The 288,358-nt window shown below is 44.4% G+C and overlaps 1 protein-coding gene and 1 long non-coding RNA gene across 4 annotated transcripts; one reads left to right on the forward strand and one right to left on the reverse strand.

Annotated features, from left to right (window-relative positions):
• Window positions 1-6,301: 6,301 nt before the first annotated feature.
• On the reverse strand, window positions 6,302-102,669 carry PGBD5 (piggyBac transposable element derived 5). 2 transcript variants are annotated; one of them, XM_065919858.1, is made up of 8 exons: window positions 102,230-102,669; window positions 47,936-48,363; window positions 42,761-42,895; window positions 22,572-22,752; window positions 19,451-19,648; window positions 9,460-9,565; window positions 7,966-8,185; window positions 6,302-7,800 (listed from the first exon to the last, which is right to left on the reverse strand). In XM_065919858.1, exons 1-7 carry the CDS (start codon window positions 102,561-102,563, stop codon window positions 7,990-7,992), a joined length of 1,578 nt encoding a protein of 525 aa, XP_065775930.1. In that variant the 5' UTR covers window positions 102,564-102,669; the 3' UTR covers window positions 6,302-7,800; window positions 7,966-7,989. The 2 variants fall into 2 exon arrangements, with proteins under 2 accessions (XP_065775930.1, XP_065775929.1); XM_065919857.1 differs by having other exon boundaries at window positions 6,302-8,185.
• Window positions 102,670-103,160: 491 nt separating this feature from the next.
• LOC136158083 (uncharacterized) lies at window positions 103,161-149,612 on the forward strand. Of its 2 annotated transcripts, none has more exons than XR_010661317.1 (3): window positions 103,161-103,365; window positions 121,064-121,252; window positions 144,261-144,379. It is a non-coding gene; the product is annotated as an uncharacterized lncRNA (long non-coding RNA). The 2 variants fall into 2 exon arrangements; XR_010661316.1 differs by lacking the exons at window positions 103,161-103,365; window positions 144,261-144,379 and adding exons at window positions 147,716-147,828; window positions 148,930-149,612 and having other exon boundaries at window positions 121,176-121,252.
• Window positions 149,613-288,358: the final 138,746 nt, after the last annotated feature.

The following is a 288,358-nucleotide window of genomic DNA, read 5'->3' on the forward strand; positions in this document are numbered from 1 at the left end:
AACCCTGGAAAGTGACATCCAACACCTCATAATATAAAGATTTTCCATGTTAATGAAAACAATTCCCACTCCTCGGCCTCCTAGGTCACCACCCAAGCCAAAGTTTGCTCTGCTGATGCCTCACACGTGCCTGCTCCACTTGTGGGCGCTTTCTCTCCCATCTCTCACTTTGCTCCCAGGGACCTGCCTCCTGGCAGTAAATGCTCATCGCAGTTGTATGCCTGATTCCAGAACCTTCTGAGGAAGGGGAGGACAGGGCAGTGCTGATGGCAGCAGTAGACCCTGCAGGCTGCAGAGTTCAACCTCTGATAGGGGGGCTCCTGTGCCCCCCACAGGCAAAAGATGAGAGGAGAGAGAAAGGAGGACCCCAGGAGTCTCTGGCTCCCCCAGGAACAGCAGCGGTTGAGAAGGCTCAGGTGGCAGAATGTGCTTGGGGCCCCCCGGGTCCCCTTACCTGCCATGCCTCTTCACCAGGAGAATCCCTGGGGTGGTTCCCCAGGCTCTGCCTAACCTCTGCTATTATTTACTTCTGGCAACAGATCCCACATGCAGTCCCTGATTTCCTTTGTTCTACCATCCGCTCCCTCCTGCGGCAGCCCTCCCCCGAAAAGAAAGCACCGGAGAGAAGCAAATGCAATGTATCTTATTATATTTCAAAGCTGCTGAGTGTAATCACTTTGTTGAAGAAATAAAAAACACATGATTAGATATCTGAATTAAATAATAATTTTGGGGGTCATACTTAATATTTTAGAACTCAGAATTAACTCATTTCATTTGTAAAAAAGGTGTTGCAAGCGTAAAATCAAAATCTTGATGTTTAAAATAATCAAAAGGGTCTGCTTTACTGTCACAAAAGGGATGGAGAAGAAGTTGTGTGATGTCAACCAAGGGCTATGCCTGCAGTTTCCAGGAAGATTAAAAACTTTCTCCTAAAGATTCTTAACTGAAAAAACAAGATAATGTTAATGGTGGCAACAACAACAAAATGTCAAACAGCAATCTTTCCAGATTCTTTGACACAAATGTCCCTGTCACAGACTCGTGGAAGTGGGCACCATCACAAGGAAGAGCAAGGGGCTGGGGGGAGGGTAAGTCCTCCTCTGGACGCAGCGTCTTCGTTCTGGTTACAGCACCTGCCAGGGGCCAGGCCCTGGGGCCGGGGCCTTGATCCCCAGCCATTTTCTGCTCTTCCTTAGTCAAGATCAGAGCTGCAGCAAGAGTGTCCTGCCCAATGCCGCCCCCTGCCCACCAGGACGGTTAGCAGTAGGCAGTGCCCCCTGCGTATGAAGGTGTCCTGTGCCCACTCTGGGCAGCTCTCTCTGGGGCTGGACACCCCTCCCTTGAGGCGAGGCGCCTGCGGGTGACGTGTGCCGTGCCCAGCAGGGGGAGGAGGACCAGAGACCCCTGCCCCGCCCCTGCCTCGGGCCAGCGAGGGGCCACACTCACTACCCCGTCTCCCCAGCTGCCCCTTTAGTCATCCGCTTTCCATGTGGACCCACCGTCCTTGTCTCCTAGGCCCCTGACTGGTCGATGCCTCCTGCTGTAGGGAGGGGCCAGGACTGGACAAGTGGCTTCTGTGGTACTGGAGCTGGCAGAGCATCCGTCCCCTTTGGACACTGTACTTCTATTGATAAGCAGCGATAAGTATCAATAAGGATCACATCATACTGGGCCATTACATTGAAATGGATGAAAATTACCCCAAAATACCTCAGTCAAAAATCCCACAACTCCAGTTCTAAAATTTACACCTAAAAATGTATACGACTGCTTTGAGTCCATCTTTTTAAACCTACTAAAATCACAGAAGCCTCATCCGCTCCTTCTGTGTACTACGTACAGGAAGTTCTCAACTGTGAAGCTAGATGTATTTTTTTTTAACAGCTAAGTCTAGGGGAAGAGCTAATTAAAAAGCTAAAGTATCATCTGTCCAATTAATTATTTTTTCCACCACTCACTGTTGCCTGAGCTGCAGCCGTTTCTTAGTGGAGGGAGGTGGGGAAAGAGGTGGGCACACTTCCCAAGGGAAAACAGAACCAGCTACAAGCTTCTAGGGGAGTGAAAGGAGGTATCACAATGGAATATGAGTATGGATGAGACGCGAAACCGCCCCTGCGCCTCTCGAGGAGCTGAGACCACTTCCTGCTCTGTTGCTCCACATGCTGCCATGCTCTCCAAAGACAGTTAATGGAAACCAGCTGGTCCTGGTCAGAGGCAGTCCCGTCCCAGCCCCCTGAAGCTCAGATCCTGTCTCTGGGGGCGTGCAGGCAGGCTAAGTGCCCCACGATTTGGAGGGGGTGGACTGTGTCCCGGCAGCACCCCCACCACCTGGGGCTTGCCCCTCATGGAGACCCCCTTTGGGTGGAGCCCACACGTGTGCACCCAGCGTCCTCGAGGCACAGATCACGCCATTTGCTAGCCGGGTGCCTGGCTCTTGGCACCGTCCCTGCCGGAAGAGTGAGCCGCCCACAGTGGGGGCGGTGGTGGGAGTGACTGAGGTCCACCCCCTGGAGTCCCCACGGGCGTGAAGCATCACTTTCCCCACTCAAGGAGAAGGGGCAGTGACGGTCTTGGCTCACAGGCAGTCCTGAGGAGTTACATGGAGGCGCCGGCAGAGCCGAGAGCCAGGCCTGGCTGTAGTACTCATTACTGTGGGTCACGGTTTGGCTTTGATATAGCCGTGTCCAAGGAGTGTGTAAAAGAATGAACAGCAGATTAAAGAGAGAGCTCGAGCATGGAGGTGCTCCACCTCGCAGTCCTCCAGCTGGAGGCGCGGTGTCTCATGAACAGCAGATTAAAGAGAGAGCTCGAGCGGGGAGGTGCTCCACCTCGCAGTCCTCCAGCTGGAGGCGTGGTGTCTCATGAACAGCAGATTAAAAAGAGAGCTCGAGCATGGAGGTGCTCCACCTCGCAGTCCTCCAGCTGGAGATGCGGTGTCTCATGAGCAGCAGATTAAAAAGAGAGCTCGAGCATGGAGGTGCTCCACCTCGCAGTCCTCCAGCTGGAGATGCGGTGTCTCAGGTGTGCTCCAGTCACCCTTCACCCTCTGCCGCAGGACGCTCCACCTGACAACACCCAAGCCCTCACACCTGCACACAAGCCCAGCACCCAGCCCATCTCCTTCCGCTCACAGCCCCCAGAGTTCAGGGGCCTCTCCTCCACCTCAGCCTTCATCTCCAAATATGGACACAAAAGGGCAGGCTTCCAAATAAGGTAGGAAAAAGCCCTACATCTGCAGCACAGTAGCTGATGAAGCAGAAGAGACAGCCAAGTGTCTCCTCTCCTTTCAGGAGACCCATCATGGCTGTGCGCAGGTGCAGGAATGCTCTTCACTCCCACCGGCAGCGTCTCCAGCAGTGGCCACAGCCGGGAGGGCCAGGACAGTGGAGAAAAGGCACATGCTCTGGGCAGGGGGGAAGACCCAGGCCCAACACACGGGACCCATCTTCACTTCCTGCTCACATCCTCGAGCAACGCTCCAAGTGCCCCCTGCTACTGATACCCTCCTGTACTTCTTAATGGGAGAGGAGGACATACTCAGAAAGGAGCTTTAAAAATCCTTTTAAAAATGAGCCACACAGAGACGCCACATGGAATAAAGGCTTAGGTAATGGAGTCTCAGCTCTCTTCCTAATAAAGACAGGTGTTTAGGGCGACAGTCAAGGGTACAGAACCACAGGGCCATTCCGCAGAGCTCTCTTCCAGAGTGGGCTGGGGAGCCCCTTGCGCAGGGCTGAGGCCCAAGGGGCCTCTGTTCCCTTTCCTGTGTTCCCTTTCCCTTTGGAGCCCTTGGCTTTCTACACCCAAGACTGCTGATGAGCCTTTGCCCATCGTGGGGACAGGACGAGACACAGACACAAGCAGGCGAGTGGGCAGCCAGCACCTGGGGAGAGGGATCAGGACGCTCTGCAGACCTGCCCTCCACCCCAGCCCCTGGCCCACAGGACGGCCAGCAGGCACCTGGGCAGAGGCTCCAGGACGGCCTGGAGGCACCCCCTGTCCTTCACCTCCCCTTGTGCTGCCTGGTGAGAGGTTGGCTGGCTCAGCACAGGACTGGCTGCAGCTGAGAGCCCTTTTCTGGCCGACCACTGCCCATACCTCAGCTCACCACCAGGTCAACCTGGGCTGCGTCTTCAGCCAAAAACTCCCACCTGGATCCAGGGCAAGAAAGGAGTGCACCTGAGAGAATGATGCAGGGAGGGTGTGCACCTTGAGCATCTGCAACATTTCAGATCAGAAGAGATGTTTGCTCTCACCTGTCTATAAAGCCTCAGACAGGAGAAAATGCCCTATAAAGGCATTACATAAACTGGGGCTAAAGCCACCAGCCCTGCTGGTGAATCCAGGGAGCAGTCTGTGCAGCGGTTTAGACCCTGGTCTCAGCATCAGGTCCACCCGCTTACCTGGCCAAGCAGTGAAATGTCTCCCTTGCCAACGCCTACCTGCAAGCTGGGGACGCAGGTATCCAGGCCCACCCCGTGGGGCGCCTGGGTGAAGAACTGGGGCACAGGTCAGTGAACCCTTCCTCCTCTCTCCCCTCAGCCTGTCACTGAGCTGTTCTCCTCCACCTCAGGGCCTGCTGTGGGGGGTGCATTTTCCCTTCACCACAGCTGGAGGGGCGTCTCTCCCTGGTGGTGGCGAGCCTGCCCTCACACCCTCGTCAGGGGCCCTCTCAATGCCGATGCTGAGGGAGGGTTCCTCAGGGTGACGGCGGTGCCAGGCACGCACCCAGGTCCTCCCCGTCCATCTGCAATCTTTTCTTGGCCACAGCTGCAGAGTGAATCCGTTTTTGGCGGCCAGGTCTTGTCTAATGCAGTCAATAAACTGGATATCTTTGCCCAGAATGGTCCAGACGCCAAGTTTCTATGTCACTCACCTGAGTTTTGAAATACTCATGTAATGTCCCAGTGACCAAAGTAAAATACTGTTCAAAATTGAGGCTTTGCGGGGGGACACAGAATGTGGGGAGAAAACACAAATACAGACCCTGCTAAAGAAGGTACCAAATCCAAACAGAAAATCATCCGAATTAGATTCTCCTAAGAATGAGCCTGGTGGTGTTGGTGGTTCAGTTACTTGGTAGTGTCTGACGCTTGTGACCGCATGGACTACAGCCAGTCAGGCTCCTCTGTCCCTGGGATTCTACAGGCAAGAATACTGGAGTGGGATGCCATTGCCTCCTCCAGGGGATCTTCCAGATTCAGGGATTGAACCTGAGTCTCCTGCACTGCAAGTGGATTTTTTACCTCTAAGCCACCAGGGAAGCCCCAGAATTACCTTACCTACTTCCAAAGACAGCTGAGGTCACGTGACACATCAGAGACTGTATGGAGCCCAACGGGTTACCTTGCATTCAGCTGTGAGATGTTCTTTGGAGAAGCTTAGAGGTCCTGCTCTTGCTTTGTTTCCAACAGGGTTGGGAGCTCACTGTCCGCCCTTCCTTTCTAGACCCTGCAGCAAAGACCTCCCACAGGACTGGTTTGCCACAGAATGCAGGGGGCCACCTACCTCCCAGCCTCTGCCAGGGCCCTGCTGGCAGCCTCTGCCCTGAGAACCTCTAGCTGGGCCCCTTCCTGGTCAAGAACAATGGCCAGCTTCCCAGTGAGCATGTCCAGCGTGGGCCTGCCAGCCTTCAAACCCAGGGAGGTATGGAGTCTGGTGACTCCTGACCAGTCACCCCACACCCCATCATGGGTGCAGTCCAGGTCCCTGCAGGCTTTCCCACCCAGTGCTGCCTGGCATTTTGTCCTCCTAGAAAGAGAAGAGAAATCCCTCTGAACCTGAGAGCTGGTGCTATCACCACAGGGTCCACCAGAAACCCAGCTAAACTGCTGGTCTCTCGATCATTTATCAGAAACCAGGTGGCCACCATCTTAAAACCAGAGCACTAATATGGTGTGATTACTCTATAATTACTTGGTAATGTGAAGTCACCCACTATTGGTCATGGCAGCACCTCTGGTGTTGAATCAGAATGACACATGGCCTAGCAGAGGACAGACAGTGGTGGAGGCAGGCATGACGTGTCTAAGGCGAAGCACCTATCAATACAACTAAGCAGTCACAGGATACGGCATCACGTGCATTTCTACCCATCAACAGTCAAATGGATTTTTCTTCTAAACTGCTCGTTGGTTCATGATACTCGAGTGCCAGGATCATACATACTGGGTTATACAAGAAATCAAGACTCACAAGAGTGGCCTGGAATTTTGTCCTTGACCTTTTAAACAAACTCACATATGAACAAAGAGTCAACATCTAAATAGACTTTTATTTTTTCTTTTACTTACTTGGACAGAAAAGAAAATTCATCAGCTTCCATTAGAGTCTCCCTAAGTGTTGGAAACGCATTAAACTCAGAAATAGTGGACCTTGTAGAAAAGCATCACAAATTAAAAATAGATTTCTCCATGTGGTAAAAGTGCTTTCAATCCAATTAAAGGACACGGCAAAGGTGTTTGGAAACACAATTTAAAATTTGGCCTACAATCCGTGGCATGGAATTAAAACCACAGGGCGAGGTGACCGCCGTGAACTGGGTACAGATACGATGCGATCTGGAGCATGCTGCCAGCAACACTCGCAATGAACTGCGTGACAAGGAAGAACATCCCGAAGCCTGAGTAGAGTAGGTTTGCATTTGTAAAAATAAGGGGGCGACATAAATTGGGTTGAAGGGAGATCACGTAACTTCAGAAATTACTTGTTTCTTATCTGTGGGGACAGCCAGACCAGTCGACCACCCTAGCGGCGGTCTCCCAGGGAGACGTGTGAACCTTGGTTCAGAGAAGGCCCAGGTGTTCTGAGAAGTAAGTAGAGCCCTTGCTGCCAGCTGCTCATCATGTGGACCTTTCAGGCTGGTGGTGAGCAGACCCCAGGCCCTGGGAGTCACACCCAGCCACACTGTACAGGTGGGTCTGCCAATGCCCGCCACACCATCACGAGGCGTGCAGTGAGGCCGGCCAGAACTGCCCAGTGACCACACGAGGGAGAGAGCGGGTGGTCACCCAGAGACAATCTGTGGTCTCAGCCGTGCTGCATATTTTCCAAAACAAGTAATTCTGCCAGTGACGGCATCTGTGCAAAGCTCAAGGCCCACAGGCCCCCATGGTCTGATGGACGCAAAGTACCCTTTCTGGCCCAGGTTCAGGCCCAGGCCCGTGATCATGCAAGGAGCCACGGCAGGGTGGGGTGAGAGGGTGAGGACAGAAGAGGGACATTTCCTTTTACAGAAGATCTTGAGCAACAGTAAGAAAATAACCTGAAGATATATCTAAAAATAAAAAACAGCGTCACACTTCACTGCCATTCTGTCCCATCTTTCTCCCCACACACCAGCCCCTCTGGGACAGGCAGAAGCGCCTCGTGCACACATCAGAGTGGCCCTACTCCCCATGCCAACACTGCCTTGCAGCGATGCTAGGCTAGTGTTTCTTCTGCTACGAGCCCCGTTCTGAGCTGCCCACTTGAGGCAGACACTGGAAAACGCTCTGGGCTCCTACATACCCCGAAACAATCCCAGCTGGCTCCCTTCCCATCGCCTTCAGACACTGCGTGACCTGAACCACATCATGGACGTCTTTCGTCTTCACCAGCTCATTCCATCCCTGGCGCCCACGATGGAAGCAGCCCTCCCAGGTCCCCTGTGCTGAACAGGCTCCCCATGGCCTCCAGGGGGATTGTGAGGGTGCCCTGCTCTGCGCTGGTGGCACAGAAGGTCTGGCTCAGGACCACACCTGCAAGGTGCTCACTCCAAGGTGGTGGCCACTCTCCGGAGGGAAGCCGTGCTCTTCGCTGTGTGGAAACCGGATGCACCACCCTCTGACCAGGTCCGTCCTGGCCCCTCCAGAGGCCCTGAGCACCCTGCCTGGACCGCGGCCACACACAGGGCGTCTCCGGGTCTCTGGCTGGCAGGTCAGACATCAGGCTCCCCCGTCCCTCCCTGGACCTGGTCCTTACCTAGCCCAGGCCACGCCCAGGACATCAGAGGCCTGGGGAGGTATCCTCCAGGCCCAGCAGCTCTTGCACGAGTCTCTCACCGAACTGGGCCCGGCTGTACCTCTTCACGTGATAGGCGTCCGACATCTTGTACAGGATGTAGGCATTGTTGACAGCAATGCTGACAGCAAACCAGAACACCTGTTGCCAGGTCTTGTTCGGTTTATGAGAAATGAAATACCTAAGAGGACAGAAGGGTAAGAAGGGCTGACTCAGATGGGGCCCAGGTGCCCCGAGCAAGAGAGATTCCCAAGGCCTCATCGGGCTCAGCAGGTGCTGTCGGGAGTGTGGGGGTGGGAATCAGGCTGGGGAGGGGGGAGGCAGCTCTCACTGAGGCTCAGGCACATGAAGCCTTTACTGAAGATGAAAACAGTCCCTAGGAAAGGATCAGGTGGGAGGAGGCGGGTCACCGCAGGGGCCACTGAAACCAGGAGCCAGGCCTGTGTGGTGCGGCTGGAGCTCGGAGGACTCAGGGCTGCAGGCCTCCCAGCACAAGCGCAGCGCGTCCCGAGCCCCTCCCGCCACGACCACCCGCAGCTCCTCGCTCTTCTCTTCACCACCCCACCTCCCCCAGACGAGGACAGCTGTGACCCCCGAGGAGCCCCGCCTCAGGACCCACCCCTGTGCCACTGTCCTCTGCATGGGTGTCTCTGCACCCCAAATGCCGGGTGTTGGAGGGTCGGCAACCCCAGAACCACTGAAGCGCCCAGCCAGGGCAGCCTGCGGTGTCTGCTCCATCACACAGCTTGCCTGTGAGCACTGCCCGGGCCAGTGAGCTGCCAGGCAGGCCAGGGCTCCAGGAGGACAGTGCGGTGACTCTGAGGGAGTGGGGCGCCCTCTACAGCCGGGCTTTTCTGGGAGGCCCGGGTCCTGCACTGCCCCCCCACCAAGCAGCCTGGGGAGACGTCAGTGACCCTCAGGAGGGCTGAGAAGACGCCCACCGGCCTCTGGGTCAGTCTCACCCTGTTTTAGATTGTGAGGTTCAGGCCCAGTAGCTAACAGGCCAAGGTTCACCAGCTCCCGACGTGGTTACGGGAGCTGCCTGGAGACAGCACTGGGGCGTGTACACGCACATGCGTGTGGTCCTCACCATGTGTGCACTCATGATGATACCATGCCTGAGCCCACACTCACACATGAAACAGCTATGTAACCTCGGCTCCGCCCAGTGACATGAGGGCCCACGCCCCGCGGTCTGCGGAGGGGACGCCAGGCAGGGCCTCAGGGACAACAGCGGGCGGGCTCGGGTCCGAGGGCGGACGTGGAAAAAGGGGAACAGACAGGACTGCAGTGCGGGCGGCCAGGTGGTGGGAGGTGGGGGTGGCCGCGTGGCTGGGCCCGGGGGACGCCAGGCTGAGGGCTCAGGATTTTCTCTCTCAGGGTCTTCACCTGTCAACTCTGAAAAGGGCAGCTGATCGCCCGGTAGCCCCCTGCTCTCGGCGCCAGCTCACTTACTTGCTGTACTTGTCGTCGTACTTGCAGATGTAGCTGAGATGGGCCGCGAAGGCCTCCACGGCCAGGGGGCAGGGGATCTCCCCACTCCTCCTCTTGATGATCACTCCTGCAGAGACAGGCAGGACGTCCCCTCTGAGCCTCCCCTGCAGACCCCAATTCAGATCAGGTGCTTCTCCATCCTGCCTGCTTGTCACAACAGACAGCAGGGGAGGAGATGGGAAAAACCACTATCAACAACATCACTGAAGCTTCAGGGGAGCCGAGGAAAACAAGGTCAGGTGAGAGAAGAACATGGGGCCACAGAACAGACCAGGGCAGGGCCCGCGGCAGATAACAGCGCAAAGGCGGGTGGGAGTGGAGTAAGGCTGTAGCTGATGGGGCCCGGAGAGTAGAGCGGAGGTCAGGACTCACCGGCTCCTCCTCCCTTCCCCAGGTGCCCCCTCCTCCCTCCCCCAGGCGCCCCCTCCTTCCACCAGGTCTGAGAGCGGTGCGAGGAGGTGGCCACCGCTATCAGGGGGCCAGGGGGCCAGTCCACCTGCTCTGCTCAAGGCAGGGTTCAGAAGAACCAGGAGCCGCCTGACCCCAGGCTCCTGCACGGCTCCCCTGTGGACAGAACCCTTTACCTTTCACTGATCCTCAAACGCACTCTCTCACATGCCTTCAAAAACCGTATCCTCCTTAATACAAATGGAACTGAGTCCCAGGGCCATGACCAAAGTCATGGCAAGAGTGAAACATCCCACCAACCAGGAGCGAGGAGCAGAGAGAGGTCACTCAGGCCTCTCCAGCCTGCTGCCCGACAACCTGTCTTCCGAGGCCTGCCCTGACTCGGGGGTTGTCCACTGCACCCCCAGAGGCAATGCGCGGGCTGGAAGGACGGTTAAGCGTGGTGGGGGTCACACAGCATCTCCTCTGAGCAGCCTCCCCTGCAGCAGCATGTGATGGAGAAGAGCACCACTGTTTTCAGGGATTAGTTCACAGGACTGTGCAATTCTAGCACTGCTTAAATATGTGTGAGTAGTGAAAGGCGCTCAGTCGTGTCCGACTCTTTGCGACCCCATGGACTATACAGTCCATGGAGTTCTCCAGGCCAGAATACTGGAGTGGATGGCCTTCCCTTCTCCAGTAGTTGAAGTAAAAATGGCTCGTCACCCCCTCCCCACTGAGGGACGGGCGGGAGACAAGAGTCACACAGGTCCATTTGCTGAGACTCAGCCCTAAACCAGGATAGTTTTTTTGTCTCCCATTCCTGCTCCCCAAATACTGACTTTCTGCACTGAAGAAGTGCCTGAGGATCTTATGAGAGGCTGAGAAGCCAGGTCTGGAGGTGTGGGGATGCTGGGTCAGCACCCAGGCAACACGCTTTCTAAAGCCTCAAGAGCTCAAAGGACCACAGTGCCCATCCAGGGCCTCCTCCTGGTCAGAGGCTCCTGGGCCCCGGATCCAGAGAGAGCCTTTCTACACAGAGATTTTGCTGTCGGGTGCCGCAGCACACTCGGTCCTCCAAGGCTGGGCTCTCCGCCTCCATGGAGGGTGGTCTCTCTACAGCACCCTTCCTGTGGGGACCTGCCCTGGTCCCCACCTGCTCCAAACACCGGTGGTTGGAGTTGGTCTGCTCACCACCCAACTCCAAACACAAATGAGCAAACACCCCCACCTCACACCCGGCCTGGGTGCACGGCCTGGGGAGGCTTCCCATCGCCGGCTCTATTTTAATTTGCCTGACTTTCAACTACAGCCTCCTCTCGGACTAAAGAGGCCCCTTAGGGCTTCCCAGATCCATGTGGGTATGAGCAGGTCAGACCGTCTGGTAAAACCCCCTCCCTTCTCTCCTCCCAGAGGCAGGTGACGCCTCACTCTGAGGCAGTAGGGCCCCGGCGGGCCGGGTCCACTCTCCAGGGATGAGGGCGTGGTGCTGGCCAGGGCCCTGCGGTCCCCACCGGCTGCCCTCGCCCAGGTGTGGGAGGCCTGCTCCCCTCCTCTCAGGGGAAGAAGGCTCCTCCCTATCCCTTCATACTGTTGAACTTAAATGAGGATTACAGCAGGAAATAGGAGACTGGCTTCAAAACCTTCTGCCAGTCTCTTTGAGCATTTCTCCAGGGTTATTACCAGCCCAGCCTCCTCCCTGGTGATACCTTAGATTTCACATACCGCTCGAGATGAAAAGGGTGAGCCTGCCGTCCTATTAATAGCCTTTTCTGAGGACTGGAAAGCTTCAGACATTGGGAATACTGACAAGAGGCTACGTGATGTTTATTGTCTCAGCTGACGTCATAACCAGGGATGATGTGTTCTCCCAGCGTGCACCCTCGTATGTCTGTGGCTGGGTGTGACCCTCTGCACACCTATATTCTAAGAATCAAACTCTGTGACACTGCAGGTTCACGTGGGCCTATGAGAGAACTACCTGTCTTCCTATTGCAGGGGTCTGTCTCTCCGCCTCCTCCAGGTTTTTTTTGGCTGGGCTGACGTCCTTTCTGCCCTTCTGTAAGTCTGAACGAATGAGTCAGGACCTGACACACAGACCCGATGTCTGATATGCAGACATTCCACACCCACATCAGCTTCATGGACTCTGAACTCTAAGAGCAAAGAGGGAGATAGAAGACTCAAAAAGGATTTGGTTCTTCATGGGGATGACCCTGGGTAAACAACAGCATGTAACTTAAAGAGCCTGCATACCCTCACACTGAAGACTGAGTGCTAAAGGATTGATGCTTTTGAACTGTGGTGTTGGAGAAGACCCTAGAGAGTCCTTTGGACTGCAAGGAGATCCAACCAGTCCATTCTAAAGGAGATCAGTCCTGAATATTCGCTGGAAGGACTGATGCTGAAGCTCCAATACTTTGGCCACCTGATACGAAGAGCCAAATCATTAGAAAAGACCCTGATACTGGGAAAGACTGAAGGCAGAAGGAGAAGAGGACAACAGGGGACAAAAGGGTTGGATGGCATGACTGACTCAATGGTCTTGAGTTTGAGCAAGCTCAGAGAGATGGTGAAGGACAGGGAAGTCTGGCATGCTGCAGTCCATGGGGTTGCAATGAATTGGACACAACTGAGTAACTGAATGACAGGGCTCACACTTTCTGGAAGAGGGCTCATTCTCCCTTAGAATCTGGAGTAAAGAATAATAAATCAATCCCTAAAATGTTCAGTATGAGAAGGCAAAAAGATGTGACACTGAGAGATGAACTCCCCAGGTTGGTAGGTGGCCAATATGCTACTGGAGTAGAGCAGAAAAATAGTTCCGGAAGGAAAGAAGAGGTTGAGCCAAAGTGGAAACAATGCCCAGTTGGGGATGTGTCTGATGATGACAGTAAAGTCCGATGCTGTAAAGAACAATATGGCATAGGAACCTGGAATGTTAGGTCCATGAAAAAAGGTAAATTGGAAGTGGTCAAACAGGAGATGGCAAGAGTGAACATCCACATTTTAAGAATCAGAGAACTAAAATGGACCCAAATGGGTGAATATAATTCAGAGGACCATTATATCTACTACTGTGGGCAGGAATCCCTTAGAAGAAATGGAGTAGCCATCAGAGTCAACAAGAGTCTGAAATGCAGTACTTGGACGCAGTCTCAAAAACAACAAATTGACCTCTATTCGTTTCCAAGGCAAACCATTCACTATCACAGTAATCCAAGTCTATGTTCCAACCACTAATGCTGAAGAAGCTGGACAGTTTTATGAAGACCTACAAGAACTTCTAGAACTAACACCAAAAAAAGATGTCCTTTTCATCATAGGGGACTGGAATGCAAAAGTTGGAAGTCAAGAGACACCTGGAGTAACAGGCAAGTTTGCCCTTGGAGTACAGAATGAAGCAGGGCAGAGGCTAACAGAGTTTTGCCAAGAGAACACACTGGTCATAGAAAACACCCTCTTCCAACAACACAAGAGAAGACTCTACACATGGACATCACCAGATGGTCAACACTGAAATCAGGCTGATTATATTCTTTGCAGCCAAAGATGGAGAAGCTCCATACAGTCAGCAAAAACAAGACCGGGAGCTGACTGTGGCTCAGATCATGAACTCCTTATTGCCAAATTCAGACTTAAACTGAAGAAAGTAGGGAAAACCACTAGACCATTCAGGTATGACTTAAATCAAATCCCTTACAATTACACAGTGGAAATGATAAATATATTCAAGGGATTAGATCTGATAGACAGAGTGCCTGAAGAACTACGGACGGAAGTTCGTAGCACTGTACAGAAGAGGTGAGCAAAAGCATCCCCAAGAAAAAGAAATGCAAAAAGGCAAAATGGTTGTCTGAGGAGGTCTTACACACAGCTGAGAAAAGAAGAGAAGCAAAAGATACGGGAGAAAAGGAAAGATATTCCCATTTGAATGCAGAGTTCCCAAGGACAGATAAGAAAGCCTTCCTCGGTGATCAATGCAAAATAGAGGTAAACAATAGAATGGGAAAGACTAGAGATCTCTTCAAGAAAATCAGAGATACCAAGGGGACATTTCATGCAAAGATGGGCTCAATAAAGGACAGAAATGGTATGAACCTAATAGAAACAGAAGATATTAAGAAGAGGTGGCAAAAATACACAGAACTGTACAAAAATGATCTTCACGACCCAGATAATTACGATGGTATGATCACTCACCTAGAGCCAGACATCCTGGAATGTGAAGTCAAGTGGGCCTTAGGAAGCATCACTACAAACAAAGCTAGCAGGGGTGACGGAATTCCAGTGGAGCTATTTCAAATCGTAAAAGATGATGCTGTGAAAGTGCTGCCCTCAATATGTCAGCAAATATGGAAAACTCAGCTGTGATCACAGGACTGGAAAATGTCAGTTTTCATTCCAATACCAAAGAAAGGTAAAGCCAAAGAATGCTCAAACTACTGCACAATTGCACTCATTTCACATGGCAGCAAAGTACTGCTCAAAGTTCTCCAAGCTAGGCTTCAATAGTACATGAACCAAGAACTTCCAGATGTTTAAGCTGGATTTAGAAAAAGTAGAGGTACCAGAAATCAAACTGCCAACCTCCACTGAATCATATAAAAATTTCAAAAAAAATCTACTTCTGCTTCACTGACTACACTAAAGGCTTTGATTGTGTGGATCACAACAAACTGTGGAAAATTCTTCAAGAGATGGGAATACCAGACCATCTTACCTGACTCCTGTGAAACCTGTGTGCAGGTCAAGAAGCAAAAGTTAGAATGGGAAATGTACAACAGACTGGTTCCAAATCAAGAAAGGAGTGCATCAAGGTTGTATATTGCCATCCTGCTTATTTAACTTATATAGAGTACAACATGCAAAATGCCGGATTGAATGAAGCACAAGCTGGAATCAAGATTGCCAGGAGAAATGTCAATAACCTCAGATTCCCTGGTGGGTCAGGTGGTAAAGTGTCTGCCTGCAATATGGGAGACTCGGGTTCAATTGCTGGGTCAGAAAGATCCTCTGGAGAAGGAAATGGCCACCCACTCCAGTACTTTAACTTGGAAAATTCCATGGATGGACAGCCTGGTAGGCTACAGAAATGGACACGACTTACTGGCTTCACTCTCTTCTTTCACCTCAGATATGCAGATGACACCACCCTTATGGCAGAAAGTGAAAAGGAACAAAAGAGCCTCTTGATGAAGGTGAAAGAGGAGAGTGAAAAAGCTGACTTAAAACTCAACATTCAAAAATAAGAAAATCATGGCATCCGGTCCCATCACTTCATCACAAATAGATGGGGAAACAGTGACAGAGTTTATCTTTCAGGGCTCCAAAATCACTGCAGGTGATGACTGCAGCCATGAAATTAAAAGACGCTTGCTCCTTGGAAGAAAAGCTATGACCAACCTAGACAGCGTTGCCGACAAAGGTCAAAGCTATGGTTTTTCCAGTAGTCACGCATGGATGTGAGAGCTGGACTACCAACAAGGCTGAGCGCTGAAGAATTGGTGCTTTTGAACTATGGTGTTGGAGAAGACTCTTGAGAGGCCCTTGAACTGCATGGAGAGTCAATCAGTCCGTCCTAAAGGAAATCAACCCTGAATATTTATTGGAAGGACTGATGCTAAAGCTGAAACTCAAATACTTTGGCCACCTGATACAAAGAGCTGACTCATTAGAAAAGAGTATGATGCTGGGAAAGATTGAAGGTAGGAGGAGAAGGCAACCACAGAGGATGAGATGGTTGGATGGCAACGCTGACTCATTGGACTTGAGTTTGAGCAAACTCAGGGAGATGGTGAAGGACAGAGAAGCCTGGCATGCTGCAGTCCCTGGGGTCACAAAGATTCAAACTCGACTGAGTGACTAAACAACAACAAAATGTTCATAAGCAGTTACATGTTTTCTGAAATGGGAAATTCTGCTCACCTTCTAGAAGAGCATATATGTTCATAACAGAGGACAGTATAAAGCTGGCAAGCAGTCTTTAGAACATACGAAGACTGTCATCTGGGTGATATTTAAAATAAGTAGGGGAAAAATAATTATTTGATCAATGGTTCGGGAACAGAGTTGGGGCTACTTGGTCAACCAATCTTTGCCACTTATCAAAAAATAGTAGCACCCTGACTGATGCCACATACCAAAGTAAATTCCAAGTGCAAAGAGCACAAAATCATATTATAAAACAACCAGGTACCATCTCCTCATCGAAACTGAGGTCCAGAAAAAAAGGAAAAAAAAAAAAAACAAACAACCAGGTGAACTATTTACTTACCTGGCCTTGGGACAGAGCAGGGGTTTTTGTAAGCATGAGAACAAATAACATGATTAACAGCAGTGCATGCCTGCTAAGTCTGATATTCTGTGTGACCTTATGGACTGTAGCCCGCCAGGCTCCTCTGTCCATGGGATTTTCCTGGCAAAAATTGGAGTGGCTTGCCACACCCTCCTCCATGGGTCTTCCCAACTCAGGGATCGAACCCCAGTCTCTTATGTCAAAAGAACTTGGTAAGCAAGTTCTTTACCACTAGTGCCACCTTGGAAGCCCCTCAACAGCTGCGCCTATGTGGAAATGAAAACCCTTTGTATGTTAAAAATACTGACCATAAATAAAAGCAAAAGGGAAACAAATGCACAAAAATAACTGCTATAGGCATAAAATCTTTCATAAAGTGTCAAGTTCCTAAAACAAGTACTTCAAATGAAAACTTTAAAAGAACATGACAAAATCATTGAAAAAACAGCTAATAAACATATGAAGAGATGTTCAACCTCACCAACAGTCACGACAATTTATAGTTAAAGTTTTATAGCATTTTCAGCCATCTTATTGACAAATTTAGAAAAGAAAACAAATACAGTGTTGGTATAGCAGGAGAAATCTCAGTCTCTTGTAACCCACTGCAGTGGTAATAAGTACAGCCTCTTGGCAGCACAGCATCAGAGTCTTAAAACCATTCAGACCCTTCGGTGCAACCATTTAACTTTTAGATTTATCCTGAGGAAGAGATCAAAGATGTACCTGAAGATTTATCTATGAAAATCTTCACTATGTCACTCTTCATATTGTGAAAAAAATGATCATTAACACAGAGCAAGATAAAGAATTATGACACAATCTAAGGATGAAATATTAGGTAGTTTTAAAAAATCATGTTTTTGAAGCTCAGCAGAAGGACAATCACACCAGAACTATCTCCATTAAGCAGCAAGGCCCTTGGATGGAACCAGGAAAAGGACTCCAAGTAGGGAGCATGCCGACACCAGAGCCCCTCGGCCTCTCCCAGATGGGCTCACAGTGTCCGCAGGCCCTGACGGGGCAGGGAGGGCTCAGGGGCTTGGAGGTGGGCCAGGTTGTGGACACACCCCTCGAGACTTTCAGGTGTTTCTAGGATTTGACATTTCATGATTAATAACAGAGTGCACACTTTAGAAAAGGAAAGTATGAATGGATAAGGAAGCTGTGGTACATATACACCATGGAATATTACTCAGCCATTAAAAACAATTCATTTGAATCAGTTCTAATGAGATGGATGAAACTGGAGCCCATTATACAGAGTGAAGTAAGCCAGAAAGATAAACACCAATACAGTATACTAACGCATATATATGGAATTTAAAAAGGTGGTAACACTAACCCTATATGAAAAACAGAAAAAGACACAGATGTACAGAACAGACTTTTAGACTCTGTGAAAGAGGCAAGGGTGGGATGTTCAGAGAGAACAGCATTGAAACAAGTATACTATCAAGGGTGAAACAGATCACCAGCCCAGGTTGGATGCATGAGACAAGTGCTCACGGCTGGTGCACTGGGAAGACCCAGAGGGAATGGGATGGAGAGGGCGGCGGGAGGGGGGATCGGGATGGGGAACACATGTAAATCCATGGCTGATTCATGTCAATGTATGGCAAAAACCACTACAATATTGTAAAGTAATCAGCCTCCAACTAATCAAAATAAATGAAAAAAAAAAAAAAGGAAAGTATCACTGAATTGAACATGAATACTAGTTTCAGCTTATTTAAAAACCAACCCTACCAATTTTACTGTCTTTGCCCCTTAACAGCCTCCTGCCTCCTTCCCTTGGTGTCTGATTAAAGGGCCTTGGTCCTTGAGACCGGGGTTTTCGACCCTATTGCAGGCTTTTCCCTAATGTTCCCAGATGCAGTCTTTTCTCAGCCACCGCATCGCACCAGTTCAGACATGGGCAATCTACTGCTTTGGGACATCTTCTCAAAGGCCATCACTTAAAATAATTTGGTGGGAAGCAACTCCAACACCCCAGACCCACACCTTCCAAGGTACTTCCAGGAGATACCTTCCAAGAGATCCTCTGGTCCTGCCCCGAGGCCCAAGCCGAAAGAGCAGAAGTCCAGGGCAATCCGGCCTTCAGCTGACAAGGGCAATTCCAAACCTCTCTCTATGTGCCCTTGATACAGCACCTGATGGGGGCGGCTTTCGCCACCCCCACCCCCACATCGCTGAGTGGGGTAACAACACCCATGTGCCTTGATTGTAACCTGCACTGAAATGTCACACGAGGTGTGTGTGGAGGCAAGGGATGGGGATAAATGAACGAGAGACGCTAAATACCACACACACAACATATACACACATACCACACACATGCATATACGCACAGCAATACACACACTACACACACACCCCTGAGTTCCTTGGCAGTGTCCCTTTAATAGTAGACTGCTGTGCTGAGTCACCTCAGTTGTGTCCGAATCTGTGCAACCCCATGGACTGTAGCCCACCAGGCTCCTCTGTCCATGGGATTCTCCAGGCAAGAATACTGGAGTGGGTTGCCATGCCCTTCTCCAAGGGATCTTCCTGACCCACCGATCCAACTGGCGTCTCTTAACGCCTCAGGTTCAGGCGTCTCTTAGCCTGCATTGGCAGGCGGGTTCTTCACCACTAGCCGCACCCGGGAAGCCCAATAGTGAAGACAAAGATGTCTTCACGCAAAGGAACCCAAGTGACTTTTCGAGTACACTGGAAGTGAAAGGTACTCATGTGTCTGACGCTTTGCAACCCCGCGGCCTGCTCCTCTGTGCATGGAACTCTCCAGGCCAGAATACTGCAGTGCGTAGTTGCTCCCTTCTCCAGGGGGTTTTCCGAACCGAGGTCTCCTGCAATGCAGGTGGATACTCTGAGCTACCAAGGAAGCTGTAAATACTTTTGTAACGGGTCCCTTTGTTATTGCAATTTCCTTTTCTGCTATTTAATAATGTTTGAGCTGTGGGTTCCCTTAAATACAAACATTGAAAAGATAAGAATGGTTGACTTTTTTCCTCCTCCCATGAGACTAGATTTTTCACAGAATCCTAAATGATGAAGCAATTACGTAAATGCTGTTCAACAGAGCCAATTATCACACTATGTATGACCTAGGGACCTATGGGGGAACTGCTCAGGTCACCTGCAAAGGCCAGCCTCACGGCTTCTCCTGATGTAACAAGTCCCGGGGCGCTGACAGCCTGTGGGTGCAGGAGGGCCAGGGGTCAGGTCCAGCCCCCAGAGCCCCACCCGGGCCCCCAGCGTGCCCACCTTGCTGCACCGGCGAGTAGGCGTTGGTCAGGAAGCGGAAGTGGCCCTTGTTGTACCAGCAGATCAGGGACATGCTCCCCTTCATCCGGATGCTGTGCTGGCCCCGGGCAGGTGGTGTGGCTGGGCTGCTTAGCATGGACGGTGGCAGACCGGTGCAGTCACTCTTCCTGGAGCTGAGCAGGCCACAGCAATAGATCCCTGAGGGGACAGAGACCGCACAGCCTCAGGGTGACTCCCCCGCTTCCCCAGGGGAGATGGGAAGTTTGGGAGCTTTCATCCCAGATGTGCTGCCTCCCCCACACTTCTGTACGTATCTAAGGTCACACGGAAGACCTAACGCAGGCAGAGCATCGGCAGTAAGGCAGCAGTGCTCACGGCCAGAGGGCTTGCAACCTGCCAGTACAGGGCTGAACCTGTGGACCCATCCTCCCATCTGCTTCCAGAACTTCTGAGCTCACGTGACACACAGGAACTTCAGGCTCTTGGTTGTGCAGGCAGAGACGGGCATCATTAAGCCCAAACCAACTATGTACCCTACCCCTCTCACCAACACTCGCCATCTGCAGGGCACTTTGGGAAGCTCCGCCTATGTGCAGCCAAGTGAAGGGCAGAGGGGAAGTCATCCATGACACGTGCTTTGTGGGGGTGGTGAGTGGTGGAGTTTTCTGGTGGAAGAGCTTGAGCAGGGCCTCTGAAGCCTAGAATGCTGCCTGCAGCAGGAGCCCTGCAAGCAGAGACTAACTGAAATATGGAGGCTTCTCCAAATTCTTCCAGGACTCGAGGTCTTTCCCATTCCTCACTGCTCATGGGTCCCCCTGGGTAGCCACGGGGAAGCCCACTTCTCCCCATGCCCAGAAGAGACGTGAAGGGGCATTCTGACTGGACACTGGGGAACGGTGTCCCCGATGTCATGGGCATGAATTCCTGGTCACCTTCCATGGTGGCAGGACTCTGATGATCTCCTGTCCTTCCACTGCCTCAGTCAGACCCTTGGGGGGCACACCCAGTCTTGCTGTCCAACAGAAGAGGGTTCCCCTTGGCTCCCACCATTATGGATCCAAATACCCAGACTCCAAGATTTACAAACAAGAATCTGTCTTCAAAACAAGAAGAGAATTTAGATGAATGAGGATAACATTTAAAATTGCCCACCGGGCTTGATGAACACAACCACCCAAAGAGTAGCTGCATTTTTCTAACAGTAGAAGAGAATCTAGCACTGCACAAGTTTATTTATGAAAATAGCGATTCTCATGTGAATATTATTATAAAGCAGTCTCCATGGGCCCAGCAGGCACAGCCAGGCTCTCGGCTATAACTTCAACCCCGGCTGCTCGTCAGAATTTCCTGGGGTCACCAGACCAGAGAACGCAGAGTCCCTGAGGGTGGGGGCAGCCATCCATGGGCAACATGGAGACTACCTCCCTGCACGTCAGGCATTGCAGGGGAAGCCCAGGAGGTCATAAGGGAGGGGTCACAGCCTCAGATGCTTCTAACAGGTAACAAAATCTCTGCTCTTGGAAAAACTCAAATTCCATGCCTAATTATTTTTTTCCTCTAAAAGATTCTCCTCCATCCTCTAGTTCCCTGAGCGGGGAGGGCCCTCTTCTTCCCTGCGGCCCAGCTCTCAGGGAAGCCTTTGGTGTCCTCACTCTGTACCGACCAGGCCCACCAGGCCCACGCTATGAGAGCGTCCTAACAATACCATGTGACCCTCGGTCCAGGTGACGAGGTGGTATGAGGCAGCATTGGGCCTGCAAGGCCCACGAAAACTGTTAGGCAGTTCTGGGGACCCTGGGGATTTCACGCCATGCCCGTGACACTCACACTGGGAGCCGAGCAGGCCAGTGGACATACAGCCCTGGTGCTCAGCATGCTCACATGGGGACCCATGGCGCTGGATTCATGAGCACTAGGGCCAATTTTCTCCAACTTGACTTCCACGGCCCTGCTTCACATGGTCTCTCAACAATTAAACCCTGAGCCCTGCTGGAACCAGAGTAGTGAGGTACAGCACAGGCTGGCAGAAGCAAAGGGCCCAGGGGCTGCTTCATCTCAGTTGCTGAGGCCACGGGTCGGTAGCTGTGGGCTCCCCATTGCTTGAGAGGGTTTGGTTTTAAGGCCAGACATCAGATCTGTTGCTAAGCAACAGGTCTACAATTTCAGTGTCTGGAGGAGCTGAGTGGGGGCGTTCTAGGTTTCTGCTGAGTGGACGGAATATAAATCCCAAATGCAGGACCAAGTGAAGACAGATGCAGCCTGCTATGGGGCTCCCTGACTCAGCTGGGGTCTGCTTCTATAGCCCCAATTCTTCCAGAGCCATGGAAGGCTTGCTCAATCATTTCAACAAATGAACCAGGCATCTTAGCACTGAGGGGAGCTAACACCTATCTGAGGCCCACTGTGCAGCTGCCTGTATTAATCCACACAATTCTCTAAGTGGAAGGGGTGACATTACAGTTCGCAGAATGGGGAGTTCAGACTCCCTAAGAGCCTTGGAGAAGCTGTGCCTTGATGCTGTGGATTTAATATTTGTGCCCCACTCCCAATTCCTACATCGAAAACCTAATGCCTGAGGTGAAGAGATGGTATCTGGAAGTGGGCCTTCAGGAGGTGGTTAGGTCAGGAGGGTGAACTCCTCATGGATGGGGTTGATGCCCTTATAAAGGAGGCCCCACAGAGTTCCCTCGCCCCTCTCCCCACGTGAGGACACAGGGAGAAGTCTGCAGCCTCATCTGGCCATGCTGGCACCCTGTCCTGGATGTCCAGCCTCTGCAATCGTGAGCAATAAATCCCTATAGTCCATGAGACACCCACTCTGTAGCACTTTGCTATAGCAGCCCATAAAACACTAGCAAAACTCCTTGGATGGCCTGGCCTCATCACAAAGGACACCAGAAAACCTGTACTGACCTGTCCCCGAGACCACAAGCTTGAGACAGGTCTCCGGCCCCATCTCCGGGGCCCAGCAGGGCGGGCAGCCCCCAGGCCCTCAGGCTCAGGCCTCCTCGTCAGGCGTTCTGGGGGCCGTGCTGCCAGCAACACACCCGTACCCCCAGCCCCACCTCTGCACTTCTCCAGGGGGAGGGGCCTCATTCAAGCTGGTCCCCACTTGACAAACCTTGCTTTTCAAACTCTTCAAACAGGGTCAGGCTGGTGATGCTGGGCCCAGTGAAGATGATGTAGTTCTTCCCGGCCGCGTTCCGGCACAGGCTCCTGGCCACCATGCTGTGGAGCTGGGGCTTGTTCTTCAGTGCATCCAGCCCATCGGGGCCACCGCCTTCCTTCAAGTGCACATAAATCTGCATCAGAAACACACAGGGGTCAGTGAGTTCACAGCAGGGCCAGGCTGGGGTCCAATCATTCAGGAAGCACAGGCTTTTGCCACCAGGCCAGGCATGTGGGTCAGTCACCATCTTTCAGGCCACCGGTTCCACAGCCCCCACCGGCCCCGTCATCTCTGTGCTCCAGAGACCGGTCACTTCAGCCCAAGACTGCAGCTCGGACCTGCCAGAGTAGAGAAGGGAAAAGGTCAAATAGTTACAAGTAATGCCATCTGGCAGCTGAGATCAAAGGCAAACACATCCGCCTGTTCTGAAGCACAGACGTCATGTTCACGGTAAACAGAGATAAAGGCTACTTCCCCCAGAAGAACGGATCTGTGCACTTTCTGTTTGCACACAGCTTTCTCACTTACAAAGCATGTCCACAATTACAGTAACCACCAGGGGGGCAGAAGGGGCAGCATTCACTTCATACCACAGAGGGAGAGATGGGATTTAAAACCCACGTGACATCCCAGGACCAGCAAAGAGGATGTGCTGGAATTCAGTTCAGTTCAGTTCAGTTTAGTTACTCAGTCGTGTCCGACTCTTTCCGACCCCATGAATCGCAGCACACCAGGCCTCCCTGTCCATCACCAACTCCCGGAGTTTACCCAAACCCATGTCCGTTGTGTCCGTGATGCTATCCAATCATCTCATCCTCTGTCGTCCCCTTCTCCTCCTGCTCTCAATCTTTCCCAGCATCAGGGTCTTTTCAAATGAATTAGCTCTTCACATCAGGTGGCGAGAGTACTGAAGTTTCAGCTTCAACATCAGTCCTTTCAATGAACACCCAGGACTGATCTCCTTTAGGATGGACTGGTTGGATCTCCTTGCGGTCCAAGGGACTCTCAAGAGTCTTCTCCAACACCACAGTTCAAAAGCATCAATTCTTCAGCGCTCAGCTTTCTTTATAGTCCAACTCTCACACCCATACATGATCACTGGAAAACGATAGCCTTGACTAGACGGACCTTTATCAGCAAAGTAATGTATCTGCTTTTTAATATGTTGTCTAGGTTGATCACAACTTTCCTTCCAAGGAGTAAGCGTCTTTTAATTTCATGGCTGCAGTCACCATCTGCAGTGATTTTGGAGCCCCCAAAAATAAAGTCTGACACTGTTTCCAATGTCTCCCCATCTATCTGCCAGGAAGTGATGGGACTGGATGCCATGATCTTAGTTTTCTGAATGTTGAGGTTTAAGCCAACTTTTTCACTCTCCTCTTTCACTTTCATCAAGAGGCACTTTAGTTCTTCTTCACTTTCTGCCATAAGGGTGCTGTTATCTGCATATCTGAGGTGATTGATATTTCTCCCAGCAATCTTGATTCCAGCTTGTGCTTCCTCCAGCCCAGCGTTTCTCATGATGTACTCTGCATAGAAGTTAAATAAGCAGGGTGACAATATACAGCCTTGACATACTCCTTTTCCTATTTGGAATCAGTCCATTGTTCCATATCTTGTTCTAAATGTTGCTTCTTCACCTGCATACAGATTTCTCTGGTGGCAGGTCAGGTGGTCTGGTATTCCCATCTGTTTAAAAATTTTGCACATTTTGTTGTGAACCACACAGTCAAAGGCTTTGGCATAGTCAATAAAGCAGAAATAGATGTTTTTTTTGGAACTCTCTTGCTTTTTCAGTGATCCAACGGATGTTGGCAATTTGATCTCTGGTTCCTCTGCCTTTTCTAAAACCAACTTGAACATCTGGAAGTTCACGGTTCATGTATTGCTGAAGCCTGACTTGGAGAATTTTGAGTATTACTTTACTAGTGTATGAGATGAGTGCAATTGTGCAGTGGTTTGAGCATTCTTTGGGACTGCCTTTCTTTGGGATTGGAATGCAAACTGACCTTTTCCAATCCTGTGGCCACAGCTGAGTTTTCCAAATTTGCTGACATATTGAGTGCAGCACTTTCACAGCATCATCTTTTAGGATATGAAATAGCTCAGCTGGAATTTCATGACGTCCACTAGCTTTGTTCGTAGTAATGCTTCCTAAGGCCCACATGATTTCACATTCCAGGATGTCCGGCTCTAGGTGAGTGTGAGTGATCACACCTTTGTGATTATCTGGGTGGTGAAGATCTTTTTTGTACAGTTCTTCTGTGCATTCTTGCCACCTCTTAATATCTTCTGCTCCTGTTAGGTCCATACCATTTCTGTTCTTTATTGAGCCCATCTTTGCATGAAATGTTCCCTTGGTATCTCTAATTTTCTTGAAGAGATCTCTAGTCTTTCCCAATCTATTGTTCTCCTCTATTTCTTTTTTTTTTTTTTAATATTATTTTATTAGTTGGAGGCCAATCACTTCACAACATTTCAGTGGGTTTTGTCATACATTGACATGAATCAGCCATATAGTTACACGTATTCCCCATCCCGATCCCCCCTCCCACCTCCCTCTCCACCCGACTCCTCAGGGTCCTCCCAGTGCACCAGGCCCGGGCACTTGACTCATGCATCCCACCTGGGCTGGTGGTCTGTTTCACCATAGACAATATACATGCTGTTCTTTCAAAACATCCCACCCTCACGTTCTCCCCCAGAGTTCAAAAGTCTGTTCTGTACTTCTGTGTCTCTTTTTCTGTTTTGCATATAGGGTTATCGCTACCATCTATCTAAATTCCGTATATATGTGTTAGTATACTGTAATGTTCTTTATCTTTCTGGCTTACTTCACTCTGTATATTTCTTGCATTGATCACTGAGGAAGGCTTTCTTATCTCTCCTTGCTATTCTTTGGAACTCTGCATTCAGATGGGTATATCTTTCCTTTTCTCCCTTGATTTTTGCTTCTCTTCTTTTCACAGCTATTTTAAGTCCTCCTCAGACAATCATTTTACTTTTTTGCATTTCTTTTCCATGGGGATGGTCTTGCTGCCTGTCTCCTGCACAATGTCACAAACCTCCGTCCATAGTTCATCAGGCACTCTGTCTATCAGATCTAGTCCCTTAAGTCTATTTCTCACTTCCGCTGTATAGTCCTAAGGGATTTGATTTAGGTCATACCTGAATGGTCTAGTGGTTTTCCCCACTTTCTTCAATATAAGTCTGAACTTAGCAATAAAGAGTTCATGATCTGAGCCACAGTCAGCTCCCAGTCTTGTTTTTGCCGACTGTATAGAGCTGTTCCATCTTTGGCTGCAAATTACTACACAATAATTACTGCTGGAATTACTACACAATAATTTTGAACCATGTGCCATGATCATCTTCTGAAGACACCATCTAAGACATAGATGCAGGAAGTGGGAAGGGAGTTAAGAAGTGAGTGGTCCTCCCTACAGTTGACTGAACCGTGAAGAATCACCACATGGGTATTAACTACTGTCCACCTTTCTGTGTGCTCACCATGCCTGTCACACAGCCCAGGGAACACAGCCAGCAGCTGACGGGCAGGGAGCCCCACGCTGACTGCCCTCTGAGGCACAGAACTGAACACAGGCCTGGTCATGCAGACTGAGAGCAGCTGAGAGGGGACACAGGGAGGACTGGCAGGTCCCCGGGGCTGCCCTCGGCCAAGTGACCACAGACGACCTGCTGCAAAACCCAGCACCTGATGTTCCTGAGGCTGAGGAAGAGCAGGGGTGTGGGTCTGACTTTAAAAGCAGCGCATCCTTGAGGAATCATCAGGGAGGACTTGGCTTCCCCTCAGTCTGGGGGGCTCATGTGGCAGGACTTAACACTTCATTTTGGGGTCTTTATGCCTTTCCCACCTAAATTCCCAGAAGGAACCTCTCTGACAGTAAGACACTGAGGTGAACAAGCTAGTCATCTCTGCCAAGCATCACGTGTGGCTGTGGCTAAGCAAGGACATTTCTTCACAACCTGTCTTCTCTCCTTCAGCAAAGCCCAATCCCGCAGCCACCGCCATAGGTTTCTGCACCAGTTCTGACTCACAGGATATCCTGACACAATCACGCTGGGCACTCTGTCCCCAAACCCACCTCAGTTCAGTCGCTCAGTCGTGTCCGACTCTTTGCAACCCCATGGACCGCAGCATGCCAGGCCTCCCTGTCCATCACCAACTCCCGGAACCTATCCAAACTCATGTCCATTGAGTCAGTGATGCCACCCAACCATCTCATCCTATGTCATCCCCTTCTCCTCCCACCTTCAATCTTTCCCAGCATCAGGGTCTTTTCAAAGGAGTCAGCTCTTTGCATCAGGTGGCCAAAGTATTGGAGTTTCAGCTTCAGCATCAGTCCTTCCAATGAATATTCAGGACTGCTTTCCTTTAGGTTGGACTGCCTGGATCTCCTTGCTGTCTAAGAGACTCTCAAGAGTCTTCTCCAACACCACAGTTCAAAAGCATCAATTCTTCAGCACTCAGCTTCCTTTACAGTCCAAATCTCATATCCATACATGACTACTGGAAAAACCATAGCTTTGACTTTGTTGGCAAAGTAATGTCTCTGCTTTTTAATATGCTGTCTAGGTTGGTCATAACTTTTCTTCCAAAGAGCAACCATCTTTTAATTTCATGGGTGCAGTTACCATCTGCAGTGATTCTGGAGACCAGAAAAATAAAATCTGACACTACTTCCATTGTTTTCCCATCTATTTGCCATGAAGTGATGGGACTGGATGTCATGATCTTAGTTTTCTGAATGTTGAGCTTTAAGCCAACCTTTTCACTCTGCTCTTTCACTTTCATCAAGAGGCTAATTAGTTCTTCACTTTCCGCCATAAGGGTGGTGTCATCTGCATATCTGAGGTTTTTGATATTTCTCCTGGCAATCTTGATTCCAGCTTGTGATTCATCCAGCTCAGCATTTCTCATGATGTACTCTGCATATAGGTCAAAAAAACAGGATGACAATATACAGCCTTGACGTACTCATTTCCTGATTTGGAACCAGTCTGTTGTTCCATGTCCAGTTCTAACTGTTGCTTCCTGACCTGCATACAGATTTCTCAGGAGGCAGGTCAGGTCGTCTGGTATTTCCATCTCTCTCTCTTTTTTTTTTTTTTTTAAATATATTAGCTATGTTTCTACCTCTGTTTTATTTTTTTCCATTTATTTTTATTAGTTGGAGGCTAATTACTTTACAATATTGTAGTGGTTTCTGCCATACATTGACACGAATCAGCCATAGATTTACATGTGTTCCCCATCCTGAACCCCCTTCCCACCTCCCTCCCCATCCCATCCCTCTGAGTCATCCTAGTGCATCAGCCCCGAGCACTTGTCTCGTGCATCCAATCTGGACTGGCGATCTGTTTCACACTTGATAATACACATGTTTCGATGCTGTTCTCTCTGATCATCCCACCCTCGCCTTCTCCCATAGAGTCCATCTCTTTAAGAATTTTCCACAGTTTGTTGTGATCCACACAGTCAAAGGCTTTGGCATAGTCAATAAAGCAGAAATAGATCTTTTTCTGGCACTCTCTTGCTTTTTCGATGATCCAGCGGATGTTGGCCATTTGATTTCTGGTTCCTCTGCCTTTTCTAAATCCAGCTTGAACATCTGGAAGTTCACGGTTCACGTACTGTTGAAGCCTGGCTTGGAGAATTTTGAGCATCACTTTGCTAGTGTGTGAGATGAATGCAACTGTGCGTGAGTTTGAACATTCTACATCAGGACAGCAGTCTTGTCCCACATGTCCCCTGAAAGGAAACCTTCCATCCACACACACCCAGGATTCTCAGCAGGGTACGGAAGGTGCACTGCTGGAATCCCTCAGGCCCAACCCTGATGACAACCCACCTGGTTTCCAAAGTTCCCTGGAAAGATGGGGCAGTCCCTGGCACACTCTGCCTGAGGCAGCTACATTTAATAGGATTAAATGCAAAATCCTGTAACCAAGCTAAAAAAATTAACTTCATCTAGTATGGGATGTAAGAAATATGACTCAGCAAGAATGTTAAAACAAGCAAAACACTAAACACTTGGAGATGGATGACTGTAGGCCTCAGATACTGTGACGGGCCTAAGCGAACACATGCTGACTCCCATTAGAAACCAAGGTGGTGACCATCTCAATCTTCCCTGGTCACATCACGGTCGGTTCTCTGGGATACCACACTTTCCAAGGTGTAACGAGAATGGTGGTGGTTGGTGTGTTAGTTTTCTAGGGCTGCCATAACAAAGAGCCACAGGGAGGAGCACAGAGGACTCCAAGAGCTCCTCTTTAGCTGCAGAGCTGTGTTGCGGAATGATGATTATGATCTTTCTAGGGCAGAACCAAGATGAATATAAACAAACAGGTGGAAAACAGATCTGCTTGAATCAGAGCCCTTACTGACACTCAGAGCTATTCAAACACTGAATGGGTGGCCTCAGACATGCTCCAGGACAAGTCAGCGGCTGCCTGGGAGGTCTGAGCTTCTCGTGCAGGAGGTGTCAGTGTCAAAGGATGGTTCAGAACCACACAGATGCCAAGTTCAGAGGCCCCAGTAAAGTGGACATAAGACATCACTCCTCCTGATGAACCCAGAACCCTTGATTCACGAGAGGATGCCTGGAGTGGGCAGGGCTAAATGTGGCCATCAGGGCAACCAACACCAGCAGAATAAACTTACCCTGCTTAAGTCCTAACAGCAAAGGGAACATTGCTTCTCTCCTGAAACTAATGATAACCTGGAAAGAATCACATCTTTCTCACCAGCAGCTTTCCCAGCTGAGGCACTGGGTGAGCCAGAGCCTTACAAACTTGTCTCCAGAAATAAAGTCAGTGTTTTGGAAGGCAAGTTATCCAGGTTCTCAGATGTGAGATACCTGCCAACGACACCCTCTGATTTCCAGACCAGACTCAGCTGCACAGACTAGTGTCCTCCCTCCCACCCCAACATTCTCTCCGCCCTCTTTGGAAGCGTGGACGTTCTCGGGGTTGGGGGTGGGAAAGGGTTGGCATGCAGAGGCTGTTGGCACACAGGGGCCCCGGTCCCTGTGGGGACAATGCTGGGAAGGGAACTGAGCATCTGGCCAGGGAACCGCGGATCCCGCCAGCCCAAGGGGCTGGCCACTTCTGCTCATCGCAAGCACCAAGGCATGTCAGTAAGGAACTGAAGGTAAGGAGGATGTTCTCACTCGGACTCGCCCGTCAGGGCAGAAGAGGGCCCTTGCCAGTACTCAGAGCTGCGTGATGTCCACTGAGGTCAGGTCACAAAGTACCGCCCTGCCTCCCGAGCCACAGGCACAGCAAGACGGCACCGTCAGGGCAAACGCACCGTCCTGCAAGCAAGGCGGGACAGGGCTGTGTTGTGACTTTCATGGGCCTTTTTACTCCCATGGGCCTCACCCTCTGTGAAAAAGGATTTAAAATTATATTTTACAGCTGCAGTGGCATAAATATATTAATATTATATATTAAAGCACTTTCTTCAGCTTACAAGGTTTTATTTTTTTCCCCTTCTGATTTTGAGAGAAACAAAAACACTGTCAGCCCCTAAAACGTTATGGCCCTCAGCACTGGTCCTGCAGTGCTGCGGAGCCATCGGCCTGGGCAGTGGGGGGGAGGCAAGGAACAGATGCGGGACGCCTGAGTCCAGCTGTGACGGCGCTGAGTCTGAGGTGCGGAGGGCCCTCCGAACAGAAGCCACAGGAAGAGGAAGGTGTAAACCGGAGAAGGCCAGGGAGGCTTAGCATGTGGGGGTGAGCAGAGCTGAGCCAGGCTCCTGAGGTCACCAGCACTGGGGGGCCTCCCATGGAGGAGGCGCTCACGGAGACCTGCAGGGGAAGGAGGGCAAGGAAACCGCCCGGGATGGGAGGGGTCGAGAAAGTCCAACAGCCTGGCTGGAAAGCAGGGGCAGCAGTGGGGCGGGCACAGCCGGTGGACACTGCTGACTCCTCCGAGGTCACGGTGCTCAAGGCAGAACTAGATCGGTTTCTAACTACACATTACTTATATATATATAAATATTATATATAGATTATATATAAATATATATGCAGATTGTATAAATTTTTATTTACCTATATAATATATAATTATTTATAAAAATCCAGCCTGACAGATGATTTCCACTTTCACACACACACAGCTGTCCTCTCCTCACACAACTTATTTGATGCTTCTGAACAGACATACACACTCAAATTTAGATACACTTGCTGCTTTTTCACTGTGTAATGTGTCATCACAAGCCTAGTGGTTCACACAGCACCCGCTTAAACCTGGCTCTGCAGGGCATAGGTGAGATTCTGTTCAGGATACCACAGCCAGCACTTCGGGCTATGTCTGCACGGCTCCCTGCTGGCATGAACTGGCGGAGGGGTCTCTCAGTCCCTAGAGGTCACTGCCCTCCCCTCCTGGGCCCCTTCCAGCCACAAAGCTGGCAGTGGACACTCTGCCTTGAGTTGAATCCCTCCTGTGCTTCCAACCTCTTTGCCAGGAAGAGGTTGCTCCTTTAAAGGCTTGCTTCATTAGGTCAGGTCCACCTGGGATCATTTCCTTTTTAAAATCAATGGATTTAGGGCCACAGTTATATCCACAGAATCATATTCCCTCCACAGCAACACCCAGGTCAGCGTCTGAGTGAAGCACCAGGTGAGGCACTCCACTTGGGGGCAGGATCTGTGGGCACCTTCAAGTTCCGCCTCCACCCAACAGATGCGTGCGTATGACCCAAAGGGACCAAACACCATGGCTTATGAAGGGCACGCCCCCCACCTCATTATTATTAATAGAAGCAGCAGAGTGGTGGCGACATCAACTTTATTCTCTGGAAATAGATTGATTTCAACGTATAAGGATGCACATAAACCAGCAGAGACTCAGCCTACCCAAACACCCCACACTGTGAGGGCTTGGAGTGTTCAGTACTCCTGGGAACTCTGCTATGGTACAATCTTTCTGTGTGTGTGTGTAGATACGCTGACTATATTCTCAAATGGCTCTTTTTATATGTGGGAATTATAGATATTTTGAGATTTTTATGTTTTTGATGTTAAACACACAATCCAATCTAATCAAAAAAGCCAAACTAAATATAATCATAGAAGAAGCACCCCCCCCCCCCATCAGACTACCCAAGCAGAGGCCTATGTAGAACTAAAGTCTGTTTCTGAGAAAGCCCCCACCTCAGTCAGTGCTTATTAACATGCTGTGCATTAAGATCACGCCTGGAGGTGACGACAGCCCCCACCTCCCCTGGAAATAACACACTTCTCCAGAAGCCATGACGCATGGTGGTATCACAGGCCCATCTCAGATGACCTGGCTTTGTTTGTCCACACGGGCAAATTCGAACACTGCCAATTTCCCAGACTCCAGCCAGCCTCTTTCCGAGGAGTACTAAGCTGCTCCATCAGGAGGAGTGGGGACGTGCAGGGTCAGACATCTTCCTGTTCCTACTAGGAAATGAGGAAGAAGAATGAGCCTGAAAACCGGCATCAATGTGAGCCCACGGAGGTTCCTCAACTGCGGCACTCACTATAGAGGACAATGAGTTTAAAGTGAGTACAAAACAGGACTGATATTTAAATAAGTAACAAAAATAGTGATGTCAAAAGTCTCAGCCGAGGGGCAGGGTTTTCAATGAACTGACAACTGGGTAGTCAAAAAGCCACAAAAGGACTCAACCTGCCTAACAAGCGCCACGGGGTCAGCTTGGTCCAGCTCCCGCTGGCCTGAGTTTGCTCTGGCTGAGTTTGCCCTTAGTTGGTCTAAGGTGTGAGCCTGTATCGCTGAGTGGGATGAATGAAAAAGTCATAACCTTCCATGGGTTCTTATACCCACCACGTGCCATTGCTCTGACTGGGGAAGACAGGCAACGGACTGTGTGCAAACGTGAGGGCCTCCCTTAGAGTCTCATCAGACCCCGAGGAAGGCGGCAGTGGGCGCCACAACCCCCCCCCACACTGCGCTGGGGGCTCCCATAAGACAGTGCCCGGGACACAGCACGCATCCAGATGTCTAACTGCTGCCTCTTCGGCTTTTCATAGAGCTCTCGCTCCCCATCCACATATGCGGAGAGCATCATTACACTAGAACAGTTCCTCCTGCAGCGAGAGGCACAGGGCAGCTTCCATCATCGTGCAAAATGGAATTTGCAGCAGAGACTTTCACTATCTGAGCTACAACTTGTTTGGCAAGTGTCTTTAGAACAGAAAAATGTATTTTTCAGTTGCTAAGCTTTTCACTTTTCCTAAAAAATTAAGTTTTTCTCGCTCCTATGATTGTTAACTTTTTCATATACACATTTAGAAAGAGAGGGAAGAAAATTAATACATGGTATTACATTTTGTCCCAGGATATTATCACTGATACTGTGTATTTTTTATAACACATATTAACACATGTGTTATTCATAATAATGTCATTTTTATAATAATGTTACTTTTATAATAATGTGTTATTTTTAACACATTATTAACACATATGTGTGTTTTTTATAACACATGTCATAACAGAAAGAATCTCAAGAAACATGGATCACAGTGCTAACACCCTGGGAGATGCCTGCAACACATATCTGGCTATCTTAGCCCTACTTCTGAAACGCCCCAAGACCTCGTGAGACAGGACCTAGTTCATCACCACTTTTCCCGAAAGAACACTGGTTAGAGCTGTGATCACTGATGGTCTCAAGGGTCATGAAGATGCACCGGCTGAAAATTCCACTAAGCTGTCACTGGGCTTTGCTGGTCTTGACCACTGGTCCTACTTCTCCTGCAAAACAGAAGAGCACTGGGCTGCTCCACTGCTGGTGGGGGGCATATCTGGGGATGGGGAGGTCAAGCGTTAGGGACTGTAACCCTTTGCTTAGACTTTTTATTCATTAGTGATGCAGAGCAGGTAGAGGGTGTAATCCCAGAAATGAGGAAATAGTACAAGAACGCAGCATTAGCACAGCTGGAAACCACACAGAACGGGCACATGGAGATGGGCAGGGCTGTCACCTGTGGAGGGATGGCCACACATGAAACCATCAAGTTTAAAGGGCGCTCACTCACCACAAGAGGAATGGAGTCTGTCCAGGAGACTGGTGCGGGCACAGCCCTGGATTCAAGAGGCAAAGGGCAAAGGCTCTGCCGTTTACTGGCTTGTGTGATTTGGGGAGAGTTAACTACTCTGAGCCTTGGTTTCCTCATTTATAAAGATAATAATACTCTGTGTACCTTGCAAGGCTATTCTCGGTATGTGCAAGTTGCATACACAGAAATGATCTTTTTTATGGCAAAGCTTCATTATCTGTGCTGTAACCTCTAGACACACATGGCTATTTTAATTTAAATTCACTAAGAGTTAAGGAAGATGAAGAATCCAATTCCTCAGTCGCAGTAGTCAAGCACTCAGTCTACATGAAAACAGGGGCTGCCAGGGTGGAGCAACAGACACAGGGCGTTTCATCATCATGCAAAGTTCTACTAGACATGCTGACTCCCACCCTCTTTGGCTCATCAGCCTGGTTTTCAAGCAAAATCTCTGACATCATTTTACTGACAGCTTTCACTACCAGTGTTTTCTCACGTTACCTTTCACCATGGTCACGGCCAAGAAGGCCTCACGTGCTGAGACTGTTCTCTGCCCCGTCTTCTCTGGCTGCACCTGCAGCACTACTCACCCTTACAAGAACTTTGCTTCTGTTTTATCCCAAAGCTCAGCTAATAGGTGATTCTGACTTTCAAAATGATGGATTGGGGAGAAACTCTAATTCGAAAAGATCCACAAAACCCAGTGTTCACAGCAGCACTATTTACAGCAGCCAAGACAAGGAAGCAACCTGACTCCCCACCGATAGATGAGTGGACGACGTGGCACATGACGGAATATTGCCCAGCCATAAAAAAGAATGAAACAAGGCCATCTGCAGCAACACGGATGGATCCAGAGACCACCATACTAAGTGAAGTCAGTCAGAAAAAGACAGGTATCACTTCCACGTGGAATCTAAGAATTTGATGCAAATGAACTTATTTACAAAACAGAAACAGACTGACAGACATAAACTTATGGTCACCAAAGGTGGGGAGAAGGATAAATTAGGAATTTGGGATTAACAAATAAACACTACTATATATAAAATAGATAAACAACAAGGACCTACTGCACAGCACGTGGACCTATACTCAATATCTTATAATAAACCATAACTGAAAAGAATATGAAAAAGAATATATGCATATATTTAAATGAATCACTTTGCTGTTTACCTGAAACTAACACAACTTTGCAAATCAACTCCATATCAGTAAAAGAAGAACAGATTGAAGGAGGCTCTTTGTACCCTTCTGAATACAGTTCCTTGGGGAGAGGGCCAGGGTGTGATCTGATCCAGTTAGTGTCTGATTCACTTACATGGCACTTAATAAATTCTTTCTTGTCTCTGCTTCCCTATATGGTGAGGAGGGCTGGGCAAACTAACCCATTCCACACTGAGGAAATATCAGTGCTAAGCCACACGCTCATGGACACTGAGTTCTGTGACAGATGTACTGTGCCCCAGCCAGTTCCATCCTGGGACGTAACCACATCTCACCTGCACCAGATTGAAACTGGCATCCCAGCCACTGCACAGTTAAACAGATGGGTAAATGTCCCGCCCAGTTTCTGACTCCACAAGCAAACTTCACCTTAGTTAATTTCATTCTGAGCCTCATTTTCCAAGTTAGTTTTAGGTCAGGAGTAACTCACTAGTATATAAAAATATTAGAAGTTATATAAGAAAAAAAAAAAACCTTCAGTACAAATTCCTCAAATTCTTTCAACATGAAAAGTCAAGTCTTAAAACAAGGGCAATCAGTCATAACTGGTGTTAGAACATCAGTCACCAACAATGAAGCTGGGTAAGAAATGGAAAGCTTGTGGGTAAACTTGGGGTCCCAATCTCTGGGGCACAGACCAGTACCTCCTGTCAGATCAGTGGTGGCATTAGATCAGAAATAAAGTGCATAATAAACGTAATACACTTGAATCAACATGAAACCACCCCCCCCCTCCCTGGTTCCAGGAAAAATTATCTTCCATGAAATCAGTCCCTAGTACCAAAAAGGTTGGGGACCCCTGGGCTAAAAGAGAAGAGTTCTCTCCCTGGGGACAGATCATGGCTCAGTGGTCTGGAGGGTGAGCTCTAGGGTTGGGAAGGTGGGGTTTAAATTCCAGGTCTGCCCCTTGAGACTGAGACTTCGGACCATGAAGCAAATCTCTCCGGGCCCTGGTTTCTCACCATGAAATAGGGGCAGGTAGTTATGAAAATCAGGGATGCATGTAGTGTGCCCGAGTGTGGGGCCTGGCTGGAGGAGAACACTCCATGTATGCAAACTGCAGAAGCAGCTCATAAACCATGGCTTAGACCGAAGGGAGGAGGGGCCTCCAGAGCTGCCGGTCCAGCCACACAAGGTGTGGGGCCCCTCACGGATACTCCAGGGGCCTCTGGACACACCTGGTGCTGAGTACGGGGTGGGCGGCAGGTCCACTGGCCTGAGGTCTCCGTTTTGATTTCTGGCTTCTGACGTCTACTCCTCCGGGGCAGGTGCAAGCAATAAGCGAGAGACCATGTCTGTCCTTCAGAATGGTTCTACCCGACTCGGCACCCCACACCTGACCCTCCAGAGACTGGCCGTTCTCTGCAAGCGCAGCACTGGCCCCTAATAAAGCTCCACGTGGGGCCCCAAGCTCAGCCACACCCACCTCTGCCCGGGGCCCTCCCTCTCACCGCCTCCGTCAAAAGGGACCCGGGGTCTCAACTGTCAAGGCAGGAGGCCTAGTTCAACACATTCAAATGGAGAACTCGGCCTTTTTGATCATATCAGTTTTTGTCTTTTTTAATTAGGAGACTCTCTTCTTTTCCCCCCCGAGTCTCAGGGCTGAACAAATCCCCATAGGTCAGCACAGCATTAACTACATGGGGGGCTGGTTCTTCCCACTGTGTTCTCAACCTTTTTGACACTACAGACAAACAACAGTCTCTAGGGAGACGGTCTCCTTTCGTGCCCACAGAAGGGTCACAAGGCTTCCAAGATGAGTGACCTGTGTCCCAGACCGAGGACCCCAGCCACCTGCTGACATGGCTCCCCTGAACTGGATATGCACCCTTCTGTATAAACCTCTCCTTTCACCCTCACTCAGCTCACTGGGACTGCAGACGAAGGCACATGCGGGGGCCTGCTGGGCCAGGCAGCTCCCAGCAGGCCTGTGACACAAAGACACTCTCTGCAGTGCCCCACACACCTCGGATCTGAAAATGGCAGCAGTTTTGCAAAAATAAGGCATCAGCTGTGGTCTCAGAGCACAGAACACTTGTTCCTAGAGAGCAAGACCATCTCGGGATTGTCAGAGCCTCGTGTCACAAACGATATCCCACATGCTTGTTCCACTGCTGTCAAAACATGGAGTCACACAGCCTAAAGCTCCTCCGTGGAATCTGACAAGTACCCCAGGGTGTGGGCGCCCCCGAGGATGAAGGGCCTCCACCAGCCTTGAGCTTGTTCACTGTGGACAGAAACACACTGTGGGTCAGCTCGTTTTCCTGAAATGGACACTTTGAAGGCATGGAAATCCTCTTCGTGGGTGTCAGAGACGTTGGCCGTGTTTCAGATGCTGCATTCACACACCCGGGTCCCCAGCGGGGTTGCAGGGTGCCTCCTCCTCCCCCTCTGAGGGGCTCCTGGGAACAGTGCCCACAGCATAGGGAGCCAGCCAGCACCTGAGCTCACATTCCTGCCCCCGCCTATCAGCCTTTGCGATTTGGGATGAAAGACTCAGTCTCTTAGGTGTTCTCAGGTGTAAACAAAGACAGAAAGATACTGGTCAAGGCTGCATGCTGCTCGGAGGCCATGCTCAGGGCTGGCCTGCAGTGAGTAAGCCTGGCTCCTGCCTGTCCCTTCAGAGTCTGCCCTCCCATTAAGGCACCACATGCCCTGTCTCTGCACCCGAGGAGCCTTTCTTAGCCCCACTGCTGCCCTCCAACAGCCTCACACCCCTCCAGGACTGCATCATTCACACTGTACTTAGGAATGTTTTTGTAACTGATATTTTAAGTATAGCTGAATTAGAGTGCTGTGTTCACTTCTACTGTAGAGCAAAGTCACTCAGTCACACACACACACACACACACACACGTCCTTTTCCATTACAGTTTATCGCAGGATACTGAATATAGTTTTCTGTGCTATACAGCAGGACCTTGCTGTTTATCCATCCTTTAACAGCTTGCACCAGATCATCGCAAACTCCCAGTCTTGCGCTTCCCTACCCTTCTCCCCCTGGCAACCACAAGTCTGCCTCTGTGCTGCGAGTCCATTTCTGTTTCATAGATAAGCTTATTTGGATCACATTTTAGATTCCACATGGAAACAATATCATATATTTGCTTTTTCTGTCTGGCTTACTTCACGCAGTATGGTCATCTCTAGGTCCATCCATGTCGCTGCAAATGGCATGATTTCATTCTTTTTTCTAGCTGTGTAGTATTCCATTGCCTTTATTCCTCAAGAATATTCTTCATCTTCTGCCTCTCCTGTGAGAGAGGCCATGAGGGTTCCATTCACCTCCAGGTCTTCAGTGTCCAGCACAACACTAATTCCATAAAGTGTGGTTAGAAAACAATCTGCACATAGGTTTCCCTGTCTATATTGTAAGCTTTTTGATAACAGGGATGTCTTTGACTTCAGAAGAGAAAAAAACAAAAAGCTGGCAAACCCCTTAGGCTCTAGAGAGGCAAAGTTCAAGAAGCCGTCATGGTCCCTGCCCTCCGTGAGTTCAGAATCCAAAAGAGCTGAGACACACAGAAGCTGTGTGAGTCAGTGGCTAGCAGAAATCCCTCTGCAGTGGAAATGATAGGATGGAGACAAAGATACATGGAGAGAGTCCTATCCATCTATCAAGAGATATAGGTATTTATTTCAAGAAACTGATTGTTTGATCACAGAAGTTTGTTAGGTCCAAAATCTCAGGACAGCCTGGCAGGCTGGAGACCCAGGTTAAAGTTGCAGTTCACATCCAAGGCTGTCTTGCTGGCAAAATTTCCTCTCCTTTCTATTTAAGCCTTCAACTGATTTGATGAGGCCCACCCACATGATGAAGGGCAATCTGCTTTACTCAAAGTCTACTGATCCAAATGTTAATCTCATCTATAAATACCTCCACTGGGACATCCAGAATAGTGTTTGACCAACTATCTGGGTACTCTGACCCAGCCAAATTGGCACAAAATTACCCATCACACCCTCTAAGCCCTGCCCATGCCAGAAGGTAAAACCAGAAAGGCCAGGTTGGTAAACAGGAGGAGAGGAACAGGCACTCATGGGCATCCTGAGACACCAGTGCTGTCTGATGCAGAGTTCCTGGGAATGCTACAGGTGACCAAAAGCACTTCTCGGGCATGGAATGCGGGTGATAGCGCTGGGACTGGGGCCAGGTACATGCACTGTCCCGGCCACTCAGCCGTTGCTAGGAGTCCCACAGGCACAGCAGACAGAGCAGCCTGACGGGGGAGTGTGGGCAGTGCTGAACATTCAACCAGACCACGGTGCCAGGTGACCCCTCCCCTGAGTTGCAGCAGCGTCCACGGTGCATCTGGAAGGTGCTTTGCTTGCAGGGAGTTCACTCTGTCTGTGCGACAGAGAATCGTTGCCTTCCTAAGAGAGGTGCTCCCAGCTGTTCTGGATGATGACGAAGTTCTGGAAATGGATGGTGGTGACGGCTGCACAACACAGTGAGTGTCCTTAATGCCATTTAATGGTCAATTTTATGTTATGTTTATTTTATCACAGTAAAAAAAAAAGATATGCTCCTTCAGAATAGGCCCACATACACCATACAAATTTCACCCTCCCCACTCATGTGACAACTTGCCAGATTATCAGAAACCCAAGGGCCCACGCCTTCAGGCAGCAGTCTCCTTCACAGGGTGAGTGGGTGGCCTTCTGTGGCTGGTCCTCAGCGCTGAGCACTGCGGGCTGGCATTGTCACATGCTGATCTATTTTCCAGTGTTTGGGGCACGGTGAGACACCAAGAGAGACATCTTGGAGCCAAGGACTTTACAGTGAGCAGGCCTTCAGCGCAGGTCTACAAATGTCAGGTGGGGGAGCAGGCCCACCATGAGCCAGATCCCATGTGCAAGGCTTCTGGAAGGAGGGCTGGAGGGGAGATCTGAGGATGGATGAGGCAGCACCACCTCATCTAGTGGGGCAGCATCTCCATGAGGGTCTCAGTCTGTCTCTGAAGTGACCTCACCTTCTCTGATGCCTTCTTTCTCCTGGGAACTTTTTACTCCCTGCCTCTTTCACTCCCAGAAGTGAAAGATATTAACTTGTTAATTTTCAGGATAATATAGTTCATTTCATCTCTTCTTCCACACACCTCCCTACAGTCTCTTCATGAGTTATATCACATAGGACTTTTAACCACTTTCATACGATTCCCCTTCAAATGAACTCAAGGGCAGTAGACATATAAGGTACTGAAAACACTGGGGTTCTTCTTGGCACCCTCCCTTTCAGCAGCACCGTCTGGCTAGCTGTTCGCTTCCCTCCTTATGCAGGTGCCCTGTGGGGACGTACTCACTCATCTAAGGGTCGGAGCTCCCGGTCAGCTGTCCCGCTGACTTTTACTGGGACCACTTGAGAAATCACTGACCAATTTGGAATACTTTTCTCACTTAACCCTTGGTCTGGAATCTTTCAAGTGGAGCTAATCACCTGGACTTACCTCAAAAGCATGCAGTCTAGCCAGCACACCTTTCAGTCTTGGCTGAATGATACCATAAAGCCAAAGCCAGGCCTTGGTCTCCCCAGAAACACACCGGTAAACCCCTGTCCCTTCCAGGTATCAGCTGAGTCCATGACAGGTAAAAATAAGAAAGTTATCTGGTCAGCTTTGCAGACCCTAACTGGCAGGCCCCAGGGTAGTTCTGTTACTGTGTAACAAACAACCACATTGATCAGGGGCATGTGATACACTGCTGTACATGGTTTCCCTACTCTGTGATCCAGCCTGGACATCTGCTCATGGTCAGGGTGGAGAGGCCAGAGGAGAACCACACACACCCTCTTTCCAGCCCCTTCACGTACCCCATCAGCTAGCCTCGGATCTGCTACCAGTGAGAGGACAGCAGGGGGCAGTGGGACATTTGGGCCGCCGGCTGGCCACAGTCTCTTTAGGTTTTGCCGTTTGGATTCTCCAGTGGATAAAATCATTGAGAATAATTTATTTAACACATTAAAATGAAGAAAACATGTTTGCATACATTACCCCATACATAAAGCTAAAAAAGATTAGAAACACAGAACTCTGCAGGGGAAGGGGCCTCACCGATTAAGTTACCCCATCCCTTCACTCTACAGATAAGGACACCGGTATCCAGGGCAACTGGGAGTCAGCTCAGTTCACGGAGAAAGCCGCAGAGCTGGGCCTCAGGACCTAGGAGCGGCCCCTGGACAGAGCAGCACTGAGCCACCTCATCTGGGAAACGCAGGGGGTGTAAGAACAGAGGAGATGCAAGTATGAAGGCTCAGGGGATGGGAAGCACCCCCTGCCCTTCGCACCATGGCTGGATCTTCCCAGGCTACTGCCTAACCAGAATTAGGGCCTGGGGAACCAAGACAAGGGTCAGGATGCTAAAAAGACCACTGTCCCCAGGCCACGTGGGTCCTCTGCAGGCAGAGGTGTCCCTCCCTGCTTTGCTGCCACCACAGGCAGCTTCATCTGGACCAGGGAAGTGGGGAGGCCAAGAAAGTCCTCACTTCACCTGCCATGAGACAGGCGGAAGCAAGGGTACCTGCGCAAATGGAGCTTCCTGTTGCCTCGGCCATAGTGGAGGCAAGACCAAGAATAGGAGCGGCCAGCTTCAATTCTGGCTTCTAAATTCAAACCCTCAAGCTGCACAAAGCCTCCTAGAACCAGAGAGGTTTAGAAATAAAAGGAAACTTCAAGGCAGCAATCCAAACCTTTACTTGATAGACGGGGATTTTATAGATTTCATAGAAACTAGAAGGAAAATGCACACACAGACAGAAGGAGACCTGTGGCCTTGCAGGGAATGGTCCTGACTCCTCGCGACTCATTAAATTTACAGTAAAAAGGAAATGGCGCCAGAGGCACACAGAACCCACAGGTGAACATTCCATCAAAAGCCACACGAGCAGACTCCTAAGAAGGCAGAGCCATTCAAAGAATGGCTGAAGGTCATACATACAGTGAAACGGACTCCCTGATCCCCAGAGCAGTGTCACCACAAAGGATACTATAGAGTTGGCAGGTGCTGTACGGGAACATAGGGCCCAGGCGGTACGTCCAGAGTGGTTTCTACTCTGGGGTGGGTCCCTGTGACAACAGTCTGCAGCCTGGAGGTGAGGCCAGCTGGAGACCCCAGGCCAGCCTCAGCAGAGGCCCTGAAGCCCGAGGGGAAGGCGGGCTGTTGAGGGGCGCATGCACGGGGGCACATCCAGAGGAGACGCTCAGCTTAACCTTCCTATGACTCCTTCGCTGTGGGGGCAGGAGGCATGCCAACCCTCACGCCTTGGGCCTGGCGCTGCAGCCTGGCAGGGCAGTGAGGCGGGGTCTGCTTGCCAGCCCCACTTCCTCCTGTGTGCTCTGCACCCTGCCTGCTCCAGGAGCTCAACGTCTGATGCTGTTCCTGCAGCAGAGCTTGGCCACCTCTTCCAAAACAGAAGAGCAGGGCAGGGAACAGGCAGCATGGCTGGCTCAGAGAACTGAGCTCCTGACACCACTGGCAGCCTAGAGGAGGTGTCCTCGGGACTGGAAGGGAGTCTCTCTGGGACATTACACGGGGTGCTCTCAAGAGTCACGGCAGCCACCTCTGTGTCCACTGTGCTGGTGAAGCCGCTGGCTTGCAGTGCAGGTACTGAGCCCCGATCTGTTTTCACAGCGGTTATTTGATCAGAGGGGCTGGGGCGGGCAGAAGGAACATGCAGGAGGCAGTGGCAGTCACCCCCGTTCCCCTGCAAGGAGGAGAGCAGCCCACCCAGCCTCAGCTGCAGCATCCAGTGACGCGCAGAGAACAGGGCAAGGAAGCAAGTTCACTGGTTACCAAGTCCTCCCTGCCCTCCGGGGCCAGCCCAGAGCTCACCTGGATGATGAAGCCGGTGGAAGAGCACTGCCGGACCCAGAGGCTAAATTTCCGCTTTTTCCTCTTCCGCAGCTCCCTCTCTGTGCATGTGGCGATGAACACGGGATCCTCGTCAATCAGGGGTTCATGTAGCACCTGCCAGGAAAGGCAAAGCAGAGACGCAGGACGGCAGCATGAGCTCAGGGGGTCACTAGGTCTGGGCTCAAATCTAGTCCTTGCCTTTGATCAGCCATGCGACCTTGGCTAAGGCACTTTATTTCTCTGATCCTGAGTGTCCCTGGGTCTCCTCAGTTGCCTACACCAGTGTTTGGGGGAGGATTAAGTAAGCACTTAGCAAGTATTTAGTAAATGGAAACTGCCATGCTACTTAGTTATTGGCATGATAAGTTACTCAGTCCAAACTCTCACTTGGGAGAGGGACCTCCCAGCTAAACATGCCCGCGGAGGGCAGCTACTTCCTTTCAAGGAAGACCTTTCCACAGATGCACGCTCCAACCGCTCTCTGACTCAAAGCTGATCTACATCTAACCTAAACCTACTGAACTGACTTCTCCCCTGTGAGAAATGGAGACAAACACATGATTTCTTTAGGTTTTCTGAACAGCTCTCATGCAAGCCCCTGACCTTCTTTTTCCCAGGTCAAACATTCTCTTTTTAAAACCATTCCCAAGATGACCCAGTTCCCTCGTTGCCATGGCCCAGCCTCTGGCTCTCCCCCAGGTCATCCTGTCTTTTCTGACATGGGACTCCCCAGGCAATTTTTAAACTCACTTCACCTCTTCCCACTTTTTGATGGCACAATAATAGGACTTTTTTTTCAATTATAAGACAGTGAAGCAAAAAGAAACGGGACAATGAAAACAGGTTCCAGAGGTGTTTCAAGTTCTGTTTTTGCAAGCTAAAGCTTTGGGGGGGACTTTTGGGTAAATTTTAGGAAACTGCTACACTTCCCTTCCAATCCAATTTCAAGCGTACTTACAAGCTGGTACGTATGTGTGTGGGTCACTGAAATGTATTGACAGAATGCTAGAAACACTATGATTCCAAGAACTCTTCACAACTCTCTGGATCAGGGGCTGGCAAACTGCAGCCCAGCCTACCCCCCGCTGTAAATTAAGTTGTACTGAAACCCACCGTGCCCTTCACTGATACACTGTCAGCAGCTGCTTTCAGGCTACAAGGTGCCAACACAGACCACATGGCCCTCCAAGTCTACAACACCTGGCCACTGTGTGCCAATGCCACTCTCCATCAGGGCTTCTCAACTTGAATGAACACATCAGTCACCTGGAAATCTTACTGTAATGTGGCTTCTGTTCCAGTAAGTTTGGGGCAGAGCCTGACTTTCTGCCTTTCCAACAAGCTCCCAGGTGATGTCAGAACATGGCCCGATAAGGGCGGGACAGAGATTAACACGGACCAACCGTGACATGGGCAGTAGCCTTCCATTCTCCTGTTAATGTTCACTCGAATCCCACTTGAGAAATGACTGCCCCGCAGTGCTGGGTCTCAGGCGTGCACACCAGCCCCTGCGGTTTTCTGTTGTTGGAAGCAGGAGCCGTTGAACAAGGCCTGCCTTGCCTTGAACTCATGAAGGGGAGGCTGGAGAAGCTGACCCATGCCCAGCTCCACACGGCTCATCACATATTCAAAGCCCATTTGGAATACACTCTAGAAGGATGGCCGCGTCCCACACATGGGCTGGGGGAGCGGTGGATGGAGCAGAGTGGGGAAGATGCGGCCCTCTCCCGGCTCTTCAGAAAGCCAACGTCCTCTATTCCACCTGCACTTACCACAGCACAGAATCTGTTCAAATTTATATGTCATTAGACGTTTCACCAAAGCAAGAGGGTCAGCAGTAGCTTCTGGCCTCCATGGCTTCTCCTCTTTCCCACCCTCCTTGCGGGAACGTGGAGCAGCCACAGTGCAGGGCAGGGTGCTCTACAGAGTTCCAAACACTGCCTCCTCCTCACCAGGCCGCAGGGGCCAGCACCACCTCACCCCGCGTGCTGTCTGAGGCCCTCCTCGGGTGGCGCGCTCAGGTGAGGGGCAGGAGTTGGGCAGGGGAGACAAGGCAGTCATGTCCTTTCACAAGCCCTCCCCAGATCCTCCTCCAACTAACCTTCCCCCAGGCGTGAGAAGATGCGTTCAGTCTCCCCATTCAGTATGTGTATGAATACTCATGTCTGGGCACACACCACAGCTTGGGTTACAGGTCGATCCTGGGGACCCTCTGAAGACTTTGTAAACTCACCCAAAGGGTCACATTTGCTGGAATAAAAAGGAGACTGCAGGGCAGAGGGTGTGTGTGAGGGTGCTGTGTGCTGAGGTGGGGTGTGTGTACAGTGGGGATGCAGAGCCACTCCTGGGAGTCGGGAACACAGCAGCCACATGTCTGGTGGGGATGGAACAGGGGCTATTTCCACTGGTCTCACAGGCAGAGTGAAGTCCCGTCAACAGAGCCCCGAGGGCTCAGGGGAGCTGGGCAGCTACTCGCAAACACACCTTCTCCTTGAATGGAATGTCTCAGAGCCAACTGGAAAGCCAGGAAAGCTCAAAAGTTTCCTTTGTTTCATTTAACAAAGACGTACGTGATACTGACGGTTGTGTGTGTAAGGATGAGGTGGCCTTCACGGCAGAGAGGCTGAGCATGTGCCCAGAGCCACCACTCGACAGCCCATGTGGGCAGGACCCCAAGTGCTCCACACACTGCACGCACACTTTCTGGTCTCATCCCCTTTATCTGATCCTGCTCCAGCCTCCTGACAGAGCTGGCTCAATGGGGCCGAGTTGGGAGGAAGAGGAAATTCCAGGTTGTCATCAGCACATTGGAAAGCTGACCCCAGGGGTTCTGACTTCCCCTCTGCCTCAAGTTCTGTCTGTTGGGTGGTCTATACTAGGTACTGTTTGCCCCCCAGACTCCCTTTTCACCTTCCCACCCTGCACTGGGGCCTGGAGGCCAACCTCTCATAAACCACATCCCGGGGCCCTACCCTCAGTGTCCGCCTTCTGTGGCTACAAGGGAGGGATGAACAAGAGACTGTGCCTGCCTGTGCCATCAGGCCCCTGAGGCTGAAGCCATTGCTCCCCCCTCCTCAGCACTTCGGCTTCCCGCTGTTGCCAGCCCAGGGGGTCACCACCTGGATGATCCGCCTAAACCCTGAATGTCCACAGTCCCTGCTTCCGGTTCTCTGTAGCTGCCCTTCTAGAACACAGCATTTGTTTCCTGCTGGGATCCTGACCACCACACAGAGCACGGGATGGAAAATGGTAGCAACAAGAACAAATACATTTGCAAGTACAAAGGCAAAAAAACTAAATAAAATAAAATAAAAAAAAGCAAAGGAAGAGGAAAAAAAAAAAAAGAACCTAACATGACTAGAGAGCCACTCCCCAATCTGAAGCTCATGTCAGTCCCTCTTTTTTCAGTTTCATCAACTGGATCCAAAGAAAAGATGCGGGCAGCAAGAATAAAGTGACCACCTCTCCGGGGTCACTCCTCACAGCCGTCTGCGGGCACAGGAGGGCAAGACCCAGGGGGACAGTGCTGCCCCATCCCAGCGCCCCTGTCTGGGGAGGGAGGGGGTGAGTCCACACAGCTCAGAACCTGCTAGTGGGCGCTGCAGTGTGACCACTGGCCAAGCAGACCCCAGGGACACACACACAGGGGGCTGCGGGGATCGCCTGGGATGTAGGTCTCAGTGTCTAATGCTGCTGCTCCAGAGGGATCAGATAGCACAGGGTCGGTACCTGGCAGGCACACGACAAACATGGGTATAATCACGGGTACAGCTCTTCTAGTGGCTGGAAGGGCCATCGGCAGCCTCATCTTCAGGCTGTTAAATACTAATCACCTAGGGACCTGGTTGGTTAACTCTCAAAAGACACTTACACTTAGCGAGCACCCAGACCTCTCCAGCAGCTCTTCTAATGTTTGACTTCAGTATGGTCAGAATATTGTTTTTTCCCCTTGCGTCCCAGCCAATGTGTCTGGTTTGGTTCGTTTTCAACCAAGCAAATATTCAGTGAAACAAACAAACAAACAAACCATGCTCAGCCCTGTACTTGGTCCTGTAGGGCCTTTTATATAAGGCAGAGGTTGTGTCCCCTAAGACCCCATGTCTTGGTAAGAAGGAAAGTGAGGGCCAAGATCAAACAGCATTTGTTGCACTGTAAATAGCTGCAGGATTTGGGAAACTGGGAATCACAGGGGGCCCTGGAGCTGGGAAGCCTGCAAAGGCAGAGAGGGCATTATCTTCCCCACAGAAACCCCATGCTTTAAAGTCGTGCAGTGAAGATAGGATAGGAAATTTGGCGGACATCTCTAAGAGAAACGCAAAAAGAGCCTGAGGCTCATTACAAAGGCCCTTAATGAAAAGCATAAGGAAAAGTGGGTGGGTAGGTAGATTTTTAAACGTACAAATGAAAGAGAAGTAAGATTTTTCTCTCCACATGGGACAAGTCAGAGGGAATTTGGCTCACTTAGGCCAGGAACCTCCTGATGATGTGGTTAGAGCAATCTCTGGGAAGAGTCACCTTCTCAAGTTTACCAGACCAGCACAGCAACTTTGAGGATGACTTCTGGAACTTTGTCACCACAACCAAATGCGACTTTCATAGTCGACCGGAGGCCAGGGCTGAGAGCAAACAGCCCCGTTTAGGTAGCGAGGAAGGTGAGGGGCTGTGACAGTCAGGGTCATGGCTGACAGCTGGCTGCATCAACTCCCTCAACGGCACCCACTCTTCATGCGCGCCGGGCACCCAGCACGTGAGCCACTCCCCTGGCCTGAGAACGCTGGACCCCAGCCTCCTTCCCTGCACCCCTAGAAGGCCGCTCACTTTCCTTCCCACCAGCAGGTGAGCACGGTACTCAGAGAATACAAGGAAATGAGCATTACCCTGAGCAAACCACAGCTGAGAAAGAAAGGATAATTAACGGAGAAGGAGGAGGAGAGAAGAGGAGGGAAACCCTCTCGGAGCAGAGAGCTCAATGTGGTTTGGGGCCGTTCCCCCACCACCTTCCTCTGATCAGATGGGGACGGGATGGGCTGTGGCTGCGCAGGGATGGCCCGGAAGTGACCTCGGGGTACAGGCGGGACGGAAGGAGCCATGGCCACCGCTGCCTCCCTGCCCGCTGCCGCCCCGGGAGGCCCGGCCCGGGGCCCACGGCCTCACCTGGGTTTGGGAAGGCCTGAAGGCAGAATCGAAGCCACTCTGCAGGGAGTCCAGGAAGGGCTGGACCTTGTAGAGGCCGTGCGTGGTCTGGCTGGAGCGGAAGGCCACGACGTGGAAGTACTTGAGGATCTTCTCGAAGCGGGCCTGGCTCATGACCAGCGCGAGGCTGCGGTTGCTGTAGAAGCCGCCGCTCCAGATGCTGAGGACCGACTCGCAGTGGGAGGTGCTGGTGGAGATGACGTAGCCCAGGAACGCCTTCATCTCCGGCAGCGTCACGTCCGCCCAGGCCCCGTCGCTGCCAAAGCGCTCCTGGAACTTCTTGGCGTACAGGTTGGTCTGCACCACCATGTTCTTGAGGACGTTGTCAGGGACGAAGAGCTGGAAGAAGTCCATGGCGCTGGCGCTGGGGGGCATCTTCTGGGTGGGACCTGGACAGGCAGGCCAAGCGCTACTGCTGCGGCCAACCGCGTCCCCAAACCGGGCCTCCGCCCGAGCGCCCGCGCCCCCACGCCCTCCCGGAAGGACCCAGACACCCATCCGGAAGCCGTCCTGCCCACTCTCCGGACAGGACACCCCGCTGCTGCTCTCTGGGCCCCGTGTCCCCACCGAATCCTGCACACGCCTCCCCATCCCGCCCCCACAGGCCTGGCAAACCCAGAAACAGGATCAGAAGAGAAAGACGCGCAGGGGAGGGCGGTGGAGGCCCAAAGACACCTGGAACAAAGAGCTCGGCGTGTCTTTCTGGCTCTCATTTCCTTGTTAATTGAGGTGACTTTGGAATGCTTTTTACCACTTGGGGCCTGAAAGATTCCATTCAGGTGAGAGCAATTTATCAGGCACTCTCTACCTGGTGACTCTAAATTTATTAGTAAATAAATCTGAAGGGGTTTATTTAGATAATTTCACCAATGCAATAAAAAGTTTTTACAAATGCAGGGACAGTCTTTAGAAACACACACACATACATTCGTCCTTAAGAAACATCACTTTCAACTCCAGGGAAACCAGACTAACGGTCTGTAGAGACTTAAAGGAGACAAGCTTTGCTTCCGTTGCATCTGTATGAGCTGTGCTCTGCTTAGTCACTCACTTGTGTCTGAGTCTTTGCGACCACATGGACTGTAGCCCGCCGGGCTCCCCTGTCCATGGGGATTTTCCAGGGGATCTTCCCAACCCAGAGATCGAACCTAGGTCTCCCACACTGTAGGCAGATTCTTTACCATCTGAGGCACCAGGGAAGCCCTAATGATTTCTAATAAAAGCTGTGCAGATTCTTCAGAACTTTAACCCCAGCCCCACTCAAACCTTTCTCTACTATTGATTTAGACGGTCTCTGAAAAACAACTTTTCTACAGCAAAATTAAGGCTGACAATGTACAGGAGACATCCAAGGTCTTACTAATAAATTCAGACGGGCAGACTTGGGAGGTGAAATCCTAAATTTCCTTCCCACTGGCTGCACAGTCTTGGGGCAGATTTCATCTCTCCTGCTCGTAAAATGGGCAGCAAGAGCAGCCTCACTGTGCTGTCTGTGGGGCAGGGAGCGCACCCAACACAGCGCCTGCCCCTGCAGAGGTATCTATGACTGGGTAACCTCTGCTAAGACAGTACCCAGGGAAGCCAGGGACGGCGGCCTGAGGGCTAGAGAGTGCTCTAGTTGCCCTCGTTTTACAGAGGAAACCAAGGCCCAAAGAGCAAAGTGGCCACCATATCTTCTTTCACCAGTCGTTTCTTAGAAGGGCTCCAGACAGTCCTGGTGCAATGGGCACCGGCCCAGGCCGACTGGACAATGAGGCTGGGAAGACGGGCTCTGCTCCACAGCCACCCTGCTGGAATTAATTTTATTTCAGCGAACCTTGCAGCCGCTGGTGGGTGAAGTCATAAATTATTCAGGGGTAGCTCTCAAAAAGGAGGAAAACCATCATTTTAATTGCTGCATCATGCTGAGTAAGTAGAATGAAATTGTCTCTTCCAAAAGTTATGTTTAAAGTCATTTTGCCTCCCAGGCCATTTCAAAATGAATTCACACAGCAGACCCAGGCCTGACCAACTGCTTAATGAAGAAACTAGGAAGTAGCAGATACCCTCTTAACTATTTAATTTGATTTACAAGCAGCCTCTATGGCTTTCTTCAGTAGTTGTGATTCTTCACATGTGAGGTGCTGTTATGGGCAGTCACGGGGAGGGAGGGAGGGCAGGGAAAGTGGGTCCCTGCCATCAACTAACGGAGCCCTGAAGGTGTGCAGGTCCCCAGCCAAGGTGAGACTCCCTCACTTTTGATTCACTGACCAAGAGTTTTTCCAGGGATTAACTGTGCAGTCCTCCCATCCTGGGAGGCATCAGCCCACTCTGCAGGTGAGGAAACAGGAGCTCAGGAGTGTGAGGACAAGCCCAAGGCCGCCCACCACTGAGTCCTTACAGCGGTGACCTTTGACCCACAGAGCCCAGGGCCAGCCCAGTCGCCTGCTGCTGCCTGTGGTTACAAACCCCACCCTCCTCTCATCCAGCGGGGACGTGGCTGTCTGCACACAGCAAGCTCACAACTCGAGCCAGGTGCTGAGCCCTCCCACCGCAGGACCTCCCTCCACCTCTGCAGTGGTCCAAAAAGGGTTCCAGAGCACAGCCAGGAGCAACTCTGGAGGGAACGGAGACTCTTCCTTGCAAAAAGGCAAAAGTAGCATGAGATGGGGGAGGGTTGGGGGGAGAGCAGCGCCTGCCCAGGTCGATTCTGGTGTCCAGCTAATACACTCACACAGTCCTGTCCCCCCACCACTGCCACCCCTCCATGGTCTCACTAAGCCTTTCCATCAAGGTCCATCACCACCACAAACCTGGTTTCCTCACCCTCCAGGGGAGCAAACCCAGGATCCCACAGACCAGGGGCACTGACAGTCACTCGGCAAAGCTCGACCCCCAGCGAGGAAAACCACCTCAGCAGCAACTAGAAAAGCAGATGCCCCATTTGTAAAGGAGACTGTCACTTGAGGGTGGCAGGGAATATATCACACTAGGGTGTCGTGGTCCCCTCAGCAGTAGAAAGGAGTAAGAGCGATTCAGTCCCCAGAAGTTCTCGATGTGGTGAGGGGAGCAGGCAGCGGAGAGTGACCAGGTGATGTCTGGCTGCGGGAGGCTTGCCTACAAGACGACCCTGAATCCAGATCCCGGGGACAGGTCTGGGAGGCTCCCTGAAGGGGCCATGTGGGATAGGCTGCATGGGTGGAGAGGCGTCAGCCTAGGGGGCTGGGGGTGGGGATGTCAGTCTTTCAGGCAGAGAGACCGTCTCGTGCAGAGGCCCTGGGCCCAGAACCAGCGGCTCACACTCGGAGGACTGTGCAGGAGGGCGAGCAGCCGGAGGTGTCGAGGGGCACAGGGTCTGGGCTGGCCCCAGGGCTGGGCCGGTGAAGCGCCGTGAGCACGTGGACCACACTTGAGGGGGTCCCTTGCTGCATATGGAGTGGGTGCGGTCTGGGGCTACTCCTGAAGTCGCCGGCTCAGCAGGGACCCGGCAGAGCAGGTGGGTGGCCAGGGCACGCCCCTCTGTCGGCTCCTCACCCAGTGCCCTCCAGGTGGGCTGGGCACCGCCAAGGACGACCAGTGAGTGAGGCTGTGGGGGGCCTGAGCCCGCGGTTGGGGGCCTCCTTCCCCCAGCAGCCACAGTCACCTCTCACTTTCATTTGTACAGGATAGGCAACGAAGGTTCATCCCTTAAACTGTGCCTGGACTGAAACCCCAGGTTTCCACTGTCCTTCCCCTTGGCTCCTCCCTGCCAGTCCCCCAGTGATCTCAGTCAGAAACCTGAACCACCACGAACCCCTGGTCTCCTGCACCCCTTATCTCCCCCACAGCACGTCCTGCCCCACCTCCACACCATGCAGCCAAGCAGCCCCTGCTGCTCCCCTATGCACGTGGCTGCTGCCTCTGGCCTGGACAAGGAAAACAGCCTCCCCCAAGGGCATGCCCCTCCCCAAATAATTGAAGGCAACAGGGAAATTATTTTAAAAACACAAACTGAACCACAATACTCTGCTGCTTAATGAAAATACCCTCATGCTTTCTCACTGCACTAAAAGCTAGTCCAGATTCCTTACAAAGCCTTTAGGGTCTGGGGCCCTGCGTGCCCTTCCCCCAGACTCATCCTGGACCACTCTCCATGCCGAGCAGGCACAGAGCTCACAAGCAGAGCTGGTGCCAGGCCTGAGTCCTGGCATCTGCTTCCACGGCAAGGCCTGCCTCCCCTTGGCCTCCACATTCGTTATGTGTTCCCCCTATTGGCTTTCCTGCCCTCCCAATGGGGCTTCTCAGTCTCAGCCCTCACAGGTCTCCCTCCTCGTGAGTTATCAGCCCACGGGTGTTTTGTTAGAAACTCAACCTTGCTTTGTCTGCTCTGCTGTCCCACCCTCAGAGGTCAAGGCTGTCGTGTCACCTTGCATCCTCGGAGCCTGCTACATGGTATGTTCAACACATCCCTGCTGAGGGTGGATGGAAAGCAAGTGGAGGAGGAAGGAGCCAGGCTCCCGGAGGAGCAGAGGCATCAGTGCTGAGCCCCCTGGGCAGGATCTGGTGTCAGGACAGCGGCTCCTGTGCTGATGTGCCCAGTGGTCAGGTCAGGTCAGCCAGGAGCTCGTGTGTGTAGGAGAAGACCTGGACAGGTGGGCAGGGTGGGACGGGGCTGGCACTCCACTGGCCTCCTCGGCGGGGTGGCCAGGTGAGCCCTGGGTGGGAGAGGCTTGTTCATGGACATGATGTGGGAGGGGTGCATGACAGACACCCACCAGGTGCCCAGCTTGGGTGAGTTGGCTTGGGGTCTTGTTGGGTTTGATTTCCTCACTTTCTCCCTGAAGTGGCAGAAACCGCTGAAGAACTCCTCCTGGCCCTTCTGCACCTTCTGATGTCTTTTTTCCCCCCCTCTGTCACAGCTGCTGGCTGTGTGACCTTAGGCATGCCAAACAACCTCTCTGTGTCTTAAACTGGAGTAAGAACCACCCCACTGAGACTCGGGTCCCAGTGCCAAGGAAGCCGTTCCTGCTGCTCCCTCCCTCCACCCACCGCACCAAGCAGACCCAAGGCCAGTGGGCACCCCGCATGTGGCACTGACCCCCACCTCCGCGCCATCTGGAAGAAAAGGCTGGCTTTGTGTGCTTTTGAAAGCACAACCTTTTAGAGACTGATGCTTTCATTTTGAGATGAAATTTGCATTTCGCACATACTGGCATTTTTTGGTACAACTAGTCAGCAGTGTGGCAACATATATGAGAAACACAATATTTTGAAGTAATGATTTAAAAATAATAAAATAACTTCTCCCCAGGCCAAATCAAACAGACATAAAAATACAACCGGAATGTCCTGCATTGTCACAAAAGTATTACTCTTGTCTGAGACATGGAAAAAAAAAAAAACTTAAGGCATGGGACTTTCCTGGTTGTCCAGTGGCTAAGACTCTATGCTCCCAATGCAGGGGGCCTGGGTTCCATCCCTGGCCAGGGAACTAAGATCCCATATGCCACAACCAGGGCCTGATAGTGCTGAACAGAGTTTTGCCAAGAAAACGCACTGGTCATAGCAAACACCCTCTTCCAACAACACAAGACTCTACACATGGACATCACCAGATGGTCAATAATGAAATCAGACTGATTATATTCTTAGCAGTTGAAGATGAAGAAGCTCTATACAGTCAGCAAAAACAAGACCAGGAGTGGACTGTGGCTCAGATCATGAACTCCTTATTGCCAAATTCAGACTTCAATTGAAGAAAGTAGGGAAAACCACTAGGCCATTCAGGTATGACCTAAATCAGATCACTTACAATTATACAGTTGAAGTGACAAATAGATTCAAGGGCTCAGATCTGATGGACAGAGTACCGGAAGGACTATAGGTGAAGGTTTGTAACATTGTACAGGAGGCCGTGATCACCTATGTGATTCTTTTTCGTGTTCCAAGAAAAGAGAAATGCAAGAAGGTAAAATGGTTGTCTGAGGAGGTCTTACAGATAGCTGAGAAAAGAGAAACAAAAGGCAAAGGAGAAAAGGAAAGATATTCCCATCTGAATGCAGTTCCAAAGAATAGCAAGGAGAGATAAGAAAGCCTTTCTCAGTGATCAATGCAAAGAAATACAGGAAAACAACAGAATGGGAAAGACTACAGATCTCTTCAAGAAAATTAGAGATACCAAGGTAACATTTCATGCAAAGATGAGCACAATAAAGGACAGAAATGGTATGGACCTAACAGAAGCAGAAGATATTAAGAAGAGGTGGCAAGAAAACACAGAGAAGAACTATACAAAAAAGGTCTTCACGACCCAGATAACTACGATGGTGTGATCACTCACCTAGAATCAGACATCCTGGAGTGCAAAGTCAAGTGGACCTTAGGAACCATCACTACAAACAAAGCTAGTGGGAGGTGATGGAATTCCAGCTGAGCTATTTCAAATTCTAAAAGATGATGCTGTGAAAGAGCTGCACTCAATATTCCAGCAAAGTTGGAAAACTCTGCAGTGGCCACAGGATTGGAAAAGGTCACTCTTCATTCCAATCCCAAAGAAAGGTAATGCCAAAGAATGTTCAAACTACTGCACAATTGCACTCATCTCACATGCTAGTAAAGTAATGATCAAAATTCTTCAAGCCAGGCTTTAACAGTATGTGAACCGAGAATTTCCAAATGTTCAAGCTGGATTTAGAAAAGGCAGAGGAACCAGAGATCAAATTGCCAACATCCATTGGATCATCAAAAAAACAAGAGAGTTTCAGAAAAATATCTATTTCCACTTCATTGACTATGCCAAAGCCTTTGACTGTGTGGATCTCAACAAAATGTGGAAAATTCTTAAAGAGAACGGAATACTAGATCACCTGACCTGCCTCTGGAGAAATCTGTATGCAGGTCAAGAAGCAACATTTAGAACTGGACATGGAACAACAGACTGGTTCCAAACAGGAAAAGGAGTACGTCAAGGCTGTATATTGTCACCCTGCTTATTTAACTTCTATGCAGAGTACATCATGAGAAATGCTGGGCTAGAAGAAGCACAAGCTGGAATCAAGATTGCTGGGAGAAATATCAATAACCTCAGATGTGCAGATGACACCACCCTTATGGCAGAAAGTGAAGAGGAACTAAAAAGCCTCTTGATGAAAGTGAAAGAGGAGAGTGAAAAAGTTGGCTTAAAGCTCAAATTCAGAAAACTAAGGTCATGGCATCTGGTCCCATCACGTCATGGCAAATAGATGGGGGAAACAATGGAAACAGTGACAGACTTTATTTTCTTGGGCTCCAAAATCACTGCACATGGTGACTGCAGTCATGAAATTAAAAGACGCTTGCTCTTTGGAAGGAAAGCTATGACAAACCTAGACAGCATATTAAAAAGCAGAGTCATTACTTTGCTGACAAAGGTGTGTATAGTCAAAGCTATGGTTTTTTCAGTAGTCATGTATGGATGTGAGAGTTGGACCATAAAGAAAGCTGAGCGCTGAAGAACTGATGCTTTTGAACTGTGGTATTGAAGAAGACTCTTGAGAGTCCCTTGGACTGCAAGGAAATCAAACCAGTCCATCCTAAAGGAAATCAGTCCTGAATATTCATTGGAAGAACTGATGCTGAAGCTGAAGCTCCAATACTTTGGCCCCTTGATGCGAAGGGCTGACTCATTGGAAAAGACCCTGATCCTGGGAAAGATTGAAGGCAGGAGGATAAGGGGATGACAGAGGATGAGATGGTTGGATGGCATTACCAACTTTATGGACATGAGTTTGAGCAAGCTCCGGGAACTGGTGATGGGACAGGGAAGAGTGGCCTGCTGCAGTCCATGGGGTCGTAAAGAGTTGGACACAACTGAGTGACTGAAGTGAACTGAATAAGTAAAAAGAATAAAATAAAACCACCCAGAGGCCTAACAGTCCATAAATGCGTGACAGAAAACAGGCAGACCTGGTGTTCTCACTGCCAGCTACAATTGGTCTTCATCTTCAGCGGAAGTAATCATCCTGTCTCTGGCATTCTTCTTTCCTTCTCCTGGTGGCTGGCATGCAGGGCAAGCCAGCTATTTGACAAACACCTGAGATCCAAGTTGCACCTGCAGAATGCAGTCAGACGGCCACTTGAGGGTGCTACAGCCTCCTGCCCTGCGGAACTTTTGTTCACTGCTAAGAGACACAATTCACAAACACAATTCACAGCTGGATTCAGGGGTCTCCGTGCAGGGGAAGGGGTCTTGGCTGGGAGTCCTGGTCGTGCTCCCGACATCCCCGGACGTGTGGCTGGGGGCGGGAGGATAACCTGCTCCATGCTAGTGGGCAACTGTGGGTACCAAGCCTCTCCCTTCTGTTTAGGTCTGATCTGCAGAGCTTACCAACACATGAAATGAGCTCAGATCACTGCTGGTGACCCCTAAATGGTGCCTTCCAAAAGAGGACTGTCAATGGTAACCATCCTCCACAGCCATCAGAAAACCTCAGAAACCTGGCCGGAAAACCCCAAGTAAGCATCAGTCACGTAGTGTATCAGCTGCAGGGCTTCCTTCGGGGACACACAAGAGTAGACGCTGTGCACGCCTGTGTGAGCGCATGTGTAAGCGTGTGTGTGCCGTCTTCCTCGGGCTAATGTGGCACAGTGGCTGGCCAAGAAGTTGATAACAAAGAAAACAGCTTTGGAATCAGGCATCTGAGTCAATGATGCTCATAGGAATAACAGTGTGCAATCCCTATAGAAAGAGGCTAACTTGTGGACTAATAGAGACACTGAATCCATAACCTTGACCAGAAGTCATAAGACAAAGCACTGGTACACAGAGAAGGGATGACATGCTACCTTCAGAAACATTCAGTGTACGAGGCACATACGCACATGTAAGAAATCGCCTGTCCCACAGAAAACAAGATTTACGTGTGAGAGCCAACACCAGTGTCTTGACTTCAGAGCAGCCAACCTGCTCTGAAGCATCTCCTGGCTGTGCACTGCGGGGCAGAAGTGCCGTGATCACCGCCACGAGCACTGAGCTGAGGCAGCCACTGGAGGGAAGGACGGCAGCCCCCTCCCCTGGGTGCCCTCCTGTGGCTCCCCCAGGTCCAAGGACCCCTGTGTCCTCTCGGTCTGGAGCAGTGGTTTCCTACAGTCAAGCTCATGCGCACAGGCCGTTCTTCAGACTCAGTGAAGAGAGATCAGGTCAGACGTGTTTGTACAGGCAGAACAAGGAACTCTGACTCCTCTGACCAGATCTGGTTCTCGACATAAGTAGTAAGATAACAACAACTCGGGCAAGGCTGTAAACTGCGTGCCTGGCACCATGTTGCCGCTCAGCAGACTCAGATGTCAGTCAGATGCATCACAGATCTCACTGTAACTGCATTCCCTTACTGGCAGTAACCCTAAGGCCCAGAGATGACAAGGCTATTCTGTGACAGTTCCTGTGTCTGTGAGTCCTGCCGTAGAAACACTCCTGAGAAAGCATGGCCCTGGCTCCCTTCCGCAGCCTCAACCAGGCCCACTCTGCCCCTCCATACCAGGCTCACTTAACCCCCCAGGCCTGCACCAGGCTCATCCCACTGAGAGCTTCTTCCACAAACCCACAGCTTTCCCTTCTCCTTCGAGCTGAGGAGGGAGGTGTGTGTTAAGGATGGGCTTGCGAACAGCTGGGGCTGGGTTGGGAGCTGTCCTGCTCTGGATTCTGTGTCTACCTGAACCTCCGGGAAACTGCTGTTTCTCTGGCTTGCAGTTTTTCATTGGTAACTTGCCTCATCTCCCTTCCAAGACTAATGCAACAATAAGACAGTGGTGTAAGTAATTTTGAGGAATATAAATAATCGTATTAGTGAGTCTCTTATCATGATTCTGAAATAGGTGCCGTCTAGCAAAGTTGAGGCCCTGGACTGCTCCCAGCTCTATGACTTGCCAGGCGAGTGACCTTGGACCCATTCCTTAACCTCTTTGTCTTGGTCTGTTTGGGCTTCTAGAACAGAATACCACCGGCTGGGTGGCCCAGACAACAAAATTTTACTTCTCACAGTTCTGGAATCCAGAAGAGTGGGTCAGATCATGTGCAGGCAGATTCAGTGTCTGGCGAGGGGTACCTCCTGGTTCACAGGGGGCGTGTCTCCCTGCTGTGACCCCTGGGCCTAAGCACATCCCAAAGTCCCACTTCCTCACAGCTTCACATGGCAGGGATTAGGTTTCAGTACATGAATTTGGGGCACAAGCTTTCAGTCTACAGCACTCTCTGAGCTGCAGTCTCTGTCGGCAAAGGGAATGAAATTCAGAGCTGGGGTGAAGATGAAGTGGGGCAATGTATGTCAAGAGCCTCAGGTGCATCTTACACACCTGACACCCAGAATTGGTGCCTCATCACCTGCGGACAGCATCCCGCAACCCTGCATCCTGGCTTCTGTCCCTCTCCCCGGAGTTCACTTACCAGACGCTGCCACAAAACAGCAGCCTCGGTGGCCACCTTCCGTGTTTCATTTCGACACTGTGTCTATTTCTCATAGGAGGCTATATTTTTAAGGCTTGTCTTGGATACAGAAAGGACAGGAGTGTTTTTCCCCACTTGGGCAGAACCTGGCGGGGAGGAGCCATCCAGGGCCCATCGCCTCCAGTCCCAGTTCGTGTAGGACGGCTGGCGAGGATGGGCCCCCAGAGGCTGTGTCAACCTTTTCCATCACTCCCCAGCTCTCCCTGCCTCCACCACACCCACTGCAGTTCTTCACCTCTGGTCACACCAGGTGTGGGCCCGATCTCCACCCACCCTGGGGCACCGTTTCCTCCTCAGGCTCCTTCCCCAGACCCACCTCCTCCTGTTCATGAGGCCTCAGCTGAGCCCACTGAGGTCCCCAACTTGCCACAGCCCTGGCCAGTTCCAGCCAGCACGGCACCCCCACCCCCGGAGCATTCCAGTCCCTGCTCCACGGAAGGAGACATGAGGGGACCGTGCCCTCAGGTGCGGGGAAGGAGCAGTGAAAAGAGTGTCACCATCCCGGGCCTCAAGTGCGCCCTTGACAAGACAGAAAACCCTGGCGTGCTGCTGGAGGGTCTCCTTGGCATCAGGCACAACTGATGTGCAGCGGGCACAGTGACCCTGCAACAGCCAGTGAAGGCGGTGCTGGAACACGCGTTTCACAGCTGCAGGGGCTGGGGCTGAGGGGAAGAACCCGCTCACGGTCACCCAGTCTGAGGAAGAAGCGGCGCCCCGCCCCTCCACCCCCCACATGGAACTCAGACTCCCCAGACGGCGGGTCCCTCGAGGGTGTGGTTGCTCACGACCCTCCAGGTACGCGATAAAGTTCTGACTATCAGGATGGCTTTGAGGCCCGGCTGAGGCAGGAGGAAGGAGAGAACACTGAAAGCTGACCACTGACAGAAAACGTGAGCCTGGCAGGTCTTCTTTCGGCTGAAGGAAATTCTTAGGACTGAGTGTGCTGCTCAGGTGAAACGGCCCTTCCATGAAAGCCGTGCAAGTGGTGGAGCGTAGCCAGAGGTCTGGCTGCTGGTGTACACAGAGGAAATCATGGATGCTGTCAGGACATTGTCGGGCAAGTTAGGATGATTTTGCCACTTACAGGGGCTCTCGGGGGACAAGTTAACAGGAGTGTATGTAGAGTGTGCAGGCAGGGCTCTCTGTCTGTTCCCTGTTGCACCTTCACCATCTAGAACACTGCTCACAGGAAGTGCTCAGCAGACACCATGAATGAGGGAGTGAAAATGGAAATGCATCTTTAGGATTTGAGGGCACTAAAGAGAGGTCAAAAGCATCTAGGGTTAAGGTTAGGGTACCCAGCAAGATCAAACCAGTCCATCCTAAAGGAAATCAACCCTGAATATTCATTGGAAGGACTGATGCTGAAGCTGAAACTTCAATACTTTGGCCACCTGATGTGAAGAGTCAACTCACTGGAAAAGACCCTGATGCTGGGAAAGATTGAAGGCAGGAGGAAAAGGGGACGACAGAGGATGAGATGGTTGGATGGCATCACCAACTCAATGGACATGAGTTTGAAGAAACTCTCTGGGAGGTGGTGAAAGACAGGAAGCCTGGCGTGCTGCAGTCCATGGGGTCGCAAAGAGTCAGACATGACTGATCAACTAAACAACAACCTAACAAGGGAGAAAGAAGACAAAGGGGCAGGTCCTGGAGCCAGGGACCTGTTTCAGGCACGTGTGTGTGTGCACATGCACACACGTGTGCATATATGTCTGAAGAGGTGGGTGACCCACACTGCCCAGATCGCACATTTCCCAGGATCCTAGATGTGGGCCTTTGTGCTTACCTTCAGATGAGACTAAACACTGTTAACAGGATACACAGATTTTGTCAAGGTCACATGGCAGCCTGCCCCCGATGGTGGGTCGGAAGGTCAGATCTGGACTTCTGCTCCAAGGCACAGCCCGACCTGAGCAGCAGTATCAAGGGTGTGTGAGGACACGACAGTCATCACATCAGTGACGGAAATGACACTGGGCCTGTGTGCAGGGCGGGCGGGGACTGCTGGTCTGCACTCTGCGGACTGCTCCCTCCCCAGCGGGCAGCGGGCTCCGCCTGGCCCTTGCATGTAATGATGGGGAGGTGGGTGGTGCTGGACGCCCTCCCCATGTCAGGACATGGGTGATAGACCCCCACCCTGCTTCCCCCGCACCAACTCTCCTGGCTTACAATCACTGGTGCAGTCCATTACCTCCTTTTAGAGACTTGCTGGTCACCTAAGGCCACACAGCCCAGGTCTGCGACCTCCATACAGTCCTCTTCCCTTCCCACCAGCAGCTGCTCGGGATTTACTCTTGAGTGTCCGGTGCTCTGGGCACAGGGCGGGGTGCTGCAGTGTGGGGAGCAGCAAGGGCACAGGGGTACAGTTTCTACTACCCTGGGGCCCCACGGCACACCAGACAGACAGACAGACAGCAGGGGCGGGACTCAGCACTGCCAGCTCAGGACACAGGAAGGCACAAGGAGTCGCCTCGTCCTGAATGCTGACGAGGCCCGTCCATCTCCCTGCACACCCGCCCACACTGATGGGAGGAAGAGAGAAGGAACGGGGAGCTGGGATGGGCAATGGGACACCAGGGTGGTGGGAAGAAAGAGAAAGCCTGGGCAGGGAGTGAGGAGCCCAGCCAGGGCTCCTGCTTCTTGGTGTGGAGGCTGGACGGGCATGGGCCAGGGCCTACAGTGCAGACACAGGAGGGCAGACGAGTGCACCGGGGCACCTCGGGCAGAGGCTGACCCCCACTCGCTGGTCACCCCCTCCCGCTGTTTACCCCATCTCCAGGACAGAGAGCACCCCCATCTCACCTTCCCACGGGGGAACAAGGACCACAGAAGGTCACCGTCACCGTGAGTGACCAGGGATGACTCTGGCCCCAAGCTTCCCGGCAGCCTCTCAGGCCACACTCAAGAGCTCGGCTACACAAAGCTGCCCAGGGGAACATTTATCAGTAAACAGAAATGAATCATGTTTATCCCACTTAATAAAGACACATGAGCCTGATGTTTCCGTGTGTGAGAAGGAGGTGGCCTCCACACGCAGCAAAGCTGAGAGCATATGCACGTGCCCCGAGCCCCCCCATGACAGCCATGTTGGCAGGACCCCAGTTGCAGTGCAGGGGTGACCTCCGCGAAGGCTGACCGCTGGGTCCCCAGGACCTCCCTTCCCTTCAAGTCCAGAGGGGGCCGGGCACCTGCAGACCCTGACCTGGGCCTGAGCACACCCACTTCACAGGAGTTCCACCACCCCCTGAGCAAACCCACTTTCCTGCACCACTGCCCCGCTGACCCCACAGCATGAGCTCAGACAGATGTCTGCTTTTTTAAGCTGCAGTTTGCTTTCTAACACAAATGCTATTGTCAGTCATCTTGTGGCAATGTTATTTTTTCCTCAGTTTTAAATCATATAGTTGCAGGATCAATTCTAAAGAAAATGCAATCATTGGTAGGATGAAGTACCCAGATGAGACCCACTCTAGAAACACAACTGCCTGGCATCATGGGCCCCTCTGCCCAGCGGCTGTCACCTACTCAGCCTCTGGCCACTGGAAAGACATCTATCTTGGGCCTGAATTCTAAGTGATTCAGGGATAGTTAAGAACACACTTGCTCCCGAGGAACCAAAGGCACAAAGGTGCCACCACCTAGCCTATGCGTCACAGAACTTGAGAAAAGAAACCCAGCGCGATTTGTTAATTCCACAGTGTACCTAAGTTTGAGGTGTCCAGTGTAGGGAGGGGACACTAACCTTGATTTGGAGCCAGTGATGTGCCTGGAGTGGCACCAGGGACTCATGCATGTCACCACCACATTTCTAAGGAAGTTTTATGGGCAAGGAAGGAGAAGTATAGACCCAGGATCAAATGTTCAGTCATAGCCCAAGGATGAGCCCAAGTGGCTGCCTGACCCCAGGCTGCTGCCGGGCCCCACGCGCCAATCAAGGCTGGGCCCCAGCTCCTGGGGGTGCGGTGGGAGGCAGTAAAAGGTCCCAGCGGGGCAGCCACCCCAGCATCTCCTAACAAGGGAGCAGGGCTTCCAGGCAGAAGGGCTCAGGGTGCAGAGCAGCTGTGCATCTGATGAGGAGCCCAGAAGAGCTCTCAGCTCAGCACACCTCTGTCATGTCACACCCTCCCCCACCAGCCCCGGTGAGACGATGCCCTGACCACATTCACATGGCAGTTTTGGAGCCACTGAGTTCTTTAGATTTCTTTCCTGGTAAAGGGTGCTGCCAACCCATGAGCAATGCTTGCTGTGGGTCCAGGTGGCCAAATGCAGGGCCACCGTTATAAGTGATTTCCATTTTAAATACTTTTCTGAATATGATTTCTATAACTGGTGGGTTTAATTAAATAATGGCCTTTAAAATTAGAAAAAGGACAGCAAATGATATTTTAAAGAATGGGCACTTGAGGTCCTGATGTCCTTCCAACCTTTCTTTCAAAGCAAAGGGTTGGTTTCATTTGCAGAACTAGAGTGTGATTAGGGGGTTTCCTAGAATCCTTTCTACAATGATATTCTGTGCATCGCAGCCTATCTGCCTGAAGCGCCAACATCTACTTCTTTGAGAGGAGGTCACATGAGTAGGAGTGAGGTTGAGGCCCAGGCCCCCTTTCTAGAGCCTGCAGCTCCCAGGCCATGGCTAGCTGCCTTACAACACCCCCACAGGGCAGCAAGGGCAGAGGGCACTGGGGTAAGGGCCCTCCAGGTTTCCAAAGGCTTCCCTTTTTCTTTGGGATTTCACCTCCCCTGATCTAAGTTTCTAAGAAAGAATAAGAGAGCAGATAAGCCAAAACACCCAACTTACGGAAAGTGAATGCAGTCCAGACCTCGGGGGTTAGGGGGTAAATTTTTAATGAGGCTGGAAAAAATATAAGAAACCCCCCAACTGCTAACAGGTAGTCGAATATTTGCTTATGTTTTCCTTTGGTTATAAATATTCCTCTTTGTAACCAAGGGTGCTGTTTGTCAAGACTTGGGGAAGAAAAGGCAGCCTGAGCAGATGTTGGCAAAATGTAAGCAAGAGCCCCAGCAGTAGGGGGTTATACTAATGAAGGAAGAGATGTGGAAGCTCTGCCACCCCATACTTTCATCTTCCAATCAGCTGTGAGCTGCTCCCAAACTCGGGAGTGACATTTAAGCGAGGCTGACATCTCTACCCTGGATGCTATAGATGCACCAAGGAGAAAACTCTCCATCCTCCCAACCACTTACATGTGAGAAAGATCGATGGTCAGGCTGGACTTTGAGTTTCCATCTGAACTTTCCCTTCCTGTTTGTCTGTTTTGTAAAAAATGTAGACAAAGAAGCCCACAATGAAACGGCGAAATGTCCAGGAGGATGTGGGGAGACCTAAGAGCATCTCTCTTCCCTTTCCCAAACATGCACCAGTGGCAGAAGCTATTGTGGGCAATTCTACACGAGATGTTTCTCATTCTCCCGTGACCACCAGGTTTGACAGGGCCCTTCTGGCACCAGCAGCGTGGGTGTGCATCTGCCCCTTGTTAGCTGTGTGGCCATGAAGGAGATGCCTCCTCTGTGTGCCTCAGGATACCTACCTCATTGAGGATTAAAGGAGTCACGACTTACCAGGATGCACTCAGGAACCAAGGGTCATTCCTACTCTTGCTGCTGTTGTTATTTTCATTGTCAAGCCACGGCCTCTTCATGTGATGTGGCATTAATGAGAGCAGAGTGAGGGCAGAGCACCATGAAATGTCCAAGCTGGAATGTGCAGATGCCTTCCTTTCTGAGGAGGTACAGCTCCCAGGAACACTTTACAGAGGAACAGCTTTATGTAGTTTCATGAGCACAATTCGCTAGAGAGAGCTTCCCACGCCACCAGGGAGGCTGGCAGCTCCCTGCCCCCACCAAGCCGTGGAGTCATCGTGAACGTCTATGAGAGGCCGCACCTTCCCGCACTCGGCTCCATCCACCCACTGGAATTTTTATATTTTAAGGTTCTGGGTGACTCAGAAAAGATAACCATTACCCAAACCAGCAGCTCCGTTTACAAGTGGGCAAACTGAGGGCATGGGCCCTGGTCCCCACTCTGGCAGCCCCTGGGTTCTGCAGAGCTGCCCCAGGCTGTGACTGTCATCATTCAATGGTCTGTTCACGTTCCTGTTACTCAGGATTCTTATTTTAACCCCAAGGAGCACTTTCAGCCACACTGCAGGGCAGGGCCTGCGGGCTGGGGTGGGCACCGGGGTGGGGGGGCTCTGACACCAGAGGGCAGAGCAGAAGGAGCGGGCTGCACATGGAGATGAGCGGCCTTCGGCTGGCTTCACTGCCTAAGAGCAGCAGGATGCTGGGCAAATATTCGTCTGCAGAATAAAGGGGTTGGACTAAGACCATCAAGGTTCTTTCTGTCCCTTTAAAATACAGCTGTTGTGCACAGTCAAGAAGCAAGCCCTGTGAGATCTACAGCATGTTGATCATTGGCTCCTCGGGGTGTGGGGGTGAGGAGTATGCAGGCGTAGGGGAGTGACAGCTAACAGATAAGGTGTTTCTTCTTGAGAGGATGAAAATATTCTAAAATTGATTGTGATGATGGTTGTACCTATGAATATCCAAAAAACCACTGAATTGTACACTTGAAATGGTTGAATCCTATGGTAAGTAAATTACATCTCAATAAAGCTGTTATCCCCCAGGAAAAAAAAGCAGCAGGCCCTGACTTCACTGTTACTGCTCCCACTTTAACAAGGGAACATCCCCTCTCCCTCACAGGACTGTCAGGCAGTATCTGAACAGTTCTGAGCACAGTGCCTGGTGCAACCCACATGCTCAACGAACAGCAGCCAGTAAGGAAGGCCCTTCTCCCAGGGGAATCTTGGAAGTGAGCAGGAGCTGCCCTGCCTGCAGTGTGAGGGCAGTCCCCCCAGCCAGGCAGCCCTTTCCCCACCGAGGGGGCACACAGCCGCCCGTGCTGGGAGGAGAGTCTAAGTGCACAGATGCAAGGTGCTGGCTTGGATCCCCGTGAAGCAAATTTCTTGAGATAAACAGGGTGAAGTTTGCCTCCAACAGCAGAGAGGGACAGAAGTTCTGCAGAGGACTCAGTCTTGATTCTAAAGCTATGTGCCGCTGGGGCTTGTGGAATCAGAGAGGCAAGCGGTGACTGCAGAAGTAGAGACAGGAAGAAGCAATGGCAATCTGTGTGAAATGCTACCACCGGTGATGCCAGGCACGTGATGAGAAGCAGCTGTGATGCTGACGATGCCAACGACACAAGGAGGATGACCTGGTTCCGAGAGATGTAAAGGCCTCACGGGAGCAGCTCTGCCTGGGAGTGGATCTCTACCGCAGACCCTGGCCAAGCATTGAGCTGACCAGTTCTGCTCCTGGCCCTGCAAAGTGCCCGATAATGCAGTGTAGGGACAGAACACAGGGGCTGCAGTCAGGCAGACCTGACCATCAAACAGAGCCTTGGGCAGGGTACATAACCCTGCACAGCCTCAGCCTCCCCATCTGTAAAATGGGGATGATTAGAGTGCCTGCCTCCAAGAGTCGCTGCGAGGATAAAATTAAACACTGCTGAAAGCACAGCACAGCAGCTGGTGCACACTAAATTTGGAAACAGCAGCAGCTACCGCTGTCGATGCTGCCTGCCAATGCTGCCCGAGGGCACGCGCCTCCTGACACAGAGGTGGTGACGAGACTCTAGGCTCTTTCCTAAAGACCAGTGAGGCCAGATGAGGATGCATCAGCACTCCACCAGAGTCTGAGGAGGAGGGAAGCTACATCCAGACACTAAAAATAAAAAGTGTAGACGCCTCGTCAGGGCCTCATTCTGGCTGTTCATCCCTAGTCCAAGGCCAGGAACGCATCAAGAGAGCACATCACAGGATTACACACACTTTCACTTTGGGGATCAAGAGCAACAGAAGCTATTTTGGGGACACATTGTTCGGGCACATCAATTTCTGATTATGATTTGAAAGCACCACATGGGAAATGGTGTCTGACTGCTTTCCACCTCCCACTGCCTCTCTGTAGCGACAGCGTCTAACACAGCACTAAGGAATCGTATCACCTCCTGTGCTGGGATTGTAACAAAAGGGTCATCAGGTGGTTCTTTCACTGACCACTGACGAGATTTACTGTCAGGGTGATGCTGAGTGCAGAGAGAGTAAAACGCTGCCACCCCTGTCCCGCATGGTCATACCTATCATCCCCTTTCTCTCGGCATTCAAGACCCTCCCAGCCACCGGGAGCCATGTGGCTAGTTCATGTCTGCTCACCTACGTCTCTGAAACATGCTTCGCGGGAGTCCAGGAAGAAATGGCTCAGAGCCCCACCTGGAGTCAGGAAAGCTGGGGCACGTCCTGATGGTGCGTGGTTCTCGGTAGAAGGGTGCTGCTCTCTTAACCTCTCTTTGAACACCCCCTGCTCCTCACCTGCTCTATACAAACCCTGGGGCACAAACGTCCCCATAAAGCTTCACCTGAGCCATGGCCTGCCCTGAGCACAAGGCTTTCCTGCAGCTGCCGAATCTCAGCACGGCCACTGTCCTGAACAGGTCCAAGGCCACGGTGTCCACGGCATGACACCCCTCTCCTTGGTCATCCCAAGCTAGGGCCTATTTCATCCTCCTTTATGGCTGAGAGTCAACCCAAGGAGACTCCCAAGTTCCTCTGTGACAGCCCCCAAAGATGGGAAGGCCCTGCCTGCCAGGCTGCCCAAGGACCAGCTGGGGGCAGGAACTCAGTGGGCAGCCCAGGCCCCACAGCCTGCAACATTCAGTCCAGCTCCCCGACCCTGCTCGGGGCTGACGCCTCCACGGTGCCCCCGGCCCAGCCTGCTTGAGCCCGGCTCCTGCCCACAGCCTCCACCTGTGCACAGCACCCCACCCCAGGGTCATTCCGGCCGCCCGAGCCCTCCATCCAGCCCTGCCTCCCCCCAGGCAGGCCCTTCCCTTTCCCCAGCTCCTCACCGTGAACACCTGCTCCCCTGGCCCCTGGGCAGCCCCCAGGCTGAGGCCACGGCCACCCTCAGTCTCCCAGCTCCTCCTCTCCGCAGCCCGACACGACAGGTCACCAACCCCCCATGAAACCTTTCCTAGTGTCTTCACCTCCAAACACATCACTGCTTCCTCTGAGTCCTCGGGCTCTTTGTATCCGCGTCACACACAGCTCTGCGCTGTGGCCTCCCGCCGGGGATGAGCCAGCGTCAGCCTCAGCCCGGCCTGACGAGCCCCGTGAGCCCCAGGCCCGTCACCAGCAACGCTCCTCAGGCCTGTGTGTCTCGGTGCAGAGTCACCTCTGCGGGTCAAGAAGGTGCTACAAGGCCACTGTTCACGGCCCCCGGGGAACTCTGAATCTAAACCATACCAGTTCCTTACTAAGTAACTGAATCAGGGTCAAGAGAGGAAGGCACTCTCAGTAAGATGAGTTTATTATTGGCTCAGAAATAATGAATCCTGGAAATGAGGTTATAAGGAAGGTCATTTCAAAATATGACTGTCTCTTTTTTGTCCATGTCCATTTAAAAATTTTTTAATATTATATAAAGGACACTCTACATACACACAATTATATATACTGCCTGTCTGCTAGGCTACAAGTTTTATTTAAAAATTAAAAGTTCTTCCAGTTCCATGTTCTAAAAAAAATCCAGCATCAAAAAATAGAAGAAAATAGTAAATGCATGTTTCCAAAGTTTGGGGAGGTTCTTCTGGGTCCCGAAAGTAGCAGGGACACATAGTCTCGGCCTAGAGTTGGTCAGTCATAACTTTGAACTTCTTCTAAAGCAATGATTTTTATGCGGGTTTAAGGACAAAAGGCTCTAGAGTTATGCTGAACATTCTCCCAACTCAGGATTCCTCTCTGAAGATTCCTTCCTGCATTTGCAACATAATGCAATAATGAGACAAAACACTATATCGGAAATGGGAACTACATTTGTAACATATTTCAGAGAGATAATATCTAAATATATAAAGAGTTCTTACCAAACCAGGAAGAAAAATGACAATCACCTCAAAGGAAGACCCACAAAGAACTGAACAATTTACATAATCAAAATAAAATAATCGTTTACTTATTACAAAAATAAGTAAATGAATTCATGTTTAACTACACAAGTAATCAGATAAATTGACCACTAGTGATGAGGTACCATTTATTTTTCCCAAAAAATAAAATTTTTAAAATTTCTATTTTTTATTTTAATTTTTACCATTTATTTTATATTTTTTATCAAACTAGCAAAGATTTTTTTAAAAAGGATAACTGTCCAATTCTGCATGGGAAAATGGGCATGCATACTTCTGACGGGAGTGAAATTTGGCAACTTTCATCAAAGATTTTTAAGGCGGGCCTTCTCCTCCACTGATGTGTCCCAGGTATCAGAGAGAGAGACAAAGACATTTCGTATACAGGTGCTGATTATAAAAGTGGAAATCTGTACAAACCCTATATGTTCAGATAATAAGAGACTAGATATGTAAATTATAGCACCTTTATGAAATGGAATATTAGGCAGCCATTTAACATTATATGTTATATATATATATATCAGTATATCTTTAACTCTAAAGTGCATTTTTTAAAAATCACTGAGGATTTTGTGAAAATGCTGCTTGGGGTGAGAATCTGCATTTCCAACAAGCTCCCAGGCTGCTCCAGGGGCCACAGTTTTAGGAGGGAGGATATAGACACATAATTACTGAGAAAACGCTTGTTTACCATCCATTTTAAATGGTGGGAAATCAAGCTATTAAAAAAAAGAGAGAGAGTATAAGCTCATCTTTAAGTTAAAAATGCACACACACATCCAGGTATTTGGAAAGATACTTACCAAAATGTGGGAAGGCTGGGTATTTGTCCTTTCACTTATTTGTAGTTTTTAATTTTCCCTACAACAACCGAGCCGCACATGTGCATTCTCAAAGGGGTGGGTCAGATATCGGCTCTGACGTGGCACACAGTGCCCATCGGAGATGCCCTGGACAATCTCCAACCTTTCTCATCCTGCCATCACTTCAATGGAAGTCAAGCTTCCTTTTCCAAAATCCATTTTGCATCAGGAAGGAAGGTAGACGTATTTTAAGGATTCATTTCATTTTTCTGCCATGTAAAAGCTGAGGGTCTGGCTTTTTAAAATACTGCTTAATATTCTCCCTTAAAAAACAAGGTGATTACTTGACAATCCCCTGCTGTGGGAAGGAAACCTTGCAATTACCCAGCATCTGTCTCTCAAATCAAAGTCAAGGCTCCATAGTCAGAAGACACTATGATTCAGCAAACAGGAGGGAGGGAGCTGTGGGAGCACCTACATCTGAATCCAGAAATACCACGTGCTGAAGACTAAAACTTCAAACCTGAGGCTGGGCGTAACAGGTAAGAAAGAATGAAAGAAAGCAGGTCTCTTTCACTTGGCACACTGGGCTGATGGGCAAAATAAGAGGCACAATTTTAACTGCCGACTTTGCAAAGAGCAAAGCTGAGTTTAGTGACTAAAATCGTGTTTACTCAACAACAGTCCTTTAACCAGAATAGGGAAGAGTGAGTAAGCCTGGATGACTAAAGAGTCAGCCAGGCTCTGGACTAGCACTGCTATTTCTGCCAACAGCTCTTCAGAGCAACGACTAAGCACTAAAACGAGGAAGGAAGATAGGGAAGCACTTCTGAGTACAGAGACGCGTGTTAGGACATGAAACACTATTTCCTATAACCACAAGAAGGCCCATTTTTTGCAGTGGGGGAACAGGTGAACCAGCTCCAGAGCACAGTGGGAGAGTCCAGAGGACCTGAGATCCTGAGCGAAGGTCCTAGGTAACCTTGTATGAGTCGCTTATAGCCTCTCCCTTCCCATTTCTTTATCTGTAAAACGCGGACAATAAAACTGCCTCCCATTTTTGTGAAGCTGAATTGAGGGCACATATGGCAATTTTCTAGCAGAGTGCCCAGCACACGGTGGGTGCTCAGCAGATGGAAAGCGCTAGCAGGAGGGTTTACACTTGGCCCAGGACTCCAGCCCTACATGCCAGAGGGCGGATATGAACCCAGTCCTTCTCTCCTCAGAAACCCTACACACAGTCTCACTGCACTAAGCCTAGTTTCCAAAATATACATCCCTCAAACCCCTCTCCCTCCCAGTCTCCCACACCTCTTGTGAAACCTACATCTCACCAAATCATTCAGTCAAAATATCAAAAGTACTAACACATGTTCCCTCTTTGATTGCTTTGTTTTCTTGTTTCATTAATATGATATTCAATAATAATCTCAAACTGAATATAAATGGTTGCATGATTCAACATTTCTCCAACTGTCACTTGCATTTCCCAGATCCTCTTTCCAAAAAGTATTACCCCCCCAAATCAGGAATGTTCCTGTCCACACAGCAAACTGGTTTCTTCTAAGTCAAGAAGATTTCCAGCAGCTTGACTGGACATGAAAGTATTTTTGCCTGAATGGACAAGGACGCCACCATTTTCCCAGGTCCCATCACCATGGCTGCATGTTCCTAAAACTACAGGGACTGAGCCTCAGCTGCCATCATAACCTTGCTGTCCTCACACCTGGGTTTTTGCTCCCACCACTGCTCACCCAGGCAGCCCATGTGGCCTTTGATCTCCAAGACACAACCACGCCTGGTGCCTCCCACAGAAACATGTTTCATCTGGGAAGCAAAAAACGGAGGAAAAAGCCAGGTAAAGCCAGCTAATGGCCAGGAGCATGTATGCTGCCAGGCTCTGAGCAGTGAGCTTGCAAACATCCACAGAGTTCAGCCCTTTCAAAGGCAGACCGGGCCTGGACACTGGCTCTGTGTTGCCCTCAAACTCATGCATGTGGGTCTCTCAAGAGATGGTGAGGGGCACAGGACAACTAGCCCCAAAGCTCCCCCCTGATTCCAGTCAGAGAAGTTTAAACACAGGGCCGGCATCCTTGCAGCGAAGCGGCGTCAGCACCTAGCATTTAAAGAGTACTTACCAGCCTGCATGTGCTTTCAAAACAGACTCATCTCCTGACGACGAACCATCCAGTTTCCCCAGAATTGTCCTAGTTTTAGTGCTAAAAAGTCCTGGAAACCCCTCAGTCTCATGCAAACTTGGATGGCTTGTCATCCTGTGATCCTCAAGACAGCAAATGAATGAACCAACTTCGTGAGGTTGGGATGCTAGATCCCAGCAGCCACAGCTCCACCGGCCATCAGCAGCACAGCCTGTTCACCACAGAATAAGTGCTCACAGCGGGCAACCTGTGGGCCTGGAACTCACAGCTCTTCTCTTTATTACAATGAAAAATCTCTCACTCGAGGAAAATCTTGAAATTCCATCAGTCAGACTTCTGCTTTGGGTCAAGACCTTTGTGTCTTGATAAAAAGTAAAATGCTTAATACTTCAAAATGCTCAGGAAGGGAAAGAAGTCATTAGCATTAACATTAGACATAAAGACCCTACCAGATCTTTCTTAAATGTCTTTTAACAGGCAGAAAGGAGGAGGGGAAAGTAATGCTTATAAGAAGCTGAGGTCACATGGGACCTGGCCCCTGAATGCATCCCAGGCACCTCAGGGTGTTACAGTTTCCCTCGCCCGCAGCCTGAAGTGGAGCAGACGAGAGATGCTCTCCATTTACTTTATATCCGCTCTCTGATCTTGAAGCAGTGCCAGGAGACATTCCGGACAGCAGTGCTTACTTCCCCAAGTTCCTCTGCTCCTCAGATGGGTCTCCTTCATTGAGTACAGAAATGTGTGCAGAACAGCCACTAAGCTTGAACATGCTACACACCTCAGGCACATGCCACACTGCGGGTCTGGGGACCCGCCTTTCAGCCAGCTCCTGGGCGGTGCCCAGCCTGGGAGGCGCCAGGCCATGGGTTAGGGAGCAGACAGGACACAGGGCTCTTCTGCCCCATGAATCACCTCTACCTGAAGCCTAAAATGATGGCAAAAGACCAAACATTTCCCCAGAGGACTGATTCAGGTTTGGGAGTTTAGGTGACTTAAATTGCAGTGACCAAGTTCAGGGAACACACGTGCGCTGCATTCTCTGAGGGTGACAGACGTTCCCCAAGGAGTCTCTGAGACGTGAGCTGACAGACCACAGGCAGCAACGAAAAGACAGACAATACGTCCCCACATGTCACCAGACCAACCCCCCAGCAGGCGCCTCAGGAATGAGACTCACAGTGCAGAACAGGTCCTCGAAAAGAGAACGCCAAAGTCACTGATAACAGCACCGAGATCTGCTGACTCTTCTTCAGAAACAGTCCTGGGGCTACCTATGTGCAGGGTGGCAGCCTTCCCCACCCAGGGAAGGGCAGGGAGGAGCTGCAGCTTCCCCCCGAGCGTCAGTGAGTCAGGTTCCCAAGCGGGAACAAGCGGAGTCCCGGCTGGAGATTGGAGCAGATGGAGCAGGGGCACCTCGGGCCAGGCGTCCTGTTCACCCCACCACCGAGGGAGACCCGGAGGACACGGGCCCAAGGAGCGGGCCCACTGCAGGGAGCGCGGCCGCGGGGGCCTGGTCCTCCAGCTGGGATCCTCCCCACACATCGGTACTGAAAGCTCCACAGCTCCAGGGCTTCAGGCAGGCTTTCTGCTGCAATGCGAATCCCTTGGAGATTCTACAAGTGACGAAAATTCTCCTCATCAATATACACATGCACACTTATACCTAAAATGTTCCATAAAATGTGCAGGGTTCAAGGACTCCCCACACCCCATCTGTGGATCTGCAAGCTCAGGTGTCCCACATCTCTGCAGGCAGACAAGTGGGCCGCTTCCTTCCTTGGGCACTGCAGACACAGCACCTTCAGAAGGGCTGTGGAAATGCTCAAGCCCTGAAAAAGGTTTTACTGACTCTGTAACATAGAAGGAGGACTGAAAAACCCAACTAATAAATGGTTATGTTCAGTTGAAAATATCCCAGCCTGGCAGTCATTGTGAACTCCAGGGCTGTGCTTGATTTTTTGCAGCAACCCCTCCCCTGGAAGCCACTATCCTTGTTTATAAAAGAGGTTGGTGATACCTTCCTGCCCAGGTAAGCTCACTTTGGGACACAGTAGTATTCTCCACATCACATCACCTGGGAAAGACAAAGTGAGGTCTTGTGTCAATTGGTTAACACCAACTTGACTTATATTACTTAGAATTCCCAGGTGATGTGGGGAATTCCCTGGCTGTCTCTGCCTATGGTCTCTGACAGGGGAGGGCCATCTAACCTGAGGCTGGGTGTCCCACCCAGAGAGGCTCAGCATCAGAACTGTGGGCATGTTCCTAGGCTGTCCACCCTCCCTGCACTCAGGAAGCTGGGCTTGCTCACAGCTCAGTCACCAGGGGCCTGCTCGTCGGGGCCTGGTAGTAGGGCTCAGGACCCATCTCTCCACCCCATTTCATGCTGACAGGTCGGGGACTGGGCTCATCCATCAGGAAAGCCCGGGGCACACCATCGCTGAGGATGGAGTCTGCCCGAATGTGTACCTGGGGGCGAGGGTGCAGCTGCTGCCGACCTGCCGAAGTCACTGACAGGAGACATCTGAACGAAGCAGAAAGCGGTTCATTACCACCGCTCAAAGTGAGGGTCCAAGACAGCATCCAGACTCACACACTTAGTCATCAAAACGTTTAAGAAGGATTCAGAAACTGCACATGGTACTACACTTTAGTAATTTTCCAATTTTGCCCCTTCCTTTCTTCCCCAGGAAAAATATGTTTGCTTTCTCCTTCCCTATGTGACAGACATCTTACAGATAGAGAACTTCTCAGATGGCAGCATTATAAAATGATACATACTATGGGGTAACTGACATATGATGCTGGTATCAGTAAAAAGTATAACATGCTACACAAATGTAACACCAACTCCTCCCCATCATCAACACCTGACGGACTAAATCACAACATGCTTTTCGCCTTGTACCAGGACCAAACTGTGTGATGCTGAGGACAAAGAACAGTATTTGGTCATCCATAAAACACAGCTCCTGCAGTATCTGTGGGGGAAATTAAGAGACTGTGCTATTTCCAAGAGAAACAAACCTCATCCTCACCATTTCTAATAGACAATAAATAGAACAGGCTTTACAATTATTAAGCAGCCCCAAATGCCTGGCAGTGATCTCATTAAACTATTAGACAAAACGAAGTCACGAGTGACAGGCCTTTTTCTTCCAGGCTCCGCAGCAGCCTCGGGGAAGAAGTTGCAGGGATCTAGACAGAGGTGTCCTGCTGGGCATTTGCTCATTTAATGATGTGGTTAGAAAGAAGCAGAAGATGAAATGAACTTTTTACAGGAAAATGCAGGATTGATGCTCCCTGGGACTGTGAAGCTTCATTCCCAGATCTCAAGCCCAAATGAAAATCTGACCTGCTTTGAATTTTCTCTTTTAAAGTGCCTGGGTGAGCTCCCACGGTGCTGAGTACATAGGAGCAGCTGGCCCTCCCCAGGCCTCAGTGCAGAAGTGAGGGCAGGAGGCAAGCGCCGGCCGCTGGGAGCAGGTGGGCGATCTGGTCCAGATTCTAGGACAGCTGCCCACAGGCTTTTCAATTTCATACATATCAGCAACAAATTGAAAAACAGGAGGGTACTTATAGAGTCCAAAAGCTTATTTTGCCATAAGCTCTCTCTCCCCTCAAAAAGAAAAAGAAAAAAAAACCTCAACCATCTTAACTTTAAAGAAAAAGGACAAAGAATAAACTCTCAATCAAGGACGCATTGGTTTCAAGAAATTATGACCCTATAGATTCTTCCTCTATACACTGTGGAGCAATGGTAACTTTCCCTTTGACCAGCAGTGGTTTGCAAGCTGGCACTTGGGAGTCCCCAGTGTGAGCAACAGACCCTGCTTCAAGCCACCGTGAGTGGCCTTCCAGGCGGTTAGGGCACACCCACACTGCCCTGCAGGGAGTTGCGTGGCCAAACCCAGCTCCTCACCCAAAGCTTAACCTCCCTGAGCCTCTGTGCTCCTACCTGTAAAATGAGGGATCCTCACTTATTTCTAATACAACAAATGCTCAACACCCAACTCTGGGCCCAGCACAGGCAACAGCTCCTCTGCCCTTGGCTGTAATGCAAGTCAGCTGCATTTCACAGGAACCCGGGAACGTGTGGTGGGGCCCTAGCTGGCCCCGGAGAATCAATCAACAGATGACTATTTTGAGCAAAGAGAATCCCATCTGCAGCAATATCAAAGCCATTTCTGCAATGGCATCCTGCCTCCCCTCACACGCCCTGGGTCCTGAAAGCAGGGAGAAGGCAAGTGCCACTTACAATTGGCGGGGTCTCCCACCAAAGGGCTCAAGGCATCACTAGAAATAACCACATCAGTAGAAAAAACTATTCCTGGGGCGTCTGCTGACTGCTGCCAAGGTGTAGAGAGGAGAGGACTCAGGAAGGAACGTAAACCCTGGACTTGGTCGTAGGCACCTGATCAAACCCCACTCCGCAGGCTCTGCCCCGAGACAGGCTGTGGAGCAGGGCGGGTGTCCACAGGGATCAGCCCCAAAGAGCAAGCCCTGCAGGCTCCCACCTCTGCCCACACCCCGACCTCAGGGTGGGAGCGGCCCAGCCAACAAGGCAGGTGGCTCTGACGACACAGTGCCAGCTGAGCCTATTTCAACTTCAAGCTTCAAGTGTTGTTCAATTCCAGGCAGCTCTTTCCCCTCCAAAGTCAGTCAGAAAGCACAGAGAGTTCTGTCACTTGCACTCACAGGAGCCCTGAAGGGCAACGTCACAGAGGAGGCGGCGGCTCGTGCGGTTCTTAGGGGGCACAGGAGGGTCTGGTCACAGGCACAGACTGTCTGCTCCCAGCATCTGCCACAGACTGGGAACAGAGCTCAGAGAAGAGGAGCATCCCTCTAGGGGGCCACCCAGCCCGCTCTGCTTAGAGACCCAGGTGTGCTGCCCCCAGCCGTGGGCTCCCACCCCAGCCGGCACCCAGAGCCCCAGGCTTCTAGCCTCCTTTCTCTCTCACTCATTCAGTCTCCCCAGCTGGGCTGTGGATCCTCCATAATCCCTGACTTCTCTTATTCAGATCCTACATATGGCTCCCAAGAGAACCAGCCCACATCCTTCACCCAGGTTTTCAACAAAACATGCTATGATGCCCTGGAGACCACTCACCCCTTGATCAGGACTATTCCTAAAGCACAGAGGTAAGGTGCCCTTCCTGTCTGTAAACCAGGGCAGGTCAATCGCCCTCACCAGCTCTGCTGTGGTTTTCCTTAAAACCTCCAGAGGCCCAAGCCCAACCCTGCCCTCCCCTGCACTCAGCAGCGTTTCTTAGCGAGGGGGCGGGAGCTCCTCTGCGCCATGCCTTCTGCCCTCCCCGTCTTCCGCCCAGCCCACCGGCCTCTCCCTCTGAGCCTCCCTCCCGTTCACTGCCCCTCCCCAAGCAGCTCTGCTCTCCGCCCCCTCCCCTCCCCTCGCCTCCCTTCTCCCAGCCCCCTGGTCTCCCACCCCAGAGGGCCCTCTATCCTAGTGACGTGCAGGCCTGTGTCTGCCTTGGGGTGCTGCTGTGAGTTCACAGCAGAGGCAGGCTCGGGGCACCCCCAGGAGCACAAACAGACCCCACACTTGCCCCGTTCCTCTTGGACTGGTAACTTCCACATGGACTCCAGGAAGCCCCGAGGATGCTGAGGTCAGCATAGCTGAGGGGCATCATAGGAAGGCTCTGCGTGCGCCTGGCCCTCCACCTTTTCAACTAGGAGAGAGACCACCTGTGGGGTTATGTGAGGGCCAGAGGGTTAGTGTAAGTATTAATAAGGTACTACGCATAAAGCCATCATTCAAGTTTTAAAATCAGAAGGCTGCCGTGAAACGTGACGCACCTGTGGGCCACAGAGGTTTGGAGCCACACCTCGGGGTCCTTCCTAAGAGGACACCTGAGAGGCACAATGCTGCCACAAAGAGGGAGCTCCATTTGGTTTAGGCCAGATCGTCAGCTCTCTGAGGCCCAACTCCAGGAGCCGGGAACAGACACTCTCCTGAGATCTACAGCTACCCGTACACACCAGTGCACTCACCCAAAACCTTCAGCCCATCCCAGCTCTGGAAACTGTAGGGAAGGAGGGGAAGCTCAGCTTTCAAGTTGCTAACCTCACAGGCTAACTTGTCCCATTTCAAGTCAGGACACTGTTTTCCTAACTGGAATCTAAACAAAAACTTGCCAATTGCATTTACATGAAAAAGTTAAAAATATACAACGTGAAGTACTAAAGCAAAACAAAACCAATCGTTTACAATGAAGTTCTGCTCTTACTCCCCTCAAATTAATCCAGGCTTCCAATTCTTACGTTTTTACATTGGAAGTGACATTTTTACAAAAGAAGATGAATCCTCAAATGGCAAACTAAGCAACAGGGGATTAGAGAATATTTACCAGATTCATTTCTGAGAATAATGATTTAAAAATAATTTTAATTACCCAGAGATGTCACTGCCATAAAAATAGCTCTAAGAGAATATTCTTTCAAAACCTCCTCCAGAACACATGGGTACATGCACACACAGAACTCAGTGGAGCCGTGGCTTCTCCGTTATGTGCTACAGAGTAAGTGACAACTAAGACAGGCAGAGGAGCTCTCCTGGCTTCAGGGCTGGGTGGTACTTTGCTTAAGTGACCTGTCTTCTGCGGAGCTGAACCACAAGACGCTGTCAGGAAGGGGCCAGCTGTAGGCTGTGAGCGCGGGGCAGCCGGGGACTGGGCTCCTCTTCAGAAACCAGCGCTTGCCCAGAAGCCCTCCCGAGACCAGGGCTGCTCTGGAGAGGGAGCCCCTGTTTCCCACGGTCACCTTCACGCCGGAAAGGGCACATCTGGTCCCAGGGCCTCCCCAGGCCCCAAGCACAGTTCCAGCTGGCAGAGAGCTGGGTGGACACAGTGAGACACCGCATCTCAGCCCCGGGAGCACGGCCTCCCTGCCTTGCTTTCTCATCTGCCTTTCACGCCTCCTTGCTGATGATCTGGTCAAATGAACACAACAGAGTAACACAGCCTAGGAGCCTTCCACAGCAGGAATTTACTGTCTCTCAGTTGTAGGGGCTAAAAGTCCAAGGTCAAGGTGCCGCAGGGGGGTTTCTCCGGAGGCTTCTCTCCTTGGCCCCCGGCAGCCTCCCTCTGCGTCCTGATCTCTTCCCAGAAGCGCCAGTCACACTGGGTGAGGGCCCAGCTAATGATCTCACTTGAACGAAATCACTTTTTAAAAGACTCTATCTCTGAATACAGTCACATTCAGAGGCACTAGGACTTCAACTAGAACTTTTGGGAGGGAACATAATCAGCCCATAACAGAGGGAAGGGGGCCCTAGCAGAGCAGGAGCTCAGGACAGGACTGGAATCAGACGTCTCCCCGGAGAACAGACCATAAGCCCCCAGAGGGCAGAGCCAGCCTACGACCTTTGCCCCAGCACCCAACTCCACTCCCAGGACTCCCAGTCCTGCACTTCCTGGGGCCGAAGACCTTGTGCCTCAGTCCTGAGCACAGCCTCCTCCAGGAGGATCTACCCCCAGCAGTGGGCCACCAGCGAGTCCCCCGGCACCAATCCGCTGCAACAGAAGACGAAGGGCAGGCTGCACAGGGCTCTGATGAAAGCTTGACATGAGGCCTGATTCTCTGCTAGACGATGGGGAAAGAACACACAGAACCTTCTCCCCACAGAATTCAATGACTCTTCCAGAGTCAAGTCTGTTACTTGGCAACCCTGACAGGTTACAAAGGTGCACTTCACTACTTAGCAAGGACACACCAAGAGAGGGTAGACAGATTTAGCAAATTCAAATACAGGATGCCTAGTTCACTTTGAATTTCAGATAAAACACAGTAATTTTTTCCTACAAGTATGGCCCATGCAATAGCTGGGGCAAACTGCCACTAAAAAATGAACAACTATTTATCTGAAATTCAAGTTGAATTGACCTCCTGTGTTCTGTCTGGCAAGCCTCCTCCGAGAGGACAGTCCTCCCAGCTCTGCTGACACCCACTCAGCATGTTCTCAGGTGCCAACTACTCAGAGAGCAGTGGGTCCTGTGGGAGATGCCTGGGGGGCCAGTCTTCTCAGGACAGGGCCCCGGCAGAGAGAATCCCTCACTCTGGCCCCTCCCATGGGCCCAGCGATGCTGACACATGGCCCATCTAATAGATGAAACGGTTAAGTCCACCTTCTTGACACCTAGAAACTCACCCACAGCAGCCAACGTACACCAGGCCTTGTACTCTGATCCTCAGATGGCTGCTATGAATGCCACCGCCAGTAACAGCAGCATTAACGATGACCCATGGGAGGCAGAGGGGACACAACTGAAGGACGCCAGGAGACCCTGCTTACGGCAGCTGCACCAACGCCAAGGCAAGTTTGGGGGAATGATCTTTCTTCTGTCAACAGTGCTGGTGAGTCCTCCAACACTCAGCCCCCAAGGTCAGATCATTCAATCCAGCACGGCACAAAGTCGGTTCTAACTTCCAGACACATCCAGAATATGAATAGCGCACGGCCTCCACACCTCCACCAACTCTTGTCAGGTTCCCACGTGGCCCGATCCTACACCTGCCCCAAAGTATTTCTGTGAAAGTAATGCTGGGCCAGGCTACTCGGCTAAAAACACCCCAAAGGCTCCTGGTCTCACTCACAGTTAGAGCCGTGTCCCTGTGAAGGCCAGTGAGTCCCCCTGTGATCCGCCTCCACTCCCTCCCTCTGGAACCATCCCCCAACTTGCTCTCAGACCCCGGGCCTCCTCGCCTGCAGGCACACCTCAACCTCGGGCCTTACACTGGCCACTCCCCTCCTCCATGGGAAGGTATCCCTCTCCCTCACCTCTTCCTAAGCTCAACTTCTCAACGGGGCCTTTCTTTTCCACCCTGTGCAACAGACCCCTGCCCCTCTCCAGCACCCCCAAGTCGCCTAATCCTATCCACTCTGTCTTTCCCAATGCCTTCATTCTAGCATGCTATATATTTGTGCTGAGTATTGCTAACTGTCTGTATCCCCCTCAAGAATGTGTATCTCACACAGATAGGAATCTGTCTTCTTCACTGATGAATTCCAAAAAGCCTACAACAGTGACTGAGGCAGAAATGTGCTCAGTCAACACTTGCTTACTTCATCATCCATTGCATGGCCACAGGAGACCAGGAGCAGGAAAATGGCCAAAACTTCCCGGTATCCTGTACATACAAGGCACCATGGAAGGGGCCTTCCAAATGCTGTACACGCCAGGCAGGCTGAGGGCCTCCAGTGCATACGTGGAGGGGTCTCTTGGCTACCAAGTGATCAGGTTGGGGTCCTGCAGACATGGAAGCCAGGCAGTTCCATCACCACCTGCGAGGCGTGTATCGGCCGCAGTCAGCTGGGAAGCACACTGCCCCCTTCAGCACTCACTCTGGCCCTCCCACCTGACACCTAACATTTACCAGCACGGACGGCCCCATTCAGACTGCTGGGTAGGAACATGCCGCATCCACCTTCGGGAAGGCTGTGTGCTGTGAGCAAAGGAAGCAGGCCTAGGCCCCCGGGTCACAGGCCCCCCTTGGCTTGAGCCCTCCCCCACTGTGGCGTGCAGGCATGCCCACGAGACACAGCCCCGCTCACAGCCTGGGGGTATGAGAACACACAGGTCCTGAGCATGCAGTAGAAGCTGGGTGATGGCTTGTCGGCACTGAGGTGGCTCTTCCCACAGGGGACTCCCGGCTGATCACGTGCAGGACCCCAATGCCCCCAACCTGGAGAGAGAAGGAAGAGCAGCAGACCTTCCACAGGCCAAGATCAAGGGCAGGGAGGGGCGGTGGGCGTGGGAGAGGCTCCTCGGAGCCGGGGGCTGCCACAGTCACGCCAGGGAGCCCCCCGGATTCGGCACGGGGTATTTTCCTTCTGAACGTGGAGACGACAGTCAGACCCAGAAGGAAAAGTCTGTAAAGTTTTCCCTCTCCCCTGACTTCCTGAGGGTTAAAGAAGCACTGAAAGCAGGCCAGCATAAGTAACCGGGTTTCCTGCTTCCTCATCTTCTGCGGCAGGGTTTCTGCTGCCCCGTGTCTGACCTAGAGCGCCTGGCTGCACTCACTCCCTCCGGCCAGCGCCTGTCCCCACAGCTGCACGGGCCCCTGGGTGGCACCCACAGAGCTGGGCTGGCGTCATCCCCGCTGCTCACGCAGCAGTGTCCAGGCAGCAAGGGGTGCTAACACCTTGAGGCAGGAGAGGCAACCTGGGAGGAGCATGATACAGAGGCGGCTGGGGAAGAAGGGACCAGGAACAGGGACTGTGAGACAGCAGGACCCCTGCCACCACAGCGCTTGTTAGGAGCGATGGAGGAGTGGCTGTCTGCCTCTGGGTTCAGCCGAAACCTCCGAATCCTCAGGCATTCCCAGTCTTTGCTGAAAAAAGAAATGGTTGTGCCACATTTTCCTAAATATATTCTACAATCACACTTCTCGTGAGCAGTACAGTCAGGTGAACTGATTCTAAGTGAAACTAACATCCACGTGCACACATGAGTAGTGGCCCCAGAGGAAGTGAGTCTGGGGGTCCCACAGAAGCTGCCCACGTGGCCCAGCATTTCTCTTCTTTGTCCTTAAGAAAGGCCCAGGAAGGGTTCAGGGGACAGAGGTTAAGGGTAGGAGGGAGTAACACTGTCAGAGGACTTGCTACGGGTGAGACGCAGATCCTTTACAAACATGTTATCCGTTCCCCGGAGGCTCTAAGGATCTACTATGTCTCCATTTCACAGGTTAGAAAACTGAGGTTCAGATTAATTTAGGTTGCCAAGTGAATTACTGGAGGTGGGAAGTGTGAGAATTCAAAAATTTGACTGGACTCAAAGCAAACTTGGGAATTTTGATTCAAAAATTCTTTACACTTTCAAACTTCAACCAACATTAAACCAGAAACTGCCTAGGCATCTAATAAGCCACATGACAGATGCTGACTCACAGGTTGGCTGAAGATCACTGAACCCAAGAAAGCCAGGATCAGAAAACCGTGGCCACCTTCTCTTGACTCTGAGGAGCTGATCTTTCAATCTCCATGTAGAAAGTATGGAAAATAGGTCAAAATAATTTTAAGCTATCCCACAAGTCCAAAACTAAAAGCCTTTTATGCCAGCAAGAACAACATTTATGATGTTCTTCAGGGAGACTCCTCCCCATAATGGTGTCTTATCTTCATCCAAGCGACTGCCAGACCAAGTCCCTGTGAGAAACTTTGAGGAATGGAAGCTCTGAACATGTATCTCATGGGAAAGCCACCCATCTCTCCACTGTTTCCCCCAAAGCACCCACAGGTTCATAACTGTGAGGACGCAGAGCGGTGCAGGACAGGAAGAGCCGATATTCCAGTGCGTGCTCACTGCAGGCCAGGCCTGCTCTCGAGGAAAGAGACCGAGTGGCCGAGCGAAACCCTGCTTCCAGCACTGCTGCTTATGGGGTAAGTAACTTAAACCCCCAAAGCCAGTTACATCTGTATAGTGCGGAAAACAATACTTATCCAAGCGTGTACGAAAATAATGTAAATGCTACCCAGGGAACTTTCACTCTTTTCCTTGAGATAGTCTTCCGCGTCTCTCTTTGAAAGGAGATGGTGTAACTCCAGCTCTGCCCTACCTGTCCCCACTCTGCCTCTCCTTCATGGAGAACCACAGGCTCCTGGTGGAGGCGGGCCTGCCTCCTCCTTTTTCTTCCTTAAGCTAGAAAGACCATCCCAGAGTCCCAGGTACAGGAGGCCTGAGGACATCTGTGGAGCCAGGAGGAAGCTCAGCCTTGCCTGTGGCTCATCGAGATTCTCAGCCTCCAGAGGCAGAGAGACAGCTGGAAAGCAGGTCCCGCTGCCCACCCCTGAGCCGGAGAGAACACGTGGGAGGTCCTACGGGTCCCAGCTGTGGACATGGTGGGGCTGCCTTCTCTCCAGCACCTGGGCCTGCCAGCTCCTCAGGGACTCCACACACCCAGGCCCACAGCCCACAGAGGAAGGCAGCCCCCTTCCAAAGGTCTCAGCTCAGGGAGTACAGAGGTTCAGAATAAACAGAAGACTCACCCAGGGAGACAGAGCCGCTGGAAGATGAGGACGCCAACTCAAATTTTAATTAAAATGGTAATAACAGCCCTCAATGAGATGCAACAGCAACACACACAGGGGAGAAAAAAGATTTCCAATAAAACAAGATTTCCCAACTAAATAACTCATCAAAGAGAAGAAGGTGGTCACAGATAATTCTTGAATCATTCTCGAGTCACTGATTCAGAAGATCAGGTCCAAGAAATAAAGCAGAGACCGTAAGTAGGAAGAAATGAAGAGCAGAGGGGACAAGCTATAAGACTTCCAAGCTACATCCTAAGACAGAGGGAGAGAGAAAAGGACAGGTGAAGGACAGGCAGTATAGGGCACCCAGCCCTGGACATAAGTCATATGACAAGAACCACATGCTACCAAAGTTTCTGAATCTAAGCATAAAGCAAAAGAAAAAAGACTATTCTCTGGGCAGAACAAACAAACTTGTGCCTAAAAAGGAAACAGAAGATGGAGATGGACACAGACTGGCCGTAAAATCAGAGCAGCCTGAACGGTGAGACAGCGTCTGGGTACCACAGGACTTGAACGCAGTTCCCCAGGCATCAACACAGATGCTCCTCAGCCACTGAGATAAAATAAAAGCGCTTTGAAGGTAGGAATTCAGAATATATACCGCCGGGTGCCACATACCACAGCAGAGAAACACAAGGAAGGAAAAGCTCTAACAACAGCTGGACCAGAACCAAGATTCCATGAAGTGAAAAAGAGAGAAAACTGATGACTAACGAGCTAAATGGTCTTGGCCTTGGCAAGGCTGAAGGCTGATGCCTGCTTCAGTGTCATTTCTGCCACCTCGGAACTAATCAGTGGTCAATGTCACTGAGTTGTGTAGATTCTCATCATGCCTAAGCAGTGTAATCATCTCAGTCGCATGCACAAGCCATGCAATTCAGATTTGTTATTAATGTCTGAGTCACTTTCACTACAATTAAGCATTCTAGATGTAACTCAGATTGAAAATATAAACTTAGGTGCCTTCTATAGTAAAATTCTATAAGTTCAAGTATAAATGTAAATTATTAGTACTAGAGTAAAGTGCTGTAATAATTAAAGATCGGAATGGCTGACAATTTTATAATCAAAATGTAGTAAGATTAAGAGTTTTCAAATACTTAAATCAAGGAACAGAATGACAGTTAACACAAATATTACAAGTATGTAGTCTTGATAACTTAGAAAAAATTTTTATCCTTTAGAACTAATACTCATAAAGTTGAAGAATGATGGAAGGCAGAAAAAGTTTGGATTATATCATAATCTTTGTAGAATTATTTCATGCATTAGCTTTCACAAGACTAAAGCAAACAGCCCTTAAGAATTTAATATAATTTTATAATCATTCAATTTCATTCAGGCTATGAATATTCCAAGAAAAACTCTTATTTGGGAATTTCTCACCTAATGAAGATCTACTAAAATCACAAAGTGAACTCTGCCAGCTTAAAAATTCAGGAACAATCCTTAATTAAAAATTCTACAATCTTTCATGACAACATCCACAATAAATCACTTTCAATCCATTAAAAATTATACAGTACTAAGAAAAGAAAGTGGTACAGAAAAATTTTGTTTCTATCAGCCAAGTTTTAAAATTACCTTACAACAATGCCATTTAAGAGTACAATTTCTTGCAGTTTTAAGTCTGTGGAAACTAATGCTATACTCAAAGTGGCTGTGAAATGATTACCATTGGGTAACTACCATTTTGAGTAGTTATTAAGAGAAGATAAAGAACTGTTGAATCCCGAACTATGAATCCTAGTTGTGAAGTTCCTCCTGGAAAATATGATACTCGAGATTTTTTCCCCTGTATTTATGTATGGCAAGTGTTCCTTTCATGATACAAATCATTTCTTCAGGAAGATGCCAAAATCCATCCTCACATCCATCCTCACATCCCAAAATCTGAAGTGCAGACAGAAATTAAGAAATGATTTTCTTATCATGAAAAAAAAACACACTGATCCACTGCCAAATTCCTAGTTTTTCCTCAAGTGATTGCTGGAAGTAGTAGCAACTACAGTCAGAAATAATAGAAGTAAAAATCACAAGTGAGGCAAAATCTAAAGTTTACTCCTAAAAAACACTCAAGAGAATATCTGTAAGCAGCAAACCAAGAGTTTAGCTCTTGCTTTGTCGATGACATCGCATCATCTCACGGACTGACTAAGTCCTTAAGTCCAGGAGATGGAACAGAAGGTAGCATGTCTTTACCTTCAAGAGCCACTATTACTACAAGGAAGGAAGGTGCACTGTCACGACATAAGTCCCTGCGCTGGAGACACAGCCACTCTGCCACTTCCCCAGCTCAACAGGAAGCAAACATCTTTCATTTCACAAGTGTTCAGGGGCACAGCTTCAGGTACAGGAGAGCCGCCGACAGAATATAAAATTACTATTTCTGTACTACACTGTCAACCTCCCATATCTTGACACCTAAAATTTTTAACAAAATATAAATGCTTTGTTTTAAAAAAACAAAACTTCAGACTGAATCTTTATCCTAGAAGTTCATTCTACAATTGGCTTCAACCCTGCCTCAGGCAAATGTTCAGCCATTTGGACAAAATGGGCAAAAAACATGAACAAACGTTTCTCCAACACACAAATGCATAAACAACAGTAAGCACATGAAAAGATGCTCAACATCACCAATCATCAGGGAAAAGCAAATCAAAACCACAATGAAATACCACCTCCCATTCATTAGCGTGGCTACAATCAAAAGCAAAAAAAAAAAAAAAATGCTGCCGAGTATGTGGAGAAATTGAAACTCACTTACATTGTTAACAGTTACCCACCTTGTAAAACATTTTGTCAGTTCCTCACAAAGCTAAACAGAGAGTTATCATGCGATCCAGCAATTCCACTGCTAGAGACATACCCAAGAAAAATGAAAACTGTGTCCACACTAAAACTTGTACATGAAGGTTTTGGCATTATTCATAATAGCAAACTACCACAATTGATCTCACCCCACATGCTAGCAAGGTAATGCTCAAAATCCTTCAAGTTAGGCTTCAGCAGTACATGAACTGAGAACTTCCAGATGTACAAGCTGGCTTTAGAAATGGCAGAGGAACCAAAGATAAAATTGCCAACATCTGTTGGATCACAGAAAAAGCAAGAGAGTTCAAAAAAAAAATATCTACTTCTGCTTCACTGACTACACTAAAGCCTGTTACTGTGTGGATCAAACAATCTGTGGAACATTCTTCAAGAGATGTATACTAACACATATATACGGAATTTAGAAAGATGGTAATGATGGCCCTATATGCAGGGCAGAAGAAGAGACGCAGAAGTACAGAACAGACTTTTGAACTCTGTGGGAGAAGGGGAGGGTGGGATGCTTCGAAAGAACAGCATGTATATTATCTGTGGTGAAACAGACCACCAGCCCAGGTGGGAGGCATGAGTCAAGTGCTCGGGCCTGTTGGGCTGGGAAGATCCAGAGGAATCGGGTGGAGAGGGAGGTGGGATGGGGGACCGGGATGGGGAATTCGTGTAACTCTATGGCTGATTCATATCAATGTATGACAAAACCCACTGAAAAATAAAAAAATAAATAAAAGTTAAAAAAAAAAAAAAAGAGATGGAATACTGGACCACCTGACTTGCCCCCTGAGAAACCTGTATGCAGGCCAAGAAGCAACAGAACTGGACATGGAACAATGGACTGGTTCAAAATTGGGAAAGGAGTACATCAAGCCTATATATCATCACTCTGCTTATTTAACTTATATGAGAGCACATTATGTGAAATGCTGGGCTAGATGAAGCTCAAGCTGGAATCAAGATTGCCAGGATATGCAGATGACACCACCCTAATGGCAGAAAGCCAAGAGGAACTAAAGAGCCTCTTGATGAACATGAAAGAGAGTGAAAAAGTTGGCTTAGAACTCAACATTCAAAAACAAAGATCATGGCATCTGGTCCCATCACTTCCTGGCAAATAGATGGGGAAACAATGGAAACAGTGACAGACTTTATCTTCTTGGGCTCCAAAATCACTGTGGATGGTGACTGCAGCCATGAAATTAAAAGACGCTTGCTCCTTGGAAGGAAAGCTATGACAAACCTAGACAGCATATTAAAAGCAGACATCACTTTGCCGACAAAGGTCCATAAAGTCAAAGCTTTGGTTTTTCCAGTAGTTATATATGTATGTGAGAGTTGGACCATAAAGAAGGCTTAGCACTGAAGAACTGATGCTTTCAAATTGTGGTGCTTGAGAAGATTCTTGAGAATTCTTTGGACATCAGGGCTTCCCTGGTGGCTCAGACGGTAAAGAATCCGCCTGTAATGCGGGAGAGTTGGGTTCGAGCCCTGGGTTGAGAAGATTTCCTGGAAAAGGGAATGGCTACCCACCTTCAGTAACTTTGCCTTGAGAATTCCATGGACAGAGGAGCATGGCAGACTACAGTCCATGGGGTTGCAAAGAGTCAGACATGACTGAGCGACTTTCACTTTCATTTGGACAGCAAGGAAATCAAATCGGTCAATCCTAAAGGAAAGCAACCCTGAATATTCATTGGAAGGACTGATGCTGAAGCGGAAACTCCAATACTTTGGTCACCTGATGCAAAAAGCCAACTCACTGGAAAAGATCCTGATGCTTGGAAAGATGGAGGGCAAGAGTAGAAGGGGGAAACAGAGGATGAGGTGGTTGGATGACACTAATGACTCAATGGACATGAGTTTGAGCATACCCCAGGAGACAGTGAAGGACAGGGAAGCCTGGTGTGCTGCAGCCCATCGGGTCGCAAAGAGTCAGACACAACTGAGCAACTGAACATAATGGCACAACAACATAATAGCAAAAGAGTGAAAACAGCCCATGGGATCATCAACTGTGAGTAAACATTGGAAACACTACGCTAACTGAAAGAAACCAGTCACAGATCACACATAATGTATGATTTCATTTATATGCAATTTCCAGAATAGGCAAATCCCAGAGACAGAAAGTAAATTCGTAGTTGCCTAAGGCCAGGTTTCCTTTGGGGATGATTCAAATGTTCTAAAACTGACCGTTTATACAAATTGGGAATATATGAAGCTCCACTAAACTGTACACATAAAAACAGGTAAATTGTATGACCTGTGAATTTACCTCAGTAAAGCTCTTATCCCCAAAATGGAAAGAATTTCTATATCTAATGCATAAAAAAACAAACAGCTTGATCAAAACACCAAACATGAGGAAAAGAGAAAGAAAAAAGTGGACTGAATAATATTTAAGGAATGAAAGTGATGCTTGTTTGTCATGACTAAAGTGTGTACAGATTGATTTCTCCAACTGAAGAATCTATCATGTTGTGTCAAAATATATGTCCACCTATATGCTGTTCATGAAACACAGGCAGATGGGGTTGGGAAGAACACACCAGGTGAGGAAGACAGCAGGCAACGTGCCAAGGAGGAGAAACCGGGAAAGACAAAACTAATAGCAAACAGTCTGGACTTAAAATTAAAGCAAGAGGAAGAGGGGTGTTATTAAAGGCACAGTTTGGTGGGGAGATATAAAAGGTGTTAAGTAAACATGCACCAAATAACACAGCAGATAAAGACTTAAAAATGCAAGCCCCTGGTACAAAGATAGCTCTTCACAGGGGAATATCTACTCAACAGGAGAAAAAAAAACACAGATGATAGGGAAACAGACAGACACCCTATTTCCCTCAAATAAAAAACGTACATTTTTTATTACCTCTGTATGCCACATTGTAAAGATTAATTTGATATTTTTCAAGAAAGAAAACCTTTACAAACCTTTCAAATTAAAGATTTTAAGGACAGCTCTTTGACCACAATCTAATAAAATTAGAATTAAATGATCAAGTAACAAAAACTCTTGACTACTACTAAATTAAGAAATATATACTTAGATCAAAGAGAAATTAAAAGGAGAACTTGAAAAAAACCTTGAAAGCAACAGAAAGACAATATTTCATACCAAAACTTACAGGATACACCAGAAAGTACACTCTAAGGAGATTTTAGCGTCAAATGCCTTCAACGCTAGAGATTTTTTTAAATGAGAAGAAACCATAAGGTTTAAATGAGAAGAAACCACCTAAACCAATTATAAAAAGACAGTCCAAAAAAAAAAAAAAAAGAGTCCAATAAATGAAAAGAAAGAAGTTATAACAAAGGTAAAATTTTAAACTAAAAAAATAACAGGGACAACTCAAAAGCTCCATTTATTTTTTTCCCACACCGTGCGGCATTTGGGATCTTAGTTCCCCAAGCAAGGATAGAACTTGGGTCCTCAGCAGTGGAAGCACAAGAGTCCTAACCACTGGACCATCAAGGAATTCCCTTAAAGCTAATTCTTTGAAAAGGCCAATAATATAGAAAGATACCTCATATGCCCAATTAAGGGTAAGACAGAGAAGATGGGTGACAGGGGAGAGAAAAGGTGGAGAAATTGAAGGAGAAGGCGGAAGGAGAGGAGGAGCTAGGGGAGAGAGGATGTGCAGATCCAGAAGACCAGACTGAGAAGAGACACATAAAAGCAAGTACAGATTATAAAAGCAAATCAAAAAGAACCATCTTGCAAAATTGCATGGAATTTTGCATTTAAGACTAGGAAAAATAGATGATTTCCTAGGAAAACATAAATCATCAAAATGATTCAAGATGTGGTAAATTCAGAAGTACGAGGACCAGATAGTTCACAGGTGAGTTGTATCTGACACATATTTCCACCATTGAATGGCAGCAAGCAATTAAACAATAAACCAATTCATTTTACAAAGCTGCAGATAATTTTAATGCACAGACCTGAGAGAGATGAGAGGGGAAACTGAACAAATCTGGATTATGATGGGTTAGTTACAGAAACTCCAAAGTAACACCAGCAAACAACAGAATTCAGCCATCTATCAGAGAGACCAACTTGGATGTATTCCAGGGAAGTAAGGGAATCTCAGTACCAGGAAATCAATGAAATCTACCTCGTCAATAAATTAAACGCAAAAAAAAAAAAAAAAAAAAAAACCAGAACCACACCAATAATTGCATTTTGATAAAAATAAAGGCACTGGATAAAAGTTTAGCAGCTATTCCTTTTAAAATTAAGTAAGCTCAAAAAAGAAGGAAGTTATTGATGAAGTATTCTTAAATGAGAACAGCATCAATAGAAAGGTATATAAAATGGCTCTGTATTTGTTAAGCAATGACCCCTAAAGCTCCTACACATGATGTACATTCACAAATGTGTTTGTGTATGAGCAATAAGGGCTTCCTAGATGGCTCAGTGAGTAAAGAATCCCCCTGCAATGCAGGAGATGTGGGTCCCATCCCTTGGGTTGCACGGCAACCACTCCAGAATTCTTGCCTGGAAAATTCCGAGGACAGGGGAGCCTGGCAGAATACAGTCCATAGGGTCACAAAGAGTCACGACTGAAGCGACTGAGCACCCACACACACACATGAGCAACAAGTTGTCAACACGGACTGCATGGAGGCAGGCAGTGATTCAGAAAAATTTCAAGAAAATTCTTTAAAAAGGGGGTAAAACAGGATTGCAGTTAAAATTAGACAGTTCATGTGTATAATTTTTAAAAGACTGTACAGTACTAAAACTATCAAGAAAAGAAGTGATTCTTTTGTTTCTAACCCCACAAATATCACTGGCTTTTTTTATTCCCAGTAACAAGTTTAGATACGCTCTTGTCAATATCACCTTTAACTGGACTCTTTAAAGGAAATATGTATTGGCTGCAGGTCAGAACTTAGGCACAGCCATGACTCTTCTATGAAGAGTGGCACCTTCTTGCCCAACTCCTGATCCTGTCCCTGGGGGAGATACTGTGGAGCAGGGATCTGAACAAACCGCCCCTGGCTTCCCTTGGTGCCACTCCCTGTCACGTTTACTACAGCTCTGCAGAAGTGCTGACCTCGGCTGCTCCCTCAGCACCAGACACCCTTCATTAGACACCCTTCTTAAAACAGCACCTCCCACTCAGGCCCCAAGTATTTGAGCACCTCCCATCTTCTGCATAGGGCTCCAAGCTTCCTGTATCCACTTCTCAAGCACCAGCTGCTAATACAGTGTCTGGCCCATCGTAGGCCAGGTGAATTAAGTGTATTTAAAAGAAGATACAAAATCTGAACTCAAGAACTTTTCTTTGGGAGGCTGGTCTGCTTTAGGTTCCCAGCCAGTTTTACTTAACCATTTTCCAGCCCTGCTGCCAATAACCTGCTGGAGTGAACAAATGTTAGCACACCTCAGGGGCACATGGCTTTGGTTGGTCCTTTGGCAGCAGGGACACTGGGAACTGCTCTCAGGAGCCTGACAAGACAACAGGGAGAGCACTTCGCTGAGTGCAGAGACCAGACAGGATCTCATAACTGGCTGCCTGGGGCTGCCCTGTGGCAGGTGGCACTTTGAATGCCGAGCTGGGACAGGTCCCCACTCCCTCCCAACAAAACAAAGCACCCCACACACCACCCTCGGGAGTCTGGGCTGTAGCCTGGCAGCCACTCCAACTTTCCTCATGTAATCTGCCATCTCCCTGAACGTACTTACATCTTTTCAAAATCTATTTCTTCTCTGCCAAAGTTCCTGAAGATAAAAGTGTCTGTAAATGTAAGATACACAGTGTGGATTTACACTTGGTGATATTTACCTAAAATTCACCTCTTTCAATCTTAAAAGACGTCTCACTGTAGGTATCTCAGATTTCCGGTTAAGTATACTTTTCCAGGGCTTCCCTGGTGACTCAGACACTAAAGAACCTGCCTGCAATGCAGGAGACCCAGGTTCGATCCCGGGTTGGGAAGAACCCCTGGAGAGGGAAATGGCAACCCACTCCAGTATTCTTGCCTGGAGAATTCCATGGACAGAAGAGCCTGGCGGGCTACAGTACATGGCGTCGCAGAGTCAGAGATGACTGAGCAATTCACACTTTTCCAGAGTCCACAGGAATTCAGAATGCATGTCCCCTCGGATGCCATAATCATGGTCCAGTTCCCCAACTAGCCAAGGAAATCAGACTGGAGATTTTGCTGAAATACACGAGTATCAAGAACAAGCCAAAAGAAGCATTTTTATTTACCTCAAATGCTGGGGGCCAGGGAAGTAGGCATCATTACCGGCAGATGAAGAAGGTGTAGATTGTTTTTAATGTGAATTCTGAAGTGAAGGTCTGTTCACCACAGAACCTCAGAACCATTACTCAGCACACCTCACTAACTCAGCAGGGGTCCCAGGGATGCTGATTTAAGATGTGGATTCTCCACTACCCCAAATGTAGAAGGAGCTCAAATAAGCAAGCCACTCACTAAGCAAGCCATTCATCAAATAAGCAAGCCTTCACTAACCATTCTTGAAATGATTCCACTTATTTATATTTTTTTCTTCCAGAAAATCATCCTTTATCTCGATCCCTTATATTCTCTTTATAAGTCTATTTTCTAAACTTGAGAAAACAGGTCTCCTTCTCTTCCGGTTCTTCTAGTCATTAAATTTTTAATTGCCTTTGCCACAGAAGGCTTTTGGAGTTTCTGAAACATCAATATTGCATCCACCTACTGGCCTCCCAGTCACCATCTTGGAGAGGATGGAGCCCAGTAGATAGGAGAGCAGTAACTGCTTCCCACTGATGTCTGTCAGCCGCCCATGGGAGTCTCCCTCCATTCACCCTGGGTCCCAGCTGAAGGCCCCTGATAGAGGGAAGAGGGGTCCTGAGGCACTCACAGGGTGCTGCACACACAGGGCTTCCAGGGAGGGTGGGGAGACCAGCTGGACAGGTTCTGAGGCCTCTCACTCCAGCTTCAGAGGAAGCCTCCCTGGGTTTGTCCTGAGGTTCCTGCTTGCTAAAAAGTTTTGAAAATCTAAGCAGCACAACATCAATTGTGTCCATTTTGGCCACATAGGAAAAGAGTAGTTTAAAAGAACGAAAATCGGCTACTTGGAATGAAGCACCAGCTTTGTGCTCAGCCATGTGTCTTTACTGACTCTCAGTGGTGGGCTCCACCGGCCCCGGCCCAAGATCGCAGGGTGAGCACTCAGCGGAGACGGGGCCTTTTACCCTGGGCGTGCTCACTCTCCACCAGAAGCTGACCACCAAGCCTCTTTCCAACCCCTACGGCTTCAAAACATCAATGTGCAATTAATAACCGAGTCTAGAATGTCTAGTGCAGACAGATTACCTGCATTATTTCACCTGTTCCAAAGTTACAATGGGAACTTCACTGAGAGAATGCAAAGAACTCAATTTTTTTTTCTCTAGGCTTTTTTCTCATAATTTCTCCTTATGAATCCTTGTACTATCAACAAGAGCCCTACTGATTTGAATTCGCTTTTCCCCATCTATCTCTTTCCTTTAGCATCTGTGCAAATAGGATTCTGCTGGCTGCTGTAACCACCCACTCCCCCAGCCCCTGCCAAATGCATGATGGAGCAAACAAGAAAGAAGCTCATTTCTTCATAAATTTAGTCCATGGCAGATATGACTGATTCATGGGTGACTTTGCTCCAAATGGTGATTCAGACACAAGGTTCTTCCACCTGGTGGCCCCAGTATCTCTGACACATCACAGGTCACCCTCCAGCTTCCCTTTCAACCCGCTCCCCAGCCCAGAGCCCTGGTCTTCAATTTCTAGCTCCCTGCACAAAGTCGGGGAACAGTCGCTCTTTGGTCTATCCTGCAGGGCCAAAGAAATCATCACAGTTTTCTGCGGGTATAGTGATGCTGGTGGTGACGAAGAAGACGATGATGATGATGATAATGAAGATGATGATGATGATGGTGATGGCAGAGGGAGGCCGAGAGTAGCCTCCCTCCTGACCAGGCCTGAGAGCGGGGTCCACACTTTGCCTCATCTACCATTGCCCAGAACCCAGGCAGCCGCCCCTATCACTGCAGGGGGGCTGGGAAATTAAGTGCAGCCAATGCCTGGGATAAAAGTCAACAGGTGAAACAGATTCAGAGAATGACAATGACCTTCAACTCAGAGTCCCCTACAAGAGACTTATTTTTAATTAGTTGATCTGACTGGCATAAATCATGTGCACATGATGCTTGCTTATACCCTAATCAAAAGGACCAGTCCACCCTATGTCACTTAACCTCTCTGTGACTCAGTTTCCATTAGTTAAAGATAGGAAAAATAATAGTACTATTAGTACAAATAATAGTACAAAACAACATTGTTGTTTTGAGGATTACACAGGCTAGAAAGCGCTCAGGACACTATCTGACACATGGGAAGTGATACACAAGCGTTTGTTAAACAATTAGTGGAGGACGGGCAGCTGGCTCCCCCACAAATTCCTGAGTCCTGTCCTGAAGGTTAATTAGGAAGTGGGCAGGGTGTAGAAGCCCAAGGGTTGGAGACTTCCCCAATCTTCCATCTTGGAGGCAAATCCCTGTAAAACACAACCCAGACTTGCTTTGGTGCCTTTCTGGGAAGAAACTCACTCCCTCTGAGTCAACCTATCCACACCTTCCACACTTGGATGTTAAAAAATGCACAGGTCCTTGTAAACACTTATTCACTGATACCAATTTCCACACCATTTAAAAAAATCTACTTCTGCATCCATCTATTCTTTTGTTCATCCAACAAAACTTGAGGAACTACCGTGACCAAAACATTCAACGTCTCAGACCCAGGAGAAAAATTAGCTTAAATGGATACTAAAAGGCACCTTAGGCAAGAAGGTAATTTTAGATTTTTGGAGGCAGTGATACCTGAACCAAGACCAGACCAGCAAGCAAGGGTTGCTATTCAAGTATTGAGGGGAAGAACATTCTAGGTGAGAGTCAGGCAGGCACAAAGGCTCTAAGATGGGCAGATTAAGTGGCTGGAGAGTGTTGCAGGACAAGGGTCCAAAGGCATGCGGGAAAGGAAGGCAGCTAGAAGGCCCTGTGCAGCACTCGGGAATTACCTCTGACTTGAAGTTGAAGCCACTGAAAAAATTTAAGCAGAGAAGAGAGTGGATAAGCCCAGGTTTGTAAAGATCACTCTTCTTCCACAGACAATGGGAAGGGAGATAGAGGCAGGGGGCAGGGCATCAACAATACTGGAATCTGGGAACCCCAGCTGACAGAGGATCCAATGTTCAGACCGATGAGGGATGTCTCAGTTCTAAGCTGGAAGCAATGGCAAAGATATGAGAAGCAAAAGGATTTTTTTTCCTAATTGTTTTAATAAATTAATTAAATATACACTAATACTTACTAGGCATTTAATAAAATACTTCTGTAATAATTCTTCTAGGAATTCACAATCAAGCGGAAGAAAGTTCTTCATACCATGTGCCAATCTAGGCAGCATGTCCCTTCACATGACATGAAATTTTAGGTTTTCTACTGTTCTTGTAGCATGACATCCTCCCCATCACTGGAAGCTAATGCTGTACTTCCCTTACCAAAGAAGCTTTCACCACCTTAACTTTGGTTGTCATATTCCCTCTTCCTTTCTTAAAAAGACCCCAGTGCTTCTCCACGGATTCCGCCCTCTCTGAGCACTTATTTCTTGCCAAACCTGCTAAATTCCACTCCCTACAAGATCCAGCATCTATGCCTGAACTGAGTATTCAGATTCTAGCTACAGCTACTTGCAGTGGTAACAATTACAAACATCAGATTTCAAGACAGTGTCACCCAGGCTGCTCAGCTGAAGGGAGAAGGGGGCTGCCCTCAGGCAGAGACGGCTCACCTCCTACCCACCCCACCCCGCCTTTGCCCGAGCTGTCCCCTTGTTCAAGATGCCTTTTTCCTTCCTTTTTACCTGCTTCATTTTTATTCTCTAGGATGCAGTTCAGGGGTCACCTCTGCCAGAGGCACCTCCTCTTTCCCAGCCCAGCTGGATTAGGTGAGGCACCTCTAGAATCCTATCTAAATCCGTGTTTACCTTGATCACAGACTCTTATCTCATTTTCTTCACTTTGTCTCTCCTACTGGACCCCAGGAGACATGCCTTACTTACCGTTTTATCCCAGCAGGGTTCAGTATGCCTGCTGAATTAATACATGGCACATTTCATACACTGCTGGTGGGCGTGTAAACTGGAAAACCATCGGACAGTGTCTCCTAAGCAGCGGCTCTCCACTGCAGACAACTGTGCTCCCCTCCAGGCATGGACAGTGCCTGGCGATGTGTTTATCTGTCGTGACTAGAGGCAGGTATGCCGTTGCCCCTTGATGGGCAGGAGGCCAGGAGTGGTGCTGGGCACACTTCAACCCACAAGACGGCCTCCGCAACAAAGGGACCCCAGCCCCCAGCGTCCACAGTGCTGAGGCTGACACGCGCTCTGCTCCATGACTCAGCAATGCTACTCCTAGGTACGCACACCCCAGGGAAATCATGTACATGTCCATCAGAGACAAGCACAAGAGCCCTGGTGACAGCTATACTCATAAAAGCCCCAAACTGACAACAGTCCACAAGTCCACTGATAGGATAACGGATAACACACTGCAGTATTTATACACTGGAATGCTACACAGCAAAATAAAGATAGATTGCTACATACATCTCAGATATGACAATGAACTAAGAGCCCAGACCAAAATAACAGGCAAAAGTAATCGATGGTGACAGAAATCAGAATACGGCTACCCCTGGGGAAGAGAGGTACTGCCTGGAAAGGTATGGAGGGATTCTCTTCACCTGGGCCTGGGGGGCTTAGGGTCGCGCTGTGCATGACTCATGCGCTGTGTGCATCACACCTCAGTGGGCTTTATCACAGGGAACGCCCACTCAGGACCACACTGCCTGCAGGAATTACACAATGATTTGCTGCCTTAAAAGCCAGACTTTCTAACAGACTTTCTGGGACACTGCTGACCAGAGCCTAAATAGGTGCATTTCCAGAAGGCTGTTTCACAAATATTAAAAAAAATGGTAAAATGTACAAAATCCTCATTCAATTCGATTTTGATCATTTTATGCTGAGGAATATATTAAAAATGTGCACACAAACTTAAACTTCAAGAATATTTATCACAGCATAAAAAATACCAATAAATATTTGTAAACACAAGGGAGAGGGGGCAATGAGCCCAATACCCACCCAAAGGGAACAGATTCTTTAAAAAAGACATTTTGTAATTTAAATGGAAAATGTTTACAATATATTACTTAGAATTAAAAAGCAGGTCACTCAATAATACATAACTTAAGATATATGAAGGATAAAATCAAAGTAATAACTGTGATTATCTCTGAGTAATAGGAGATTAAGGGATTTTTTAAAATCTTATCATTTTTTTTTCATTTCTTCCTAAAATGAACATATATTACATATAATAAGAAAAAAAAATACACAATCACAGCTCTTTAAAAATAAGGGTGAGTTTTAGACTGTAAGACTTAGTAGACCACACTGCACTCCCAGGGGCTGGTGTGTCCAAAGCTCTGCTCCCTGCAGAGGAGCTCTGACCTCCCTTGACAATGGCTAGGGGCAGGGGTTAAATCAGAAGTGAGATAAAATCCTAGCTGTTCTGTTTCATTCTTCAATGGTGGGACTGGTTACACAAATCCATACCTGCATTAAGCCTCACAGAACTATATATGCTTCCAAAAAAGTAAATAGTACATCCATGCATAAACATGAAAATAAATATAAATATTTTTTACTGGAAAAAAGTCTAGATTAAAAACAAAACAACTCGCTACCTTTCCTGAATTATCAAGTCTGAGTACTTAGATAGTGCTGATCACTTAGCCAAGGTAATCTCATTACCCCCAAGACTCTGGCAGAAAAGACCAACCTTTCTCTGTAAAGTGCAGAAGAAAACTTCTCTCACACAGAGTACCTGTGAAGATTCAGTGCAATAATGCATGACAAAGCAAGTTACAGATGCACACTGTGTTATTATCCTCATCGTGAGCTCAAGTTTCCCCATCACAGGAAAAGACTCCTGGAAAAAGAACAAAACATCTCTCCCACGAAGCTCACTTCTCTGAATTCTGTGACTGGGAACACACTTCAGTATCAGGTAGGACTGCATGTGATTCATCTCACAGCTTACCATGATCTGAGCTCCTCCTGGAGCTACAGAGCTAAAGGTGGGAGCAGCTGCTTACCTGACACCGGAGAGAGGGGTCCAGGATCTTAGCTCACAAATTCCATTACAGTAGAAGGTATTGGTTTAATTCTGGCTTTAAGAAAAAGATACTTCTCTTCCTTGTTAGTCAAAAAGATTCCAAACCAAATAAACCAACAACAAACTCAAGAGATAAGACATTTCGGTGTTAATTTTGAAAGCAACATGTTCCTCCCTAGCTTCTCAAGGTCATACCTCCCCACTGACTGATGACTGATGGTGGCTGACACGGTGCACGGGAAGAAAACTCCCGTGTAGTTCAACCTCACGGAAAGAGCATCAGCTCAGACCCAGCCTGCCACAACAAAGAACCCACAAAGCTGAACAGAACGGTCCTGAGCGTCTGCGGACCTGCCCGTCCCTCTGCCTCGTCAGAGAGAACTCATCACCAGACTGCTCAGAAAGGGCAGGAGCCCCAGAGCAGCTGAGTTTCCCTCTGCTTCCAAAGAGTGAGCTTGCATGCTGTGTTGGCTGCTTCCACAGTAGGCAGATGAGGCTGAGAGCTTGCCAGGGGCTATTTTAGGGGGCTGCCCTGCAAGGATAGAGTTCTGGGCCCTGAGCTCCCAGTAACCACTTTCTGCTCCCAGGCTGACCTTCCATTCACACAGGGGTTAAAAGCCTGTCACCCAGCCAGCACAGCAAACGAAGGGAGTTCTTGTATATAAATCATCCCAGGGGGATCCAGGAAGAGGAGAAAGAAGGGAAGGGGGTGTGAGGGAGAGGACCTCCCCTCCCATAAGTGCCAGCTGCACTTCTAAGGAGTCTGATCCAGAAAGCTAAATACACTGGGTAAAAACAGAAGGAGGAGGCTGAGGAAACCAGAACAGCTTCAAGGGCAGTTAGGAGTCTCAACCTTAACAACACAACGCTCCCACCAGCCCCACTCTGCCACCTCAGTCTCCCTACTGCGTGCTCTCCTCCCATGGGGCCAAAGGCAGCTCTGAGTGCAGATAAAAAGCACAATGGTACCCAGGGTCTCTCTGAAAAGGCTTCCAGGTTACCAAGAGGGTCCCCAGACATCGGTCATAATTTCCTTCTGATAGAAGAAACCACAGTCAGCACAAGTCATATACATTTACAATTAAGACAATCACACGCATATATGCTATTTCCATATAGGTATTGTTTGTTTGTTTTTATAGCCGGAGGCAAGCAGGAAACCTGTTCCATGAGTCTTTGCTTTTCTCATCTGAGTCTAGCAACAACAGCAATTTCTATTAGGGGTTTTCTCAGCGCTGATTACAAATCAAAATGTCACCTTCTTGCTTGTTCCTCTTCCCACCAAATCAGCCCAGTGAGACCCTTCAATAAACTGGGAAACAAAGATGCAGGGAAATGCAGCTTGCATTCCTGGAATTGGGGAACACACTCTGGCTGGAGGGTCTTATCTACTGGACTTGGTAAACTTCACAGGTTGACCCTCTTTGCTCTCAGGGTGACCTGGGTGCAGCTCTCAAGCCTCTTAACACACATCTGTCTCCAAACCACTAAGACACATGGATTTTTTCTGACCAGCAGCATATTTCTGCATCTATTTTCAGCCCCCATAAATCATTTCCATTGTTTTAGGAAACCTGAATTCTTGCATAATAAACCATCAATCTCATCCCTCTACCACCACCCAAATTTCCCTCAGGGAGAAGTGCTGCAAAGAGAAAGAAAATTCTTAGTTAGAGCTGCGCTCCTACACAAAATAGGAAAACAAAACTAGGTATAAATAGCATCAAATAACCACTACTGCTGCTGCTGCTAAGTCGCTTCAGACACGTCCAACTCTGTGCGACCCCAGAGACGGCAGCCCACCAGGCTCCCCCGTCCCCAGGATTCTCCAGGCAAGAACACTGGAGTGGGTTGCCATTTCCTTCTCCAATGCGTGAAAGTGAAAAGTGAAGTTGCTCAGTCGTGTCCGACTTCCAGCAACCCCATGGACTTCAGCCTACCAGGCTCCTTTGTCCATGGGATTTTCCAGGCAAGAGTACTGGAGTGGGATGCCACCGCCTTCTCCGCAAATAACCACTAATGTCTGGTTAAAGTGCTTGACTGTGATTCTCAGATCTAGGTGTGAACTCAGTGGACATCTGAAGGAAACAGAATCTAAACCTGACACCAACTGCTCTTTATGACCATTTAACTGCTGCAGTGGTAAACTGCTCTGCTGCAGAATTTCTCCAATTTATAGGTTACTAAGAAACATAATATTGCTTTAAAAATGTTAACATTCTCAAACCAGCCCTCACAAATCTTATTCATAACCAGGCTTAACCTAACACAACTTCCCTATTTTCCCCAAAACAGAATGCTGTAATCCGCCCAAGCAGACATACATCTCAGGTGTTCTGAGATCAAAAACTGGACTACAGACATTACGGCATAAGGCCTGTCAAACCAGGGTTCTGGGCAGGTACAATTCTTAAGAGCCAATAGGAAATCAGCTGTCTGGGGCTGGAAGACTGTATGACATTTTGGAAAATATAGGGGTGGAAAAGGATTATACAGAGTGATGTGACTGAAAACTCCAAAACTCTTAATCAAACCCCAAATAAGAAGAAGCTTTTACACTGACGCACCCCAAACACTGTACAGCTAACTTGGACTCTGGAAGCCCAGCTATAGCTTAGTAAATTCACACTGCAGCCAGCCTGCTTGAGGTTTGCAGACCACTCCCTGCTGAGAAGCCAGCCAGCCCTACCAGCAGGCTGCAGCGTGATGTCCTGATCCCAGTCTAGGACCAGCCAGGAGTCCCTCGAGCCTGTCCTCCTATGTGCTGTGTTCCCCACTGGTTGAACAACCATCAGGGAAAGCGGCAGGAAAAGTTGCGTAACGCCCAGCATCAAACCCACTGTGGCCACTCCCTGGCCGTCAGCATTACCAGCTGCTCGCAAGTCCATCCATGAAAATAGTGTGCAGAAACAAGGGACTGCCACAGAAGACCAAGAAGGCCGCAGAGCAAGGAACAAAAGCATCAGAGGACAAGTGGGAACGGCGGGCCCCCACCTCCCAGAGAGGACAGAGGCTGCTGAGCTTCTGACCAACTCCCAAAAAGGAGGCAGCCAAGAGGATCTCAGGCAGCGGAGCTGCTAGCCTTTCTCTGACCTTCTCCAGCTGGTCTATGACCATAGCAATAAGCAGGAAACACGTGAAAGCTCCTTCTGTTGAAGCAAGCGCCTTAACGCTGCTAAACTGATCCTTTCACTTTTCCCTGTTTTTCACAAGAGATCCTGAATGGCAGGACACGGAAAGTCTCTCAGATTAGCTGGAGAAAACTAAAGTCCAGTGAAGATGCCACTGGTAACCTTTCAGCCTCGCTCCAACGGCTACTGCCCCACACCTAGCATCTGGGTAAGCTTGCTCTGGAGCCAGCAATACAAAATGACTCCCCTAGTCCCAAGACACGTCAGGGTTCCAGTATTCCTTCAACTAGTAAAGTCTAACTCTAACTCACCCCTAAGGAGAGACCCTACAGGTGTGACTGGCTTCCGTTGCAGGACGCGGGGACACTCCTAGCAAGGGAGGGAAGCACCCCCCACCCACGTCCTCGCCAGCGGCAAAGTGCTGCCGCGGCCTCGCCTCTTCCTGTCCACCCACGAAGAGTCGGCGGAGCCCCGCACGCAGCCTCGCTCGCAGTTTAGAGCCCCGCTCCTGCAGCCTCGTTTGTTTCCTGAAACGCACAGCCGCCACCCGCAAGCCGGCCGGCGGAGCATCCGGAATTCTCGCGCCCGGGCAGCCCGGCCTTCCCCGGGCCGCGCCTTACCGCCAGTGTCTTCGAAGCGCGGGGGCGGGCGGTCCCGCAGTGTGGAGCTCCAGCCCGCGCCAGCCTCGTCCTCTTCCGACTCCTGCGCGGCTGGGGCGCCAGGCGCCGGGGAGCCGGGGCCCCGCGCGGGGCCGGGGCGCTCGGGTTCGTCGTCCGAGGAGGCGGCCGAGGAGGAGCGCGAGGCGGCCGACGTGCTGTAGAAGGGATTCCCGCCGCTGTCAGGGCCCGATTCGCCAAACACGTCGTCCGAGATGTGCAGGCTCTCGTAGCGCGCGCGGGCCGCCTCGAGCAGCGCCGGCGCCCTCCTCCGCGCGGCCCCGCCGCCCTCGGCCATGGCCCCGGCCGCCGCCCGCGCGCCAGCCCCCCACAGCGCCTCCCAGCCGCACGCGCCGGGCCCCGGGCCCGCGCCGCGGCCCGCCGTCCCCCACCACCGCAGCCCGCAGCACAGCGCCCGCCGCCCCGCGCCCGGCCGGCCCGCCGTCTTGGCCGCCGCGGGCCCAGCGCCCGGGGAAACGCCTCGGAGCTTGGGCGCCGCGGACTGCGGGCCGCGGCGGGAGGCAGGGGTTGCGGCCCGGACCCAGCGCCGCCGCTCCGACCGCCGCTGCGTCTCCTAGGCGCCCGCCGCGTACCCGCGAGCCCTCCCAGCGGCACCCCGCGCTACCCTGCCGACCTTCCCGGGCGCGAGCCGCCAGAGGCGGGCCCCGCCTCCTCGCACTTCCAGCCTGCCGGCCAATCGGGAGCCAGGCCCGGGCGGGGCGGGAGGGGCTGGGCGGGCCTTGCGCCAGGGACGCCCACCCGTCCGCCCCGCCGGGGCTGGGCGAGGCGCTGCGATCTGGCACGGCTAGCTGGCAGAGGCGGTGAGCGGGGGAGAACGGCCGCGGCTCCGGCCGGTCCCCTCGCTTGTAGGGACTCGCCTTCCGGGACAGCCACCGCAGGCCTCTCGCTACCCTCTGAGGGGAAGAGAGGAACCAAATAGGTGGGAGAGAGACGCAGTGTGCTCTTCCGCCGCCTAATCCCGCTGACGGTGCGCGGACCATCCGCGCTCTTGTTCCCTTCCGCAGTCCGCGCCCTGAGCCCGGCGCCGAGGAGCTGTCCGTCCCGTTGGTTCTGAATCAGCCGCCACGGAAACGCTCCAGGTAGGCGAAGGGTCACAGTTCCCTGGCTGCTGCCCACGGGTCACGGTGGGCTGCGCCGCTTGCTCCTATAAATACAGGGCTGTCTGGCTTCAGGGAACCTTGTTCCAATTAGGAGCCAGCCTCACCGGTCCATATCTGAGGTCAGATGCTTACTCAGTCTCCCTTTAACACGCCTGTAATTTGAGAGTGGCAGCATCTGGAATTATGTAGATTCATTCTTCATCGTTCTTCACATTTGACATCTTTTAAATCAAAATAATCAATATATTGATTATTCTAACAACACTATTTCAGTATCTCCTTCACTCACACATTTGAAACACAGTCATCTGTTAAAATATAGCACAATCACCTAGACTTAAGTGCTTTAATAAATACAACAGAAAGTTTCCAACTGTCCCTTTTCCTTGGGCAGGAGTGTGTGGTTGTCATCCTGTTGATGGTGGTACATATGATCAGTCTGTCTTGTCTTCTTGCTCCCCTCTCCCTCCCACAAATAGCACAATAAGTCATATTGATGGTAATTGGGCCATAAAGTCACTATTGCTCTGAAATAAAATAAACCCATGGCAATGTGAGGACTTACAAATCCAACTGGGTATTAACTAAATAATTATACAAAATGGAAAGGCATGTTGCTATTTATAAGCATGCATAAAGAATGAAAATGTGGGGACCATTCTGCCACCAACAGGCAGGCAATTCCATTCTTGACCTCTCATCCCAGTCCGCAAGATTCCTCTTCCCAAACCAGAGCCACTGTATAGGGAGAAATTTCATGATAATCACCAAAAGACAATATATAAAAAAGGAAGGGACTCACATCACATTGTTTGCTACATGATTGACTGATTCTTTCCACTTCCTTAGAAGAATTATGCCACAGAAAAGAAATAATTTCCAGCATATCTACATACTGTGCCAACCAGCCAAAAAGTTTGAAGAGGGTATGTACAGGTTCTCATGCTTACCACAAAGGGTCCTGTGAAACATAGATTGAAGGTGCAGGGAGCAAAATAAGGCTCCATACCTCAAGTGCAAGTTCTGAAATTAGAAATTGTCTAGGACTCCTGTAAGATTTCATGTTATCTGTTAAAAATAATAGAATGATATCCAGAGAGTTGGATTCTATAGAGAAGAGTTGCTTCTCTCCTTCAGGGCTTCTCTGGTGGCTCAGACAGTTAAGAATCTGCCTGCATTGTGGGAGACCCGGGTTTGATTCCTGGGTTGGAAAGATCCCCTTGAGGAGGGCATGACAACTCACTCCAGTGTTCTTGCCTGGAGAATCCCTATGGACAGCAGAACCTGGTAGGCTACAGTCCATGGGGTCACAAAAAGTCAGACATGACTGAGCAACTAAGCACACCACAGTTAAAAATAATTGAGTGGGATCCAGAGAGGCATATTCTATAGGAAACAGTTTCTTCCCTTCTTCAGGTAATCAATGAAAAAATCAACAGCTTAGGTAACTTGTGTGTTTTTAAAACAATAGATTGCTTTGCTGCCCAAAGGAAACACAAAACTGAGCAATGACAGTTACAAGCATAGACACAGTCTTCTACTGTCCTTAATCTGCATTTGTGTGGTACTAACCCCAAGGAGCCTTTGTGCTTCCTAGGCTCCAAGTGCTTGTAGCTCACACAGCACATAACAATGGAAGAGGATTATATGGTTACAAGAGACTGGGAAATCAAATTGTTACCCCTAATAAAAATTGGATGACTCTTCCAGTTTAGAATCACTGTTTAGCATGTTACATTGTTTAACCCAGTCAAGTAAAAACCAAGAAGAGTAAAAATATTCCAACCTTTTAAGACAGATGGCTGCTTCTCATTGTGGATGGAAGAGAGGAAACAGAGGAAAACATCTGGAAAATAAAAGGCAAAAAATCTTCCCCATCTACCTGGCAACTTCCTACTTGATGCTACCATGCTGATTCCACATCATTAACTTTTATAATTAATGTATTTGTGAGGATAATTACAAAACCAATATTACACTAAGATCTTTTAATTTTGAGTCATTTGAAAACATCTTCCAAGTAATATAGATTCATAATATAATTAAGTAATTTTAGGTTAATGTTGAGCTTTTGGTTTATAGTCTTCTCAATGAGCTCCAAATTGCAAAAGCAATTTATTTGTGTAATAGATTCCTTAGGATTTGACTTGTTAAACCAGGGGTTTGTACTTTTAGGTACCTGGGGTTAATAGCTGTATTTCTCCTTTCATGGCATAGTACACTTTTGTTGTATGTATCTCTACAAAAGAAAAAATACTACCATTTAAACTATGATACAATGTTTCCTTTTCCCTAATAATTTAAATTTAAACATATTGAAAAAAAATAGTTGACAATTGTTTAGATTATCAAATCTAAACACAAATACAGATTTTTATCATGTATCACTCTAATGAACACATAAAAATATGGTAAAATAATTGATTAGCATTTTCCTAAAACTTCATCTTGCTAAGGACTTCCCCTGTAGCTCAGCTGGTAAAGAGTCTGCCTGCAATGCCAGAGACCTGGGTTCAATCCCTGGGTTGGGAAGATCCCCTGGAGAAGGGAAAGGCTGCCACTCCAGTATTCTGGCCTGAAGAATTTCATGGACAGAGGAGCCTGGTGGGCTAGAATCCATGGGGTCTCAAAGACTCAGACATGACTGAGAGACTAACACACACACACACACACACACACACACACACACCCATTGGGTGGGCCAAAAAGTTTGTACATTCAAATAGAAGGGGAGAAGAGAAACAAATAAACATGTAATATATCACTTGTTGATAAAAGGTAGTAGAGGGACAGTCATTATGTTGATTATGATGATGGTGGTGAAATTGGTGCGTGTGTGTATGGTCAGAGGACATTGCTCTGATAAGAAGACATTGGGGCAGATCCTTAAGAGCAAGCCCAGTGCATTCAGGAAAAGAATACAAATGCAAACCCCCAAGGTGGGTGCACACTAGCTATACTGAATTAACACTAAAGAGGCTGGTGCAGCTGAGGCAGAGTGCAGGAGAGGAAATCGCAGAGGAAGTTGGCTATTAAATCTTGTAAGACTGGATTTTATTTTGAGTGAAGTGGGGAGCCACTGGAGAGCTGAAAGCAAAGAAATAACAAGATCTGACTTGTGTTTTAGATAGATCACTCTAACTGCTGAGTGGGAAATAAACAGGAGCAGAGCAAAGATGAAATCCCAAAGACCAGTAGAAAGGGGTGTTTTGGACCAGAATGGTAGTAATGGAGGTGATGAGAACTGATCAGGATGAGAATATAGTTTAGAGGTAGAACCCACAGCTTTTACAGAAGAGTCAAAAGTGGACAGTGAAAGAGATGAGTCAAGAATGATTCCATAGTTTTTTGCTTGAGCTACTGCAAGAGCACCAGGATTAGAGAGAAAAAAAATAAGAACTTGGTTGTGAACATGTTGGATTTAACATATCTAAGTGGATCTGGAAAGTAGACAGTTTAAGAGAGGAATCTGGAGTTCAAGGATCGGGTCTGGATTGGAGGTAAATGTTGGCATCATCAGCAGGTAGATGGACAAGATCACCCAAGGATTAGAAAGTCTGAGAGCACACTCATATTTAGACATGAGGGAAATGAGAAGAAAGCATCAAAGGAGACTGAGAATTCAGGAAACTGAGACACAGCAAAGTTTTAGAGGCTAAACATGTATTCCAAAGAAGAAATAATGACCAAATGCTGCTGAGGGATCTAGTAAGATGAAGGCTGAGACTTAACCACTGGGTTTGACAATGGGGCTGGGGGGGACGGATTGTGAAACTGTGATTGGAGTGGATTTCAGAAAAATGGGAAGAGAAATTTGTGTATTGGGTAAAGACCAATTTTCAGGAGGAATTTTACTGCAGAGAAAAGGGAAGTGACAGAGGTGGCTTTTGGGGACTGGAGAAGAGATTTCTTAAAATCAAGTGATGTCTGAATAGTGGTGGGCATGATTCAGCAGAAAGAATACAAGAGAGATCCTGGCGAGAGAGGGAGCGATGACAAACAAGGCCCTAGTTGGCTCGAATGGTGACGGGCTGGAATGCAGAAGCAGAAGGGTTAATCTTAGTTCAGAATGGAGTAAAGGCCCCATGCAGGTAGATTTGGTGGGAGTCTGTGGCTGTTCTTTAGTAATTCGATTTTCTCAGTGCAGTCATCAGAAGGATGATTACTGTGTCTGAGGAAGCAGTTGATCCTCAATCCTGACTGTACATGAGAGTCACCTGGAGATTTTTAAAAACACGTTCATATCCAGGTCCCCTGTGCTACACAGTTAGAATCTCTGGAGGTGGGGCATGGGTACTAGTGCATTTTATAGACTTCCAGGTGATTCAAAGGTGTGGCCAGAGGTAAGGATCCCTGGGTGAGAGTTTTGAGGAAAGAGGTGAGAAACAGTTCTCTAGAAGAGTGGGGACTCAGTCAACTAGAGAAATACACTTGGATTTGTGGTAGAGAATTTAACATGAAACCTGCCAGCATGGTTATATTTTTCTCCAATTGTGTTCAGCTGCCAAGGAGAGACATGGGGTCAAACAATTATTGGGTTTTACCCAGGTGGGATTTTGCAAGGTGTGTACAGTGAAGGGTGACAGCACAAGGGAATGATTTTAATGATAGACCTGGAATCTATCAAGTGAGAATTTGGAGAAAGATTAAAGGACATTAAAAAGGGGTTAGTTAAATGGCTTTTTAATTATACGAATTTTTTTCTCTTCTAAGTGGTTTAGATAATTAATATTTCCACAAAATAATTCAAGGCAGTTAAACCCCTGCAAAGCATCACAAACAACTCTGATTAGTATTTCAACCTCCCTTTTATTTGAAATAAATTTTTTCATCAAATGAACACATGAGACATTTAGAATAAGGAAAGAAAAAAAAACACACACTGGAAGTTAATGAAAGGTTGTTGCTGAACCACGAAAGACTCAGGGATTCTTGACCTCCAGAGGAGAAGATTTCAATCCGGGGCCAGAGACGAGGCTTGATCTCTCAGAACTTTTGTGTAATCGAGTTTTATTACAGTATAAAAGGGATAGAGAAAGCTTCTGACATAGACATCAGAAGAGAGCAGAAAGAGTGCCCCCTGCTAGTGTTAGCCTTGGAGTTATAGACCTTTTAATTAGTTATTACAGTGAATCAAAAGAATGTCTGGAGGTTGTAAAGATCTTACTAGACACACTCCCATAATTTACATTTTAAGATAACAAGATTAACCAGAAGGTTTTCAGGAAGGAGAAACTGTCCTCAAACAGGATACATTGTTGCTGTATAATCTCTAGTACAAGAGTTTAAACTGAGTTTTGTAATTGACTAAGACTATTCCAAAGAATGCTCAAACTACCATGCAATTGCACTCATCTCACACGCTAGTAAAGTAATGCTCAAAATTCTCCAAGCCAGGCTTCACCGATATGTGAACTGTGAACTTCCAGATGTTCAAGCTGGTTTTAGAAAAGGCAGAGGAACCAGAGATCAAATTGCCAACATCCGCTGGATGATCGAAAAAGCAAGAGAGTTCCAGAAAAACATCTACTTCTGCTTTACTGACTATGCCAATGCCTTTGATTGTGTGGATCACAATAAACTGTGGAAAATTCTGAACGAGATGGGAATACCAGACCACCTGACCTGCCTCTTGAGAAACCCGTATGCAGATCAGGAAGCAACAGTTAGAACTGGACATGGAACAACAGACTGGTTCCAAACAGGGAAAGGAGTACGTCAAGGCTGCATATTGTCACCCTGCTTCTTTAACATATATGCAGAGTACATCATGAGAAACGCTGGGCTGGAGGAAGCACAAGCTGGAATCAAGATCGCCGGGAGAAATATCAGTAACCTCAGATATGCAGATGGCACCACCATTATGGCAGAAAGTGAAGAGGAACTAAAAAGCCTCTTGATGAAAGTGAAAGAAGAAGAGTGAAAAAGTTGGCTTAAAGCTCAACATTCAGAAAACTAAGATCATGGCATCTGGTTCCTTTACTTCATGGGAAATATATCGGGAAACAGTGGAAAGAGTGTCAGACTTTTTTGGGGGCTCCAAAATCACTGCAGATGGTGATTACAGCCATGAAATTAAAAGACACTTACTCCTTGGAAGGAAAGTGATGACCAACCTAGATAGCATATTAAAAAGCAGAGACATTACATTGCCAACAAAGGTCCGTCTAGTCAAGGCTATGGTTTTTCCTGTAGTCATGTATGGATGTGAGAGTTGGACTGTGAAGAAAACTGAGCACCGAAAAACTGATGCATTTGAACTGTGGTGTTGGAGAAAACTCTTGAGAGTCCCTTGGATTACAAGGAGATCCAACCAGTCCATCCTAAAGGAGATAAGTCCTGGGTGTTCATTGGAAGGACTGATGCTGAAGCTGAAACTCCAATACTTTGGCCACCTCATGCGAAGAGTTGACTCGGAAAAGACCCTGATTCTGGGAGGGAATGGGGGCAGGAGGAGAAGGGGATGACAGAGGATGAGATGGCTAGATGGCATCACTGACTCAATGGACATGAGTTTGAGTAAGCTCCGGGAGTTGGTGATGGACAGGGAGGCTTGGTGTGCTACGATTCATGGGGTCGCAAAGAGTCAGACATGACTGAGCGACTGAACTGAACTGAAGGAATGTAGAGAAAAAAACATTTGTCCTTTTCTCCTCCTTGAGAATTCCAGACCCCTATCTCCACTTCAAGAGCCCCAGACCCCTTTTTCCTCCTTGTGGACCCTGGACTTTTTGTCAATCTGCCTAGGAATTGACTCTCTCATTAACTTTTCATGTTCTTAGAAAATAGTGTCGCTTATGCAGTCAGGGTTGAGTCTGAAGCCCATTCCACAGTTTTGTGCTATTGTCTAGTGTCCTTTCCCTTCTTCCTTGGTGACATTTTCCCTCTTTTAGCACATCCAACACCCCCCCCACACACACACACACAAACACACACACCTGTTCTACCAAAGAAAGAGATCTGATATGACGACCATGCCTAAAATTCATTTGCTTTTAGAGGAAAAACTGTAGTGAGAGTTTGGTGTTTAACACAAGATAATAGATCACTTAGTAGTAGAAACTCAGATATGCTGAGAAACAGGGAAAGATGGTCCTTGCAAGAGAGCAGACCTTCTCAGTGTTGCTAAATTCACAAACCTATAGCTGGCACTGATGCAGTTCAAAGTGTAAATTGGAATTTTGGAGTCAGATTCTGTCTGGATTATTGAAGTGATACTTTGTTGTAGACTTGGATTACTGTGATATTGAATGATTTGCCTTGGAAATGAACAGAGATTATTCTGTCGTTTTTGAGATTGCATCCAAGTACTGCGTTTTGGACCCTTTTGTTGACTATGAGGGCTACTCCATTTCCTCTAAAGGATTCTTGCCCACCATAGTAGATATAATGGTCATCTGAGTTAAATTCACCCATTCCAGTCCATTTTAGTTTGCTGATTCCTAAAATGTCAACATTCTCTCTTACTATCTCCTATTTGACGACTTCCAATTTGCCTTGATTCATGGACCTAACATTCCAGGTTCCTATGCAATATTGCTCTTTACAGCATCAGGCCTTGCTTCCATCACCAGTCACATCCACAACTGGGTGTTGTTTTGCTTTGGCTCCGTCTCTTCATTCTTTCTGGAGTTATTTTTCCACTGATCTCCAGTAGCATATTGGGCACCTACTGACCTGGGGAGTGACTCTTTCACTCTTTCAGTGACTCTTTCACTCTTTACTGACTCTTTCAGTGTCCTATCATTTCGCCTTCTCATACTGTTCATGGGGTTCTCGAGGCAAGAATACTGAAGTGCTTTGCCATTCCCTTCTCCAGTGGGCCACATTCCGTCAGACCTCTCCACCATGACCCGACCATCTTGGGTGGCCCCACACAGCATGGCTCATAAGTTTCATTGAGTTAGCCAAGGCTGTGGTCCATGTGATTAGATTGGTTACTTTTCTATGATGGTGGTTTCATGCTGTCTGCCCTCTGATGCCCTCTCCCAGTGCCTACCTTCTTATTGAGGTTTCTCCAACCTTGAACGTGGTGTATCTCCTCTTTGCCGCTGGCTACTCCAGCACCAGGCAGCCACCACTCTGCCACTCCAGTGCCTGGAATCAAGATTGCTGGGAGAAATATCAATAACCTCAGCTATGCAGATGACACCACCCTTAAGGCAGAAAGTGAAGAAGAACTAAAGAGCCTCTTGATGAAAATGAAAGAGGAGAGTGAAAAAGTTGACTTAAAGCTCAGCATTCAGAAAACTAAGATCATGGCATCTGGTCCCATCACTTCATGGCAAATAGATGGGGAAACAGTGGAAGACTTTATTTTGGGAGGGCTCCAAAATCACTGAAGATGGTGATTGCAGCCATGAAATTAAAAGATGCACTTGCTCCTTGGAAGAAAATCTATGACCAACTTAGACAGCATATTAAAAAGCAGAGACATTACTTTGCCAACAACGGTCTGTCTAGTCAAGGCTATGGTTTTTCCAGTGGTCATGTATGGATGTGAGAGTTGGACTATAAAGAAAACCGAGCACTGAAGAATTGATACTTTTGAACTGTGGTGTTGGAGAAGACTCTTGAGAGTCCCTTGGACTGCAAGGAGATCCAACCAGTCCATCCTAAGGGAGATCAGTCCTAAGTGTTCATCGGAAGGACTGATGCTGAAGCTGAAACTCCAATACTTTGGCCACCTGACACCAAGAGCTGACTCATTGGAAAAGACCCTGATGCTGGGAAAGATTGAAGGCGGGAGGAGAAGGGGACGACAGAGGATGAGATTGCTGAATGGCATCACTGACTCCATGGAGATGAGTTTGAGTCAACTCCAGAAGTTGGTGATGGACAGGGGGGCCTGGCATGCTGCAGTCCTTGGGGTCGCAAAGAGTCGGACATGACTGAGCGACTGAACTGAACTGATGTTGTCGTAGACTTGGTGCTAAAGCTCCTCTGTCCCTCAGTCTTCTTACAGTGAGAAGGATCAGAGCACGGTTCTTATGAGGCTGTCTGTAAAAGGCCAGGCACCTGGAAAACCACTCAGCGAATCTGAACCTAAGTAGGATGTCAGCTGCATTCTAATTGTAGGAGAAAGAGAAGAGAATTACAAGAGGAAACACTCTTGTCAGGGGTCCCTTTGAATTTTCGGCAACTTCCCATTACTTCTCATCTGCATTTGCAGTAATCTTTTGCAAGCATTAATGTTGAAATTATTAATGCCCTTGGTTACAGTGAATGATTCAATTATCAAAAATACTTTAACATTTCTTCTAATTGCTAAAGCAGAAGAACTAACAGAACTTAGATTTTCAACAAGTTTTACACAAAAAGGATTTTTCACTTCATTCTAATTAGGTCAACACAGATATCACTTTCCCATAGCACCTGAAGCTGCTGATATTTTTCGGAGATAACTTTTGGTTCTTTTAGAAGGCTAAAGAAAATGGAGGTCTATAAAAATGATGATCAACTCTGATGTGTGCCTTCTGTAAGCTAGAAACTGTGCTAAGGGGTTTGCCTGAGAGTCTAATTTAATCCTCAGGACAAACCCTGTGAGGTCACTATTTTCATTTTTTATTAAAAAAATAATAGTTTACCCTTTAATGAACATTTAATGTACATTTATATGTACATTCCAGTTTACTAGCACAAAATAAGGCATTCTTTAGATGTTCAGCAATATTTAAAGTAGCACATTATTTCTATTTTTCTTACAAAATATCAGTACAAAGTGTTTCTTTGAGTCACAAAATAATTTTTGTTATATCAGAAAAGACATATTGAATATATGCAATGGAATATTATTCAACCATAAAAAGAAGGAAATCTTACCATTTGCAACAACATGAATGGATCCTGAAAGCACAGTCCTAACTGAAATAAGTCATACTGAGAAAGACAAATACTGTATGATCTCACTTATATGTGGAATCCTAAAAAACAAGAAACAAAGAAAAAAAGCAGAAAAATAAGAAGAGTAGCACCTGAATTTATAGATATGAGAACAGAGGCAGGGAGCTGGGAGTGGGTGAAACAGGTGAAGATGGAAGGTGGTCAAAAGACACAAACTTCCATTTATAAAGTAAATAAGTTCTGGGGATGTGATGTACAGCATGGTGACAATAGTAAATAGTACTGTATTGTATATTTGAAAGTTTCCAAGAGAATAGATCTTACAATTTCTTGTAAAAATATTGTAACTATGGAAGACACAGCTGATAATAAGAGAGATGATTTTCCACAGCCATACAAGTAGTCTGTCTATGATGGAATCAGAATTAAAACTCAGACCATCCAGTTCCAGGCCAAACTAAGTTTTTTGACTGTCCCCTTCTTGAACCCCACTTCCATTTGGGGATAAGCAGCAGTATCTAAACCACAGTGGCTGTGCATGATGGGGTGACTGCTGGCTTCAATTATTTATATCCAGGGCTGCCTCATATGTTCTACTCAGCTCCTTTCTCTGCCCAGGAAAGTATCCATCCTCCAAACCATCAGTATCATTGTTCAGAAATGAATTAAGCTTTAGGGTCACACACAGTGTACTGTGTCATCCATATTTCTTTCAGAAAACTTGAATAGTGTTTACTGTCAACAAGAGAAGTGATGAAAGGTGGGGAATGTTAAGAAGGACTACTAGAGGGGCTACCCCAGTGGTCCAGTGACTAAGACTCCATGATCCCAATGCAGGGGGGCCTGGTTCGATCCCTCATTGGTAAACTAGATCCCACATGCCTCAACTAAGACCCCACACAGACAAGTAAATAAATAAGGTTTTAATAGAAGCACTCCCAGAAGTATTTCTGGACCAGTAAATGATCACTAGCCCTCATGCTATTCTTGCAGTCATTTTGCTGCTTCTTGAAATATATTAATTTGCCCTAAGATCACTTGGCCCCTCATAATATACTCTCAAGATGGATCAACGTGTTAGCCCATATGCTGTGTTTCTGCGGCTTGAATGTACTTCTCAGGCTTTCCTGAACATACTGTTGTAAGAGTGACACGTGGGCAAACATGTGACAAATGACAGTATCAGCTGGGAGGGCAACTAGGACACTGGCAGGAAGGAGAAGCCAGTGCTCCCCACGAACCTGAGCTTTTCCCAGGAATGCCTGCACCCTGCTTGGCTGAGACCTCTGCTCTCAGACTCCTGACCAGCCAGGACCAACAGGGCTCTTTCTAAGGACCCTAAGTTTGGCCCAAGAAGAAACACCAGTCAAGACTTCCCCTCCATCTTCTGACTTTGTCTCCCTGGCCAGAGACTCACCCCAAGCACCCATCTGCACTTCTAGACTGAGGCAAGAGGTCATACACTGAGTGTATCATGTTAGACAAGTGATTGGACTTCACTGAACCTTGACTGTAACATCTGAAAGGTGGGGATGTATAAGGACTAATTAAGACAATGTCAAATTGTTATCACAGAGTTGAGAAAGATCTCTGGAATGCAGTGCATTCCATCTTATCAAAATAGAGGGAAAAATCATATTTTAAATGGGACTTCCTGATGACTCAAGCAGTAAAGAATCTGCCTACAATTCAGGAGATGCAGGAGAGGTGAGTTCAATCCCTGGGTTGGGAAGATCCTCTGGAGGAGGAAATGGCAACCCATTTCAGTATTCTTGTCTAGAAAATCCTTTCAACAGTGGAGCGTGGCAGGTTACAGTCCATAGGGTTACAAATAGACACGACTGAACACACACATTTTAAATAATATTTGTATTTTATATTTATATATGTAAATGCTGAAATATGTATGGGGCTTCCCAGGTAGCATAAGTGGTAAAGAATCTGTCTACCAGTGCAGGAAACAGAAGAGGCATGGGTTCAGTCCCTGGGTTGGGAAGATCCCCTGGAGGAGGAAATGGCAACCCACTCCAGTATTCTTGCCTGGAAAATCCCAAGGACAGGGGAGCCTGGTGAGTTACAGTCCACGGGGTCGCAAAGAGTCAGACATAACTGAGTGTGCAACACCATAGTACTGTGTGTATTTGTAAATGAACATGTAAATATGTTTTATATATATATTTATATTTACCTTGAGATGCAGCACTACCCTCTTGAGCAATGGAAGAGGGGCAGGTTTTTGCAGTGACTGACCAAACAGTTCAACTCAATAGAAAGCCTGCCTTACACCACACTATAGGAGAAGTCCTGGGGGTTGGGAGGGTGCTGAAAACACTGAGTGAAGAGAGTCAGTGTGTTGGAAAAACACCACCGTAGCAGCGAAGCATTAGGAAAACATTAGAAAAATACCAGCCCACCAAAGCAGTAAAGCAGTAAAACATATTTCTTTAGTTCTGACTTGAGTCTCCAAAGCCTGAAGGTCCTTGGGGAGGGGCCACAGAGGGGAGGCAGCCTGGAATTCACAGTGGGCAATACTTGTGATTGCACAGGGCCCCGCCTCCCAAAGACCCCATCCTTGGAAGGCCCACCCTTGGAAGAGGCCCACACTAGACTCAGTGCTCTCTGTCCCTTGAAGTCCTTAGTAATTTTATTTTTGAGCTTGTGCTTGTGAGTGAAGCGGTGGGACAGCAGAGCACACGCGTGGGCCCCTGCCCTCGTGCTTGTCAGCAGTTAGCTCATTAGCGTACTGGTCACCCTGCCCGTGCGCATGGCGCTGAAGTGGACATGCCATGCTCAGCGAAACGCAAAGTGAGTCATGTCTGCGAGCACCCACGCTTTCCCTACCCTCACCCTGCAAACCAGAAAGGAGACAGAGGCCTCCTTTGAGCAACCAAGCACACTTCTCACTAGTGATATTCCTCTGGTGTTTGTGTTAGCCGCACCGTCGTCTTAGACTCTTTGAGACCCCATGGACAAGCCTGCCAGGCCCCTCTGTCCATGGAATTCCCCAGGCAAGAGTACTGAAATGGGTAGCCATTCCCTTCTCCAGGGGATCTTTCCAACCCAGGGTTTGTACCCGTGTTGCCCGTGTTGCAGGCACATTCTTTACCATTTGAGCCACCAGGGAAGCCCCAAGAATACGGGAGTGGGTAGCCACCATGGTAACCAACCACTAAAGCTGAAAACAGCGACATGATGGGAAGAGAAAAGAAAAGCAACCCCCTGTTCCTGACCTTTCAGCTGTTCCTTATTCATCAGCAAGCTGAAGGTAGGAGGGTTGGTAGCAGATGGGTGTATCAGTTGAAAACAATGGAGTTAATCTTGTGCAGAATTTCCACAGTTCTGAGAACAAAATACTTGTGCACCTACCAGGTATGAGATAGGAACTGTAAGTCCACATGCAAATTATTTAAAGGGGGTATTACCCAATATAAAGATAAATAATAAAACTCATGCTAATAATTAAATTTTTATTTACCTATAATGACATTAAATAGCAAGAAACACCATCCACAACAAGTCAAGGAGAGACCATGAAGGACTGGAGCTTTATATTTTAGTAGTAGTACCTTTAACCAAAATCACTTCAGATGCTGACTGCAGCCATGAAATTAAAAGACGCTTGATCCTTGGAAGAAAAGTTATGACCAACCTAGAGAGCATATTAAAAGGAAGAGACGTTATTTTCCCAACAAAGGTCCGTCTAGTCAAAGCTATGGCTTTTCCAGTAGTCATGAATGGACGTGAGAGTTGGACTATAAAGAAAGCTGAACACCGAAGAATTGATTCTTTTGAACTGTGGTGTTGGAGAAGACTCTTGAGAGTCCCTTGGACTGCAAGGAGATCCAGCCTGTCCATTCTAAAGGAAATCAGTCCTGAATATTCATTGGAAGGATTGATGCTGAAACTGAAGCTCCAATACTTTGTCCACTTGATGCAAAGAACTGACACTCTGGATAAGACCCTGATGCTGGGAAAGACTGAAGGCAGGAGGAGAAGGGGACGACAGATGGCTGGATGGCATCACCAACTCGATGGACATGAATTTGAGCAGACTCTGGGAGCTGGTAATGGGCTGGGAGGCCTGGCGTGCTGCAGTCCATGGGGTCGCAAAGAGTCAGACACAATTGAGTAACTGAACTGAACTGAACCTTTAACCAAGCTTTGTTTATGCTTTTGAATGAAAGGGCCAATATTTTCATGATGCACTGTGTCTGCAAATTATGTAGTCAGCCTTCGGAACAACGGTGCAGTGTCTCTAAAGGCACAGTGGGGAAATGTCATGAACCCCCTGCCCTGACACAAGCTCCCCAAAACTGAAGCCAAGTTTTAGGGTAGGAAGGTGGAATCCTCAAATTGAAAGAGACCATTTCTGAAACACAGCTGTATTTGCTTGCTCTGGCTCCCATAAGAAAGACCAGAGACTGGGTGACTTAGACATTTATTTTCTCATAGCTCTGGAGGTCAGAATTCTAAGATGAAGGTGTGAGTAGGATTGATTTCTTCTGAGGTTGCTCTCCATGGTTGTTCCATGGCCATCCTCTCGATGTGCTATCAGATGACTGTCTTGTGGACTATATTATCTGTGTCCTAATATCTTCTTATCATATTTCATTAGGAACCACCCTAATGACTGCATTTTACATTAATCACCTCTTTAAAGGCCCTGACTCCAAATGCAGTCACATTCTGAGCTCCTGGGGGTTAAGGCTTCAAACATATGAAAGCGGGGTGACACAGCTGAGCCCATGACAACTGGCAAAATTGGATTTAAAACAGAAATTTACACTTTTAAAAAGAAGCAAAATCATATTTTTTTGTGCCCCTCAATTGATGAACTGAGATGTATTTGCAGTCTTGCAGGGTTCATCCTTTGGAGTGAACAATAGAGCTTTGATGTAATTCCACACATCTGCAGTTGAAACAGACCCAGAGGCTTCCTAATTTGGGATTTGGCCTGTTTCTGTTCAGTGGCAACAGAGACCTGGGGCTTTTCTTTTGTTCTAGGAGAAAATCAACAGGAAGAGGAATCGAGCACTGGTGTTTGTTTTTAATCAAACTCTGTTCAGCCGTCCAAACCTAATTAAGCTCTTGGCTTCATAGAGGAGGGATGACATGTCGTGGGTCACAATGTAGTTTTTTACTATTTGTGTTATTTTTAAACATAAGAGACAAGATTTATCTTGGCTCAGATTGGGTAGGTTAAACAACACATATCTATTGCTGATAGTTCTGGAGACTGGGAAGTCCAAGATCAAGCAGCAGATTCCACGTCTTTCTGAAGGCTCACAGCTGGTTCATAGTGGCCATCTCCTCACTGTAACCTCACCTGGTGGGAAAGGTGAGGGATATTTCTGGATTCTCTTTTATGAGCACACTAATCCTTTGCAAGCAGGCTACACCCTCATGACAAAAGCACCTCCCAAAAGTCCCCCCTCCTAACACCATCACCTTGGGTGTTAGGTTTCAACTTAGGAATTCTAGGGGGACACAAGCATTCAGTCTATAGAAGGATTCATGCTATCTCATACTCCCTTAAAGAGAGAGCATTTCTCTACTTTGTCTTCCTTGAGAACATTTTTTTTCTAGGGAAAATCCTGAAAAATTTAGAAAGGATTCAGAAGAAACCTACTGACAACTGGCTGAATTTATCCTAAAACAGATTCATCTTGGATATCTTGGCAGTAAGACTTGTTTTAAAGTCATCTCAAATTATATTTTGTTATCATGAGTAATAACTGCTGTTGTTTTTGTTTAGTTGCTCAGTCATGTCCAACTCTTTTGCCACTCCATGGACTGTAGCCCTCCAGGCTCCTCTGTCCATGGAATTTTTCAGGCAGGAATACTGGAGTGGGTTGTCATTTCCTTCTCCAGTGGATCTTCCCCACCCAGGGAACCCGTGTCTTTTGCATTACAGGTGGATTCTTTACTGCTGAGCCAGCAGGGAAACCCGTAATGACTACAGCAGCAATACGGTGCAGTGGAGCCACAGTCTCAGCATCTGCATGGCACCCCCGTGATGGCCTCCGTGTTCCCATCTCCAGGCTAAGGACCAACTCTAAGTCCTGGGAGAAGTCACATGACTCTCCCTAAACCACATCCCTACCAAGGGACCTGCACTCACTTTAATTCCAGAGCCTGTGTAAAGGGGGACAGCAAACCAACAGGGCCACCCTTTTCCCCACACCCTGGCCGAGAGTGCCTGAGTTAGGGATGAGGTCTGGATGTGGCATCAGGAGTGTTTCAGGAAACAAATGTGTTGGCAAAGGGACTCAAATGACTCCAGAATGAACATAGGGAGCCAGGACTTCTACTGCTGCACTAAATTACTATGTGCATTATAAATAATATATGAAAGATAAAACATTTAAAAGGATAACATGAAAATTAGGCACAAAATTTTAAAAATTACTATATTTTCTTCCTGCTCTGTATTAGGCTATCTTTCAGACCTCACTTTGGAGAACACTTTTTAAAAGAGAGATAGAGCACTTTCATTTTTACCATAAAATCCCAGGATTATTATTGAAAGTCTGAAAAGAGTTTGCTTTTTAAAGAAATACACTGGTTGAATGTAGAGGGAAGCCAGTCAGTTCCTGGCCTGCCATCCGTGATGCAGCATCCATCAGCGTCTCAAAGCTGCAGTTCTCTGACCAGACCTCTCCCGCCTGACTCGCCAACTCAAAGCTTTAAAAACTTATTTCACTTAAAATCAATATCATTACAAAATTCTTTTAGCCATAAGTGATTCCAATATCAAAGTAAATGTTTTTGGGCTCCTTCCAACAAAACAAAACTGACAAACCAACCTTCAGTAATTTTATATTACTTTGTAAAATTAAAACACTTAATATTAGATACTGGCTAAATTTAATGTTTTGAAGTTGATTTGTTGTTCATAGCTTCCAGAACTGGTTTGCAAAAAACAGAATGGTATTTTGAGTTCCCAATTTAAATCTATAAGTATTTTTGTTTTAACACAAATAACTTTTAATAGCTAATATTCATCATAATTAATAAGCCCCAAAATATTGCTTAAAAATAAGAAATTATTACCAAATGGTCCACTAATTGTATTATAGTAGTTACTTTCAATGGTATGGGAGTTTTGTTGGTCTATAAATTGCCTATTTTTTACATATATTATTACTTCAAATTATATTTACTTATTGCTTTAAAGTTTTATGAACTCTAAGTTAACATACTACCAAACACTTACAAAAGCCAAATCTAGGAAAAAATAATTTGAGCCAGGAATGCAACTTTGTTGCAAATGTGCATGGAAAACACAATAATTTAAGGAAGCATATTTAAAATGTATTCTGGGACATTGCATATCCCTTCTCTACCTTATTTTTATTTTGAAACAGTACAGAAACTCAGCTAATCCATTTTCCCTAAACCATTTAAGAACTCATTGATGCACCATCAGTCTTGATGTACCATCACTTCTTATTACTTTATTGTGTATTTCCTATAAATGAGAATATTGTCCCCCACAGCCACCACAAAAGCCTCAAATTCAGGAAATTCGCATGGATACAAGATTACCATTTCATCCACAGGCGCCATTCATGCATGTGTGCTCAGTCACTTCAGTCGTGTTCAACTCTTTGCAACCCTGTGGACCATAGCCCACCAGACTCCTCTCTCCATGGGATTCTCCAGGCAAGAAGACGAGTGGGCTGCCATGCCCTCCTCCAAGGATCTTCCTGACCTAGGGATCGAACCTTCATCTCCTGCATCAATTGTCCTGATAACCCACGATGGGATGCAGATAGATGTCAGTCTGTTTACTTCAAGCTGAAACAGTCCTCGGTCTTTCCTTCACTTTCAGGACCTTGATACTTCTGAAGATTACAGGTCGGTTATGTCCTTGAACGTTCCTCAGTTTGGGTTTGTCTGATGCTTCCTGAAGATTGGATCCAGGTTATGTGTCTTTGACAGGAATAACACAGAAGTGATGCTGTGCTTTTCTCCCTGCATCCTAGGAGGTGGCATAGGATTTTGACTTGCCCCATTACAGGTAATATCATCTTTGATCACTTGATTAAAGTAGAGCATACATTTTCCCCCTGTGGAATTCAGAATTATTTTAATATGATGAAAATATCTCATTCCTCATCAAGCATTTAATTTATTGTTTATTTTTTTGTATTTGTATGGATACACATTTTCCTGTTTGTTTAGTGGAATGCAATCTGTTACTACCATTATTTATTTTGATGTTCATGTTGTCCCCAATCTGACCAGTGGGGGGACCCTGCAAGCTGACTTCCGTGTTCTTTTGACATGTCCCATGATTCTTGCAGCATTTCTACACAGCAACATGTCCCGGGTTTGTACTTTCCCTGCCCAGTCTTAGAATCAGTTAACTTCTCCTGGAACCTTGAAATGAAGAAAGCAATAGAATAGAAGGCAAGATCTGCACCCTAGCTGTGCTTGTTGATATTGAGACACCATTGTTTCTGAGCGACTTAGTGAATAGTGTATATGACAGTGTCAGTTGCTCTGCCATGTGCAACTCCTTGCAACCCCATGGGCGACAGCCCTCCAGGCTTCTCTGTCCCTGGGATTCTCCAGGCAAGAATACTGGAGTGGGTTGCCATTTCCTTCTGCAGGGGATCTTCCCGACCTAGGGATCGAACTGAGGTCTCCTTCTTTGCAGGCAGACTCTGCCATCTGAGCCACAGGGGACTCTGTTATGTATATATATGCATGTAAGTATGTCAATGTACACATGTTTCTGAGCACACATAAACATTTCCATTTGTGTTTACTTCTATACAGTCATACATTTTGAACTTGAGTTCCTATAGTTCTTTCAATCCCGATTGAATACACAGGTCTTTTCCCCTTTCCATATTTGTAACTACCTTCTCCAAATCTGAGAAATCTGAATTCCATTATTCTTCATATACTAACATGGTTTGATCAGTTACCCTGTTAAGAACCAATATTGCATCTCCCCTGCCTGACATCCTCCTCACCTCACGGTGGCGCATGTTCTTTGGGCTGTGCCACCTCACTCACGTGGACATCCTCTTTCGCCTGTTCAGACTCTGAGAGCAACCAGACTTCCCTCCAAGGGGACTGTCTCTTTCGCTCATGCACTGGTCTGCTACCCTGACACACTCCATGTGGGTCAGAGGCCCCACGCCAGGCTGCCTCAACAGAGGGACACTGTCTTCTCTCTGGGCTGCAATACCTCATGTCAGGTTCTCTACATTTTTCAAACTTGGTAGGAAATGCACATTTACCAAACATAAATTTGAAATATTGGATATGTGGTGGGAAAGTTGAGCTGATGCCTTCATGCCATGAAAAGTCAATTAAAAACTACATAATTTTGTTTTAGAAATTCTCAATATCCAATAAAGACTTAAACTCTGGATTTTAGCCAAAGGTATACTTTTTAAAACTACTTTTAAAGGTATTTGTTTAGGACTAATTTGGTGTGGTGTCTGAGGAAAAATTAATGTAATTAGCATAAAGTTATAGGAACTAAAATTCCACGTGCATTATGATCCTGAGAGCATTGCAGGAATTCAGAAATATTTTGAAGAAAAATGAAGAGGTGGCATTTATACATTTTTTTGAAGTATAGCTGATTTATGATTTACAATTTAGCAAGTTTATTCATATTTATGTATGTATACACACACATAGATGCATATACTTTCCATTACATATACATGGGTATATATATATCATATATATATCATTTCCATTCCATATTCTTTCCCATTATGCTTTATTATAAGATATTAAATAGTTCCCTATGCTATGTGGTAAGACCTTATTGCTTATCTCTTTTATATATAGTGGAGTGTATCTGCTAATCCCAAACTCCTAATTTATCTCTCCCCCACCCCCTTTCCCCTTTGGTAGTCACAAGTTTTTTTTATGTCTGTGAGTCTGTTTCATAAATATCAATAACTTATCTGTTTATCTGTTTCATAAATATCAATAAATAGTAATAACTTCATCTGTGTTATAGGTTATATTCTACATATAAATAATATCATTTTTACTTAATAAAATGATATTATTATTTATTTAATATCAGTGTTCATTTTTCTCTTAGTACAATAATCTCTTGATCCATCAATGTTGTTATAAATGGCTTTTTGATGGCTGAGTAGTATTCCATGGTATATATGTATACACATGTATATATATATACATGTGTATACATATGTATATATGTATACACATCTTTTTTTATTCATTCATCTGTCAATGGGCATTAGGATCGCCTCCATGTTTGGTTATTGTAAAGAGTGCTGCTATGAACATATATCTTTTTGAAGTGTAGTTTTGTAGTTTTGTTTGGATATATGCCCAGGAGCAGAATTGCTGAATCATATGCAGCTCTATTTTTAGCTTTTTTGGGAACCTCCATAATGCTTTCCAAAGTGATTGCGCCAATTTAAATTCCCACCAACAGTGTAGGAGAGTTCCTTTCTCTCCACACCCTCCCCAACATTTATTATTTGTAGACTTTGTGATGATGGCCATTCTGACTGATGTGAGGTGGTACCTCATTGTAGTTTTGATTTGCATTTCTCTAATAATTAGTAATGTTGAACATCTTTTCATGTACCTATTGGCCACCTGTATATCTTCTTTGGAGAAATGTCTACATAGGTTTTCTGCCAATTTTTTTTATTTGGTTGCTTGGTTTTTCTGTGTTGTTGTTATTGAATCATATGAGATGTTTGTATGTTTTGGAGATTAAGCCCTTGTCAGTCACATCATTTGGAAATATTTTCTCCCAGTCTGTAGGTTGTTTTTTCATTTTGTTTATGGTTCCCTTTGCTGTGCCAAAGTTTATAAGTTTGATTAGGTCCCACTTGTTTATTTTTTTGCTTCTATTTCTGTTGCCTTGGGGGACTGACCTAAGAAAACTTCGGTATGATTTCTGTTGGAGAATGTTTAGCCTGTGCTTTTGTCTAAGAGCTTTATGGTGTCATGCTTTTAAGCCATTTTTAGTTTGTTTTTGTGCATGGTGTTAGGTCTGTTCTCACTTCTTTGATTTACATGCAGCTGTCCAGCTTTTCCAGCACCATGTGCTGAAGACACTGTGTTATCTGCATTGTATATTCTTGCCTCCTTTGTCAAGATTAATTGTCCATAGGTGTGTAGGTGTATTTCTGAACTTTCTCTTCTGATCCATTGATCCATGTGTATGTTTTTGGGTCAGTACCACAGTGTTTTGATTACTGTAGCTTTGTAGCATTGTCTGAAGTCTGGAAGGGTTATGCCTCCAATTTTGTTCACTTCCCTCAGGACTGCTTTGGCAGTTTTGGATCTTTCATAGCTCATTATAAAGTTTAGGATTATTTGTTCTTGTTCTGTGAAAGATGTCCTGGGTCATTTGGAATAGATAGTATTATATCTCTAGGTTGCTTTGGATAGTATTGTCATTTTAACAATATGAATTCTTCCAATCCAATAGCATGGGATACCTTTTCATTTCTTTGAATCATTTCCAATTTCTTTTATCAATGTTTTATGGTTCTCATCATAAGGAGGTTTTCACCTCCTTGATAAGGTTCATTCCTCAGTATTTTATAATGTGATTTTAAGAGAAATTGTTTTTTCACTTTCTCTTTATGATATTTCATTGTTAAGTGTAAAGAAATGCAACTGACTTCTGAATGTTAATCTTATATATTGTTACCTTGCTGAATTCATTTATCAGTTCTAGTAATTTTTATATGGAGTCTTTAGGGTTTTCTATATATAATATGATATCATCTGCATATAATACAATTTTACCTCAAAGAGATAGTATTTATAAAATACATATTATTGATGCTAAACAACTTACAGATTCCCCTACACTGATGAAAGAAACATTAGAAAGGGTATAGTGAAAACTCATTTAATCACCAAATCCTGTGATCATCCCAACTATCAGTTCAGTTCAGTTCAGTCGCTCAGTCGTGTCCCATTCTTTGCAACCCCATGGACTGCAGCTTGCCAGGCCTCCCTGTCCATCACCAGCTCCCGGAGTTTACCCAAACTCGTGTCTATTGAGTCGGTGATGTCATCCAGCCATCTCATCCTCTGTTGTCCCCTTCTCCTCCTGCCCCCAATCCCTCCCAGCATCAGGGTCTTTTCCAATGAGTCAGTTCTTCCCATCAGGTGGCCAAAGTATTGGAGTTTCAGCTTCAGCATCAGTCCTTCCAGTGAACACCCAGGACTGATCTCCTTTAGGATGAACTGGTTGGATCTCCTTGCAGTCCAAGGGACTCTCTAGAATCCCAACTATTTTATTCCCAACTATAATCCAAAATTAATTTGAAAGTGAAATTATTTTTTCCTGTGTTTGCTACAACAGTGCTATCTTTCAAAAACAGGTTTATGACACTCAGTATTATGACCTTCTCAGTAATTCAGTTGCCATGTATTTGAGAATGATAATGACCGTATAGTACTGTACTATGTAATTTATGAAAAAATATGTTCAACATACATAAGCAATATGATATTGATGAATATCAACAAAAGAGCAGCTAAAAGCCTCAGGTTGCTTTCTAAAATCTATATGGCATCTGTTAGTATATTTTAATATATTTGCAGCAATAGCTTATCAGATGCCTTTCTGCATGCTTCTGTAGCTTTCAGGATATATTTAACTCTGCCAATACAGTTTCTCAGAATAAAAGCTTATTTTAAAAGACTCAAAGCCTAAAATGTCACAAGACAGGCAGGCAAATGTAGCAACAATTTCCCCAGGTAACAAGTTGTTGGGACAAGTAAGCATTACCATGAAAGTAAGATATTGAGTGTAATCATTTTATGGTCTGGTGACCTTGAGTTTCTAGTCAACTATGATTACATTTTCCATAATTTTATATTCAATTAGTGAATTTATAAAAACCATATAGGTTAACATTATTTCAATAATTATTAATACTGAGAAACTAATTTAGGAATTAGAAGTTTCCACCTGTGAAAGAAGCTCTTTTCTGATTTACTGAGAGGTGTCATGAGAGCCCACATCAACCTGGTGGCCCCCAGCTCTGGATATTGTGAACTCCGCATGAGAGAGAGAACCTCCACTTCACCTCTTGCTATCTTTAGGTCAGAGGGAGCTATATTTTGACCCCTGGGTTTCAGTTTTCCCTCAGTTTATAGAAATTTCCCTCACCCACCTTAGCTTAGAAAATTACTGCTTAACCTGTGGGTCATGGATTCATGTGCTTCCCTTAGGGTCCTCCAAGACTTGGAGGCCAGTCTGCAGGTCTTGGTCTCTGCTCCCAGACCACCCAGTGCTTAGTTAGCTAAGCACCCAGTGCTTAGTTAGCAACTGTAGGAGAACAGTCCCTAAATGTGCTCCAGGTCAGGGCTGTGGCCCGATACTTCTGAGGGCTGCTCAGTTACATCTGAATTTCAGAAACAGAATGTAGTTATACTAACACACTTAATTGTGTATGTGAAGTTCCAATTTAACTAGGCTTCCTCTTGTTTTGTTGCTGGTGTTTTTATTGTTGTTGTTTGCTAAATCTGGTGAAATCTGTCCATGGCAGAGAGTAGTGTATGAGTGGCAGGGAGGCTTTGGAGATCCTTGGTAAACTTGCTAGATTCTGAGAGAACCTGCCTGAAAGATGGAAAAAAGATACGGAAATAATAAGGTGGTTTCCCCCCAACTCCTTGTAACAGGAAGCCTACTGTAATTTGGATGAAGCCACTTTTAAATTAGTTTGGAGAGATCCCACCTGTTTTCTTCAGCCCCTAGTTTCTTCATGTTTAAAATCAGGGAATTTGGGCACTGTGGACCTCTCTCCACACACATGCATATGACAAAAACTAGGTACATTTTCAGTGGGTCACACTCCCTGCTTGAAGGCCTTCCTTGGCCCCTGGTCAGGGCTCCCCAGACCATCTGGACTAAACTCCATGAGCCTTCCAGCCATGAGATCATCAGTCTGTGGCTCTCATCCTGCTTAAGGAATGAGAAACCAATGTGCAAAAACAGAAACCCATGAAGCTCCTTGCAGACGTCTTCCTGGAATACTTTTGTCAGATGATGTCAAAGGTCTCACTAATGTTGACCTATTAGTTCCTGCATCTCTCCCTCTGGTAGGTCAAAAGTAGGTCTGTGTATGCTGCTTACAGATGAAACAGAATCATCAGAAGAAAGGAGGACCTGTCGGGACTTCAGAAGAATTCTCTAAGCATCATATCCTACTGGAGCCCTGTTTCCATCTCTTTTGAAGGGATTTGAGGCCTAAGACAAGGCAAGATTCCCTGATACAGTGGGCTCAGAAGTGTCTGGGCAAAACTCCCTGGGAGACAACTTGGCTGAGCCATCCAACAAGATATTGACACTGGGAGAAAACACTGCCTGGGGACTCTCAGTAGGAGAGAGCAAGGTTCTGTGAAGTTGTTATGAGAGTAATGACACAGAGCAATAGTTGCAGCTCGTGAGCACTTGCTCTGAAGGCAATGTGCCTTTTCATTCAGTGAAGAAGACAACCTATCCTCACCCCCATTTGATGGAAGAGGAAGCTAAGGCTTAGAAAGAAAAACCTTTTTCAAGGCCACAGAGGCTTCATAATATTCACTTAAATCCATAAAATACTATATGTGGCACTGATGGGATGGAGAGATATTAGGGTCCTATATCTCTATTCTTTCATTCCAATAAGATTCCATGATACCAAACCCCCAGGAAAACTTGAAGGCAGAAGGCAGATCTGGGGACCTGTCCGTTTCTGCAGGAGAGGGGACTCATCTCACAGCCTGAGGCAGAGCTGCCATCCCACTAACGCCTCTCAGAGAAATGAGTTAAGGGAGCCACATCAAAGATGTCTCAGTTACACAGGATCCCTGGAGCAGGTCCCACTTCAGAGTAACAGAAATCATTACACAGGTCAATAATGCAGAATGAACCAAAAATTACTTTCATTTCTGACAATAGTAAAATGACAACATTAACAAATTTCAATAGACATTTACTTTGAAAATCAAAATGACAGTTTTTAAAGGCTTTCGTCAATGAGCAACTTCTATCATTCACTGCTTTTAAAAAAATCTGAAGTTTAGGGAGCAGTTTTCAGAAATTACTTTTAACCTTGCCATTATCTAAATCGATTTAATTTGACCCAGTTTTCCTCTGTGTCAATGTCAAAAGCACTTGTGGTCTTATAGACTGAATTTTTCCATCTCTGTTTTTCCTTCTGAACAGAGGTTTGTTCAGAAAATTGCCAACAGACATAAAAGATGGCCAAAACCTTGCATGAGTTGGACCAAAGCAATTGGAATGAATAATTGTCTTATTTTTCATAGCAAGACAGAGAACTAAGATGCTGAGCATATTATATACTCTATAATACTTAATCTTGACAGAAATTTTGTCAGACAACCACTATGTTCTTTATATTGTGTATGTTTAAAAAACATTTTTTTAAAAAAACAAACATCTCCAAATTGTTATACCATTGGATAAATATTAAGGCTCAATCAACAAATATTTATCAAGGACTACTAAATAGAACAAAAATCTCTGCTGTTAGGGACAACTAGTTGGGGAAGACATAATAAGCCAATCAATAAGTTAAATGCAAGATATCAAATGGTGATAAGAGCTGTAGAGAAAAATTAAGTTCCAAGGAGGGTTAAGAGCATCTGGCTTGTGCACAATTAATATTAACTATTCTCATTAAAAAAAAAAAGCAACTGAGTTCTACTTCTTTTGTGACTCAGAAGGCAGCTTTAGGGATTTTGCAATAAGGAGATGGTTTAGTGACCTCAACAATAAGTCGAGTTTCAATATCAGTGAATCATAAGACCTCTTAGTTGTGAGTCATTCTGGCCAGTGGACATAGAAAAAGTGTTATCAACCATCTCAGATGACCCTTGGATTCTGGAGTCAGACAGTCTGGGCTCATATTCTGGCTTGTCCCTTACTGGGTGCCCTTGGATAAGTTATTATTTTCCAGTATCAGTTTTCATATTTGCAAGTAAAGATGAGTGCTATCCTTGTAGAATTATAAGGACAAAGGAGACAATTCTTGTCAATTGCTTGATACAAGACTGAGACATGGTAAACATTCAATTAACATTGGTTGCCATTCATTTTGAAAAAGGAGCATTTTTGTTTCTTATGTACCTACTTGAGAATTTGATCATCATATCCTATATTTCTCCAAAATGTCCAAATGTTCCCTGAAATTTGTATTTCTGTGTTCATGACTGGCTTTGAATCACTGCCTCTGTTGTGATTTGAGATCACCTCTGTTTTACCTCTTACGGTGTGTTTCTCTTCTCTGTGCTGATTCAGATGTGGAATGCAGCCCCCATTTCTGGATTTCCCTCCCAAATCTTGATTTTACACAAAGCAATTAGGAATAGCAGATATAACTCTTAGGATAGAAAAATGAAAGGAGTCAATTTATTTGCTAGCACCCAAAAGCCTTGAAATGGAAATGGCCCAGACCCCGTGGAATTAGATATTTGGCTCTAGAGCATAGTCCCTCTGATGCATGCCATCTGCTTTTCTTCTGTTTTGTTTTCCTTCCATTACTCTCCTCCCCTTTGCTCTTAGCATCCCTCCACCCCAAATCTCTGTTCATCTCTCCCCGGAGAAGTTTGATTGTCTCATTTGTTTTCTGTTCTCTGAAACCCAGTCTCTGCCACCAAGCAGCTTTTCAACACAGACTTTTCCTCCAAGAGAAAGTTTTATGGCAGTTGCACTTGGTAAGCAACATTTGGCTAAAGGTATTTCATTCATCCTAGTTATCCTCAAGTGTGAGATGAGGTGTCTAATTTTCGACAGGGATTGGCATTTCACCAGTCTGTTTGAGAGCCCGTGCTTTCTCAGAAGAGGTGACACCTCAGACCCTTGACTTGGCCTTCTGACCAGTGGAAGAGATTTAGGGTCTGCAGGGCCGCACATGTGCCTTTTCTTCCCTCCCTCTCCTCTTGCCTGGCCGGGGGCCATTCTCAGGGCATGGTGCAGGGCAGATGGTAAGGGCCCTGCTGGCTGTGCAGTCTGTTCTGCGGAAAACTGCTCCAGCCCTGAACTGTGTTCTTGGGCTCTCCTTGTAAATCTCAGCTTCCTTCCTGCATGTTCCTTTCAAAGGAAGACTTTGGGATTTTTTCATGCCTTTTAGAAAATTGTATTCTGTTCTTTTGGTATTTTATAATTGGAATTATGCGTTGCCGCTTAATTGTTCTCTTACTTTACTTCTCTGTAATTGCCATACTTTCTAATTTTATTTTCTTTTAAAAATACTTTTAAAAATTCTCCTTCCTTAGCACCCCCCCCAAAAAAAAACCTTGGTCACAAATCTAACAAAATATGTACAAGATCTATATGAGGGAAGCTACAAAGCTCTGATAAAAGAAATCAAAGAATAACTAAATAAATGGAGAGACTCCATGTAAGGTAAGACGGTGTCACTTCTTCCCAAGTTGATCTATAGGCTCAATGCAATTCCAGTAAAAATCCCAGCAGGTTACTTTGTGGAAATCAACAAACTGATACTAAAGTTTAAAATTTACATGGAAAGGCAAACTCCCAAAACAGCCAACACAGTATTAAAGGGGAGGAACAAAGTTGGAGGATTGACATTATTTGACTTCAAAACTCACTATAAGCTACAGTAGTCAAGACAGTATAGTACTGGCAGAAGAATAGACAAATGGATCAATGGAACAGAAAAAATAGCACAGAAATAGATCCACACAGGGATAGTCATTGATCTTTGACAAAAGAACAAAGACAATTCAACAAATAAAGGATCACCTTTTCAACTAACGGTGCTGGAATAACAGGATATATACATGGAAATAAATGAATTTAAACACAGATCTTGCACCTTTCACAAAAATTAACTCAAAATGGATCACAGATTTAAATGTAAAATGAAAAACTATGAAAGTCACAGAAGATAACACAGGAAAAATTGCAGTTGACTTTGGGCTTGGCAATGTTTTTTAATGTAAAAAAACCCTGTTATGAATCAGTGAACTAAAATGTACTGGAATTGGCAAATTTAATTCAGATGACAATTGTATCTACTACTGTGGGCAAGAATCCCTTAGAAGAAATGGAATAGCCCTCATAGTCAACAAGAGTCTGAAATGAAGTACTTGGGTGCAGCCTCAAAAATGACAGAATGATCTCTATTCATTTCCAAGGCAAACCTTTCAATATCACAATAATCCAAGTGTATGCCCAACCACTAATGCTGAAGAAGCTGAAGTTGAATGGTTCTATGATGATGTACAGACCTTCGAGAACTAACACCCAAAAAAGATCTCCTTTTCATCATAGGAATGCAAAGTACGAAGTACATAGGAAGTACAAAGTCAAGAGATATCTGGAGTAACAAGGAAGTTTGGGCTTGGAGTACCAAATGAAGCAGGGCAAAGGCTAACAGAGTGTTGCCAAGAGAATGCACTGATCATAGCAAACACCCTCTTCCAACAACATAAGAGAAGACTCTACACATGGACATCATCCCGTGCTTGACACCGAAATCAGATTGATTATATTCTTTGCAGCCAAAGATGGAGAAGTTCTATACAGTCAGCAAAAAAAAAAAAAAAAAAAAAAAAGAAAAAAAAAAAAAAGACCGGGAGCTGACTGTGGCTCTTATTGCCAAATACAGACTGAAATTGAAGAAAGTAGGGAAAACCACTAGACCATTCAGGTATGACCTAAATCGAATTCCTTATGATTATACAGTGGAAGTGACAAATAGATTCAAGGGATTATATCTGATAGGGGGCCTGAAGAACTATGGATGGAGGTTTGAGACATTGTACAGGAGACAGTGATCAAGACCGTCCTCAAGAGAAAGAAATGCAAAAGGCAAAATGGTTGTCTGACGAGACCTTACAAATAGCTGAGAAAAGAAGGGAAGCTAAAGGCAAAGGAGAAAAGGAAAGATATACCCATTTGAATGACGACTTCCAAAGAATAGCAAGGAGAGAGAAGAAAGCCTTCCTAAGTGATCATTGCAAAGAAATAGAGGAAAACAATAGAAAGGGAAAGACCAGAATTCCCTTCAAGAAAATTAGAGATACCAAGGGAATATTTCATGTAAAGCTGGGCACAATAAAGGACAGAAACAGTATGACCTAACAGAAGCAGACAATATTGAGAAAAGATAGCAAGAATACACAGAAGAACTATACAAAAAAGATCATAATCACCCACATAAACATGATGGTGTCATCATTAACCTAGAGACAGACATCTTGGGGTGCAAAGTCAAGTGGGCCTTAGGAAGCATCACTACAAACAAAGCTAGCGGAGATGATGGAATTTCAGCTGAGCAATTTCAAATCATAACAGATGATGCTGTAAAAGTGCTGCACTCAATATGCCAGCAAATTTGGAAAACTCTGCAGTGGCCACGGGACTGGAAAATGTCAGTTTTCATTCCAATCCCAAAGAAAGGCAATGCCACAGAATGCTCAAACTATCGCACAGTTGCACTCATCTCAAACACTAGCAAAGTATTGCTCAAAATTCTCCAAGCAAGGCTTCAACAGCACATGAACTGAGAACTTCCTGATTTTCAAGCTGGTTTTAAAAAAGGCAGAGATACCAGAGATCAAATTTCTAGCATCCGTTGGATCATAGAAAAAGAAAGTTACAGAAAAACATATACTTCTGCTTAATTGAATACACCTAAACCTTTGATTGTGTGGATCACAACAAACTGTGGAAAATTCTTTTTTTTATTATTTTAAAATTTTAAGTGGAGGCCAATTACTTTACAATTTTGTGGTGGTTTTTACCATACATTCATATGACTCAGCCATGGGTGTACATGTGTTCCCCATCCTGAACACCCTTCCACCTCCCTCCCCATCCCATCCCTCTGGGTCATCCCAGTGCACCAGCCCTGAGCACCCTGTCTCATGCATCGAACCTGGACTGGCATTCTACTTCACATATGATAATATACATGTTTCAATGCTATTCTCTCAAATCATTCCACCCTCACCTTCTCCCACAGAGTCCAAAAGTAAGTTCTTTACATCTGTGTCTCTGTTGCTGTCTCGCATATAGGGTCATTGTTCCTATCTTTCTAAATTCCATATATATGCGTTAATATACTGTCTTGGTGTTTTTCTTTCTGACTTACTTCACTCTGAATAATAGGTGCCAGTTTCATCCACCTCATTAGAACGGATTCAAATGCATTCTTTTTAATAGCTGAGTAATATTCCACTGTGTATATGTACCATGGCTTTCTTATCCATTCATCTAATGATGGACATCTAGGTTGCTTCCACGTCCTGGCTATTTTAAACAGTGCTGTGATGAACATTGGGGTACATGTGTCTCTTTCAATTCTGGTTTCCTTGATGTGTATGCCCAGAAGTGGGATTGCTGGGTCATATGGCAGTTCTATTTTCAGTTTTTTAAGGAATCTCCACACTGTTCTCCATAGTGGTTATACTAGTTTGCATTCCCACCAACAGTGTAAGAGGGTTCCCTTTCCTCCACACCCTCTCCAGCATTTATTGTTTGTAGATTTTTGAATAGCAGCCATTCTGACTGGTGTGAGATGGTACCTCTATGTGGTTTTGATTTGCATGTCTCTGGTAATGAGTGATGTTGAGCATCTTTTCATGTGTTTGTTAGTCATCTGTGTGTCTTCCTTGGAGAAATGTCTGTTTAGTTCTTTGGCTCATATTTTGATTGGGTCATTTATTTTTCTGGAATTGAGTTGCAGGAGTTGCTTGTATATTTTTGAGATTAATTCTTTGTCAGTTTCTTCATTTGCTATTATTTCCTCCCATTCTGAAGGCTGTCTTTTCACCTTGCTTATAGTTTCCTTCATTGTGTGAAAAGCTTTTAAGTTTAATTAGGTCCCATTTGTTTATTTTTGCTTTTATTTCCATTACTCTGGGAGGTGGGTCATAGAGGATCTTGCTGTGATTTATGTCAGAGAGTGTTTTGCCTATGTTTTCCTCTAGGAGTTTTATAGTTTCTGGTCTTACGTTGAGATCTTTAATCCATTTTGAGTTTATTTTTGTGTATGGTGTTAGAAAGTGTTCTAGTTTCATTCTTTTACAAGTGGTTGACCAGTTTTTCCAGCACCACTTGTTAAAGACATTGTCTTTTCTCCATTGTATATTCTTGCTTCCTTTGTTAAAGATAAGGTGTCCATAGGTGCGTGGATTTATCTCTGGGCTTTCTATTTTGTTCCATTGATCTATATTTCTGTCTTTGTGCCAGTACCATACTGTCTTGATGACTGTAGCTTTGTAGTATAGCCTGAAGTCAGGCAGGCTGATTCCTCCAGTTCCATTCTTTCTCAAGATTGCTTTGGCTATTCGAGGCTTTTTGTATTTCCATACAAACTGTGAAATTATTTGTTCTAGTTCTCTGAAAAATACCATTGGTAGCTTGATAGGGATTGCATTGAACCTATAGATTGCTTTGGGTGGTATATTCATTTTCACTATAGTGATTCTTCCAACCCATGAACATGTATATTTCTCCATCTATTTGTGTCATCTTTGATTTCTTTCATCAGTGTTTATAATTTTCTATATATAGGTCTTTTGTTTCTTTAGGTAGATATATTCCTAAGTATTTTATTCTTTTTGTTGCAATGGTGAATGGAATTGTTTCCTTAATTTCTCTTTCTGTTTTCTCATTGTTAGTGTATAGGATTGCAAGGGATTTCAGTGTGTTCATTTTATATCCTGCAACTTTACTATATTCATTGATTAGCTCTAGTAGTTTTCTGTTGGAGTCTTTAGGGTTTTCTATGTAGAGGATCATGTCATCTGCAAACAGTGTGAGTTTTAATTCTTTTCCAACCTGGATTCCTTTTATTTCTTTTTCTGCTCTGATTGCTGTGGCCAAAACTTCCAAAATTATGTTGAATAGTAGTGGTGAGAATGGGCATGCTTGTCTTGTTCCTGACTTTAAGGAAAATGCTTTCAGTTTTTCACCATTGAGGATAATGTTTGCTGTGGGTTTGTTATATATAGCTTTTAGTATGTTGAGGCATGTTCCTTCTATGCCTGCCTTCTGGAGGGTTTTTTTTTTTTTTATCATAAATGGATGTTGAATTTTTTCAAAGGCTTTTTCTGCATCTATTGAGATAATCCTCTGGTTTTTATCTTTCAATTTGTTAGTGTGGTGTATCACATTGATTGATTTGTGGATATTGAGAAATCCTTGCATCCCTGGGAAAAAGCCCACTTGGTCATGATGTATGATCTTTTTAATATGTTGTTGGATTCTGTGTGCTAGAATTTTGTTAAGGATTTTTGCATGTATGTTCATCAGTGATATTGGCCTGTCATTTTCTTTTTTTGTGGCATCTTTGTCTGGTTTTGGTATTAGGGTGATGGTGGCCTCATAGAATGAGTTTGGATGTTTATGTTCCTCTGCAATTGTCTGGAAGAGTTTGAGTAAGATAGGTGTTAACTCTTCTCTACATTTTTGTTAGAAATTCAGTTGTGAAGCCAACTGGTCCTGGGCTTTTGTTTGTTGGAAGATTTCTGATGACAGTTTCGATTTCTGTGCTTGTGATGAGTTTGTAAAGATTTTCTGTTTCTTCATGGTTCAGTTTTGGAAAGTTGTACTTTTCTAAGAATTTGTCCACTTCTTAAAAGTTGTCCATTTTACTGGCGTATAGTTGCTGACAATAGTCTCTTATGATCGTTTGTATTTCTGTGTTGTCTGTTGTGATTTCTCCATTTTCATTTCTAATTTTGTTGATTTGATTCTTCTCCCTTTGTTTCTTGATGAATCTGGCTAATGGTTTGTCAATTTTATTCATCTTTTCAAAAAACCAGCTTTTAGCTTTCTTGAATTTTGCTCTGGTCTCTTTTGTTTCTTTTGCATTTATTTCTGCCCTCATTTTTGAGATTTCTTTCCTTCTACTAACCCTGGAGTTCTTTATTTCTTCTTTTTCTAGTTGTTTTAGGTGTAGAGTTAGGTTATTTATTTGAGTTTTTTCTTGTTTCTTGAGGTAAGCCTGTATTGCTATGAACCTTCCCCTTAGCACTGTGTCCCATAGATTTTGGGTTGTTGTGTTTTCATTTTCATTCATTTCTATGCATATTTTGATTTCTTCTGTGATTTGTTGGTTATTCAGAAGTGTGTTGTTTAGCCTCCATATGTTGAAATTTTTAATAGTTACTGACCTGTAATTGACATCTAATCTTTGTGGTCATCTAAGCATTGTGGTCAGAAAAGGTGCTTGGAATGGTTTCAATATTTTTGAATTTACCAAGGCTTGATTTATGGCCAAGGATGTGATCTATCCTACAGAAGATTCCATGTGCACTTGAGAAAAAGATGAAATTCATTGTTTTGGCATGAAATGTCCTATAGATATCAATTAGTTCTAACTGGTCCATTGTATCTTTTAAAGTTTGTGATTCCTTGTTAATTTTCTGTTTTGTTGGTCTATCCATAGGTGTGAATGGGGTATTAAAAGTCTCCCAGTATTATTGTGTTTTAGTTAATTTCCCCTTTCATACTTGTTAGCATTTGCCTTACATATTGTGGTGTTCCTATGTTGGGTGCATATATATTTGTCATTGTTACATCGTTTTCTTTAATTGATCCCTTGATCACTATGTAGTATCCTTCTTTATCTCTTTTCACAGCCTTTACTTTAAAGTCTATTTTATCTGATATGAGTATTGCGACTCCTGCTTTCTTTTGGTCTCTGTTTGCGTGAAATATTTTTTTCAACCCCTTCACTTTCAGTCTGAATGTGTCCCTTGTTTTGAGGTGGGTCTCTTGTAGACAGCATATACAGGGGTCTTGTTTTCGTATCCATTCAGCCAGTCTGTCTTTTGGTTGGGGCATTCAACCCATTTACATTTAAGGAAATTATTGATAGGTATGGTCCTGTTGCCATTTACCTTGTTGTTTTGGGTTCGCGTTTATACACCCTTTCTGTGTTTCCTGTCTAGAGAAGATCCTTTAGCATTTGTGGGAGAGCTGGTTTGGTGGTGCTGAATTCTCTCAGCTTTTGCTTGTCTGTAAAGCTTTTGACTTCTACTTCATATTTGAATGAGATTCTTGCTGGGTACAGTAATCTGGGTTGTAGGTTTTTATCTTTCATCACTCTAAGTATATCCTGCCATTCCCTTCTGGCTTGGAGGGTTTCTATTGAAAGATCAGCTGTTATCCTTATGGGGATCCCCTTGTGTGTTATTTGTTGTTTTTCCCTTGCTGCTTTTAATATTTGTTCTTTGTGTTTGATCTTTGTTAATTTGATTAATATGTGTCTTGGGCTGTTTTGCCTTGGGTTTATCCTGTTTGGGACTCTGGGTTTTTTGGACTTGGGTGACTATTTCCTTCCCCATTTTAGGGAAATTTCAACTATTATCTCCTCAAGTATTTTCTCATGCCCTTTCTTTTTGTCTTCTTCTGGGACTCCTATGATTCGAATGTTGGGGCGTTTAACATTGCCCCAGTGGTCTCTGAGGTTGTCCTCCTTTCATTTAATTCTTTTTTCCTCTCTGCTTCATTTATTTCTACCATTCTATCTTCTACCTCACTTATCCTATCTTCTGCCTTATCCTAATCTCCTGTTGGTTCCCTCCAGGGTGTTTTTGATCTCATTTATTACATTATTCATTATATATTGACTCTTTTTTATTTCTTCTAGGTCCTTGCTATTCCTTTCTTGCATCTTCTCAATCCTTGTCTCCAGGCTGTTTATCTGTAACTCCATTTTGTTTTCAAGATTTTGGATCATTTTTACTATGATTATTCTGAATTATTTTTTAGGTAGACTCCCTATCGCCTCCTCTTTTGTTTGATTTGGTGGGTATTTATCATGTTCCTTTACCTGCTGAGTATTTCTCTGCCTTTTCATCTTGTTTAGATTGTTGTGCTTGGAGTGGCCTTTCTGTATTCTGGCAGTTTGTGGTTCCTCTTTATTGTGGAGGTTCCTCGCTATGGGTGGAGTTGGACAGGTGGCTCGTCAAGGTTACTTAGTTAGGGAAGCTTCCATTGGTGTTCTGGTGGGTGGAGCTGGATTTCTTCTCTCTTGGGTGCAATAAAGTGTCCAGTAGTGAGTTTTGAGATGTCTGTGGGTTTCGTGTGACTTTGGGCAGCCTGTATATTGAAGCTTAGGGCTATGTTCCTGTGTACTGGAGAATTTGCTCAATGTGTCTTGCTCTGGAACTTGTTGACCCTTGGGTGGTGCTTGGTTTCAGTGTAGGTATGGAGAGTTTTGGACGAGCTCTTATCAATTAATGTTTGCTGGAGTCAGGAGTTCTCTGGTGTTAAGCCTCCTGCCTCTGACTTTCAGTCTTATTCTTACAGTATCCTCAACACTTCTCCATATATACAGCACCGATGATAAAACATCCAGGTTAATGGTGAAAAGACTCTCCACAGTGAGGGACAGCCAGAGAGTTACACAGAGTTACATGGAGAAGAGAAGAGGGAGGAGGGAGATAGAGGTGACCAGGAGGAGAAGAGCGGGAATCAAAAGGGGAGAGAGCAATCTAGCCAGTAATCACTTCCCTATGTGCTCTCCACAGTCTGGATCCTTCAGAGATGTTCACAGAGTTCCACAGAGAAGAGGGAGGAAGGAGATAGAGGTGATCAGGAGGAGAAAAGGGGGAATCAAAATGAGAGAGAGAGAGATCCAGCCAGTAATCAGTTCCATAAGTGTTCTCCACAGCCCAGAACACATGCAGAGATTCATGGGGTTGCATCGGGAAGAGAAGCGGGAGGGAGGAGATAGAGGTGACCTGGGGGAGAAAAAGGAGAGTCAAAGGGGAGAGAGCAATCAAGCCAGTAATCACACTCCCAAGTAAAAATGTGTACTGAAGGTTTGATTTTTAATGGTACAAATTTGATAACAAATACCAAAAAGCAAAGATTAAAAACCTAAAGTAGAGGTTACACTCTCAAAAATACAATATTAAAAAACAAAATCACAAAAATTATAAAAAATGTGTATAAAGTTTGCTTTAAAAATAGGATCATTTTGGCAAGGTAATAGGTTATAAAAATGAAAATTAAAGGAGTAACAGAGGACTTAAAATTTTTTTTTAATTTTTTAATTAAAAACTATAATAGTAAAAATATATATAGGAATTTCTCTGGAGCTGTTGTGGGCAGTGTGGGGGTCAGTTCATTTTCACACTGTTCCTTCATCCAGCTTATACTTCTCAAGATCTATGGACCCCTTCATATGTAGTCCGTGCTAACTGCAGGGTTTTAATCTGTTGCACCTGTCACTTCCAAGGCCGTTCTCTGTTTATTTTAGCTTCCTCTGTTTGCTGGCCTCTTCAGTGTCTAATTTCCACCCTGACACAAGGGGGCGCTGGTGGTCACTTTTTTAGGCTCGCTTGTTCAGTCGTGCTGTGGGGAGGGAGGAGCGCTGCAGACAAACATCCCTGGCGTGTGTGGGGAGCGCTCGCAGTGTCTGGGCCACACTGGGTTTGCCCTGCTCACAGCGCGTGTGCTTTCCCCGTCTACACTGCTCAGGCTCCAGGTTGCTCTGCTGGGAATTGTCTGAGGCAGGCCCTGGGTTCCATGCACTTCCCAGGTCTAAGCCACTCAGGTTCAGGTTCTCGGGTACTCCACGAAGGCGCACTCGGTTATGCCTGCGTTTTGTGCCCTTCCCAGGTCCGAGCAGCTCAGGCGACCTGGTGCTTGGGAGCGCACTCTCCCCAGGTGGGGGCTGAGTCTTATGGCCTCCCCGTCCCAGCCGCTCGGTTTCCTGGGTGGCAGCGGGAGCATCGTCTCAGGTGTGCCGCGTGTCTCTTCTGGGGAGCTGGTCTCTGGCTGCAACCTTCCCGGCAGATGTCAACTGTCAAGAATCCCAGGAAGACTTTATCTAAATCCCAGGTTAGAAACTGGGAGCCTGCTCAGTTTGGTAGGGGATGCTGTCTCTGGGGCTGAGTTTGCCCCTCTCCGGCTCTGGCTTGCGCCCGCCTGCCTCCCTGCCTCTGGCGGGGGATGGGTCGGTCCCCAGCCTGCTAGCTCTGCCCTGGTATTCGCTCAGTCTTTTGTTCTGTGAGAGGGTCCAACAGTGCCTTAGGTTAGGGCTTTTCTTAGGATAGTTCTCTCTCTCTCTCTTTTTCCCCTCTCTCTCTGGCTACCCCACAGTCCGGGTTGCTCTCTCACGTTACCTCCCTCACATTGCCCTCAGGGCATTCAGGCCTGGTCCTTACTCTAAGCAATGCAGCCCTCTCCTCCCCATTCAGCCCTCATTCGCTGGTGGCAGATGTGAGTGTCTGGGCTACTTCTCTGCTGGGAGTTGCCCTTGGGCACGTAATCTGCAGGGTTTATTTATTTATTTTCCCTCTGGCTATGTTGCCCTCTGAGATTCCAAAACTCCCCACAGACCCACCGGGGAGAGGGTTTCCTGGTGTTCGGAAACTTCTTTTATGACTCCCTACCTGGGATGGGTCTCCATCCCTAACTCTTTTGTCTCTCTTTTTATCTTTTATATTTTGTCCTACCTCCTTTCGAAGACAATGGGCTGCCTTTCTGGGTGCCTGGTGTCCTCTGCCAGAGTTCAGAGATTGTTCTGTGGAATTTTCTCAGCGTTCAAATGATCTTTCAATGAATTTGTCGGGAAGAAAGTGGTCTCCCCGTCCTATTCCTCTGCCATTTTAGGACCGGCCCCAAATTACTCTGTTTGAAGTCAATTAGAATAATCTGTTTGTCATTATGCCAGCAATTCAATATACAGTTAGACTTGTTTGGTTCTATTTTAGGTTTTTGGGGATTCATGTTTAATTTTGTTTCATAAAACATTAACATAGTTTCAAAATTCACTCTACAGAACAAGTTGTATTCAGAAAGGTGTAACTTTCATCTCTTTCTTTTCAATCCTGTTTCTTTCTATCCCTTAGAAATAGCCATTATATTTTGTCTTTTAGTTTATCCTTTCATGCTTTATTTTAATACAAAGGGACATATTTATATACTGATATCCACCCAATGGTTACATAATATATAGACTTCCTTCACCTTGCTTTTAACAGGGTATGGGGACATATTTCACAGCAGGATACAAAGGCATGTCTCATTCCTTTTTAAACTGAACTGCATGGATACATCACACATAACCACTGTATTCAATCACTTTCCTGCTGTTGGACAACTGGGTTATTTCCATTCTTTTGGTATCACAAATAGTGCTACAATGGATACTCCTGTGAGTGCTTCCTTTCATATTTCTGTCTTTGAGATATATTAATAGGAACAGGATTGTTTTATCACAGAGAAAGTGCACATGTAATTTTGCTTTCTTCCACTGGGGAATTTTGTATATTGATTTTATCTAGAAGGCTTGTTAAATTCTCTCATTAATTAAAAATAACTTATTAAAATAGTTTGTAACATTATAAAATTTATATTCCTACAATAATATTGTTAGCAAATAATCACGGTTTTACTTCTCCTATTGCATATTTATATCTTTTCTTTTTTGCTCCTCCTAGCATATCCATTAAAATGTTGAATGGAAGTGTTGAAAGCCAATTACTTTTGTTCTTAATTTTAAAATAAGTGCTTTCAATATTGTATCACTAGTTATGATGTTTATTACAAAATTTTTAAATGCTCAACATTAGATTATGGAACTTCCCTTCTCATTATAGTTTGCTGAGAGATTTTACCATGATTAAAAATAAAATTGCATCAACTGTTTTTCTGTACTATCAAGATAATCATGTAGCTTTGTGTTCCTTAAATTCATGATTATGATGAATTTAATAAATCACTTTCTCAATATTTTTTAAGTTTTTGTTTATCTACTTTTATTCTCAGCTGTCCTGGGTCTTCATTGCTTTTCTCTAGTTCCGGAGAGCAGGGCCTACTCCCTAGCTTCAGTGCACAGGCTTCTTACTGAGGCGTCTTCCACTGTTGTGGAGCGTGGGCTCAGCAGTTTTGGCTCCTGACTCTATAGAACACAGACTCAGTAACTGTGGTGCCCAGGCTGAGTTGCTCTGCAGCATGTGGAATCTTCCCAGATCAGTGGTCAAACCCATGTCTCCTGCATTGCAGGTGGATTCTCTACCACTGAGCCACCAGGGAAACCTCAATTTCTTAATATTAAACTAACCTTTTACTCCCAAGATTAGACCTTTCTGGCCATTATTCTTCTTATATATTGCTGAATTTCATTTGTTCTGCTGAGGTGTTTTGCATTTACACTTAGATGTGAAATTGACCTACAGTTTTACTATCAAGGATTATTCTTCTTTTTTTTTTCAAGTATTATTCTTAATCAGGTTTTGGTACTAAAGTTATGCCTCACACGTGAATTGGGGACTTTTTCCCTCTTTACATTATATGGCAGTTTAAATAAGTATTCCTGAATATTTGGTAAAACTGATGGTGAAGCCAACTGGGACTGGTGTTTTCTTTGAGAGACTGTCTTTAAGGTACTGATCCAATCATCTTAATCATTTTAAGACTGTTTATCAAAAAAAAAAACTTCATCTTTTCTAATTCTTTTTGATAAACTGCATTTTAAAGGAATTTACCCAATTCGTTGATTTTTTAAAAAATATTAGCATAAAGGTGTTAATCACATTTTCTTATCTATTTTATTTCAGCAACAGGAATCCCCTTCTCTTTTCCCTCAGGACTTTGTTCTCTCTTTCTCTTAGTAAATCTCAACAAGTGTTTTCTGTGCATTTAATCTTTTCAAAGAGCTAATGTTTGGTTTTGTTGATCCTAAGGCAAGTTTGTTTACTTTATTGTTACCCTCTACTTTATCATTCCTTCCTTCTACTTTCTCTGGATTAATTCTGTGTTCTTGAAGTTAAGTTGAATGTTAATCTCATTATTTTAGATACTTCCTTTGTTGCTGTTAACACCTAAGCTGAAGTGAAGTGAAGTGAAGTTGCTCAGTCATGTCCGACTCTTTGCAACCCCATGGACTGTAGCCTACCAGGCTCCTCGGTCCATGGGATTTTCCAGGCAAGAGTACTGAAGTGGGTTGCCATTTCCTTCTCCAGGGGTCTTCCCGACCCAGGGATCGAACCCTGGTCTTCCGCATCATAGGCAGATGCTTTACTGTCTGAGCTACCAGGGAAGCCCCTAATAGAGTACTATTTTGGCAGTCCCACAAATTTGGTATGGGGCATTTTCATAATTTTTTTTTTTGTCTAAATATTCCTTATTTCCATTATAATTCTCCTTAAACCAATGAGTCATTGGAAGTCTATTTTTTATGTCTAAATGTACAATTTTCTATAGATTTTTTTGTTGTTACTACTGTTATTACTGTTCTTTAGCATACTGTCTGATGTCAACCCTTCTAAATTTGATGGAGGTAGCTTTATAACCTAGAAAAGTGGTCAAATTTTGTGAAAGCATTCTATATGTGCTTGAAAAAGATGTATTTTCAATAATTTTGAGATATAATATATTATGTATTATTTACATCAGCTTCCCTGGTGGCTCAGCCAGTAAAGAATCTGTGTGCAATGTAGGAGATCTGGGTTCAATCCCTGGGCCAGGAAGATTCCCTGGAAAAGGGAATGGCTAACCATTCCAGTATTCTTGCCTAGAGAATTCCATGGACAGAGGAGCCTGTTGGGCTATAGTCCATGGGGTCACAAAGAGTCAGACATGATTGAACGACTAACATTGCCACTTTTTTCTTTAGCTGCAAACTTATTAGTATTTGATTTGCTTAGTATATCAATTATAGCTTGTCAATTATGATTATCTACAGAGAGAAATATTAAAATCTCCCATTGTTAAGGGGCTTCCCTTGTGGCTCAGCTGGTGAAAACTCCACCTGCAATGCAGGAGACCTGGGTTTGATCCCTTCTTCTGGGAAGATCCCCTGGAAAGGGGGAAAGGCTATCCACTCCAGTATTCTGGCCTGGAGAATTCCATGGACTGTATAGTCCATGGGGTCACAAAGAGTCAGACACAACTGAGCCACTTTCACTTTCATTTTGTTAGGATGAATTTTTATATTTGTTCTTCCAGGTAAGTCAATGTTTGATTTAGGTATTTTGAAGTTAAATATGAATTTCCTACAAATTCATTCTTTTTTTTTTTTTTCATTTATTTTTATTAGTTGGAGGATAAGGAAGCTATGGTACATATACACCGTGGATATTACTCAGCCATTAAAAAAATTCATCTGAATCAGTTCTAATGAGATGGATGAAACTGGAGACCATTATACAGAGTGAAGTAAGCCAGAAAGATACAAATTCATTCTTAAGCATCGAAACTTTCATCATCTTTAACACTAATAAATCTGTAGCAAAACTTGCCAGCTTTTGGAGGGTTAATGTTTACCTGGTTATGCTTTTTCAGTCACAGACTATGAAACATTTAAATCCTTGTGTTTTAGGTATACCTCGTATAATCAGTATTTGCATAAAGTTCTTTTAACTCAGTCTCATACTCTCTGCTTCTCACTGTAGAGTTTAATCATTTTTCATTTATTATAGTTACTGATATACTAGACTTGGAGTCATTACTATAATATTTTATGTGCTTTTATTAGTCTGCTTTTTCCTGTTTATATTTTCCTCCATATTTTAAAAAAATTTTTGCCTTCTTGGAATGATGAAGGATTTTCTACCCCCTCATTCCTTTTCTTTTTCCCCCTGTCTACTTAATTTGGAAATTATATTTTTTAAATAGAAGTCCACTGCATGAATGTATCATAGTTTATTCAACCAGTCAACACTGATGGTGACTTCAACCAGTCACCCGCTGATGGGTTGTTTTTAGTCTTTTGCTTTTATACATAGTACTGCAATAAATAGCATTTTACCATTTCTGGTTTTTTTTTTAGAATGGTTTCTTGTCTTATGATAGCTGCCCTAGATCTTCAAATACATGTGCATAACTTATGAAGACTAAAATTAAATAGCATCTTTAACCTGCTCTTGAATAATACAAGGATCCTAAAAACTTTAGTAACAACCAACATTCTTCCAAATTACATTTCATGTTGTTCAGAACTTTAATACACCACTGTTTTTGAACTATAAATCAAGTCTTATTAATATTATTTTGTATTGTAAACATACATTAGATTTACCTACATATTCATCATTTTCTTTACCATTTTTCCTTGTATAACAGGCCTCCCATTTGCTTCCATTCCATTTTAGAATTCATGAGTTTCCTTGAATTGAAAATTGGTGCCCTTCCACAATACTGGAAAATTTTTCATCCACAGTTTTTAAAAATATGGCCTAAAAAAAAAATATATATATATATATATGGCCTAATTGCCTGTCTCTCATGGGCTGACTCTCTGTTAAGACATGTTACACCCTATTCGTTTAGCCTTCCTATTTCCATCTCCTCTTCCAAATTTTGCTTCCTTTTCCTCACTGAGCTGCATTCTGTAAAGTGTCTTTGATCTATTTTCAAGTTCACTAAATTTCTCTTTAGCCATATCTAATCTGCTGGTTAATCCTTTCGTTTCATTTATTGCTTTTTAATTCTGAGTGTTCTTTTAAAAAACAAACAAACAAAAAAACCTTCATAGTCATTTTGTGTGATCTGTTGTTGTTAACTTGTATTTTCAAGTTTTCTTTGAGTATTTTTTTTTCTTCTGTTTCCTTTTGCAGCTGGTCTTCACACATATCACCTTATTTCTTGTAGATTCTGTGATTTTTGCTATGAGCAGCTTATTTCCTTGAACCATTATGTCTGGAAATTCTTTGAGTACTTGGCTGATGTTAATCCCATCAAAGAGGATTTGCATTTAGTTTTCACAGTAGGCTGAGGGTCATACCAACCTGGGACCACCTTAAATAAAATTATCTACTTATAATTTTTAATGACTACAGAGCTTATTTGAATTTAGTAAAACTTGTATAATATCTTATTTTTTTATTGTTTTTTTTTTTATTAGTTGGAGGCTAATTACTTCACAACATTTCAGTGGGTTTTGTCATACATTGATATGAATCAGCCATAGAGTTACACGTATTCCCCCATCCCGATCCCCCCTCCCACCTCCCTCTCCACCCGATTCCTCTGGGTCTTAATATCTTAAAGTTATGTATTTCCAAGGGAGTGTCTTTCATTTTCCAGCTCTGTCTGGACAAGTAAGTTTCCTTGCTTTACCTTTTAGGATTTATTTATTAGGATTTATTTCTGGTTCACCCTAAAGGTTATAATCACAAGCCTTTGGGGCCCCAATCTTATGCAGATTTCTCTCCAGGTGTGGTCACCAGGATTTTCATCTGGCCTCACATCTATGTGCTCATCAATGAAGAAGCTCAATCATTTTCAACAGAAAACTTCAAAATGAAATCTAGCTTTGTCTTGAGTCTCTGTGGATTTCTTGTTTTCGTTCTGTCAGGCGAGTGTGTGCTTCTCGGTTTTTATCTCGTCACAACAGAGATTTGGAGTGACGGACATTAAAGCCCCCTCCGCGTGTCACAGCTCTCAGGTCTCACACAGACCATGTTGTAGCTCTTAGACAAACCAGTGTTACGGCTCAGTGTTACAGCTCTATTTTATTTAGGAGATAGCAGGAAAATCCATCTTCGAGGCGTGAGGGCACGTCGACCCAAAGACGTGAAGAGAAGAGCACCCCAGTCCTCAGACCTTCCTTTGGCCTTCCTCTGTTCGATTTTCACAGGCTTTTCCCTTCCTTGTCTTTTAGCCACTGCCATTTTGGACTCCTTTTCCCTATTCTAACTACCTAACAGTTCCATCCATCAATGCATTTAAAAGGAAAAATGTAATACTTATTCGGCAATGTAGTCATTTCAATCAGAGGGGTTGGACAAGGTGCCCAAACTGCCTGATTGCCAGAAACATGTTTGTTTTTGGTTTTGACAGAAACTCTTTGATGACTCTAGGGCTAAAGACAAATAACCCTAGGGTGACCCATAGAAAACTACTCACCGTCCACCTTTCCTCCATGACAGGTCCCTTAGATGAAAGTCAGAACAATGAATTACCAATTTATAATAAATTACTAACGGTGGCATTCCTGCATGCTACCGGGCACCGATGAAGGGTATGTTTTTCTAAGTGCTTCTCTTGAGGAAAGAGTGGATTACTTTTGCATGAAGGTTAAGGAAATCTAATAAAACTCCTCCACCTCTAAGATGAACTTTTCAGGACCATTTCAAAATGTCTGAAAGAGAATGATATCCAGGTTTGTAATGAGTCTTTAAAGCAATAGCTTAGCTGCCAAAAATAGCTCAGAGCATTTTGAATGCTAGTTACTGTCTCTCCTGAGACTCTGTGTTGTAGCTGTTCGCAACTTGAAGACCATGATTTATTCATTCCCCCAATATTGTGAGAACTCAAATGGACTGAGCTCATATGAAATGCAGATGTCACTGCACTTTAATTACACTTGCCCCCGTGGTTTCTATTGGGAAACACAAGCCTACGGATGGAGATTAGAAAGATCTGGGTGGCGGCAACAATGAAATGCTGTGACCTAAGACTGAAGTGAGTTTTAAAACACACACAAAGAAAAGGGGGAAACATGATCAGAACAAACTTGGCTGACATCCATTTTTTTTTCTCCCCTTGAAGAATCTTGCTTCAGACCCCATGGGGGATGTTCCTCACAACTGCAGGTGGAGGAAGGAAGGGTTGTGTTAATTATTCCACAGACAATGTGTCTTTCAAGAAACTAGAAGAAGCTGGTGAGTATTTCTAAAGACTTCTTAGAGGCACAAAGCTAGCTCCAATTCATGGAAAATGTCATTTGCTCTAGAGACAAGCCTGCATCTCTGTTTTGGGGAAACATGGCTTGTATAAATGAGACACCCAAAATGAGACTGCATCCAACTCACCCTTGATACTAACATCCACCTACAGACTACAGCTCACATTGCATGATTGTCAGAGATCATTTCTGAGCCACACACACGCAAGAAAACCAGCAAATGCCCATAACAAAATCCACACAAACTATTCAAAATAACTTGAGGAGGCCACTACAGCACCACTTTACCCTGAGACCTTCCAGACCATAGTGGTTCAAATTTTGTGACACCTTGAATTAATTTTTTCTCATCAGTTTGCTCCTCTACATAATGGTACCTAAACATCACACGAGGTCTTGCAGCTGAACTTATGCAAAGATAAAGCCTGTACAAATACTGGTTGAGATGAGGCATGTATATTTATAAAATCATGGCTCAGTGAATTTTAGAAATGGAATGTAGAAGGTAGAACAGCAAGAATTCCATGCCCAGAATGAATAGACCCAAAGTGTACTCCTTTTTCACTCTTGATCCCACTGATAGCTCCTTTTCAAGTTACAATGTCCACACATCGTCATGATTAAGAGTGGGAGGATAACAGCTTGAATCTCTCTGCTCTGTTGAAGTAAGGGATCCTGGGATGGGCTGTGGCCTTTAAGGGAGGCACAGGCCCTCAAACCAGAAACTAACATTTATCAGACAGCCCTCTTCTTTACAGATTCCTTTATTCAGATGTTAGTGTTTTGGAGGAGTATTTGTTAACAGGGATGATGATGGGGAGAGGTTGCCCCTGGAGGAAACCTGACTAACTTTGCCCCCAAATCCCAAACTAGTCTGTCTGAGCACTGTGCCCCCTTCTCAGAGTCAGGGCACCCTATCCTATTAATTCAGCACCTTGTCATTGGTAAGTGGACCGTGGTGGTTGCCTTTCCCAGAGCCAGTTATGGACTGGCCTGTAACCTAATAGGTCAGGTGTCTCAGACAATTCAATGCATCTGGGTGATGGGAATTAGCCGAATCAATCATACCTTCTTTCAGGGCTTCCAAACATGAGACAGAGAGTAGAAGAGCCCATTTACAAGCAGCAGCAGGAGCAGTAGAAACAGTGATGCAGAGGAGGTGAGTCACAACTTCCTCTGTGAGGAAAAAGGAAGCGTGGAGGCCTGGGGTGTCCCCAGGGCCACTAGTCAGCTGCGAAAGTCACTGCTGATCTGCAATAGTGCCTCAATCTTGAACATTTGAAATTACTCCTACTCCATCGTTATTTTTAGCAGAGTTGTTTCTGCAAGAAAATTGCTCCCTGATCTTGTCTCTCCCTTGCTCTCAGACTATATGCATGTTTTAACACAGTTGGTCATGATAGTCTACTTTTCCTAATCATGTTGTTACTGGACTGTGAAAAATGGAAAGTTTGAGTATGTAAGTTGTATGGTCTTATGATGTAAACTACTGAGACTTGCAATGTAACAGTTTATTAATCCTTGAAGATATTTTTATTTGATATCTTTTTATGGAATTCTTGTCTGCAAATCTTAAGCTGAAAAGTCACTAGAACTCTGTTTAGAAATGAATTAAAAATCACATGGCTTTTATTGTTTTTGGTATGTGCATTAAGAATTGCTGTCAAATTGTCCATAAAGTCTGTATACTGATCCTCAAAACAACTGATAAAATCTTGATTGTGAAAGGGAAAATTAAGGTGGGGGGGGATCTGAACAGGCACCTCATGAAAGAAGACATACAGATGGCAAATAAACTCGTGAAATGATTCTCAACACCATTTGTTACTAGGGTACTGGAAATTAAAAAACGATGAGATACTACTTCACACCTATTACAAGGACTAAAAATCCAGAAAATTGACAACACTGGCAAGGTTGCAGAGAAACTTTCATCCATTGCTGATGGGAAAACAAAATGGTACCACCTTTAGATGACAGCTTTGTAGTTTCCTATAAAACTAAACATAATTTTGCCATATAATTTAGCAATCTCACTCCCAACTGAGCTGAAATTTTGTGTCACACAAAAACCTGTACCTGAATGTTTATAGCATCTTTATCCATAATTGTTAAAAACTAGAAGCAACCAAGATGTCTTTCAAGACAAATGTATGAATAAACTGTTACACCCTAAAATGGAACATTACTCAGATATAAAAAGAAATGAGTTATTAAGCCATGAAAAGACAGAGGAGACAAATTCATATCACTAACTGAAAGAAGTCAATCTGAAAAGCCTAGGTACTGCATGATTCTAACTATAGGACATCTGGAAAAGGCAAAGTTGTGGAGACAGTAAAAAGATCAGTGGTTGTCAGGGGTATAGGGTAGTAATTATAGCAAATGCCCCACACTAAAGTCGGAAATTAATACTAGGGGCAACTATGGGCTTCTCTTTCATATACTGTAGGCAATTTAGTGAATGTCAATGTGAATGACTGTTGGTCGCAGACATGAGAAGGACTTTTCCCCCAATGGGAGTATAATTGATTTCCTTTTCACCACACAAGAAGCCAATTTTGCATCTATGAAACAAATTCATGTTAATACTCTATATGTTGCCTCTATATATATCTGCTCTTGGACTTTTTCTTTTAATCAGCTGAAACCAATTTATGTTTCTCAGGTAGTAAGCAAAATTAGTTCTCTGATATTTGTTCATTTTATATTAATATGAAGTCATGATTTAATATTTTAAAATGAACCCATTAATAATTCTATAATAATTTTATATACAAACAATTGGCTTAATATAACTAAAACATAAAGTTTGCTCATGAAAGCCTTTGTATGTTAAGCTGCAGGGCTTGGATGTCATTACGTATGTGATAAAAAAAAATTATTAAGAAGTTGGAATCCAGGCAGTGGCAGGGCACACTCTGTGTCACCTTCATGGAGATGAGCCTGATGGGACCAGACTGGAAGCAGGACAGCCGGGTAAAAAGCCACCATCAGAGTTCAAGTGAGAGATGACAGGGGCTAAATTCGAGCTGTTGGAGCATTGTTTAGCAGGATTTGATAACTGATAGGGAAACAGAGTCAGACTTTATTTTTTTGGGCTCCAAAATCACTGCAGATGGTGATTGCAGCCATGAAATTAAAAGACACTTACTCCTTGGAAGGAAAGTTATGACCAACCTAGATAGCATATTAAAAATCAGAGACATTACTTTGCCAACAAAGGTCTGTCTAGTCAAGGCTATTATGGTTTTACCAGTGGTCATGTATGGATGTGAGAGTTGGACTGTGAAGAAAGCTGAGTACCAAAGAATTGATGCTTTTGAACTATGGTGTTGGAGAAGATTCTTGAGAGTCCCTTGGACTGCAAGGAGATCCAACCAGTCCATCCTAAAGGAGATCAGTCCTGGGTGTTCATTGGGAGGCCTGATGTTGAAGCTGAAACTCCAATACTTTGACCACCTCATGCGAAGTGTTGACTCATTGGAAAAGACCCTGATGCTGGGAAGGATTGGGGGCAGGAGGAGAAGGGGACAACAGAGGATGAGATGGCTGGATGGCATCACTGACTCGATGGACATGAGTTTGGGTAAACTCCGGGAGTTGGTGATGGACAGGGAGGCCTGGCGTGCTGTGATTCATGGGGTCGCAGAGAGTCGGACACGACTGAGGGACTGAACTGAACTGAACTGAGTGGGCTTCCCTGATAGCTCAGACAGTAAAGAATCCATCTACAATGCAGGAGACCTGAGTTCAATCCCTGGGTTGGGGAGTTTCCCTGGAGGAGGGCATGGCAACCCACTTCAATATTCTTGCCTGGAGAATCCCCATGGACAGAGGAGCCTAGTGGGCTACAGTCCATGGGGTCATAAAGAGTCAGACCAGACTGAGACACTAATACAACCACAACCAGTATGTGCAGAGCGAGGAAGAGAGGAAACATCTAGTCAGCACCAAGTTCCTGAGTTCTGTAAGCAGGTGGAGTTCACATCGGAAATGTAGCAGGAGCAGTGTCTTAGGGCAAGGCAGCTGATGAGTCCCATTTCACACAGGCTTCAGGTGAGGTGGTTTGGGACCCCCAGGTGGAGAAGTCCAGAAGGCAGCTGTGGACAATGGTCTGAAGCTCGAGGGAGAGGTCAGAGCTGGATCACACAAAACCAAGTGAGTGGGTACAACAGCCCAGGGAGAATGAGGTCAGAGCTGGGATCATATGAGACCAAGTGAGTGGGTACAACAGCCCAGGGAGAATGAGGTCAGAGCTGGAATCATACGAGATCAAGTGAACGGGTACAACATCCCAGGGAGAATGAAGATGCTGGGCCAAGCCACCTCCCATCAAACACTAACGTTTAAGAAGCAGGTGGAGAAAAGCTAGCTATGAAGGAAACCAAGAAGGGACAGTCAGAAAAGTAAGTAGGAGGAGGCAAGTAGGAGGGGATTTCCATAAGAATGGAGGGATCAGGAATGTCTAATGCTGCAGATAAATGAAACGATTCAAAGAGTAAACACATGCAGGCACTCCCACTGCTTTGGACAATATAGGGGCCACCGAGGAGGGACCAGTTCTGTGAATAATAGGTGAGGATTTGTAGGGTCAAATTTGCAGGTCTTTGGAGGAAGCTTTAATTTGAGAACAAGAAACCAGTGAAAATGTGACTGAAGGTGCAGCCAGAGGAGAATTTATGGGTGGAGAGCCCACTGGAAGTAGGCAAAAGAGAATCCAGGACTCAAGAAAAAGAAAGGTCTTAGGACACACGTGCTCTGACCTGCAAGAGAGGATGGGCAGAGATGAACCCAGTCTGTCCATCAGGAAGTGGGGCAAAGAGGAAAGTTAGATGCAATTGCCTCAACTTTCTGGACGAAGTCAAGGGCAGGATGGGGCAGAGTGTGAATGTGTAAGGTAGAGCTCCTCAGGGAGCTTAAGGAGAGGGACAGTTGGAGCTGTCACAGAAGGGTGCGGAGGAGGATGGATTGAGCGTCAGTAAAGGGCTTGCTGAGTATTCGCTGTGCAGTGGATGCAGAGCCTGACTACAAAACAGAGGGACACAGAGGACTCACAAGGACTCACTGTCCAGGGCTGACGCTTACTTGAGCAGGGGCAGCTGGAAACCGTCAGGGCCAAAAAGAACTGGAATTTAGAGGGAGGCTGGAAAGGAAAGGTAAACTGTGGGGGCTCTGGAGTGAAGACTAGAGGCATCTGCCCTCTGTGATAAGTACTTCAGAGGACAAGCCTCCCTCAGTGTGAGTTTGTTTTATGAAAGAGTAGAAAGAACACTCGGAGAAGGCAATGGCAGCCCACTCCATACTCTTGCCTGGAAAATCCCATGGACGGAGGAGCCTGGTAGGCTGCAGTCCATGGGGTCGCTAAGAGTCAGGCACGACTGAGCAACTTCACTTTCCCTTTTCACTTTCATGCACTGGAGATGGAAATGGCAACACACTCCTGTTGGAATCCTGGTAGGCTGCTGTCCATGGAGTCACACAGAGTTGGACACGGCTGCAGAGACTTAGCAGCAGCAGCAGCAGCAGCAGAAAGAGCACTAGACCGAGTCAGGCGGGAGGGGCCTCCAGTGTAACTTTGGGAAGATCCCTTAAACTCTATCTCAGCTGTGTCCTCTGTCTCACGAGGGCACTGGACTAGACAGCACCCACCCAAGGTTTCTCTGTGCTAGTTGTTCAGTCATGTTCAACTCTTTGCAACCCCGTGGACTGTAGCCTGCCAGGGTCCTCTGTCCATGGGGATTCTCCATGCAAGAATACTGGAGTGGCTTGCCATGCCCTCCTCCAGGGGATCTTCCTAACTCAGGGACTGAACCCAGGTATCCCACATTGCAGGCAGATTTTTTTACTGGCTGAGACACCAAGGAAACCCAAGAATACTGGAGTGGGTAGCTGATCCCTTCTTCAGGGGATCTTCCCAACTAGCAAATAGCAAGTAGCCTGGTATTTGTGTTCCATTGGGTATTTAGTGCAACTGGTGTTTAGTGAGTTTTCGGTATCTCAGGTCCTCTCTATGTTCTTTCTTACTGGAAAACTACCAGACTTCTGCCCAGTCCTTGGTCTTCCCAACAAGTCTTATCTCCAGGCACCCTTCTATCCAGTGCTGTCTCTAGCTTGGCTTCGATAACCAACCAGTTGTTCATTCCATGGTTTCCACTTGTGTTTCCCAAACCAGATAACCTGCATTGCCAGGGGAGGGGAGCAGAGCTTCCCCACGCAACGGCTGCACCTTTGCAGTGGTTGACTTGGGTCAGTCAGCTAGATGCTCTCTCACAGGGTGATCAACTTTGTTTTGATCACACAACATAATAACTCCCATCAATCTCATCTGTTTTTCTCCCCCTTAAACATTTTCTTAAATTTAAAAAGTTGTGGTTAAATATACAAAACATGAAATTTACCATTTAAGTGTACATTTCAGTGATGTGAAGTGCAGTCACACTGTTTTGCAGCCGTCACCACCATCCATCCATAGAACCTTTTCATCTTGCCAAACTGAAGCTCTGTCCCCATTAAACACTCCTTTTTCCTCCTGCCTCCAGGCCCTGACCATTCTACTTTCTGTCTCTGCAACTTTGTACCTCACATAGGTAGAATCACACAACATTTATTCTTTTGTGACTGGCTTGTTTCACTTAGCTTCACACCTTCAAGCTTCATCCACATTGTCTCATGGGTCACAATTCCTTCATTCTTAAGGCTGAATAATATTCCATTGTGTGCATGCATCACATTTTGTTTATCTATTCATCTGTTGATGGACATTTGGGTAGCATCTGCCTTTTGGCTATTGTGAATAATGCTACCATGATCCTTAAGCCTGCTTTGCTTAAATTGAAAATGTAGGATAAAGGAACGAGAAATACAGGAGTATATGTGGGTGTCAGTTGAAAAGGAGCTGCTTACATCTTTGTGTAGCGGGAGGGCTTCTCAGGTCAGACCACATCAATGATTGGCTTGGAAAAGCTGATTGCTTGGCTGAGGGACCATTTGCTGTATCTCCTCAGCCTTCTGGATTCTGAGAGGGTAGGTGGAAGGGCAGCCTGGCTGGCACTCATCCTGCATCTGTAGGAATTTGCTTCTCTCTGCATTTGTAGAGGTTGTGCAGAAATAGCATAAAGCAGAAATAAGCCCTGTGCATTCTGGCACATTCTTTCCTGCCCATGGAAATGTTGTGTCCATGAAGGGGGCTTTGTGTGTTGTGGGTGCTTAGAAAATTTGTGAAGTGATTGACTGAACAACCAATATATTCTCTGACCAGGGAAACTGACCCATGCAGAGGAGTCAATGCGTGAATATACAAGGTTGATTCTTAGTTGACAGCCAGGAGGAGAAAAGGAAATACCTGATAGACAATTCAGCACTCAGGTGATCCCTCCCCCAATTATTGACACTTATTATTGCTATCAGCATTCTCTTTAATGCCTTTTTGAGAATAAGATGTTATATGTATTTTCATTCCAAGTGTCTGAAGGGCTCATAAGATGGCTTCTGTGAGAAGTGGTACTGAGGTGTCTTGTAATAAGCATCTCCCTGCAAGAATGGAAAAAAGAAAGAAAGAAAGAACCAGCACTTACTGGGTGCTGTGTCTAGCATAGTTGGTGAGAAAGACCTGAAACGGGGGCAAGGCGTAATGAAAAGACAGACACATATAATTTGGCAAGCGGGGAATCAAGGGGCCCTCCTGCTCTCTACGGCAGGAAGACAAAATGACTCCTTTCAGCCTACACTTTTGTTGGCAGAAGTCACATGAGATCGTTAGGGAACATTGTTGAGTTTGATCAGCGCACCATAAAAGGGAGTAAAGTTAAGGCTCTGCTGTTGATCAGGAACATCTTGTTTTGTTTCCATGCAGATGGACGCAGGGGCAGGCAGTGAAGCAGAGCAGAGAGCTTGTCCTGCCCCCAAGAATGTCCCTTTGGCATGCTTACAAGGAGAATCACAAGGTGAATCACAAGGGCACAGTTTGCCACACCCTCGAATCATGGGGCGGGTTCTGGTCTCTGCTCTGCCAGGCTGCAACAACTGGGGTTCTGCAAGGTGAGAGGTACTGGTTTGCTTCACGGTGTTAACTTTTGTCACTGGGTACAATTCTGGGGGGTGGGTGTGAGCTACCCTTGAGGAAAACTGAGAACTGAAAGCAGATCTTTGAGAGACTGTGGAGCTGGGCTTTGCTCCCAAGGTCAGCTCAGAATAGGTGTGGGGAAAAAAAGCCAGCTGGGGTGGCTGTGGGAGTGTGGAGCTTGCTTGATGCACCTGGCATATTCCATAGCCTGGCCTGGGTGGCTGATGGATGGATTGCAGAGCACATGCCTCTCCCTCCTCCTAGTAGGCAGGTGTGGAGCCTGTGGTTGGAAAGCCCTGGTAATGGGCAGTCAGAGGCTGTGGTGCCATAGGGCCCATGGGCAGCACCAGCCTCCAAAGTTAGTTGATGAATGTCATGAATTTGCATATGAACAAGGCCAAAGTCCTCACCATCTAGGTCAAAGGGATGTATTGGGACCAAAAACATTTCTAAAGTCCCAATCCTTTCTGTTGTCAGGTGGTGGAGTAGTATCACGAAAGATGGAGAAATGCCCTTTCCCCTGATTGTTCAGAGAGTTTATCTCATTCTGAGGCTTAGGCATCTTATGATTCACAAATTCCTCCCATGAGTAGCAAATTTATTCCATATAGTTTCAGATTTTTCTTGACTTCTAGGAATCAATCATATTAAATAGATCTGCCCCAATCCCATATTGATGGCTAAGAAATGGTAATAATTTCAGCCAATATTTACTATCCATCAACTTCTTTCCATCTCACCACTACCAGCCTAGTACCAGCTAGAGTTCTCTCTGAACTATATCATGGCAGTGTCCTCTAACTAGAGTCACCAGCCACTCTGGAAACCTGCAGTTGGCTCCAAACTGATGACCAAATGATTTTCTAAAAATGAATATCTGATTGTGTCTCTCTCCTCTGAAAGCCCTTTATTCACTTTCCATTGCTCAAGAAGATAAAGACAAGTTCCTTGGTGTGACTAATGAAACCTGGCATGTTCTGGCCCCACCATCTACTCCTGCCTCACTGCCCAATGGGGTTCCTTATTCTTATTCCTTATTCCCAACAAACTGGTCTTCTTTTACTCTTTTGTATTTGCCAAGTTATCATCTGCCACAGGGACTTTGCACATGCTATATTTCCTGTCTGGAACCATCTTCCTCTTTTATCTAGTTAATTCCTTCTGATCTTGCCTTAATGATCACTTGCTCAAGGAATATTTTTCTGATGTCTATAACCAGATCAAATCTCCCCATTATAGATTTTCATGGAATCATGAGCATTTATACTTAGAAATATTTGCAATTGTGTATTTATTTGTATTTTTTAAAATTGGTGTTTGTCTCCCTTCCAAAGTTGGCTCCATAATGGCAGAAATTATATTGCTTTTGCTCATCAATATATCTCAATGCCTGCCATTCACTCAACAAATACTTACTGTGCACCTGTAATGTGCCAGGCACGGATCAAATGCTACAGACACTGGGATAAACAAAACAGACAAGGTCCCTCTCCCCATGGAGCCTGCTTGTTAGCACATCTTAGTCTACTAATACTTCAGTTCAGTTCAGTTCAGTTGCTCAGTCATGTCTGATTCTTTGTGACCCCCATGAACCACAACACAACAGGCCTCCCTGTCCATCACCAACTGCTGGAGTCTACCCAAACCCGTATCCATTGAGTCGGTGATGCCATTCAACCATCTCATCCTATGTCATCCCCTTCTCTTCCTGCCCTCAATCTTCCCCACCATCAGGTTCTTTTCCAATGAGTCAATTCTTCTCATGAGGTGACCAAAGTATTGGAGTTTCAGCTTCAGTGTCAGTCCTTCCAATGAACACCCAGGACTGAGCTCCTTTAGGATGGACTGGTTGGATCTCCTTGCAGTCCAAGGGACTCTCAAGAATCTTCTCCAACACCACAGTTCAAAAGCATCAATTCTTCGGTGCTCAGCTTTCTTCACAGTCCACCTCTCACACCCATACGTGACCACTGGAAAAACCATAGCCTTGACTAGATGGGCCTTTGTTGGCAAAGTAATGTCTCTGCTTTTTAATATACTGTCTAGGTTGGGCAAAACTTTCCTTCCAAGGAGTAAGCATCTTTTAATTTCATGACTGCAATTCCCATCTGCAGTGATTTGGAGCCAAAAAAATAAAGTCAGCCACTGTTTCCACTGTTTCCCCATTTATTTGCCATGAAGTGATGGGACTGGATGCCATGATCTTAGTTTTCTAAATGTTGAGCTTTAAACCAATTTTTTTCACTTTCCTTTTTCACTTTCATCAAGAGGCTTTCTAGTACTTCACTTTCTGCCATAAGGGTGGTGTTGTCTGCATATCTGAGGTTATTGATATTTCTCCTGGCAATCTTGATTCCAGCTTCTTCCAGCCCAGTGTTTCTTATGATGTACTCTGCATATAAGTTAAATAAGCAGGGTGACAATATACAGCCTTGATGTACTCCTTTTCCTATTGGGAACCAGTCTGTTGTTCCATGTCCAGTTCTAACTGTTGCTTCCTGACCTGCTTACAAGTTTCTCAAGAGGCAGGTCAGGTGGTCTGGTATTCCCATCTCCTTCAGAATTTCCCACAGTTTATTGTGATCCACACAGTTGAAGGATTTGGTGTAGTCAATAAAGCAGAAATAGATGTTTTTCTGGAACTCTCTTGCTTTTTCCATGATCCAGAGGATGTTGGCAATTTGATCTCTGGTTCCTCTGCCTTTTCTAAAACCAGCTTGAACATCTGGAAGTTCATGGTTCACGTATTGCTGAAGCCTGGCTTGGAGAATTTTGAGCATTACTTTAGTAGCATGTGAGATGAATGCAATTGTGCAGTAGTTTGAGCATTCTTCGGCATTGCCTTTCTTTGGGATTGGAATGAAAACTGACCTTTCCAGTCCTGTGGCCACGGCTGAGCTTTCCAAATTTGCTGGCATATTGAGAGCAGCACTTTCATAGCATCATCTTTCAGGATTTGAAATAGCTCAACTGGAATTCCATCACCTCCACTAGCTTTGTTTGTAGTGATGCTTCCTAAGGCCCACTTGATTTCACATTCCAAGAAGTCCGGCTCTAGGTGAGTGTGAGTGAACACACCATTGTGATTATCTGGGTTGTGAAGATATCTTTTTTTGTACAGTTCTTCTGTGTATTCTTGCCACCTCTTCTTAACATCTTCTGATTCTGTTAGCTCCATACCATTTCTGTCTTCTATTGAACCCATCTTTGCATGAAACATTCCCTTGGTATCTCTAATTTTCTTGAAGAGATCTCTAGTCTTTCTCATTCTATTGTTTTCCTCTATTTCTTTGCATTGATCACCGAGGAAGGTGTTCTTATCTCTCCTTACTATTCTTTGAAACTCTGCATTCAAATGGGTATATCTTTCCTTTTCTCCTTTGCCTTTCACTTCTTCTCTTTTCACAGCTATTTGTAAAGCCTCTTCAGACAACCATTTGCCTTTTTGCATTTCTTTTTCTTGGGGATGGTCTTGATCCCTGGCTCTTGTTCAATGTCATGAACGTCCATCCATAGTTCTTCAGGCACTCTGTTTAGATCTAATCCCTTGAATCTTTTGTCACTTCCCCTGTATAATCATAAGGGATTTGATTTAGATCATACCTGAATCGTCTAGTGATTTTCCCTGCTTTCTTCAATTTAAGTCTGAATTTTGCAATAAGGAGTTCACAATCTGAGCCACAGTCAGCTCCTGGTCTTGTTTTCGCTGATTGTATAGAGTGTCCCCATCTTTGGCTGCAAATAATATAATCAATCTGATTTTGGTATTGATAATCTGGTGTTGCTTCAGGTTAGGGAATGGTATAGTGACTGGAAAGGTATATGAATAGAACTTTCTAGAGTGATGGAAACATTCTATATCTTGCATATATAATTGCTAGAATTCATTGAACTGATCACTTAAGACTTTTAAATTTTGTTGTATGCTAGTTAATATGACAAGTAAAAAGGGAGGGAGGGCCTTCTTGGTGATCCAGTGATTAAGACTCTGCACTCCCAATGCAAGGAGTCATACATGACTCTGTGCAACCCTAGGAACTGTAGCCTGCCAGGCTCCTCTCTCCATGGGATTCTTCAGGCAAGAATACTGAAGTGAGTTTCCATACCCTTCCCCAGGGGATCTTCCCAACCCAGTGATCGAACCTGCATCTCTTATGTCTCTTGCATTGGCAGGCTGGTTCTTTACCACTAGTGTCACTTGGGAAGCACATGCTGCAAATAAAGATCCCGCATGCCACCACAAAGATTGAAGATCCCATGTGCTATAAATAAGACTCAGCAAAGCCAGATACATAAATAAACATAAATATTAAAGAAGGAATAAGAAAAGAAGAGTGGGAGGGGGACAGGCAGGCAGGCAGGTGGTCTGGTCAGAGAATCTTGACTGCTTGCATGTCTGGAACGTTGGTCCAGTGCAGGAAAGGGGAAGAAGGGGAATCCTGCCCCTGCTCATGAGGATGAAGATGACTGAATTTTTTTTTTTTTTAATGGAGTCAGAGGTTGCCTGAGTGATCCAATAGAGGTGAATCCCCTTTGTACCTTAGAAAGTTTCCCTTGATGATAAATAAGATTTAGGCAGTTCGCCATCTGCAACAACCGGGGGCTGCTACAGAAGACAATTTGGAGATTCTAGTTGGTTACAGTGGCACATGCAATGTTATTTTTAACCCCTGAACAGGAGGGAGTAACATTTCTCTGGTTGCTAGGGAAATTGTGTTCTTTGCAATTACTTAGACTAAGTGATTACTTAGGATACTGGTTCCTAATTTTAAAAGTCTTGTGGGAAAGAAAAGTCTTAGGGAAACTAGAAAGCTTTATAAGTCTGCACTGGTATGTCATGCTAGGACTACACCTGCTAAAAATGTGGTTAATTTTCTCTTAATGTACTCATGGGTGACTGTCGTCATAGCAACAACAGTGCTGAACAGCACTGGGTCATTAATGGATGACTCTTGCTGGTGAGGTGATGAGGGCCAATTCAGGAAGCTTGGTTCAGGACTGCAGGCAAGTGTTAGAATGGACGGGGTGTGCTGGTAGCCCCTGGATGTGTCAGGACACAGGGTGGAGAAGTTGTGGACTGAGGGGTCACCTGACAAGAGCATAGGATTTCTGCCAGCCTATAATTGCTGCCTTGCAAAATCCCTCATCCCTCTCAGCATTAGACTGAAGTGCAGTGTGGTTTCTTGGGCATAGTGAACTAAAAGTGTGTGTGTGTCAGATGAAAGGCATTTCATGGTAGCAGTAAAAGAAGAACTCCAAACTGTGCCTGGCTCTATAACCTGCAATTGGGACTCTGACTTCTCCATGCACATCTCATAGCACAGGCAATTGGCCTAAATCTTTTGTGAAGTGCTACTAAGACACAGCTTAGCACACCCTTCTCTCACACCCACCTCTAAAAATACACAGGACCTCTTCACAGAACTAGAACAAATAATTTCACAATGTATGGAAATACAAAAAACCTCGAATAGCCAAAGCAATCTTGAGAAAGAACGGAACTGGAGGAATCAACCTGCCTGACTTCAGGCTCTATTACAAAGCCACAGTCATCAAGACAGTATGGTACTGGCACAAAGACAGAAATATAGATCAGTGGAACAGAATAGAAAGCCCAGAGATAAATCCATGCACCTCCTTATCTTCAACAAAGGAGGCAAGAATATACAATGAAAAAAAGACAACCTCTTTGACAAGTGGTGCTGGGAAAACTGCTCAACCGCTTGTAAAAGAATGAAACTAGAACACTTTCTAACACCATACACAAAAATAAACTCAAAATGGATTAAAGATCTAAATATAAGACCAGAAACTATAAAACTCCTAGAGGAAAACAGGCAAAACACTCTCTGACATAAATCACAGCAAGATCCTCTATGACCCACCTCCCAGAATATTGGAAATAAAAGCCAAAATAAACAAATGGGACCTAATTAAACTTAAAAGCTTTTGCACAAATAAGGAAACTATAAGCAAGGTGAAAAGACAGCCTTCAGAATGGGAGAAAATAGTAGCAAATGAAGCAACAGACAAAGGATTAATCTCAAAAATATACAAGCAACTCCTGCAACTCAATTCCAGAAAAATAAATGACCCAATCAAAAAATGGGCCAAAGAACTAAACAGACATTTCTCCAAAGAAGACATACAGATGGCTAACAAACACATGAAAAGATACTCAACATCACTCATTATCAGAGAAATGCAAATCAAAACCTCAATGAGGTACCATTACACGCAAGTCAGAATGGCTGCTATCCAAAAGTCTACAGGCAATAAATGCTGGAGAGGCTGTGGAGAAAAGGGAACCCTCTTACACTGTTGGTGGGAATGCAAACTAATATAACCACTATGGAGAACAGTGTGGAGATTCCTTAAAAAACTAGAAATAGAACTGCCATATGACCCAGCAATCCCACTTCTGGGCATACACACCAAGTAAACCAGATCTGAAAGAGACACATGTACCCCAATGTTCATCGCAGCACTGTTTATAATAGCCAGGACATGGAAGCAACCTAGATGCCCATCAGCAGACAAATGGATAAGGAAGCTATTGTACATATACACCATGGAATATTACTCAGCCATTAAAAAGAATTCATTTAAATCAGTTCTAATGAGATGGATGAAACTGGAGCCCATTATACAGAGTGAAGTAAGCCAGAAAGATAAAGACCAATACAGTATACTAACGCATATATATGGAATTTTAAAAGATGGTAACAGTAACCCTATATGCAAAACAGAAAAAGAGACACAGATGTATAGAACAGACTTTGGGACTCTGTGGGAGAAGGCGAGGGTGGGATGTTCTGAGAGAACAACATTGAAACAAGTATACTATCAAGGATGAAACAGATTACCAGCCCAGGTTGGATGCATGAGACAAGTACTCGGACCTGGTGCACTGGGAAGACCCAGAGGGATGGGATGGAGAGGGAGGCGGGAGGGGGGATCGGGATGGGGAACACATGTAAATCCATGGCTGATTCATGTCAGTGTATGGCAAAAACCACCACAATATTGTAAAAAAAAATTAAAAATAAAATAAAAAAATAAAAATACACAGGACCATCTTTGGCAGAGCACAGGGCTGTGTTTCGGCATCCCTGATCCATTTCAATCCCAAATATAGTGTTCTTCCCACTTCACTGCTGGAAAGTCACCTTAGGCAGCTTGTCAGAGGCCATTTGGGTCTTTCCTTTGTTTTGGCCCTCAACTGTTTGTGTGAGTAGGAGTGGGTGGCAAACCACCTCTCTCTCTCCATCCTCCTTCAGGCCACCCCCCTCCCCAATGCAGGTCAGAAGAGAGCCCTCAGAAATTATCCAGACCAGCAAGTTTCATTATTTTTCCCTGTCAACATCACACATGATGGATGAATCCCACATGCTTGACAGAATTCAATGGATGCACTTAGATTTTGATGGAACAGTGAGAAAATTGAGGGAAAAGTCCCTGCAATGATGCGCAGTCAAGAGGGCCATCCTGGGTACCACAGGGGAGGATGGTCACCTTGGTGCCATGCAGCAGCTGCAGGGTATGCTCTGCCACTCCACTCCATCTCTCCCACTCTCCATGTACTTTAAACGGGGAAAGTTGGTGTAAATTTATCTTGAGATAATCTGAAATCAACTCTAATTCCTTTTGCAGCATTAAATCACCCACAAATCTTACTGATGACTGAAAATCACTGAACCATCAGCTGCTCTCACCCCCTGGTATCCATGTGTTATTCCTGCCATCCTCTTGAGCCACTTAACTTTGCAGCTTTGTCCTCTTTTCCATCCATGCAAGTTTTGCACTGTTCAAAGATATGGAGGAGAGGCACCCAATCTACCTAGAGTTAGGAGGCATTGACTTGCAGAGAAAGAGAGATTTAGTTGTTTGCCCCATCCCTTTCTGTAGAAAGTAGACTTTCGGTGACCATCTCAACATCAGCTCAGAAGAGTCAAACTGTGTGGACTTTGATTGCCTACACATTTTGCCCAGCATATCCTAAAGTATGAGCATGAGGCTCTCCACCGCATGCATCCCTCACACCTGCAGAGTCCTCCCATGTCCCACTACACCAAGGATGTATGGGTCCTCCTTGCAACAGTGTCCAGAAGCACTCATTTTTCAAGGAGATTGAGGGAGGGAGGTGCCCCAGGAGAGGAGAACAAGAACCTTCTAGAAGGAAGGTGGGCCAGGGCTTCATATTTAATCAGAGGCAGCACTCTGTCCTCTCTACTTCATAATTTTGAGAGTCATAGCTCTGGAGACCAGGAGAGGCGCAATGAATTTATTTTTAAGTTTTTTTTTTTTTTTTTTTTTTTTTTTACTGTGTTCTTATCTGGAAAACTGAAGCCCTGGATTATGGGGGGAACTTCATCCAGGATGGTTCCCAGAGCAAACCTGTTTTTCAAAGAAATTCAAGACTGCCTAACATCCCGGGGCAGATGGGAAAAACACGTTACTCCGGCCAGGATGACCTGTGTCAGCTGTGACCTTGCAGAGATCATTCTGACATTATGAATCTAGCTAGAGTGTAAGTATTAGCACCTGTCCCTGGAGAGATTGTCCCAACCATCCCATGAGGGTCAGTGAAGTTCTCTGGAAGAGGGCTGGATCCAGAGAAGAACTAAACTTGAGTTTGATGCATCTAGGGCAATTTCCTTCAAGGTCCATGCAGACAATAAGCCTTTATTTGTTCTTTTGTTTTGTTTTCCTCCTCTTTCCAGGGTTAAAATATCCTGGGTGCCCTCCTCCCAAGAGAAACAGAGAAAGTTCAAAGGATGGAAAAAATGAGATTTGGAGGACCCTCCAGGCTTGGTGCTCCTCTAGACTGTATGGGTCCAGTGAGACAGACACATTTAGTTTGGATGCTACATTAAGTGGAGAGGCAACCTTATAATGGGGGCAGAGGAATAAATCAAATAAAATAATAAGGCAAGCAGTTACCCAAGTGAAACAGGCTTCCAACCCTGGATATTAATGAGGCTTTTTTAGTTTAAATGGATGTGTTTAATCAAGCAGTGTTGTTTCATATTGGGAGCTGGAGGAATTATGGTGATTGGATTGGGATCATGCCCAGATGATATTTGACTGTATTACCTTGTGCAAACAGAAGTGGGCAGCAGAGTGAAGGAAGCCCTGAGACGGGGTGAAGGATGCTGAGGGTAACAACGGGGGAAATAAACTCAGGTCCCAGTTGTTTCACACTGTTGGTGAAAGTACAGGTCCTGGAACTAGATTGCTGCCTTTGCATCCAGAGATCCAGAAGAGCAGACAGAGGAGGGGCTGGAAAAGCCTCAAGGGAGATGTAAAGGAGGAGCAGAGTGACAGGAATACAGGTCACCTGAGCAGCAAGATGCTGTAGCATCAATCAGCATATATTTGTCCATCTCTTTCTATAAGACTAACGGTTGGGTGAGAGGGTGTGTGGATCCCTAAGAGGGAAGGAAACAGGAGTGAGAAGCTATACAAATCACAGTGCTTGACACTGGCCCCTCCCTCACCCCACCTAACTATGGAAGGAACAGGCCTGTGTATGACAACACCTTTGATGCAGGGTGGATTTGTATACTTGTCACATTAGTGATGTAGACCGTAGATGCTTGCCAGCAGTGCTTTTTCAGAGGGAAAACATGCCTGAACAACTTTCTGGAATTTATCAGAAAAAGTAAGCTGGAATGGCATTTCAGAATCTTATGTTTGACAGTATGATACAAATTAATAAAATACAATATTCAAATCAAATAATGAAATATGCTATTATTGTGCATTTTATGTTACCTATGTAATAAAAGAAAATGTATTTTTCCAGGTGCTTTTTAAACATCAAAGGCTTCCACTTTCCTGGGTGTTCCCCCTCAGGGTCAGCACTACCAGGAAACTCAGGAAAGTCAGACAGGGCCGGGCAGGATCCAGCGGACCATAGTCCCTGACACCAGGTGGCACACTCACCTTGGAGGATGGAGAAGTGCGTCAGTATTCACGCTGTACTTCCAGAAGGGCTGGGCCCAGAAGACCAGAGGGTGGAGAGCCGTGTAACTGAACTGGGTAGTTTCATGGAGAACCTCAGAAGGGCACCTGGGAGGTCTCAGTCTGATTGACTTAGTGAGGGAGTGGTGAGGGGAGGCATTGTGGAAGGAGACCTCTGTGGGACGGAGAAGAATTTCAGAGATGAGAAGAGCTGTGAGTGGGGACCTTTTGCCAATTCAGCTAGAACTATCTGGTCCGGGCAAATCACAGGGATCGATTTTGACAGAACCTTAGATTTTTAAAGACCAACCATTTCCACCTGTTCATTTTACAGATGGTGAAACTGAGACCCCAAATGGTGGAGATTGCTGCATATATTTGGAAGGAATAAAATAAGGTGTTTAGCAGATCACCAGCCCAGGTGGGGTGCATGAGTCAAGTGCTCGGGCCTGGTGCACTGGGAAGACCCAGAGGAGTCGGGTGGAGAGGGAGGTGGGAGGGGGGACCGGGATGGGGAGTACGTGTAATTCTATGGCTGATTCATATCAATGTATGACAAAACCCACTGGAAAAAAAAATAAAATAAAAAAAAAGAAAGAAAGAAAGAAAAAACAAACAAACAAAAAATAAGGCGTTTAGTTCCCAGGAAAGGGAGGTCAACCTCACTAATATCTGAGTGTTCTCTCTGGTCCCCAAGCAAAGATGGTAGCAGACCTTCCCTTTTGGTGTCCTGATCCACATCTCCCTCGTGCCCAAGGGCGTTGTGGTGGTTTATGGCTGCAAATTCTTGGGCACTCCCCCCATGGTGAGTCAGAGTCTCTGTCCTCGCCTTGTAAATTTGAGCAAGCCTATGACTATCTATCTACAGAATGGCAGGAGTGGCCAGATCATGAATGTTCATGCTGTTTCCAGTTCACCAGGACACTTGGTTTTGGAGCCCAGGGGCTGCTCTGCTGTGGAAAACCTGGGCCCGTGGGGAGTCCCCTGTAAGATGCCGCTGGCAACAGCACTCACTGAGCCCAGCTTCCCCGTCTACCCAGCTGAGGGGAATGCCCAGCAGGGAAATCTTCAGTAAGAGAAGGCACTCAATGCACATCCCAGTCCCAGCTATGGAAGCCTCCCATGCTGAGGCTGGTCCTCTGGGAGCAGAGACAAGCCATCCCATGAGCCTTGTCAGCATCCCCAACCCACAACATTGGCAGTGCTGAGAGCCCTGTGTTGGGCTAATCTGCTGGAGCACACGTGTGGCAGTAGCAGTGTAGCTGGGCTCAGTTCTGGAGGGGATTTTGGCAGCAGTTTGAAGAATCATAGATAAATTCTACACACAGAGATGTTTATGGGCAACAGCAGAGAGAAGGGATGTTCAGCCCTTGCCCTAAGTGCATTAACTGCTTGACAAATATTTCATTTGGTCGTCCTAATGGCCTCTGGAGAGGACGATTTTACAGACGGACACTGATTCTGAGATCAAGTCCCAGTTGACCAGGGTCCCACGGTGACAACTGTCAAAGTCCAGACTTACTCTGGCCTGGCAGTGCGATGCAGGATATTCCCACCACCACACTGCCAGCCTTCGGTGGGCTCTGTGCTGGCTATGTCTCATATTTTTGTTTGGGAAATTGGAAACAAGCCCAAAGCCCAAGAGTATGTTATGGTGCTGCACTGTGTGTGCTTAACTGTGTCCAACTCTTTGCGACCCCATGGACTGTAGCTTACCAGGCTCCTCTGTCCATGGGGATTCTCCAGGCAAGAATACTGGAGTGGGTTGCCATTTCCTGCACCACTTCTTTAAAAAATAATGCAGCTACAGTTATGTGCCAGCCTGGATGGGAGGGGAGTTTGGGAGAGAATGTACACATGTGTATATATGGCTGAGTCCCTTCACCTGAAAATATCACAGCATTGTTATTTGGCTATACCCCAATACAAGATGTTTTTCATGTTAAAAAAATTAAATTAAAAAAAAATGCAGCTAGACCAGCACAGTTTTAGCAAAGCTTCCTTGCTTGTCCTGTCCTATAAGTTAATAAGTATGTTACCCTTTCCCTTGTGGCTCAGCAGGTAAAGAATCCACCTGCAATGCAGGAGACCATGGTTCAATCCCTGGGTTGGGAAGATCCCCTAGAGAAGGGAAAGGCTACCCACTCCAGTATTCTGGCCGGGAGAATTCCAGGGACTCTACAGTCCATGGGGTCACAAAGAGTCGCACGTGACTGAGTGACTCACTTTTGCTTTCACCCTTTCCACTTAAGGTTTTTTCTTTTTTCTTTTTTTTTTTTCGGTTTAAATATCTGTAGGTGGGATTCCACCTAGAATTGTGTATTATTCCTATGGGTAATATCTTTTTCACTTATTATTTATCAAAGCATGAAGAAGTTGAGTGTTCCACTTGTACCATTCAAATTCTGAGCAGCAAGAGCACATTATATAATTGAAGAAAATATTTCTTAATAAATAACTAAAGGAGAACATTCATCCAGCTAAACACAGAAAATCTTTCAAAAATTGTAATTACAAGGGAGAAAACTGAGTTTACTTTGATCTTTATTTATTTATTTTTTTAGTTTATTTAAATTGGAGGCTAACTACTTTGCAGTGTTGTAGTGGTTTTGCCATACATTCACATGAATCAGCCATGGGTGTACATGTGTTCCCCATCCTGAGCCCCCCTTTCACCTCCATCCCCATCCCATCCCTCTGGGTCATCCCAGTGCACCAGCCCTGAGCACCCTGTCTCATGCATTGAACCTGGACTGGTGATTCATTTCACATATGATAATATACATGTTTCAGTGTCATTCTCCCTTATCATCCTGCCCTCGTCCTCTCCCACAGAGTCCAAAAGACTGTTTGCCGGGAGCCGTTATGGGAGGTCCTGCCTGTAACAAGGTCATGAGGAAAATACCTGACAGGCAAGGCCGTCTAGGATAAGGGACCCTCCAGGTTGACCTTGGCCTCTACCCCACCCTGTATCCTCCCCCCATTTCTGCTGTTGTTCTTGTTTGCCCTGTTGCAGATTCTTGTGTTGCCTGCCGAGAGATCTCCTGCTCCTCTTTCATTGAATGAGGACCAACATAAAGCCCTAACTAATAAATCTCCTGGACGCTGGTACCCTATGAAGGGGCCAGGGATGAAGGAAATGCTTCAGTTCAAACCCTTTTGCTGGCATTCTGGCTTGTTTGATAAATGTGTGCTCTCGTTGCACAAAATGCTCATAATTGTTCTAAACATCCTAAGCACAGTATGCTAACAAAAGAAACTATTAAGCATAGGTCCCTCCACGGGGTGAGAAAAGCCCCACAAATATTATAGCCACATGTACACCTAATAGAAAATAGTTTAGATAGAGATTAGCTGGTGACTTCTTGCAGGTAATTAACTTTTGGACTAAAACCCTGTTTTGTGCCATATCTGCTGTTTTTGCAATCCTTTGCATTTCTGTTCTGTAAAAATGTAATCCTATCTAGTTCCCATGGAGATGACACCTAATAGAAAGAAAATATATTAACCACAAAAAAGACAGGGTCGGCTACTGAAGTTGCTAAAAGTTGCACCAGGTGCAAGCCATAAATTGTCAACAGGCCTGAAAGCCAAAAGATATTATACATAGAGATTAACCATTAAAAAGACCCTAATAGGCACAGAGTCGTTTGGGGGGTGAGGAATCCTATTAAAAAATACAAAACATATTGTTTTAAAAATGGTTATTAGATCAACGTTTGATTGATGTTAATGTGCTGAGGTTGTGCAGTGGAAACTATTGTTAATATAGATGGAGATCTAGTAAAATAAGAGTTTAGCCCTAGTGTAAAAACAATAAGATAATTGTTAATTTTAACCAAGAGTGCTAAACAGGGGCTGCCTCACCAGAGCCACAGAGTCTTTGTGTGTTAAACTTTTTAGATAAATTTAGCTGAGAATTTCTGCAAAAAGACTGTCTTTTATGTTAACAGGATTGTATTTCTATTATGTTACAACTTGCTGTGCCATGAGACTGCCACTTTTCTGTTTTCTGCTAACCTCAAGGCCAGAAGATAATGTACAAAAAATCTATGGGAAAAGACTCTCATAAACAAAAATAAACAGAGCACATCTGGTTTCGTGAAGGACAAGCTGATATAATGTTAAACTAAGTCTGTATGCTTATCTGCCCCTTAGAAATATACCAACTTAGGGTATAAAGGCTACGGTGAAAAATAAAGCAACTGCAAGACTCTGCTGAATATCCTGGTCTGGTCTCTCTCCCTCTTTCTCTCTCTCCCCCTAGCAGACTTGGCCCTATCAAGGCCAGTCCTATGTGTCTCTCTCTCACCGACGCCATTCATCCTGAGGGTTCCCCTGGATCCTGCTGGGGTCAGACCCCAGCAACCGTTCAATACATCTGTGTCTTTTTTGCTGTCTCACATACAGGGTTGTCGTTACCATCTTTCTAAATTCCATATATATGCATTAGTATACTGTATTGGTGTTTTTCTTTCTGGATTACTTCACTCTGTATAATAGGCTCCAGTTTCATCCATCTCATTAGAACTGATTCCAATGTATTCTTTTTAATAGCTGCGTAATATTCCATTGTGTATATGTACCACAGCTTTCTTATCCAATCGTGTGCTGATGGACATCTAGGTTGCTTCCATGTCCTGGCTATTATAAACAGTGCTGCAATGAATATTGGGGTATATGTGTCTCTTTCAATTCTTGTTTCCTCGGTGTTTATGCCCAGCAGTGGGATTGCCGGGTCATATGGCAATTCTATTTCCAGTTTTTTAAGGAATCTCCACACTGTTCTCCATAGTGGCTGTACTAGTTTGCATTCCCACCAACAGTGTAATAGGGTTCCCTTTTTTCTGCACCCTCTCCAGCATTTACTGTTTGTAGATTTTTGAATAGCAGCCATTCTGACTGGTGTGAGATGGTACCTCTTTGTGGTTTTGATTTGCATTTCTCTGATAATGAGTGACGTTGAGCATCTTTTCATGTGTTTGTTAGCCATCTGTATTTCTTCTTTGGAGAAATGTCTGTTTAGATCTTTGGCCCATTTTTTTATTGGGTCATTTATTTTTCTGAAATTGAGCTTCAGGAGTTGCTTGTATATTTTTGAGATTAATCCTTTGTCTGTTGCTTTGTTTGCTATTATTTTCCCCCATTCTGAAAGCTGTCTTTTCACCTTGCTTATAGTTTCCTTTGTTGTGCAAAAGCTTTTAAGTTTCATTAGGTCTCATTTGCTTATTTTTGCTTTTATTTCCAATATTCTGGGAGGTGGGTCATAGAGGATCTTGCTGTGATTTATGTCAGAGAGTGTTTTGCCTATGTTTTCCTCTAGGAGTTTTTTAGTTTCTGGTCTTACGTTGAGATATTTAATCCATTTTGAGTTTATTTTTGTGTATGGTGTTGGAAAGTGTTTTAGTTTCATTCTTTTACAAGTGGTTGACCAGTTTTCCAGCACCACTTGTTAAAGAGATTGTCCTTTCTCCATTGTATATTCTTGCCTCCTTGGTCAAAGATAAGGAGTCTGTAGGTGCATGGATTTATCTCTGGGCTTTCTATTCTATTCCACTGATCTATATTTCTGTCTTTGTGCCAGTACCATACTGTCTTGATGACTGTAGCTTTGTAGTGTAGCCTGAAGTCAGGCAAGTTGATTCCTCCAGTTCCATTCTTTCTCAATATTGCTTAGGCTATTCGAGGTTTTTTAAATTTCCATACAAATTGTGAAATTATTTGATCTAGTTCTCTGAAAAATACCATTGGTAGCTTGATAGGGATTGCATTGAATCTATAGATTGCTTTGGGTAGTATACTCATTTTCACTATATTGATTCTTCTGGTCCATGAACATGGTATATTTCTCCATCTATTTCTGTTCTCTTTATTTCTTTCACCCATATTTTATAGTTTTCTATATATAGGTCTTCTGTTTCTTTAGATAGATATATTCCTAAAAATTTTATTCTTTTCATTGCAATGGTGAATGGAATTGTTTCCTTAATTTCTGTTTCTGTTTTCTCATTGTTAGTGTATAGGAATGCAACGGATTTCTGTCTGTTGATTCTATATCCTGCAAATTTACTATATTCATTGATTAGCTCTAGTAATTTTCTGGTGGAGTCTTTAGGGTTTTCTATGTAGAGGATCATGTCATCTACAAACAGTGAGAGTTTTACTTCTTCTTTTCCTATCTGGATTCCTTTTATTTCTTTTTCTGCTCTGTTTGCTGTGGCCAAAACTTCTAAAACTATGTTGAATAGTAGTGGTGAGAGTAGGCACCCTTGTCTTTCTCCTGACTTTAAGGGAAATGCTTTCAATTTTTCACCATTGAGGATAATGTTTGCTGTGGGTTGGTCATATATAGCTTTTATTATGCTGAGGTATGTTCTTTGTATGCCTGCTTTCTGGAGGGTTTTTATCATAAATGGATGTTGAATTTTGTCAAAGGCTTTCTCTGCATCTATTGAGATAATCATATGGTTTTTATCTTTCAATTTGTTAATGTGGTGTATCACATTGATTGACTTGCAGATATTGAAGAATCCTTGCCTCCCTGGGATAAAGCCCACTTGGTCATGATGTATGATCTTTTTAATATGTTGTTGGATTCTGTGTGCTAGAATTTTGTTAAGGATTTTTGCATCTATGTTCATCAGTGATATTAGCCTGTCATTGTCTTTTTTTGTGGCATCTTTGTCTGGTTTTGGTATTAGGGTGATGGTGGCCTCATAGAATGAGTTTGGAAGTTTACATTCCTCTGCAGTTGTCTGGAAGAGTTTGAGTAGGATAGGTGTTAGCTCTTCTCTAAATTTTTGGTAGAATTCAGCTGTGAAGCCATCTGGTCCTGGGCCTTTGTTTGCTGGAAGATTTCTGGTGACACTTTCGATTTCCATGCTTGTGATGGGTCAGTTAAAATTTTCTATATCTTCTTGGTTCGGTTTTAGAAAGTTGTACTTTTCTAAGAATTTGTCCATTTCTTCCGAGTTGTCCATTTTATTGGCATATAGTTGCTGACAATAGTCTCTTATGATCCTTTGTATTTCTGTGTTGTCTGTTGTGATTTCTCCATTTCCATTTCTTTTTTTTTTTTAATATTTATTTATTAATTTGCTTTTCGCTGTGCTGAGTCTTCATTGCTGCGTGGGCTTTTCTCTAGTTGCAGCAGGCGATACTCCCCAGCTACTGTGTGCAGGCTTAGTTGCCCTGCAGCATATGGGATTTTCCCAGACCAGGGATCAACTGGCAACCTCTGCATTGCAAGGCAAACCTTCAACCACTGGACCACCAGGGAAGCCCTTCCATTTCCATTTCTAATTTTGTTGATTTGATTCTTCTCCCTTTGTTTCTTGATGAATCTGGCTAATGGTTTGTCAATTTTATTTACCTTCTCAAAAGGCCAGCTTTTAGCTTAGTTGATTTTTGCTATGATCTCTTTTGTTTCTTTTGCATTTATTTCTGCCCTATTTTTTAAGATTTCTTTCCTTCTACTAACCCTGGGGTTCTTCATTTCTTCCTTCTCTAGTTGCCTTAGGTGTAGAGTTAGGTTATTTATTTGAGTTTTTTCTTGTTTCTTGAGGTAGGCTTGTATTGCTATGAACCTTCGCCTTAGCACTGCTTTTACAGTGTCCCATAGGTTTTGGGTTATCGTGTTGCATATGTTTCATATGCATATTTTGGTTTCTTTTTTTATTTCTTCTGTGATTTGTTGGTTATTCAGAAGCATGTTGTTTAACCTCCATATGTTGGAATTTTTAATAATTATTGCCCTGTAATTTACATCTAATCTTATTGCATTGTAGTCAGAAAAGATGCTTGGAATGATTTCAATATTTTTGAATTTACCAAGGCTAGAATTATGGCCCAGGATGTGATCTATGCTGGAGAAGTTTCCATGTGCACTTGAGAAAAAGGTGAAATTGATTGTTTTGGGATGAAATGTCCTATAGACACCAATTAGTTCTAACTGGTCCATTGTATCATTTAAAGTTTGTGTTTGCTTGTTAATTTTCTGTTTAATTGATCTATCCATAGGTGTGAGTGGGGTATTAAAGTCTCCCACTATTATTAATTTCCCCTCTCATACTTGTTAGCATTTGCCTTACATATTGCAGTGCTCCTATATTGGGTGCATATATATTTATAATTGTTATACCTTCTTCTTGGATTGATCCTTTGATCATTATGTAGTGTCCTTCTTTGTCTCTTTTCGCAGCCTTTATTATAAAGTCTCTCTTATCTGATATGAGTATTGCTACTCCTGCTTTCTTTTGTTCTCTATTTGCGTGGAATATCTTTTTCACTTTCAGTCTGTATGTGTTTTTGTCTTGAAGTGGTTTTCTTATAGACAACATATATAGGGATCTTGTTTTTGTATCCATTTAACCAGTCTTTGTCTTTTGGTTGGGGCATTGAACCCATTTACATTTAAGGTAATTATTGATAAATATGATCACGTTTTCATTAACTTTGTTGTTTTGGGCTCGAGTTTATACACCCTTTCTATGTTTCCTGTCTAGAGAAGATCCTTTAGCATTTGTTGGAGAGCTGGTTTGGTGGTGCTGAATTCTCTCAGCTTTTGCCTGTCTGTAAAACTTTTGATTTCTTCTTCATATTTGAATGAGATCCTTGCTGGGTACAATAATCTGGGTTGTAGGTTTTTATCTTTCATCACCTTAAGTATCTCCTGCCATTCCCTTCTGGCCTGAAGAGTTTCTATTGAAAGATTAGCTGTTATCCTTATGGGAATCCCCTTGTGTGTTATTTGTTGTTTTCTCTTTTGCTGCTTTTAATATTTGTTCTTTTGTTTGATCTTTGTTAATTTGATTAACGTATGTCTTGGGATATTTCACCTTGGGTTTATCCTGTTTGGGACTCTGGGTTTTTTGGACTCGGGTGACTATTTCCTTCCCCATTTTAGGGAAGTTTTCAACTATTATCTCCTCAAGTATTTTCTCATGGTCTTTCTTTTTGTCTTCTTCTTCTGGGACTCTGATTCAAATGTTGTGGCATTTAACATTGTCCCAGATGTCTCTGAGGTTGTCTTCATTTCTTTTCATTCTTTCTTCTTCTCTGTTTCATTTACTTCTACCATTCTGCCTTCTACCTCACTTATCCTATCTTCTGCCTTATCCTATTCTCCTGTTGGTTCCCTCCAGAGTGCTTTTGATCTCATTTATTGCATTATTCATTATATACTAACTCTTTTTTATTTCTTCTAGGTCCTCTTTAAACATTTCTTGCATCTTCTAAATCCTTGTCTCCAGGCTATTTATCTGTAACTCCATTTTGTTTTCAGGATTTTGGATCATTTTCACTCTCATTATTCTGAATTCTTTTTCAGGTAGATTCCCTATCTCTTCCTCTTTTGTTTGGTTTGGTGGGCATTTATCCTGTTCTTTACCTGCTGGGTATCTCTCTGCCTTTTCATCTTGTTTGTATTGCTGTGTTTGAGGTGGCCTTTCCGTATTCTGGCAGTTTGTGGTTCCTCTTTATTGTGGAGGTTTCTTGCTGTGGATGTAGTTGGACGGGTGGCTTGTCAAAGCTTCCTGGTTAGGGTAGCTTGGGTCGGTGCTCTGGTGGGTGGAGCTGGATTTCTTCTCTCTTGGGTGCAATGAAGTGTCCAGTAGTGAGTTTTGAGATGTTTATGGATTTGATGTGACTTTGGGCAGCCTGTATATTGAAGTTCAGGGCTATGTTCCTGTGTTGCTGGAGAATTTGCATGGTATGTCTTGCTCTGAAACTTGTTGGCTCTTGGGTGGTGCTTGGTTTCAGTGTAGGTATGGAGGGTTTTGGATGAGCTCTTGTCAATTAATGTTACCTGGAGTCAGGAGTTTTCTGGAGTTCTAAGTTTTGGATTTAAGCCTCCTGCCTCTGGTTTTCCATCTTATTCTTACAGTAGCTCAAGACTTCTTCATCTATACAGCACTGATGATAAAACATCTAGGTTAATGATGTAAAGTTTCTCCACAGTGAGGGACACCCGGAGTGGTTCACAGAGTTAAATGGAGGAGAGAAGAGGGAGGAGGGAGATAGAGGTGACCAGGAGGAGAAGAGGGGGAATCAAAAGGAGAGCGACTGATCTAGCCAGTAATCAATTCCCTATGTGCTCTCCACAGTCTGGATCCCTCAGAGATGTTCATGGAGTTACACAGAGAAGAGAAGAGGGAGGAAGGAGATAGAGGTGGCCAGGAGGAAAAAGGGGGAATCAAAAGGAGAGCGACTGATCTAGCCAGTAATCAGTTCCCTAAGTGTTCTCCACAGCCTGGAACATACAGAGATTCACAGGGTTGGGTAGAGAAGAGAAGGGTGAGGGAGAAGATAGAAGCGACCTCGTGGAGAAAAATGAGAGTCAAAAGGGGGAGAGAGCAATCAAGCCAGTAATCACACTACCAAGTAAAAATGGGTAGTGAAGATTGGGTTCTTAAAGGTAGAAAATTTGATAACAAATACCAAAAACCAAAGATTAAAAATCTAGAGTAGAGGTTAGACTCTCAAAAATACAATATAAAAAAACAAAACAAAGTTACAAAAATTATAATATATATATATATGAAGTTTGCTTTTAAAATAAGGTCTCTTTTATTGCAAGGTAAAAGTAGGTTATAAAAATGAAAGTTAGAGGCATAATAGAGGACTTAAAATAAAAAAAATTAAATTTAAAAAATGATAATAGTAAAAATATATATAGGACTTTCTCTGGAGCGGTTGTGGACAGTGCGGGGATCAGTTCATTTTCAGATAGTTCCTTGATCTGGCTTATACTTCTCAAGATCTGTAGGCCCCTTCGTATGTAGTCGGTGCTAACTGCAGGGTTTTAATCTGTTGCACCTGTCACTTCCAAGGCCGTTCTGTTTATTTTAGCTCCTTCTGTTTGCTGGCCTCTTCAGTGTCTAATTTCCGCCCTGACACAAGGAGGCGCTGGTGGTCACTTATTTAGGCTCGCTTGTTCAGTCGTGCTGTGGGGAGGGAGGAGCACTGCAGACAAACATCCCTGGCGTGTGTGGGGAGCGCTCGCAGTGTTTCGGCCACACTGGGTTTGCCCCGCTCATGGCGTGTGTGCTTTCCCGGTCTACACTGCTCAGGCTCCAGGTTGCTCTGCCGGGAACTGTCTGAGGCAGGCCCTGGGTTGAGTGCACTTCCCAGGCCTAAGCTGCTCAGGTTCAGGTTCTCGGGTACTCCACAAGGCGCAGACTCGGTTGGGCTGTATTTTGTGCCCTTCCAGGTCCGAGCAGCTCAGGCGACCAGGAGTTTGGTGAGCGCACTCTCCCCAGATGGGGGCTGCGTCTTATCGCCTCCTCGTCCCAGCCGCTCGGCTTCCTGGGTGGCAGCGGGAGCACCGTCTCAAGTGTGCCGTGTGTCTCTTCTGGGGAGCTGGTCTCTGGCTGCAACCCTCCCGGCAGATGTCAACTGTCCAGAATCCCAAGAAGTCTTGGTTAGCAATGATGCCTGCTTGCAGTTTGGTAGATGATGCCTCTCTGGGGCTGAGATTGCCCGTTTTCGGCTCTGGATGCCCCCTGCCTGCCTGTCTCTGGCGGGGGATAGGCCAGTCCACAGCCTGCTAGCTCTCCTCTGGTATGTGCTCAGTCTTTTGTTCTGTGAGTGGGCCTGGCAGTGCCTTGAAGTGAAGTGAAGTCGCTCAGTCGAGTCCAACTCTTTGCAACATTGTGGACTGTAGCCTACCGGGCTCCTCCATTCCTGGGATTTTCCAAGCAAGAGTACTGGAGTGGGTTGCCATTTCCTTCTCCAGAGGATCTTCCCCTCCCAGGAATCGAACCTGGGTTTCCCACAGTGTAGGCAGATACTTTACTGTCTGAGCCACAGCGGAAGCCCAGCAGTGCCTTAGGTTAGGGCTTTTTCACAGGATAGTTTTCTCTCTCTCTCTCTCTCTCTTCCCGCCCCCCCCCCCGCCCCCCCCCCCCCCCGGTTATCCCACAGTTTGGGTTGCTGGCTCACGTTAATTCCCTCAGATTGCCCCCAGAGCATTCCGCCCGGTCCTTACCCTAGGCAATTCAGCCCCCCGCTTGCTGGTGGCAGCTGTGAGCGCTGGGAGTTGCCGTTAGGCACATAATCTGTGGGTTTTATTTATTTATTTTTCCTTCCAGTTATGTTGCCCTCTGAGATCCCCAAACTCCTCACAGACCCGCCAGTGAGTGTTTCCCAGTGTTTGGAAACTTCTCCCTTCCCGGGATGTATCTCCATCCCTACCTCTTTTGTCTCTCTTTTTATGTTTTATATTTTGTTCTACCTCCTTTTGAAGACATAGGCTGCCTTTCTGGGCGCCTGATGTCCTCTGCCAGCATTCAGAGGTTGTTTTGTGGAATTTGCTCAGCGTTCAAATGTTCTTTTGATGAATTTGTGGGGGAGAAAGTGGTCTCCCTGTCCTATTCCTCTGCCATCTTAGGACCACCTCCTTTGATCTTTAAAATCTGTTACCCTTACCCTTTTAGAGGCCTCTGGTATTTCTGTATTACTCTCAAATTTTAAAATAGATTAGAGTTGTGAAATAGTCCTGATTTTTAAACCAAATGTTTTTTTAAGAATTTTTTTAGTGTAACCAATACAAAATTATCTTGTTATCTAAGAAAATACTATTCTTTGCATTTCAAAAAATTTTTTTTTAAGATTTTAATTTCCCATTTTATAAAATTTTGCATTTATATTTCTTGGAATTTCTAATTTTGTCAGTTTGCCTACATGAACTTGTATGTATTAAAAACCAATATTAGTAATATTGATGTTATTAAAATGAATTTTGGTGCTAGATACTTGTAGCTAAAGCCTAGTATAAGTCTAAAGTACAGGTAAAATACATTTCCAAAGAATGTCTGTCACTTAAAAGACCAAATAAATATTTTTTGTTTAAAAAACTTAACAGATTGTTAGAGATTTTAAGAATTATCTTGGTTGTTAAATTATAAGTCCTCATTTTTTAAATGAAATAACCCACAACCCACTTGCTTTGTGCAGCAGGTGCCTTCTGGAAAAGTTACATGTATGGAGCTTTGTAAATTGTTTTTCCATTGACAGTATTGACATTTCTTCATTTAAAAAAGGGAGTCCATGGTGTAATGAAAATTATAAAAGAAAAAAAATGTGTTGATCAAATCTTAGCCATGTTCTATTGTATACTACATTTAATCTCTGCTGCCACTAAAATAAGATTAAACAGTTTAAAAAATGCAACTGTGTTGCAAGAAATAAATTTGAAGTCCTTACAGGTGCAATAATAACAATACAGAAGAGTGTTGATGAAAATAGTGAAACACAGAATGCTATATGGGCCTGTGTATGGACAGAGAAATCACTGTGGATGGTGACTGCAGCCATAAAACTAAAAGTTGCTTGCTCCTTGGAAGAAAAGCTATGACAAACCTAGACAGCATATTAAAAAGCACAGACATCACTTTGCTCACAAAGGTTCGTGTCATCAAAACTATGGTCTTTTCAATAGTCATATACAGATGTGATAGTTGAACCATAAAGAAGGTTGAGTGCTGAAGAATTCATGCTCTTGAACTTTAGGGCTGGAGAAGACTGAGAGTCCCTTGAACAGCAAGGTGATGAATCCTAAAGGAAATAAACTGTGAGTACTCATTGGAAGGACTGGTGCTGAAGCTGAAGCTCCAATACTTTAGCCACCTGATGTGAAGAGCTGACTCATTGGAAAAGATCCTGATGCTGGGAAAGATTGAGGGTAGGAGGAGAAGGGGGCAAAGAGGATGAAATGGTTGGATGGCATCATCGACTCAATGGACATGAGTTTGAGCAAAGTCCAGGAGATGGTGAAAGACAGGGAAGCCTGCCGTGCTTCACTCCACGGGGTCACAAAAAAATTGGACACGGCTGAGTGACTGGAACAACAGCAACATGGAAAGAGGAACATAGAACCTTTTATGTGAAAGGTAAGTTTTAGTTGCTGATATGGGCTGAATTGTCTCCCAAAGTACATATGTGGAAGTATTAGGCTTCAGGACCTCAGAATCTGTTTGAAAATAAGGTCTTTAAAGAGGTGATTAAGTTAAATGGATTCCTTAGGGTGGACACTTGGACTTCCCAGGTGGTGCCAGTGGTAAAGAACCCACTGCCAATGCAGGAGATATGAGACGTGAGTTTGATCCCTGGGTCGGAAAGATCCCCTGGAGGAAGGCATGACAACCCACTCCAGTTTTCTTGCCTGGAGAATCCCATAGACAGAGGAGCCTGGCCAGCTACAGCTCATAGGGTTGCAAAGAGTCAGACACAACTGAAGCGATTTTGCACTCACAAGATGAACCCTTATCCAATAAGATCAGTGTCCTTATAAGAAGAGATTTGGACACACAGAGGGCGGACCATGTGAGGACAGAGGGAGGATAGACAGATGGCTGTCTATACACCAAGGAGAGGGGCCCCAGGAAGAGCTAACACTTTAATCTTTTACGTCCAGCCTTTAGAATTGTGAGACAATGAGATTTTATTGTTGAAGCCATCTGTCTGTGGTATCTTGTTATGGCAGCCCTAGTTAAGCAATACAGCTAACACTGTAGAATGGTTTAGTTGTTTAAATTCAAATTGAACCAGGAATCTACCAAGCCTCTTAGCCTCAGTGAAGAGCATTTTTGTGACTTCACAGGAAAGGATGGTGAATGCCTCTTCAGGCATTAGAATAATGTTATTGTTTATGAGTTCATTGGAGCAGCCCAGATGTCTCAGGGGTTAAATCTAGGGGGCTTTGAAAAATATGACAAGAAAGGCCACTTGCTATCAAAAGCACTTTATTATTTCTTCTTTTGAAAATCTGCAGAGATTTGTGAAATCTGTGAAAATTTCTATTTTGGGTGTTGTTGCTTCCAAAGGCTCAGCTGCTCTCCTTTAGCTGGTGTGTGTGGGGCGGGGGGGATTGGGTAGGAGATGCACCCAGCCAAACTATAGCATCTTCTCCCTCTTCTAATCACCTTCCCCATGGCCTCAGGCTTTGTGTGATGTGTGAAATCAGCCAGTTATAGGTTCCCTTCCCTCAGGGGGAATGTGAATTTTACACTGATTTTTACCTTCCCTTCAATCTGGTCTCAATCCCTCTAAGCACCCAGGTTCCTGCAGGGCCGTAGGTGCACAGAGTTGGCTCTATGATGGGGAGAGAACAAATATTAATTTCAAAATGCCTTAAAGTCCACCTACATATGGAAATGGTCTCAACTTGATGTGAAACTGTCCACTAAAATAAGCCAGAATGAAAAGTCTTTCTGAAAATGACATTGGAGTCATTCTGGGGAGGGAAAGCGGGCTCCAGGAAATGACTGCAACCCGAGCCTTCCCCTTTGCTCCCATCCCAGCGGGCTCAGGGGACAAGGGCAACCAGTGGTGCGTCTTCCCTCCCCAGGGTCGCTGTGGCTGCTTACCACCCCAGCTCACTAGGACCTGTGGGAGGAGGACTGTGGACTAGCCACATGTATCCTCAGGACGATGCTGGCAACAGTGGTCAGTGAATGAAGGAACCATTGAATGAATGTCCCTGACCCGTGTGCCAGCTTGTCCACTCTAAGAATACCACAGCGAGGGAGACTAGGCTTGCCTTCTAACCCAGCTTCACTACCAGGCTTGAGCTTGTTTCTGTGAGATACTGTGTCGTTTTCCCCAAAGCTCAGGGAGTTTCCAAAGTTCAAGGAGTGAACACTCTGTAAATGATACAGCTGCTGCCTGAGCCACACCCCTAGTCCCTGGCCTCCAGGAGGTATTTCTCTATGTACCCTTTCTCCCCCCTCCCATTTGGGGTCATGTATCAGACTGTTCATGATCTACTGTGGTGGGGAAGAGGGCCCTTGGGCAGAACTTACCTGAGTCAAAGGAGTAATAAAAACAAGGAAGCCATAGTGGAACTTTGCCATCATGACATAAAATGAGCTTGTTTCTCATTTTAGCAATTTATAATGGCTACTTTAATTAATCTTATAACAAATGCCCCACTGAGAGAGCTAACTACTTTAATTCTCAAAGCCTTGGCTTCCTCATTCATAAGAAGGAACAAACCTTGCCTTAGTTTTGTAGTCGGAATAAGAGAATGGGCTTGTAACTACTTTGTAAACTGCAGATCATTATGCAAATAGAAACAGTAATTATTATTATATGAAGAACTCACTGCCCTTGATCTTGAAAAAACCTAGGGTGCATATGAATAAAATGCCTTCTTATTTTTAATTAATTGATTTTTAAAAAACTAATTGAAATGCCTTGTTCTTTCTTACTTTTCAAGACTTGAAGACTTGAAATGGGGCTTTGGCATCATCGCAGAAACAGAAATGATGGAACTGAAGTCCAAGAAGAGACTGACATGTGGTGGATGATGAACACCACTACAGATAGTGGTTGCAAAGCTGTAGTCAATCCGAGTTCACTGTTTTGGCAGACCCTGCCAACGTGATGACAAGTATAGAGGTCAGGATCAAGAGCTCTTTAGGGTTGTGGGGACAGGGCAAGCCTTTGGCATCCATCTTGTGTTGACCAGTCAGGGAACAGGAGGGAAGTGGGAGCAAATGTCGTTGATAATGCTGTGACCAATGGTCTGCAGAACTGAGGCCAAAGTTGAGGGGAGCATTCAGGAAATTAATACACTGTGAGTGTATTAATAAAGGTTTTATTATCATTTTGGTAATAGTAAGACCACAGATCAGAAGACGACTGCCACTGAGAAGATAATTTGTTGCTGATGATTCCCAAGAGGAGAGGGTGCACTATGCCATGAGAGAAGGGTACATGAAGAAGTTCAAGGGTGGTCAGGAGGCCGAGCAAGGAAGAAACATGGGCACGAGCCTTTGCTGTGGTTTCTGGGGGAAGGAACAGGTGAGGCAGGGTAAGCAGGGCAGAACTGACTAGCTTGAATCATTTCAGGACTCTGGAGCATAGGCGCTGCCCCTGGTCCTCTGGTACCTGGGGCAGAAAAAGAAAACATTAATACAGTGGGAGTATAACTTTTTATTAGAGACGATAAGGAGAAATCCTGGAGAAAGTTGGCAGAGAGGAAACGGCAGAGGAAGGGTTTCCAGGATGAAGTCACTGCCCAGCCACTGTATCTGCTCCCTGTGACAAGGCTCAGGTACCTCCACGCAGCATCCAGCGCAGTTGCCTGTCATTTGTCCAGGACTGCTGCTTGGAAGCAGAATGGGCAGAAGCAGGACATTTCATGTGGCCATTTTGATTAAGTGACCCTTAGGGAATATAAACACATTTTTGTGTTTATTGGCAGTAAAACTTCAAAATCGTGCTAAGTCATATTTTGAGTGCAAGTGAATTAAAGTTGTGTGGTTACAACAACTTCTACATTTTTAAAAACTAGAATCTGAATATAATTTATAGAATTTCAAAGCTAGAAATATCCTAAATATCACATCATCCAAACCCGTCTTTTGTTACACGAGGAGACAAAGGCTCAGAGATACCATGTGGAATGCAATAAAATTTTCTACTAATAATTGCAGCAGACAGATTTAACACTTACCCCACCTCCAGCGCCATCTCATCTGACAAGGCTTGCAGGGTGAGGGGAGAGGATTGTCAGAGGATGAGTAAAGACAACTACTTTCCCCACTATTTAATAAAAATAAACCTGAAACTGTAGTGCTTTAAAAATATGTAACAATTCTTTTATTTATTTTATTTTTTGGCCACACTGCCTGGCTTTTTAAAAATTTATTTATTTTAATTGGAGGCCAATTACTTTACAATATTGTAGTGGTGTTTGCCATACATTGACATGAATCAGTCATGGGTTTACATGTGTTTCCCATCCTGAACCCCCCTCCTACCTCCCTCCCCATCCCATCCCTCTGGGTCATCCCAGTGCACCAGCCCTGAGCACCCTCATGCATCAAACCTGGACTGGTGATCTGTTTCACACAGTGGAATATTACTCAGCCATTAAAAAGAATACATTTGAATCAGTTCTAATTTAGGTGGGTGAAATTGGAGCCTATTATACAGAGTGAAGTAAGCCAGAAAGAAAAACACCAATACAGTATATTAACACATATATATGGGATTTAGAAAGGTGGTAACAATAACCCTATATGCGAGACAGCAAAAGAGACACAGATGTATAGAAGAGTCTTTTGGACACTGTGGGAGAAGGCGACCATGGGATGATCTGAGAGAATAGCATTGAAACGTGTATATTATTATGTGTAACAATTCATTTAGATGACTTACAGAAAATTTTAAAGTGAGGAAAACCTTTTTATGTATGTCACCAAAGTTTAGGGGGGAAGGTGATATATATGATGATGGAGAGTTAACCACTGGAAGTAGGGAGTTGTCACCGGTGTAGGTGCCCAGCATCCAAAGCCCCTTGTCTCAGGGGGAATCCTTTATTGTGAGTGACTTAGTAGGAGACTCTAGTTTTCACTATGAGAGCCAAAGTGAATCTCATCCTTTTCCCCACACCTTTGGAACCTGCTGCAGACACATCTCCCAGACATACCTCATTCTCTTTGGACCACTGGGCTGCTTAGTGATCACCGAGTGCCAAGACCGTGGGGCTATGTGACCCCGAGTCTCACAGGAGTGGCTCATTCAGTCAAGACTGGCTTCACAATAAAACCAACCTTATGTGACCTGATTCTCCCATCATGGCAGGGAGTCTATGCCTCCTCTTGGCTGGGAACATAGGTATAACTTGCTTGAAGAAGTTCACCGACTTCTGAGGTCAAGATGCTCCCAACTGGAAGAGCGTTCAGTGCCTTATTCGGGAACCTTTTCCTTTGTGGCCTCAGCCCCTCACTGTCTGCCCTCAGAGCCTCACACAGAAGCCATTGGGAGGCACAGTGCCCATCATAAATCTTGGGGACCTCTGGTCATCTCCAGGATAGCCCAGCTCATGGTGCAAGGAGCAAAATGCAAAGTTTCATCACATCCATAAAGTAGCATGCAGAGTATAGTATTGCTTTTTGTTTAACACATACACATATGTATTTATATAACCCTAACCCTTGAAAGTCCATAGTAAGTTGAAGAAGATCTGTATGTACATATATACGTATACATTTAGAAGAACAGAAAAGCATCTGGAAGTGTATGTAAAGTATATCTGCTAAAGAAGCAATCACTACACTTTGTTATCCTTTTTAAATTTTTGTCTCAAAATGTTGTTTGCAGATATTACTTTTGTAAAATAAAAAAAATGTGTAAATCTGTTTTCATTTGGGTGAAACACAAAAGTTCATTCTTAGCTTCGTAAACTGGTCAGAGTTTCCTTACACCCCAACCTTGCAACCCTTCTGGCCAACATGGGTGCCCCAGTGCTCACTGCCCACCTGAAGGAGGTGTCACTGAGAAAGGAGGTGGGAGCTGGTCACCTTTTCACCCTTGACTCATCCCTTCAGTTTCTTCATGTGGTGAAGGTGTTTGAACACAGGTTGCCTGAAAAACTGAAGCCCTTGAAGAGGAAACCTGCATGAGCGCAGAGACACAGGTGCAGCTCGGGATGTGCTCCTGCATAGCCTGCTCCTGGCCATGGACATCGGTGCTGTCCAAGACAGCAGTGTAGTAGATGGAGCCATGGTCAGAGGTGGGTCAGCATCAGTCAAATGCTAGCCACACGTGAGGAGCTCCCCCGTACATCTGTGAAGTGAGGAGGACTTCACAGGATTATTGCAAAGTCACATGAGACAATGTACACTTAGTACGGTTTCTAGCCTGTAAGTGATTGATAAAAGTGAGTTGTCTTTGGCTAACTTGAGAGAAGTGGAAAATATGTAGCACTGGCCAGTATTTTAAGTATCACATGCTCACCTGCGTCTGGGTGGAGTGCCAGTTGGCATAACCACTTTGGAAGATTGAGAACATTTACTGAAGCTGAACTGATGCATCTCCATGACCCAGAAATTCCATTTATAGGTGCAGACCCAACAGAAATGCATACAAATGTGCACAACATAAGAATGTTCAAAACAGTATGATTCATAATGGCCCAAACCTGAAAACTACTTAAATGCCCATCAACAACAGAATGGATAAATAATTTGTGACTTATTCCCATAATGGATTACCCCCACAGTGTCCAAGTTGAACAATCTTTCCCACAGAGAATATGGTAACTTGTACATATACTGAGTGAAACAGCCAGACATGAATGGTCACATCACATACAAAAGTGGGTGAGGCAGGCCAGGTGTTCACAGGCCATCCCATGAGAGGCCGTTCGTGCTGAGGGGGGTGCAAGGGATGAGGTAAGCCCAGGTGGGGGGCTTCTGTTTCTTGATGTAGTTGCTGGTTACACAGGTTGTAAAGTTTATCAATTTGTATGCTTACGGTATATGCACATTTCTAGATATATTGTAATTGTAATACAATTGTATATTGTGTTATAATTCAATAAAAAGTTTTTCAAAAACTTCCCTTATAGCTCAGTTGGTAAAGAATCTGCCTGCAATGCGGGAGACCCCAGTTAGATTCCTGGGTCCAGAAGATCTCCTGGAGAAGGGATAGGCTACCCACTCCAGTGTTCTTGGGCCTCCCTTGTGGCTCAGCTGGTAAAGAATCTGCCTGCAATGTGGGAGACCTGGGTTCGATCCCTGAGTTGGGAAGATCCCCTGGAGAAGGGAAAGGCAATCCACTCTAGTATTCTGGCCTGGAGAATTCCATGGACAGTCCATGGGATCACAAAGAGTTGGACACGACTGAGCAACTTTCACTTCACTTCACTTCACTTCATGGTTTAGAAGTTTTAAACAATCATTTAGTTATTACTATCTGTATTGCTGCTGATTGGAGTTCAAACTGAACTCAGCTGCTCATCATTCAAAAGTCATCACTCTTTGTTCAAGAGAAACAGTTGGTGGAAAAAGAAACATGCTTTATTCAGGAAACTGGCGAACTGGGGAGATGGCAGATTAGTGTCCAAGTCATCAGTCAGAGGACTGGCTTTTAAAGGGCAGCTTGCAGGATGTGCAGGGGGCTGCATCCAGAGCAGCACAGTCAGCTCCAACAGTCATCTAGAACTTGACGTGCAGGGGTCTAGGCAGCACCGTCTTGATTTTTTTTCAGTGCAGTTAATCTTTGATTGCATGGTCAGTTTGTCCTCATTTTCTTGAGGCCAGTTCCTGGCATTGTACAGGCTACAGGTTCAGAACCGCTCAAGATGGGGCAGCTTTTGTCATGGCTACAGTCTGGTCATCATGCAGTTAGCCTTTTCCCTCTGGTGGTGGTTTTAATGTCTGCAAAACAACTCAGCAATGTGCACCACACACTGTTATCTGTGTCTTCTGGGAGGGACTAAAGATTCTGTGACTGCTGTATGGCCAGTTCACTGTTCAGATTTTACCAGTGTTCCAGGCCTAACTGTACCTTTGTCACTCCATGTCAGTTCTTAATTCTTGAACCAAGGTTTTGGGCAAGACCTAGGCGACTAAAACTTTTTTCTGTGAACAAGAAAGAGGGCACATGGAGGGACTTTTGTATCTGGGAAGTCTCCACAGGGTCCCGCTTGGTTTCATTACCAGTATTGAGGTAGAAATTGTTAGGCAGTTAGTGTAGGAACTCTGAGACCTCAGCCTGTTTCAATAAACACACCTTTCCATTACTCTAAAACTATACCCTTTGTCCTGAATTCCTGGCTCTCAGAGGAATGTGTCCTTAGTTTGATAACTATTAGCACTCAGATCCAAGAAAGGGTAGTAATTAATTAAGTTCTGTTCCATATGTCTGAGGGAAAAACAACTGCTGATCATTAACCTTTAGCTCATATATCTGGCCCATTGTGAAATGGTTGGGGGTCATGAGAAAAGGTTGCAGAATGGTGACTTAATGTCTAAGAAAACCAAGAATCTGAGAATCAAAAGCCATGAAGATGTCTCATTAAACATTGTGATCTTTAAGCTGATTGGCTAAAAATGACATATGTTAGTAGTAAGAACCAATCAAAAGTGTACAGACTAATACTGGTAAGGATATAAACTGCTGTAAGTCCTGCCTTTTCAGGCACTTCACCCCCTCTCGGTGCCTATGCTAAGGGCTTTGTGCTTTTTTTCTCTCTGAAATGAATCCCATTTGCTTGCTACAGTGAGTGTTGGCATGTTTGCAAAGTTCATTCTTTGGCTCTGCAAACAAGAACTCAGATTCCCATTTCAGTATCATCTGGCTCAGGGTGGGACAGCAGGCTTGCTTCTGTGGAGACATTCTTTAGCAGTTCACCCAGTTCAGTTACATAGACATCTTCTGAAGGAGACTAGCTGCTTTGGGGTGATAAGTACAGGTTATTTGAGGGAGACAAGAGCTGTCACATTTGACCATCTCACCCCTGTGGCCCCAGGATGCAGAAGCCCAGTCTGGGCAAGGACAGCGATGTGTGGTTGGGTGCTTGCCCTGCCTCCCCTCAACCCCTCTGGCTGGGAAACACTCTTTAGACAAATGGTGCTCCATAAGGGGCCTGCAAAATGCTAGATTTCACCAAGTTTAAGGGAAACCAGGAATTTCAGAGACTAACAAGAAAGACGGGTGACCCCTGAAGTGACTCATTCCCTGAAATCCAACATGAACTTGGTGGGCTGTCCCATGACCATGCTATGGTTGAAGAAACTTAACTTAAAAAGGGAAGCTGATCTTCCACTTTACAGATGGTTGGCTTTTCTCTCCCCTCCCCACTCCTCTTCCCTCCCAACCCCCAGCTGGTTAAACAAATGGGGAAGGAGACCCTCAAATCATGGTAAAATCACATCATTCTAAATAATCCTCTTTTTTTATTAAATTTTTTTTCCTTTGTATTTGTTTGGCATGTCAAAGTCTTTGGTAACATTCTTTGTGAAATTTCAGGAGATTTCAACTTATCAAAGGAAAAGAGAAAAGCCCTATGGCTTGATAATAACAGGACTCAAAGAAAAATGGTGACTTGAAAAACCAAAGGGAAAACGTTGGAGATATTTTCTTATACAAACCTTTAAAAGCTCAAGAATATCCACAAGTAAAGTGCACAAATTAGAAGTATGTTTTGAGAAATTTCCACATAAACACCATCCAAACTATTATCACTGTAAGTCCCTCTTAGATCCTGTAGTCCCATGCATAGCCTTCAATATCATAGATTAATTTTGCTTTGTGTTAAAATTTAAATTAAAATTTGAACCATGCAGAATATATTCTTTTTTTTTTTTCAATTATTTTTATTAGTTGGAGGCTAATTACTTCGCAACATTGCAGTGGGTTTTTTCATACATTGACATGAATCAGCCATGGAGTTACATGTATTCCCCATCCTGATCCCCCCTCCCACCTCCCCCCCACCCGATTCCCCTGGGTCCTCCCAGTGCACCTGGCCTGAGCACCTGTCTCATGCATCCCACCTGGGCCGGTGATCTGTTTCACCATAGATAATATACATCTTGTTCTCTCGAAAAATCCCACCCTCGCCTTCTCCCACAGAGTTCAAAAGTCTGTTCTGTACATCTGTGTCTCTTTTTCTGTTTTGCATATAGGGTTATCATTACCATCTTTCTAAATTCCACATATATGTGTTAGTATGCTGTAATGTTCTTTATCTTTCTGGCTTACTTCACTCTGTATAATGGGCTCCAGTTTCATCCATCTCATTAGAACTGATTCAAATGAATTTCTTTTTAACGGCTGAGTAATATTCCATGGTGTATATGTACCACAGCTTCCTTATCCATTCATCTGCTGATGGGCATCTAGGTTGCTTCCATATCCTGGCTATTATAAATAGTGCTGCGATGAATATTGGGGTGCACATGTCTCTTTCAAATCTGGTTTCTTCAGTGTGTATGCCCAAGAGTGGTATTGCTGGGTCATATGGCAGTTCTATTTCCAGTTTTTTAAGACATCTCCACACTGTTTTCCATAGTGGCTGTACTAGTTTGCATTCCCACCAACAGTGTAAGAGGGTTCCCTTTTCTCCACACCCTCTCCAGCATTTATTGCTTGTAGACTTTTGGATAGCAGCCATTCTGACTGGCAAGAGATGGTACCTCATTGTGGTTTTGATTTGCATTTCTCTGATAATGAGCGATGTTGAGCATCTTTTCATGTGTTTGTTAGCCATCTGTGTGTCTTCTTTGGAGAAATGTCTGTTTAGTTCTTTGGCCCGTTTTTCGATTGGGTCATTTATTTTTTTGGAATTGAGCTGCAGGAGTTGCTTGTATATTTTTGAGATTAATCCTTTGTCTGTTTCTTCATTTGCTATTATTTTCTCCCAATCTGAGGGCTGTCTTTTCACCTTACTTATAGCTTCCTTTGTTGTGCAAAAGTTTTTAATTTTCATTAGGTCCCATTTGTTTATTTTTGCTTTTATTTCCAATATTCTGGGAGGTGGGTCATAGAAGATCTTGCTGTGATTTATGTCGGAGAGTGTTTTGCCTATGTTCTCCTCTAGGAGTTTTATAGTTTCTGGTCTTACATTTAGATCTTTAATCCATTTTGAGTTTACTTTTGTGTATGGTGTTAGAAAGTGTTCTAGTTTCATTCTTTTACAAGTGGTTGACCAGTTTTCCCAGCACCACTTGTTGAAGAGGTTGTATTTTTTCCATTGTATATCCTTGCCTCCTTTGTCAAAGATAAGGTGTCCATAGGTTCGTGGATTTATCTCTGGGCAATATATTCTTTTGTGACTATTTTTTTTCTCGATGTTATACTAGTGAGCTTCATCCATATTGTTTTGTGTGGCAATATTTTGTTCATTTTTATTCCAGGAAAAAGAGTGTATTTTAAACAATCACCCTTGTACACAGCCTCATTTTGAGAAATACTGCCCCAGACCCAGTCAACACAGATACACAGCCACCCTATTCCATTCCCACACTCTAAGAGTAAGAAGTACAGAAAAATAAGAAGTAATCCCTCATAAACCAGAGCCAGGTTCAAATTTTAAGTTAACTGAACTCAAGAGCAATTTTGTGACCCCTGGGTAGAGCATCTGAAGTAGTGACTACAGTTCAAAAACTACTTTTTCTCCCACGGAGTCAGCAATACCAAAATCCTTGAGGAAAGGCATATGTGTGTGTGCGTGTCTGTGTGTCTGTCTGCCTATGTCTGTGCATGACTGTGGTATGGTCTGGATGTGTCTACCCCCCAGATTCTTATGTTGAAACCCTAACCCCCTGTATCTCAGAATGTAACTGTATTTGGAAACAGGGCCCTTAAAGAAGTAGTAACATTACCGTGAGGCCATCAGGGTGGACCCTGAATCAATGTGACTGATGTCCTTCTAAGAAGAGGAGATCAGGATACAGAAACACAGGGAGGACAGTGCAAAGAGACACAGCAAGAAGATGGCCATCTGCCAGTCAGGGACAATGGCCTTAGGAAAAGCCACCCCTGCCCACAGACTGATTTGTACTCTGACCCCCAGGGCTGTGAGTAAATAAAGGTGTGTTGTGTAAGCCCCCAGGCCCTCTGCACTTCCTTATGGCGCCCAAGCACACCAACACGCGCGTATGTGTGTGTGGGGGGTGGGGTGGGGCGCTGTGTGCGGGAACAGGCAGCAGCAGGGTGACCACACTCCCATGGCTCCCTTGGCTGAAGGCCCCCCGAACAACCCAAGCATGGCCCCTCCTTGCTTCACTGCCTGGACCAGGCTGGCCCAGCTGAGTCCATCTGAGTGGCAGCGGTAACAGACGCAAGGCCTGGCAGCCCCTCTGGGAGGATCTGAGAAGGAGGTCAGTCACGAAATAGCAGGAAAGCCTTATCCCTGAAGCTCAGGGCAGGTGGGGCAAGGCTACTAAAAATTAGGCTTAAAGGAAACAAAAGATGCTTCATGCATTTCCATTCAAAAAAAAAGGACACAAAACTCATGCATTTTCCTCATCACCAAATCCTTTGATAAAGTGCATCAACAAATATAACTTTTATCCAAATTTTGAGTCCCTTTAAGAATAGCCAGTGAGGAGAAGGGCAAGTGGACTCGCATTGGAAGTGCTGAGGGTCAAAGATCCAAACTCATAAAGAGGGAGGAGCTAAGAGTAGGGGGAAACTTGGCTTTCCTCTGACACCTTTATGTGGCCATGAACCACCCTGGTGCTTGTGACTGTGTGTGACTACAGGAGTTTTGGGAAGCAGCCTAGGGCTCCCTCCATCAGCTCTGCTTTCTGAACAAGCAGCAGAAAGCCCACTGGGCTCAGCCACTTGGGATTGAGAAGCATCATCTTTGTTTCCTGCTTCAGGTGGGCTTCAGATGGGTAAAAATCCCTGTAAACCTGGGATCTTATCTAGTGTTGAGTCTCATCAAGTGTGCTCTCCTCTGTACTCCCACAACCTCAGAATTATCTATACTTCCATGTCTGACCATCAGGAAAGTTTTTGTACTACCTGTGTGTGCATTCTGTAAGGTCTCATGGAGTACCAAGGCCTTTTAAAAGTAGTTGTGTGTTTTGAATTGATGCCCAGTCTAAACACCGATGATGCCAAATGCCGGTGAAAATGTAGAGCAACGGGAATTCTATGAAACTAAACATACATCTGTGCCTTGATCCAGCAGTCACTCACCCAATGAGTTGATAGCCTATGTCCACACAAATCCTGTGCATAGTTCTTTGTAGTAACTTTATTCTTAATTGCCAAAACCTGGAGGCAACCAAGATATCCTTCTGTAGCTGAATGGATTAACACACTGTTGGTACACCCAGGCAAAGGTATCTATTTGGCACTAAAAGGAAATAAATCATCAAGCCATGAAAAGACATGGAGGAAGCTTAAATGTATATAACCAGGTGAAAGAAGTCAATCTTGAAAGGCTACGCACTATAAGTTCAACTGTAATAATGACATTCTGAAAAAGGCAAAAGTATGGAGACAGTAAAAAAATCAGTGGTTGGCTGGTGTTGGGGGGAAGGACAGATAAATAAGCAGAGCACAGAAGATTTTTAGGGCAGTGAAACTATTCTATATGATACTATAATGATGGATACACATCATTACACAATTATCAAACCCATACAACATTTGTGATGAGGATGTGTCATTGTAGTTCATTGATTGCAGCACATGTACCACTCTGATGGGAGATGTTGGTATTGGGGAGTCAGGGGATGTGTAAGGTATATGAGAACTCTGTACTTTCTGCTCAATTTTACTGTGAACCTAAAACTATTGCAAGAAACAGTCTACCTAAACAGATAAATAAAATTAAAAGAAAGTGACAGGAGAAATCATACTTATGGAAGGAAATTCCAGACTAATTTTAGTCAAACTAGGGAATAAGCAAAGCTGTTGTGATCTGGTGGCAGTGACAGGGGGCAGTGGCAAGACAGGGTCCCTGGCCATAGAGATGATGGCCATCTGATTTGACAAGAAACCACAAAGGGAGAACACGGGGAACCCACCTCTGAGCAAATGAAACCCCCTAGTTCTCATGAAGGTGTCCACAGTGCTGTGTGGGCAAGGAATGCATAAGTCTGACAAATTTAGTTCGTTGAAGGAAATGTGACTTTCCTCTGAAGTTACAGAGAAAAAGAGAGACAGCAAAGGGAAGAGGAGATTAGACGAACAGAAACACGAATGGGACTGGGTCCAATAGAATTATGCTAGAGAGCAGAGAAGAGAGGGGCAAGAAAAGTGTAGGGAAAGGCAGAGAGTAACATGGAGGAAATCCGTTTTAACTCTGTAGTCCTACTCTTAGAAAGTCTGAAGATAAGAATAGACTATATTGGTAAAGATATTTAATTATCCAAGCAACCTTGTGAAGTGAGAAAGCTATTACTATATTTCATCAAATGTAAGATTCCAATAATTGAAAATGCTCATCATTTTAATGCTATAAAGGAAGAAAAGAGTTGCCAGTTAAACCAAGACACTGTTGTGCTTATCTCTTGCTTCAAAACAAAAGAGGAAATTACCCCAAAACTTAGTGGTTTAGGACAATTACCACTTGGTGCTATCTCACAGTTCTATAAGCTGACTATACTCATCTGGATAACTATCCCTTGGGATTCCCATGTGGTGCACTCAGATGTCAACTGGGCTTAAGATATCTGAAGGTTTGATGGGCTGAATATTTGAGATGGTTGGCTCACATGTCTGAAAGTTGATGTAGGCCATGGGCCGGGAGCTCGGCTGGGCCTATTGACTGGAGCAGTGTGTAAGCCTCCACATGAGGCTTGAACCTCTTTGCAGCATGGAGGCTGTGCTCCCAGAGGGATCATCCCAAGAGTAGTGAAAAGAGCTAGGAAGAAGTCAGAAGGTTCTCACTATGTAGCCTCAGAAGCCCCAGAACAACAATTCTGATGCCTGCCATTGGTCCCCAGACTGAAGACAAGAAGAATGAGACTTCCATCTTGATGCAAGGAGTGACATGCATACAAAGGGGTGAAGGAACTGACCATCTCTAGCTACCACAGTCACTACCTTAAAGGTTGATGTGCGGGAAACACACATGGATTACACCAGCCTCTCACTGCAGTGAGATATCAATCATCTACTCGAAGGGATTTGGTAATTTCTCCCAATTCTCTTTGTATTTCTGGGTGATCGAAAGGAAAGAATTTGCAGAAACCATAGTGTAAAATGTAATACAGCTTTTACTCTGGGTATCTTCATTAGTTAGGATCTGTGGAATACTGGCTTGTTGCTTTGCAAGAGTCGACTATAAAAGATGTGCAACTTGAGAGTTGTGAGTTAAGTTTTAATGGGGCAAAATGAGGACTGCAGTGGGAGGCAGCATCTGAGAGAGTTCTTAGAGACTGCTCCAAGAGGCAGTGGAGAGTTAAGTTCAGTCACTCAGTCGTGTCTGACTTTTTGCAAACCCATGGACTGCAGCACACCAGGCTTCCCTGTCCATCACCATTTCCCAGAATTTACTCAAACTCATGTCCATTCAGTCAGTGATGCCATCCAACCATCTTATCCTCTGTCATCCCCGTCTCCTCCCGCCTTCTATCTTTCCCAACATCAGGGTCTTTTCAAATCAGTCAGTTCTTTGCATCAGGTGGCCAAAGTATTGGAGTTTCAACTTCACCATCAATCCTTCCAGTGAATATTCAGGAGTGATTTCCTTTAGGATGGAATGGTTTGATCTCCTTGCAGTCCAATGGACTCTCAACAGTCTTCTCTAAAACCACAGTTCAAAAGTATCAATTCTTCAGCACTCAGCTTTATAGTCCAACTCTCACATCCATACATGACTACTGGAAAAACCATACCTTTGACCAGAAGGACCTTTGATGGCAAAGTGATGTCTCTGCTTTTTAATATGCTGTCTAGGTTGGTCATAACTTTCCTTCCAAGGAGCAATCTCTTTTAATTTCATGTCTGCAGTCACCATCTACGGTGATTTTGGAGCCCCAAAACATACAATCTGTTACTGTTTCCACTGTTTCCCCATCTATTTGAAAGGAAGTAATGGGACCAGATGCCATGATCTTGGTTTTCTAAATGCTGAGTTTTAAGCCGGCTTTTTCACTCTTCTCTTTCATTTTCATCAAGAGGCTCTTTTGTTCTTCTTCACTTTCTGCCATAAGGGTGGTGTCATCTGCGTATCTGAGCTTATTGATATTTCTCCCGGCAATCTTGGTTCCAGCTTGTGCTTCATCCAGCCCAGCGTTTCTCATGATGTACTCTGCATGTAAGTTAAATAGCACGGTGACAATATACAGCCTTGGCTTAATCCTTTCCTGATTTGGAACCAGTCTGTTGTTCCATGTCCAGTTCTAACTGTTGCTTCTTGACCGGCATGCAGATTTCTCAGGAGACAGGTCAGGTGGTCTGGTATTCCCATCTCTTTCAGAATTTTCTGCAGTTTATTGTGATCCACACAGTCCAAGGCTTTGGCATAGTCAATAAAGCAGAAGTAGATGTTTTTCTGGAACCCTCTTGCTTTTTTGATGATCCAACAGATGTTGGCAATCTGATCTCTGGTTCCTCTGCCTTTTCTAAAACCAGCTTGAACATCTGGAAGTTCAAGGTTCATGTACTGTTGAGGCCTGGCTTGGAGAATTTTGAGCATTACTTTACTAGCGTGTGAGATGAGTGCAATTGTGCAGTAATTTGAGCATTCTTTGGCATTGCCTTTCTTTGGGATTGGAATGAAAACTGACCTTTGCCAGTGCTGTGGACACTGCTGAGTTTTCCAGATTTGATGGCATATTGAGTGCAGCACTTTCACAGCATCATCTTTTAATATTTGAAATAGCTCAACTGGAATCCCATCACCTCCACTAGCTTTGTTCGTAGTGATGCTTCCTAAGGCCCACTTGACTTCACATACCAGGATGTCTGGCTCTAGCTGAGTGGTCACACCGTCGCGATTATCTGGGTCGTGAAGATCTTTTTTGTACAGTTCTTGTGTGTATGTGTGGCAGCCACGTGGTGCTGGAGTGGTAGCGGTGCAGTTCTGGAGCAGCAGCCGTGCAGCGCTGGAGCGACTGTGAGGAGATACCCCACGTCCAAGGGCAAAGGAGAAACTCCAGCAAGATGGTAGGAGAGGCGAAATCGCGTTTAGAATCAAACTCCAATCCCGCCAGAGATGCTCAGAGGGCTCAAACAATCCTTGTGCCCACCAGGTCCCAGGGGCCCCACAGAGACTGAGGCAGAATTGTGTTTGAGCATCTCCTGTGGAGGTCTAGGTCAGCAGTGGCCTGCCGCAGGGGCAGGTGATCTGGGTGCAGCAGACCTGGGTGTGGCATAAGCCCTGTTGGAGGAGGTCGCTGTTAACCCCACCATATGGATGGAGAACTTACACCGGACTGGGAGATAGGCTCTTGGAAGGCACAAACAGGTCCCTGTGTGCATCAGGACCCAGGAGAAGGGAGCAGAGACCACATGAATGACTGACCCAGATTCTCCCGAGAGTGTCCAGGAGCCTCTGAGGAGGTGTGGGTCGGTGGAGGCCTGCTGCAGGGTTGGGGCACTGACGGCAGCAGTGCCTGCATGAGATCATTTGAAGGAGGTCACCATTATCTTCATTACCTGAGGTCAAACAACCTGGAGGGAACACAGCCCCACCATCAACAGAAAATTGGATCAAAGATTTACTGAGCACAGTCCCACCCATTAGAACAAGACCCAGATTCCCCCTCAGTCTCTCCTACCAGGAAGCATCCATAAGCCTTTTATGCTTCTCCATCAGAGGGCAGACAGACTGAAAACCACAATCACAGAAAACTAACCAATTTGATCACATGGACCATAGTCTTGTCTAACTCAATGAAACAATAAGCCATGCCATGTCAGGCCACCCAAGATGGACGGGTCATGGTGGAGAGTTCTGATAAAATGTGGTCCACTGGAGAAGGGAATGGCAAACCACTTCATTATTCTTGCCATGAGAACCCCATGAACAGTATGAAAACGCAAAAGGATAGGACACTGAAAGATGAATTCTCCAGGTCAGCAGGTGCCCAATATGTTACTGGAGATCACTGGAGAAATAACTCCAGAAAAAATTAAGAGATGGAGCCAAAGCAAAAACAACACCCAGTAGTGGATATGACTGGTGATAGAAGTAAACTCCGATGCTATATGAGCAATATTGCATAGGAACCTGGAATGTTAGGTCCATGAATCAAGGCAAATTGGAAGTGGTCAAACAGGAGATGGCAAGAGTGAGCATTGATATTTTAGGAATGAGCGAACTAAAATGGACTGGAATGGGTGAATTTAACTCAGGTGACCATTATTACTGTGGGCAAGAATCCCTTACAGGAAATTGAGTAGCCATGATAGTCAACAAAAGGGCCCGAAATGCAGTACTTGGATGCAATCTCAAAAACGGCACAATGATCTCTGTTTGTTTCCAAGGCAAACCATTCAATATCACGATAATCCAGGTCTATGTCCTGACCAGTAATGATGAACAAGCTGAAGTTGAATGATTCTATGAAGACCTATAAGACCTTCTAGAACTAACACACAAAAAAGTTATCCTTTTCATTATAGGTGACTGGAATGCAAAAGTAGGAAGTCAAGAAATACCTGGAATAACAGGCAAATTTGGTCTTGGAGTACAGAATGAAGCAGGGCAAAGGATAATAGAGTTTTGCCAAGAGAACACACTAGTCATAGCGAACACCCTCTTCCAACAACACAAGAGAAGACTCTACACATGGACATGACCAGATGATCAACACCGAAATCAGATTAATTATATTCTTTGCAGCCAAAGATGGAGAAACTCTACGCACTCGGCAAAAAACAAGACCAGGAGTGGACTGTGGTTCAGATCATGCGAAATTCAGACTTAAATTGAAGAAAGTAGGGAAAACCACCAGACCATTGAGTTATGACCTAAATCAAACCCCTTATGACTCTACAGTAGAAATGACAAATAGATTCAAGGGATTAGATCTGATAGAGTGCCTGAAGAACAATTGACAGAGGTTCGTGACATTGGACAGGAGGCAGGGATCAAGACCATCCCCAAGAAAAAGAAATGCAAAAGGGCAAAATGGCTGTCTGAGGAGGCCTTACAAACAGTGGTGAAAAGGAGAGAAGTGAAAGGCAAAGGAAAAAAGGAAAGATATACCCATTTGAATGCAGAGTCCCAAAGAATAGCAAGAAAAGATAAGAACACCTTCCTCAGTGATCAATGCAAAGAAATAGAGGAAAACAATAGAATGGGAAAGACTAGAGATCTCTTCAAGAAAATTAGAGATACCAAGGGAACATTTCATACAAAGATGGGCTCAATAAAGGACAGAAATGGTATGGACCTAACAGAAGCAGAAGATATTAAGAAGAGGTGGCAATAATACAAAGAAGAACTATACAAAAAAGACCGAAATAATCACAATGGTATGATCGCTCACCTAGAGCCAGACATCCTGGTATGTGAAGTCAAGTGGGCCTTAGGAAGCATCACTACGAACAAAGCTAGTGGAGGTGATGGGATTCCAGTTGAGCTATTTCAAATATTAAAAGATGATGCTGTGAAAGTGCTGCACTCAATATGCCATCAAATCTGGAAAACTCAGCAGTGTCCACAGCACTGGCAAAGGTCAGTTTTCATTCCAATCCCAAAGAAAGGCAATGCCAAAGAATGCTCAAATTACTGCACAATTGCACTCATCTCACACGCTAGTAAAGTAATGCTCAAAATTCTCCAAGCCAGGCCTCAACAGTACATGAACCTTGAACTTCCAGATGTTCAAGCTGGTTTTAGAAAAGGCAGAGGAACCAGAGATCAGATTGCCAACATCTGTTGGATCATCAAAAAAGCAAGAGGGTTCCAGAAAAACATCTACTTCTGCTTTATTGACTATGCCAAAGCCTTGGACTGTGTGGATCACAATAAACTGCAGAAAATTCTGAAAGAGATGGGAATACCAGACCACCTGACCTGTCTCCTGAGAAATCTGCATGCCGGTCAAGAAGCAACAGTTAGAACTGGACATGGAACAACAGACTGGTTCCAAATCAGGAAAGGATTAAGCCAAGGCTGTATATTGTCACCGTGCTATTTAACTTACATGCAGAGTACATCATGAGAAACGCTGGGCTGGATGAAGCACAAGCTGGAACCAAGATTGCCGGGAGAAATATCAATAAGCTCAGATACGCAGATGACACCACCCTTATGGCAGAAAGTGAAGAAGAACAAAAGAGCCTCTTGATGAAAATGAAAGAGAAGAGTGAAAAAGCCGGCTTAAAACTCAGCATTTAGAAAACCAAGATCATGGCATCTGGTCCCATTACTTCCTTTCAAATAGATGGGGAAACAGTGGAAACAGTAACAGATTGTATCTTTTGGGGCTCCAAAATCACCGTAGATGGTGACTGCAGACATGAAATTAAAAGAGGATTGCTCCTTGGAAGGAAAGTTATGACCAACCTAGACAGCATATTAAAAAGCAGAGACATCACTTTGCCATCAAAGGTCCTTCTGGTCAAAGGTATGGTTTTTCCAGTAGTCATGTATGGATGTGAGAGTTGGACTATAAAGAAAGCTGAGCACCAAAGAATTGATGATTTTGAACTGTGGTGTTGGAGAGTTCATTGGACTGCAAGGAGATCAAACCATTCCATCCTAAAGGAAATCAGTCCTGAATATTCACTGGAAGGATTGATGGTGAAGTTGAAGCTCCAGTACTTTGGCCACCTGATGCAAAGGACTGGCTGATTTGAAAAGACCCTGATGCTGGGAAGCATAGAAGGCAGAAGCAGACTGGGATGACAGAGGATAAGATGGTTGGATGACATCACCGACTCAATGAACATGAGTTTGATTAAGCTTTGAAAGTTGGTAATGGACAGAGAGGCCTGGTGTGCTGTAGTCCACAGGGTCACAAAGCGTCAGACATGACTGAGCAACTGAACTGAATGAAGCTTGCAATTTGGTCACAGAGTGATGATGCAATCAGTTTGCATCTGTTCTGTGATTATAAACAGGAACCCAGAACTTCAATCTTGAAAGTTTCACCCATGAAGAGGAGTGCTTCCTGGGACCCTTTCCCAGTTAGAACTCCAGATGTGCTGTGACATGGTATTTCCCAGTGCTGTTTAAGTCTAGACATTGGTTAAAAACCCAAAATGGTGATGTATTCTCTGCTCTATTTCTCCTTTCTTTTAATGTTAGTATAGTGAAAGTAAGCTAGATAATTCTCTAATAAATATTTGTATTATTTATTTGTATTCAATGAGTGGCTTATTTTGTTAACAAATCCTTTGAACCTGAGAGGAAAGTGAACACTTTAGGCAAAATACGTTTGTATAGTTACTGCTTCTTCAGGACTGAGATAAGTGTCTGGAGGTGGCCTGGGGCTATTGTTGAACAATATTGCCAGGAGCAGAGACAAAAGACAGGGATGGAGCCGGGAAAGCAAAGAAAAGGCTGAAATCTGCAGCCCCCCCAACATTTGTCTCACTGCATTTGACCACAAGGGCCATCTCACAGTAATGACACCTTAAGTGTCATTTTAAGTGTCACGCAGATTCTTCTTTTGGTCATTTCTAATTTGAAGCCTCACTAGTTTAGAGATTCTATGACACATGCTTCCAGCTTAACTTGATACAGCCCACTGCTCATACACTAATATCAAATTTACACTCCACTGCTTTTTTCTGGGCTTTTCTCCATTCATGATGATTTTCAGTTTCAATGTTAAAAGAAAGTGTTTTTATCTTTCTGAAGAGTCTTTTTTTTAAATGGAAATTTAATTCAAAATGGGTAGTTCCAATTTGGGCATTATCAACCAAAGTGATGACTATGAACAGCTATGACCAAGTTTGCACAGGCACAAGTCATGCCCATAATGTCACAACTGGCTGGCAGTGTTTATGAGATGCTACCAGCTGCAAGGAACATCTCACCTATAGAGACATTAAAATGTGAGAAATGGGCATCTTTGTAAGTTATTACTATTTCCATTATTTTCATTTACAGATGAGAAAAATGAGAAACAGAGAGTCTAAGCAACTTTTGAATTAAGGAAAGTGACAGAAGGAAAGAAGACAAGGACATCATGGAACATTTTATCCAAATTCTTCAACTTGTAGATAAACAAACAGGTCAAAGAGCTTAAGCACCTTGTCCATTTTAACTTAAGTCCATCAACACTGAGTCAGAATGTAAATATTTTATTTCAAGGCCAGGTATTGCATTTTCTTGTATAATACTGAATATATGACCCAGAACCTCAATTTTGGTATGGCTTACTATTAACATTTTTCAGCTTGTTTTGATGATGACTCATGCTAAGAGTTACATTTTACTTCTCAGTCTGATATATAATATATAAATGAATAATTGAAACAAAATTTTATGAAGCAATGCTAACACTTCTATACATTATACATTCTAATATTTTCTGATTTGAAGGTAATTCTTTTTAATTTTAAAAATATGCTGGGTACTTCCACTTCTGACAAAAGAAGAGTGCTTGTTTCAGACCAAACTCCCTATTGAGAAAGGACAGAAAATCTGGAAACTATTTTTTTAAGAGATTTGATTGCCAGAATGAGAGCTATAAAAGCAGTGAGAATTTAAGGGATCAAAATTCCAGAGAGAAGGGAAACTCAGAAAGATGAGCCCTACGTTTGTTACTGCTCCTTCTACTGAAGCAATTGAGCTGTGCGTATTCAGTCACTTCAGTTGTGTCCAACTCTATATGTTCCTATGGACTGTATGTAGTCTGCCAGGCTCCTCTGTCCTTGGGATTCTCGTGGACTGCCATGCCCTTCTCCAGTAGATATTCCCCACCCAGGGATCGAACCCATGTCTTTTATGTCTCCTGCATTGGCAGGCAGGCTCTCTACCACTAGCACCACCTGGGAAGCCTGTGGTCACCGGTGAAGTGGTGGCTTAGAGACTGAGGAGCTGAGCACAGTCTTTGAGGCTGGGGCAAAATCTGATGTTAACAATGACCAAGGAAAACGGATCATGGTAAACATCCTAGATTTTCAGGTGAGATCCTGAAAAGAAGAGTGAATCAGAAAGAGACCAGGTCTCATAAATGCTAAAGTTCAAATCATCTCAGCCCTAGATTATTTTAAAGTCATCTACCCTTTACTCAACTGCTTGTTCCAAGCACAAATGAATGAAAGCTAGAATATCGAGCCTCAAAACCATTTTCATACAGAGTGCAAAAAGTACAAGAAGACACCAAAAGCCAAGAGAAAAAAAATCACACAATAGAAACAATGATATAGGAGATACAGAAATGGAAGTAATTGAAAAAAGACTTTAATATAACTATGATTTATATGCTCAAGAAGTTTAAAAACAGTATGGAAAATTTAGTCCAGACAAATGCAAATGCAAAGGATAAAACAAAAATTTTATAACTAAAAATAATAATTAAAATTAAGTACTCAATGAATATGTTAAACAGCAAATTAGACACACCTGAAGAGAGAAATAGTGAATTGGAAGACAAGCCAGAATAAAAATAGCCATAGAGGATTATGAAAAGAGAAGTCAGTTTTAAAAATACAGAAAAGGACATAAAAGTCATGTGGTTTACAATACATGAATAAATTCAATCACAGAAGGAGGAGGAGAAGGATGAATGGACCTATAAAAATATCTTAAGAGATAATAACCAAGGATTTTTCAAACCAAAGAATAACATCAAACCACCAAAGTAAGAAGCTCTATGTAACCTAAGCAAGATAAATACAAAGAAAGCCACATAGGCAATCACACTCAAACTACTGACAACAAAAGACAAGATCTTTAAAGACCTTTAAAGCTTGTAGAAAAAAAGTGAGATATATTTCCTTGAAAGAGGCAATGGTAAGAATTACAGTTGATTTTTCACAAAAAATAATGGAAATAGAAGACAATGTCCAGAGACACATGTACCCCAATGTTCATCACAGCACTGTTTACAATAGCTAGGACATGGAAGCAACCTAGATATCCAGCAGCAGAAGAATGGATAAGGAAGTTGTGGTAAATATACACAATGGAATATTACTCAGTTATTAAAAAGAATGCATTTGAATCAGTTCTAATGAGGTAGATGAAACAGGAGCCTATTATACAGAGTGAAGTAAGCCAGAAAGAGAAACACCAATACAGTATATTAACACATATATATGGAATTTGGAAAGATGGTAGTGATGATCATATGTGCAAAACAGTAAAAGAGACGCAGATGTAAAGAATAGACTTTTGAACTATCTGGGAGAAGGTGAGGGTGGGATAATATGAGAGAATAGCACTGAAACATGTATATTACCATATGTGAAACAGATGACCAGTGCAAGTTCAGTGCATGAAGCAGGACACTCAAAGCTCGTGCTCTGGGACAACCCAGAGGGATGGGGTGGGGAGGATGGGTGGAGGGGGGCTCAGGATGGTGGGACACATATACACCTATGGTTGATCATGTTGATATATTGCAAAAACCACCACAATATTGTAAAGTAATTAGCCTCCAATTAAAATAAATAAATGAATTTAAAAGAGAGAAGACAATGTCATTCTTCAAATTACTGAAAGAAAATACAGCCAAGCTAAAATCCTAATCTCAGTGAAATTAACTTTTAAAAATAAAAGTCAAATGAAGATATTTTAAGACACATATTCATACATATACTAAAAGAATTAGTCAAAACATATTTTAAAGGGAGTCTTCAGGTCAAAGGCAAATGCTTTCAGATAGAAGTTAAGTATGGAAAGCGAATGTAGATAAATGACCACTTACTCTAGCAATAATAATGTATTGTAAGATTTAAATATAGAGAGGTAGAAATAAAATACTCAACAACAATAACATGAAACACAGAAGGATAAATGTTAGCATCATCCAGGAAGTGATGAAATTAACAAGTTAATATACATTTTAATAAGTCAAGGGTGAATATTAATTTAAGATAATCACTGAAGGAAAATAAAAGAATGTATACACAGCAAGCTGTTAAATGAGGATCCATGGAATTGTAAAAGTGTTTAATCTAATGAAGCTAAGGAATATAATAAAAATCAAGGACCATGTACAGCAAGTATAAACTGTCTGAGGATTCACTAAGTAAAGAACTCACAACCTCTATAGGGAAAACTTTGAAACTTTGACAAAAGGCAGAAAAATTTATGTGAATACATGGATAGATAGACCCTTCTATGCTCTTGCAAATATGTAAAAGTTCAATTCTACTCCCCAAATCAGTAAATTCATTGCAATCTAATAAAAATTTAAGCTGATTTTTTTCATATATTTGGTAAACTTATTCTGAAATTTACATGGAAGAATAAAGGACCATGAAAAATACACTTGACTTTGAACAAGAAGAGAGGGGAGGCTTGCCCTGCTAGATGTTGAGGCACATGTTTTGGTAATGGAAATTGTCTGTTACAGGCCCAAGAACAAACAAAAGGCATCAGTGAGGCAGAAGGGAGTGCTCAGAAACAGGCTCTTAAGAACTTAATACATTTCAGAAAAGCTGTCACAGATTAACTCAGTAGCTCCATGAATAAAATAAAACCAAACTGCACCCTACCTGATATTATAAATAGGGACCCTTACAAATAAAGGGGCTTCCCAGGTGGCACAGTGGTGAAACACAGGAGAAGGGGATTCGGTCCGTGGATCAGCATGATCCCCTGGAGAAGGAAATGGCAGCTCACTCCAGTATTCTTGACTGGAAAATCCCATGGACAGAGAAGCACTATATGCTGCTTATAAGGGATCACTTTAAATAGCAGACTGGAGGCTCTTGTTAATCAGCTGAGCCATGATTTTGCCCCCCCAAACTCCAGGCCTCTTCTTTTCCTGATCGTTTTCCAAATCTTGTCCTCTGGCCTTCTGTGGATTCTGTGCTCCTGTCTTGCGTTTCCAATAATCTCATTTTTATATAAGATAGCCAGACTCGTCATCTGTTGTTTGCAATTAAAAAAAAAAAAAAAAAACAAGCTCTATTAGTGCGCTTCCAGAAGTCTGGTCTTTGATACACACTACCACAACCAGTGCCTGCTGACACTCGCTGCCATACTGACTTCCTGTTCTTCTCAGCCTGGTATTAGAAAGTTGAAGGGGTGGTCAGTGAAAGTGAAAGTCACCTAGTCATGTCTGACTCTTTGTGACACCATGGACTGTAGCCCTCCAGGCTCTTCTGTCCATGAATTTCTCCAGGCAATAATACTGGAGTGGGTTGCCATTCCCTTCTCCAGGGGATCTTCCTGACCCAGGGATCAAATCCAGGTCTCCTGAATTGCACAGATTCTTGACCACCTGAGTCACCAGGGATAAACTTTTTCTGATTAAAAAAATAAAGAAGTCCCTGTCCTTTTATTCCCAGTATGTTCAGCTTTGGTTCAACACACTCCACAAAATGCTTGGGCCCATTTACCTATCACTAGGGAAGAGCCTCCCTCTCACTCTCAGGCACTCCAGTCTCTGTCTCTGCTAGGAACACTTTGTTCTCTAGCATCTTCATCTTATTTGATTCCCCTCCACCCACTTATTTGATTTTGAACTGAGGAAAAAGCTGGCAACTTTGGTTGCAAACCAGAAAGATGGTCCCATTGAGCAGTCACACTCAGCGTGTGCTCCTTCTGTGAGCTTGGTTCCTGAATACAGTCTGGGGTGGGCAGGGGCAGAGGGTGGGTGACTATTTAATTGGCAGTTTCCAAAAAGGGTGTTCTGCAGACAGAAAATAACAGCCAGTGGTGATGCTGTTTGGACCATTTTTTTTTTTTTTAACTTAGCAAACAGTTAAAAGCGTTTTAAAAATCCAGATTTTTGACATCATGAAAAACCAAGGTTGTAACAACACAAGCCCACAGTCGGGCATGTCATCACCAGTTCGCCTCAGTTCTCAGCACTCCCTGTTACCTCCCTGCACTGAGCCAAGAGTCACTTGGTATTCATCTGCTACTCCTGCTGTTCTTTCTGAATGAAAGGTGGAAAGGGTCATTTGTGTGAAAAAGAATGAGGGAGAATATACCAGCAGGGCTGTTTAGTGGTTGGAGAATCTGTTGCACAGAGGGCAACAATCAAGCTGATAAAGGCCCTCACTTGGCCTGCCGTGCCATGCCCCAGTCAGGCATTGGGCTGCACCATCCCCAAGGGGGAACATTTTCTAATCTGCTCAGAGCCTTCATAGAGGCTCTGAGAAACAGGGCATGTGTTATCTGCAGTGTGTGTCTGTGTTGAAAGTATCAAATTTAACCAGCTTTGCCTATGTTGCCTGGCCAGTTCCTATAGATATTTGAATTTGCATTCTTGGTTTATTTCTTTTACTTCTATTGTTTCATAAGCTACAAATTTCACAAGATTTTTAAGACAACCAAGAATATGAGGAAAAATTTCCCAACTAGGCATTGACAAGATGATGCCTTTTCTCTTATTACAAATACTGTAAACAGATTTTGTTCCCCCACCCCTGGCCCCATCCTTTGTATTCTCTGGATTATCTGCTTACTAGAATATTTCACATCCCCATTTTTGGCCTTTGCCAGTGCTCTTTCCCCATCTGAAGTGAGCTTATCATCCACTACCCTGTCCAGATCTTGTCCACGCTAAGGTGTTTTGCCTGCAGAGCACCCTTCCATGGAGCAGCAGTATGGGGGATACTGTGGTCTCTACCTCAGACCCCCATTGCAGGGCCCATGTATCTATACCTTAGAGTCAGGAATGTCAGCAACTGACAGTTCACAGCTGCATCCTTCTCAGTCACAGGGAGCAGCCTTGCCCATGGTCATTTCCCCTCCCAGAGCTGCCTTGCAGCAATGACACTGATACAGAATTTTCTAAAGCGTCACCTGAGGCTTCAGTTGCAACTGCAGGGTGGTGGCTTCTCCCTGTGGTAACCCTGCCTTTGTCACCCCCCAGGGATCTTTGCTGAGAGCACCTGCAGAAAATCTTCAGCACAGTCTGGTTCTGAGTCTGTTTCCAGAGAGTTCCATCTATGGCCATTGTTACCAGATATGGTGGTAGGGAAGTAGATTTATTAGAGTCATTTCAGTGGGGCTGTAGGCTTGGATCATTCAGAGCAGAGTTGGCTGCAAATCACATCAGCAGTGGTAGGGGAAATGCTGCAGGGTTGCAGCTGTTCCAATTCTCACCAGAGGCAAACTGGGCCGGGACCCACCAGGGTGAAAAAATGGCAGCAATAAGGACTATGGAACTTGTGACCTAAGTGACCTTGATTCATTGATGAAAGATAATGACAGTCAGGGCGATTAACTACCAATTCAGAACAAAATGTGAAAGAAAAAGTTTCTTTGCAGCATTTCAGGGAACTTTAATCAAAGGTATGGCAGAGATGTCAGAGGAAGGTGTCACAAGGCTCAGAGATATGGGCATTCTAGGATGGACACACTATGTAAGGCTGAGAATCCAGAGCTGACTCTGTCCTGTGAAAGGCCTGGAGGACACCTGTTTACCAAACCCACAAGGATTTCCTGAAGAGGGTCCAGCATTGCTGAGCTCAGCAAAGGTGTCTTCTGTTATCCAGAGTTGATGGTAGAAAAAGGAATGATAGGATCCTGAAATATGAGATATTTCATTATCACCATCATAAGCAAGATGGGATCAATTATCACAATGAGGTTCAAGGCTGAAGACAGTAATGGAGCTGCTATGCAGAGAGCTTAAGAGCTGCTTCATAAAACATGATGTTCTCAGAAGTGAGACAAATAGGCACCCAACAAGGGTGTGGCTTAACTTACGAAATGGAAAGAAATCAAGGATGGATGATTGGAAGGCCAAGGCAGTTTTCCCCACACAAAGTCAAAATCCTTTGCCCAGTTTTTGGGCCTGAGCCAGTCCTCAGACCTGGAACCCAGTTATTCAAGAAGAGGACTCTTCAACAATGCAGCAAATGTATTGAATAGTAATTGCCCCAGTGTATCCATCCAGGTTTTGAGGAAAAACAGAGAACATAACATAACATAATGTAGCACAATGGAGAGAGAGATTTCAAGGATTTCAGTCATTTCACTTGTGCAATTAAGGTGACTGGCAAGTCTGAAATCGATAAGGCAGGCCAGCAAATTGAAAATTCAGGAAAAAGTCAATGTTGCAATTTTGAGGAGGATTTCTTCTTTAGAAAATCTTGGTCTTTATTCTTTTTTTCCCCCCCACTTATTTTTATTAGTTGGAGGCTAAAAACTTTACAATATTATAGTGGTTTTTGCCATATATTGACATGAATTAGCCTTGGATTTACATGTGTTCCCCAACCCGATCCTCCTTCCCACCTCCCTCCCCATCCTATCCCTCTGGGTCTTCCCAGTGCACCAGCCCCAAGCACTTGTCTCATGCATCCAACCTGGGCTGGTGATCTCTTTCACCCTTGATAGTATACTTGTTTCAATGCTATTCTCTCAGAACATCCACCCTCGCCTTCTCCCACAGAGTCCCAAAGTCTGTTCTGTACATCTGTGTCTCTTTTTCTGTTTTGCATATTGGGTTATCGTTACCATCTTTTTAAAATCCATATATATGCGTTAGTATACTGTATTGGTCTTTATCTTTCTGGCTTACTTCACTCTGTATAATGGGCTCCAGTTTCATGCATCTCATTAGAACTGATTCAAATGAATTCTTTTTAATGACTGAGTAATATTCCATTGTGTATATGAACCACAGCTTCCTTATCCATTCGTCTGCTGATGGGCATGTAGGTTGCTTCCATATCCTGGTTATTATAAACAGTGCTGCGATGAACATTGGGGTGCACATGTCTCTTTCAGATCTAGTTTCCTCGGTGTGTATGCCCAGAAGTGGGATTGCTGGGTCATATGGCAGTTCTATTTCTAGTTTTTTAAGGAATCTCCACACTGTTTTCCATAGTGGCTGTACTAGTTTGCATTCCCACCAACAGTGTAAGAGTGTTCCCTTTTCTCCACAGCCTCTCCAGCATTTATTGCTCATAGACTTTTGGATAGCAGCCATTCTGACTGGAGTGTAATGGTACCTCATTGAGGTTTTGATTTGCATTTCTCTGATAATGAGTGATGTTGAGCATTTTTTCATGTGTTTGTTAGCCATCTGTATGTCTTCTTTGGAGAAATGTCTGTTTAGTTCTTTGGCCCATTTTTCGATTGGGTCATTTATTTTTCTGGAATTGAGCTTCAGGAGTTGCTTGTATATTTTTAGAGATTAATCCTTTGTCTGTTGCTTCGTTTGCTATTATTTTCTCTCATTCTGAGGGCTGTCTTTTCACCTTACTTATAGTTTCCTTTGTTGTGCAAAAGCTTTTAAGTTTCATTAGGTCCCATTTGTTTCTTTTTGCTTTTATTTCCAATATTCTGGGAGGTGGGTCATAGAGGATCCTGCTGTGATTTATGTCAGAGAGTGTTTTGCCTATGTTCTCCTCTAGGAGTTTTTTAGTTTCTGGTCTTACATTTAGATCTTTAATCCACTTTGAGTTTATTTTTGTGTATGGTGTTAGAAAGTGTTCTAGTTTCATTCTTTTACAAGTGGTTGACCAGTTTTCCCAGCAACACTTGTTAAAGAGGTTGTCTTTTCTCAATTGTATATTCTTGCCTCCTTGGTCAAAGATAAGGGGTCTGTAGGTGCGTGGATTTATCTCTGGGCTTTCTATTCTGTTCCATTGATTTATATTTCTATCTCTGTGCCAGTACCATGCTGTCTTGATGACTGTGGCTTTGTAGTAGAGTCTGAAGTCAGGCAGGTTGATTCCTCCAGTTCCATTCTTCTTTCTCAAGATTGCTTTGGCTATTCGAGGTTTTTTGTATTTCCATACAAATTGTGAAATTATTTGTTCTAGTTCTGTGAAGAATACCATTGGTAGCTTGATAGGGATTGCATTGAATCTATAGATTGCTTTGGGTAGTATAGCCATTTTCACAATATTGAGTCCTCCAATCCATGAACATGGTATATTTCTCCATCTATTTCTGTCCTCTTTGATTTCTTTCATCAGTGTTTTATAGCTTTCTATATATAAGTCCTTTTTTCTTTAGATAGATATACTCCTAAGTATTTTATTCCTTTTGTTGAAATGGTGAATGGTATTGTTTCCTTAATTTCTCTTTCTGTTTTCTCATTGTTAGCATATAAGAATGCAAGGGATTTCTGTGTGTTAATTTTATATCCTGCAAAATTACTGTATTCATTGATTAGCTGTAGTAATTTTCTGGTAGAGTCTTTAGAGTTTTCTATGTAGAGGATCATGTCATCTGCAAACAGCGAGAGTTTTACTTCTTCTTTTCCTATCTGGATTCCTTTTATTTCTTTTTCTTCTCTGATTGCTGCAGCCAAAACTTCCAAAACTATGTTGAATAGTAGTGGTGAGAGTGGACACCGTTGTCTTGTTCCTGACTTTAAGGGAAATGCTTTCAATTTTTCACCACTGAGGATAGTGTTTGCTGTGGGTTTGTCATATATAGCTTTTATTATGTTGGGGTATGTTCCTTCTATGCCTGCTTTCTGTAGAGTTTTTTAAATCATAAATGGATGTTGAATTTTGTCAAAGGTTTTTTCTGCATCTATTGAGATAATCATATGGTTTTTATCTTTCAATTTGTTATTGTGGTGTATTACGTTGATTGATTTGTGGATATTAAAGAATCCTTGCATTCCTGGGATAAAGCCCACTTGGTCATGATGTGATCTTTTTAATATGTTATTGGATTCTGTTTGCTAGAATTTTGTTAAGGGTTTTTGCATCTATGTTCATCAGTGATATTGACCTGTCATTTTCTTTTCTTTTTTTTTTTTCTTTTTTTTTTTTTGTGGCATCCTTGTCTGGTTTTGGTATTAGGCTGATGGTGACCTCATAGAATGAGTTTGGAAGTTTGCCTTCTTCTGCAATTTTCTGGAAGAGTTTGAGTAAGATAGGTGTTAGTTCTTCTCTAAATTTTCATTAGAATTCAGCTGTGAAGCCATCTGGTCCTGGGCTTTTGTTTTCTGGAAGATTTCTGATTACAGTTTCGATTTCCTTGCTTGTGATGGCTCTGTTAAGATCTTCTATTTCTTCCTGGTTCAGTTTTGGAAAGTTGTACTTTTCTAAGAATTTGTCCATTTCTTCTGAGTTGTCCATTTTATTGGCATAGAGCTGCTGGTAGTAGTCTCTTATGATCCTTTGTATTTCAGTGTTGTCTGTTGTGATCTCTCCATTTTCATTTCTAATTTTCTTGATTTGGTTCTTCTCCCTTTGTTTCTTGATGAGTCTGGCTAATGACTTGTCAATTTTATTTACCTTTTCAAAAAACCAACTTTTAGCTTTGTTGATTTTTGCTATGGTCTCTTTTGTTTCTTTTGTGTTTATTTCTGCCCTATTTTTAAAGATTTCTTTACTTCTACTAACCCTGGGGTTCTTCATTTCTTCCTTCTTTAGTTGCTTTAGGTGTAGAGTTAGGTTATTTATTTGACTTTTTTCTTGTTTCTTGAGGTAAGCCTGTATTGCTATGAACCTCCCTCTTAGCACTGCTTTTACAATGTCCCATAGGTTTTGGGCTGTTGTGTTTTCATTTTCATTCATTTCCATGCATATTTTGATTTCTTTTTTGATTTCTTCTATGATTTGTTCGTTATTCCAAAGCGTGTTATTTAGCCTCCATATGTTGGAATTTTTAATAGTTTTTTTTTCCTATAATTGAGATCTAATCTTACTGCATTGTGGTCAGAAAAGATGACTGGAACAATTTCAGTTTTTTTGAATTTACCAAGGCTAGATTTGTGGCTGAGGATGTGATTTGTTCTGGAGAAGGTTCCATGTGCACTTGAGAAAAAGGTGAAATTGATTGTTTTGGGGTGAAATGTCCTATAGATATCAATTAGGTCTAGCTGGACCATTGTGTCATTTAAAGTTTGTGTTTCCTTGTTAATTTTCTGTTTAGTTGATCTGTCCATAGGTGTGAGTGGGGTATTAAAGTCTCCCACTATTATTGTGTTATTGTTAATTTCCCCCTGCATCCTTGTTAGCATTTGCCTCACATATTGTGGTGCTCCTATGTTGGGTGCATATATATTTATAATTGTTATATCTTCTTCTTGGATTGATCCTTTGATCATTATGTAGTATCCTTCTTTGTCTCTTTTCACAGCCTTTATTTTGAAGTCTATTTTATCTGATTTGAGTATTGTGACTCCTGCTTTCTTTTGGTCTCCATTTGCGTGGAATATTTTTTCCCAGTCCTTCACTTTCAGTCTGTATGTGTCCCTTGCTTTGAGGTGGTTTTCTTGTAGACAGCATATATAGGGGTCTTGTTTTTGTATCCATTCAGCCAATCTTTGTCTTTTGGTTGGGGCATTCAACCCATTTACATTTAAGGTAATTATTGATAAGAATGGTCCCGTTGCCATTTGCTTTGTTGTTTTGGGTTCACGTTCATACAACATTCTGTGTTTCCTGTCTAGAGAAGATCCTTTAGCATTTGTTGAAGAGCTGGTTTGGTGGTACTGAATTCTCTCAGCTTTTGCTTGTCTGTATAGCTTTTAAATCCTCCTTCATATCTGAATGAAATCTTTGCTGGGTACAGTAATCTGGGTTGTAGTTTATTCTCTTTCATAATTTTAGGATTGTCCTGCCATTCCCTTCTGGCCTGAAGAGTTTCTATTGAAAGATCAGCTGTTATCCTTATGGGAATCCCCTTGTATGTTATTTGTTGTTTCTCCCTTTTTGCTTTTAATATTTTTTCTTTGTGTTTGATCTTTGTTAATTTGACCAATATGTGTCTTGGGGTGTTTCACCTTGGGTTTATCCTGTTTGGGACTCTCTGGGTGTCTTGGACTTGGGTGGCTATTTCCTTCCCTATTTTGGGGAAGTTTTCAGCTGTTATCTCCTCAAGTATCTTCTCATGGCCTTTCTTTTTGTCTTCTTCTGGGACTCCTATGATTGGAATGTTGGGGCGTTTCACATTGTCCCAGAGGTCCCTGAGGTTGTCCTCATTTCTTTTGATTCTTTTTTCTTTTTTCTTCTCTGCTTCATTTATTTCTACCATTTTATCTTCTACCTCACTTATCCTATCTTCTGCCTCTGTTATTCTACTGTTGGTTCCCTCCAGAGTGTTTTTGTCTCATTTATTGCATTATTCATTTTTAATTGACTCTTTTTTATTTCTTCTAGGTCCTTGTTAAACATTTCTTGCATCTTCTCAATCCTTGTCTCCAGGTTATTTATCTGTAACTCCATTTTGTTTTCAAGGTTTTGGATCATTTTTATTATCATTATTCTAAATTCTTTTTCAGGTAGATTCCCTATCTCCTCCTCTTTTGTTTGACTTGGTGGGCCTTTTTCATGTTCCTTTACCTGCTGGGCATTTCTCTGCCTTGTCATCTTATTTAGATTGCTGGGTTTGGTGTGGCCTTTTTGTATGCTGGTAGTCTCTGGTTCCTTTTTATTGTGGAGGTTTCTCTCAGTGGGTGGGGCTGGGTGTTTGGCTTGTCAAGGTTTGCTGCTTAGAGAAGCTTGTGTCTGGTGTTCTGGTGGGTGGAGCTGGATTTCTTCTCTCTGGAGTGCAGTGGAGTGTCCAGTAGTGAGTTTTGAGATGGGTCTATGGGTTTGGTGTGACTTTGGGCAGCCTGTATATTGACGCTCAGGGCTATATTCCTGCATTGCTGGAGAATTTGCTGGTATGTCTTGCTCTGGAACTTATTGGCTCTTGGGTGGTGGTTGGTTTCAGTGTAGGTATGGAGGCTTTTGGATGATCTCTTATTAGTTAATGTTCCCTGTAATCAGGAATTCTCTGGTGTTCTCAGGTTTTGGGCTTAAGTCTCTTGCCTCTGAATTTCAGTCTTATTCTTTCAGTAGCCTCAAGACTTCTCCCTCCATACAGCACTGATAATAAAACTTCTAGGTTAATGGTGAAAGGATTCTCCACAGTAAGGGACACCCAGAGAGGTTCACAGAGTTACATGAAGAAAAGGAGAGGGAGGAAGGAGTTAGAGGTGAGCAAGAGGAGAAAAGGGGGGATTCAAGAGAGGAGAGACAGATCTAGGTTGTACTCTGTTCCCTAAGTGTTCTCCTCAGCCCAGAACACCCACAGAGACTCACAGATTTGGACTGAGAAGAGAAGGGGGAGGGAGGAAAGAAAAAGAGAAGAAAAAGGAGAATCAAAAGGGGGAGAGAGTGATCAAACCAGTAATCACACTCCTGAGTAAAAACGGGTACTGAAGGTTGGGTTCTTAAATGTCCAAAATTGGTATCAAATACTGAAAAACAAAGATTAAAAATCTAGAGTAGAGGTTAGACTCTTAAAAATACAATAGTAAGGTATTGAGGCCTGGTATTTATGATACAGCATGTAAGTGGGTGGACAGTAACTGACAGTATTGTGGTACTTGCTATACATGTCTGATCTTTTGAAACAGATTTTTAGTAAGCATTTTCCAGAGGTAAAACTAGGTTCATATCCTAATTTTATTTCTAGGACAAAATAGACAGGGATGATCTCCTTGAATCTATTCCCAAATTAATACTTTTATCTTCGGTATTTCTACACTTTACGGCCACTTCGTGCAATTTAGAAAGTATTGGCCTCTCTTCCCCTAGTTACATTCAAAATTAACTTCTAAAACCTTGGGAACAGTACAGAGATCAAAGCCCTCAATATGGCAGCACAATTGGCTGTAGTACGTATTAGGGTACAACCAAATCAGGTATTCCTGGCAGTCTTATGCACTTTAATTTCTGTTATATTGAGACTTAAGAGGATGAAGCAGAGATCTACTTATTAACACTTAGGGCAGGAATATCTGCATTTTTCCGTTTGTTTTCTCACTGTTTTACCTCTGCAGACATCTTCCTGTGCAGATCACTACTTCAAAGTTGCCAAATGTTAATTAAAATATTTGACTTCTGAAATTCGTTGTCAGCAAAATTATGAATGTTGTTCTGTTTCTAATTAACCTTAGCAAATGTACATAATGTCATAATCTGATAGTATTTGACAGTACTTATGTATACAATGTTTCATAAGCATTTTTAATAAGATTTGTATTTTTAAATTTAGTATATAATAAAAAGATGTGTTTGAGTGTCATTCGTAGTGTCTTGAATGACTTGTGCATGAGTTCTTTTATTTATAACCTGTCTACTTCTGAGAAGGATTTGAGCCAGTTTACATGAATAGATATGGAGTGTTGAACAAATGTTACTGCTTCTCTGTTTCAACCTCTGTTGCAGATATTTAAGATGGCTAAGTTATACTTAAATATATGCATATATGTTCTACTTTAATAAAAATATATTGAATAAAAAAATACAATAGTAAAAAACCACAAAAACACAAAAAAATTTAAGAAATATATATGGAGTTCGCTTTAAAAATAGGGTCCTTTTTTTTTACCAGGTTATAGTGGGTTATAAAAATGAAAATTAAGGAGTAATAAAGGAGTAATAGAGGACTTAAAAAAAAAGAAAAAGTAAAAAAGAAAGAGAAAAAAAATTTTTAAGTAAAAATAAAAAAAAATAGTAGTAAAAATATATCTAGGAATTTCTCTGGAGCTGTTGCAGGCAGTGTGGGTTCGGTTCAGTTTCAGATAGCTCCTTCTTCAAGCTTACACTTCTTGCCATCTACAGGCCCCTTCCAGTGTAGTCGGTGTTAACTAGAGAGATTTTAATCTGTTGCACCTGTCACTTCTGAAGCGGTTCCCTTTGTTTATTTGGCTTCTGTTTGCAGGTCTTTTCAGTGTCTAATTTCTGCCCTGACACACGCGGGTGGAGGTGGTCTCTTGTTTAGGTTCGCTTGTTCCATCGTGCTGTGGGGAGGGAGGGGCGCTGCAGACAAATGTCACTGGCGTGTGTGGGGAGCACTCGCGGTTTTCCGGCCACACTGGGTTTGCCCCCGCTTGGGGCGGGTGTGTGTGCTTTCCCCGTCTACACTGTTCAGGCTCCAGGCTGCTCTCCGGGGAGCGGGCCCTGTGTTGTGTGGACTTCCCAGGCCTAAGCCGCTCAGATTCAGATTTTTGGGTATTCCACAAAAGCATAGACTCAGTTGGGCCTGCTTCTGTGCCATCCCTGGTCGGAGCAGCTCAGGCAGCCAGGAGCTTGAGGAGTGCACTCTCCCTGGGTGCAAGGCGCCTTATCCCCTCCGCGGTCCCAGCCTCAATTTCCATGTGCGCAGGTCGGGTGCACCATGTGTCAGTTCTGGGGAGCTGGACTCTAGCTGCGACCCTCCCAGCAGATGTCGACCATCCAGAATCTCAAGGAAGTCTTTGGTTAGAAACTGGAAGCCTGTTTGCAGTTTGGTAGGGGATGCCATCTCTGGGGCCGAGTTTGCCCCTTTCCCCTCCCCCCGCTCCTGCCTCCAGTGGGGGATGGGCTGGTCCGCCGCCAGCTAGCTCTTCTCTGGTATTTGCTCAGTCCTTCGTTCTGGGAATCGGCATGTAGTGCCTAAGTTTAGTGCTTTTCCCAACTTAATTCTCTCTCTCTTGCTATCCCACAGTTGAAGTTACTATCTCATGTTAGAGCCTTCTGATTGCCCTCAGGGCATTCGGGCCCAGTCCTTACCCTAAGCAATGCCGCCTGCCCCTCTCCGTTCCTCCCCCACTTGCTGGTGGCTGATGCAAGCGTCTGGGGTACTTTTCTGCTGGGAGTTGCTTTTAGGCATGTAATCTGTGGGTTTTATTTATTTTTTCTCCCAGTTAGGTTGCCCTCTGAGATTTGAAAACTTCCCCAAGACCCGCCAGTGAGAGGGTTTCTTGGGGTTTGGAAACTTTCTCTATTAAGACTCCCTTCCCGGGATGGATCTCTGTCCCTAACTCTATTGTCTCTCTTTTTATCTTTTATCTTTTGTCCTACCTCCTTTTGAAGACAATGGGCTGCTTTTCTGGGTGCCTGATGACCTCTGCTAGCGATCAGAAGTTGTTTTGTGGAGTTTACTCAGTGTTCAAATGTTCTTTCGATGAATTTGTAGGGGAGAAAGTGGTCTCCCTGTCCTATTCCTCCACCACCTTCCCACCAGTTCCCTTGGTCTTTATTCTTAAGACCTGTAACTGATTGAATGAGTTCACCCACATTGTGGACTCTTACCTGCTTTACTCAAAGTCTACTGATGTAAATGGTTGTTGTTTAGTCGCTAAGCTATGTCCCAACTCCTTGCCACCCCATTGACTGTAACCTGCCAAGCTCCTCTGTCCATGGGATTTCCCAGGCAAGAATACTGGAATGGTTTGCCATTTCCTTCTCCAGAGGCTCTTCCCGACCTAGGGATCGAACCCACGTCTCCTGCTTGGCAGGCAGATTCTTCACCACTGAGCCCACTGGGAAGTCTGATCTAAATGTTAATCACATCTAAAAAATACCTTCATTAGTGTTTGACCAAGATATGCGCACCATAGCCTAGTCAAGTTGACAAGTGAGATTACCCACCACACCAGACCCCCTCCCATGGGATCTACTGCCATTCACTCAGACAACTGAACACTAAGGGAAAAGGGAATTTCCAGCTCTTCTAAAGGTCTGGATTGACATGGCTATCTAGGGTCCTGGGCCTGGTATGTCTTACAGGGGGCCCATTGGGAAGTCATTTTCCTGGTTCCTAAAAGAAAAACTGAAATGGACATTCTTGGTAGGTGGCAGAACTGTCAGATTAGTTCTTTGGCCTGTAGGCTGAAAGGTACTAAAGTAGGACAGGCCAAGAAGAAGCTCTAGCCATCCTCCCCCAGCCCAATGCAAGATAATAAGTAAAAAAAAAAAAAAAAGCAATGTCATATCCCATGGATTAAAGCTAAAGTCAAAAACATAATGAATGCAGAAGTGATGGTTCTGTGATAAGCCAAGAAACTCACCACCAGTCTGGCCTCTGCAAAAAATTACTGGATCATGGCCAACAACAGTGGACAATCAGAAACCTAGCCAAGGAGCAGCACCAAAGTGCAGTTGTTGTGTTAGATATGATGTCTCTGCTTGACAAGCCTCCAGGATGTGATAGTGGCCACTGACCTGCTGAGTGAGTTCTTGTTCAATACATTCAGAAGGATCAGAAAAGGTTCATACTCACATGGCACAGACAACAGCATACATTTATAGTCTTGCTCAGAGTTATACTAACTTTCCTGTTTCTTGTCAGAATGTAGTCCAGAGGGCCATCTGGACATTCTACAGAGTATCACACCAGTCCACTATTATCAATGGCATAATGTTAAGTAGACCAGATGAGCAAAAATTAGCATTGGAGGATGAGATGAGACATTCACTCCAAAAAGTGGGAGAAAAATTGAATGTGAATTTCAGTCCTCTCCCCCATTTCAGTGCCCTCCAAAGTAAAAGACAAATGATTACATCTCACACCTCCCACTATTAAGTAAGTGAAATGTCTGATAGGCCCCTTGAACTTCTGGAGGCAGCATATTCCATACTTGGAAAGATACTCTGACCCATTTACTGGGTAATAGGGAAGTATATGGGCTTCCCTGGTGGCTCAGTGGTAAAGAATCTCTCTTGCCATGCAGGAGATGCAGGAGATGTGAGTTTGATCCCTGGGTCAGGAAGATCCCCTGGAGGAGGAAATGGCAACCCACTCAAGTATTCTTGCATGGAAAACCCCATGGACAGAGGGGCCTGGTGGGTTCCATAGGGTAGCAAAGAGTTGGACATGACTGAGCAACTGGGCATGCACACAAGCAGCTTGTCAAAAATAGATGGCAATTGCACTCTTTAGGGGTGGCTCTGAAGAAGCCAGTGAATTTGTGAAGGAAAATTCTCCAAGGAGTAGGCATCCAGGCAGAATACCTGGCCACCCAATTCTGGAAAAAGAATAGGATCAAATTTAGAATAGCCTGAGAGTCATGGGTAATTGTGTGTGATCCTTCTGGTTGGTCAGGGCCCTGAGAGTTGGGAACAGGGACCTCTGGATGGAGCTATAAGAAAACATCACACATTAATGCTCACTTAAGAGTATGCACCATGGGAAAGGCTCCAAACAACAAGCTAGGCAGAATCAATCAGTAAGTTCGTGTCAGCCACTCCAAAAGCTGGTACGAAGGGTTGTGTGAACAGAATAGCTCCATGGCAGAGATGGAGGTTATATGCAGGCCCAACAGCAAGAGCTTCCACTCACTAGGTCTCATCTAGATACTGATACTGTCAAATATCCACCCTGCCAGCAGTGGGGGCCAACACTGAGCACCACCCATTGAGAAGACCAACTGTCTACTTGGTACAATTGAGTTGACTGGGAGGACATGCATTATCCTGAGTTTGCCTTTCCTGTCCATGAGAACTTGGTCTTTATTTCATCCATTTACAAAAGATTCTGTAAACATTATTCCAGGGAATTCCATGGGAATTACTCTACAGAAAAGAAAGTTTGGCCATGGCCACAAAGAATCCACTGGTCCTGTTACATACTGCATCACCCAGAAACTGCCAGCCTGAGAGTGAACGCTCTCAAAGACATACTCAAAGACATACCTTTGTCTTTGAGGTATGGGCTCATACCTCAAAGGAGGATGGGGTGTCATCCTCCAGGATATATATACAACCTTAATCAATGACCATATGGTGTTGTCCTCTAGGGACTAAATAGAAGTGGCTGCACTTACCAATACTCTCAGTGGCCACTTTGGGGGTTCGGGCTTCCCCTCTCCATTCCTTTAGGGTCTGAGGGCAAGGGAGTCACCATCCTGGCAGGGACTGTTGATCCTGGTCATCAGGAAGAGGTATAGTTGGTGTTACACCAGAGAGCAGAGAAGAATACATTTAGCCTTCAGGTGATTGACAAGTGTCTCTTGGTGTTTCTACATCTAGTTTTAATGGCAAAGGGCCATCAGCATCAGTGGTCTGAGGAAAGCTTAGTAACCAGTGTCTCAGTCCCTCAGGATTGAGGGTCTGGGTCATCATGACAGACCGCAGCCAAGGATGCATTAAATCTAGAATGGGTTGAGGATAATAATTGTCAGTTGTAACCTCAAGAGCAACCTACAACCTTCTCTTGTAAATTTCCATCAGTACATGACCAACCAAAATTCTGGAGCAGCTGTTCCCTTTAAGGAACAAATTCATCATAAGCAACAAGTAGGTCTGAGCTGTGCAAGGAATAGACAGTCCTATGTGCTGTGGTACCCTCTTTCAGTACAGTGAACCTATCCCCTGATGGCTACAAATATCAGCTCCGGATGCTGATGGTTCACAGCTGTGTCCATCACTGAGCATGACCCTTGGCTTCAGAGATCTGAAGGTTACACCCCATCCTAGAGAAATGACCCAGAACAATGGGGACACAGGGGCCTGGCCCCCTTCTCTCAGCTCGGGACAACTCTTGTAACCAAATGAGGTCATGAGGACCCCTACTTGGGTCCTACTCTGGCTGAGGCCCCCTGCCTTTGTGGGGAGCGTTCTTTTACTTTTGGCGTTTTTGCAACCAGAAGCAAAACCAAATCAAAGTAGAGCAAGCTTTATTAAATGGGCCAGTGGGAACTTAGCTCACAAATAAACTTCTCACTTGGGGAATAATTAAGGGTAAGATTTCAAGGGCAAAGGTAATGAAAGGTTGGTATATGCATCGGTTTTCTAGGAATAGTTCCCAGTTCTTCTGGGAACTGGAGTGCCACCTCTTTTCTGCCCTTTTATGGTCCTTTGGCATCTGGTTTGAAGCAAGTTGAACTATTGTAGTGCAAACAGGCAGATATCTTAATCAACCTGATTGTTTGGTGGTGAGGTAATAGGGAACCAACATCATCAGCCGTCTGGTTTCAACATACTTTGTGTAGCAGTTAACTAACTTCTTCCACTTAGTGGAAGGGGTTTCAGTGTCTGCAAAGCAGCTCAAAGGACATGGTTCAGGAGGAGCTACAGGTCCTTGGCTTTGTTTAATGATTGTTATTGTTATTTTGCCTTGCTTGACTGTTTTCCTTTATTTTTGCATATTCTAATTTTTCTGATTAAATTTATTCTTTAGAACTCGGGGAAGGCTTTAGAGGCTAACGTTTCTCTACAGACAAGAGGTAGATGGACAACATGGTGGGGGGAGAGGTCTATCCAGGAAGGCCCCATAGGGACCTGCTTGGTTACACTCTCCGCTCCAGAGCTCCCTAGAGGATCAGCCAAGGCCTCAGGTGAAACCCTTGCCCAGCCCTGCCTTCTTTTCTTTCATACATGCATCCCAGGAGAGGTCCAATAAGACTCTGCATGCAGCTTCCTCTTGCAGCGTCCTATTCCAGGGAAGCTAACCTGCCACAAACAATCGCCTTCTTGGAAAGGAACCCTCACTGACACCACTCCCACCCAACCCCCACCTCCAGCTGCAGTCGCAGGAGCCAGTAACCAACCACAGCCTGCTGACCCTGCCACTCCAGGGCAAGGCATTGCCTCCCATTTTGGAGAAAGACAGGCTGCAATAAATGAAGCAAAATTTAAAGAGTCTTGATTTAAGTCACTATTGGGGGTATCCCAGATGCTCTAGTTCCTTTTTTCCTTAGATATATTTGTTTAGTTTTCTTTGAATTCATGTAAAAGGGTTGAGGGATTTGTGGTTCATCAAGGAAAAAAGTTTGATTAGGAGAGGCAGTAATGCACAAGCTTTATTGTGTGGAGCTCAGACAGACTGACTTGTGTGGGAGGGAGAGCATGAGACCAGAGACCAGAAGGGGAAAGGGTCAGGGAATTTTGGGAAAGAGTCAGACGGATTCACATATCTAGGTTGCATTGGTCAGGAGCCCAACAGGGCCTCTAGCTCAGTGAGATCTGAAGGGCTTCATCAGCTTCTTATGACCAACGGTTCTTTTGTGCCAATGGCCAGTGATGTGGGATGAGATTTCATGGGGGATGCAAAGCAAGCTGTCTCTAAATAGTTAAAAATATTCTCTCTTGGCTATCTTAAAATAACCAGATGTGTAAACATTTGAGCTTGGTGTCAATGGACTTTGAGCTAACGGGTCCCAGCTTGCAGTGAAGAAATAAACAACTTAGGGCACAACACACGGGGCATCTTTGACTCACAGAACAAGTAAGGTCTAATCTATCCTTTTTTAAAACATAGCCATTTGGTGCTTCAGCTGACTAGAGTTGAAGCTCTGACAGTTGCAATCAACTATTAGGTCCTGTCTGATACAAAAGCCTAGTCTAAGTATTCCTATATTTATGAAGCTCTGAGTGATGATTGATTCCCTTCCCTGGTTTCTCAGGGCTGTGAGCACACACTCAATGCACCGTTCTGCCGTCATTATTCTTTCATGGTTTCATGTTTTGTCTTGCCTGGCCTCTCTAGCTGGTGAGCTCTCTGAGGTCAAGGCCTGGACAGATAGCCCGTTTTTCTCAGGACACTGGTGCCTGGAGTTTCCTGGAAGCAGCACTTTTTCCCTTTTCCCGCATTTAGGAGTGACCCCTTCCACCTCCCTTGCTCAGATTAGCCAGCCTGGGCACAGGCTTCATTCAGAACAGGAGAAATGTGAGATCCTTATCTGATCCCAAAGGCTGCCTGAATTGCCAAGGTCTCCCACAGTTCTCACTCCTTCTTGCATTTTCTCATTGTCCGCTCCTGAGTGCTCATAGACGCCGGGAACTTTTGGCCACCTGCCTTGTTTAGCTCTCTTACAGGAGATGCCTGGTACTGCAATCAATCAAAAAAAATAAAGCCTGATTTGAGAATCAGGGGTCCTGATTCTGGTCCTGGCCCTGCGTGACCTCGGACAAGTCTCTTGGGTGCTCAGTATCTCGGTTTCCCCATCTCAGCACTGCTAGTAACCATAAACATGTGATCCATGCTTCCTACATGTCAGGCACAGGGGCTGAGACTGGCTCATGTGACACAACGATGCGATAAGAAGCCATGGGGACTCCCGGGCTTACAAGTCAGATGCAACTTGCCTGATATCACACGCCAACAACTTCCTAAATCTGGGGCAAGGTGTTGTACAGCCTGTGCCTGGAACCCACACTGCCTACTGAGAGCTCCACTCTCCCATCTTCTCCAGCTGGACTCACCTAGACCCCTGTCTCCAAACTCTGCACACAGTGACCACTGTTCAGCTCCCAAAGGCCTGATTGTCTGAGAACCCTTTTGGACTCATGATATTCTCACTGAGCATCAGACAAATTTGTGAGACTTTGGGCAAATCATTGTGTCTGAGCTTCCTCCCAGGAGACTCAAAACATTAAAGAGGTGATATTTTAAATGGGTTTGGCTACTTGATTCTTCTGTTGAGAAGAGTGTTATTTCAGGGAATGGATATGATAGTCACTCTGTGATGTCTGTGGAGGTGTATTTAAAAACACATGTAATAAAGAAGGATGAAAAAAAGTAATGAGCAAAATAAATTGGGTTTTGGAGGTGCTGTGGAGAATAGACCTACAGAACATCCAGAATCACCCCATCTTTTATTGTTATTTAGCTGTTTCTCTCGGCCCTATCCATTTCAGTTAGGTGGACCTGTGTTCAGGGAATGAGCTGGGCTCTGGGTTGGGGGAAAGTGCTGGACAGGGGCTGAGCTTTTCACTCTTTTTTTTTTCACTCTTCAGAGCACTGCCAGAGAGGCGTATTTTTGGAAGATGCATTGGGACAGCAACCTCCTGAGTCTGTGAGAGGACGCCTTTTTCTTTTGAAAACATTTCTTTAATGTCTCAGTGTTCTACTTTCCGGGGAACTGAGCAGCTGCTGCCTTTCAGAGGAGTTATAAATAGACCTTGCTGGTTGGAATAAATAATGCAGCAGAATGAGCGTGGGGAGGGCCAGGTGAGCTGGGCAGCCCGATGTGGCTGGGGGTGAACAAGGCCTGGGAGAGGAGAGAGCATTCCAGGTGCAGCTCCCCAAAGCCAAAGGGGCCTGTGGGGGGAATGTCAAACAGGAGCCCAGGACTCTGATGACTCTCTGCCTGAGTGACAAGCGTCAGGCAGAGGGAGGGTGTTGTCGCTGCCCCAGCGGCTGCCAGAGCTGCTGTTGAGGTCTCTCACCAGAGGGCCCGGTGTGCAGTGGGTTCTGCTGGCTCTCTGCCTCCGGGCTGTGCATGCACGGTGGGCACATTTGAAAGGTGCCTTCATGCATCCAATGGCTCATCTGGGGTTGTGATTCTGAGTGTTCTGGGCTGTAGGGATGAGTCCCTTCCTGGCAAAAATAAACAGGACTATCTGATTATCTCCTGGTTCCAGGATCATGATCTGGAATGTCAACACTTCTGCAGCCCCTCCTCCTTCTGGATCTCTGAGTTCCTGTCTCTGTTTCCATCAGCATATGAATGTTCTGTCCTCATCGTTTTCTCATCCATGATTTGAGAAGCTAACAACATGTGGAGAGCTCGTTTCTGGCTTGAGGTATTCTCAACCTGGGACACGGAGCACCCTTATGCCCTGAGGTTGGGTTGAGTCCTCAGGGACCTCAGGGTCCTCCAGGCCAGCCTCCCTTCTGCCTGCCTCTGCTGGGGAGGCAGGGATGGCCTTCCCAGGTGGGCAGAGCCTGGTACAAGCTTCCTGTCCCCCAGGCATGCAGGGAAAATGTGATAGAATTCATGCTGCTACCAGCACTGCCCAGGACATAAGAATTTTTTTGTCTTCTGTTTCCATAGAACTCCTGTACTGAACTTTCTGTCATCTGTGAGGAAAAGCAAACAAAAAGGTACTCAAAATCCCTAGTCTTCAGGGAGATGTAGATAAAAACTAAATGAGATGCTTCTTCACACCCCCTAGGATAGCTGGAATAAAAAACACAGACAATAACAAGTGTTAACAAGGTTGTAGAGAAATTAGAACTCTCAAACATTGCTGCTAGAAATGTAAAATGATGCAGTCACTTTGGAAAATGGTCTGGAATTTCCTCAAAAAAATTGAACAGAGTGTTAACATATGGACCATATAGTCCACTCCTAGGTATGTACACAAGAACTGAAAACATATGTTCACACAAAAACATGTACTTGAATGTTCATGACATAATGATTCATACTTGCCTCAAAGTGGAAACAACCCAAGTGTCTGTAAGCTGATGAATAAACCGAGTGGTGTATTAGTCACAGAAAGGATGCAAGTCCTGACATACACTGCAACATGAATGAATACTGAAAACGTCATTCTGAATGAACTAAGCCAGTCACAGAAGGGTACATATTGTAATAGTACCATTTATGGGAAATGTCCAAATACACTAGTGGCTGCCAGAGGCTGGAGAATGGGAGAAATGGGGAATGACTGTAAGTGAGCATAGGGCTTCTTTTGGAGTGAGGAAACTGTTCTCGAATTAGATATGGTTGCACAACTTTGTAAACAAACTAAAGCCCATTGACTGGTACACTTTAAAAATATTAATTTTATGGTATATGAAAGTATCTCAGTGAAAAAATGCTTATGCTACTCAAATTCACAGAATCATTCACCAAGTATTTTTTGAACATCTTTTATGTACATTGAATAGTGTGGCCAAAACCTAGCACATAGTAGGCACTCTAAAATATTTGTTGACTGGGTGACTGTGCTTAACCCTAGGAATAAAGAGATAAATAAGATGTGATTTCCCAAGAAACCATAAAAAATTGCATAGCATATTACATGTCATGCCATTTCACTTATATAAAATAATATGAAGTGCAAATTGAACTGTAGTGATACAAAGCAATGGAAACAATGGAAACAATGACAGACTTTATTTTTTGGGGGTCCAAAATCACTGCAGATGGTGACTACAGTCATGAAATGAAAAGACACTTGCTCCTTGGAAGAAAAGTTATGACCAACCTAGACAGCATATTGAAAAGCAGAGACATTACTTTGCCAACCAAAGGTCAAAGCTATGGTTTTTCCAGTGGTCATGTATGGATGTGAGAGTTAGACTGTGAAGAAAGCTGAGTGCTGAAGAATTGATGCTTTTGAACTGTGGTGTTGAAAAGACTCTTAATAGTCCCTTGGACAGTAAGGAGATCAAACCAGTCCATCCTAAAGGAAATCAGTCCTGAATATTCATTGGAAGGACTGAGGCTAAAGCTGAAACTCCAATACTTTGGCCACCTGATGCAAAGAACTGACTCATTGGAAAAGACCCTGATACTGGGAAAGATTGAAGGCAGGAAGAGAAGGGGCAACAGAGGTTGAGGTGGTTGGATGGCATCACTGACACAATGGACATGAATTTGAGTAAGCTCCAAGAGTTGGTGATGGACAAGGAAGCCTGGCATACTGCAGTCCATTTTGCTGCAGAGTTGGACACAACTGAGCAACTGAACTGAACTGAACTGATAGAAAGCAGATCAGTAGTTGCCTGGGGATGAGGAAGAAGACCGAAGAGAAGTGTGAGGGATAGATTACAAAGACACACTAAGAAACTCTTAGTAATGTTTATTTACCTTGATTGTGGTGACTTTTGTGTGTGTGGAGACAACACCCTTATTGCATCCCATACGTTTTGGCACATGTTTTTTCATTTTCATTTGTTTTGAGATACTTTTAAAATTCCCTTTTGATTTCCTCTTTGACTCAATAATTGTTCAAAAATGTGTTGCTTAGTTTCCCTATTTGTGAACTTTCTCATTTTCTTGCTGTTATGAATTTCTAGTTTCATTCTGTTATGGTCAGAAAATGTACTTGGAGAGACATAGAACTTCTTAAATTTGTCAAGGTTTGTTTTGGGACCTGACACATGCTCTATCCTGCAGAATGTTTCATGTGTGCTTGAGAAGAATGTATATTCTTCTGCTGTTCTGTGGAAAGTTCTATATATGTCTATTAGGTCCCTTTGGTCTATAGCATGGTTCAATTCTGTTGTTTCTTTACTGATTTTCTATCTGGATGTTCTATCCATTAGTACAAAGAGGGTATTGAAATCCCTTATTATTATTGTACTGCTGTCAACTTCTGCCTTTGGATCTGTCTATATTTGCTTTATATGTTTAGCCTATGGGTGTCTTTTAGCCTATGAGGGTCTCTAAATCTAAAGTGAGGACTTCCCTAGCAGGCAGTGGACAAGAATCCTGCCAATGCAGGGGACCAGATTTGATCTCTGGCCTGGGAAGTTTCCACATGCCGTGGAGCAACTAAGTCTATGTGCCACAACTACTAAGCACACACTCTAGAGCCCACAAGTCACAGTTGCTGAGCCTGCATGCCTAGAGCCTGTGCTCCACAACAGGAGAAGCCACTGCAATGAACAGTAGACTCCGCTTGCCACAACTAGAGAAAGCCCATACAAAGCAGTGAAAACTCAGCATGGCTAAAAAGAAATAAATAAAAAAATTTTTTTAAAAGTCTAAAACAAGTCTTCATTGGAAGGACTGATGCTGAAGCTGAAGGTCTAATATTTTGGCCACATGATGTGACCATTGGAAAAGACCCTAATGTTAGGAAAGATTGAAGGCAGGAGAAGAAGGGGGTGATAGAGGATAAGATGTCTGGATAGCACCACCAACTCAGTGGACATGAGTTTGAGCAAACTCTGGGACATAGTGAAGGACAGGGAGGTCACAGAGTTGGACATGACTTAGCAACTGAACAACAATCAACAATAAAAAAGTGAGTCTATTTTAAACAGCTTACTATTGGATCTTGGGTTTTTCTGCTTTTTTTTTTTTTAAATCCATTCAGCCACTCTGCCTTTTGATTGGGGGAGTTTAAATGATTTATATATAAAGTAATTGCTGATAGATGAAGACATTATTGTCATTTTGTTCATTGTTTTCTTTTGGAGTTTTGTTCCTCTCTTTCTTGCCATATTCCTTAATTATTTGATGATTTTTTTGTAGCGGTTTGCTTTGATTCTTTTCTCTTTATCTTTTGAGTATCTGTTATAATTTTTTCCCCTTGTGGTTAGCTTAAGTCTTGCAGAAAATATGATATAACCATTTCTTTTAAATTGATAACAACTTAGCTTCAATTGCATACAAAAAACTCTCCACTTTCACTCCCTCTGCCCCAATTTTGTGTCCTTGTAGTCAGTTTGTTTCATTTTGTATTGCGTGTCTATTAACAAATTTTTATCTTTAACTGATATATTAGAATTAAAAGTAATTATGCCACCATTATAGTGTTACATTCATCTGTTTGTATATATTTTACCTTGACCTTTACCAATGAGATTTATGCTTTCATATGCTTTTGCATTGCCTCTTTATCATGTTTTGATTTCAACTTGAAGAACTCCCTTAAACATTTCTTGTAAGGCAGGACTAGGGGTGACAAAATTTCTCAGTTTTTGTCTGTCTGGAAGAGTTGAACGCTTCTTCATTTCTGAAGATTAACTTTGCCAGGTATAGTATTCTTGTTTGGCAGTTTTTTTCTTTCAGTACTTTGAATATATCATCTTACTCTCTCCTGTCCTGCAAGATTGCTGTTGTGAAATCTGCTGATATGTGACAAGTCACTTCTCTTACCGCTTTCAAATTTCTCTCTTTATTCTTGACTTCTGATAACTTGATTATATTAACAATGTGCCATGGTGCAGTCTCCTTTACTTGTTTGGGACCCTTTTAGCAGTATGGGGGCTTCCCTGGTAGCTCAGATGGTAAAGCGTCTGCCTGCAATGCGGGAGACCTGAGTTTGATCCCCAGGTCGGGAAGATCCCCTGTAGAAGGAAATGGCAACCCACTCCAGTACTCTTGCCTGGAAAATTCCATGGATGGAGTAGCCTTGTAGGCTACAGTCTATGGATCACAAAGAGTCGGACACGACTGAGCAACTTCACTGGTTCACTTAAGTTCCCAGTTGGTGCTGATGCTGTGAATCCAGCGACTTCACTTTCACTTTAGTACCTTGAACCTGGATGTTCATTTCCCTCCCAAGATGTGGGAAACTTAAGCTATTATTTCTTTAAATAAGCTTTCCCACTTTCTCTCTCTTTTCTCCTTCTGGGATTCCCAAATGTATATATTGGTTCTTTTGACAAAGTCCAATAAACCCCATTGACTGTTTTTACTCTTTTAAGTCTTCTTTTTTCCTCTGACTGGACAATTCCCATAATTTCTCTTTAAAAACGCTGATTGTTTCTTCTGCTTGACTGAGCCTACTGCTCTCTATTGCATTTTTCTATTTCATTCATTTTATTCTTTAACTCCAGAATTTCTATTCAGTTCTTTTTTATGATCATCATCTCTTTCTTCAGCTTCTCATTTTGCTCATGTGTACTGTTTCCCTAACTTTTATGAGTTGTCCAAGTTCTCTTGTAGCTTGCTGACCTTCTTTAAAACAATTATTTTGAATTGTCAGGCATGTATAGATCTCCATCTCTCTGGATTGGTTGTTGGAAAATTATTTTGTTCTTTTGGTGGTGTAAGTTTCTTGGATTTTTTTAATCTTACTGTATCCTTGCATTGCTGTCTGTGCATTTAAAAGGGCAGTTATGTCTTCCAGACTTTATGGTCTGGCTTCAATGGAGAAAAGATCTTTCATCTATGAGTGGGTTTGATGGCACCAGCTGGGTGGGGTACAGTAGTTCCAGCTAAAGTAGGTGCTGTGGTGGCTCTGGTTCCAGAGGATTGCAGCAGGAAAGATTTTGGGTGGCTCCAAAGCTAAAAACAGCATTGGGGAAGGCTGCGGGGGTCCTCAGCATCCAAGGCTGGGAGTGTCTGCAGTGGGGGCAAGGCCTGCTTGAGTCCTCAGTGGTGAAGGCCACTGGGATCTGTCTGCTCTTCGTTTCCTCTGCAAGGGGGTAGTCACAGCCAAGGAGATCCCTCTTGGTGCTGGGGTGTAGGGCACAGTCGTATGCAAAGTAGCTGCAGAGGTCCAGGGAGTGGGCATGTGCAAACTGGCAGTGGCACTGGGGTCTGTACTCTTGAGTGGGAACTTTTTTTTCAGTCTACTTATCCTGCAAAGAAATGCTCATATAGGAAATTACTCACTTGACAGATGGAGAGATATCCATATCCTTTCCCCTTAACAACTTAAAGTCCTGATTAGCAATGTGCCTTGGAGGAGAGTTTCATCCTCACCACACAACATGGGCTCTGGATATACACATTTTTTGTCATTTTTGTGAGTCATGAACAGAGTTTCTAAAATAAGATTCTGAAATAAATAGGCCATTATAAATACTAAGATTAATTTCATGAAGCACCCTGGATTTGTTACTGTTCTGAAATCTGCTGATGGCACAAAGAGTGAAGCCTTTTGTTCTGCTTTCAGTTAAGAAAATCTTGTTATCCATTTATAATATGCTTCACTGAATAGAGTATGACTCAGGGCCTCCCAAGCTCACACTTCCCACGTGCAGCTCAGCATGACATTCAAAGTATTTAACAATCAGCAGGCATGAAGCAGTAACCAAGCACACAGACACTGACCAGCATACCACACTAGTGCGTACCACTTCAATGTCACTTCCACTTAGTACTAGCCTGTGGCCTCACTTTTAGACTGAAAAGATAAAACAATTTATAGGTATCAAAAGGCCTTCACCCAGAAACTCCTATAACTGCAGGTTTGCATGTCAATTAAGACATAGCATCTCTGGAAACCTTTACCTAAGAGAAAGGATAAAGTAAGTGGGAAAGTCATAGACAATTTTGTTACAAAAAATTGTTTCACTGCCTAGTGCCTTCCTAAAATAATGAGATACATGATGGAAAATTTGTTGAAAGGAAGAGTAAAGAGGAGTTGATGAAAATTGCTTTTTATCCTATTTTAAATTCATCTTGTTTTATTCAAATATATTTAAAGCATTCACAGGGAAAATAAGTGGTCTCTTTGGTTAGTTGCTTTTAAGAAGTTGTAAGTAGAAGCAGTTTGGTAAAATATGAGGCCCATAACCAAGTAAAGAAATCTTTCTCAAAGCTAAAATAAGCATTATTTGATGGTACAAGAAATAGGAAGGCATGCAGAAGAGGTGACACAATAATTACAAGGTGGGGGAGGGGTGGATGAACTATCCTCCACACACCATCTGTGTGCCGTGTACAGCAAATACTGGGATGAGCCCTGAAAGCAACCCGCAGATTTCCATGTGCATCACTGCAGAGTCAGCCTAGTTTCACAGTGACTTCAAGGTGGGGGATAAAATGTCTGCTCACAGCTGACTTGATGCCTCCCTGCCCCTCCTCAACTCATCCCCATTCCAGGCAAGATGAGTGCATGGAAGGTGAGGGGACCTAGCAGAAGTCACATGGCAGCTGTGACTGGCGTTTTGGAGGAGGAAGGAGCTCTGATTCAAGGGTGAGACAGAACAAAATTTTGGAACTCATGATGATAATTATCCAGAACATATTTCCTCCTTTTACAATGGACATTCCTCTTAAATTTTTGATACTGACCATTCATGCCTGTGCAGTAAAGGGTTAAATCAGCAGCTTTGGAGTCTTCAAACTCTGCACATTCCAAATCTTCTAGCTCTTGACTGGCTCCTGAGAGATGAGATCCAAACTCTTGGAATATGCTCCCTAATAAGGGAGCATATTTGTGTTTCTGGAGTTTTGGGATCTTCCAGAAAGTCTATGCTAACAGCATGATTTACGGTGGGGTCCTTGAGGCATGCCATATCAGTTTGAGCCCTGGCGTAGCTAGACACTGAGAATAAGGTCAGTTCTGTGGGCACTCCATGCTTATGTGACAAAATCCCCACAAGAATGCTGTACCCCAAGGCTGGGGGCTCCTGTAGCTGGCAGCGCCCCTCACGTGTTGTCACACATCATTGCTGAGAGAAGTAAACGCTATCGACACAAATCCAGGGAAAGAGAACACCTGGAAACGTGAGCCTGGTTCCTCCTGGACCTTGCCCCCTCAGTCTTTTTCCCTTTGCTGTTTGTAATCTGCATCCCTTCATTGTAATAAACTGTAACCGTCAGTATAACAGCTTTTCTGAGTTCTGTAAGTCCTTCTAGTGAATCATTGGCAAGCCTTCTTTCTGAGAGTGGTCTTTTTATTTAACTTGAGGATAGTCTTAGGGACCCCTGACCGCAATGTGGTTCTTGCAGAAACTCAGACCGTCTTCCTCCAAATAGCCTCAGGCTGTAAAATACATTGCTTTCCACTCCTGTCATCCAACTTACACTTCTTCTAGCTGGTCTCTGTGTCCTGAAAAATCCAAGATGAGCACCATCCAGGCCCAGCAGCTTTTGTACTTCATCTCATGAGATCCTCGTCTCATTCCCAAGTAAAATAGTGTGATGCCAGGGCATCATGTCCCCACTGTGTTCACCCAATGTGTCAGGCAGACAACTTCGACTTTGATTTTCTGGTTTCACTGAAGTCTTACCTCCCCCACAAAATGGAACCCAGCCCTCATCTCAGTCAATGCTTAAAGCCCAGATCATGTTCTTCTTGGCTCCCATCTTGGCTAGAACTAAACCCTCTCCTCCATGGCCCCAGGGGCCCCCACACCAGACAGACTGACCCAGGTTCTGGCCCAGTTCAGTGTCTCCAGGTCACTGCCATGGTTGAAACTCGCCTCAGGAGCAGAACAGAATAAACCTCAAAAACACATTTTCCAGCAGACTGTCATCTGTACCTTGGCCTCCATCCGTAGAAGACAAAGCACTGTGCCCTTTGTTCCTGGAGGACTTGGAGTTCTAAGCAGTAGGTGAGTGTTGTATCCAGTCTCTGTGAAGATCCCTTGTGTAGCCACCTCAGGCCACCCCTTCCCTTTCAACTGAGGCTTGTCCCCCACACATTGTTCAGGTCTGGGTTTGTGTGTTGTAATTCTTCAGGGAAACCTTTCCTGTGCCTCATTGTAGGTCGGTTTCTCTCGGTCTGTGCTTCCATAAAATTATGATCTTTTCAAAGAGCTCAGCTGTGTTTGTAATTACCGGATTAATGTCTGTCCCCCCGCAGACTGTGGGCTCCATGGATTATGACCTTTTTCTTCAGCTGTGTTTGCAATTGCTGGATTAATGTCTGTCCCTCTGCAGACTGCGGGCTCCATGGACGCCACCTCCCTTTGTGCTCACCATGTATCCAGGACCTAGTACCATGCCTGGATCATAGTAGGGCACTTGAGACTAAGAATGAGGTGTATGAACTATGTCACAATCACCTTCTACTTAAAAAAAAGTATGACACTATTTTCTTCCATATATGTTATCTCAGTCTTCATGAACTTTTGCACTTGGTCATCTGTTCACCAAGATGGTTGCCAAGGTAACCCTTCTAAAACCAGAAAAAAGTAGCCCTGCAGGAAACAGATGTGCAGACGTGTGTGCATCAGTCATGCGCCTTCTCCACATGGACCATGGAAGGGAACAGAGCTAATTCTGGAGAGCAGCGCAGACAACCAGAGAGACTGAGCTTGAAAAAGTGGCTGGGAAAATTCTGACATGTGCTACAACAGGGATGGACCTGGAGTGAAATAAGCCAGACACAAAAGAACATGTGCCATAGCATTCTATTGATATGACGTATCTGGAGAAGTCAAATTCATAAAGACTGAAAGGCATCTGTCTCATGGTGGTTGCTGGGGCTGGGAGGGGGATGACGAGTTGTTGATAGGTAGTTACAGTATGGGAAAATGAGAAAGTTCTGGAGATGGGTGGTGATGATGGTTACACATCAATGTGAATGTACCTAATGCTACTGAGTTGTACACAAAAGAGTAAATTGTGTACAAATTTTCTAGTTGGAAAATTTTATGTTATATGTACTTACCACAATAAAACAAAATGGGGGGAAAAAATGAAGAGATTTTTCTAGTTAATCAGAAAGCAATTGATATATTCTTGTTTAAATACTGTAATCAAAGAAGCAGAAATTCCATAAAGACACACACTGGGAAAATACGGCCCATGAGCCACAGTGAGGGGGGTCTCCCTGTGACAGGTTCGAGGACACCTTGGTCCAGAGCAGCAGTGGTTGTGGATCGAATGTGTTTATGTTCATTTAGTCTTGCCCCATGAAGTGTGAGTGGAGAGTCCCTGCTTCCTTTGGAGCATCTCCGTCAGTGTTCCGCACAGAGACGTGTATCAGGACAACCAGTCGACACTGTGAGGAGCACTTTTCCGGATGCTGGAGGGAGCCGCACGTGCACAACGCCTGTTTCGCGCCTCAGTTTCTTTGCTCTTCACTGGTCCTCAGACACAGGAAGCATGCCCGTGACCCGTCTCAGGAGGCTAGGAGAGAGAAAGAAGTGTCTGGAGGGGACACCTTCCAAGAGGGAGCGACAGACTAATCTACCTAGTGCTCCCAAGGGCAGCCCAACCTGACAGGGATGGCGCACAGCCCTCCCTCACAGCCTTCCCTCACAGCCCTCCCTCACAGCCTTCCTTCCCTCACAGCCCTCCCTCACAGCCTTCCCTCACAGTCCTCCCTCACAGCCTTCCCTCACAGTCCTCTCTCACAGCCCTCCCTCAGAGTCCTCCCTCACAGCCCTCCCTCACAGCCCTCCCTCACAGCCTTCCCTCACAGACGCGGCCGAACCGAAGTGTGAGCCAGCTCCCTCCGCGCCTCCCACTCCGTGCCTGCGTCCCAGACCGTCCTACTGTGGAGGAGACCCACTCTGTCCTTGGTTGGTGTTGTGGCGTCCGTGTGATTTTGGAGCTTTGCTGTAAGAGGACCTCCAGTACCAAGATGCTGGGCTGAACATCCCCAGGAGAAAACGGTTCACTCGGAGAAGCTGGAAGGGAATCTCACAAGACAAACACGGTTAAGCAAAAGGCAAAATTCCCCATGTCACACCAAGCCCTCCCGTCTCTCTGCCTAAACTTGTGGCCAGGTGTCAGGCCATGCAGTTGGTCTCGGTGCTGTTCTTTGACGAGACGAGAAGGTGTGGCAGTTGGGAGAAGGGGGCCTGCTCTTTCCTACAGAACCTCCTTCAGGACACCACCTCTGGCAGCCAAATCCTAGTCCAGTGATCTCCATCCTTACAAGTGACATCATACAATCCCCTCTTACTGGAGCCAGACTAGTCACTGAGCTCCTTAATTTACTGCAAGACCCCACAGGGTCACAACTTCTGGCAGAGGGGGCTTGATACAAGCTCCATCGCTCTCCAGAAACACTCATGCAGATGCTGTTTTTCCCAAGCAAGAAAAAGGAGCTGGCTTGACTAGACTAGGGACAAAGGTTGTCAAAACAAGTCAGGCAACTTTCTGTAACACAGAGATTGGACACTGCCAGCTGCCATTGGATGGTGGCAGCAGCCACAGGTCATGCTGCCGAGGCAGCAACAAGGGCAGAAAGCAGCTGAGGAAGTTGGACCAGAGCCCTGGGCTGGGTGGCTGGGTGATGTGGGTAGGACCGGCAGAGAGCTGGCTCATCAGTGAAGGGCTGAGATGGACCAGAAGTTAGGGCTGAGGCAGGGAGCTGGGGACCTGAGGGAGAGGGGCAGGTGGTCTGTGGGACCAGGCAGTGTGGTCGTGCTGAGGTGGGGTGACATAGGATCATGCAGAACTGGGAAGCTCATTCATTGTAAAAAAGAGTAAAAGATAGATAGATGTTCAATGTCAAAAATTCAAACAAGAAAGAGGTATGAGAGTGAGACTAAAAGTCTCTGCCTTTCTCTTCCAGCGGTATATCTTCTCTCCCCAGGATGCCCACTATGTACACCACCTCTCTAATCTTCTCTTTGGGTATTTGGAAACATGCAGACTTCTTTCTTCTAAATCAGATGTCCCATGAAATGCTGCATCCCTTTATTATCATTATTTTAGTCAAATTAGATCTGGATCCAAGCCCTTATCCTCCATTATTCCAGGACTTTCCTACTTCCAAAGTGGCAAAAACTTCCCAGAGTCCTGTTCTGGCCATGGAGTTTACCAGCTGCTGTGTGAGGCCACAGGGTCCCTTGAGGTCTGCTGTCTTTGCTGATATTGGGCCTTGGAGGCAGAGACACTGACATCTTTGACAACCAGATACCAGTTCCCTGGATCCAGCCCCACGGGGCGCATCAGGTTTTGCCCTCACTGAGGTTTGCCACCACTGGGGCAATATCAAGTCTTCCTCTGAGTCAAAATCCCTACCTTCTGCTGCTATTGGAGGGAAATCTCTGACTAGTTCTTGATGAGGCATTCCCTCCCCCTGACCTTCAGACCCTAGTATAATCTTCAAACCTTACCTTCAAACACTAGTATAATCTCTTCACCAAATGTGTTGACTTCTAAGGACCTCTATTTTCTACCTGCAAAAATCACTAAAGCAAGAAATTATTAACCATCTAAGTGCCTTGAAGTAGGAAGTAAACTGAGAACAATGCACAAAATATTGATAATGTAACACACAGACGGAAATATCACAAGACTACAGAAATGGGTCCCACTGTACCTATTCTAAAGCTTGCTTCTTTCACTGAAGAATATATGAGACATATTTCTTTGCCAGTGTATTTAGATAAACATTCCATTTTTTAAACTGAGCAGTATAGTATCCCATGATCTATTTAGCCATTTCACATTTAATAGAGATGTCAGTTTCCCTTCAAAACCCCCACACTGTCAGTGCCACACTTGTACTCATATCTTTAAGTGCACATGTGCATATTTCTGTAAAAGAGAACCTCAGAAGTGGAATTACTGGATTACTAGATTGCTAGATTGGTGGCATATGTCTTTATATTAAATAAATATTGCCAACTTCTTAAAGATACCGAACTAGTTTATACTTTCATAGTTTCTAAGCACACCAGTTTCTATACCTCTTCACCAATCTTGATCATTATCAGTCATTTTTTCTTCTAATCCATTTTGTGGGTGTACAATAGTGTTTCACATTATTTTGTTTTGTATTTCCCTAATTACTGGAGAAGTTGAGTCTCTTTTGAAGCTGATGGCCATGTCTATTCCTTCATGATCTTCTCCTAGCTTTAACCTAGTAGTTTAAAAAAATTCTTTTCTTATTGATTCTAAACAGGGTGACTTTTCTGTTTCATGAAACTAAAATTTTGTCTTGTGTAAGTTACAGTTTTTTATTGCAGTTTTCCCTTTACCTGTCAGCTTTATTTGTGGTCATAATTCTGAGTTACCTGGTAAAGGGTGGGAAAAGTCAGTAAATATTTCAAAGCTCCATCAGGTAATTCTAATCAGCTAAGGCTGAGAGCCACCAGTGAAAGAACAAACAAAACACACAGGGCCTGGGGACCAGAGAAAGGTTCCAGGTGTAGCTGAATTAGTGTGAGCAACCTCAAGTCACTGAACTGTAGAGGTAAGGCCATTTTTATACCAGCCCTACAACCTCCCTAGTTTTGTCTTACTTTCATTTTCAATCACCATACAGAGACCAAAGGGAATGACAGGTTTCTCTCCAGCCAGACAGCCTTCAGTGGGACACCATTACCCTTCTAATAAAACCCAAACTTCTTCACCTGACTCCATAGGTCTTGCCTGATCTGGTCCATGTCTATTCAACTTCATCCTAAGCCACCCCACCCCACTGCCCCCGCCCCGCTTTGCCTTTGCTCACATCAGTCATTTCTTCCTGTTCACGCAGGGTCTTTGCATCTGCTGCGCCCTCCTCTCCCCACCCCCTCCCACTCCTCACTGGCAAAGTGAGCTCCTTGTCTTCTGTCCTTCACAGCCCAGCAGAGATGTCTAAAAACATTACCCCTCATTATTCTCCACTCTGCCCATCACAACTTGTCATTATTTAATGCACTAGTTTATTTTGTTTTGAAAGTACGTATACCCTCTGACCTGTGTACCCCATGGGGGGGCCACCAGGATATTCCACTGCCTGACACATTTCTTAGCACATAGAGGTTATTTCATCACTATTTGTTGACTGATTCAGTTACAGATCAGCCTCACCAGTGTTTTCTCCAACTCCGACCCCTCCCCCTTGGCCTAGAACGACAACTGAAGAGAAGAGGACAAGGCAGGTCCCTGACACTGTCCTCCCCTGTGGATCATGCGTCTTGGTCTCCCAGGTCAGTGGAGACTCTCAAAACTGGTGGGAGCCAGGGCCCCTGCTACTGCTTGGAAGTATTGCCATCTAGCCATCACTCTCTCTTCCCCTCAAGCCCTATTCACAACACCTGGACTCTGCTATCCAGGACAAATAGCTCCTCTTCCAGCTCAAATGGCCTCCTTTCACCTTCTGCATATCAGAATATGGGGACGGAGAGGAGGCTGAGAGCTTTCCCCAGAAGCATTTTGTTGCCCTTCTGAAATTTTCTTAAAGCCCCAATAGAAGCCGTGCATAGTATCCCCTCAATTTTTCCATTTCAACCACTATTGGGTAGGAGAACTCTAGGCCAATTGGGAGGGTCCGGATGCAAGACCTTTGCTCTGATCTTTTCAGCAACCCTAGACTCATTGAAGAGAGGAATGGGGCTCCTGGTTTCAGAGAGAGACATCCCACAGTGCTTGGTTATGGGCAGAAGATCTGCCCAGCATTGGGATGCAATTACCCTGTCACTTTAGGTTGTTTAACATGCCAGTCTTGCCACATGCCAGTCTTGTCACATCTTTTTACAATGACAGCAAGCAATCCATCCATCTGAAAAACAGGAATTTTACATCCAGAGGAATGCTGAGAAAATTGACCACCAAATCCTGCTGGCCACACCTGGTCCAGCAGAAATTCTTGGCTGGGAGATGGCACTGGCGGGTAAATCTACACATTGCCTCCAGAGGACCAGAAACAAAGTTGTAGACATGATAATTGGGAATTTGTCCGTTGACCTGAGGCTTTTCCTATTAAATCCTGGGTCTTCTGAGAAGGACTCCCATATAAGAAAGCCAAGATTTGCTTTTTAGGATGTAACCTATGAAACACTAATCATTCCCCTTTTACTGAAGGCCAGTAGATTTCCTGGCATAATTCACAAGGTTCTCCAGTCCCCAGGAGATTAAATGTTAATTGCCTGGAAAGGTCTTAGGAATATAGAGTGTGTACAGTAGTGATTCATACCAATAACCACTTCAACTTATTTCTAAACTGTCACACAGTCATGGGGAAGCACAACACAAATGTCACCAACACATCCTGTCCCTCCTGCACACCTATACCACCACCTGCTAAAACCTTCCTTAGATCAGCTACTCTACAGCCCTTCAGTGGGGTTCTGGAGAGGGTCCCAGCTAGGCCCTGGGTTATCTTGTGCCCCACTGTGGATAATGTCATCACCTCAAGCACCCTGCCCCCAAACTCCTGGGCTCCAATTGGTCATGGAATTTTCTGCTTTAAGCCTAGATTTAGTCCTTTGGCTAAAGAAAAATAACTTTACTGAGGCCCATAAAATGCATTTTTAAAAAATTTGAATTACCTATGTTATTGAATAAAAGGATCGAAAGAGAAATCTGGGAATGCTTGTTCGCCACTCAAATGTCAAAGTTCTGCTTTCAGTGAGAAGCAGTAATGAGGAAGCAGTTTTGCAGGGTTTCATACTGAAATTAGGTCTGGACTCTCCCAGCATGGGGCTGACTGGTCATAGCCTTTCCCAGCTTTCCATGTGTCTCTGCTCAGTTGCTCAGTCATGTCAGACTCTTTACAATCCTGTGGACTATAGCCTGCCAGGCTCCTCTGTCCGTGCAGTTTTCCATGCAAGAATACTGGAGTGGGTTGCTGTTTCCCACTCCAGAGGCTTTTCCTGACCCAGGGATTGAACCCGTGTCTCCTGCATTGGCAGGCAGATTCTTTACCACTGAGCCACCTGGGAAGCCCCACTGATCCCCTTATTCTCTTGGTAATCATATCCACCGGCCCTTGGAGTCAACCATTACCTGAGGAAGATGGTTATGATGACTCAAGCTCTTTATTTTCAGCCCAAACCTTTCTAGATCTCTACCTAGATGTCTTGTGGAAACATCTCAGCAAGTCCAAACGACCTCATCACCTAAGCCTTTGGGATCTGCCACCACTACAATCATTGCCTGAATTCAGACCCTCCACCATGGGCTCGTATTTCTTTCTCCATTACCACCCGACCCCAGCACCCTCCCTATCTCTCTTATTGTATGCCCCCCCCCCCCCACCATACTGCAGCATCCTAGCCCCTTGATTTCACAACAGATGGGATCTGTGTTTTCCCGGTCACCCTCCTCTTCTGCTGGGAGCCCTGCCAGGCATTCTGTGGCTGCCTGGGACCTGCACACTCCCATCTCCCTCCCCTGGGTCAGAGGTAACTCATAAAGAATGGGCACACAAGGCTAGCTGGGCTACCTGGATGCCTAACCAGGATCCAAATTGGGCCACAGAAAGATGATTCATGGCGGAGGGAAGTGTAAGGATGAAACTCTAGAGAATTTCCCTGCCATGAAGAGGACACGAGGACAACATGTAGAGTCAGGAGACAGAATATTGTTTGGGGGATATTTACATTTTTGAGGCTCAGATATCTTTCGGCCCTTCCTCTGACTTGCTTGCTGAGCTTGTCCCTAGAATCTGTGAGCCTAAACTACTTGTGGTTTTTTGTAGGTTTGTATGTTTGCTTGCTTTAGGGAGGAGAGTTGATTGTTATTTACAGCTGAAAGAGGAGAGAAATGTTTGATTTGTCCCTCATCTGCTCCCTCTCCTGCCCCAGCACATACACTGCCTTGTGTATATTAAGTACTTGAGTATCCTTCCCAAGTGCTTTTCTCTCCCTCTGGAATAGAACTTTGAAGGCATAAAGCCATGTCTTATTTGTATCCCATATGCTTCCCAGGTGGTGGTAGTGGTAAAGATCTCACCTGCCAGTGCAGGAAACATAAGAAATGCAGGTTCGATCCCTGGGTTTGAGCAGCTCTTTGCATTATGCTGGCTTCCCTCGTAGCTCAGATGGTAAAGAATCTGCCTGCAGTTTAGGAGATCCGGCTTCAGTTCCCGGGTCGGGAAGATTCCCTGGAGAAGGAAATGGCAACCCACTCTAGTATCCTTGCCTGGAAAGTCCCATGAACAGAGGAGCCTGGTGGACTGCAGTCCGTGGGGTCACAAAGGGTCATGCATGACTGAGTGACTAACACTTGCATAATGCTAAAAATCTTGTACATGTTTTCATACAAATATAGAGTGTTTACTGTTTTTATTCCGGAATTGCATATTGAATATGCAAGTTACAAAAGCGAGAAAGAATACTAAAGTAGTATCCCTGGGGTGGGAAGATCCCCTCGAGGAGGACATGGCAACCTACTGCAGTATCCTTGCCTGGAGACACTAATGGATAGAGGAGCCTGGTGGGCTGCAGTCCATAGGGTCACAAAAAGCCAGACTTGACTGGAGCTACTTAGCACATAGCACAGAGTACCAAGGACACTGCTTGACAGTGGTCAAGAATGTTTACTACTCTTGTCTTAAAGAATGGAAAAGAGCTAATGTGGAGTAGTGCATCAGTGATAGAAAAGAGGATTGACTTAGAGCAGTATCTGATGGTAGAATCAACCAACTCAATGAGTCATTATGTGTGGTACAAACAGAAACATCAGCAGATCTTCTGATTTCTGGCTGCCTGGCTTAGCTAGCTGTATGGATAGTGGTGGCCTGTGCTGTGTAGAGAACACAGGGGAGAAGCATGTTTCTTCTCCTTCTCTCAAGATCCCCTGTGCTTCTCTTTGAGCCCAAGGAATTTTTCACCTCCTCCCACTGTACCCTAGGAATATAATGGCAGCCATCCTCAGGAACAAGCACATGTGAACACCTGCTCTGTTTAGAACAAGAGTAGCTATTTTTGGATTCCTATTAGTTAAAAATCAACTCACACATTTCAAATTATTAAAATTCAAAAAATGAACAAAGATTTCTCATCTAACTAAAATTTGACCAGAAATGGTAGTTTTAAATGTGAATGTTCAACCTTTTATCAAATGAACAATGATAAATTAATTTCATGCACTTAAGATGTGGACTCAGTCCCTGAGATATGGGGCTAGAAATGGGGCTGCTGGCAAGTGAGGGTGTGGACAGGTTCCTGCCATGGTGTGGCTATGATTGAAACACATAATTTCCCCATTTTTAGAAAAAATGAATCTTCCTGGGTGTGTTGTCTACTTTTGTTTCTGTCTGTCATCTGAGGTCCTTTGTGCATAAGTCAGGCTGTCTCAGATGGACAGTGCACATGTGCTCAGTTGCTAAGTCATGGCTGATGCTCTGTGACCCCAGGGGCTATAGCCTGCCAGGCTCCTCTGTCTAAGAGATTTTCCAGGCAGAAATACTGGGGTGGGTTGCCATTTCCTTCTCCACATATGAACAGTATCAATGCTAAAATGAAAAATAACCATAGGCTGAAAGGAAATGAAGGTTGTGTCAAGGTGTGTGTGTTTGTGTGTGTGTGTGTTTGTGTGATGAGAAAGAGTGGACCAAGAAGAGACTCCTTTTCCCCAGTCATTTGTGGAAATCTATTTCAGGTCAACTGGCACAAACTGTGAGTTCTGGCCTTGGGCAAAAATCTCTCTTTGCAGTCAGAAAATTAATGGGTGGCACCTTAAAATGGGTTGGCCTTAGCTGAATCAATGTCGGATGTGCAATCTTTCCTCAGATCAATTTCCCACTGAGGATCCTAGGTGGAAACTAACTGAAGTGGATGACTGAAAAGACTAAACTTTTCAGTCCTCTCACGCATTCATTAAACGTTCATTTAGTTAAAGAAAAGACAATATTCTTACAGAGAAGCTCTTTGCATTATGATGAAAGTCTTGTACATGTTTCCACATAAATATAAAATGGCTACTATTTTAAATTCCGGAAATATTTCTTAAACATACAAGCTACAAAAGCGAGAAAGAATATTAAAGTAGTATTTTGGGGGTTGATGCCATGCTTTGATGAGATTAAAAGGTAACCTTTTCCATCCCTTCAATTTTGAGGCAATTTTTAAAAACCCTCTTTGGCACATACCTGAACTCAAACTGTCCTTCTAAAACCTGGAGACCCAGAGGTTAGAAACGAAATTATTTCTACCTTAGAGAAATGAACAATCACAAGGAGATTTGTGTAAGGATGATCTTTGCAGCATTTATTTACAGTAGCAAAAAAAAAAAAAAGAAAGAAAGAAAACACTGAAAGGCAAATAAGTGTAAATCCTAGGGGAATGGCTAAATAAACTGCCTTAAGCTATCAAGATGACAGAGTAGAAGGACTCGCACTTGTCTTCTGCGAGAACACAAAAGTCACAGCTAGCTGCTGATCAAACATCAACAGGAGAAGGTTGGATCCCACCAAAAAAGATACCCGACATCCAAGAGCAAAGGAGAAGCCCCAACAAGATGGTAGGAGGGGTGCAATTGTGTTTAACACCTCAGAGCCGCCAGAGACCTCGGAGGGTGCAAAGAAAGCTTGTGTGCACCAGGACCGAGGGAAAAATGCTGTGAGCCCCCCACAAGAGACGGAGCCAGACCTGCCCTTCAGTGTTTGGGTGTCTCCTGTGGAGGCACGGGTCAGCAGTGACCTGCCGCGGGGACAGGGGCTCTGGCTGCAGCAGACACAGGAGGCGCAACATGTGGCATAAGTCTTCTTGGAGGAGATCGCCTTTAGTACCACTATAGAGCCACGGAGCAGACAACCCACAAACTGGAGGACAATCATATCAAAGAAGTTCTCACACTGTTGCAAGAGTTCTAGGGCTCACAACAGATTTCCCAACCTGGGGATCACACAAAAGTACTCAGAACTCCCAGGGAAACAGACTCTTGGAGGGCACAACAAAAGCTTGTCCACACCAGGACCCAGGAGGAAGGAGCAGTGACCCCACAAGAGACCGAGTCAGGCTTGCCTGTGAATGTCTGGGAGTCTCCAGCAGAGGTGTGGGTCAAGTGTCCTGCCATGGGGTCAGGGGCATTGGTCAAAGCAGTCCTGGGAACCTCCTTTTGAAGGAGGTCGCCGTTACCACCATTACCTCATGGTTTGGCCTAGGGCAAACTACAGGGAGGGAAACAGCCCTACCATCAGCAGAAGATTGGATTAAAGATTTACTGAGCCTGGCTCTGCCCATCAGAGCAAGACCCAGTTTTACCCACAGTCAGTCCCCCCCACCAGGAAGCTTCCACAAGCCTCTTAACCTCATCTATCAGAGGGCAGACAGGATAAAAACCACAATCACAGAAAAGGAAGCAAAATGATCACTTGGATCACAACCTTGTCTAATGCAATGAAACTATGAGCCATGCTATTTAGGGCCACCCAAGACAAGCTGGTCATGGGGGAAAGTTCTGACAAAAAAATGGTCCACCGGAGAAGGGAATGGCAAATCCCTTCAGCATTCTTGCTTTGAGAACCTCACGAACAGTATCAAAAGGTAAAAAGAAATAACACTGAAAAATGAGCTTCCCAGGTCTATCTATAGGTGGCCAGTATGCTACTAGAGAAAAGCAGAGAAGTAGCTCCAGAAAGAATGAAGAAGCTGAGCCAAAGTGGAAACAGCGCCCCATTGTGGATGTGTCTGGTAGTGAAAGTAAAGTCTAATGCTGTAAAGAACAGTATTGCATAGGAAACTGGAATGTTAGGTCCATGAATCGAGGTAAATTGGAAGTGGTCACACAGGAGATGGCAAGAGTGAACATCCACATTTTAGGAATCAGTGAATTGAAATGCACTGTAATGGGTGAATTTAATTCAGATGACCTTTTATATGTACTACTGTGGGCAAGAATCCCTTAGAAGAAATGGAGTAGCCCTCATAGACAACAGAAGAGTCTGAAATACAGTACTTGGGTGCCATCTCAAAAATGTCAGAATGATCTCTGCTCGTTCCCAAGGCAAACCATTCAATATCACAGTAATCCAAGTCTATGCCCCAACCACTAATGCTGAAGAAGCTGAAATTGAATGGTTCCATGAAGACATAAAAGATGTTCTAAAACTAACACCAAAAAAGGTGTCCTTTTCATCATAGGGGACTGGAATGCAAAAGAAGGAAGTCAAGAGATACCTGGAGTAACAGGCAAGTTTGGGCTTCGAGTACAAAAGGAAGCAGGGCAAAGGCTAACCGAGTTTTGCCAAGAGAATGCACTGGTCATAGCAAACACCCTCTTCCAACAACACAAGAGAAGACTCTACACATAGGCATCACCAGATGGTCAATACTAAAATTAGATTGATCATATTCTTTGCAGTCAAAGAAGGAAAAGCTCTATGGTCAACAAAAACAAGAATGGGAGCCAACTGTGACTCAGGTCATGAACTCCTTATTGCAAAATTCAGACTTCAATTGAAGAAAGTAGGGAAAATCACAGGGCATTAAAGTAGGACCAAAATCAAATCCCTTATGATTATACAGAGGAAGTGACAAATAGAGTCAAGGGATTATATCTGACTGACAGAGTGCCTGAAGAACTATGATTAGAGGTTCGTGACACTGTACAGGAGTCAGTGATGAAAACCATCCCCAAGAAGAAGAAATGCAAAAAGGCAAAATAGTTGTCTGAGGAGGCCTTACAAACAGCTGAGAAAAGAAGAGAAGCTAAAGGTGAAGGAGAAAAGGAAAGATATACCCATCTGAATGCAGAGTTCCAAAGAATAGCAAGGAGAGATAAGAAAGCCTTCTCAAATGATCAACCAAAAGAAATAAAGGAAAACAGTAGGATGGGAAAGACTAGAGATCTCTTTAAGAAAATTAGAGATACCAAGGGAACATTTCATGCAAAAATGGTCACAATAAAGGACAGAAATGGTATGGATCTAACAGAAGCAAAAGATATTAAGAAGAGGTGGCAAGAATACACAGAAGAGGGGGAGAACAAGATGGAGGAGGAGTAGGTGGATGTGGAGTACATCTCTCTCCACAGATACATCAGGAAAACAACTCGAGACACAGAAGTGCTTGCAGAACACCAGCTGAGAGCATACAGGGGTACCTGATCACTGGAAAAGAATATGTAGAACCACACAGAACTCAGTAGGACCAAGGAACTAGGGGGAAAAACAGGAGTGTCAGTAGGACTGGACCTGCCCTCAGCTGGTGGGGGAACTGAAGCAGGGGTCTCATCCCCACTTTGGGGGCAATTGTCTGGGTCAGAGGAGAAACATTTAAGGCTAAGAGTGAAACAACTGATCTGTGGCAGCCTAAATGGAATGAGAATCAGTCCTTGCCACAGCCATATGTACCCCTGATAGGGACACAGTTCCCCTTGAAGGTGCAGCAGCTGGGAGCTGGAGCGTAGGGATTGTGGAGCAATCCCAGGGCGAGGGCTGCTGTTAACTGTGGAGAGACAGACCAAGGGAAGTGAGGGAGGAGACTGTGGTGGGAAATGCCTGTGGAGGAAAGCCAGGCAGCCATGGAAGCAAGGCGATACTGCTGAGTCACGCGTAGGGGGTGGAGCCATCACCATAGCCTCTCTCTCCCCCCACACCAGCATCCGAAGCTGAACAGTAGAGAGGCTGGCCCATCAAGTGCCTGACACCCCGAACTACAGAGTAGGACCCCCACCCAGGCTGCCCCTTTAAGAGTCTGATGCGTGGATCTACAGAGTAGGACCCCAGCCCGGGGGGGGGTCCTCTATATGCCTGATGTGCCAAACAGTAGAGAAGGACTCTGCTCCCCCGCCCCAGGCAAGGGAGCCCTCTAAGTGCCTGAGTGGGCAGAGCAACAGAAGAAGACTGGCCAAAGAGGCCTTCTGACCACCAGCCACCAGAGGCTTGAACAAAGACTGTGATAGGGCCATAACTCCTATGGTTGAGGCAGTCTGTGTCCCTGCAGCCTTGGCAGCGCCAGGGTCCCCACAACCCAAGCAGCTGCTCCACTTCATGCTCAACCCTCAGTGGGGCAGAGCTGGCATGGGCAAAAGATGTCTTGTATCTATGCACGTGGGGTTGTTTCAGTCGTGTCCAACTCTGCAACCCTGGGGGCTGTGGCCTGACAGGCTTCTCTGTCAGTGGGGTTTTCCAGGCAAGAATACTGAAGTGTATTGGCCAATACTGCTTGCCATACTCTTCTAGAGCATTCTATTTCCTGCTGCCCTAGCCACCGACTCCCCTGAGCACCTGGTCTGCCAGGCTCCTGCGACCCAAGCAGCTGCACCACCTCCACACCTGGCCTCACTGGGGCAAACCCAAGCCCTCCAGGGCAGCCTCAGGAGCAAACCCAGTGGACGACCCACAGAGATGGAAATAAAACCACAATGGAAACTCAGGCACAGTGTGGCTAAGGAAGAAGACCCAAAACCTTCCCACCAGCTGTACAAGCTGCGGATTAAATCCATGGGATCAACTAGGCAGACTCTGTCTACGGAATATATAAAAGGACATTGAGAGCTCCTACAAAAATAAATGCATTAGTTCTGATAGCTGTGGGCGTTGGAGGCAAGAACACACAGGAGTAGGACCAGATTCGAGTCTGAACTGCCCCCACAGCAGGCCCAGAGACCAGCGCAGTTTTGGAAGGGGGATGAAGTGGACTGTGACTCCCAGTGAGGGAAACGATGCTGACAGCAGTGACTCAAACAAAATATTTACTATTCTTCTATTTTGAGTAGTTCTGCAGTTTCTTTTGGATTTGTTTTGTTTTGTTTGTTGTTTTCTTCTGTTGTAGTTGTTGATTTTATTAGCACCATGGAATCTAATTAAGCTTTTGAGTTTTTTTTATCAGACATTTTATTGTTATAAACCTTTGCCTCTATGTTGGCCTTTTGCAATTCAGTGGAGTTTTCCTTTTTTCTTTCTTTTTTTTTTTAATTTTAATTTTTAAAACACATTTTTTTTCTACAGTTATTCCTTTGCTTGCTTTTCCTACTGTTCTCTTCCCTTTTAAGTTAATCTTTAACATTTGTAAATCTTCCTTATCTACCTCTGTTTAACTTTGCATATCTATTCTTTCTCTCCTTCCTCTCACCATATTTGTTAGTTTTCTTTTCATTGCTTTATTCCCCATTTGTCACTTTGCTTTAGTTTTGTTTTACAGCTTGTGCTTAGTTAGTTTTGTTTTTAACTGGTAGATATCATTTTTTGTTTCCTTTGTTTGCTGGGTTAATCAATTGTACTATATTTTTGTTGGACTGTTTTGATTTTGCTTATGGATATATATGTATATGTGTATATTCCATTATTTTTATTATTATTTGCCTGATTTTGTAACTGCCATTTGTCTGGGGTTCCTCTTTGGTCCTCATTTTGGGGTATTTATTTTCATCTCACTTAATGTCATAACAAACTACTTGTGGAATCTTCGTTCCTGACCAGAGATCAAGCCCTGAACCTTTGGATTGGGAGCACTGACTCCAAGATCCTAGACTACCAGAGAAATAATTCTAGAGAGTATCAAATAGTGAGACCTTCCACAAAAGAAACCAACAGAGCACATGACCAAGCAACACCAACCACCAGTAGTACCCTGTGAAGGACGCCTCATCCAAACAACAAACAAGACAAAAATACAACCAAATCATCAGCAGACAGGATTACCACCTCTCAGCCCTGCACATCAGAGGAAAAAAGATAGATCTCAGCACAAATCTCACCCTATAAGAAGCTTCCACAAACCACTGGTCCAACGTTAGGAGGACAGAAACCAAAAGCAAGAAAGAATTCAACCTTGAAGCCTGGGAAAAGGAGACCTCAAACACAAGGTTTAAAAAAAATAATGAAAAGGTAGAGAAATACTGCACAAATGAAGGGACAAGCAAGAAATACAGAAGTCCAAATAAATGAAGAGAAAACAGGCAAACTACCTGAGAAAAGAATTCAGAACAATAGTAAAGATGATAAAAACCTTGAAAACAGATTGGAGAAAATGCAAGAATCAATTAACAAAAGCCTAAAAGAATTAAAGAATAAACACACAAGGTGGGAGGGGGTTTCAGGATGGGGAACACATGTACACCCATGGAGGATTCAAGTCAATGTATGGCAAAACCAATACAATATTGTAAACTAAAATAAATAAATAAATTAATTAATTAAAAAAAGAATAAACACACAGACACAAACAACATAATTATTTAAATTAAAAATACTCTAGAAGGAATCAATAACAGAATACCTGAAGCAGAATAATGGATCAGTGAGCTGAAAGATAAAATGGTAGAAATACAGCTGAAGAGCAGAATAAAGTAAACAGAATGAAAAGAGCTGAGGATAGTCTCAGAGACCTCTGGGACAATATTAAATATACCAACATTTGAATTATAGGGGTCCCAGAAGAGGAAGAGGAAAAGAAAGGATATGAGAGAATTTTTGAAGTGATTATAGTGAAGTTTTCCCCAACATGGAAAAGGAAATAGTCAATCAAGTCCAAGAGGTGCAAAGAGGATAAACCCAAGGATACAGGATAAGCTGAAGGAGAAACGCACCAAAATACCTCCTAACCAAACTAACAAAGATTAAACACAAAGAAAGAATATTAAACGTAACAAGGGAAAATCAACAAGTAACATACAGCATGTTAAACATAGGTTTAACAGCTGATCTTTCAGAAGAAACTCTGCAGGCCAGAAGGGAATGGCAAGATATATTTAAAGTACTGAAGGGAAAAATATACAATCAAGATTACTCTACCCAGCAAGGATCTCATTCAAAATTGATGAGAAATCAAAAGCTTTTCAGACAAGCAAAAGTTAAGAGAATTCAGTACCACCAAACCAGCTTTACAACAAATGTTAAAGGGACTTATATAGTCAGGAAACATGAGAAGAAAAAGATCTACAAAAACAAACCCCAAACAATTAGGAAAATGAAAATAGGAACATATTTATCAATAATTACTTTATATGTAAATGGATTCAATGCGCCAACGAAAAGACACAGACTGGCTAAATGGATACAAAAACAAGACCCATATATATGCTGCCAACAAGAAACCCATTTCAGACCTAAAGACACATATAGACTGAAAGTGAGAGGATGGAAAAATATATTCCATGCAAATGGAAAGCAAAAAAATAAATAAATAAAAGCTGGAGTAGCAATCCTCATATCAGACAAAGTAGACCTTAAAATAAAGAATATTACAAGAGATAAGGAAGGACACTACATAAGGATCAAGGGATCAATCCAAGAGGAAGATATAACAGTTGTAAATATCTATGCACCCAACATAGGAGCACATCAATAAGACAAACACTAACAGACTTAAAATGAGAAACTGACAGTAACACAATAATAGTAGGAGACGCTAATACCCCACTCACACAAACGGACAGATCATCAAAACAGAACAGTAATAAGGAAACACAAGTCTTAAGTCATACATTAGAGTAGATGGATCTCACTGATATCTTCAGGACATTCCATACAAAAGCAGAAGAATACACTTTTTTTCAAGTGCACGTGGAACATTCTCCAGGATAAGCCACATCTTGGGTCACAAATCAAACCTCAGCAGATTTAAGGAAACAAATTGTATCAAATGTCTTTTCCAACCACAATGCTATGAGACTAGATATCAATTACATTTTTTTAAAAATGTAAAAAAAAAAAACCACACATGGAGAATAAGCAACACATTCCTAAATAATGAACAGGTTACTGAGGAAATCAAACAATTCCTAGAAACAAATGACAATGAAAACACAACAATGCGAAACCTATGGGATGCAGTAAAACCAGTTCTAAGAGGGAACTTTATAGCAATACAATCCTAACTCAATATATAAGAAAATTATCAAATAGACAGCCTAACTTTACACCTAAAACAACTGGTAAAAGAACAAAAACTCATAAAATTAGCAGAAGGAAAGAAATTATGAAGATCAGAACAGAAATAAATGAAAAAGAAATGAAAGAAACAGTAGTAAAGACAAATAAAACTAAAATCTGGTTCTTTGAGAAGATAAACAAAATTGATAAAACTTTATCCAGACATAAAAAAAAAGAGAGAGCGGGAGAGAGAGAAGAATCAAGTCAACGAAATTAGAAATGAAGAAGGAGAGGTTACAACGGACAATGCAGAAATACAAAGGATTATAAGAGATTATTATGAACAACCATATGGCAATAAATGGATAACCTGGAAGAAATGGACAGATACTTAGAAAAGTTCAATCTTCCAAGACCGAACCAGGAAGAAATAGAAATTATGAACAACCCAATTCCAAGCACTGAAATTGAAGCTGTGATAAAAAAAATTTCCCTAAAAAACAAAAGCCCAGGACCAGATGGCTTCACAGGTGAATTCTATCAAACATTTAGAGAAGACTTCTAAAAGTCTTTCAAAAAATTGCAGAGGAAGGACCACTTCCAAACTCAATCTACAAGGCTACTATCACAATGATACCAAAACCAGACAAAGACAACCCCCCCAAAAAAACTACAGGCCAGTATCACTGATGAACATGGATGCAAAAATTCTCAGCAAAATTTTAGCAAACAGAATTCAGCAACACATCAAAAAGCTCATACACCATGATCAAGTTGGGTTTATTCCAGGGATGCAAGGATTCTTCAATGTATGCAAATCAAGCAATGTGATACACCATCTTAAAAAAATTGAAAGATAAAAATGATATGATCATCTCAATAGATGCAGAAAAAGTCTTTGACAAAATTCAGCACCGATTTATGATTAAAACTCTTCAAAAAATGGGCATAGAAGGAAGCTACCTCAACATAGTAAAGGCCATATATGATAAACCCACAGCAAACATGATTCTCAATGGTGAAAAATGGAAAGCATTCCCCCTAAGATCAAGGACAAGACAAATGTGTCCACTTTCACCACTACTATTCAACATAGTTTTGGAAATCCTAGCTACAAAAATCAGAGAAGAAAAATAAATAAAAGGAATCCAGATCAGAAAAGAAGAAGTGAAGCTCTCACTGTTTGAAGATTACATGATACTGTACATAGAAAACCCTAAAGATACTATCAGAAAATTACTAGAGCTAATCAGTGAATTTAGCACAGTTCCAGAATACAAAATCAATACACATAAATCACTTTCATTCCTATATACTAATGATGAAAAATTAGAAAGAGAAATTAAGGAATCAATCCCATTCAGCATTGCAACAGAAAGAATAAAATATCTAGGAATAAACTTACCTAAGGAAACAAAAGAGCTGCATACTGAAAATTATAAGACACTGATGAGAGAAATCAAAGATGACATAAACAGATGGAGAGATATTCCATGTTCCTGGGTAGGAAGAATAAATATTGTGAAAATGACTATACTACCAAATGGAATCTACAAATTCAATGAGATCCCTATCAAATTACCAATGGCATTTTTCACAGGACTAGAACAAAAAATTCCACAATTCATATTGAAACACAAAAGACCCCGAATAGCCAAAGCAGTTTTGAGGAAGAAGAATGGAGCTGGAGGAATCAACCTTCCTGACTTCAGATTATACTACAAAGCTACAGTCATCAAGACAGTATGATACTGGCACAAAAACAGAAATATAGACCAATGGAACAAGATAGAAAGCCCAAAAATAAACCCATGCATCTATGGGTGTGTTATTTTCGACAAAAGAGGCAAGAATATACAATGGGGCAAAGAAAACCTCTTTAATAAGAGGTGCAGGGAAAACTAGACAGCTACATGTAAAAGAATGAAATTAGAACACTTCCTAACACCATATACAAAGATAAACTCAAAATGGGTTAAAGACCTAAATGTAAGACCAGAAATTATAAAACTCTTAGAGGAAAACATAGGCAGAACACTCAATGACATAAATCAAAGCAAGATCCTCTATGACCCACGTCCTAGAGTAATGGAAATAAAAACAAAAGTAAACAAGTGGGACCTGATTAAAAAAATCTTTTGCACAGCGAAGGAAACTATAAGCAAGGTGAAAAGACAACCCTCAGAATAGGAGAAAATAACAACAAATTAAACAGCTGAAAAAGGATTAATTTGCAAAATAGACAAGCAGCTCATACAACTCAATACCAGCAAAACAAACAGCCTAATCAATCAAAAAGTGGGGAAAAGACCTAAACAGACATTTCTCCCAAGAAGACATACAGATGGCTAACAAACACACGAAAATATGCTCAACATCGTTCATTATTAGAGAAATGCAAACCAAAACTACAATGAGATATCACCTCACACTGGTCAGAATGGCCATCATCAGAAAGTCTACAAACAATAAATGCTGGAGAGGATGTGGAGAAAAGGGAATACTTTTGCACTGTTGGTGGGAGTGTAAATTGACACAGCCACTATGGAAAATAGTATGGAGATTCCTTAAAAAATTAGGAATAAAACCACCATATGATCCAACAGTCCCACTCCTAGGCATATACCCAGAGGAAACGAAAATTGAAAAAGACACATATATCCCACTGTTCATTGCAGCACTACTTACAATAGCTAGAACCTAGATGTCCATCAATAGATGAATGGATAAAGAAGTTGTGGTACATATACACAATGGAATATTACTCAGGAATGCATTTGAGTCAGTTCTAATGAGATGAATGAACCTAGAGCCTATTATACAGAGTGAAGTAAGAGAGAAAGAGAAAGAGAAATATTGTATACTAACACATATATGCAGAATCTAGAAAAATGGTACTGAAGAATTTATTTACAGGGCAGCAGTGGAGAAACAGACATAGAGAACAGGCTTATGGACATGGGGGGAGGGGAGGAGAGGGTGAGATGTATGCAGAGAGTAACATGGAAACTTACATTACCATATGTGAAATAGATAGCCACAGGAATTTGCTGTATGTCTCAGGAAACTCAACAGGGGCTCTGTACCAACCTAGAGGGCTGAGATGGAGTGGGAGATGGGAAGGAGGTTCAAGAGGGAGGGGATATATGTATACTTATGGCTGATTCATCTTGAGGTTTGACAGAAAACAACAAAATTCTGTAAAGCAATTTTCCTTCAATTAAAAAATAAATAAATTTAAAAGAAAAGATTACACAGAACATGTATATAGAAAAGAGCTTAATGATCCAGATAACCATGATGGTGTGGTCACTTACCTAGAGCCAGACATCCTGGAGTGTGAAGTAAAGTGGGCCTTAGGAATGCTTCTCACTTAGGAATGATGCTCACTATGAACAAAGCTAGTGGAGGTGATGGAATTCCAGCTGAAGTAATCCAAATCCTAAAAGATGATGCTGTTAAAGTGCTGCTCTCAATATGCCAGAAAATTTGGAAAATTCAGCAATGGCCAAAGGACTGGAAAAGGTCAGTTTTCATTCCAGTCCCAAAGAAGGGCAATGCCAAAGAATGTTCAAACTACTGCACAATTGCACTCATTTCACTAATTGTTAGAAAAATGTAAATCAACACTGCAATGAGATACCACTTTACACCCATTAGGATGGCTACCATAAAAAAAAAAAAAAAAAAAAAAAAAAAAAAAAACCAGAAAATGAGTGTTGACGAAATTGGAACACATGTAATGTTGTTGGTGGGAAGATAAAATGGTGCAGCCACTATGGAAAACAGCATGGCAGTTCCTCAAAAAATAAAAAAAACATATTATTACCACATGATCCAACAACTCCATTCCTGAGTATATACCTGAAAAATTTAAAGCAGTATTCCAAAGAGATAGTTATACATCTATGTTCATAGCAGCATTATTCACAACAACTAAAATGTGGACATGTAAGTATTCATCAATAATTGAAGAGATATGCAAAATATGAGGTATATCTACAGTGAAATATTGTTCAAACTTAAAAAGAAAGTAAACTCTGACACATGCTATAGCTTGAAAAAACCTAGAGGATATTCAGTTCAGTCGCTCAGTTTGCGACCCCATGAATCGCAGCACGCCAGGCCTCCCTGTCCATCACCAACTCCTGGAGTTTACTCAAACTCATGTCCATCGAGTCGGTGATTCCATCCAGCCATTTCATCCTCTGTCGTTCCCTTCTTCTGCCCCCAATCCCTCCCAGCATCAGGGTCTTTTCCAATGAGTCAACTCTTCGCATGAGGTGGCCAAAATATTGGAGTTTCAGCTTCAACATCAGTCCTTCCAATGAACACTTAGGACTGATCTGCTTTAGGATGGACTGGTTGGATGTGCTTGCAGTCCAAGGGACTGTCAAGAGTCTTCTCTAACACCACAGTTCAAAAGCATCAATTCTTTGGCGCTCAGCTTTCTTCACAGTCCAACTCTCACATCCATACATGACTACTGGAAAAACCATAGCCTTGACTAGATGGACCTTTGTTGACGAAGTAATGTCCTTGCTTTTTAATATGCTGCCTAGGTTGGTCATAACTTTCCTTCCAAGGAGTAAGCATCTTTTAATTTCATGGCTGCAATCACCATCTGCAGTGTTTTTGGAGCCCCCCAAAATAAAGTCTGACACTGTTTGCACTATTTCCCCATCTATTTCCCATGAAGTGATGAGACCAGATGCCATGACCTTAGTTTTCTGAATGTTGAGCTTTAAGCCAACTTTTTCACTCTCTTCTTTCACTTTCATCAAGAGGCTTTTTAGTTCCTCTTCATTTTCTGCCATAAGGGTGTTGTCATCTGCATGTCTGAGGTTATTGATATTTCTCCCAGCAATCTTGATTTCAGCTTGTGCTTCTTCCAGACCAGCATTTCTCATGATGTACACTGCATGTAATTTAAATAAGCAGGGTGACAATATACAACCTTGATGCACTCCTTTTCCTATTTGGAACCAGTCTGTTGTCCCATGTCCAGTTCTAACTGTTTCTCCCTGACCTGCATACAGATTTCTCAGGAGGCAGGTCAGGTGGTCTGTTATTCCCATCTCTTTCAGAATTTTCCACAGTTTATTGTGATCCACACAGTTAAAGGCTTTGGCATAGTCAATAAAGCAGAAATAGATGTTTCTCTGGAACTCTTTTGCTTTTTCAATGATCCAGCGGATGTTGACAATTTGATCTCTGGTTGCCAGTGGCAAAATCAAATATTGTATGACTTCATTTATATGAGGTGCTTAGAGTGGTCAAAATTATAGAGACAGAAAGTAAAGTGATGGTTTCCAGGGCCTGGACTTGAAGAGGGATAGGATTTATTATTTAGTAGGTATATGGTTTCAGTTTTACAAGATGGAAAGAGTTATAGAGATGGATGGTGATGATGGTTGCATAACTTTATGAATGCATTTGTCGTTCAGTCGCTAACTCATGTCTGACTCTTTTTGACCCCAGAGACTGCAGCATGCCAGGCTTCCCTGCCTTCACTGTCTCCCGGAGTTTGCTCAAACACATGTCCACTGATTCGCTGATGCCATCCAGCTATCTCTTTCTCTGTCACCCCCTTCTCCTCCTGCCCTCAGTGTTTCCCAATGAGTCTTTTCCAGTGAGTCGGCTCTTCGCACCAGGTGGCCAAAGTATTGGACCTTCAGCTTCAACATCAGTCCTTCCAATGAATATTCAGGGTTGATTTCCTTTAGGATTGACTGGCTAGATGTCCTTGCTGTCCAAGGGACTCTTAAGGGTCTTCTTCAGTACCACAGTTGAAAAGCATCAATTCTTCCCGCAATTCCAAAGCATCAGTTCTTCAACTTCAGCCTTCTTGATGGTCCAGCTCTCACATCCAACATGACTACTGGAAAACCAAGGCTTTGACTATATGGACTTTGGTTGGTAAAGTGATATCTCTTCTTTTTAATATGCTGTCTGGGTTTGTGTTTAATACCACTGAAAATGAAAGTGTTAGTTGCTCTGTCGTGTCCAACTCTTTGAGATCTCATGGACTGTAGACCACCAGGCTCCTCTGTCTATGGAACTCTTTAAGCATGAATATTGGAGTAGGTAGCCATTCCCTTCTCCAGGAGATCTTCCCAACCCAGAGGCTGAACCCTCATCTCCCACATTGCAGGCAGATTTTTTACCATCTGAGCCACCAGGGAGGCCCCAGAACCATACATTTAAAAATGGTTGAGATAGTAGAATTTATAACAAAATTGAAAAAACTGATAAGGCAATATGTTCTTTTTGCTAAAACCTGTTTGGTTGTCGCTTGCAACCAAACATACAACCGATACACAGTGTGTATCAGTCCTGATATACACTGCCTGCACCTAGTTTTATCTCAATCATGAGTAGTAACGATGAACATGAAAGACCTGCCCACAGGGTTTTGGAAACCTTCTCTTAAGTCAACTTCAGTCAATTAATCAAAACATTTTGAGGATGGTTATTAACCTAGTGGCTACTCCTCTTAATTGTAAATAGCATGTAATCCATATTTCTTTACACAGTCCACAAGCATGTTATGAAAAATTGCCAAAGTCCTAGTGCACTTTCCAGACCTACCTGTCTACCAGTCACCAGAGGGAGAAGAAACTCTTCCAAAGTAAGTGGTTCTGGGTGGCTGACCCGGCCGCATTCCCTGACAGTACTGCTGCTGGACTGGCCTGCTCGCCTGCGGCTCCCCAGGCATCTCCTTCCCTGACGCCACATGCTGTGTAAAGATTCCTGCTGGTTTCTCAGCTCTCTCAGGTGCTTTCCCTGCTCGCAAGACTAGATTCTCTAGGGTTTGGGCACACACAGGCCAGTCTTCCCTCAGCGCTGAGTGAGAACCAGCCCCGTGTGAACTGGACGCTCGTGATTCCTAGACGCTGGCCCTTCCTCGTCAATTCATCGTGCTTTTTTTTCAAGTGATTGGTTTCAAGGCCGAATGGAGTGACTTTCACTCTTGCTACTCAGAAAATAGCATCATCTGGGAGCTTTTTAGAAATTCAGGATCTCAGGCTGCCTCTCAGACTTATGAAATCTACATCTTAACAGGATATAAGGTGATGTGCACATTAATATTTCAGACGCTTAGACTGAGTCCTTCCACTGTGGAGGCCCCTTGCCTGGGTACATGGTGTTCTGTGTTTTCTCCACCCAACCTCTCTACATAACGTGTCCTCTTGAATGACTGCTCTTAGTTGGAGAATCATCTTACAATGCTTAAGTTATTAAACTAAACAAGACAAGCCTCAAAATCCTGTGAGTTTGCTTTAGTTTTTTCTTTAACAAGCCCAGCTAACTGTGACCTTTTCTGTACTGCTGTTTTTCTCGTGTGTCTGGACTGTCCTTTCTGCTTGTGCTTGCTGCCAGCCTGTTTGCATCATTTCCACACCACCTTAGAACTCCTGGTTCAGAGCTCTGCTTTCTGGGCATCCGTACTTGCTCTTTAGGTACCAGTCCCTTTTCTTACAAGATCAATTGCACACATATTGTTAGTATTACATTCAGGGACCTTTCAGACCTCTAGGAGTGCCTCCTCTTCACTGTCTCTTAGCCTAAGATTCTTATCTTTCCACTGAAATCAGTATTTTCCCAGAAATGATTTTATATAATACATGAACATAGTTAAATTGTTAATTAAATGTCAGATGTCAAATTGTAACAGAAAAGTATTAGGTCCCTCTGCGTATAATTATTACTCCACCTTACTTGTGTTTTCTGAAGCTTAGCTTTTATGTTCTTGCTTTTATGCTAGATTGAAATTTTTCTTATTGATTTTGAATATTATCTGTTGAATTTTTAATTACATTAGATGAAAGATTTGGCTTCTAATACCACTCTGTTCCCACTTTGCTTCCCATCTCCTATGAAGGGGACGACAGAGGATGAGATGGTTGGATGGCATCACCGACTCAATGAACTTGAGTTTGAGTAAACTATGGGAGTTGGTGATGAACATGAAGGCCTGACATGCCACAGTCCATGGGGTCGCAGAGTCGGACACAACTGATCAACTGAACTGAACTGAACTGAACCTTTTAATCACAGGCGTATCACAGTTTTTATTAAACTATTATAATTATTACTTCATAAATGTTAACTTCATATCCAAGAATCATATTGTGATTATATTTCCTTTCTTTTATAATGAATTGTTAGTTTTGGAATTAGCAATTATATCATTTTAATTTTCTTAGGCTGTTTTGTACCTATAACCAGTTCTTCTCACTCTCTCCACAGCCTCACAATATAAGTTTCCAAATGATGAGATACATTTTCATTTTCTTAAGATTCTATATATGTGTATGTAAAATTTCCCAATGCACTCCACAAGACTTTCAATTAAATTTTCTACGTGGTGAGATCTAGCCACTACAGTTGTGTTCAGTCACACCCCTCCTGGAGTACGCTGGCTCTATCCCACTTTGGGTAAACTGGTGACAGACCCAGGGCCCAGCTAATGTCTGGGGTTCCCCCACATGATCGCTCTCCCCCACATGATCAGCGTGGGTCCAATCCAGAGGCAGAAACTACAGAGTAACTCAAAAACAGGAAGTTTAATAGAAAGAATTATTCAATGTATATAGAAGAATAACTGTAAAGATGCAAAGAAAATGAAAGAGTGTGTCCTAGAGTTGAGAAAGTGTCCCCTGAGAAGCACAACTTGGAAGGGTTCTCCTCACTGGAGAAGGTTTGGCTGCAGCCTCTTGAATGGCAGAGAAGTTTGCTGGGCTGCTGGGCCTGAGAGTCTCTGGTCACCCAGTGAGCAGGAAACAGGCCTCCGGGGTACAAGTGAACCGAGGCTGGAGGTGGGCACCGAGAGGGGGAGGAGGCCCACTGCAGTCTGAAGGCCTGAAGTGCAGTGTCTGTGGCGAGTTTCCAAGGGGCTCACACTCCGGGTGTGCACTGGGGCGGAGCGCTGCGCATGTCTCTGCAGACGCTCACTGATAGAGCAGCAGGAGCAAGAAAAGGCCGAACACAGCAACCAGAACCAAGAAGAGAGGCTTTCCTCCAGCGCCCTCTACCGATGGAGAGGGGACCTCGGGGAGCCTGGTCCAGGGCTGCAGAGCAGGTACTGCAGGCGCGCCTAGGCAGCACAGAGGTGGTACAGGTGTCTGGACGCCCACCCCCCGTGCTACTCGGCTTCCCCAGGCGCCTTCTGCACACATTCAACTCTCTGTATTTCTACCTAATATACATAACAAGATAGAGCCATCCTTTATACAAGAGAAATTCTCATCCTTCCCCCAAATGAGGAGACACGCAGTTCCAACAGTTATTGTATTCATTGCCAGCTTTACTAATTAATCTTCAAATTCAGTCCCAACCCCCATGGAATAGTCTGTTACCTCCAGACTACATTACAAAGTTAACTTCCAACAACTTATATTAAAAAAGATAAAAATGGGAAGGAGATAAAGAATAAAATGGTTAGTAACTGACAGTAGACACAGGTATACAATAAGAAAGAAAAAAATGCAAAGTTCACACTGTTTTTTAGCAGTATGTCAAGTGCCATGAGTTATATTGATTTGCTCCAGTAAAAACGCTACCCTGGTGCCAGCAGCTGTAACTGGAGTTTCACACTTGATTGAGCTTAGGGTGGTCCACAGTGATTATCTAGGATCCACCTGGCTTCAGTGCAGGCCAAATAGGTGAGCTAAGTGAGGATATGATAGGTATTACCCACTTTCAAGTCTTTGATGATGGTACTAAGCTTGACAGTTCCCCCAGGGGTACTGCTTCTGGTTTACTATTTAATTAATGAGGGGAATTTCCATGACTACAGAGAAGGTACTGGAAGTGTCTAGGGAGAAGGGGTGCCTTAGCATTTCCTATTGTAATAGCCCTTGTTGCTAAGTATTCAAACACTGGAGGAACAACCACGGAGTGGATCTGCTGTAAGTTAAGACTGCAGTTATTACTGACCGCTGGGAACCTCTACCTTGTCTAGTAAGACACAGTATCGCTTTGAGACAGCCAATGTTGGCTGCTACTTTGCCTCTGGTGCCATGTGTTGGTTCTAATGCTGCACCTAAAGGCTGAGAAACTAAAAGAAAAAATGACTTTTACCTGAGAAGCTGAGCAGAGCTTTCATCACTTTCATTGGGATAAGAGAGATAATTATTAGGACTCACCAAAGAGGAAAACAATAGAAAGGGAAAGACTAGAGATCTTTTCAAGAAGATTAGAGATACCAAGGGAACATTTCACGCAAAGATGGGCACAATAAAGGACAGAAATGGTATGGACCTCTAGAAGTAAAAGATATTAAGAAGAGGTGGCAAGAATACATAGAAGAGCTGTACAAAAAAGATCTTCATGATCCATATAAACACAATGGTGTGGTCACTCACCTAGAGCCAGATATCCCGGGGAAGTCAAGTGGGCCTTAGGAAGCATCACTACGAACAAAGCTAGTGGAGGTGATGGGATTCTAGTTGAGCTATTTCAAATCCTCAAAGATGATGCTGTGAAAGTGCTGCACTCAATATGCCAGCACATTTGGAAATCTCGGCATTGGCCACACAGAACTGGAAAAGGTCACTTTTCATTCCAATCACAAAGAAAGGCAATGCCAGAGAATGTTCAAACTGCTGCACAATTGCACTCATCTCACACACTAGCTCAAAATTCTCCAAGCCAGGCTTCAACAGTACATGAACTAAGAACTTCCAGATGTTCAAGCTGGATTTAGAAAAGGCAGAGGAACTAGAGATCAAATTGCCAATATCTGTCGGATCATTGAAAAAGCAAGAGAGTTCCAGAGAACATCTCCTGCTTTATTGACTAAGCCAAAGTCTTTGACTGTGTGGATCACAACAAACTGTGGAAAATTCTTCCGCAACTAAGCAACTGAACTGAACTGACTGACTGACCAACCAACGAGGAAAGGCCCTAATTAAACCCCCATGCCCTGCAAGTGGGACTACAAAAGTGATACCATGGAAGGAAGGGAAATCTAGAAATAAACCTGCTTTCATCAGATTAAGGAAACCCTGCTTCCAATCAACTCAGTCCCTGATTGTTTTGATATGAGATCTACTCCAATGTGTCTGCAGCATAAAATCTAATCCTCTCTGGAAAAAGATAGCATCATGCAAAGCCTCAAATTTTCTCTCAAGTTTCTTATATTCAATGTCTCAGTTCAGTTCTGTTGCTCAGTCCTGTCTGACTCTGCGACCTCATGGACTGCAGCTTGCCAGGCCTCCCTGTCCATCACCAATTCTCAGAGCTTGCTAAAACTCATGTCCATCAAGTTGGTGATGCCATCCAACCAACTCATCCTCTGTCGTCCCCTTCTCCTCCTGCCTTCAATCTTTCCCAACATCACAGTCTTTTCCAGTGAGTCAGTTTTTTGCATCAGGTGGTCAAAGTATTGGAGCTTCAGCATCAGTCCTTCCAATGAATATTCAGGACTGATTTCCTTTAGGATTGACTGGTTTGATCTCCTTGCAGTCGAAGGGACTCTCAGGAGTCTTCTCCAACACCACAGTTCAAAAACATTAATTCTTCAATGCTCAACTTTCTATATGGTCCAACTCTCACATCCATACATGACTACTGAATGTCATGTATGGATAGTCAATCCATAGCTTTGACTACATGGACCTTAGTTGGCAAAGTGATGTCTCTGCTTTTTAATATGCTGTCTAGGTTGGTCACAGTTTTTCTTCCAAGGAGCAAGTGTCTTTTAATTTCGTGGATTCAGTCAACATCTACAGTGATTTTGGAGCTCAAGAAAATAAACTCTGTCACTGTTTTCATTGTTTCCCTCTCTATTTTCCATGAAGTGATGGGACTGGATGACATAATTCAGTGTCTAGCAGTTAGATAAAAATAAATGCACCTACAACAATGCAGGAATTGGAGTAAGGGATTTTTTTTTTTTTAATTAACTGATGCTGAGTCAATTGCATATCTACATGGTAAAAAATAAACAAACAAATAACCCAACCCTTCAAAAATGTCCACAGCCTAATCCCTGGAACCTGTAAATATATTGTAGGTGTGATTAAACTGAGTCGTGAGATGGGGCGGGGGTGGGGGTGGGTGGGTGGGTGGTAGCTTAGATTATCCAGGTGGGTCCAATCTCATCATAGTGTTCCTATAAAAGGGTGACAGGGGATTAGATCCAGAGAAGTAGAGGTGATGATGGAAGCAGAGTTTGAAGTAATGGGATTGCTGGCTGAAAAGAGCTATGGTCAAGGAATGTGGGTGGTTTTTAGAAGCCATAAAAAGCAAGATAACAGATTGTCCCCTAGACTCTCCAAAAGGAATGTACTTCTGCCAATGCCTTGATTTTAGCCTGAAGAGAACCGCTTTGTACTTCTGATCTCCAGAACAGTAAAATAATAAATATGCATCATTTTAAACCATTAAGGTAATTTGCTATAACAGCTGTAGGAAATTAAGACAATATCTAACAGAAATAAGTATGTATGTGTACAAAAACATATTCACTAGAATGTTTCAGGAGCATTACTTGTTAAATCCCAAACTGGAAACTATCCAAACATCCTTCAAGAGTAGAGTGGATAAGCACATAGAGGCTTAATGATTCAGTAGGGTAGGTTTAATCATTCAGCAGGATACCACCAGTAGTAGAAATGAATGAAACCCTGCTGCACACAAAATGTGGTGCAGATGAATCCAGTGTGTACTACCTAATGTTTACACTGTCTCTCTGGGGAAAATTATATATATATATATATATATATATATATATATATAATATATATCCTTATTACATGGGGCTTCCCAGGGGGCACTAGTGGCAAAAAGCTGCCTGCCAATGCAGGAGACTTAAGAGACACAGGTTCAATCCCTGGTTCAGGAGGATTCTCTGGAGGAGGGCATGGAAACCCGCTCCAGTATTCTTGGCTAGAGAATTCCATGAACAGAGGAGCCTGACAGGCTACAGTGCATAGGGTCACAGAGTTGGACATGGCTGAAGTGACTTAGCATGCACATATACTTATTATATATATTACATACGTAAACTTATTATAAATTTTACTGGCATATAAAGGATGCGTAGGACACAATTTACAAATAACAAAGTAATACTCCTTATTGTAAAGTTCATATTGCCAACTGACTCCAGATCAATTTTTTTTAATTTTTGCTGAACTTTCGTATTTATAGCCAATCTATGGTTGCAACTGATGAACAAGTGTAGCTCTGACATCAATATTGTGAAAGTGACTCAACTGTGTCTGACTCTTTGTGACCCCATGGACTATGTGGTCCATGGAATTCTCCAGGCCAGAATACTGGAATGGGTAGTCTTTTCCTTCTCCAGCGGATCTTCCTAATCCAGGGATTGAACCCAGGTCTCCTGCATTCCAGGTGGATTCTTTTACCAGCTGAGCCACAAGGGAAGCCCAAGAATACTGGAGTTGGTAGCCTATCCCTTCTCCAGCAGATCTTCCCGACCCAGGAATCGAACTGTGGTCTCCTGCATTGCAGGCGAATTCTTTACCAACTGAGCTATCAGGGAAGCCTGACATCAATATTATTTCATATTAATAGCTTTACTTATGTTAAAGAATAAGACAAAAGACAAAATTTATGTCAAATTTACATCAAAACTTCTCTCATTTTCAATGACTTGAGTAACTTCTATGCTGCATTGAACAATAGCTTTGAATACTGGAAGAATATTTCCTCAGTATTTTGTGTTCTTCATGATGTAATGGCTACAAATAACTTTAAGTTTAATCTGCAGCATTAATAACATTTTCTCCATCATTTTCTTAAATTTAGACAATCAATAAATATAATAAATCAAGCCTTGATTTATAGTATTTGCTGCTTTCCTTGTAATGAATATGCCTACTGTGACCAATTTCGAGCTACCAATGTAACAGTGCTGAGCAGAGAATCGGGACGAAATGTACGACCATGACCTAGTGTGGGACCCTACTCCATGGAGTTGCAGTTGATACAGATCACCTCAGGAGCATAGATAATAGTGAAACATAGCTAAATAATTTGGAAATGATGAGTTTTGAATACTTTCTTTTGCTTTTAGTATAATTTACTTATTATAATTTATTGGGTTTTCATAATTTAATTTTTAGTAACAGTTATGCTTGACAACTGGCTTCCAAAGTTTCTAAAAATTTGACAATCAGCTCTTATGATCTGTTATGAAACATACATACACATACATACATGTTTTGAGGACAAACCTCAAAAACGAATATTGAATTAAATAAGCTAGATGTAAAAGAAATCTTACTGAATGAGTCCACTGATATAAAGTACTAAAAGAAGAAACATTTAACTCGTGTTGGGTGTCAGGACAGTGGCCCAGCTAAACCCAGTCTAGACCAGCTGACCTCAGACATGTACGTGAATGCAGCCGAAATTAGCAAAGCCACTGAGCTGAGCCCATACCTGACCGCACATCCATGACAATAGTAATTATTGTCTTCAGCCACTGAATTTGGGGGTAGTTTACTGTGTGGCAGTTTCGTAGCAATAGCTGACTGATTTGGAGTTTGTACCCTCTCCTTCGGGAAGGAAGGTGAGGACAGAAAGGGGATGGAGAGAAGACCGATGGCTGGTAATGTTTCACTTCTTGACCTCTGTTCTGCTTACCTGCATGTGTTGGCCTTGTGGTAACTCACTGAGCTGTACTTTTGATTTGTACCTTTTTTTTTAGGTGTTTAGATCTAGCAAAAAAGTTTACTTGAAAAAATACAATTGGCTGATTAATTCATTGAAAAATGTTCAATTTCACTAGTGTAGTAGGGTTCTCCAAACAGAACCTATGTGAATATGTGTGTGTTTATACAGAGAAAGAGACAGACCCACACGAGGCTGAGTAGTCCAGTCGTCTGCAAGCTGGAGACCCAGGAAATCTAGGGGTATATTTCAACCTGAATCCAAAGGCTGGATAACCCTAGAGCCGATGGTGTAAAATCCCAGTCCAACCACCAGAGAAGATGAGTCGACAGGTCTCAGCTCAAGCAGGGAGGGCAAAGGGGGATGGATTCCTTCTTCCTCTGTCCATGTTCTATTCAGGTTCTTGACAGACGAGTTGATGCCATCCACATTAGGGATGTGTTCTCCTGAGTCCATCAATTCAAATGCTAACCTCATCCAGAAATACCCTCAACTAGGATAATGTTTAGTCTGTGCACTCTGTGGCCAGTCACACATAGAGTGAACCATCTCAGCTAGTAATCAAAGATACTGAAATTAAAATAATTGAACACCATTATCCACCTAACTGGCAAAGACTTTTAACTTTGTTACTCAATGTTGCATTTTAATATATTGGCATTGTGCTAACAGATTAGATATTGATACAAAGATTTTGAAGTGTTATTTGGCAAATTTATCAAATACTTGTCAAAATATTTTTCACAATTTCACATTTTGAAGTTTACTCTAAGGAAATAATTTAAATGATTTACCTAGACTTAGTTACTAGCATGCTTAAAACAGGGTTGCTTCTGATAGTGAAAAATCTGAAAAAAAATCAAATATCATTAAATTGGGATTGATTACATAAATAAGGTGCATTCCTACAAGTGTAGTCATTTTAACACAATGGGAAACATACAGTTAATTCAAAAAAAAGCTATTTGTGATCTACTTAGTGAAAAAGAAAGCAATTTATAAAATAATACAGAGTATAATCTGACCTTTGTGAAAATAGTTATGTGTATATAGGAAGATTTACACATCTAGGTGTTAAAGATGGATGGTAGCCAAGTAAGTAGGTAGATATGTAGATAAGTATGTGCTTGTGTATTCAGTCATGCAGTTGTGTCTGATTCTTTGTGGCCCCATGGACTGCAGCCTGCCAGGCTCCTCTGTCCATGGGATTTTCCAGGCGAGAGTACTGGAACGGGTTGCCATTTCCTACACCAGGTAGGGAGGCAGCAAACTAAAAGTCTAGCAGGAGACACTCCAAAACATTAGTAGTTTTTATAGCTTGATAATGGGGCCATGTATGTTTTTCATTTTCTACTCATCTGTACTTTCCAATTTCTTCTCTGATGTGTGTATATTTTGTTTATTAAAACCAGCTCTATACCAACAAAAGGTTATACACAGCCTCATGTCAGGTCAAGTTTGGTACCAAATGAGTTGGGAAAAAACGTTTCAGAGTTTTGCTATCTTGCAGTTTCGGCGAAAGCATCATTGACTTTAACATATTGCATTAGAACTTTATTACCTATTTCCTCTAACTGGCCGGGTGGCCTGCAGAATATGGCCACTAGGATATTATAATATTTTAGGCTATTATTTTTATAATTTCTTTTCTTCAATCCTTACCCTATGCCCCATTGAATTCCTTATTTCTAGGCTAGTAAATTTCAGGGCATACAGAGGAACTCGACCTTGCTGTGAATAGTCTTCTTCTTCTGCATAGATCAAACATTTCCATCCCTGGGTTTCACTTTAAGCAGTATCTTGCAAATCTCTGTGATAATCATATTTACCACTCCATGGTATAACTCGTTCTCTTTATGTATTCTGCATCTTCTATATAATAGAACATAAACATCTGAGGTCTTGAGTCTCCTATACAGCTCCTGTCCTAACTATATTCTCTTGTGAATCACCAGATGCCCCTTTCTTTGACATAACTGCTGTTTCCAATGATAGTTATATTCATCTAGGTGCTTCCGCTTTCTTATTCATATTCAGTGTAAATCACTTTTGATCTGATTAGCTAGTCTTTAGGCAAATAATATAACAGTTATCAAAATGTATAACATTTATATCACACCATATTTTTAATAAAAGAGCCCCCTAATACTCTCATGGATTTTAATGATTAACAAAGTTGCAAAATAGGATTATTTGGTTATGAAAACATCTGTTTGAATAAAAGGAGAATATTGTTACTATTCTTGAATGTTAAAATTAGTGCAAGGAAAGAAAGTGACAGTGTCTGCATAAGGACGGCAGGGGGCGCCAAGATAGCAAAGGAAGTTGGCAGACAAACCTCACTCTCCCTCAGCCCCTTCTCCAGGCACCTCCGTTCTGCAGAAGGTGCCTTCATTACAAAACCACCCGCCATATCATTTAAATACGGTGTAAATTATATAATTTATATATTTATGGCACAAATTTTACCTAAGGATATGCAAGAACTTTAAAAACTGCACCTACACAGAATTACAGATGTTTCAAATTTGATCCATAAAAGCAGGTTACTGTCCCTGAGATCGTGAATTTTGTAAATGAAAGGGTGTAAGCAGACTTCATATCTCGTTATACAATATACAAAATGGTCATAAGCTATTTCTTAAGATGACACATCTCATTCTTTAAGCATATCTTCGTCCACTTTTGATCTGTGTGGTACCAGAACCTTGGGATGTGGCGCCAGGACACAGCATTCAAAGGAGGTTGTGTGAGGACATCTGTGAGCTGGGGCGTGTGGGTCAGAGAAGAAACTTCAGAGAGTAGGTGTGTTCCTAACACTCCTGTTATTAAAAGTCAGCCTTGTATTAAAGAATCCACCTGTAACGTGGGACCCCTGGGTTTGACCCCTGGGTTGGGAAGATCCCCTGGAGAAGGAAAAGGCTACCCGCTCCAAGTATTCTGGCCTGGAGAATTTCTTGGACTGTCCATGGGGTTGCAAAGAGTCAGATACGACTGAGCGACTTTCTAAGAAAGCAAAAATTATGCTAGGTGAAATAAGTCAGAGAAAGACAAACATTGTCTATGTAGAATCTAAAATATACAACAGACTAGGGAATATAACAACAAAAAAACAGGCTGAGATGTAGAGAACAAACTAGTGGTTAGCAGTGGGGGAGAGGAGATGGGGTGGGGCAAGATAAAGATAGGGGACCAAGAGGCACAAACTACTGTGTGCAGAGTCGGCTGCAAAGACATTTGTACAACATGGGAGACAGCTAGTATTTTATAGTAACTATAAATATGGCATAAACTATATAATTTACTTATGTAGCAACGCTATTATTGGAGAAGGAAATGGCAACCCACTCCAGTGTTCTTACCTGGAGAATCCCAGGGACGGGGGAGCCTGGTGGGCTGCCATCTATGTGGTTGCACAGAGTCAGACATGACTGAATCGACTTAGCAGCAACAGCAATGCTATTTGTGGTCTTCCCAGGTGGTACTAGTAGTAAGGAACCTGTCTGCCAGTGTAGGAGACTTAAGAGACACAGGTTAGCTATCTGGGTCAGGAAAATCCCCTGGAGGAAGGCATAGCAACCCACTCCAGTATTCCTGCCTGGAGACTCCCCATGGACAGAGGAGCCTAGCGGGCTACAGTCCATAGAATCGCGAAGAGTCAGACACGACTGAAGCAACTTAGCACACATGCAACACAATGCTGTGTGCATTTCTTTGCACACATAAATTTATGGCATTTCTTTCACCTTTAGAAATTGAATCATTGTGTTGTACACCTGCAACTTATATGATATTGTACATCAATATACTTCAATAAAAAATAGTCAATAACTTGTAGGCATGTTTAGTAGCCTTCATAACTCATATTTTTAAAAAATGCAGCACCTAAATCTCCAAAAGATTTATGTATTGAAGATCTTAGCTATTCCATGGGAGGAAGAAGGAGGGTGGTTTAAAGACCCGAGTGGACAGAGAATAAGTCACTTGTCCAGACTTGCCCAGTGGTCAGTAGCTCCCAGGGTGTTAAAAATTAAAACTGCATTCAGACTGTCCTATCATAATGTGGAGGGGATGGGGAGGTAAGTCCACAAATAAACGGCTTGGCTGCTGGAAGTTAACATTAAAGACACTGCAATAGGTGGTTCTGAAAACAACATTTATAGCTTAGGTGAACCCAACAGAGTGATCAAGGCTGCCCGCCGCGACAGTCTCGATCCCACCCTCTGCCCTCTGATCTCTCTTGGTGGACTTTAGTTTCCTGTGCTTTCTACCACTGGTCCCAGGGAGACACTTTAGGAATCAGTGAACTAAAATGGGCTGGAATGGGTGAATTTAACTCAGAGGACCATTATATCTACTACTGTGGGCAAGAGTCTCTTGGAAGAAATGGAGTAGCCCACATAGTCAACAAGAGTCTGAAATGCAGTACTTGGAAGCAGTCTCAAAAACGACAGAATGATCTGTCTTCATTTCCAAGGCAAACCTTTCAATATCAAAGTAATCCACGTCTATGCCCCAACCGCTAATGCTGAAGAAGCTGAAGCTGAACAGTTCTATGAAGATCTACAAGATCTTCTAGAACTAAAACTCAAAAAAGATGTCCTTTTCTTTATGGGCAATGGGAATGCAAAAGAAGGAAGTCAACAGCTACCTGGAGTAACAGGCAAATTCAGCCTTGGGGTACAAAATGAAGCAGGTCAAAGACTAACAGAGTTTTGCCAAGAGAACATGCTGGTCATAGCAAACACCATCTCCCAACAACACAAGAGAAGACTACACATGGACATCACCAGATGGTCAATACGAAAATCAGATTGATTGTATTCTTTGTAGCTAAAGATGGGGAAACTCTATACAGTCAGCAAAAACAAGAACAGGAGCTGACTGTGGCTCAGATCATGAACTCCTTGTTGCCAAATTCAGACTTAAAGAAAGTAGGGAAAACCACTAGACCATTCAGGTATGAGCTAAATCAAATCCCTTACTATTATCCAGTGGAAGTGACAAATAGAGTCAAGGGATTAGATCTGATAGACAGAGTGCCTGAAGAACTATGGATGGAAGTTCATGATATTGCACAGGAGGCAGTGATCAAGATCATCCCTAAGAAAAAGAAATGCAAAAAGGCAAAAAAAAAAAAAAATGGTTGTCTGCTGCTGCTGCTAAGTCACTTCAGTCATGTCTGACTCTGTAGACCCCATAGATGGCAGCCCACCAGGCTCCTCTGTCCCTGGGATTCTCCAGGCAAGAATGGGTTGCCATTCCTTCTCCAGTTGTCTGATGAGGCCTTACAAATAGCTGAGAAAAGAAGAGAAGCTAAGGGCAAAGGAGAAAAGGAAAGATATACCCATTTGAATGCAGAGTTCCAAAGAATAGCAAGGAGAGATAAGAAAGCCTTCCTCAGTGATAAATGCAATGAAATAGATGAAAACAATAGAGTGGGAAAGACTAGAGATCACTTCAAGAAAATTAGAGATACCAAGGACACATTTCATGCAAAGATGAGCACAGTAAAGGACAAAAATAGTATGGACTTAACAGAAGCAGGGTTTCCCAGGTGGTTCAGTGGTAAAGGATTTGCCTGCAGGCAAATATAGATAGAAGATAGAATGCAAAGATAGAAGATCAGAAGAAGGAAATAGATGGCTTTCTTAGTATGCTGTGTAACAATCTACCTGAACTAAAAGAAAATACAGTTTCTTCCTTGGCTGAAACACAGAAGCTGGGTGAAAACTTAACTGAAGACATGAAGAAAGCAAAGAAAATCCATTCACAGATATATAGGTGATTTGAGTGTAAAAAGAAAGCTTTATAATCTTTAGATCCATGTTACAGACTGAATACTATATAACTAAATTAGAAACCTGAAAATACTGTCAGCACTTTTGCTTATAACAGTAATTAATATGAAGTAATCAAGAGCACTTCTCTTGATCAGTTAATATTTGATGATTTGCTACATTCAGAGCACAGTGAGACAAGACAGTCCTTTCTTCATATCAAGAAGAAGCTGCAGAAATATACCATTGGGAGTACAATTAGAAGAAAATTATTATAACATCTAAAGTGAACTTGTATCTACATTATAACCAAGGTGACTCTCGTGGTTCCAGCAGCAACAGTAGCTGTAGTCGTGGCAGAAGGAAGCAAAGCTTAGCAGGAGAGGAGAGCCGGAGAAGTGACAGGGAAAGCTGTAGGTTGCGATAGATTTATGAACTCAGCCAAGAACAGTGGTGGCAGAGCCTGGCTGCTTCAAAGAAGACACGTTTTAGACGATACTTATGTGTATGGGGAGAAAAACTTGAGGACTATATTTGTCACTGATTGTGTAACAGTTTATTTTAGTTTCTGTTCTGGGAAAGTGTAGAGCATTCCAACAGAGGGTTTTAATGTAGATTTTATTTTTTTGCACCTATTGTGTTGCTTGCTAGATATAATAGTCTGATCATGACACTGAATAAATGTGCCTTTTTTTTTTTTTTTTTTTTAATATTATTTTATTAGTTGGAGGCCAATCACTTTACAACATTTCAGTGGGTTTTGTCATACATTGACATGAATCAGCCATATAGTTACATGTATTCCCCATCCCGATCCCCCCTCCCACCTCCCTCCCCACCCGACTCCTCAGGGTCCTCCCAGTGCACCAGGCCCGAGCACCTGACTCATGTATCCCACCTGGGCTGGTGGTCCGTTTCACCATAGATAATATACATGCTGTTCTTTCAAAACATCCCACCCTCACGTTCTCCCCCAGAGTTCAAAAGTCTGTTCTGTATTTCTGTGTCTCTTTTTCTGTTTTGCATATAGGGTTATCGCCACCATCTATCTAAATTCCGTATATATGTGTTAGTATACTGTAATGTTCTTTATCTTTCTGACTTACTTCACTCTGTATAATGGGCTCCAGTTTCATCCATCTCATTAGAACTGATTCAAATGAATTCTTTTTAACGGCTGAGTAATATTCCATGGTGTATATGTACCACAGCTTCCTTATCCATTCATCTGCTGATGGGCATCTAGGTTGCTTCCATGTCCTGGCTATTATAAACAGTGCTGCGATGAACATTGGGGTGCACGTGTCTCTTTCAGATCTGGATTCCTCAGTGTGTATGCCCAGAAGTGGTATTGCTGGGTCATATGGCAGTTCTATTTCCAGTTTTTTAAGAAATCTCCACACTGTTTTCCATAGTGGCTGTACTAGTTTGCATTCCCATTTATGATTAAAACTCTCCAGAAAGCAGGAATAGAAGGAACATACCTCAACATAATAAAAGCTATATATGACAAACCCACAGCAAGCATCACCCTCAATGGTGAAAAATTGAAAGCATTTCCTCTGAAATCAGGAACAAGACAAGGATGCCCACTCTCACCACTACTATTCAACATAGTGTTGGAAGTTTTGGCCACAGCAATCAGAGCAGAAAAAGACATAAAAGGAATCCAGATAGGAAAAGAAGAAGTGAAACTCTCGCTGTTTGCAGATGACATGATCCTCTACATAGAAAACCCTAAAGACTCTACCAGAAAATTACTAGAGCTAATTAATGAATATAGTAAAGTTGCAGGATATAAAATTAACACACAGAAATCCCTTGCATTCCTATACACTAACAATGAAAAAACAGAAAGAGAAATTAAGGAAACAATACCATTCACCATTGCAACAAAAAGAATAAAATACTTAGGAGTATATCTACCTAAAGAAACAAAAGACCTATACATAGAAAACTATAAAACACTGATGAAAGAAATCAAAGAGGACACAAACAGTTGGAGAAACATACCGTGTTCATGGATTGGAAGAATCAATATTGTCAAAATGGCTATTCTACCCAAAGCAATCTATAGATTCAATGCAATCCCTATCAAGCTACCAACGGTATTTTTCACAGAATTAGAACAAATAATTTCACAATTTGTATGGAAATACAAAAAACCTCGAATAGCCAAAGTAATCTTGAGAAAGAAGAATGGAACTGGAGGAATCAACCTGCCTGACTTCAGACTCTACTACAAAGCCACAGTCATCAAGACAGTATGGTACTGGCACAAAGACAGAAATATAGATCAATGGAACAGAATAGAAAGCCCAGAGATAAATCCACGAACCTATGGACAGCTTATCTTTGACAAAGGAGGCAAGGATATACAATGGAAAAAATGTGCCTTTTTAAAAACAGTCTGCTCTGAGGCCATTATGGTAAACTACCCCAACAGAGTGAAGTCAGATTTCCTTCAGGGTGATGCTGGGTTCCGAATTTATTTACAGCCTGCTTGGGTGGAGAAGCCCCTGTCTTCAGAAAGCTTGGTGTAGTTGAACTAACAGTTACTGTGTTATGACCTGGCGTTCACAGCTAGAAAGGTCACCCAAACAAAGTCATGGAGTTTTTAGGTTACTAATACGATTGTTGGCACATCCTATGCAATATATCTAACTTGAATTATGGTGCTGTGTAAAGTTCTAGATGGGAGTGAAGCTTGTGAATCATTTGTTATCATGTGTAATCATTTAATAACCTCTTGAGAGAATTCTTTGGTGGTATAGAGCTTCGGACACCACAGTTTTACTCTTGTGACCCAGGTTCAATCCCTGGCCAGGGAACTAAGATCCCACGAGCTGCTCACTGCAAGCAAAAGAACCAAACCAACCAAAACAAAAACACCCCTCTTGGATGGAATGAAAAAAAAAAAAATTAAACAACTTTAAAATAAGATTGTTTCCCTAACTGATAAGCATAAAATTTTTCACACAGAAGGTTAATATTGAAATTCATACAAATAATAGTTAACATTTATTGAGCAACTCACTGTGTATTTATTCCTCCCACCAGCATAGATACAGGTTCTATTACTAGCTCAATTTTCTAATGAGGAAACTGAGTCCTTGAGAACATCTGACAATATTTAGATCCCCTTATAGCTATGGTGGTGATTGTACTGCCTGAAAGGAATCCATTTTTGGAGGAACTTTTCTATATGTTTCTAGAACATATTCTTGAAATTTGAAATTGCAGCAATTTCTTATACTTCTTCATAGAGTGTTTGCCTTAAACCTGTCTAGATCTTTTTAGGTATATGTTCTGAGGAGCACCTATGGTGTGAGAAGTACTTTAGCATGAGTGACTTGGCTTCCCTGGCTTAAAACATTCAGGTTTACTAACTGAGCTGTTTCTTAGATATTCTAGAACTGAGGTCAGCACTGACAAACCTGTGTACATGTAGATAAATCTAATACCTGCATTTCCCTCTACTTTGAGATTAGCAGAAACACTGACATTTTATTCAAACTCAACGGGTTCAATGGGTATTGTCAGCTGCTGTGTTATTCAGAGATGTGTTTCAAGATGCCACATATAAGAAAATGATGAGCTCTTTTGACATTAAAATGATCCAGCTAGGTTCTATAAAATGTTTCAGCTATATCAGTTGATAATATTTTTGGAGGGCTTGACCCATTAGATCTTCAGCACTCTTCCTCCTTCTAGTAGTGTTATCAGTTAAGACGCAACTATGTGTATCCGTCAAAATGGTTCTCGAACACAATGTGACATTTTGGTCTATTTGGTTAGTTCAGAGGTACACTGAAAGTAACTTGTTACTTATATTTAAAATAGCTCGCTAATTTTAAGTTTGCCAATTATTTGCTTTTTTAAAAAAAATGCCTGTAATATGATTATTCCTTTAATATCACTTCTGCTACCTTCCTCTGTCAGAGGTGGAGTTAAAGATCTCTTATCAGGAATGTGCACCATTCTCACCTATGGGAATACAATTTATATGAGCATGGAGTGAAAACTTTAACCATTATAATTTCAATCTTCTCCCTCCCCACACCTTTCTTATAGAAACTTTGTCAGTTTTTCAGTCTTTGGGAGGAGAGATTCTGTGATTTGGAGGAAAAGTGTAAAAACATCCAGAAACCAGTTAGCAGTGTTCAAGAAAATACAGAGCAGTAAGCTGTTTTTAAATTTGCTTTAGCTTTTCTGTACCTGAAATTCTTTCTGAATAAAAAGTTTAAATAGTACAAATATGATCAACCTACTTTCTCACATATTTTATTATGTTCATTTTATCATCCTCATTTCCTCTCTCCCCCGTCTTTGTACTATGGTATATTACATAATATATAATATTATGTAGTACATTGAAATGAAAATTGCTCAGTCGTGTCTGACTCTTTGTGACTGTAGCCCACCAGGCTTTTCTGTCCATGGAATTCTCCAGGCCAGAATACTGGAGTGAGTAGCTGTTCCCTTCTCCAGGGGAACTTCCTGACCCAGGGATCAAACCTAGGTCTCCCACGTTGCAGGTGGATTCTTTACTGTCTGAGCCACCAGGGAAGCCCATATAGTTAGTATGTTTTATTATATAATATTGCCTGTAGATGAACAATCTTTTGAATGACAGTGGATATAGATATATATATATTATATATGTGTGTGTGTATATATATATAACTTTCTGAATAAGTTTGTGTCTTTATAATCTCCACTTTCCCCCAAATACTTCAGTGTCTATCCTAAAAACATAAGATACTGTCTTATATAATAATTATTTTATTAAAAAATTTAAAAAATTTATTGGAATATAGTTGATTTACAGTGTTGTGTTCATTTCAGGCACACAGCAAAGAAAATCGGTTAAACACATACATATATCCCATTTCTTTTTAGATTCTTTTCCCATGTAGGATATTACAGAATATTAACTAGAATCCCCTGTGTATACAGTAGGTTCTTATTAGTTATCTATTGTAACAATTATCTTAAATTGAGAACTACTCTTATCTAATATACATAGCTGATTCAAATTTTGCCAATTCTCTCACTAATGTTTTTTATAAGAAAAAAAAAATTTTCCTCCTGGTCCAGGGTTTAATTCAGAACCACACATTGCGTTTAATTGTCATGTCTCTTTGAGTCTCTTTTAGTCTGGAGCAGTTGCTTAGTCTTTGTCTTTCATGGCCTTTTCTTTTTCCAGGAGCATAGAATATTTATTTAGCAGAGTGTCCCTCATTTGGGGTGGCCTTCATGGTTAGTTGGAGTTGTCTAGAATAACATAAAGGTCATATGTTCTTAGTGCATCTCAGATATCGAGAGGTTTATTTTAACTTTGATAATTTGGGTATAGTGTTGTCCCCTAGATTTCTCCCCTGTAAAGTTCCTTTGCAATTAATAAAGAACTTAAGGAGAGATACTTTGAAACTGTAGAAGTATCCTGTTCTTCTTAGAATCCATTGATATGTATGTCTGAAATTATTATGATAGTGGTTGTCAAATGGTCTTTTTCTAACCCCATCATTCCTTCTACATGTGTTAGCTGGCATTCTACTGAGAGGAAGAGCTTTCCCTTTAACTTGCCATTTATTCTTTTTTTTTTTCCATTTATTCTTATTCATTTATGTTATCATGTACTCATGGATTCTTTTATCCTCTGGGTTATCATCCACTATATTTTTATTTTGATGCTCAAATTATCCCAGGTTTTTGTATTGTTGTTGTTGTCGGGGTTTTTTTTGTTTGTTTGCTTGTTTGTTTTTGGCTGTGCAGCGTGGCGTGTCAGATCTTATTTCCCTGAACAGGGATCAAACCTGTGCCGCCTGCAGTAGAAGCATGGGGCCCTAACCACTGAGCAGCCAGGGACTCCCCGTCCCAGTTTTGACTAGTGAGAGCCTCTTCAGTTGTCTTCTGTGTCCTTTTGATATGATCTGTCTTTTTTGAGGGATCACCAAGAATCAGACACAACCGAGCAACTAACAGACACACATAGCATGGTGTTCTAGTAATCTTGTACGTTCTCAACTCCAGCTCTACAATCACAGTAATAGAAACCAAGATCTGGGCACTAGATGTTCTTACTGCTCCTGGGGTGTCACTTCTTCTAAGGCTTCTCAGGTGGACATAGCTGGAAATATATGTGTGAATGTGTACATATATGTGCATATAAGTATCTTTTCAGTCCATGTTTGTGCTGCTTTTTCAGATTGTGAGAAACTTGGCTCTCATCCACAATATATTTACGTATTTGCTCAATTTTAGAATACACATTAAGTAATTTAACAATTTCTAACTCATATTCATGATGAAATATATATTTACTAATTAGAGCAAGGTTTGACAATCTGTGACACTGGGCTGGATGCCTGCTACTGCAGATAATTCTATGGACATAATCATGTTTGTTTACTCCATCTGCCAGTTTGTTTATGTGTTGCCTTTGGCTGTATTTAGCTGCTTTTGCACCACAAAGAGTATATCAAAGACTACTTGTAAGCCTAAAATATTTGCTATCTGGATTTTACAGAAAAAGTTTGCTGATTCCTGCATTAGTGTTTAATGTTACTTTATAGTTCATTGCTTGCCAGTCTCATATCCTTATCACATAGCTCAATCACACTTATGTTTTCTTTTAGAAGTTTTATAATTTTATGTAAGATTCAAATCCATGAGTTGTTTTTTTTTTTTTTAATTTGGCCACACCATATAGCTTGCAGTAACTTAGTTCCCTGACTGGGGATCAAATCTGAGCCCCTGGCAGTGAAAATATGAAGTCCTAACCATTGTACTGCCAGGGAATTCCTCATGATCTGGTTTTTAATTTTTTGTGTAAGGGATGGATTTTGTCAAGATTTTTGCCTGTATATATTATAAACTCACAAGGATAATGATATTCTGATATCTACCCATATTTTTGCCCATTAAATTGTTCCTTCCTGAAGTTTCAAGCTTTCTTCTGTTTGGAGAACTTCCTTTAGACTTTAAGGTAGGTCTGCTGCCCATAAATGCTGTTTTGCTTTGTCTGACAATATCTTGATTTTCCTTTCATTCCTGAACAATATTTTCACTGGCTATAGAATTCAGGGTTGACAAGTCTTTTCTTTCAGCTCCTGGAATATGTTGATTCATTTCCTTTTGGTCTCCAAGAGATGAGAAATCCAGTTATTCAAATCTTGTTCATATATAGGCAATTTCTCTGTAGCTGCTTTCAAAATATTTTCTTTATCCTTAGTTTTTAAATGTTTGATTATATTGTGTTCGCTTATGTATTTCTTTGATTTAATCATCTTTGGGTTTGCTCAGCTTCTTGAAGGTGGCACTAGTGGTAAAGAACTGGCAAGAGATGTGGGTTTGATCCCTGAGTCAAGAACATCTCCTGGAGAGGGTATGGCAACCCACTTCAGTATTCTTGCCTGGAGAATCCCATTGGCAGAGGAGCCTGGTGGGCGATGGTCTGTGGGATTGCAAAAAGTCGGACACGACTGAAGCAACTTAGAAGCAGCTTCTTGAGTCTGTAGACTTATGTCTTTCACCAGAGTTTGAAATTTTCATCCGTTTTTTTTTTTTTAAACCAAGATTGATCAATTGGTTTTTTTGGCCTTGGCACACAGCTTGTGGAATCTCAGTTCTCCAACCCGGGATTGAACCCCAGGCCATGGCAGTGAAAGCACCAAGTCCTAAGCATTTGACTACCAGGGAACTCCCTCCATTATTTCTTTGAACATTTTCCAGCACTGTATTTTTCTCCTCCTCTGATTCTAGAACTTTGATGACACAAATGTTAGGTTTTTTATTTTTTATTGTGGTCCCATAGTTCTCTGAGACTATACATATATAGTCTATTTTCTCTTTGATAAGATTGAGTAAATTCTATAATCTGTCTTTATGATCACTGACCCTTCCTTTGTCCTGTTTAATCTACTGTTGAACCCATTCAGTGAGATGTTTTATTTCAATTACTGTTTTTTTCAGTTTTATAGTTTCCTTTACTCCTTTTTAAAAATCTCTTCTATTTCTTTGTTAAGATTCTCTTTTTTCTAGATGTATTTTAATTGCTCATTTAAAACATTTTTATGATGGTTGATTAAAATCCTTACAAAATTTGAATTATCTCAGTGTTGGTACCTGTTGTCTCCACTCATTCCAGGCATGATTTTCCAGAGGGGTTTTCATTTGTTTCCTGAACATTTTGCTTATTATGTTAGGCGCTTCAGAACCCTATTTAAATCTTTTTAAAGTGGGAAGGTCTTGGCCCACCTTTTGGGGCTGTGATTCTAATAACAATTTAATTTTCAGAGCCCTCAGTTCAGTTCAGTTGCTCAGTCGTGTCCAACTCTGTGCGACCCCATAGACGGCAGCCCACCAGGCTCCTCTGTCCTGGGATCTCCAGGCAAAAACACTGGAGTGGGTTGCCATTTCCTTCTCCAATGCATGAAAGTGAAAGTGAAGTCGCTCAGTGGTCTCCGACTCTTTGCGACACTGTGGACTTCAGCCCACCAGACTCCTCCGTCCCTGGGATTTTCCAGGCAAGAGGACTGGAGTGGGTCGCCAGTGCCTTCTCCAAACTGTACTCTATACAGGACTGTACAGTAAGTACACACCAGCACAACCACTTGTAGAGAATGCACAAACATGACAATGGACACCAGACCTGTGAAGTAACTTACAAGGTTGGACATGTGAACACATGCTTGCATCTTTGAAAGTTTGCAACTTGCAGGTTTGCAATGTGGAGGACTTACTGTATTACAGCTTATTGCATTACAGTACTATATGCCGATTGTGTTAGTTCGGTACCTAGGCTAACCTTGTTGGAGTTATGAATGCATTCCCAGAGGGCTTCCCAGGTGATGCTAGTGGTAAAAACCTGCCTCCCAATGCAGGAGATGTAAGAGACATGGGATCCATCCCTGGGTTGGGAAGATTCCCCTGGAGGAGGAAATGGCAACCCACTCTAGTATTCTTGCCTGGAAAATTCCATAGACAGAGGACCCTAGTGGGCTACAGTCCATGGGGTCGCAAAGAGTCAGATACAACTGAAGCGACTGACCACAGCACGATGCATTCTCAGAATGGAACTTGCTCACATGTAGGGGAGGACTAACTGCATCTCTAAGGTCCCTGAAACACTTTAATAAACAATCTATTAAGAGCTTTTGTTCTTGTAGGATCTCATCTAGAATTAGCTATTTAACTCTTCCTTCTGAAGCTCCTTCCATCCTCTGAGGGAGTCTGCCCTGTCCCCCCTCTGCAAGGATATTGTACACACCATAACCTATCCCAGAGTCCAGCACCAGTCTAGGCCTGTCTGGGCATCCTTACCTGGAACTTCAGCCACTAGAGAGTCCTATGGAAGGACTTTTAAAAGGGACTGAGTTGCAATGGGAAGAGAGTTTCTAATAGGAATGAAGTGATGGCAGGGCACTGGGTATAGGGAGGTTACGTTCCCTCTGACATTGAGCTGGGCAGGTGGCCAGACAGATAAGGAAACAAGTATTCTGCCAAGTCCAGACTGATGCTCTCACATTGGAAATAAGTCACAATTTTCATAATTTCTCCATCTCAAATTGGTATTACAAGCCATGGCTAGTTTAATGTTCCTAAACATTGTTACTGACTCCTCACTCTCATGCCCTCAATCACTATGGCTGCCTTCTTCATGTATGATAAAGTCAAAATGCCTCAGCCTCTCTGTCAGGGTTCTCTAGGACCACTGCTGGTTTATAACCTCCCCAAATTCTGATGTCCAAGAACTGCCAAGATCTACATCTGCCCTTGGGGTTCTTATTTTGTGGAAGTATTTATTCTACTTAATTCTCCCTATGGAAAATGGTGGTACTCTCTTCTGGACTTGCTTCCTACTTGATTAGGGAGAAGATCGACTGGCTTCCCTGGTAGCTCAGTTTGTAAAGAATCCGCCTGTAATACAGAAGACCCCGGTTCAATTCCTGGGTTGGGAAGACCTCCTGGAGAAGGGCATGGCAACTCACTCCAGTGTTTTTGCCTGGAGCATCCCCACTGTCAGAGGACCGTGGTGGGTTACAGTCCATGTGGTTGCAAAGAGTCAGACATGGCTGAGTGACTAAGAACACACAGACTGCTCCAGGACAGAGGCAGACAGACGCCTCAGCTCTGAAGGCACTGGGATTCGGCTCAGTACACCCCAGTCTTTCTTCTATAAGCAGCCCTCATTCATGACCCTGTTCCCCACTAACACATGATCCCCCGCTTCCAATCTCTCCACCTGATGCTGAGGCTGTCCAAGGTCTGAAGTGCCTCAAGAGAAGGCCTTAAAGCAGATGGATATATCTGTTTCTAAGGCTTGGACTGACACCAATAAAGTACATATACAGTATACAGTATTCCTTGATTCTAAGTATCTTTGTAAGAAATTACCCCAGATTATTAACTCACACAGTTTCTGAGGGTCAGGTATCTGGAAACAACTTAACTGAGAGTTTCTGTCTTGGGGTCCCACCAGGAGGTTGCCATCAAACTGTCAGCGGAGGTAATTGAAGCCTGGACAATCCACCTTCAATTTCACTCACATTATTCTTGCCAGGCCTTGATTCTTTGAAAGCTGATAGGTGCAGGGTCTGGTTTTTGCCACATGGGTCTCTAAAAAGTGTCTTCAAAAGCCAGTGATGTGGGGTGCAGGAGAAAAGAGGCAGAGAAAGAGAGAGAGAGAGAGAGCGAGAAAGCTCCCTTGTCTTTTATTATAAAACCCAATCTTGGGATTTTAAGTACCTCAGCTGGAATTCCATCATCTCCACTAGCTTTGTAGTAATGCTTCCTAAAGCCCACTTGACTTCACACTCCAGGATGTCTGGCTCTAGGTGAGTGACCACACCATCATGCTTATCTGAGTCTTTAAGACGTCTTTCTGTATAGTTCTTCTGTGTATTCTTGCCATCTCTTCTTAATCTCTTCTGCTTCTGTTATGTTCTTACCATTTCTGTCCTTTATCATGCCCATTCTTGCATGAAATGTTCCCTTGATACTTCCAGTTTCCTTGAAGAAATCTCTAGTTTTTCCCATTCTATTGTTTTCCTCTATTTCTTTATATTGTTCAATTAAGAAGGTCTTTTTAGCTCTCCTTGATATTCTCTGGATCTCTATATTCAGTTGGATATATCTTTCCCTTTCTTCCTTGCCTTTCACTTCTCTTATTTTCTCAGGTATTGTGAAGCCTCCTCAGACAACCACTTTGCCTTCTCACAGTTTTTTTGTCTTTAGGATGGTTTGGTCACTACTTCCTATATGATGTTACAAACCTCCGTTCACAGTTCTTCAGGCACTCTGTCTACCAAATCTAACCCTTTGAATGTACTCATCACCTCCACTGTATAATCATAAGGGATTTTGTTTAGGTTGTACATGAATGGCCTTGTGATTTTCCCTACTTTCTTCAACTTAAGCCTGAGTTTGCAATAAGGAGCTCATAATCTGAGCCACAGTCAGCTCCGGGTCTTGTTGTTTTGACTGTATAGAGTTTCTCCATCTTTGCTGCAAAGAACATAATCTGATTTCATTATTGACCATCTGGTGATATTCATGTGTAGATATGTTACTATGAACATAGCTATGGAGGTGATGGAATTCCAGTTGAGCTATTTAAAATCCTAAAGATGATGTTAAAGTGCCACTCTCAATATGTCAGCAAATTTGGAAAACTCAGCAGTGGCCACAGGACTGGAAATAGTCAGTTTTCATTCCAACCCCAAAAAAGGACAATGCCTAAGAATGTTGAATTGCACTCATTTCATATGCTAGCATGGTTACGCTCAAAATTCTTCAAGCTAGGTTTCAGCAGCTCATGAACTGAGAGCTTGCATATATACAAGCTGTGCTTTGAAGAGGCAGCGGAAGCAGAGATCAAATTGCCAACATTCACTGAATCATGGAGAAAGCAAGAACGTTCCAGAAAAACATCTGCTTTGCAGAAGCCTACACTGAAGTCTTTGACTGTATGGATCACAGCAAACTGTAAAAAAAAATCTTAAAAAGATGGGAATACCAGAGTGCCTTACCTGCCTCCTTAGAAATCTGTACGTGGGTCAATAAGCAAGTTAAAACCGGACATAGAACAATTGACCAGTTCAAAATTGGAAAGGAGTATGACAAGGATACATACTGTCACCCTGCTAATTAACATATGCACAGTATATCATGGGAAATGCTGGGCTGGACGAAGCTAGAATCAAGTTTGCTAGGAGAAATGTTAACAACCTCAGGTATGCAGATGATACGACTTTACTGGCAGAAATTGAAGAGAAACTGAAGAGCCTCTTAATGAGGGTGAAAGAGTAGAGTAAAAAAGCTGACTTGAAACTCAACATGAAAAAACTATGATTATGGCATCCAGTCCCATTACTTCATGGCAAATAGAAGAGGAAAAAGTGGAAGCAGTGACAAATTTTATTTTGGGGCACTCCAAAATGACTGTGAATGGTGACTGCAGCCACGAAATTAAAAGATGCTTGTTCCTTGGAAGGAAAGCTATGACAAACCTAGACAGCATATTAAAAAGTAAAGATATCACTTTGCCGATAAAGATCTGTATAGCCAAAGCTAAGGCTTTCCAGTAATCATGTTTGGATGTGAGAGTTGGACCATAAAGAAGGCTGAGCACTGAAGAAATGATGCTTCCAAGTTGTGGTATTGGAGAAGACTCTTGAGAGTCTCTTGGAGTTTGATCAAGGAGACCAAACCAGTCAATCCTAAAAGAAATCAAACCTGAGTATTTATTTGAAGGACTGCTGCTGAAGCTAAAGCTTCAATAATTTGTTACCTGACGCAATGGGACGACTCATTAGTAAAGACTCTGATGCTGGGAAAGATTGAAGGCAAAAGGAGAAGGGGGCTGCAGAGGATGAGATGGTTAGATGTGTCACCAACGTAATGGACCTGAATTTGAACAAATTCTGGGAGATGGTGGAGGACAGAGTAACCTGGATTGCTACAGTCCATGGGGTTTCAAAGAGTGGGGCATGACTTAATGATTGGACAACAACAATCTTGGCATTGACTTACTTTATTCCATATCCTATTGGTCACAGAATATGGGATGGCACATGAGATGTACCAGCATGTGGGATCCTTATTATTTGTGGTCCTCCTGGAAGCTGACTACCACACTGAGTCACACTTTTACCCTCATCACCCTAACATCTTTGAAAATGGGATACATCTTACAATGAAAATCCCGGAGATTAATCCATGCACTTATGGGCACCTTGTACTTCCAAGTAGCTCAGTTGGTAAAGAATCTGCCTGCAATACAGGAGACCTGGGCTCAACCCCTGGGTCAGGAAGTACTCTGGAGAAGGAAATGGCAACCCACTGCAGTACTCTTGCCTGGAGAATTCCAAGGACAGAGGAACCTGGTGGGCTACAGTCCATGAGATCACAAACAGTTGGACATGAGTGTGGGACTAATTTTCCTTTCTTAATGGGCACCTTATCTTTGACAAAGGAAGCAGAAATATATAATGGAGAAAAGACAGTCTCTTCAATAAGTGGTGCTGGAAAAACTGGTTAACTACATGTAAAATACTGAAATTAGAACACTTTCTAATACCATACACAAAAACAAACTCAATATGGGTTAAAGACCTAAATGTAAGACCAGAAAGTATACAACTCTATGAGGAAAACATAGGCAAAACACTCTCTGATATAAATCACAGCAAGATCATCTATGACCCATCTCCCAGAGTAATGAAAAATAAAAAGCAAAACAAATGGAACCTAATTAAGCTTAAAAGATTTGCACAATGAAAGAAACTATAAGCAAGGTGAAAAGACTGCCCTCAGAATGGGAGAAAATAATAGCAAAGGAAACAACTGACAAAGAATTAATTTCCAAAATATGCAAGCAGCTCATGCAACTCAATACTAGAAAAATGAACAATCCAATCAAAAAGTAGTTTAGTTCAGTTCAATTCAATTGCTCAGTCATGTCTGACTCTTTGCGACCCCATGGACTGCAGCATGCCAGGCCTCCCTGTCCATCACCACCGACTCCCAGAGTTTACTCAAACTCATGTCCATTGAGTTGGTGATGCCATCCAACCATCTCATCCTCTGTCGTCCCCATCTCCTCCCCCTTCAATCTTTCCCAGCATCAGGGTCTTTTCAAATGAGTTAGCTCTTCGCATCAGGTGGCCAAATTATTGGCATTTCAGCTTCAACATCAGTCCTTCCAATGAACATTCAGGACTAATCTCTTTTAGGATGAACTGGCTGGATCTCCTTGCAGTCCAAGGGACTCTCAAGAGTCTTCTCCAACACCACAAATCAAAAGATTCAATTCTTTGGTGCTCAGCTTTCTTTATAGTCCAACTCTCACACCCATACATGACTACTGGAAAAACCATAGCCTTGACTAAACGAACATTTGTTGGCAAAGTAATGTCTCTGCTTTTTAATATGCTGTCTAGGTTGGTCATAACTTTCCTCGCAAGGAGTAAGCGTCTTTTAATTTCATGGCAGTAGTCACCATCTGCAGCGATTTTAGTCCCTAAAAAAATAAAGTCTGCCACTGTTTCTCCATCTATTTGCCATGAGGGGATGGGACTGGATGCCATGATCTTAGTTTTCTGAATGTTGAGCTTTAAGCCAACTTTTTCACTCTCCTCTTTCACTTTCATCAAGAGGCTCTTTAGTTCTTCTTTACTTTCTGCCATAAGGGTGGTGACATCTGCATATCTGAGGTTATTGATATTTCTCAAGGCAATCTTGATTCCAGCTTGTGCTTCATCCAGCCCAGTGTTTCTCATGATGTACTCTGCATAGAAGTTAAATAAGCAGGGTGACAGTATACAGCCTTGATGTTCTCGTTTTCCTATTTGTACCAGTCTGTTGTTCCATGTCCAGTTCTAACTGTTGCTTCCTGACCTGCATATAGATTTCTCAAGAGTCAGGTCAGATGGTCTGGTATTCCCATCTCTTTCAGAATTTTCAATAGATTATTGTGATCCACATGATCAAAGGCTTTGGCATAGTCAATAAAGCAGAAATAAATGCTTTTCTGGAACTCGCTTGCTTTTTCAATGATACAATGTATACTGGCAATTGATATCTGGTTCCTCTGCCTTTTCTAAAACCAGATTGAACATCTAGAAGTTCATGGTTCATGTATTGTTGAAGCCTGGCTTGTGGAATTTTGAGCATTACTTTACTAGCGTGTGAGATGGGTGCAACTGTGTGGTAGTTTGAGCATTCTTTGGCATTGCCTTTCTTTGGGGCTGGAATGAAAACTGACCTTTTCCAGGCCTGTGGCCACTGTTAAGTTTTTCCAAATTTTCTGGCATACTGAGTGCAGCACTTTCACAGCATCATCTTTGAGGATTTGAAATAGCTCAACTGGAATTCCATCATCTCCACTAGCTTTGTTCATAGTGATGCTTCCTAAAGCCCATTGACTTGACTTCACATTCCAGGATGTCTGGCTGTAGGTAAGTGATCACACCATCATGACCTAACAGAAGCAGAAGATATTAAGAAGAGGTGGCAAGAAGACACAGAACTGTACAAAAAGATCAAAAAGTAGGCAAAGACCTAAACAGACATTTTTCCAAAGAAGACATACAGATGACTAATAAACACATGAAAAGATGCTCAACATCACTCATCGTTAAAGAAATGCAAATCAAAACCAAAATGAGGTATCATCTCACACCAGTCAGAATGGCCACCATCAAAAAGTCTACAAACAATAAATGCTGGGGGGGAGTGTGTGGATAAAAAAGGAACCCTATTACACTGTTGGTGGGAATGCAAACTGATACAACCACTATGGAGAACAGTATGGAGATTCCTTTAAAATCTAGGAATAAAACTACCATATGACCCAGCAATCTCACTACTGGGCATATACCCCAAGGAAATCAGAATTGAAAAAGACATATGTACCCCAATGTTCACTGCAGCACTATTTACAATATCTATGACACAGAAGCAACCTAGATGTCCATCAGCAGATGAATGGATGAGGAAGTTGTGGTACATAGACACAATGGAATATTACTCAACTATAAAAAGGAACACATGTGAGTCAGTTCTAATGAAGTGGATGAACCTAGAGCCTATGTACAGAGTGAAGTAAGTCAGAAAGAGAAAGACAAATACCATATATTAACACCTACATAGGAAACGTAGAAAGGTCATACTGATGATTCTACTTACAGGGCAGCAAAGGAGACACAGAAGTAAAGGACAGATTGTTGGACTCAGTGGGAGAGGGAGAGGGTGGGATGATTTGAGACAACAGCATTGAAATGCACACATTACCATATGTAAATCAGATAACCAGTGCAAATTTGAAGTATGAAGCAGGGCACCCAAACTTGGTGATCTGTGACAACATAGAGGGATAGTGTGGGGAGGGGAGCAGGAAGGGGGTTCAGGATGGAGGGGACACATGCACGTACGGCCAATTCATGTTGAGGTATGGCAAAAACCGTCACAATATTGTAAAGTGATTATCCACCAATTAAAATAAATAAAAATTTTAAAAGTGTATTATTGATTAATAAACAAAATTCCTATTTAGAGGTATTAATATGTAAAATAACCCTGTATTTTATGATGTGTGTGTGTGTATGTGTGTGTGTGTGCTCAGTGACTCAAGCCTGTCTAACTCTGCAACCCCATGGTCAGTAGCCTGCTAGGCTCCTCTGTCAATGGAATTTTCCAGGCAAGAATACTGGAGTGGGTTGTCATTCCATACTCCAGGGAATCTTCCCACCTCAGGTATCAAACCCATGTCTCTTGAGCTTCTTGCATTAGCAGGCAGATTCTTTACCACTATACCACCTGGAAAGTCCCATGACTTATAATAGTGACATCTTACTCGGAGAAATGTAGTCTATGCACCTTCAGGCTTTGAGGCAGTTCATAGCTCCTTGCTCCTCAACTTGATCACATCCTCTCAACCCGTCTTCTGTGCCCTTGCCCACACAGCCCTCCCAAGTGCTTTCTTCCTGACTTGAATGACCACATCAGAAGTCTCCCCTGACCACTCAGGGCACCACTCCTTCTTTCTTCTTCATGTTCTTTCAGCTCTTATTGCCAGATCCTTGCATACGATGCTTATGAGTTTGTGCCCTGTGGCAGTGGTTCGGGATGCCCCTGGTAGCTCAGCTGGTAAAGAATCTGCCTGCAATGTAGGAGACCCTGGTTTGATTCTGGGTCAGGAAGTCCCCCTGGAGAAGGGATAGGCTACCCACTCCAGTATTCTTAGACTTTCCTGTTGGCTCAGACAGTAAAGAATCCACCTGAAATGTGGGAGACCTGGGTTCAATCCCTGAGTTGGGAAGATCCCCCAGAGGACAGTATGGCAATCCACCGCAGTATTCTTGCCTGGAGAATCACCATGGACAGAAGAGCCTAGAGGGTTGCAAATAGTTGAACATGACTGAGCCATTAAGCACAGCAATTTTTCCCTTTTGTTTGTACATGCCTCACAGTGCAATAAATGTTGCTGTATGCATTCAGAGATCTGCTTATTCAGAGAAGAATTTTTGGTTAAGGGTAAAGTCAATCCCAAG

The sequence above is a fragment of the Muntiacus reevesi genome, chromosome 2 (assembly GCF_963930625.1).
Source record: "Muntiacus reevesi chromosome 2, mMunRee1.1, whole genome shotgun sequence".
In the NCBI taxonomy this organism is placed as follows: Eukaryota; Metazoa; Chordata; class Mammalia; order Artiodactyla; family Cervidae; genus Muntiacus; species Muntiacus reevesi.

What these genes read in the sequence shown, in the direction of transcription:
- PGBD5 (XM_065919858.1), bottom strand. Translation starts at nt 102,563, where the DNA reads ATGGCCGAGGGCGGCGGGGCCGCGCGGAGGAGGGCGCCGGCGCTGCTC. An exon ending in TGAAGAGTTTGAAAAGCAAG is followed by an intron (nt 19,649 to 22,571) that starts GTTTGTCAAGTG and finishes CTGTCCCCTCAG; the next exon opens with GGATCTATTGCTGTGGCCTG. An exon ending in CTACTCGCCGGTGCAGCAAG is followed by an intron (nt 9,566 to 19,450) that starts GTGGGCACGCTG and finishes CTGTCTCTGCAG; the next exon opens with GAGTGATCATCAAGAGGAGG.